The 288358-nt window shown below is 43.4% G+C and overlaps 1 protein-coding gene and 2 pseudogenes across 3 annotated transcripts; all 3 read left to right on the forward strand.

The window, feature by feature from the left end:
• The first annotated feature begins 4751 nt into the window (after nt 1-4751).
• LOC308516705 (large ribosomal subunit protein uL22-like) lies at nt 4752-5682 on the forward strand (annotated as a pseudogene). The gene is made up of 2 exons: nt 4752-5054; nt 5435-5682. The product of its transcript is annotated as a large ribosomal subunit protein uL22-like (transcript).
• A 23470-nt stretch (nt 5683-29152) lies between these two features.
• TGFBR3 (transforming growth factor beta receptor 3) lies at nt 29153-224669 on the forward strand. The gene is made up of 17 exons (XM_081087765.1): nt 29153-29390; nt 55836-56011; nt 110512-110696; nt 152610-152747; nt 177473-177656; nt 182072-182240; nt 184247-184394; nt 189323-189512; nt 193478-193803; nt 194201-194353; nt 196819-196959; nt 197142-197300; nt 201585-201884; nt 205048-205168; nt 213014-213055; nt 215421-215528; nt 222374-224669. Exons 2-17 carry the CDS (start codon nt 55945-55947, stop codon nt 222490-222492), a joined length of 2550 nt encoding a protein of 849 aa, XP_080943891.1. The 5' UTR covers nt 29153-29390; nt 55836-55944; the 3' UTR covers nt 222493-224669.
• Nucleotides 47633-48069, forward strand: LOC308516706 (large ribosomal subunit protein uL15-like; annotated as a pseudogene). The gene has a single exon. The product of its transcript is annotated as a large ribosomal subunit protein uL15-like (transcript).
• Nucleotides 224670-288358: the final 63689 nt, after the last annotated feature.

Consider the following 288358-nt stretch of genomic DNA (forward strand, 5'->3'; position numbering starts at 1 on the left):
GTTTCTGGTTTCTTGGGATATATTCCTAGGAGTGGGATCACAGGGTCAAATGGGAGTTCCATTTTTAGTCTTCTGAGGTAGCTCCATACTGTTCTCCACAGTGGCTGCACCAGTCTGCATTCCCACCAGCAGTGCAGAAGGGTTCCTTTTTCTCCACATCCTCTCCAACACTTGTTGTTTGTTGATTTGTTGATGATAGCCATTCTGACAGGTGTGAGATGGTAACGCATTGTCGTTTTGATTTGCATCTCTCGTATAATTAGTGACTTTGAGCAGGTTTTCATATATCTTTCTGCCTTCTGTATGTCCTCTTTCGAAAAGTGTCTATCTAGGTCTGTTGCCCATTTTTTTATTGGATTGTTTATCTTCCTTTGAGTATTTTCTAAGTGCCAGAGACTTAATTCTTAATATCTAAATTCTTTTTTTTTTTAAAATATATTTTATTGATTTTTTACAGAGAGGAAGGGAGAGGGATAGAGAGTCGGAAACATCGATGAGAGAGAAACATCGATCAGCTGCCTCCTGCACATCTTCTACTGGGGATGTGCCCGCAACCCAGGTACATGCCCCTGACCGCAATCGAACCTGGGACCCTTCAGTCCGCAGGCCGACGCTCTATCCACTGAGCCAAACCGGTTTCGGCAATATCTAAATTCTTTATATAACAACTATCTTAATCTCTATACTCATTTCTGAAATGGATTTGTTAAAATTGATTGATTATTAAAAGCAATATGGTCTAAGCACTTTATATTTTCATTGATTTCAGAGAGGAAGGGAGAAGGCAGAAATATCAACGATGAGAGAGAATCATGGATCGGCTGCCTCCTGCACGCCCCACAGTGGGGATCAAACCCACAGCCTGGGCATGTGCCCTGACTGAGAATCGAACTGGAACCTTCTGGTTCATAAGTTGATGCTCAACCACTGAGCCATGCCAGCCAGGCATAAGCACTTTATTTTAGACACGAAAACTAAAACTCCAGAAGAAAATAAACTCCAGAAGTGAGATAAAGTGCTCGAAGTCATATACTAGTTGTGGGCAGAACTGAGACTAGAAAATAGCCAGTGGCTCGTTTCCAGGATATTTCAATGTCTCCATTCCTATCAAGGTCAATTCAAAGAAGTGTGAAGCAGGGGGTTGCTCTTATACCTTTTGGCCCAGTTGGAGGCGTAAGTGAGGATCTCCTGAGGCGGTGATATTGTGGTACACAGCAGCTCAGGAGAGAGCAGAGAGGGGAAAGAATAATGTAGGTGGAGTGATGACCAAGGGCTTCCTGCAGGAGGAGAGATGTGAACTGGGCATAGAAAAGCAACTAAGGAGTGGTAAGCAAAGAGGGAGGATAGACACTCCACAGGGAGAAAATGGCATAAGTCAAAGCGGGGAGGAAGATAACAAGACGGAATTTGCAGGAGCCAAAGCTTCCTGTCGAGGAGAAGTGGCATATGAGGCAGGATAGGTGGTGGGTGGGGACTAGAGGCCAGGGATGGTTTCTTCGTACTTCCATAGTCAATGGGAACCATTGATTAATTAAGTCAATCATCTGTTTAATAAAGGTGTATGGGGCATCTACACTGTGCTGTGCTCACCTGGGCACTGGGGGTTTTGTCCCTACTTTCAGGCAGGTTCAATCTAGTGTGGAGAACCCAGCAGGTGTAGCTCAGTGGCTGAGCATCGACCTATGAACCAGGAGGTCACAGTTTGACTCCCAGTCAGGGCACATGTTGGTTTGCGGGCTAGATCCTTGGTGGGGGGCTTTCAGGAGGCAGCCCATCAATGATTCTCTCTCATCATTGATGTTCCCATCTCTCTCCCTCTCTCTTCCTCTCTGAAATCAATAATAAAAAAAAAAGATTGAAAAAAAAAGTCTTCTATGAGGAGTTGGGTGATAACTGGTAAATGAATCCCATATTGAGAAATGCTTTGACAGTCATGGACAGGGTGCTATGTTAGAGAGTCGCAGAGAATGCATTCTCACACAGGTCAGCCAGGGGCAACTTCTCTGAACAATCAGTAGGAGGTCCATGTGGCTAGAGCACTGTTAGCGTGAGGGGCTGGAGGGAAGGCTGGGGAAGGGAGCTGGGGCTGGAGAACACCGGAATGTGTTCTACGTGCAAAGGAACTTCTAAGTGCACTGGAGGTTTTTAAGCAGGTAAGTGATTTGGCCTGATTTTTTTATATACATAATTAATTGATTAAAGCCACTCTTCTTGGCTGCACTACAGGGAATGAACTATAGTGGAAGCAGGGAGACCACTGCTGGTAGGGGCCAAGGCAGAAATGCTCAAGAGAGACAAACGCAACTTGAATCGGGATCAGAGCAATGAAGCATAGCATCTTCATAGCAACGAATGTGGGGGGCTTGGCTGAGAGAGACAATTGAAAGGTAACTTCTCCAGGGCTTATGGGTGGGTTGGCTATGAGGAGTAATAGAGACTTTAGTGGATCGAAGGACGGCCCCAAAGGCTACGTCCATGTCTTAATCCTCGGAGCCTGAGAATGTGACCTTATTTGGAAAAAAATGTCTTTGCAGATGTAATCAAGTTAAGGATCTCCAAATGACATCATCCTGGACTGTCCACATAAGCCCTACCTTCTATGACAAGTGTCCTCATGAGGGACACAGAGGAGAGAAAAGTGGGGAAGGCCACGTGAAGAGGGTTGCAGAGACTGAGGTGATGCAGCCACGGGACCCCTGGAGCCAACAGAAGAGGGACAGACAAGGAGGGGTTCTCCCCTGGAGCCTCCGGGGAGCGCAGCCCGGCGGACACCTGGCCCCCAGGACAATGAGGAAACAAATGCTGTTGTTTGAAGCCACCAAGTTTGTGGTGATACGTTATGGCAGCCACAGGGAACTACTACGAAGAGGGGGGAGTCTGGGATGACCCCCAGGTTTCTGGCATATGGTGTTGCCATTTACTGCACCGGGGAAGTCTGGGTTTGGGTGGTGCTGGTGCTAGGACTAAGAGTTAGAGTTTGCCCTGGCCGGTTGCTCAGTGGCTAGAACTTCAGCCTGAAGACCAAAGGGTCTTGGGTGTGATTCCTAATCAAGGGCATGTGCCTGTTGCAGGTTCAATCCCCGGCCCCAGTTGGGGTGCATGCGGGAGGCAACCAATCGTGTCTCTCTCTCTCTCTCTCTCTCTCTCTCTCTCTCTCTCTCTCTCTCTCTCTCCTGACCTCTTTTCCTTCCACTCTGTCTAGAAATTAATGGAAAAAATATCCTTGGGTGAAGATTTAAAAAAAAAAAAAGAGTTAAAGTTTGGACATGCTCAGTTTGAAATGCTTGTGAGAAGTCTAAGCAGAGAAGGTGGGTAAGCAGCTGGATGGAGCAGTCCGGAGCTCAGAGGAGGGTCAGGGGAAAAGAGATAAATCTGGAATTGCCAGCATACAGGCTACATTTAAACCAGAGAAATCGATGCAACCTCCTAAGAAGAGGGTGTAGAGTGGAGCTGGGGAAGGCCTGCGAACAGTGGCCTGTGCTTTTCAGCCCGTTTGTGGGAAACTGGTCAATTCTTTACCTTCTGTTTTCTTCTTGTTCTTACCTCTGGTGCCCACATGTTGTAAGAGAGGAAGTTATACAAGAGCGTGGCTAACTTAAGGTAGTGTAATTTCAGGGCAAAGTGGTGTGATTCTGTCTGCCCAAGAACTTTCTCCATCCGTTGACTAATGCTTGGCCTTCCATGATTAGAGACTCATTTCTTCAGGCATTAAAACCTACATTTTCTACCTTTGCACGACGTTGCAGAAGTGAGGAGGGAACCAACCAAGTTTGCTAAAGTAATTGTGATAATATATTAGCCTCAGAGGCTACTGGGGTGGTCCATGCTATGATAATACAGTGTAATAACATAAAATAAAACCTACACATTCTTTGGTAGAAGTCATCCATAACTTTTCCTTCACATCTTAGTGAGAATTTGTGTATCAGATACTTTCCGCAGAGCAGGTTATGATGCCTGGGTGACAAGAGTGTGGGAGAACAAAGCATGAAGTTTGGGCCATGCAGTGGGTGGCTGAGTAGAAAAGGGCGATCATGAGGATGTGGGGACCCTGAAGCCTGGCCATGTCTGCCCTACTGCTTTGCATGTGGGGGAAAGCCTGCTATAGAAAGGCTCCCCCCTTCCTGGCCGTAGTCTGAAAACTCAGTAACAAACGCCCTCCCTCACCCCTGGTGCCCGCTGGGGGATCTCAGCTGACATGTCCTTCTTCAGAATGAGAAGAAAAGTGAAAGAAACATCAGTGACATGCAACAGGCAGCTTCACAGTATTCAAGAGGAAACCGATTGCATGGACTTTGCAGCGTTTTAAGGGCTATTCTGGAGTTTCTGCTTTTCTAAAGTGATGGGTACTTTCACTGGATGCTACCTCGAGTCTTCATCGCTACCATCATAAGCCCCACTGGGACTCCTGGCCAGGCACCCTGAGTCCCCTCTACCTGCTCCCAGACCATTCTGCTCATTCTGCTATCTGAGTGAGGATTTCAAAATGCAAACATGCTTCTTGCCTTTCAGTGTCCCCCTGCTGCTCCTTGGATAGGACACTATAAAGCTCACAGGGATGTAAAGTACAGTACGGGGAATCTAGTCAATACTTATGGTGTCAGTAGGTATTAGACTTATTGAGGGTATTACTTCATAAGTTATAAAAATGTCTACCACTATGTCAAAATTAATATAACATGGAATGTCAACTGAATTGAAAAATTAAAACTATAGCTCTTCCCCAAAGCAGCCATAAGTGACTTCTGAAAATGGTTCACTATTCACTTGACCCAGAAAAACCCACAAAATCTTGCAAATCAAGAGGTTCAAATCTTCGTGTTCACTTTAAGAACACTTGTGAAACTGCCCCGGCCGTCAAGGGTATGCATATTCGAAAAGTCACCAAGCATCTGAAGGACGTAACTTTACAGAAGCAGTGCGTGCCATTCCGTCGTTACAATGGTGGAGTTGGTAGGTGTGTTCAGGCCAAACAGTAGGGTTGGTGGCCCAGAAGAGTGCTGAATTTTTGCTGCACGTACTTAAAAATGCAGAGAGCAATGCTGAACTTAAGTGTGGGGAAGCAGGAGACTTGATTGGAAAGTCTGTAAGGAGGAATCTCTGAAAGGTCAGAGGCTTCTAGCATGACCTTGCCGAAGGCGGCAGACGCTGCCTTGACTTTTCCAAACAAGTCTAAGCCCCTGGGTGTTTTACTGGAATCTTTATGTTTACTTATGTCTTTGCTTAAAGGACACTGCAGACACATGTGACTTCTCAAAGATCCTTATCCTACTGATAGTATCTAATAATTTTAGTTCAAGCTGTTATTACGATAAAAGCCCAAGGAGGCAGGCAAATGGGGCTGTTTTGGTTCCTATAGCCAAGCAGCCCCTTAGCTCTCTCTTTCACAGAAATGTGTGTCATCCATCACTCAGGGTCTGCTGGTCAGCCCCAGCACTTAAGGGTTTAGATGTAGACTCTCTGGTCATTGAGCACATCCAGGTGAACAAAGCTCCCAAGATGCAGCATGGAACTTACAGAGCTCATGGGCGGGTTACCCCATACAGGAGCTCTTCCCACCACACTGAGAGGATCCTTCCTGAGAAAGAGCTGATTGTTCATAAAACAGAAGAGGAAGCTGCACAGAAGAAAAAGATATCCCAGAAGAAACTGAAGAAACAAAAATTTATGGTCCAGGAGTAAATTCAGCATAAAATAAATACTGATAAAAGTAAAAAATAAATAAATAAAGGTTTTCTTTATCTAACCATTGCCTATATTTCTGGCTTTATTTCATCCCCAATACTTGCTTGCTTTGCTCTCAGAGATCTAGATGCACTGACATGCATTCAGTTTCTCCAGCTCCACAGTCCTCTCTTGCTGCTCCCTGGGTTGGATTGCTCTCGCTGCCCCCAGCCCCCCACTCCCTCACTCCTTCTCTGCATCCTCCCCCCATCCCCAGTAAACAGAATCACACACTTCATTAGGACACTGTCCTGACTTCTCTCCCGCCCCCTGTATCAAATCCTCTTCCTATTTTCAGCCTTATGTCACTGTATATCTTTTCTGCCTAGTCCTAATGGTAGTTGTAAATGTACACACACAAACACACACACACACACACACATTTAAGTAGAATTATTTGACTGATGTTTCTCCCTACCAGACTTTACTTTTTATGAGGGCAGGTATCTTGTTCATGGTGGCATCTCTAACTAGCATCCTGCTGCCCTTAGCCTGTCATTGAATATTGGCTGAATAGATAAAATGAATGGACATATATTGCCACTAATTGTTGGTTACTCAATGAATTCGAAGAATTCTCAGGATGGGTCACTTCTATGTGGCTCTTTAGGTTTTGAAAAGCAGTTAGTAATAATATGGAGCCTGATTCTCCCCTCCTGGAGAGCACTCACTCCTGGGGCACAGTAAGGAGAATAGCGTTACCTATCAGTTTCCACGTGTGAGCATCCATTTCCACCCCAAATAAAAGGAGAGAAAGGCTTGCAGGCCCAGGAGAAATGCTGTTGATTTTGTGCTAGCAACTGGATTTCTCTGTGGCTGTCATTTATGAATGAAGGGAAAGCCCAGTGAAGGTGATTGATGTCACCGCAGCCCTCACAGAGCCACCTCCCACCGCTCACTCACACCTAATAATGTGCTCTGGTTGTTTGCGAATGTGTTTGGCCTTCCTGAAATAAAAGAGAAGATGATATTAAACGAAATCACTTTAAATAAAAAGAAGAACATAGGGGCCAAGCATGATAAAATGACCACAAAACATTAAGGAAAAGATCAGTGACAGGTCTCAAATGTAGTTCAAACGGCGTTTCTTTTGAATGTTAAACCTCCAGCCCACGGCCCTTGTCTTCAGAGCGATGAAAATATGGTGGACATGTGTACATTTTCTTTCTCATGGCTTGTGCTTAATTATCCATGAAGAAAAAAAAAATTCATGAAATGTTTCATGTTCTTCTCTTTTAACTGCCAAAACAGGAACTTCTGAGGCTTTGACAGAATTGGTTACGATCCCTTTGAAAGTTTTATTAACGCAGAGTATGTTTTTAATCTTTTGTATGTTGATCACTAAAATGTATTTTCTATGATTCATTCATTCTTGCCTCTATCGCATTTTAAGTAAACAAGGAGTTAGTGACTTTGGCCTTGTAAAATATATTGGGCTTTTTTTTTTTTTTTTTTTTAGATGCAGAGTGGTGATGATTAACGAACAAACTGAATATTAAATCAGAGGATTCTTCTCTATCTAGGACAGAAAGGAAGTCTTGAGACCCTTTGAGAGATTAGTATCTACATTCATTTTAATGTAAACATCAGAGACATTCCACTCTGAGCATATTTCTCTCCTCTAAAAAATTCTGTATATGGATGTTGTATTTTCTGGGCATCTGTGGATGTCGAAATATAAATAAACGAAAGTGCTTACTTTTTTGCCTCTATTGATATTTTGAGTCAACAGTTGAAAGTTAAAGCAAGAAGTGTTGTTTTTTTTATTTGTAGAGTACTTTTAAAAATAAAAGCATGCATCAGAAAATACTGAATGCTTGCTAGTTAATCTATTATCATAATTGTCTTTGTTATTCATATTTTTCAAAGTTTCATAACCCTCATTGTTTGAGGTCTATTTAAAGTGCTTGGAGCATAACTACTTTATCAGTAGTTGCCGGAACAGAAAAATAAGGTGTCTTGTCTTGTAGATGAATCTGTGAGAAGAGTTTATTTAAAACAAAATAGAATTCTTGGGTTAAGTCTCAAAATAGACATAACTAAGGTAGTTTTAATACAATGCCCAAACAAGAAGGTATTTTCATAAACACAAAGGTCAAGATATGTGAAATAAGATAATACCATCTTTTAAAAAATTTTAAAAATTTGATTTCAGAGAGAAAGGGAGAGGGAGAGATAGAAACATCAATGATGAGAGAGAATCATTGATCGGCCACGTCCTGCACATTCCCACTGGGGATTGAACTCATAACCTGGGCATGTGCCCTGACTGGGAATTGAACCATGACCTCCTGGTTCCTAGGTCGATGCTCAACCACTGAGCCACCGTGGCCAGACACCATCTTTTTTAAACTAAAAGTTTATTTTTAATTAGTTATATTGACCTTGTAGATTCAAAGCCTCAGATCTTTATTTCTTTCTTATTGTTAAAATTGCATTATAATTTATACATACATAAGTTTATGAAAACAAAACAAATAGTATTTGACCAGGTTTTACCTGTGTTAGACTAGATCCACAGACCACTGAAGGATTAAAGAGAATGCCAAGATATGGAAAGTTAACAACTTCTAAACATTAGGTGATCTGAAATAGGTGACAGCATTTCCTAAAGACAAATTTTCCATCATTCTTTTATTCACCAATTGAGCAAGTGTTTAAGTGCCTCCCATAACCAGGCACTATTCAAAGTGTTGATACATAAGTGAACTAAAGAGATCAAAAGAAGCTTCTATTCTAGTTGGTGGAAGTGAGATGCTTAACATTTAACCACATCTTTTCCTTAATCAAGAATAAGCCATATGCTATTAAAATAATCTCTAAATCATCAGCAAAGATTGTTTCAAGAATACCTATGGAATTAATATTGTACCACAAGATATTATTTTTCTTAATTTAAAGAAGTATGAAAGTTCATTCTGTTAGCTCACTTGACTTTTACCATATAAGTAGTTACTTTCTCTATGATTAAATTTGTATACACCTCCTTAGAAAACTATGCTTTCCTTTGTATTTTACAAAGGAGAGCCAAAAAGTATTAGGCTACCATCTAGTTGGTGGTAGAACTGGTAATAGATCTTACTGTTTTATCCGCACCCCCGTTCTTATTAGTCACTTTATTTTATTTAAATACTAGAGGCCCAGTGCACAAAATTCATGCACTTGGGGGTGGAGGGAGTCCCTCAGCCCGGCCTGTGCTCTTTTGCAGTCCAGGAAACCTTGGGGGATATCCAACTGCCGTGGAGGTGAGAGAGGCTCCCGCCAATGCTGCTATGCTTGCCAGCCATGAGCCCGGCTTTTGGCTGAGTGGTGCTCCCCCTGTGGGAGCGCACTGACCAGGGGGGAGCTCCTGCATTGAGCGTCTGCCCCCTGGTGGTCAGTGTGTGTCATAGCGACCGGTTGTTCTGCCGTTTGGTCAATTTGCATATTAGCCTTTTATTATATAGGATATGTATTTTTTATTGTTGACAGTATTACAGATTAGTAAGGGACAGTATTATTACATTTATACCCAATATAGGTAAATTGGAATAGTACCGGTTAGGTACTGAAACTTTCATGATAACTTTGGTAACTATTTTGAGAACATTAGAAGAAAATTAGATTTTTATAAAGTAGCTCTAGTTATTTACCATGTATAATAGGGCATACAATGCCCATTCTCCTTTAAAAGGGTTATAGAGATACACCAAAAAAAAGTCTTGATATTCAGTTCACTAGTTGCAAAAGAGTCCATAATTACAATATTTCATTTCTAGGATGCCAGTTTATTACATATTAATTAGTTCATGTTTAAATGTGACGCCTTCCAGATGAAATTTTTTATACAATATCCTGGTGATTTAGGAAGACACTCTAGTATTATCATGTTTCAAAATTAGGATGTGTCACTCTTGGAAAGAGATCTCCAGATGGCTCATCTCATTCTTTTTTGTGTCTCCATTACAAAGGGTGAATTGACTTTTTTTCCAACATCTTCTCCATATTATGTGGCTTTTCCCTATTTGGGGGTGGGTTACCCCACATATTAAGTTCAGAGAGTTTACATATATATGTCATGGATTTTTTTTAAGTTGTATTATGGAGCTTATATAAATATTTTCCTTTTTTTCTTCCCTGATCATAAACTTGCCCTCACTCCTGGATTTGGAACATAACCAAGCTGGAAGATGAGATCATGTTTGCAGAGCACAATGAGGTCTCAGCAAGAATCTTCTAATTTGAGACCCATCAATATTTTATGCACTCATAGGCTAAAATGCTGAAGAATAAAATCAGGAGTTTAAAAGTTATTTTCAGCATTGGGACTAAATAAAGGAGACAGGGTTTTCCTTTTTGTATTTTTTTATATTCAAAATAACTTATTTTTCCTTGCAAATGTAATTCTGTTTTACTTAGAAAAATTGACTCAATTTGCTAGTGCAAATAATGCTAATGTTTTATTTTACTTTATCTTCACATTATGTATAATGTTAACTCTTTTGTTCTTATTTTGAAGTTGACAAAATTTTAGTCTACTATTTGCTAATTGCCTGATTTGCATTTTTAAAAAAAATCCTCACTGAGGATATTTTTTCCATTGCTTTTTGGAGAATGTGGAAGGAAAAGTGGGAGAAAGAGAGAGAGAAACATCAATGTGAGAGAGACACATCGATTGGTTGCCTCCCACACTCACCCGCCCTGGGGATGGGGATTGAACCTGCAACCCAGGTACATGCCCTTGACTGGGAATTGAACCCAAGATCCTTCGGTGTACAGGCCAATGCTCTAACCACTGAATAACACTAACCAGGACTGATTTGTATTTTTAATATAGAGAGATATTTCCTTGTTTCATTTTTATAGTATTGTAATTACTGGTCTTATTTGCGTATTCAATATTGAGAAAGAATTTTCCTTTTTTTCATGTAATTACACACATACTATACTGCTTAAGATGGAGAACAGATGAGGATAACTATACTCTTTTTGCAAATTTTTACCATATGTGGAGCTTACCATGAAGAATAAGCAGAGTCAAGAATGCCCGACCCAATGCCCCTTTGAAACATTTTTATTTTTTTTATTTTTTATTTTTTTCCTCCCCCCCCCCCCAACAGCTCAATGCGCGTGAAACATTTTTATGTGGTCCCATGAAATAGTGCATATTTTAATAGGTGCCATGACATGACAGCCATGCTGAGGTCTTTGTTTTCAGACAATCCCACTCAAAGTATCTGCTATGGGCATCTATTGGTTTTACCTGCTCACTCTGCCGTCTTCTTTTGTCCGGAGTCAGATTTTGATTTTCTTTTGGGAATCGTCTTTCCCTAGGCATGTTGTTCTAGTGAGATGACTACAGTGCCCCGCCTCCTCTGACCTAATAAGAATCCTCCCTATAATTTGTTCCTCTAAGATTTATAGCTGTGAGGAGTGAGAGGCGCTCCCTCTCTCTGGGCTCTCAAGCTAAACCACATAAGCCTGAAGCTTATGGTCCCAACCCCAGGCTTCATGGAAGGTCTCTGATAATGATGCCAACACACGGAGGGAACCAGGGCTCTGGCAATATTTAGCACCGTCTGAAGCTAGTTCAACCCTTAACGTTCCCAGTCATTGGAGCCAATACATTGTCTTTTGGTTAAGCTAATATGAGTTGCATTCCTATGACTTTCAATCTAAAGAGCTTTGGATATTGCTTTCCACCTAGATGTGAGAATGATAAACTCGGTGCAAGCAAAAATAACTTGTCAACAGTTCTGAGTAATAGAGAAATCTAATCAAAATCTATTTTGGATAAGCAGTAAGTTTTTGTTGGTTTGGAATCCTAAATTTAGAAAGCTCAAATAACTAGCATTTTCCTGTACCCTAGAGACAACTGTTAAATAAACTAACTGATCCCAAGGATTATTTAAAGATGTAATTCCAGGTTATGTCAGTGTCATTATAGATTCAACTTAATCACCCACATTTTCAACATTAATGGGATTATTGTACGGGAATTGATGCCAAGAGAAATGATCTCAAGGCTCTGTGCTAATAATAGCTTTAACATATTGGCACATTCCATGTGCCAGAAAGTGTGCAAAGCCTGTCATTATTTTACATTTAATTCTCACAAAAACCCTAAAAAGCAGGTGTTATTATTCCCCTTTTACAGATAAGGAATCTTAGAGAGGTTCAGCAATGTGCTCAAGTTCACACAGCTGGCAAATAGTAGAACCAAAATCTAAGCCCAGGTCTTTCTAATTTAATAGCCCAGGCTTTTAACCACTGCTCTTTCTTTAAGTTTCCCATGTTCATAAAAGTGTGTTCAATTATTTATTTTTTTCAAAATATTTTGGAGATATACTTAGCTCATAGTAGATATAATATACCTATATTTATGTAGATATAGATATAATAAATATAGTATAAATAACATAGTAAATATCTTATGAACTTATAAATATACACTGAGTGGCCAGATTATTATGACCACCCCATCAGTACAGTGAAGTGAATTAGTTATGCAAATAATAATAATAATAAAACCTTGAGAGTATTTGCTTAGGAAGTTTTCAATATTCAGTATTTTTGGAAGTGTCAATGAAGTATTGATGGGGTGGTCACAATAATCTGGCCAGTCATAATAATCTGGCCACTCAGTGTATAAGCATATATAAACATTCAATATATATATATGTATATATAATGTATACACATGTATATATGTATATATAATGTATACACATGTATATATGTATATATATGTATATACATATATATGTATATATGATGCACAACTACTATGAGTTAGATATAAGAATTTCTAATTCACATGGCAATCTTATTTTAAAACTCTTATGGCTAAATCAGAATTTGTCATCAAAAATTCAATATCTGCATTTTATTTATTTATTTATTTATTTATTTATTTAAAATATACTCTTTTTTATTGATTTCAGAGAGGAAAGGAGAGATAGGAAACATCAATAATGAGAATCATTGATTGGCTGCCTCCTGCATGTCCCCTACTGGGGGTCAAGCCCACAACCCAGGCATGTGCCCTTGACCGGAATCCAACCTGGGACGGCTGCATTTTATTTTTTTCTTGATTTTAAAATGATGGTCAGATGCCATAAAGTAGGCAGCAATGCCTTCACTGTATCAGTGTTGTTAGGCCTGAGAGCCTCTTCCACCCTTGTCAAGGGGAGTGCTAGCCTTCTCTCTGTTCAGACAACACTCAATATCTGCATTTAAAAGTTTTCTCTTACGATAGGAAGTGGCCTGGGCTGGCATTAAAAAAAAAAAAAAAAAAAAAAAAAAGCCCTAGCTGGTTTGGCTCAGTGGATAGAGCATCGGCCTGGGGACTAAAGGGTCCCAGGTTCGATTCCGGTCAAGGGCATGTACCTGGGTTGCAGGCACATCCCCAGTAGGGGGTGTGCAGGAGGCAGCTGATCGATGTTTCTCTCTCATCGATGTTTCTAACTCTCTATCCTTCTCCCTTCCTCTCTGTAAAAAAACAATAAAATATATATTTTTAAAAAGTTAAACAACCAATCCAGCAGACTGCTAGCAGAACCTGAGTTTGCTGCTTTCCCCCCAAATGCACAAACACTTGGTGGTTTGGGGAGGCTTGGAAGGCATCTCAGCGGATCTAATGAGACCTGAGCCCGCAGCGGGAGGAAGGGAGTGGAGAGTCACATTGGCCGGATCCGGCTCCTCCTTCCTAAGCCAGGGCTCTTGTGCGGATGTGTGCTCCTGGCTCCCATCATCTGAATGTGTGCAGTGCCCTGTTTTCATGTTGACTTTTCACAGCTGGTGATGCATGCTTGTTTTAACTTTCCACAGAGGGACCGCTTCCAAAATCTAATTAATTGAGTCTTTATTTGAGGGGGGAGGGGAGTGTTCTGTCTATTTACAGACCCCAAGAAGATGTGAAAAAAAAATTTTCAAAACTAAGCTAATTCAAATAGTCCTATGTTTTCTAATGTCTCCAAAATGTATTCAGGATACTTCATGGGTATTACATTCTAAAACAGGGTTTTGGGGTTTAAAAGTTTGGAAAATGAGGGGCTTAAGAGTTAAACCTGGGATCTTTTACTCTAGAACATCTCAAAAATTTTATTTACGAAGTTAATAAAGAGTGAAAAGCGTTAGGGATTTTTTGTTGTTGTTGTTAATCCTCACTCAAGGTAATTTTTCCACTGATTTTCAGAGAGAGAGTGGAAGGAGGGGGAGAGATAGAGAAACATCTATGTGCGTCAATTGGTTGCCTTCCACGTGAGCCTGGCAGGGCCAGGGATTGCAGCCCAGGTACATGCCCTTGACAGGAATGGAACCCGGGACCCTTCAAGAGTTGGCTAGGGCAAGAGTTGGGGAGCAGTGGTTCTCAACCTTCTGGTCCTTTAAATACAGTTCCTCATGTTGTGATCCAACCATAAAATTATGTTCGTTGCTACTTTATCACTGTAATGTTGCTACTGTTATGAATCATAACGTAAATATCTGATATGCAGAATGGTCTTAGGCGACCCCTGTGAAAGGGTCGTTCGACCGCCGAAAGGGTCGCGACCCACAGGTTGAGAACCGCTGGAATAGAGAGTACCTTGCTTTAAGTTTCAGTTAACCACTTCTGAAGTATAGGGGAGGGCAAAAGTAGGTTTACAGTTGTAAGTATGAGGAAGTTTATACTTTTATTATAATTTATTAATTGTTGTATTATTTATCTTATCATTATTACTATTATTGTTTTGTATCCATACTAATGATTTATCTTTTAGGCAATAATGGCTGGTAATTTAACCTACTTTTGCCCACCCCTGTATCTATCTTTGGGCAGATTGTTTGCATCTCAGTTTTTCAATAATAAGATTTAGCTCACAAGGATGTTGGGAAGATTAAGTAAAAAAGCCTGATTGCTAGTACTTTGTAAGTTTTAAAGCACTAACATTATTATAAATTAATAGGCACTCTTAATATTGATAGAAAAATTTCCCAGAAATTCCTTGATATCAGGGAACATATACCATTCATTCTGATATGTTTATTTTAATAAAGTTCCAAGAACAGTTGAAAAAGTTGACTTAATGTCTTTAAATGTTATAATGCAGTATACAATAGTGTTTGTAATGTTTAAATGTGCAATGCTATTATTTAAACAAATAACTGAGTAAAAACATTTAAATCCTTGTCATTTTGCTCATATAAAAGATTAAGCAGTTGCAAAAATAATTAACTTGTTTTATCTTGATTTGGGGATGTAGTAAAGGAAATATTTGTTGAGGAAATACCTAATGAAATGCATTGCTTAAATTAAATAATAAGTCATATTTCTTATCCTATATCAGAATTTTCCAAACTATTTGGTAGAACATTTGTTCTATGAGTATTACATTCTAAGAAAGGGTTCTGGGTTAAAAAGTTTGGAAAATGTGGGGTTTAAAATGTGGGATCTTTTACTCCAGAAAGTCTCAAAAACTTTACTATGGTAATGTTACTATGCCAATATTAAATATTAGATGTTACTTATTTAATGTTAAATATATTGACATTAATGTAATGTACAGCAGGTCCTCGAATAACATCATTTTGTTCAAAGTTGTTTTGTTTAACATGGATAAAATGCCCTAGGAACTTAACCCTATATCAATTACCCTATAGTAAATTGGTTTCCTTATATACCAGTGACGGCGAACCTTTTGAGCTCGGCATGTCAGGATTTTGAAAAACCCTAACTTAACTCTGGTGCCTTGTCACATATAGAAATTTTTTGATATTTGCAACCCTAGTAAAACAAAGACTTATATTTTTGATATTTATTTTATATATTTAAATGCCATTTAACAAAGAAAAATCAACCAAAAAAATGAGTTCGTGTGACACGCGTGTCATAGGTTCGCCATCACTGTTATATATATAGCAGCTTTGCTGCAATTCCAAGAACCTATTGACCACATTAATTGCAAATTTACTGTATTAATTAATATTCATGTTAATACATTAATATATTTTTCCCAATTCCATTGGTCCAAGGAAGCAGTTCTTGGCACACTAGTATGAAAATGCTGCCCTGTATCACAAAAGCCATGATACTTTTGCCAGCTGCTTTCCTTAAGACAGGAACTTTCATTTCTCTTGAGTTTGCTGTGAAGCCCACCTCTTTCACCATAAGCATCACTGGGAAAATATCCAGGGAGTAAGGTGAGTAGCAGCAGTTTTAGCATTTGTTACTTAGTATTTGTATAGCTATATGATAATTCAGCTTCACTGTAACCCCAACTATTTTCCAGACAGAGAGCATTAATAATGGACCACCGAGTCCACTTTGCAAGGGCGTCAACAGAGAAGAGGAAATCAAGAATGCATGTTGCAAGGTAAAATGGTCAAGTTGGAGTTTCTTATAGGGGGTACTTTTCTGTTTTGTTTGATAAGAAAAGCTAGGTCCTGCATTAGGAAATTGCAGTTGGCATATTTTGAGTTCTCATTACTAGAGATTGTAAATGGTACTGTCACTAAAATGAAGATAGCTTAGAAATGGCCCATTTAATAGCTAAAAGGTTAGATTTAAATAATTAAGCTTAATATAAATGGAGGATGATTTTTTAGGACGAGTATATTTCAGAATCTTAAAAGCAAAAACAACGACAACAGGTATCTGCACCCCAAATTGAAGTCAATAGCAAAAACAGAGTTAAAGCAGGTTTCTTGACATTTTTGGAATCCTTATCTGTTACTTTTTTAGCTGAAAACTCGGGGTTGCTACAACTGCACTCAGTTAATGATCTTTGTTTCATTTGTAGTCAAAACCAGGACATGACATCAGAGGGAGGGCAGGGAAGCCTTGTCTATAGGCCTTTGACAGTGAGTCCCTGCTAAAAATGACATTGGTTAAAACAGCATTAGAGGCATTTGTTTTGAATCTGAAAGTGAAATAATCATAATGTGATTAGTAGAAAGAAGCAGTGACTACATTTTTCAACTTCTTTACTGTGTCGTTTTATCTTTAGCAGAGCACTATTTCTGAATTCCCCCTCTGAAATTACCTCTTAGCCTACTCTTTTATTTATCCAGGAGGAATTTATTGAGCACTGTTTGGGTTGAACACTGAAGATATTTGTTTTGCTATTATATCTAAGAGGCATATTTTTATTTGCACTAAGAGTAATTAAAACAGCTTATCCCCTCTGATGGACAAAAATGAAAAACTATTTTAAGATACTAGTTTAAATATTAGCTATCTATATGTCAAAGTTTAGTACGATTGCTTTTTGATAGCTGTTTTTAAATTGTATTTTAAGATTTGCTTTGTCTAGGAACTGCACATGTAACTGAAAGCTGAGTGATTAACAAACATACAAAGCCATGTTTGACTATGAGGAGTCAAGGTAAAGCAAATCACTCTTCAGATTTAAAAACCTGCAAAGTCAGACAGTATCAACTGTTGGTGAGGGTGTGGACAAGTAGATGGCTCATTCCATAAGAGGGAATCTGAATGAATTAGCTTCCTCCCCCTATGACATACACATTAATAATACCTGTAAAATTTTAATCGTTTATGCCCTTCAACCCAATAATTCCACTGCTAGTCATACTTCGTAGATTAGAGAAATTGTTACAGATGTGAACTAGGAAGGAGACAGGTACAAGAATCTCTTGGTCATTGAAACATTGTTTGTAATAATAGAAAGTAGAAGCAATTATCTTTAAGGGAACTGATAAATTTAAAATGGTTTATTAGCCTGGCCAGTGTGACTCAGTGTGACTCAGCAAGCTTGATCCCCAGTGTGGAGCATTCAGAAAGCAGCTGATTAATCATGTTCATCATTGATGTTTCTATCTCTCTATCCCTCTCCCTCGCTCTCTTTAAAAAAATAAATTAAAAAACATTTTTAAAATGGTAGATTAATATTGTGAAATATTATCTAGCAGCTAAGAGAAGTGAACTAACTTCAACATATACAACACTGATGGATTTAAAAATTATAATGTTGAATGAAAAAGCAAGTTAAAAATTATGTGCTATTTATGTAACATTTTAAAATGAACATATACATTCATATTATAAAGCATTACTCCATATACATATGCATATGTATATACAAATACACACATTCACACATATATGTATATGTAAAAGTATAACGAACACACTAAGGATTTACACCAAATCCATGAAAGTGGTTACATCTGAAGAGACTGAGAGGCAGTTGTGAAGGTCGAGGGGACTTTAATTTTATTTGTAATATTTTATTTCTCATATAGAAAGACAATTTGTCAAAATATCAACAATGATCAATTCTGGGAGTTGACACATGGGTGTCATTGCATTTTTCTGTACTTTAAAAATTTCCTGTAAACAAGATCTGTACTTTTTTTTTTTTTTAGATCAGCATTCTACTTCGTGCCTCGGTTTGGTAAATTGTGCCTTTCCAGCCCACACAATAGTAATAAATGGGTCTTGGAACAAAACATGCATAATCCTCTGCCTCGCTGCACAGGCACATTCTCACCACGCCAGCTAAAAATAACGGAAAACTGAGAGTATTATTGGACAGAGGGCCCCGCAGTTGACCTTCAGGACTTTTGGATTGCCCATTCAGTTAATCTTGTCACAATCATGTAATTATGAGGTTGGTTTGAGCTTAATGAACCCAATACTGTATATACAAGGATAATACCCTGTAACCGGAACTGTGCCACATCAAAGCCTTGGGACATGATGCCTTTCTAGTGTTTCTGCATGAGGTTTTTCTAAAGATAAAAAATCCTTTTAAAATATGCTTTTCAGGCATATCACCCTTTACTTTTCTTTTTTGTTATTGTTAATCCTCACCTGGATATTTTTCCATTGCTTTTCAGAGAGAGTAGAAGGAGGGAAGGAGGAAGAGAGAAATGTTGATGTGAGAGACATTGCCTGGTTGCCTCCTGCACAAGCTCCAACTTGGGGTAGGGTGGGGGTGGATAGGGAACCTGCAACTGAGGTATGTGTCCTTGTCCAGGAATCCAACTGGCGCCCTTTTGGTGCGCAGACCAGTGCTCTAACCATATAGCCACACAGGCCAGGCTCTTTTTTTTTTTTTTTTTAAAGAATAATTCATTTTAACGTGAACGCATACCCTCCAGAAGGCACCCCGGCCAGGGATTGAGCTAAAAAAAAAAAAAAAAAAATTGTTCCTTTCTCTGATCGGAAATAGAACAGGCAATCTGTTTTGGTGCATGGGACAATGCCCAACCAACTGAGCCACACTGGCCAGGGCCATATCACCCCTTTCAACAGATATATCTCTTACCCAAGTCAAACTGTATATTCCCAAAGTATGCTGACGCCGCATGTCCACCACATAAATACCCAAATGCCATACCATACCCCAGCAGGCCGCAGCATGACAGTGTGATGCCTATAGAAGCAGTGGAGCTGAAGCATTCTATTGAAAGGACCATTATATCCTCCTCTGAAAGACTCTCAAAGCTGAAATACCAGTTAGTAAAAAATACAGGAAAGAGAAATGCAACCAGGCAAGGCTACAAGTGCACTTAAGCAACACTCAAAATTCCAGCTGAGTTTAACTTGAAGTTATTATTATTTTTTTTTTAAGTCAAATATCTGAAGAACCTGTTTGGGAGCTTCAGTCTGTCTTTTTTTTTTTTTTTTAATAAGTTAAAGATACATACCACTTAGCTCTCTGGGGAAAAAAATGTTGAAAGAGATTTCTATCCAGCAGAATGAAATCTGAGACTATCCCAGGTCAAATGCAAAGTTATAGTTCAGCATTTCCAGTGAAGTTTTCTTCCCTCCAAACTTACTTTGTTCTTTGAAAATTTTCAGGCCTCGGGAAAAGTTGAAAGAATACCAGTGAAGTTTTTAAGATATTTGGTACAATGAAAGACTGGAAAATTATTCATGTGAGGGAAAAATACCTATACAATTTACTAATTTACATGCTTATTTTCATAAATGTGCACAACCCTACAACTGTACACGCTTAAGGAAAAGCAGGAGAAAATTTGGTAAAGAGAAAAGAGAAGAAAAAACAATGAGGCACAAAAAGCCATCCAGAATGCATAAAACCCTATAAAGCTTTCGTTTTTTAAACAGGGCCTGAACAATTAGTTTGCTTGGTTTTTAAACACCGCTGAAGTTGTTTTAACGTTCTATAGAGAAAACCGAAGGGGATGCTAGTGGGACTGTGTAGTGCAGGGGACCAGAGGCAAAGGAGGAATTGTGTTGTTCTTTCCCAAAGGGAAAAGGTGAGTGGGCAGGGAGGAAACTTTAAGTTAATGAATGCTTCCTTCCTTTCCCTCACACTTGGGAAATAGCAAAATCCCTTTAAGGTCTATTTCTTTCTCCTTTAATATCAGTGCCATTAGCATTTCAAGATGGCCAGCATTTTCCAGCAATGATATTAGGAACGTGGATATGATTTTTATCCCAATCAACACAGTACAAAGTAAGAGTGATATCGGGGACACTGCACATTGTTTCCACTGTGAGTGGCACCTGACTCTTTCCTTTCAGCTCACTTTAGCAAATAGGCTTACGTCCTCTGGTCTGGAGGCTTGGTTTAGCGGTAACAGGTCTGGCTGAGATAGAGAAGCCTCTTCCTCATGCTAGAACCTCTGGCTTCCAGGTCAAGCTTCATTCCGGCTGTTTATACTTGCTTCCTCTCTGGACAAATTGGTGCCGGTTCTTCTAGGTCAGGTGTATTCTGCTGCCTCCCAAGTCCTGGCCTTCATGACACCCAAAGCCCTGGGGTTAGTCTCTTTTTGAGCCTCTACAGGAGCATCTCTCTCAGTGGTTGTTACAAAATGTCACTGTTCTTGTCAGTCTTTCAACTGTGGGTCTCTATCTCTGGAATAAAACCACCTATTAATTCAATGTTTATTGGATACTGTCAGATGTAAGACATTCTGTTAAGAGCTGGGAATACAATCCTATATAATAAAATTGACCAAACGGCAGAACGGCTGGTCGCTATGATGTGCACTGACCACCAGGGGGCAGACGCTTAATTCAGGAGCTGCCCCCTGGTAGTCAGTGCGCTCCCACAGGGGGAGCACTGCTCATCCAGAAGCCGTGGTGAGCGCAGTGGTGGTGGCAGGAGTCTAAGGATGTCTGACTGAGGGCGTAGGCCCACGCTCCCTAGGGAGCGTGGGCCTACGCCATCAGTTGGACATCCCCCAAGGGTTCCCAGACTGCGAGAGGGCGCCTCCTCCCCCATGCACGAATCTGGTGCACCAGGCCTCTAGTGTTGAATAAGATAGCCATGGTCCCTGCCCTCATTGTGCTTGTAGTCTAATGTGAACTCACACAGGAAGCCTGCTCTAAGGAGGGGCCAGGTTTTATTCACTAATGTGAAGTGTACATAGAAAGTACTGAATAACCATGTGTGCACGCATGTGTGTTCATTGGTGGGAAGAAAGATTAGAAGTAGGGAGACTAGAGCTATCACAATTGTATAGGTGAAAAAAATTGTAAGGTTAGAGATTATGCTATTTTTCTTCAATGGAAATAGAAGTGGTTATTGGAAGGCAGAGCAAACAGGACTGGCTGATGGATTCGTTATGGGGTGTGAGAGACATAAAGGAAGCAGTGAAGACCCATAGGTTTTGACCTGAGCCACTGGATGAATGGTGGAGATATTTACTGAGGTGAGGAAAGGGAAGGTATGTGTGAGGGAAGCAGGAGTTCAGTTTTTGACATCTAACATTTGATTTTCTTATTGAAGAAATAGAGTGGAGATATCAACTAAATACATGAGTTTGGAGTTCAGAGGAGAGGTCTGGGATGGAGATGAAATTTTGAGGATCAGCAATGTGTAGATACATTTAAAGAGATGGGTCTGGATGACAATACCTTGAGAGAGAGTCGTGGTAGAGAAGAGAACCAAAGCCCCTGCCCTGGGTTAGGCCAACATTTATCCTGGGAGCAGGAAGTGAAGCCGGCATAGGTGACTTGGAAGGGCCAGCCAGTGAGGTAGGAGGGAAACCAGGAATGCCAAATAAAATGTCTCAAGGAGGAGAGAGTGAGTGCTGGGTCATAAACCAGCAAGTATTGAAAACTGAGAGTTGGCTACTGGTCTGGCCAGTTGGTGACCTTGACCAGTGTGGTCTGATTGGATCTGACTGAGGAGGAAATGGTGGATGAGGAGTTTTACAACAAATAAGGAGTTTTACTACAAAGGGAGTAGAGAAATGGGAGTGAGATGGGTATGTGGGGGTCACATAAGAATTTCTAAAATGAGGAGTGTTATACTATGTTTGGAAGTTGATGGAATAATCTGAGAGAGAGAAATCTGAGGATGCAGGTGAGTGAGGAATTACTACAGGGTGAGAGTCCTTTTGTAGTTGAAGAAATGGAATCCAGGGCACAGGTGGAGGGAGCAGGGCCAATTCATCCAGGTTAACAAGAGAGAAATCAGAGCAGAGAAAAATAGACACAGATAAACTGGCAGATGTGATGGTAGGGAAGTGAGGATATTTTCTTCTGAGGGAATATCTATCTATCTATCTATCTATCTATCTATCTATCTATCTATCTATCGATATTTTGAGAAAGAAAGAAAGAGAGAAACTTTGTTTTGTTGTTCCACTCATTTATGCATTCATTGGCTGATTCTTGTATTTGCCCTGAGCAGGAATCAAACCTGCACCTTGGCATAATGGGATGATGCTCTAACAAATTGAGCTCCCCAGCGAGGGTGAGGGCTTCAATGTTTTTAAATAATATAAGAAGCAAGGTCATCAGTTGAGTTCGAGTAGGAGGTAGAAGGCATTGAAGATCTGAGGGAAGAGGAAAAGTAAAATAAACCTGTTGGGGAATAAGAGAGTGAGCTGATAAAGAAAATACAGTAGGATTACTGAGCAGTGCTAAGAGCCCATTGAGGATTGTGGTCATACATTTATAGTGAGACTAGTTATGTTTGTGGATAGAAAAGGCAGTAGGGACAATGGTTTAGAGATCCTGGCAGAGTCAAAGAATTGCTGGAATCAAGATACTAGAGGCAATGAGTTGGGACAATCGAGATTGGTGGTCAGAGAGGAATGCTTGAAATAAGTGGAGCAGTTACTTCTAATGAAGATGATCTGGACATGATCACTGTACTAGGTGACCAAAGTAGGGTAGAAGATCAGGACGCAGGAAGGGAGGAAGTCAAGGAACTGAGAGGCCAGATTTTTCCAGAGGGGAACTGTACAAGGGATTTTACTGTTGATTGGTCATAAATTCTAGAGGGCAAACTGAAAGGGTTTGGAAGGTTGAGAAAAAGAGAGATTGAATTAGGTTAGGGGACATTCAGGGCCATAGGATGACAAGGGTCTAGGTGATGAGCAATGATTTAGAAGACCTGGGCATCTTATGGAGACTGATGGAAACAGCCATGTGAGATCCTCATATGTGTGCAGGACCCAGTCAAGAAACTCTCCTCCTTAGATAGGCCATTAATAGGCCTAAGCAGAGTAAGAAAAATGGGCCAGATATAGAAGGTCACCAGGGCAGAAGACAAAGGGACAAAACTTGAAAACAAGGATCTCACCCCCAGGGAAACCTTTTCTCCTCTAGCATATGGCTGGTCACGTGGTCTGGACCCTCCCCTGACCTTTCCTCCCTGGCATGTGGCTTATCATGCAGCAGACTCCCTTGGTGGAGGAACAAAGGGCTGAAGAGTGGCCTCATTCCATGCCCATTCAGGTCCTTGCATTACCATCTCGTTAAGAATTGACCCTTAAGGATAACATCTAGGCCTCATTTGTGTTTCAGCTCCAGGTCCAGAAAAGCAGGAAAACCAAACAACTGATGTCATGGCTGACATCAGGATCAAATGCACTGACTAATGACCTCCTGCTCAGGCACTAATCAATCTGTGGAGACCAGGACCCGGAAAGGACACACCTGGAATGCTGATGAATATTCTATTGAGATCCTCCCCTAAAATCCTTGCCCTTAGAAGCCTTTAGGATGGAGGACCCAGTCTCTCTCTCTCTCTCTCTCTCTCTCTCTCTCTCTCTCTCTCCCTCTCCCTTGCATTTCCCCATCCCCTTCCTCCAGGCAAGTTTTCCTTCTCTCTTTCTCCTAAGCTCCTTTTGCTTCTGTGACTTGTTTCCTGAGCCCATTTCTTCTAGAGCTCACTTCTATCTCTGTGACTTTCTAAATAAACTTTTGCTTGTGTTTGAGTCTTGGATCTGAATTCTTTCTTAGCCAGGAGTCAAGTACCAATGTTCCTACACTGAGGTCCACTCTGACTCCAGCCTAACACCTGGTGCCATTTTGGCACCACCACCTAGATTACATGTTAAAAGAACAGTGAGTGACCTAAAGAAATGTTGTAGCAGGTAATTTCATAACCAATACATGGAAATGCCCACTTTCAAAATATGTTGGGAAATAACATTTAAAAGGCCAAACTTCCAACAAGGTCTTTCACAGAGTAAGTGCTCACTAATAACAGAGGGTCAATAATAATAATAGCAGTAATAATTTTTAAATTTGGGTGTTTTTAGTAGAGTTTCAGCATTTCTTGTGTTTGTTAAAATGAAGGCAAGATTTGTAACAATCTCGAATATTAATAAGTGTTCTCCTCTTCTTTTTTTTGGTCCCCCTGAATACAAAACCACATGTGTGTATCTTGTGATTTTTTTTCTTCTTCTCCAGGCCAAAACAAAAGTTCTCTCTAGTGCAGCCCTGTTGGGGCAGGGGTGGGGGGAGTCAGAGGGAAGTCTTACCTCTGTAATCCCTGCTCCCCAGGCGGGAGAGCAGAGGCTCCATCACATCCCCTCCAGAACTAGGACCATGGGGGCCTCAGGGGGGTTCTGCTGTTACTTTGAAATGGCCTGAGGTTTCCTGCTTTGTCAGAATCCCCGCTGAGGGGGAAATTGAAGGTGCATTGTGGAAACCTCCACTGGAGCACAGGAAATGACAAGTTTGCAGGAACTCATGGTTACTGTAAGGGAATTTGCTTTGGATTTTATTTCCTAGTTCTCTGAAGAATCCCCCAGGCCTGAATCAGGTGTCTGTTTGGGGCTCTACTCTGCATACGGATTTATCTGATAGTATTTTTTTTTCTTTCATTAATTTGAAATTTGCCAGCTGCAAATTTTATCAGTGAAAACCAAATTCTCATCTTGGATACAGATATAGAAAATGTGGTTTTAGATTATGGCCTTAGATTACGGTGATGTATAAAACACCTACAGGCATGAACTGGAATCTTTATGGGCACATTTTAGAAATAAAGCAGTAAATCTGTCTGTAATAATGGGTCAGCCAAGCAGAAAACAGGAGCACATGCTGTAGTTTGTAGACGGGTATCCTGTCACAACGATTTTGGGACATTTGGTTCATGTTCTGTCACACATTCTTAAGGGTAGTTATGCAATTGCCTCCAAGATGTTGGCTGTTTCAGACAAACTTTTAAATTGGTGTCTCTTCTCCCCTCTTCACTGGGTGAAAGGAATCTATTTTTATGTGGCGGTAGGGGTGGGTAGGTAATATTTCTCCTAAACAAACTTCGGTTTCTACCTTTTGAAACTTTTAAAGAATCGCGCTTTTAAAACGGAAGACTCTCTGTGAGTGGAGGGGCTCCCTTTCACCTGTTCCCAGCACCAAGTAGAGGTTCAGAGTAGACTCTGGAGCCAGCACCGGCTCTACCACTTGTGTGACTTTGGGCAAGTTACTTAACCTCTCTATACATCATTTTCTAATCTGTAAAACTGAAACGAGGGTCCTTATGACTGATTACATTTAAATCCTAGCTCTAGAAATCATCTCTCCTTTCTCTCTCTCTCTCTCTCTCTCTCTCTCTCTCTCTCTCTTTCTCGGAGTGTGCAGGAGGCAACCAATCGATGTGTTTCTCTCACATTGATATTTCTCTCTGTCTTTCCCTCTCTTTTCCATTCTCTAAAAATAAAAATAAAAAAAATCAATGGAAAAATATCCTCCGGTGAGGATTAAAAAAAAAAAAAAGACACTAGCCCAGACCTGACTAACGGTCTCCAGGTCTGGAACCCTGGCAGGCTAAAGACAACATCTTGACTAAGTTATCTTTCTGCTCCTGAGCCTAAGGGTGGAACAACCCCCAGGCTACTTTCCCATGAGCCCCGTGTAAGAACAGACTTCAGAGCTGTCCTCAAGATCTGAAGAAATGATTTATCCTCCTTCCCTCACCTCTGACCTATCAACTTCCAGCATGACCCTGAACCCCTAATCCAGGGAGACTTGCGATCTTGCCCTATGTAACTTGTGACTACACACCACTGGGAGTTGTCTTTAGAGCATAAGCTCCTGCCTCTGGATTGGCTAAGTCAATATCAAACTATATTTCTTTCCATACTGCAAACTCTTGCATTTCTTTGGGTCAGCACGAGCAGGCAGACAGACTCTACATTAGGGTCCTGGTAACAAAACAAGGATAATAAAATTGTTATAAGGATTGAATAAATTAGAATTTGTAAAGAGCAAAGCATATGCTAAGTACCACCTGAAGACTTGTTTAAAAAAAAAAACACAACAAAACACTGAATGATTTTTTCTGGTGATACAGCCTCTCAGAAATTTGAGGTGTTTGCTTCTGTAAGGAACAGAAACATGTTATTATGACTTTGTTCAGTTGTCTGCTAATCCACAGTCTGGAGGCATGCCAGTGAATATGAATCACCATAAAGGAGCAGGTCCCTACTTATAGGTGGGGAGATCCCTTGGGAGAAACACAGCCTCCGTAAATCACGGAGACTCTTCTGTCAGATGTTTTCATACAAGTGAGATAAAGTGCACCTCTTTATGTAACCCTCCAGCTTACAATTCTTTCTGAAATAATTTGGAACAATGACCAAGTCACCACCTGGGACCAAAGGAAGCTTGTGTCTTACAGTAATAAATACTGTAACCTGAACATAGTCCAAGTTCCTAAGAAACCAATGAAAGCACAGGATTCATCTTCTTAGGAATCAGTTAATAAAAGGTAGGGGAACCCTGTTTCTAGAGCGTTGCTAGAGAACTAAAAATTTAAGTTTATTTTAAGCCTTTGTTCTATGCTTCAGGTGTCTGGATTTCTGCAAATAATATCACATTATTAGTGTAAAGATTTAAAGAGAAAAACGACTCTGTAGACTGTTAATTTTGTAAAAACTGACACAAATTCTCTTCTTCCACATCATTTACAGAAACTAATTAAATAGCCTAGAATTTTAAAAATGTTTTGAAGAAAAAAAAAAATCCCAACCTCCCCCTGATCCCAACCTTTCATTTTGCCAATATGTAAAGATCTTGTAGTTGAACACTTGGGCTCAGAGCTAGAAGGGTGTGGGTTTGAGTCCTCCCACTTATTAGCTATACTATGCTGGCAAGTCGTCAGGCCTCAGTATATGTGCAGGTTTGTGGACAGCCTTCTAGGGCTGTGGGAAGTAAATCTGTCCGAATGCATAGAGTGCTTAGGACTCTGCCTGGCACAGAGAAACTCCCTGCTCAGCAGATGCTGATGGTTACACCATTGAGAGCCTGGCCCCTTGGTGAACAGTCACTTCATCACTCTTTAATGACAGGACACTCCTAAGTTTTCTAGGACTCGGTTATTCTCTCTCTTCTTCTACTATGCCATTTTATTTAGAAATGAGAAAGCCTTAACATGATTGATACGTTTAAATGTAGGATTAAATATTCACACCCAGTTCAAGTGTTCATGCCTACACTTGAAACTAAAAGGACAATTTGAGGCATGAATACTATGTGTAATTTGAGTCTTTGGGAAATCTAACATCTTAAATCTAGAGAGATTATATCAAAGCTCAGGCAAACTCCACCTAGACGGTTGGTTCCTTCAGGGTATTGTGCCTACGTGTGTCTCCAAGGCCCAGCTCAAGCCTCTCACAGTAGATGCTCAGTAGCACCGGGAAGGAATGAATGGTTCATTGGGAAGGCTTCTGCAGTGAGTCCAGGTGACCAACGATGACGGGACCTTTGTGAAAAGTTTCTCCATTTGGGTGATTCTCTATGAGGAGGGACCAAACAGAAAGGATGAGACATACCTCCCTTTCTCTCAAAGTAGGCAAATCCAATAACTTCCCAAATAATAATATAAGTAATAATATAGAATGCCTCCCTATCCCACTCGCAAACACATCCAAGGTTTGGGTCCTGATACTTTAAAACTGGAAGAGGTCTCCTAGGCCAACCTCCTCAGATTACAAAGGAGAAAAGAGATGTGGAGAGTTTAAGCTCTTTGTCCAAAGTCCCACAGCTAGTCTAAGGTCAGAGTCAGTACTGGAAGCCTGTCTCTATAACCTATCAGCCATGGTAATTTCACTGGCCTCTTCCTAAAACACTGTCCTGTGATTACACACACACACACACACACACACACACACACACACGTATGTCTTTTTAAAAACATTTTTATTATTGATTTCAGAGAGGAAGAGAGAGATAGAAACATCAATGATGAGAGAGAATCGTCGCACTGGGGATCGAGCCCGAGCCCGAGCCAGGAACCCGGGCATGTGCCCTGACCAGAAATCGAACCGAGACCTCCTGGTACATAGGTCGTCACAACCACTGAGCCACTCGGGCAAGGCAGTGTCCTGTGACTTAAGCGCATCTTTTAAAAGAAAAACGGGGTGTAAACAAGGGTATGAGAGCGGTGTTCTGGTTGCTGCCTTCATCAACTCTTGCAGGGTAGTTCACGGCACATGTGCCGCAGACAGGCTGGTTTACATCGCGCCAACCGTAGGACAGCGTCCGTCACCAGCTGCGCTGACCTCGCTCCCTTACTGTATTAACTTATTTCCCGAGCGGGGGGCCGGCTGGGGAACGCACTCTCCGCTGTCAGAGACCCGGAGGCAGGAGCCCACGGGCGCCCAACATCAGCGCGCATCTTGAGACAACAGGCAGGACTGGAGGTGGGAAAAACAAACAGGGACACAATGCGTGCAGGGGGCGTGGGCTGGGGAGTGGGCAAAAGGGTGTGATCAAATGACTGGAGGTTTTAGAATTTTTACATCAAAACGGAGGGAACCAAATAAAAGCCCAAACTCCTCCAGTGAGCCCTGGACAGTTTGTGGGACCTAGCTTGAGGGAGCGATCTCTGCAGCTGGCAACCGAGTACCTGTGCCCTCCCACCCCAATCTTCCTGGAGGAATGGGACCCCCACCGGTCGCCCAACCTGGGCGCGCAGCGGCCCGCTGCTCCGCGTGTTCCTCCTCTTCCTCTCTCCTCTGTCCGAAGGGAAACGCAGGCTCGAGCCGCGGTCGGTGCTCATCCATCAGTCCGGGAGGAAAAGGGGGAGGAGAGAGGAGGCGGCGGCGGGAGGAGGAGTTTCTCCGCGGCCCGGAGCCGCGGTGGGGCCGGCGGAGGAGGAGCGCCCTTCCCCCCGCGCGCTGATTGCTGTGGCGTCCTGCCCGTCCCCGCCCGCGTGTGTGAGGCTGGGGAGTGCGCTGGTCGGCCCGATGGGGGTAATCGAGGGTTTCGGGGACGCCGAGCGGCGCTTTCCTTTTCCTAGTGAGTGAGGGAGGGAAGTCGGTGGCTGTCGTGCGCGGCCACTTTCCCTGCGTGGTCCCCGGAGCTCCCTGCAGGCGGTGAAAGTCCCGGCGGGTCCGGATGGCGTAGTTTGGCCGCGGCAGCAGCTGCAGGAGCTCGCCGCCGAGCGCTGGGCCGGGGAACTTTCCTCCGCTTCCCTCCAACTTGCAGCGGGTGGATCTCCGCTTGACACACCGCCTCCGAGGTACGTGCCGGCCCGGCCCGCGGCTCCGCAGCCCGCGCCGGGACCCCCGGGCACGCCGCTAGCTCAGCAGCACCGCCCCGGCCGCGGGCTCTGCAGGCTGCGCGGTGCCTGTTGGCGCTGCTCGGGGCTCCGTGCCTGCTCCACGGCCGGCGTCGCTCCGGCCGCCCGGACCCCGGGGCTTGGCCGGGTGGCGCTGGTCGGGCGCCGAGGAGCCAGGACCCGCTGCCGGCGGTGCGTGGGGAGCAGACGCCCCGGGCGGGCAGAGCTCGGGCGATGCGCGGTGCAGACCTCTCCCCCACGCCCGCCGTCATCCCGCTTCTCCGCGGCTGCTTAGGGCTCCCGCGGGACGCGCGGGCCACTTCCCACGGAGCGCGTGACAGCGCCGGTGGGAAGGGTTGTTGTGGGTTTGCCCGCAGTTGCCGCTGCGGAGGCTGCAGCCGTGGGACCCGGGCTCCGGAGGGACCTCGCTGCGCGCCCCGCCGGCCGCACCCTCAGGCGCACGCTGTGGGCGGCGCGGAGCCCCGCAGCCCGGAGCCCCAGCGGGGAACGTCCTCTCCCCCTCCCCCCTGTAACTCATTAGCTGCCTTTCCCAGTTTACGTTGAAGGCATTTCTTGCTCATTTGGTTAGAACAAGCTTGGAAATCTCAGGCTGTTGCTAGGAGAATCTGCTTGCAATCTTGTTCTTATTAGGGCATTTGCCCACTTTCCATGACCGCGTAGTGCAGGGAACCGGCTTGTCCAGCGTGAATTGCCGAAGCAGAGTAGCACTTCATGGATTTAGGGTTTACAACACCAGCTCAGAGCAGAGAATCGCTCCATTCCCTTAGCTGTGGGATGGGGATCCTAACAGTCCTGGCCTCCTCGGGTTGCTGTGTTGGTGCTGCCTGTCCCGAGCCCAGAGGTGACAGGGGAGCGCGAGGCGGGTAGGGGATGGTAGGACTTAACAGACAGACAGAGAAGGGGAGCCGGGCATTTTCTGAACTCCGTCGCCAAGAGAAGTAAGCGAGCGGTTAGGGAGGGTGGCAGTCTCTACCAGTAGCAAAGCGCATGTCAAGACCTTTTAATTTTTCTGAGATGGTGGTACTTTAGCCTGCAAGCAGTTACTTAAGTGTGAAACGAGCAATTTCTTTTGAGTAATAATCATAGCTACCGTTTACTGAGCCCACACTCTGTGCCAGAGGCTCTTAAATGCCTTTCCGACCCAGTTGCACTTCATCTTCACACCAGCTCTTTGGTAAAAACATTAACAGTTCCATTTTACAGATTAAGACACTAAGGTTAGTTACTTGCCCAAGCTCCTACACAACTTTCTATGAGTTCTGACTCCAGTTAGTCAGTCAGCAGAGAGTGGCAAGTACAGATTTGTATGCATGAACCCAGGCTTTTCTCCTATTGTTTAGCTTCCCATTTGTGTTGAACACATATCCCTCCAAACACAGATAGGGTGTCTGTGGTTAATTTAGGTGATATACTTATGGGGGTGCCAAATCACAGCTCCTTTGAAACTGGCTCCAAGTAATTATATGTAGAACTCTGATTTGTGTTAATGAACATGGACCTTTATTCTTCATTTCTTTTATTAATTCGCCAGACATTGTTGGTCAGCATCACTTGTCTTCCCTAGGAAACAGCTTGGGGTTGGCACAAGAGGCAGGGAAATAATTCTTATCCCCTCAAGGGCTATTAAAGTGAAATTGATTTCATGCCATTGTGTCAGTTAAAGGATGTTGCTCTGTTTCTTGGTGCTCTCTGCTGTTGGCTTTAATTCTGCATTGTTTAGTGTTTCAAGGCTTCAGCATATTTTTTTGCCCTTCAGTTTGTCTTTCTCATTTGTCAGCTTTAATTTTTCCTGTTTTGATGGAATCTGACCGTTACATGGCAGCTCTGCTTAACAACTGTTGATCCAGCTCATGTTTTTAAATATAAAAGTCACCAACTTACTTTTGAACGCCAGCACTTCAAAGGCAACCCCTGAGGAATTCATTGTTATTTTGAGTATTAGCCAACAGGGGGAGCATAACACACTATTGATGTCTATTAGGCCAGTAAACCAGTTTTTACGGTAATAAGCACACATTTTAGAAGTGGGAAATATTTTGTATTTATCTAGCAAAATAACCAAGTTGCTTTCTGAGTTTACAATGGAGAACTGGGTTTAATTTCAACTGATGACAATGAGAATGACCTTGAGGACAAGGCCTATATGTATATATTGGATATGTGTCAACTCTGTGGTGGCTGGACAGATGTTAAATACATATGTAATTTTTCCCCATTTGTTTTCCTAAGAGTTGATTGTAAAGTAGCTTTGTGTATTTTGAATAATATTTTAAGTTATTGAGGAAAACTGGGAGTCCAGAGAGACCCCTTGTGAATCTTTTTGCAATGATCTTCATTTGTCTCTTGTAGAAAGCTGCATGTAGTGAATTTGTTCTCAGGGAGGCCAGTATGCTCAAAATCCTATGATTATAATTTTTCATTAACATTTTCCAAGTGCAAGACAATAAGGGATTCCTCAGAAGCTTATATTTTAGTGTAGTATGTTCAGAAGTGTCATGTTTGTCTAGTATAGGTGTGATGTGTCTAAAGACACTCATACCTGTAAGTATAATGTAAACCATATTAAAGAGGTAACATGTTTTGAAAACAGTCAAACTGATTTTTAAAAAAGGTTTCTGATCTTTGCAGTTTTGTAGGCCAGTTTCCTTTCTTGTTGCTTATGCATCAGGTATTATTGACTTAACTTTATTTCATTTACCAAGTTAGGGTCAAGGGGATTTTTTTAAAAAATATATTTTATTAATTTTTTTACAGAGAGAAAGGGAGAGGGATAGAGAGTTAGAAACATCAATGAGAGAGAAACATTGATCAGCTGCCTCCTGCACACTCCCTACTGGTGATGTGTCCGCAACCAAGGTACATGCCCCTGACCGGAATCGAACCCAGGACCCTTGAGTCCACAGGCTGACGCTCTATCCACTGAGCCAAACCGGTTAGGGTGGGTCAAGGGGATTTTATTTTAAAATAACTTTCAGATTTAGTTTCTTCTTTTTAAATCTCAGTATTGCACTTACACTTTAGAGTAGCATTTTATTTAGGATTTAATTTAATCTTCTGTGCTCTCGTCCAGTTTACTCCGATTCAGCAAACATTCATCAGACCCCAGCTCCCTAATTGGCTCATGGCTCCTGGTCTTAGAGTTTGGCAAATTAGTTGTCCCCTTTCAGTCCTCTGATAGCAGGGAGCCAAGATGCCTTAAGGCTTCCGGGTGCCATTGTAGTAGACAGCCTTTATAGACAGACAAAATTGATTTGTTTAGAGGAAAGTATTGTCCCATTCTTTTTTTAAGGCTCAAAGGAATTAATCTTTCCCTTTTGCATGCAAACTTGGTGGTTGTATCTTGTAAAAAGCAGGTGACTGCTGGCTTTTCTAAGGACAGAATCTGGGTCTAAGCGCCCAGAGCCGAAGGACTCTTAAAAAGTTTTTATTGATTTCAGATAGAGGGAGGGAGGGGAGAGAGAGAGAGAGAGAAAAAGAGAGAGAGAGAGAGAGAGAGAGAGAGAGAGAGAGAGAGAGAGAGAGAGAAAGAAAGAAACATTGATGTGATTAATCAGCTGCCTCCTGCACACTCACTGCTGGGGATTGAGCCACACCAGCCCAGCCAAAGGTCCCTTGATGTCCTTTGAGTACTAAGAAGGTGATCACTCTGACTTCTTTTGTACTAAGTGTTGACCGATTTCCTGGGTTCGAAATCTGTAGTAAGTTCTGACTTTACATTTCTTCTTCTTTTTTTTAAAGCCTTACCTGAGGATATTTTCCCAATGATTTTTAAAAACAGTGGAAGAGAGAGGGAAAGACAGGGAGGAATATCGATGTGAGAGAAACACATTGATTGGTTGCTTCTTGCAGGAGCCCCAACCAGGGCTCAGGTCAGGGAGGAGCCTGCAACCAAGGTATATGTCCTTGACCTAAATCGAACCCGAAACCTGGACCTTTCGGCCCATAGGCTGACGCTCTTTCCACTAAGCCAAACTGGCTAGGGCCTGACTTTACATTTCAAGCTTCACAGACTGAACAGTTAGAATTTAAAGGCTGACTGGTAAGTATTAACATTGCTGTAATATTTTTCCTGGATGAATTTGCTTTGTGGTCATTTTGAATTCTTCTTGATAGTCCACTTTGAAAATTTTTTTTGCCTTCTTTCCTTGCTCTTGGGCAAAAACTAATTGTAATTCTCAGGTTCATTAATGAGAATTTTTTTCTCTTAAGCTATTATCATTATTATTATTATTATTATTATTATTATTATTTTTACATCCATTTGTTGTTCCACTTATGTGTGCATTCATTAGTTGTTTCTTGTATGTGCTCTGGTCGGGGGTCGAACCCACAATCTTGGAGTATCGGGACAATGCTCTAACCAACTGAGTTACCCGGCTAGGGCTCTCTTAAATTATTTAAAAAATGTTATTGTTGCTGTTTCATTCTGTCTGCTGGAGCATTTTCCTTATATTTTTAAACTTCTTTTGAAATTTTAAAACTTAGACAATTTTAACTACTTTTTGAAATTTGCATAACTCAAGTTAGGCAAAATGTAAAAGTAATCTTGTATTGCTTCTAGGAACATGGACAGTTAGGAGTGAAAATGTGAATCTAGGTTATAGGAAAAGCTAGCCTTTCACAAATAACAGTTAGCCTTTAATAATTTCAGTGAGGGCGCTTGTGGCTTTGGAAGAGTATCACTGCAGCAAGCGCCATGGCAGCGACTTCTCTGGTTCTGCATCTTCAGGGTAACGCTTGGAATCATAGCATTGTCTCTGTAGCATGTCATGAAACACAAGCTATTGCCAACTTGTTGGGATTCTAGTCAAGCTGAAATCAACACAGCTTGGAAGGGCCTTCAGGGAAGGATCTGGGTCCATTTCTCGGGCTCTGCCCATTTCTAGATTTTTGGTTTTATATCTTTTGAAATAGCACACTTGTTTGCTCACTGACATTGAGCTTTCTTTTTTCTGTTTGCAAGGCCCTTGCACAGATTTAGCACAGATTTCGAGCATTCTTCTCTTAGGGAAGAGTATGATTCTCACTCTTAACCAAGATGTGTGCAGTGGTTAGTGTTTGATGCAACAGTCTTAAAAATTTAGTGTGAGGCCAATCTCATTTGGACTTTATTCAATTTTTATTTTTTTAAATTCTTCAGTTTTCTGGGCCAAACATCAAGGAAGACTTAATAGGCTGACAACTACAGGTATACCTACAAGGGATGGAGGCCATATTTAAAATTGAGATTGTTCCCGAAGATCTGAAACGTGGGTCTCAGAACCATGCCCAGAGGTCATCCTGATATGTCCTGCTTAAGGTAGATTACCATCTGGTGTTTGTGCTGAAAGTTTCTTCAAGTCTGGGGAGAAAGAAGGCTGAGAGATAGTAGAGTTCAATTTTAGTATTTAATGTTAAATTGTTGCAAAATAATAATTTATTTTTTAATTTAAATTTTATTTATTGATGCATTCATTGGTTGCTTCTTGTATGTGCCCTGACCGGAGATTGAACCTGCAACCTTGTAATGTTGGGACGACTCTTCAACCAACTGAGCTATCTGGCCAGGGCTGCCACAATCATCATTTAGAGTTAAGTCTGAAATGTTAGCTCTGTCTTTACTTTAAGGAAAAGGAGAGTAAGCAGAAGGATATACTCTCCCTACCTCTTGGACACTGGATGCTGGGGAAAGGTGGGCGTCAGAGTTGGGTGCCTTTTGAAGAAGGAAGACTCACCTGATTGTCTGTCTCTCCAGGTGCATACTTCATTTCCCTGCTTCACACTGAAGGTCAGGTTTGTGTGTGAAATTGCAGATGGACCATTTGTAAAAACACATTGAAGTGGATTAGTCCTTGAAAAAATGACCTTTAGAAAACAGTGTTTACAAATACTAGTCCTTGAGCTTTGTTGTTGATCAGATTACCCTGGGAGATGGCCTGTAGTCTTACAAGCTTGATGACTCAACCGCCATTGATAGTAAGAACACCTGGTGGAGAGCGTAGCAGAAGTCGGATTTCTATTTTTTAAAAATTCTTCCTATGCCATTGTATTAATGGAAATTTGGTGACTACTTAATTCCATTTGCTGTGGGAGAAGATTCCCTTTTGGGAGTATAATTTGGTTAGCATTTTTAGTGACTTACGTGCTTTGACAGTATGAAATTGGCCATTGGATGCAAAAATACACTGCTGGCTATTTGCACTTTTATTTCATAATTAACTAAGTGTATGGTGATTGCAGGAGCAGAATGTGGCCTTTTTTCAAACTTGGAAGATTATTTGAGGTAAAATACGTAGATTCAAATCTCAAAGCCCTGTGTTCACATGGGTACCCTAAGTACTTTTGTATGCCATTCCCTGCGTTATGAGTTATCTCTTTTCTGTTTTTTTTTTCTTTAAGACAAAACATAATCAAACACAAAACTCAGTGAGTATCCATAAAGGATCAATGCCTCATTTTGTTACAATAAACTTTGTGCAAATGAAATTCAACTTTGAGGGAAAGTACCATTGACTCATTGCAAACATTTTGCATCAATGTAGTGTAAGGTCTTCCCTATGTGTGTGGGAGAAGTTTCTGATCTTCTAAGTCAGTGGTCGGCAAACTGCAGCTCGCGAGCCACATGAGGCTCTTTGGCCCCTTGAGTGTGGCTCCTCCACAAAATACCGACTTCTGCGCATGGGCCACGAAGTTTCAACTGCACTGTACGTGCATGCTCGCACGTGGTATTTTGTTAGGGGGGAAAAATCCCTTTGGCATAATAATAAGGGATTTAAATGTATTCCATTGAAAACCCAAGGTATTTAGCCCTGCCCTTGTTGCTCAGTGGTTGAGTGTTGACCTATAAACCCGGAGGTCACAGTTCCATGCCGCCAGTCAAGGTACATGCCTGGGTTGCAGGCTTGATCTCCAGTAGAGACTGTGCAGGAGGCAGCCAATCCATGATTCTCTCTCATCATTGATGTTTCTGCCTCTCTCTCTCTCTCGCTCTCGCTCTCACTCTCCCTTCCTCTCTGAAATCAATTTAAAAAAAAGTATGTATTTTAAAAGAAAACCTAAGGGATTTAAATGTGTTATGTACATAGGTAAGAGGTTTGCAAAAGAAATTTTGCTAAGGTTGAGGTTCTGCAGTTGGCAACTCCTGTAACCCCAAAGATCCTGTCCTCTGAAGCCAGGAAAAAGCAGTCTGTTTCCAATTATATATCACAAAAATAGGGAAATTAGGCCAAGAAAAATGATCATTTGGTGGTTGGGTTGCTTTTTTATAGAGGGTATAGGAGAAAAGATCATTGATGCACTTAAAAAAAATCTGTTCGTTTTTATGTTGGCTTTCAAATTTTTCTCAAGCCTTCTATATTGGAAATTAAGAGTAATTTTGGAATTAACCACTCTCACCTCCTTCGTCTCCTTTTTGTTTCTCGGAGAGCAAATAGAAGAGCAGTTAGGCAGTTTCTGCTGACGCTAAGGGGTTTGGTCACAGTGTTCTGGGACTGACGGGTATTTTTGGTAAAGATGTTTCCTGATTGAACAGGACTAGGTTATGGGCTCCCAGTATCACCCCGGGGGGTTGGTGCTATGGGGTGTTGGTTGTTGTTATACTTTTTGCACTGCATTGAACAGAAACACAGTCCTGCTGGTTAGCATTATTCTGCTGGGGGAGAAAGACTAGGATGCTAGTGTGAGAAGAGTACAGAGGTGAGAAGCCTGACTGGAAGGTGGATGGTGTGTGGGTGAACGTATTGTCCTCAGCACTTGTCAGAAGCAAATGGCCTTTCTGAAAGCCTGCTGCTAGTTTCAGGATTAGTGGTCCCGTGAGACCCAGGTGTGAACTAAGAGACATCACCCCCAGAAGATCTTAGTTCCTGTTTCTCACACCTTACTCCTCCTCAGAGTGTTGAATAAAACTTTCCTGGTGGTACAGGACCTTTGATAACCAGTCTGTCAGGGCTGCTGGAGTTTAGCACTCACCACAGCCTGACTGGGTGCTAGAAAAGGGGCAAGGTGCAAAATTCTGCGCTTGTTTCAGTCAGCATCTTCCCTGCCCTCTCCCTGCTGCGTTCGCTGCTTCATCCTCCCATCTTCCCCATGTTTTATTATCTTGGCTTCCCTGAAACTACCTCTCCTGGTTCCCCCCTTACCTTCCTGATCTCTGTTCAGGTGTCCTTTTCAGTGCCTGATCCTCAGGTGTTGGCATTCTCCAAGGTTCAGTTTTCCCCTTCCCGTCTTCGTTATTTAGTTGCTCATATTTCCATGCCTCAGTGGCCACATCGATGCCAATAACTCCTTTTTGCCTCCTTGCTTCTCCCGGCCGATCACACTAACCCCACGGTGTCTTACCTTTAGCAGATCTCAGTTGGCATTTTCTTCTCCATTTGCAAATCATCATCTCACCTGCACAGGTGTCTTCCAGTTGGTTTTCTTGGCTTGAGCATCTCTGTCTCAAAGTATGTATTTATTATGGTTGATAAACACATTATAGTTGGAGAACACAGATCTGTTTTTGTTTCTTACGTTTTAAAAAGCTCTGCTGTTCCATTATCCGTGGCACGGGATGTCCAGTCATGAACAACACAGCGTTAGCCTATTTTTTCAGCCATTTTTCCTCTACTTCCTCCGTGAACCTCAGTGTGTCATCCCAGACTCCTTATGGTTTCCAAAGCGTGCCCTGCGCTTTCGTGCCCTGTTCCTTTCATACTTGTCCCCCCTCTAGCATCCCCTTCTTTCCCGTCTCTCTGGAGGCCCCCAGTTTACTCATCCAGGACTCTTTACAAGGCTCCTCCTGGCAGATGGTTGGTTGCTTCCCCCCTTAATTTCTCTTACAGCACATCTCTTGTCTCGTGAGAACTCATTTTCCTCCTCTGCCAGACTTTGGGCTTCTCTAGAGCAAGATTCTTACCATTTTTGTATCCTGAGTGTGTGTATTTGTTGGGCTTGGCGTATTTGTTGTCAAATTGAATTCTTCAACTCACTTCCAAGTCAGTTAAAGCATTGGGGAAACAGCAAGCTTATAATCGTTATGTCATAACCATAGGAAAGGCAAAGGAAATCAACACAGAGCCATAGAGTCTGGGGGTAGAGTGGGGCTCAGAAATATCCTCTTTAAGTCCCTCAAAAGGTGAGAAGAACCACGTACAGAGAAGTTATGTGGACTGCCCAAGGTCACATGGCTGGGAAATAGTGCTTCCCTCTGCCCTTCTGCGTATTCTCCACCCAATAGCCAGAATGGCCCTGATAAAACCCAAGTCAGATCATGTCATTCTTCTGCTTAAAACACTCTACCATTCCTGTCTTACTCAGAATAAAAGAAATCAAAATCCTTACAGTGATCTGTAAAGTCATACATAACCAGCCCCCGACTCCCTCGCCTGTTACTTCTTTAACCGCACTCCGGCTCACTCACTCTGCTCCATGGCCTGCTTGCCGTTTTCCTAACCCACCAGACACATTCTGTCTCAGGGCCTTTGCATGTGCTGTTTTCTTTGCTTGAAATGTTTTTCTCCTAAATAGCTACCAAGTTCACTTTCAATAGGTCCTTACTCAAAACAAAGAAACACACCAAACCAGAGGCCCTCAAATGTGTCCTTTCCTTTTTTTTTTTCTTCTGCTTTACTTGTTTTCTTAGCATTTATTTCGGTCTCATATACAATTATATATCTTGTTATAGTCTCCCCTGACTAGATGTAAGCTCCATGAGGGCAGGGATTTTTATATATTTTACTAGAGGCCCGATGCACGAAATTCGTGCAAGAATAGGCCTTCCTTCCCCCGGCTGCTGGCACTGGCTTCCCTCTGGCACCCGGGACCAGGGCTTCCCTTGCAGCCCTGGCTTCATCTGGAAGGACGTCTGGTGTAATTAGCATATTATGCTTTTATTATTATTATAGATTCCTTGTTGAATCCCCACACCTAGAACAGTCTTGACATTGAACAGGCACTTGATAAGTATCTGTTGGATGACTACATGAATACGAAGAAGCAAGCTTTTGTGTATTTCTTACAGTTAAATGTACACTTATGATATTAAAAAGGGAAAACCCTCAGGTCTGCCTGGAAGAAGGAGAATCTGATGTTTAAAAAGCCACATTCGAGGCCTGTCAGACTAGAACACTGACCTCCTTTTAGTTGTCTGACTTGAAGCAGCAACCGTGGGCTCTCCCCATCTCCCGGCCTTACAAGTGGCTTGGGAGGACTCCCGTGTTACCTCCAACAGGCTCGGGCTTGCTGTGGTTTCTGCCTGCCTGTGGTTTGCCCTTTAACCCACGGGGCTGCAAAGATGAAAAGTAAACACAGCATTAAAGGAAAGAGCGGAGAGAGAGGAGCAGACTTCCCTTGTGGCCCTGACATCTTCCCCTGGCGCTGGGCCCAGCTGCGGGGCAGCTCGCTGTACCTTCCAGCGTTGCTGCAGGGCTGTGCTCTAAGGAAAGGTCTGGAGACCACCAGGCCAGATGACTTTTGAGTTTTGCTTTGATGTTCCAATTTCTTTGAAAAGAAATGGGACGTTTCGACAGAAAGGACTTTTTAAAAATTAAATTACCATCTTAATTCTCAGGAGAGGTTTTAACCCTTCTCAAGACAGAGGGTTGCAAAGGAAATGACTGCTTCCTTCAGTCAGAGGGGCAGTGAGGAGGCGCTGCTGGGATTCAGGCCTGTGAAACCAGTGACTTACATCCAAGGCCCAGTCAGGGGCACTTTTGAAGAAGCAGCTGATGTGGAGGAAGAGCTAACGTATATAGGGTAACGGGGATGCCAGAGTGATTTGCTTCCCGCTCTTCTGCTCTTCGTGATTCCATCAGTGTGGTTCCCAGAGAGCCCGCCTCATCAGGACAGGAGGCCCAGCCAAGGAAGTCAAAGGCTGAGGAGGAAGCGATTGGCCGTGTACAAAGCCAGCAGCATAATTGAACCCTGGGGCTCAACACTATCAAATTGAAAATAAATGGTCTTGGATGGAGCTAAGTTATCAATGACCTGGTCAATAATCATAGCTACTATTTCCTGGACCCTAAGACCATAGTACAGCGGTTCTCAACCTGTGGGTCACAACCCCTTTGGCGGTCGAACGACCCTTTCACAGGGGTCGCCTAAGACCATCCTGCATATCAGATATTTACATTACGATTCCTAACAGTAGCAACATTACAGTTATGAAGTAGCAACGACAATAATTTTATGGTTGGGTCACAACATGAGGAACTGTATTTAAAGGGCCAGAAGGTTGAGAACCACTGCCATAGTAGGTATTACGTGCTTTCACATGTTGTTAACTAACTTAATCCTCATAACAACCCCATTAGGGAAATAGCATCATTACCTCTACTTTACAGATGAGGCATGGAGGTGTTTAGGAAGTTGCCCGCAGTGACACCACTAGGAAGAAGCAAGGCAGGGATTTGAACCCAGCTCAGCTGGGGGTGGCATCCCACACTTTGTGCTCTTAGGACACACCAAGTGTACTCTGCCTGCGGGGCCTTTGTACTTGCCACCCCCTGCCGGGGATGTTTTCCCATCAGATACTGTCATAGCTCTGTCTCTCACCTCTCTGCTCCCATGCCACCTCATCTGAGAGGCCTTCTAAAAAGGGTTCTGGTCACCAATTCCACTGTGAGGGAGGGGTGTTCCCCCCACACCATCAAGCAATTCTCAGACACCAGCAGGGCGTCTGGGAACTCAGATCAGTTCTGGCACTATCACTGTCTGCCAGGAGATAGCCTCAGATTCCCCAGTGTAAGGGCTCAGTCCTCTTCAGATACAGGTGCTCCTGACCTGCGGGCTATGGGTTGGAGGTCAGCTGCCCCCTCCGTAGGAGCGATGCATTTGCTACAGTGGCTCACCGAACGCAGAGAAGCATTTTACCTACTAGGTCACTGGTTTATTATAAAAGGATGTCACTCAGGAACAGCCAGATGGAAGAGACGCACAGGGCGGGGTGTGGGGAAAGGCCATGGAGCTTCCCTGCTCTCGCCAAGCACCACGCTTCCTGCATCTCCAGGTATTCACCAGCCCAGACGCTCTCCGAATCTCATCATTTTAGGTTTTTATAGGAGCTTCATCATGTAAGAATGACTGATAAAATCATTGCCCATTGGCCATTGATTTATCCTCCAGCTCCTCTATTCTCCTCCAAATATGTGGTTAGTTCTCCTGGCAACTGGCCCCCTCTTTAAGTGGGGTTCAAAAGCCACCTCAGTAACACAAGACACCTTTATTCCTCTCATCACTTAGGAAATTCCAAGGTTTTATCAGCTCTGTGCCAGAAATAGGGAGGACCACCAAATATGTACTTCCTATTATAAATTACACTATCACCCCTTCCCTGACCACTCTATCTAAAACAGCAGCCTTCCTCTCATCACTCTTTCTCCTTAACCTGCTTTATTTTTCTTCAGAGGACTTACCACCATTTGACACATTATGTATTTGTGGTCTGTCTCCTCCTTTAGAAGGTAAACTCCATGACAACAGTGTCATGTTTAGTTCCCCGTGTCCCCAGCTCCCGGAACAGTGTCCGGAACAGTGTCAGGAACAAGGCAGGTGCTAGTAAGTGTTTGTTGAGTGAATGAAAAGGGAAACCAAAACTGCTGATTGAGCCTTGCCTCCCCGGTTTCAAAATGAAATGACATCCCTCCTGTTGGGTCTGATCACACTGCACCACCAGAGGGTCTGTGCAGGGCCCGGGTGGTGAGCAGAGTTGGAGGAGTTCCTGTTTGTGGTTCAGAGCATGGGCTGAGAAATCAGACCTGGGCTCCCCTCCTGGGGCCAGGACTGGTTAGCTGGTGGCCTTGGGGTTGTTTCGCATCCTAAAGCCTCCCTTTTCTCACTGCAAAGGGGAGGAGAGGACATCTCTCTCCCCCTGGGTTGTTGAGAGGATGAAATGAGAAATTATGACAAACACAGCAGGTGCTCAGTAGGTGGTCGCCAGGTGTTGCGTGAGGTGAGAAGAGGAAAGCAGGGTGTTAGTCTCAAATAGGAAGGTGAACGTGGTGTAAACACACGAACAAACACAGAATCATGACGAAGCAGCATGTGGACGGGCCGTGGCTGTGCTACTAACTAGTTGAGGAACGTGGGCCACTCGTTGAGCCTTTCTAATTCTTGGTTTTGCTGATCTAACATTATAGGGTGGGAGTAGATGTTATCTATTCTAACATTCTGAGTTGGCGCTGAGTAGAATTTAACATGGAACAAATTATACATAACATGGCAGAGAGTTAGTGTTCACAGTGGGATGGGGAAAATCAGAACTGGCTTTTGGAATAAGATGAGTGGAACAAGTAGAACTCATGGAGTCTGAGGAATAGGATAATTATGGCGATTTTGATGAAATGGGTAGATCTGACATAATCCAGGTTTTGTGTGTGCTGACATTACTGACAAGATAATTCACTTAAATCTGTTTGTTTATATAAAATATGTGTTAAAAATAGCTAATGTATTAGTACAGGCTTACCTTGGAGTACTATGGCTTTGGTTCCAGACCACCACAATAAAGAGAATATTGCAATAATGAGTCACACATTTTTTTTGTTTCCCAATGCATATAAAAGGTAACACTATACTATAGTCTATTTATAGTGTGGAATAGCATTATGTCCAAAACCACAATGTATATACCTTAATTTAATAATACTTGATTGCTAAAAAATGCTAACCGTCATCTGAGCCTATTGGAGAAACGATAGGCTTGCTTGACTCAGGGTTACCATGAACGTTCAGTTTGTGAAAACTCAATACCTGTGAAGCGCAAGAAGGCAGAACTCGATGAAACAAGGATGCCTGCATTTTATGCACAGTTGTGTTGTCAAATTGAATGTTTTTCTTAAATTATACTTTCCAGGTCCTCCTAGCCATTACATGGTCATGCATTTCAAATTTCCACCAGTGAGTTTGAAGTCTCATTTTATAGGAGGGACTCAGAACTAGTTGATAGCCCATTTAATGGCAATTCCAAATAAGGTACAGGGTAAAAGATTTCTTGTTTAATCTCATCATATTAGAGATGATGAAATTAAAGCCCAGGATGAAGTAACTTGTCTGAGCTTGTAACACACGTTGATGCCAGAACTCCCACCTGTCCTGTTCCTTCGAGGCTGCCTGGGGGTATAGATTCTTTCTTAGACAAAGCTCTTATCTGTTGGTTTATCTTTTACTTATTGGGACATGTTCTAATAATTCAGTATCGTTCCATATGACTTTTCATTGTAAAGTGCACAGCATGATACCTTTAGCCGATGTCTGCTATGAGCAAGCGTGAGATAGGTAGACTGTGAGCCTTCCTTCTGGAGTGAACAGAGAGTGGGAAAGCCATACCTGGAAGAAAATAATTACATGAAGATTTGCCTGTAGGGTTGACGTGCACAGTGTTCCAGGTGTCCAGGTTTAATTTCATCTGAGAGAACCAGAGGAGGCTTCCTTAAAGAAGCAATGCTTGCCCTAGCTGGTTTGGCTCAGTGTCAGCCTGGGGACTGAAGGGTCCCAGGTTCGATTCCAGTTAAGGGCATGTACCTTGGTTGAGGGCATATCCCCTGTGGGGGGTGTGCAGGAGGCAGCTGATCGATGCTTCTCACTCATCAATGTTTCTAACTCTCTATCCCTCTCCCTTCCTCTCTGTAAAAAATCAATAAAATATATATACTTTTTAAAAAGAAGCAATGCTTACATATAGACCTGAGACCTGAAGGTGTTAGAAGAGGCCCTGTTAGGGGGACCATGGAGGGTCATTGAGGTCCAACACAGTGAACATTGGTTCTGGAAGCAAGTGCTTGGCCTTCGGTGGAACCGAATGGAGATGAGTGTGGTTGGACCACGCAGAGGATGAGGTTGGACTAAGTTGGCAACATCCAGCAGCCACATGAAGGGTTTTAATTCTTAAAGTTTCACATGCTTGGCCTGCTGAGCCCTTCCCTTACCAAATAGTATCAGTTAAATAATTGAAATGTATCGATTGAGGAATTACCCCCACCCAAGAGAAAAAATTTTATATTAGAAGTCAGTGAGATCAATAAAAGTAATACTAATATACTTAATGGTAATTAGCAAAATAGTCTGTTGTTGGAGCATTTATTCTAAATTCATATATTTGCAGCATCCCTATGGATATAAAGAAACACGTGAGTCATATATTTTAGTGAATTACTATCTATGTGTACAAAGTCTACTGGAGTTCTAGTGGATGTTGCTTCCCAAAAGCTTTTTTTTAATGGCCTGGTGCTTGCGAGGGCCGAAGGGATGATGATGGGTGTCCTGAGAATATTCAGATTGCTGACTTGGGCTGGAATAATTGCAGCTCCATGATTTAATAAACCCGTAGGCTGATGGTGGATTCCTCACTCCAGCCAGTTTGGCTGGTTTGGTGGCAGCACCACGCTGAGTTCCGCAGCCCGGACTAAACCCCTGAAGCTAATTTGGGAATCATCAGGTAGAATTGAGTAGGGCCTGCAGTCGGATCCTTGTAACTTACACCAGAGATGCTGAGGCAGTAGCTGTACCACCCTTTAGGAACTTCTCTATATTCTAACTAACTTTAGGACTCATATCTTGTATTGAGTTTGGAATCATTATCTTTTGGTGATAGAAGGAATTGTTGAAATTCTAGTGGATAAAGTCTAAATCCCAAATTAATACAAATTTTGATGTAAACTAACTATTTATATTATCTCACCATTAGTAGTTTGCTTGTTTTTTTGAAAGTCTAGATGTGTTTTAACCATAAAAGCTTCAGTGACTCTTATTTTTTAAAAAATGCACTGTGTGGGCCAGGTATTGTTTTAGGTACCATGCCCATATTCTAGATCATATTACAATCAGAATATCATTATCATTTTACAGATGAGGGGTGATGGAGGCTAAATGACTTGTCCAATGTAACACATCTGGAGAAGCCATGTTGGAATGCTCAAATACAGTTCTCTATTAATTCTGGCTTAAAATTATAAGTCACAAAAATTATAAGTCACATAAATCTTAAAATATTAAACGTGAAAGGTGGTTCTTGGACTATTGCAAGGGTGAGTGAAAAATCAGCCCTAATTTGTGGGCCTGAACAAAACAACCTTGTAAAATGTATTCATGTCCACCCTCCCCTTTGTGCTGTATTTTGCTTGGGCACTGAGGTCTGTTGCGCTTGGGATAAACAGAAGGCCTTTTAAGGACTGATTGAAGGTCAGCCCCAATGAAATTAAGGATGTTGCGGCCAGAGATGTGTTAGTCACACTCTCGGCCAGGAGTGAGGGTGGAACAGGCCTGGAGGTGCAGGGTAGAGTGGAGTCCAGCATCTCTGCACACCCTGTACCCTCTGTGCCTCCTGCCTCCTTACCCAGTGGGTGTTCATGTGGAATTCCATCCCACAAGTACAGGTAGTTCAAGGGTAATCTTTTTTTTTTTAAATTTATTTTTATTGATTTCAGAGATGAAGGGAGAGGGAGGTAGAGGTAGAAATATCAATGATGAGAGAGAATCATTGATTGGCTGCCTCCTGCACACGCCCTACTGGGGATTGAGCCACAACTCCAGCATGTGCCCTGGCCAGGAATCGAACCATGACCTGGTTCATAGGTCGATGCTTAACCATTGAGCCATACTGTCCAGGCTCAAGAGTAATTTTTGTGTTTTCCTTGCCACTGACAGCTACTGAATATTGGGACTTTAATTAATCTTAGGCTTCAGGGGAAAAAAAATCTGTTTGGTAGAGATAACTGCTAATTATAAAAAATGGTAACTTTTATACTGTTACATCTACAATCTCATTTGATTCTTGCAACAACCCTGTGATGTAAGTAAGGTTAGTTTTTTATTGTCTTACAAGTTCATGAAACTGAGGCTCCATTTTGATCTAAACCTCCTTTTTTGTCTGACGTGCTGTAAGAGTTTTAACTGATCTTCTATGCACTTTGGGCTCTCTTCAGTGTGTTCTCCATACAGTACCCAGGGAAATATTAATTTATGTTTTCCAGTTTTATTGAGATATAATTGACATAATGTATAAGTTTAAAGGATACAACATAATGATTTGATATATGTATATATTGCAAAATGATACCACAATAAACTTAGTTAACATCCATCACCTCACATAGTTGAAAATGTTTTTTTCCTTGGGATGAGAACTTTTAAGATTTACTCTCTTAGCAACTTGCAAATATACAATACAGTATTGCTAATGATAGTCATTATCCCCAGAACTTATTTATCTTATAACTGGAAGTGTGTGCCTTCTGGCCACTTGCACCCATTTCCCCTTTACCTATACCTCACCTCTGGCAACCACCAATCTGTTCTCTGTTGCTATGAGTTCAGTTTTTTAGATTCCACATATAAGTGAGATCATACAGTATTTTTCTCTGTCTGGCTTATTTATTTAGCATAATGCCCACAAGGTCCATTTATGTGTTTGCAAATGGCAAGATTTTCTTCTTTTTTTATGGCTAAATAGTATTCCATTGTATAGATACACCACATTTTCTTTATCTGTTCATCTGCTGATGGTTGCAGGTTGTTTCTATGTCTTGGTTATTGTAAATAATGCTGCAGTGAACATAGGGGTGTAGATATCTCTATAGCACAGTAATCTCATTCCCTTTGGACATATACCCAGAAGTGGAATTGCTGGATCATATTGTGGTTCTATTTTTTTAATTTTTTGAGGAACCTCCATACTGTTTTCCACAGTGCCCTGTACCAGGGAAATTTAAAAAAACCCAATGGGATTGCATCACTTTCTTGCTTAAACCCTTTCTTGAACCTTATTCCTTGTCCTTTTGGCTTTGCAGCCATGTTCCCTCCCCAACAGGGACCTGTAATGGCTCCTCTACCTATAATGTCATCCCTCAGCTGACCTTTTAACCCTTTTCTTATCTCTCAGTTAGCAGATCTTTTTTCTTTAGAGTTCTTATAGCATGCAGTTACATGTTTGTGATTGTTTATCCCATCTTTAAGCCCATGAGGACAAAGAACATGTCTCTTTGACCATTATATGCCCATTGCCTGGCATGGAGTAAGCAATAAATAAAGATTTGTTGAAAGAAGAAATGATGTGCAGGAAATTAAATATCTTGCCTTATGTAATAAATGGCGTTGCTTTTACTAGAATATAAGCTCCACGAGGGCAGGATTTTTGGCTCCTTTTTTTTCCATGTTATACTCCTGGCGTCTTCAGTGGTGCCTGGCTCAGTAAAAAATATTTGTTGAGCTCTTGCAACTTGGCCACCAACATGCCATCCAGACGGAGGAAGACCCAGAAACTTAGGGGCCATGTGAGCCATGGCCAAGGCCACATGGGCAAGCACAGGAAGCACCCGGTAATGCTGGCGGCCTGCATCATCACAGGATCAACTTTGACAAATATCACCCAGGCTACTTTGGGAAAGTTGGTACGAGGCATTACCACTTGAAGAGGAGCCAGAGCTTCTGCCCAACTGGCAACCTTGATAAACTGTGGACCCTGGTCAGTGAGCAGACACGGGTAAATGCTGCCAAAAGCAAGACTGGAGTTGCTCCTATCATTGATGTGGTGCGATCAGGCTACTACAAAGTTCTGGGGAAGGGAAGGCTCCCAAAGCAGCCTATCATTGTGAAGGCCAAGTTCTTCAGCAGAAGAGCCGAGGAGAAGATTAAGGGTGTTGGTGGGGCCTGTGTCCTGGTAGCTTGAAGCTACATGGAGGGAAGTTCATTAAAAAGTTCAATACTTTAAAAATATATATTCGTTGAAAATGTTTTTAAAAATATATTTTTATTGATTTCAGAGAGGAAGGGAGAGGGAGAGAGAGATAGAAACATCAATGATGAGAGAATCATTGATCGGCTGCCTCCTGTAACGCTCCACACTGGGGATCAAGCGCAACCCCGGGCATGTGCCCTGACCGTGAATTGAACTGTGATCTCCTGGTACATAGGTTGATGCTCAACCACTGAGCTACGCTGGCCGGGCATATTTGTTGAATATTGATTGTGATTAGATGCGATTCCAGAGATTTCTTCTCCAAAGCCAGGACCTGTCCCCCTCTTGTGCCAACTCTAACTGAAAATGGGAATATGGAATTATCCAGTTTCTCTGTGTAGTAGAGAAACCTGAGACTTGCTGTCGTGACTCAGTGAGGTGTCTTTGCTTTCTCTGTGTACAGGTCCTGAAGGGCATCCACATGTCATCAGACAAACAACAGTATCTGTTCTACATCCTGTCCTACACCCCTTTTTACAGCTGCCAAGCTAGATATTGATGTCATCCATCCTGCCTCTTTTCTGAGTTCCCTGAATAACAGGTTGAATAGCCATCAGAACAGTTCCTCTACCTTTTTTAAGTAAAAAAAGCTTTTACTTAACCATTTGCAGACTTAAAAGTATATTTTTCCCCCCAAAATTTACTTAAATGGCAAACTAGGAACATTTAATGATTTGTTGGAAAACCATTTTATGTTTAAGGTACGAGAAACTCCGGTATTATTTACTTTTTGACATTAGGGAGTGGTAATGTTTTTATTCCACTGGATAGGCCCCTGTCTTTAAGACCTTCAAATTTGTTGAATATTTTCCTGATGGGGGTCTGAACAGTTTTAGTGTTAAGATATAACAATGCATAGGTTTGTGCTTCATCTTGCCCTTTGGATTTTCAAAGAACTTGGAGTGCAGCATTACTAAGGATTGTTTATTTTTTATAGCTGCTACCCACAGTCCTGAAGTCAAGTCAGTTTGTGACCAGCAATGATTTGTGCAGAGCGCATATGTCAGCCTGGAAATGCCAGTGCCTGATGGCAGCCAGGGCAAGCTTTTCCCTCTCATGGAAAAGCGTTCTGTTTTCAGAGACTGAATATTGAGGGGGAGAAAGTAGTTCCTAGTGTGTGGCAACAGACCTGGAGCTGGGAGGTACAGTGCTGGTCATGGACAGACCCGGTTCCGAGTGCTGACTCTGCCGTATTGTTATTATTATTTTTTTCTGCCACATTATTTTGGGCAAGTGCTGGTCGTGAGGACTGGCTCCTCTTCAGTGACATCATCTTGACCTCTTCCAACTTTGAAAGCTGTTCACATATGTTTAGCATGCTAATTCTTTCCATTGAGAACTTGATTGACTCTAAGTTCTGATTTTGAATAATCTCATGTATACTAGTATATAGCCAGTTGTGTTAGCCATCTAGGGGAAGTTAGTGATTTTTATTGCTGGCTTTTAGCTTGCTGCCAGACATCATTCTGCTATGTATTTCCTCTGAGATAGAATAAGATCTGCTCTTTTAAAAAACATCCTGGTCGACCCAGGGAATACTGTGCCCAACCAATTCCTTCTGAACATTGGTTTAACCCATAATGGTTTTCAGGATGTGTTTGGGTAGGGTTTTTTAGCTACTCTTGGTCTTCACCCGTGCACTCCATTGGGTCATTAGGGAATGTGGGGACAGCATGCTCAGTTTAATGGTCTCAGATATAGACATAGAGGAACTTAAATTAGAAGAATAAGTATCACATTCATCTTAAAAAATATTATCCAGCCCTGGTCGAGTGGGTCAGTTGGTTGGACCATCATCCTATATACAAAAGGTTGCCAGTTCCCTTCCTAGTCAGGGCACATACTTAGGTTTCAGGTTGGATCCCCATCTGGGTGCATGTGGGAGGCAATTGATCGATGTTTCTTTCTTTTTAAACATTTTTTTTTAATTGATTTGAAAGAGAGAGAAACAGCAGTTTGTTGTCCCACTTATTTATACATTTATTGGTTGCTTCTTGTATGTGCCCTAACCGGTCGGGGATCAAACCCACAACCGTGATGTGTCGGAAGGACTCTAACCAACTGAGCTACCTGGCTAGGGCAATCTATCCATGTTTCTCTGTCTCGATGATGTTTCTTTCTCTCTCCTTTCCTCTCTCTTTAAAAACCAATAAAAACATATCCTCGGGTGAGGATTAAAAAAAAAATCCAGTAAGCACTCACTCAGAATGTTTTCCTGTTCAGTTGAGGTTATGAAAAGCTCTGGTTCCCTTTGATAGAACACATTTGAAATTCGGGCAAAATGACTGGACCCTAACTTGTTCTTTCAAGGCCTCAGAGTACCTGTTCGTATTTCTAAAGGAAGCGTGTCGTTCATAAAGTCCAGGAGATTCAGCGAGGGCAGGAAAACCAAGATGGGGCGTCCTGCTCTCTGCACCTTGCGTGTGATAGAACCTCACAAAAGAATGGGGAGTTTGTATTTCCCTCGTTCTGCTTCAAATCTATGACTTTTTGGGAGCCGTCGATCATCCAGCATTCTTCCAGGTGGGAAACCGACCCCTACGTTGCGTGCTAAGGCGTTGATGTGTGCGCGTCTTGGCCAAAACTGGCGTTCCACCAAATGGGAATGACACACTTCCCTTTTTATTCTCTTCTGCCGTAGGATCCTGTCACCACATTGGGGAGATTAGACAAAAACTCCCCGCAGTTTATTTTCTTTTTGAATAAGTTATAGTATGGAGGGACTTTTAAGCTAAAAGAGGAAAAGTTCCTTCTTTTTAGAGGCAGCAGCGCGTAGTTTCAACTTGTCCTGGATTTCCTCGGAGATGTTTTAAGATCCGGTGTAAACTTGCTGTGGTTTGCCTTTGGGCATCCAAAACTGTTTAGCTTGGCTCTATTATATCTGTAATTGCTGCATTTTAATAATTGCCCAATATTCTTGTCAGCAATTTGCAGCCTATATTTTTAATAGAACCTTTTGCCTTTCTTTTCCACAGGTTTACTCAGACCTGGTTTAAGCCCCGGGATTAACGAGCACCAGCCCACAGACCCTCTGCAGCTGCGGGCAGGGGGTGACATGAGCTCATTAACTATTCCCACTAGCCTCGTGCTGGCTATGGTTTATGTGTTCCATAAACATCCTCCGGGAAGCCATCTTCTGAGACCTCTTTATGGAGTTGTGCTTTATGAAAATTGCCTTTAGCATTTATGTGTTTTTGTTGTTGTTTTTTAGAGAGCGTTTTTCTTAATCAGTTTAGTCAGGAAATCTAATTTGTTGATGGTAAAAAAATAAGGACAAATTCTCTTCGCTGTTGATGGTTTGTTAAGGTAACAGAAGAGACTTCCATTTCATCTGAGGTGATGTGGGGTTACAGCGACAGAAAGGTTGGACTTCAAGGGATGATTGACATCGATTTCATGACCTCTAACTTTATAATGTAGTCAGTTTTCGAGACAGGTTCATTGTGGCACCGGTGATTTGTGCCTCAGCTTAACTGGCAATTTTGTTCTTTTAGTGATTCCATTCTTTAGCTTATCTCCTTTTAGTGTCTGTTGAAATGTTTATTTTTCAATAAACAAAAGATTTGAACTGCTTGTACACTAGCTAAGAATTATATAAATAACCACATCCCAGCTGCTTTACTTTGTTGGCATAAGTACCGGGTGGGGCAAAAGTAGGTTTGCAGTTGATCGTATGGAAAACAATATAATAATAAATAATAATACAAGACTAAACCTGTGTTTCACATACTCACAACTATAAACTTACTTTTGCCCACCCTGTATACCTCACAAAGAATGGCCAAATAGTGATATAATAGCTAATACTTATTGATTGCTTATTATGAGTTTGGTACTGTTCTAAGTATTAATATATGTTAATGTGCTGTGTGTGTGTGCACTAAATCTTCAAAATAACCCACAGGATAGGTTCATGTATCGAGAACTATCGGCCCAACTCAGCCCAACAGCACCTATTGGGTAGGTGACAGAGTGGACTCAAACCTAGGCAGGCTTTTAACTGCCATCCATGTTCTATTCATAGTAGGATTAAAAAAAATGTTTTTATTGACTTTAGAGAAAGAGGAAGGGAGAGGGATAGGGAAATAGAAACATCCATGAGAGAGAAACATCAATCAGCTGCCTCCTGCACACCTCCGACTGGTGGTGCAGCCTGCAACTGGGCATGTGCCCTGACAGGGAATCAAACTGGTGACCTCTTGGTGCCACTCAGCCACACCAGCTGGGCTCATAGGAGGCTTTTAATTACTATCATATACTAAGATTGAACCAAAGTGCCTCTTACACATATAATTTAGTTTCAAGATGTGTCTAAGACATTCCTTTAGACATCAGAACTTTATTGTTATTTGCATAGGAAATACTTTCAAAACCCAAATGGTATAAAACTCAAATGGCAATTCAGTGAAAAGGCTCCTGTCCCTTCCCATCACTGCCCTTCAACTGTTTCAGTAGGTGGATTGGGACCAAGGCGGGTCTTCCCTGGGCAAGGTCTGGAAATATGATTCTTTTTTTTTTTTTTTTAAATTGGCTTTTTAGAGAGAAAAGAAGGGAGAGGGACAGGGACAGGGAAAGAAACATCGATGTGTGAGAGAAAAACATTGATCGGTTGCCTCCTGTATGTGCCCTGACTGGGGATTGGACCCACATTCTGGATAAATGCCCTGACTGGGAATCAAACCAGTGACCCTTCAGTGCACAGGACAATACTCAACCAACTGAGCCACACCGGCCAGGGCTGGAAATAGGATTCTTACACGGTATTGCAGAAAATGCATTTCAAGGATACATGCATAGGGGATTTGAGGTGTGGTGGCAAGATTTATTGGAAGGGTACTTTTGGCGCTGTGCTTGGCCTGGGGCTTCTGTGAAGAGAGAACATGCTACCCGGAGCCTTTGTTAAACTTTGATTATATCTCCTTGGGTTTGGGAAGGGGTAAGCTTTCTTTCAAAATAACCAGTCTCCATCCTTATTCTTCGAATCCCTTTCCTGGATTTGCTGGGTTCTGTGCTCTTATCCTATCCAATCCTCCCCCAGATTTTCCCAGGCTAGACTCATCCCATTTATGATCCTCATTTTGGCTCCTATTGGGCATGCTTCAGTTTTGCTTGATCTGGCTCCTACTGCGCACGCAAAAGAGTTTCCCCTTTCCTGTTCATCCCTTCCCCTGGTAATCGGTGAACCAGCCTGGTTATTCCCCAGGGAGATCAGAAAGCAGGTCTTTCCTGCCTGCTCGGGAGTAAGTCCCTTTGGGAGAGAATGCTGCTGTCCCCTGGGGTGCCTGAAGCCGTAGCTTCCTGACCTAATCAGGCTTAGCCAGTGTAGCTCAACCCTTCCCTTTGTTAATACCTAACTAGCTACCCAGGCCAACACAACCACCCTATTTCTCTCCCTATTCTTCAGAGGAAATTAGCATTACTACTGTAAAGAGCCATTTTAAATATCTTTCTCTTAGCACTTAAAGCAGTGAACTAAGAACACTCAATTAGAAACTCATTTTACCATTGTCTTTATATTTTTGTTCTGTATCTTACAAGTGCCCAAACTGGCTTTGTCCCTGAAGGTAGCAAGCTGGTTCTGTGGTGCTATCTCCTGGGTGAAGGTGACAAGGCTGCAATCCCCAGCTATCTGAGATGGTTCCTGGAAACACCTTGATCTGGCCTTGCCCAGGGCTTCGATCAGGCTGGGTGTTTGTGCTTTTATCTAGGTTTTAGCTAACTTTTACTCTGGATGAGGAGAAATCATGTCCTTAAACCAGGGGTGGGGAACTTTTTTTCTGCCAAGGGCCATTTGGCTATTTGTAACATCATTTGCTTAATATAATTCACTTAATATACATTTATATTGCTACTAGAGGCCCGGTGCACAAAAATTTGTGCACTTGGGGGGGGGGTCCCTTAGCCCGGCCTATGCCCTCTCGCAGTCTGGGACCCCTTGGGGGATGTCCACCTGCTGGCTTAGGCCCGCTCCCTGGGGGGATCAGGCCTAAGCTGGCAGTCAGACATCCCTCTGGTAGCCTGGGAGCCCTCGGGGGATGTCCACTTGCCAGCGGGGAGCAGGCCTAAGCTGCAGTCGGACATCCTTAGCACTACTGAGGAGGCAGGAGAGGCTCCCACCACAGCTTCTGTACTGGCAGCTGTCAACCTGGGTTGTAGCTGAGCAGAGCTCCCCCTGTGGGAGCGCACTGACCACCAGGGGGCAGCTTCTGCATTGAGCGTCTGCCCCCTCGTGGTCAGTGTGTGTCATAGTGACCAGTCATTCCCAGCCGTTCTGCTGTTAGGGTCAATTTGCATATTACCCTTTTATTATATAGGATGAGAAAAGCTCCTAGATTTATTGAATTTTGAGTCCTGCCTGTGGTTGCCTTGGCAGGGCCAGACCAAATGATTTCCTCACCCCTGTCTTAAACAATGCTTGGAGCATAGCAGGTGCTCAATAAATGTTTGTTGAATTGGACAACTTTTGTGGGTTGTGGCAGGCTGAGGGATACAAGACTGGAAATAACTAAATGAGGTCATCTTTAGGGCCATAGGGAGGAGAGTCAAGTTAAGCAAACTACCACAAAACTTGTCATTCAAGGTTCTATGGATTGGAAAATGTTCAAAAGGACCACTGGGTCCTCTAGTCCAGGAGCCAGGTAGTCACAGATGGGGCTAAGAGACAGGGAAGACTTTTTTCCTGCTAGAAGGCTGGCTAACAGTTGAAATAAGAATCTTGCCTTTTAATGGTTCTTTATTTGGTTCTCTAAATTGATTCTAAACCTATTTTAATTTGATTCCTGTGATAACTATCATTTTAACATTAGATTGAGTCTCTAGTCAGAGCTATTTGTATTTTCTTCTTTTTAAAAAAGGTTTTTATTGATTTCCGAGAGAGAAAGGGAGAGGGAGAGAGATGAAAACATCAATGATGAGAGAGAATCATTGATCAGCTGCCTCCTGCATGCCTCCCTGACTGGGAATCAAACCATGACCTTCTGGTCCATGGGTTGATACTCGACCACTGAGCCACAATGGCCAAGCTGTGTCTTCTTGCTAGCACTAGGGAATTCATGAATCAAGTGTCACTGATTGCCTTAGTGCCACAATATAACTGGTATGTTATATCATAAGTGCACCTTGCTTTTCTTCTGTGGTCCTGACAATTTTATAGGAAACTAAAGACTTAAAATGTCAATAGTCCTACCCAGTCCTGCACTCTCAGTGGATAAGAGTGTCAGCCCTCACACTAAAGAAAAGGTCCCGGGTTTGATTCTGGTTAAGGACACATATCTCAGTTGCAGGCTCGATCCCCGGCCTTGGTTGGAGTGCATTTGGGAGGCAACTACGTGAGGTGTCTCTCTCACATCAATGTTTCTCTCTCTCTGACTCTTCCCTTCCCTTCCACTTTCTCTAAAAAAAAAAAAAAAAAAAAAAAAAAGGAAAACTATCCTATCCTCGGGTGAGGGCTAACAACAACAACAAAAAATTAGAAAGAAATGTCAAAAGTAAATGTGGTTTTGCAAAAGTATTTTGCTATAAAAACCTTTAGTAAGTAATTATCACCCCCATCGCAGTTTGCTTGAGTGCTGTTTTGGCATCTTTTAAGATAAATTTATCTTAGCCTCTTTAGAAGTTCTTCATTTCACCCTAATCTGTGTTTATGAAAAGGAGTTCCTGCATTAAGTTTTCTTCTTGAAATATGTTTATTTTTACAGACAACTTGACACTTGGAAAGAGGGATTTTAAGGCCACATCTGATTTGCAAAGATTTCAATCTGAAGAACTGCTGGTGGAGGTGACTGAACGGGACACGCTTCTGGAGAAATGAAAATGACTCCTCATCATGTGATTGCCATGTTTGCCCTAATGAGTTCCTGTTTAGCTACAGCAGGTAAGATGCATAATCTAAATTGCATTTTTATTATATTCTTTTGGATATATGTTTCCTCAGTTTAGGAAAATTTAGGACATGTGACATTTTGCAAAACTTGAGTATTTATGTTCTTCAGGGAAATAAAATATTTGATTTCTATACAGACACGTAGTATATTTCCTGTTACATTTTGAAGGACTGGTGCTAGACATTCTAATGTCAGTGATTCGGATACCTAACTACCCTTCAGTGTTGAGGTGGGTAGAGAACCAATAAGCTAGGGGTTAATCCCATTTAATTTTATTACATGCATAGGTTACATTTACCTTCTTGTCCTAAATAGGAATTTGAAGAAGGCCTTCTTGTTCTTTTTTAAAAAAATATATATTTTTATTAATTTCAGAGTGGAAGGGAGAGGGAGAGAGAAACATCGGTGATGAGAATCATCGATTGGCTGCCTCCTGCATGCTCCGCACTGGGGATCGAGCCTGCAACCTGGGCATGTGCCCTTGACCGGAATTGAACCCACGACCCTTTGCAGGCCGACACTCTATCCACTGAGCCAAACCGGCCAGGGCCATTTTTGTTCTTTATTACAAAATAAATAGATCTTCTAGATGAAGGAGACACACTTGGCATAGGCTACTTAGAAGGCATTTAACTTTGTCTATTTCAGATATTTAAATCTTTAACTTTTTAAAAGGTATTGAAATTTACATCAGAGTATGAGATCAGAGATGAGAAGAAACAAATGTCTTGGTTGGAACCTTGTTGCTTAAATAAGAATATCAGATCCTCCATATCAATGTCTTAGTGTTGGCAGTCAGGGTTACTTAACACACTTGAAGCTTAATCTGCTCTGTTTTGTTGTCATTTGCTTTGTGTCTGTTCTATAATGGACTACATAAAATGGTTCTGTTGAACCAGTTCTTGAAACTGGCTGGTCTCAACACGAAGCACATTGACTTGACAAATGATTAGCCGCTTGGTTTTGGCTATTGAATTCACATACAGTTGAGATGATAACAATGATAATTACCATTTATTGAGTGTGCACTACAGCCAGGCACTGGGCTAAACAACTATGGAATATAACAATGAATAGCATATTCTTATTTCATGAGCTCAGTTAATCACAACTCTGAGGTAGGTTTGATTATTTTTCTCCTTTTACAGATGATGAAATGAGATATGGAAAGATTAGATAACTTGCACAGTGTCATGTAGCTGGGAAGTGGAGGAGCCAAGTTTTACATCTATGCTCTTAACCTCTGTGCTATAGTGAAGAAGCCAGACCACTAACTAGGGCTCCAGTAGACTCAGACTAGTAGTCATATACTAGCAGTGGCACAGACTGAGTAAAAGCCAGTTTCCAGAACTTGGTTTATGAGATTGGAAAGCAGGATGTCTTCCTCGTTGCAAATATCTTGAGAGAGAGTTGCTAGTTTTTTTTTTTTTTAATGACAGCATGTGAATTTGAACTGCCCTTTCTCTCTGTCAGCGGTTTCATTTTGTCTCATGATTGAAGAGTTATTTGCCTTTTAGCCTGTGCATTAAAACTGATCTTAATTAAAATCTCATTGAAAAGTAGTATAGTAGAGAGAGGGAAATGGCTTGATGGAAAATGTGCTGTTTTGATGACAAGATGTATAATCAAACCTAATGGGTTTGAGGCAGAATTTTCTGCTTTCACTGACACTGGGGACAGATGGGAAAACATAACTGAAGAGGGTACCTCATAGTAAAGTGGTGAGTTTGATGTATTTGATAGTGAATCAGTTTTGCCCAAGACCCTCCTTCCTCTTTCAAGCCATGGTAAATAGTTTTTTGAGTTGTATATGCAATCAAAGCTTTGCTGAGGTGTACAGTAAAATTGAAGGTGCCGTGGAATTACAGATTCTGTAACAACATGAGTCAACTGATCAGCAATACAGAAGTAGAGATGCCTTTTGAACAGCCTGAGAAGGAAGAAGAGAGAAATGTTCTGTAGGTACTGATAACCAGTAGCTTTCTGCATAGGCCTAGCATACTTTACAAAATACTTTTTGGGACATTGTAGATGAGTTGAACATCCAGAAGACAGTAGTAATGATAATAATACTGAATATTTACAGAGTGATTAACTGATTACTGTGTGCCAGGCCCTGTTCAAAGTGTTATCTCAATTTCATTCTCATAACTGCCTTAGAAAGCGTGGGCACTTTGTTTATCCGCATTTACAGATGTGGAAACTGAAGCGCAGACAGGCGCGCTAACTTCCTCCAGGTCACACATCCAAGTGGCAGATTTAACCATAAACCTACTTAGTCTAGGTCTGTGGATTGAGCCTTTCAGTCTCACTGCTAGAGGGAGTAGTCATCAGAAGGGTGTTTGTTGAAAAGGAATGACAATGGGTTTGCTCTGTGCCATCTAGTAGATCAGTGACTGAGTCCCTGCTAAGTGTAAAGTACTAGCCGCTAGGTAACACATGTAAGATTCATCCCTTTGTTACATGGCACATAAAGTACAACCCTACAGCTAAATGATCCATGAATGATGAATGCCGAGTAAAAGCCACAAGCCCTCTGAGGGGTCAGGAGGGGAAGCCCTGCTGGTTGGAGCAGCTGGGCACGGCTGTGTGGAAGCGCCAGGTGTGAGTCTGCTTTGCAGGTCAGGCGGAATCTAAAAAGAGGGAGGCATCAGGTTGACCACACGGGAGAGCGTGGCTAGTACAGAACATGGCAGTAGGTGCTTGATGCTTTTTAAAGAATGGGCGACCTGGAGAACTGGTGTGGCAATGTAGCAAGAGGTCTGTTTGGAAGGAAGGAGGGGACTAGATTGTATAGGACCTTAAATGTCAGAGTGCGGCTTGTGGATATCATTTTGAGGCTTGGATTCTCTCTTCTTCCATTCCTCGTAGCCAAAGGCAAACACTGTTAATCTGAGAATTCAAACTGTGGGCTTACAAAGTGAGGCTGAGAACACGGCCTTTTTAGCTTCAAAGACAAGAGTGCCTGGCACATAGGCTGCCATTTACCAAGGGCTTGTTCTCTGCCAGCTCATTTATTTTGTCATTATAAGATAAACTATGAAGTGGGTATCAGTTTTATTATCATTATCTGCATTTTACAGACAAGTAAAATGAGACTCAACGTGGGTAAGAATGTGTATAAAGTCCCAGAGCTGGGACTTGAACCCTGGCAGTTGGCTCTCAAGTCCGGCCCATCAGCCACTCCAGCGCAGCCTCCGTGGAGGAGAACCTGCCTGCGGAATGAGGGAACCTCTGGGTTTGATTGAGGAGCCCCCGTGAGACATCCTGGAACCAAGATTAAACTCCCCTTTGGCCCCAGAAGAGACATATGCAAGTCATCAGAACCGAAGGCACACCAAGTCATGGGCCTTCTGTACTTGCGTTCTTACTGCCCTGACACGGCCGTGGAGCTCTGTTGCAGCGTTCTTGGCAGCAGAAGGGTGAAGGCTGTAAAAGGCCTCCTTTAGATTCGTGCCCAGGACGGGATGGAGCGCAGCGCATAAATGAGCTCAGGTTAGAAGAGGAGGAGGCTGCTTTTCCATCCCCAGGGATTGGCCTGGGCTTTTCCTCCTCTGCTTGAGGCTGAGGGTGAAGGAGGCCGGGGCCAGCAAGACACATCCCACGTCCCTGGTTGCTCTGACAACATTCGCACTTTCCTCCCTCCCTCGTTCCTCGGTTATTGCACAGTGTTGTGGGGCGGGAGGGCCACACTAGTGAACAGGAGCTGCGTAGGGACCGGAAGGCCTCCTGATTCGAAACTACCTTAGGTTTTGGCACCTTACCTTCGATCCTGTCATCTCTCTTAAGAAAAGTGGGAAGTTTAAAAAATAAATGCTTGCTCTTATGGGTTTAAGGCTCACTGCGTTTTCACTTTAAAAACTGTTGTGCTACACATCTTTAAAAAATATTAACTGCTGCCTCGGAGGCTTGCCAGAGTTTCATAGGGCTGTGATCCCAGGAACCTTAATAACGAGAAAAAGAGGCACAGACAGAATTCAGGGAAATTGGTTTGGGTGGAAGGGATGGCCTTGTCTGCACTGCACTGGCCTCTTGTGCCAGGTGGAAGGGGTGCCACTGAGGTGAGCTCTGCAGAAACGGGCTTGGCCTCGGTGCCTGCGGTGTTGATGGGTGGCTGTTTCCCTCACTCCACTGTTCCACTGGGTGCAGACGCATCCTTTTGGAGGCTTGCCCACAACGTGCACACACATTTCTATTGAGTGAGCACATGTCTTCTTATCTCTCCTAGATGTACCTGGAATTCCAGGTATAGTCCACAGGAAAATAGAGACTTTTTAGTTGGAGCTATTTTCCTGCTAAGAAAGCTCTGAACCGTTTGTGTCCTTGGGGAAGCAAGTAGAGATGCCAGCTGGCTAATACTTGGTTTAGAAGGGGACAAGCCGGCAGCCTCAGGGGAGGCTAAGCTAATAACAGCACCGACATTCATCACTTTATGGTGCTTCATAGATGTTGCGATTTTTAAAAAATATATTTTTATTGATTTCACAGAGGAAGGGAGAGGGAGAGAGAGATAGAAGCATCAACGATGAAAGAGACTCATCGATTGGCTGCCTCCTGCATGTCCCCTACTGGGGACTGAGTCTGCAACCTGAGCATGTGCCCTCACTGGGAATCGAACCAGTACTTCCTGGTTCATAGGTCGACGCTCAACCACTGAGCCATGCTGGTTGGGCAATGTTGCTTTTTTTACATATTGAAGACAAGACCCTCCACCAGCAAAAAGATGACAAGTCGCTCTATTGCGGTGGTCTGGAGCCCAGCCTGTAATATCTCTGAGGTATGCCTGCAATATCATTTTATATTTATAGTTTCCAAAACACTCTTATACCTAGTATTTCATTTTATTCTCATAGCAGTCCCTGGGGTAGGCAGGTATTGTTTGTTTGTTTTTCATTTCTAGAAAGAACATAATGAGACTTAGGGAAAGCAATTTAGAAAGATGGTTCAACTTGCAGTCAAACCAGAACTCAGCACACTTCTGCAGACGGGCTGTCCTGACTGACAGGTCTGCTGGCCTTAGCACCTCTGGGAGTAGCACCCACCAGGACCCAGGGGCACCTGACATGTATCGATTCACTTAATCCTCACAGAAACCCAGCGAGGTAGGCATTTATCATTATCACTGTTCTTGTCATTGTTACCACTGCCACCACTCCCACTACTGTTATTAGACTTATTTTACCATTGGGAGACCTGAGGCTTAGAGAAGAAAGATGTAATATATAATGAGAGAAATCAATTTTTTAAACAGTTGAAGTGGTTATTTATGTCCAGTCATAAAACTAGTCACTGGCAGGGTGGAAGCAACTGCGGAGCTCATGCTTTTTCTATTACGCTCCCCAAAGGAGCTGGCGTTCGTTCTCTTGGACTCGAGATTAACAGCCTGGTTCTGCCATAGTTTCTTCCTTCTGCCAATTGAGTAATCAGAGGCTGCAACTCATAATGGCAGGACGGGTGTGTGTGGCGGGGGGAGTGCGGGTGGGGGCCGCCACCAGGGAATGGAAAGGACAGAGGAGGGACAGGCTTGGAGGTTCAAAGCAAATTCCACAAGGCCTTCTCTTGCCAGCCCCTCAATCCCTGGGCACAGCTAGTTGATTTGGTCTGTGATTATTATTGACTAGAGGCCCGGTGCACAAAAATTTGTGCACTCGGGGGGGGGTGGTGGGAGGAAGGGGGTCCCTCAGCCCGGCCTGTGCCCTCTTACAGTCTGGGACCCCTCAGGGGATGACCACTTGCTGGCTTAGGCCCGCTCCCTGGGGGATTGGCAATCAGACATCCCTCTGGCAGCCCAGCAGCCCTCGGGGGATGTCCACTTGCCAGCGGGGAGCAGGCCTAAACTGCAGTCGGACATCCTTAGCGCTGCTGAGGAGGCAGAAGAGGCTCCCACCACCACTGTTATACTGGCAGTCATCAGCCTGGCTTGTGGCTGAGCAGAGCTCCTCCCATGTGAGAGCGCCCTGACCACCAGGGGGCAGCTCCTGCATTGAGCATCTGCCCCCTGGTGGTCAGTGTGTGTCATAGTGACCAGTCATTCCCAGTCCTTCTGCTGTTAGGGTCAGTTTGCATATTACTCTTTTACTATATAGGATAGAGGCCTGATGCACAGGTGGGGGCCGGCTGGTTTGCCCTGAAGAGTGTGTCCCGGATCAGGGTGGGGGTCCCGCTTGGGTGCCTGGCCAGCCTGGGTGAGGGGATGATGGTTGTTTGCAGCTGGTCATACCCCCTTCAGGGTGGGGGTCCCCACTGGGATGCCTGGCCAGTCTGGGTGAGGGGCTGAGGGCCGTTTTCAGGCTGGCGGGTGACTGAAGCACCTCTCTTTTTTTTCTTTTTCTTTTTATTCTGGGATTTATTTACATTCTATGGCTGTCACTGGAACTGAGAGCCGGCTTTAGCTCTGAGGCTCGGCTCCAGCTCTGAGACCTCAGCTGCTGAAAGCAGGTATCTGGGTTTTTTTGGCTTCTATAATTGAAACACTGTTGCAGCTCCAGCACTGAGGCCCAGCTGGCTGAAAGTAGGTTTCTGGAGTTTGTTTAGCTTCTATAATTGCAACATTGTTTCTTAGAGTGCAGCTCAGAGGCTGGCAGCGGCAGGCGGGGAACCTTGGCTTCCTCCATCGCCGGGGCAACCAAGCCTCCTGTTCGCTTCAGCTGCCTGGCTGCCGGCTGCCATCTTGGTTGGCAGTTAATGTGCATATCGCCCTGATTAGCCAATGGGAAGCGTGTCGGAGGTACGGTTAATTACCATGTTTGTCTATTATTAGATAGGATTTTAGATGGTGATTATAACTACTTTTGTGTTTACACTTTTGGATGCTCAGGGAAAAGTTACATCAATTGAAATGCCAGCTATCACCACAGTGCCTACTTTCTATTTTTTTTAAAGAGCGAAAAACTACATTAAAAAAATCCAAAGTAGGCCCTGGTTGGGTAGCTCAGTTGGTTAGAGCCTCATCCCAATATGCCAAGGTTGTGGGTTTGGTCTCTAGTCGGGGCACGTACAAGAAGCAACCAAAGAATGAATGCATAAATAAGTGGAACAACAAATCGATGTTTCTCTCTCTCTATTTCTGTCTTTGTCACTATCTTTATCTCTTCTTCTCTCAAACCAATAAATTAAAAAACAAAAAACAAGCCCAGAGTAGATAGAGTGGCCTGCATTTTAAATCGTGTTTTCCTTGGGAACACCCAAGCATGATGAAATCCCTTCCCATTTATGCTTTTGCACAGAAACAGTAAACACACGCACACATACACCACACCACAGCACACCACACACAGAGTTGGAGCAGTTAGCACTAGTCAAGAACAAGATCAGTTTATTTCTCAAAGATTCCCTTACCCTGGATGCATACGCCCGCGAGCGTAATAATATATCTAATTAAAGCCCCGCCCCCTTTTTTCATTTGCAAAGAGAGTTTACTAACATATAGTTGGGTAACCAGATGTGCATACCAAGAACGTACGATACATATATTTGCGCTCAGACAAATCAGCAGGTTTCTCTCTCCTTTGTGTCCTTATCCTAGACTGTATAATTGCCACCCTGCTTTCTAGATTCCTGATTTAATTCATGACACTGATATTGGTCTGTGTTATAAATGCTGATCAATATTTTCATCAGGACAGAGCTGTATGTGCCCACACAGCTGATTAATTGCTCAGAGCTTATACCTTCACACATTGTACGTGTGTGTGTGTGTGTGTGTGTGTGTGTATAAATTAGGCTTTTTTACAGCTAGTTTGCTTTGATAACTAATTCCTTATACTCTGAGGTCACCTTGAATCATTGCTAGAGCTCCGAGCTCCTGGCGCTGGTGTTTGGAAGTGCTGCAGGAGCCGGGAGTGTCCTGGAAAGTGTTCCAATGTGAGGCCCTCCCTAGGCCCGCCCTGCACATGGGCATCGGGTATCGAGGGGCTTCCCCTTGGGAGATTGGCCCGGCCTGCTCTGCAGCCATGCGAGCCACTGCCTTTCCTTTAAAACCTCCTCTGCCAGAGTGGCCTGGAAAGATTTACCCTGAAGTCCAATATAGTTACATTTTTGTTCTCCGAGAGGAGACTGCAGATCAGGCGGAATTCTGGAGGGCTAAACACTGCGCTGCCCTCAGAGTGTCCCTTCCAAGGAGGAGGCAGCAGGTGCTCCAAGGACCGAGGCCCAGCTCCGCTCCTGCCCTGTCCTGCCAACTCTTAGAAATCTTACAAAAAAAAAAAAAAAAGAAAAAAAAGCCTAGAGTGGAATGTAGAAAATCTTACTGCTTTCAAAGAAGGGAAATGTTGCTTCCCCCCCCTCCCCCCCTTAAAGTTATTCTCTCTGTTGTCAATGAAGGGACCCGTATAGTAATAAGTGGTAGTCACGGCAAAAGGAAAACATTCTAATAAAACTGCTTTAGGTTCTTTGTGTTGCTTTGCTTTATTCTCACGTGCCTGGATAACAGTCCTGGCCTAGGCATAGACTAGAGCAGGGGCCCTCAAACTACGGCCCGCGGGCCACATGCAAATACAAATACTGTATTTGTTCCCGTTTTGTTTTTTTACTTCAAAATAAGATACGTGCACTGTGCATAGGAATTTGTTCATAGTTGTTTTTTTTTTAAACTATAGTCCGGCCCTCCAACCATCTGAGGGGACAGTGAACTGGCCCCCTGTTTAAAAAGTTTGAGGACCCCTGGACTAGAGCCTTCAGGAATAACATCTCCCTCCCTCCCTCCCTCCGTCCCTCTCTTCCTTCCTTCCCTCCCTCCCTCCCTCCGTCCCTCTCTTCCTTCCTTCCCTCCCTCCCTTCCTGTCCCAACCTAAAAGATGCTCAGGTAGCAGAGGCCTCAGGGGAGAGCAGCGCATCAGCTCCAGGAGGTGGGCCTGCTCTGTCATTTCCATTGGTGATGCCACCAACTGCTGCAGCACTTTGCCGCGACCATCTTTTCCGGTGGGACGCCTCTGTGCGTGCCAACATTATTGTTTCATTGCTGCATGTGAAGCAGAAGGCCAATCAGCTCCTATCCTCCCCTTTCTTTGAGTTAGAGGAAAGAACCATTTATCATTTCACCATTGCTTTCAACTTTTAAATAACTGCTGTTTAGATGAGGACCTGTAGTCTGGTCAGCAAACTTGGAGAGCCTCCCAGGTCTCAGGTGCTTTGTTAGCTTCTGAGTCACAGAACGGGGAGACTTTGGAGTTCGTGCAAACAATGAGTTTTCCACTTTCTATAACATGGTTAAGTCTCCTAAAGTGGTAATTGATTGGTTTATTCAACAGGCATCTATTGAGCATTCTAGACATTATCCTCCTCGCCCCTCCCAGTGTTGGAGATAAAGCATTGATCAAAGCAGACAACAATCCTTGTCCTCATGAAGCTTACATGTTAGTGGGGAGAAACAGACCAGAAACAAACAAAACAAACAAAACAAACAAAAATTATGGAAATCTTACCAGGTCCAATGGAGAGAAAGCGAAGGGGCTGGGAACTATTAGTGGGGGAGTACGCCGTGGGAAGTGAGGTGCTTAGGGACATCCTCACTGGGAAGATGCTTATAGCAGGTTTGAGCAAAGCTCGGAAGGAGGTGCGGTGAGCAGGGATCTGGGGGAATGAGCATCTCAGGCAGAAGGAAACGTGCAGAGATCCTTAGGTGACAGTTTACCTGAAGTGCTCAAGGGACAGTCGGTAGGCCCGGTGGCTGCTGGTGCGGAGGGTCAGAGCTAATTGGGGATGCGTGTGTGGGGCTGCGCAAAGCCTCGTAGCCATTGGGAGGTTTTGACTCTGATACGGAGCCACTGGGGGGTTGAGCAGTGGAACGATATGATTTGAAGGATGTTTTACGAGGATCACTCTGGCTGCTGTGTTGAGAATAGACTGCTGGGGGAGGGTGCATTTGGGGATACTGGTTTGTGGTTATTGTAATAATTGAGGCAAGATTATGGTAACCTTCACTGCTTTTTAAAAATTGCTTTAGCCTGTTTTCGGTTATACTTACTGTCTTATTGTCAATTCCTTTATTATTCAGTGACCTCTCATTAAAGTATTTTATAGCTTAAAAAAAAAAAGATTATGGTGACCAGGAGCAGAAATTAGAAGGAAGGACCTATGGGAGGGATAGAGTTATGAAATTAATAATGGTTTTTAAATTTTCTTTCAATTTGCTCATTTTGGGGAGGAACGGTGATAAAGGCAGATCAGTGGAACACTGTGTCATAACGTGATAGTAAAGATAAGTGCTTCTATGTAACAGTAAAAGCTGTATCTTGAAACACAGAACAGTCCCTTAAAACATTTAAAGAAAAACTCTTTGCATTGTGAATGACTTTGTTCTTGAAAAATCATTGTCTTAAAAGCCTGGGCCCTCTTTACACCTATTCTCCTGATTTTGGTCTCATTCTTGTCGTTCCCCAGGCGGCCTGTTTTACAGGGTAATGGATTTTGAGGTTCTTAGCACCTTTGGCAAAGGTGCTTCCCATAGACAAACTAGTTTTTCAGAGAAATACAGTTACATCTAAGTTTCTGTAGTATATAAATGTATTGTTTATAAACTCATTTTTTTACTAATTAAACTACATACTAAGTATGAGCAAGGAGCTTGATACATATAGCACATTTTTTTCTGTAAAGAAAATAATGACTTTAAAATGTTTTATCATATGGATCTCCAAATTGGTTTTGCCTGAGGGTGAGGTACACCCACCTGGCTTTTGGAATTGGAAGCTATAAACAGACATTGGACCTATGCTTTCTGAAGTCTAATGTGCAGGCGAATATTGGGGATCTTGTTAACATGCAGATTCTGTTTAGTAGGCCTCAATGGGACACAGATTGTACATTTTTTGGTCTTGTTGTGAATCCTCACCTGAGGATATTTTCCCATTGATTTTTAGAGAGACTGGAAGGGAGGGGGAGAGACAGAACCATCAGTGTGAGACACATCGATTGGCTGCTTCCCACAAGCACCCTGACCGGGGCTGGGGATGGAGCCTACAACCAAGGTTGTGCCTTTGACCAGAATCAAACCAGCGACCCTTCAGTCCACCAGCTGACGCTCTATCCACTGAGCCAAACTGGCTAGGGCAGACTGTATATTTTTTAACAGGCCCGTCTGATGTTGATGCTACGTTTGACAGCGTAGATCAGTCTTTTTTCTTAATGCACAAATTGTAACACAGACCCGGCAAACACCCAGAAAATTCTTACTGTCATAATTTAATACTCTTAGGTATTAAATTAAGGGAGCTTGGCTTTAGCATGCCTTTGAATGGCTATCTTGAAAACCTTCCAGTCAGAGGGATCCATGTGTTGATGAGGAACTTGGTTTGAGGGAGTGAGTTCCACAGATGCTTTCAGCTCTCCAGCGGTAAGTGTGGCACACCTGCAGAAACCAGGCGTGTCTTTATTATTTACTAGCTGGGGCTACACCTTGGCGTAATCATCACAGTTGCTAAGGAAGGAATTCTCCCCTGGTTCTTTCTTTTATGTGCCTCTTTTGCCTTTTCCCATTTCTTTTTATACGTTTTTTTTTTTAAAAAATTGATTTTAGAGAGAGGAAAGGAGAGAGAGAGAGAGGGAGAGAGAGAGAGAGATGAGAGAGTCAGTTGCCTCCCATATATACCCCGACTGGAGATCTAACCCACAACCTGAATATATATACTCTGACTAGGAATCTAACCCACAACCTTTTGGTGTATGGGACAATGTTCCAACCCACCGACCCACACTGGCCAGGGCTGCCTGTTCTCATTTCTTGCCTTGTGACTTAGTAGACCAAGGTAGGAGACTTGTGTTGGTTTAGTGAGCATGAGGACGTTGGTACATGCAGCTGTGGCTGAGGAGACTCGGTAATGAGGGGTGGTACCAGCTGACTGGGTAAAAGTGAGGTAGGCTAACAAGGGTGTTATAAAAAGGTAATGTTTAGTGAGGCACAACTCATTTCTGCTGGAGCTGTTCTAGTTTATAACTCTGGCTTCCCCACTGATCCCCACTTCGTTCTTATAATCAGACTCCAGGCTAGAACTTAATAAAAAAATTTTTTTTCAGAAGGGAAAAATATTCCCTCAGTTGTTATTAATATTCATTAAATGCCCTGACACAATATTTATTAAAAATTGAGATAAGACACTGAGAAGATTTAACCTCTGGGCCTGCAAAGTTGTCTTTTAACATAACATTTATTTATTTTGCCACTGAGTAGTATATAAGGCTTTCTGATGTGCTTTCTCAAACCTCATCACTGTCATGGGGGGTGCTGAGGAGGGGCAGTGAGCAACCTAAGTGCCGCCCTGGAGTTTGCCACAAGCCCCAGGTGGTGGTGGTTCTGTTTTTGAAATTGCACCAGAAAAGTCCAGAGGAATGCAACAACATTTTTACTCCTTGCCCCCTGCTAGCTTTTGCCTAGGCCTCCTAAAGATGTGTTTATCTTGCTAGCCATGCATGTGGAGCGGTCTGGAATTCTGTGTGGCATTAGATAGTGAAAAAAATAGAAAGATTTCCCACATGACTGAGGTTATGGGAGTGGGAAATCTTAGATTATGCAGGACTCTGAAAGAAGGGAATTTGGGGATGAGATTCATTTTAATATTTAGTTTTTAAAAACAACTGTACATTAAAAAATATTTTTTAAACCAATATCTTTGGGGATGGAAATATGGACTAGAAGCAATACCAAACTTTTTTAAGTATTAAGAATTTCTACTCGTTAGAAGAAAAAAATGTCTTCAGGGTGAACGAATAGTTTCAATCTCAAGAGCCTGATAATTATATAATTTGAGAGCAGGGTCTGGCATATTATGGAGGACCTGACCCAGCAGCCCCCCATCCACCTCACCCGGTGGCCTGCAGGGATGGCTTCACTGTCACCCGCCGGGGCTCCGCCTGGCCCTCTCGGGTGCCCGGGAGTCTGTGCTCTTTGCCACGGTTTGCCATGTTTAATTAGCTCTGGAAATATGCTATCAAAGGCTGTCTGGCAGTGTTTCATTAATGGTACCCGATGTATTCAAAAGCTCTAATTAATTGTTTTAGATTATTTGCAAAACCCGTGCTGAAAAACCTAATGCCTGTAGGAGAAAGTTGGCAGAGCGGCTGTTCAGAGATTAGCCCGGACATTAGGGGCTCAATTGCCTTTTGGAGTTGAGCCAAGAGGGGGTTGTTTTTCCTTTTGGAGAAATGCTGGTGGCCATACTGTTCCCTACATTTCCAGTTTACTGCTCCAGGCGCTTGGCTCATGGAGCTCATGTGGCCTTGCAGCGCTGGGGCATCTTCTGGTTTTGTGTTTTTGTTTTGTGAGAGAAACACAACTACTTAACATTCATTAACTAAATAAATACTCCCCAAGGGCCTCTTCTTAGAGAGAGGAAAGGCAGCCCTAGTTTGTTATGAAACAATTCAGGTTTTAAGTGTTAAATGTTCAAAGGCACCAGGAACAGGCCTTAAAGTGGTTTTTTTTTCTCCTTCTTCTTCTTTAAATAAAACAAGTCAGATTCCTCATTTCCTCTGTTTAGCTGGCCCAGGGCAGCAAAATGCTACTGCATTTGGGAAACAGGGTTCAAAATATCTCAATTTGAAGTCAAGTGCATGCCAGTTTAAGTTCAGGGTGTACTGTAGGTATGGAGAGGGGAATATATTTGCGTCATTTTGCTACATTTGTAATACCTTACAGAATAATAATGCCTAGAGTTAGCTTAGCCTCTGAATTGTAGAAAAATAATAAAGTTGCTACCCCTTAAAGATGGAAGCAAGCCTGGCCAGGCATGGCTTAGTGGTTGAGCGTCAGAAGGTCAAGGTTCGATTCCTGGTCAGGACACATGCCCGGGTTGTGGGCTCGATTCCCAGTAGGAGGCATGCAGGAAGCAGCCAATCAATGATTCTCACTCATCATTGATGTTTCTTTCTCTCCCTCTTCCTTCCTCTCTGAAATCAATAAAAATGTATTAAAAAACAAGAGATGGAAGTGATTTGAGGCTTGTTGAGCCAAATGCCAGTTCTGGCGACTCTGGGAGCAGATACAGATAAAAGTAGAGAACAGTATTCTAGACTCACCTCAGAGCCAATTGAGTGTTATATAAGGAGCTGTTTTCTAATTAGTATTTAGCTCGGATTTCCATCCAGAAATCTTCCAAACCTGGGTCTGGCCCTGCCTCCTACTGGCAGGCCTCAGCCTTTTCCCGTCCTTCCGAGCTGGAGCAGCCCATGCGTAAGTAGTTACGCACAAACCCCAGGGCCAATTTGTACCTTATTAACATGATTCAGGAGAAAAGAATTCTAATGAAAAATTTCAGAGGACGGTGTTGAGCTATTTCATTATATTGTCAGATCTTCCTGAACTCAAGGAAGGCCCAACAAAGTCTATTATTTCTGTTTATTACTCAACTTGGAATCTGTTGGGAAAAGCCTGCGTGAAAAACCTCAGGAGAGTATGTGCTGGTTGAGGCGTTTATTCCTAAGTGCACAGTGGCCTCTGCTCACTCTGTGTGAGGCTGGCTATCCGGATTCCCTGGACAACCTGCCTCCTCCTCACCAGCAGGTCTGGAGTGGTAACTTTGGACGATTAACTCTTTCTGCCGACGGTCCCCAGAACACTTGATGGAGTGGATAGGTGTGCCGATCTAAGAGCTGTGAGGGACCATGAAGGATATTTTTACAGTTGGGGATAAAGTCTTTGTTCCGATAAATAACTATGATTTTTTTCACTGCTTTATTTTATTCAGTCTTATTACTCTTTTATTTTAGAGAGTAATTTTGTGCTATAGTGTCGAGAACTTACTGGCATATCCCAGTGTTCCAACAAATAGTTAAATTAATGACTTTAAAGAGTGATTTCCTTAAAAAATGTAAAATAAAATTAAGGGTTACCCTAAAACAACCATGGTTACTTACATTAAATATATTTGAATGGGAGAGAGAGGGGTTAGGCTTCCCATTGATAGGATGAAAAGTGTACAGAATCTGTAGTGTGCCATATTTCTTTGGTTATCCATGAACATAGTATACCTCCATTTATTTTGGTTTTCTTTCAGCACTGCTTTTGTAGTTTTCTGTAGTTATTTTGAAGACTATAGAATGTCCAGGTATTCATCATGACTGTCTATTTTATAAGAATTAGGTTTGAGAGTATCTAGTTTAGAGTTAAAATTCTCTATCCTTCAAACTACTCTTTATTAATAATAATGAAAACTAATACTCCCTCTGACCATCTGGAGAGTGAACTCAGTCACAGATAATTACGGCGACTTGCTAAAGTGAGTTATTGGCCTGGTTGGGTTTGCTCTAAGTTGTAGGAAGTCAGAGCTCAGTGTGAAATATTTTCTTTAGTTGAGGCTCAAACTGGTGCTGCTGAGCATAGTGTATCCATAGCATTTCTTCCTTTACACTAAAGTTCAGAGTTAGGGGCAGTGTCAGAAACCAAAGATTGTAAGTTGTGCCCATTTTACTCAGTTTTTAAAGTTGCAAAGTCTATTATTTAGGCCTATTATTGGTGCAAAAATAGGTCTGATCCTGAAATACAATTGTGTTAGACTCTACCAATAAGACAGACTCTATCAGTGCCCGGTTCCTTTATTTTCTATATGTTCTGCTCAGTGTGGTGCATTGGTAAGTACCAGAGTGGTACAGTGGGACTGATGAAATTGGGAGGAGGTTGCGAATAAAAAGCTCTCTTCTCATTCTCTTGTTTTGAAGATTTGAGTTTGAGTCCCATGTTTATGATCTTCAGAGCTTCTGTTACCTTATCTATAAAATACTGCTAAAAATACGTATTCTGTTGGTTGTTGAAAGACTAAAATACATGTAAAGCAGCCAGCAGTTGATGGCACATAGTGGGTTTTCCAAAAGTTAATCATTATTTAGAGATCCACACAATTTAGGGAAAAAAACAACAACAGCTAGAACAAATTTATAATGGGCAGAATGAGTTTGCTGTTTAGCTGTGTGCTTTCAACAGAGAAAAGCCAGGTCAGGGCATTTCTTTGGGAAATGACTATTTTCTGTTAGCTGCGCAAGGGCTCAGGTGGCTTTGAAATGAGCAATAGCTGAAGGGTTAAGTCTAGAGCCAGATAACTTGACCTTTAGCTGGAAATTGGAAGATGAGCAAGACATATGTAGTGGCTCTGAGGATTGGGGCTCGGGGAGACAGGAAAGCCCAGAAACAAGGGAGTGAGACCACCTATTGGTAATTTTCCTCATCTGTATGGTACCTCTGGGCTCAGTTCCACCCGACCATCCTATTTAAATTTGTAATCCCTCTCAATCCCTGGTATTCCCATTCCTTTCTTTAAGAAAAAATATTTTTATTGCTTTCAGAGAGGAAGGGAGAGGAAGAGAGAGATAGAAACATCAATGATGAGGGAGACTCATTGACTGGCTGCCTTCTGCATGCCACCCCGCCCCCCCCCAATCCCACTGGGGATTGAACCCACAACCCTGGCATGTGCCCTTGCCTGGAATTGAACCCGGACCTTTCAGTCCACAGGCTGACGCTCTATCCACTGAGCCAAACCAGTTAGGGCCGCATTCCTTTTTATCTTGATCTAGTTTTTGTCCTCTGAGCACTCATCACCTTAAAACATGTTTACAATTTACTTAGTATGCTTATTATTCATCTCCCCCACTAACATGTAAGTTCCATGAAAAGATAAGTCAGTTTTCGCTGGTGCAGTTTTTTCCACCAATAGGGTATCCCCCGCAAATGTATATACACACTTTGAATAATTTTAAAGGCAGTGTTTATTAAAATATACTTTCAAAATTGAGCTCTCAACTGTTAAAACATGCATACATTTTTGGGGGGACGCCCTGTATATAAAAATTCTCAAGTAGGGGAGTTTCCACGTCTTCTTTGTCCCTCTTTGAATGTGTCCTTTGAGGGAGAGGGTGGGGCCAGTTGACTGATAAATCCCCAGTCCATAGCGCATAGTGGGTGCTTACTATTTATTGAATAAATCAATTATAACGCTGTCTCATTGATAAAGTACAAGATAGAGAAACACTTCGCTAAAATAAGAAAACTGAATTTTAATGTACTCAGTGTTGGGGGAAAGAGGCACTGTTGGGATGAGGGCTACCCCATAAAGACTGGGTGAGGGGTCACTGTCTTTTCAGATTCTTAGTTAAAACCGCCTGTGATGGTTGATTTAAAGACAGGTAATGGATCTATCACTCAATTGTTATGAGTCTTTGACAACAAGATATTGCTTCTTGGAAAACATTATATGAAGTTTAGCATAATACTTTCTTTTATTACTTTATAAGTTGGCTAAAGTATTGGTGGTATATAGTTCATTGAGGACCTGAAGGTTAACTCTATAAACCAGTGGTTCTCAAAGTGTGGTCATGGATCTGAGATCTTCTCAAGAGGTCTGTGTGTTCAGAACTATTTTTATAATAATTCTAAGATGTTGTCTTTTTTTCTGGGTTAACATTGCAATAGTGGTGTAAAATCAATATTGGATAAAACAGCCAGTGCCACACACCAGTTTCATTAAACGATGTTCTTGATGAACCAGTAAACACTCTCAAGTATGTGTCTTTCATATTCTGTATGATGAAATGGGAAGTATACGCGTAGTACTTCTACATTCCGAAGTATGCTGGTTGTCTTGAGAAGAGGCACTTGTGCAATTGTTTGAATTGCATGCTGAACTAGAACTAGCCTGTTTTTCGTGGAATACCATTTTACTTGAAAGAATGACTGACAGACAAATGCTGGCTATCCCGACTTCAGTATTTGGCAGAGATTTTTTTGAAAAAGAAAAAAGTGAGCCTGTTATTTCAAGGAAAACAGTCCACAGTATTTGTTACCAATGATAAAATTTTATTTTTAAAGCAAAAATTTAAGTTTTGGAAAACTTTTATCCATTACCATGACTGTGGCAGTTTCTTAGTAGTTAAATACTTTTCGAATGAGACCCATGGAGATATTAGCAAATGTGATTTTTTTGATATTGTATAAGAGGTGTGTCAACATTTGGCATATTTGCATAACTCAGTGAACCATTATTTTCCAGATGACCAGTACATGATGTTACAAAATCATGTGTGGGTAAAAGATCTCACAGCTTGATAATCTAAGGAAAAGCAATTGATTTTTAAGAACTTAATATTTTGAGATAATTTTAGACTTACAGAGGAATTGCATAAATAGTACAGAGAGTTCTCATATACCCTTCACCCAGCTTCACCTTATGGTAACATCTTATATGTCCACAGAACAATCATCAAAACTAAGAAGTTGATCTTAGTACACTATTACTGACTGAAGGATAGACTTTATTTGGAGTCACCAGCTTTTCCAGTAATGTCCTTTCTCTGTTCCAGGACACAACTCTACATCTCACATTGTCTTGCCTCCTGGGTCTCCTCCAATCTGTGACAGATCTCTGTCTTTCAGTAACCTTGACACTTTTGAACAGTACTGATAAGTTGTTTTGGAAAATTTCCCTCAATTTGAGTTTATCTGATGTCCTCTCATGAGTGCATTGAGAGAATGCGTTTTTGGGAAGGATAAAGGTTACATTATATTTATATGTCTTATTACTGGTGATGTTAACCTTTATCCCTTGGTTAAGGTGGTGCCTGCCAGAATTCTCTGTTGTAAGTTATTGCTTGTCCCTCAGTATTTTGGGGAGAGCAATGGATTTAAAATAATAAGCTATGAAAAGTTCAGTATGTGAGTCAGATCCCACATTGCAGCTGACTGACCTTTAAGAAATGACTGTTTATTTATTGAGTTTAGGTGTAATATCAAAGAAGAAATAGTGAGAAGCATATGAAAAGACTATGAAGATTGGCCTCCCCTTTTAACTACATATCTGTGTGAGGCCAGATTTCTTCATATCCTTCAACCAGAACAATGTATCACAACAAATTGAATGCAGAAGTAGATCCAAAAACTCAGCTGTCTTCTATTAAGCCAGAAATTTAAAGAGATTTGCAAAAACGTAAAACAAAGCTACTATTCTCACTATAAATTATGTTCTATTTTAGAAAATATATTTCATAAAAGATACTATTTGTGTTAGCATGCAATGGGTTTAATATTATTGGTTTAAAATGAATTACTAGCCCTGACCGGTTTGGCTCAGTGGATAGAGCATCGGCTTGCGGACTGAAAGGTCCCAGGTTCGATTCCAGTCAAGGGCATGTACCTTGGTTGCGGGCACATCCCCAGTTGGGGGTGTGCAGGAGGCAGCTGATCAATGTTTCTCTCTCATTGATGTTTCTAATTCTCTGTCCCTCTTCCTTCCTCTCTGTAAAAAAATCAATAAAATATATTACAAAAATAAAAAAATAAAATGAGTTACTAGACCTAGCCGGTTTGGCTCAGTGGATAGAGCGTTGGCCTGTGGACTGATGGGTCCTGGGTTAGATTCTGATCAAGGGCACAGATCTCTATTGCAGGCTCCATGCGTGAGGAGGCAACCAATCACTGTGTCTCTCTCACATTGATGTTTCTCTCTCTCTCTTCCTCCCTTCCACTCTCTCTAAAAATCAATGGAAACATATCCTCAGGTGAGGATTAAAAAAAAAATTTAAAAATATATAAAATGAATTAGTAAAAATTTATAAATGCCTCAGTTTTAATTTTTATTGCAGTAAATGCAATAACTCTTCTGAACAGAATCTCTTTGGCGTCCTCAGTAATTTTAAAGCATAAAGGGATCCTAAGACTGAACTGCTCCCAGATTGCTGCTTTCTGAATGAAAGAAGAGTGTCTTGGGGCCTGGGGCGGAGCTTGTCTTCTGACCTAAAGGAAGATTCAGTCAGTCTAGCCTAGGGCTTCACTAGGAGCCTTGGTCCTGGGGGTGCCACTCAGCAACTCCGTCAGCTTTCTCACCTGCAGGTAAGGGGGAGTGTTTTGAGGAACTTCAGATTTCTTTCAGCTCCCCAATTCTATGATTCCTTGCTTTCAAAGATGCCATTGTGGCAGCACGGACATCATGGAGCAATGCAAGTAATTTCTAAAGGGTGTTATTGGCCAGGTTAATGAAGAAGACCGTATCTAGAGGATATGACGTAAGAGTATGTGTGAGGCAAGGATGTCAGGGCCTTGTGCTGACTTTTTGAGCCAGTAAAATCATTTATTTCACTGTCCCCTTAAATAAACTGAATTGTAATTATGATTGGATTTTACTATAATGAGTAAGGGAAGGATTTTAAATTCTTGCTGGAATTTGGGTCAGCTTATATATATATTTCACAAGTTAAAAAGTGCGTGATTTCCTAGAATTTTCTGCTATCATGTTCTCTCTGTGTTTGTATAAATTTCTTTTGTGTGCATATATAGAAATATTTGTATAAATCATTTTTATTTATTATGGGATCTTGATATACCACTGCAGTCTCTATTGAAGCAGGCTCAGGTTATAACATCCATTATATAATTATAATCTTCATGAAGTTAATTAGTTATTTTAGTACTTGGTTTTTAAAAAATTTAAGACTTTAGACATCATTTTTTTTGGGGGGGGATGAGTAAAGACTTTCATTATTTTTTCTTCTTTTTCAACATTGTTTTCTTTCTTTCTTTCTTTCTTTCTTTCTTTCTTTCTTTCTTTCTTTCTTTCTTCTTCTTTCTTTATTGTCTAAAGATTTACATATGTCTCCTTCCCCCCCCCCATTAACCCCCTCCCCCATTCCTACCCCCGGCAAGCCCCCACTGCCCCAGTGTCAAAGTCCATTGGTTATGCTAATATGCATGCATACAAGTCCTTTGGTTGCTCTCTGGATCTATTTTTGTTCATCAGTTTATGTTGATCATTATATTCCACATATGAGTGAGATCATGTGATATTTATCTTTCTCTGACTGGCTTATTTCGCTTAGCATAATGCTCTCCAGTTCTATCCATGCTGTTGCAAATGGTAAAAGTTCCTTCTTTTTCATAGTGGCATAGTATTCCATTGTGTAGATAAACCACAGTTTTTCAATCCACTCATCTGCTGATGGGCACTTAGGCTGTTTCCAAATCTTAGCTATTGTAAATTGTGCTATGAACATAGGGGTGCATATATCCTTTTTGATTGGTATTTCTAATTTCTTGGGATATATTTTTAGAAGTGGGATCACTGGGTCAAATGGGAGTTCCATTTTTAGTTTTTTGAGGAAACTCCATACTGTAAGACTTTAGACATTATTAATATTTATATAGACATAAAATGCCAGCTATAAGGTGTTAAGAATCCCAAAATTTGGAACTGACATTTTCATTTTTCAGTTGAAAAGGAAGGAGACTTGATGGCTTTAATGAGGAAGCATTGGAGGAGGGGAGGCCAACAGTATGTCGTCCTGTTAAGTATCAGTCTAGATCAGTTTTTAAACGGGATCCCGCATTCCTGTAAAGTAGATTTTTGTAATGGAAACTGCCACAGTGGAGGGCCAGCTCTGTCATAATCACCAATTTGGGCATCTCTGATATTTAGCAGAATTATACATATCTAACGCAGTGTGTTTGCTGTACTGTCATCGGAAAATTTTGTAATTGATTTTGAGCCAGATTCTTCCAGTGTTTGAGCTACTACTTGGAAATAAGATTTGGAGCCTGAACTAACTTTCCGAACATATCTACAGTTTAGTAAATTATAGTAAAGTAAATTTAGTATGTACTGTATCTAGAAAAAAAGTGTAGGATGAGCTTATATCAAAAAGGTTTCATTCATCAAATTTCAAAGGTTCCTTTAAGAAGTTAGCTATTTCAGGATATTCATGTAACTCAATCTAAGAGGAAAACGCACCCCATCTCCCAACAAGACAACTTCAGAGCCAGCTGCCTGGGTGCAAATCCCAGGTCTGCCACTAAGTAACTGTGTAACTCTGTTTGCTTCAGCATCTGCGTGTATAAAATGGAGCTCCTAATAGCACCCATCTCACTAGGTTGTCTTGAAGATTTAATGAGATGCCATGCTTCACGGGCTGAGAAGCTGCTGGCACCCCCTGAGCACTGCCAAGCTGCAGCCATTAGTATTTGTGGCCGATTGAAATGATTGCTTAGCTAACCTGTGGTGTGTTTGAGGTTGCTTATTTCTTCAGAATGTGTGAATTTTTATCTTATTAGCAACATTATCTTCAAGTAATGTTTTAGGATAAGCTACTTTTGGGAAGATTTTGCATTCATGAGGCACACTACTCGAGTTCTAGCTTTGTGGTATGTTGGTATTTTAAGGAACCTTAGAGATGATCTGGTCCAATTCAGCCTGATACATAAATCACCTTTCTAGTATTTTGTTGACTGAGCCCCCAGCCTTGCTTGAATTTAAAATATCTTTGACTCTTGGGAACTTCTTTCTTGTGTTGCAGAACCCATCTGGCTGTAACCATCACTCTCAGCACCTAGTTCTGCCTGCCTGAGCTATATAGGATTTGGCTAACAAATCACACATCTGAATGGTGACCGTGAAGTAAATAGATTCTGGATATTGTATGTCAGAGTGGGGGGAGCTCAAAGGACTTTGCTCCCTGTTGGTAAAAGAAGGAAGGCTTATATTTCTAGATAGAGTTGCCCTGAGCTAGGTGGGAACACATGTGGCATAGACATTTCCCCCTCAGAGCCTACAGCGGGGCTGTGAGCCAGGGTGGGGGGAGGGGAAGGGCAGTGCCAGGCCGGCTCTTAGGAAACACCCAAGCATCCTTGTGCGAGCCCTTTCCTGAGGGCGGAGCTTCTTCGTGCTCATCTATTTATTGCTTCTTTCTCCTTCATAAAATGGAAGCTTCATGAAAGTAGAGGAGAAACTGATTATGTTGTTTACTGCTGTGTCTCTACAGGACCTTGGGATATAGCAGGTGCTCAATATTTAAATGATGGAATTGAAGATTCAACACACATGTGACTGTTGTCAATTTAATGTCACTTTCACTTGTTGGTCATGGCCTGTTCTTTGGGCCTGAGCTGAAAGAGAAGCCTATCAGAGAATAAGAACTGATGTCTCAGAAAAAGTATCTTCTATTATTATTATTACTAGTGTCCCAGTGCACAAAATTTGTGCATGGAGGGGGTTTTCCTCAGCCCAGCCTGCACCCTCTCGAACTGGGGACACCTTGGTGGATGTCCGACTGCCGGTTTAGGGCCGATCCCTGTGGGCCCTAAACCGGCAGTCGGACATCCCTCTTGCAATCTGGGACTGCTGGCTCCTAACCACTCACCTGCCTGCCTGCCTGATCACCCCTAACTGCCTCTGCCTGCCTGCCTGATTGCCCCTAACCCCTCTGCCTGACTGCCTGATCGCCCCTAACCTTTCTGCCTCCTGCCTGATCACCACTCCCTGCCAGCCTGATCTCGCCCCCAACTGCCCTCCCTTCTGGCCTGATCTCTCCCCCAACTGCCCTCCCCTGCCTGCCTGATTGCCCCCAACTGCCCTTCCCTGCAGGCCTGATCTCGCCCCCAACTGCCCTCCCATACCAGCCAATTTGGTTCTGATTGGTCGGTTTCTATGCCAGTCAGCGTCAAAAGCTTCGCCTTCTAGGCAGCCATTGGCTCCTCACAGTTGACCCAGATTTGGTTCTGATTGGTCAGTTTCTATGCCAGTCAGCATCAAAAGCTCTACCTCCTAGGCAGCCATTGGTTCCTCACAGTTCACCCAGATTTGGTTCTGATTGGTCGGTTTTTATGCCAGTCAGCGTCTCCAGGCCTGTCTTTGGGCCTGATAGAGAGACAGGTTGGATCAGCAGCCTCTGCGGTGGCCTGGAGAGAAACAGAGGTGCAGCTGCTGGCAAAGCCTGGAGAGAAAGAGAGAGGCAACGGCTGATCAACAGCTGCCACAGTGGCTGTGGATCAGACCCTGCCTCCCTCTCTGGGCCTCTTTTCAGGCCTGATCTGTAGCCCCCTCGGCAGTCAGTGCTGGGTCACTGCGCCCACACCTGGGGCAGTCAGTGCTGGGTCCCCACGGCAAACAGCACTGACTGCAGGACTGACTTCAGGTGGTCAGTTGAGCCTTCGGTCGGTCGTTATGGACCCTGGGTTTTTATATAATAGGATTATTTGCAACTTTCAAACACATTCAGGAAAAAAAAAATCGTTTCCGTTTTGAAATGTGAGGATTTTCTAGAAAGGAAGGAGAGGTTTCTAATTTTGTCAAAGACAGCGGTTTACCATGCTATCAGAATTGAGGTTTTAAATCCACCCGGCTCTGTAGCAGTTTCCCATTGCAGCCTGGATGATGTTCTGCGAGCTTAGCTCTACTGTGATTGCTAAAGAAAAAAGTTTTCCAGAAACATGAGTTGTAAAAAGCCATCCAGATATTACAGTGTAGGAGAAAAATGTAGTGAAAATGCCAACAGACAATGTCCACACAGAATTTCATTTTTCTGAAGGCTCTTAATTTTTTCCTCAGGCAATTTGCGCGGACTATCTAATGTGGTAGGAAATAGATGAAAAAGTAAAATGACTTTACCGGAGGACTTTCAACAGTTAATTAAGGAAATTCGAGCCTCCTTTTTTCTTTGGTGTTTGTGTCCCTCTGTAATGTTCCGGTAGCTGAGTTTTCCATAGAATGAGGACATATAGTTAGGTCAGCACTCATCTGGCGTATTCCTTGGGATAGCTTGATTCAGCATTTTTTCTAGGAAGAAAAACTCTTTGAATTTGGAACCAGAAGGCCTTCTAGCCCAGGTCCCACCCTCCCCCTGCCGCCTGGCTTCCGCTTAGTCATTTAACTCTTAAGTCAGTTAAGTCAGTAACTCAGAAGTCAGTGACTTTCCTGCTTTGAGTGAGTCGCTTATCATTCTACCCCAGTTTTTTCATCTGTGACAATCGTAGTATATCTCGAGGTTGTTGTGAGAAATAAATATGTAAATGTAAGTAAAGTGCTTAGAAGAGAGCCCTGGCACAACGTATAGCATTGTTGTCAAATGTGGATGTTTTGAGAGTAATACAGTGGAAAATAGAACTTCGCAAATTTAAAAACCCTATACAAATTCAAAGGAATATTGATTCTTTATCTCCTGTGATGACCTTAGTATTTGCAAAGTTCCCCCCCCCCCCCCATTTAGGGCCCCTTGCTGTGCTTGATTTACACTTCCCTGTGGGAGGTGAGGCGTTTTCTGGGGTGCTCCATTAATCATGAACTTGGAATGCTCGGAGGAAAAGTACTGGCTGAGTATAGGGGGTAAAAAACGCACTCTGTTCCCATGTTAGACTCACAGTGTTGATAGGCAAATGGGGGAAAATAGTTAAAAATTACAATTTTGAAGGGAAAGTGTTTTTTTTTTAAAATAATTGTTTACATTAATCAAATTCCATGGATGTTGTCGCAATTATCACTTTGTCTCTGTAGAGTGAAGGAGATTTTGAACATGCTTTTTTCCCCCTTAAAATATATTGGCCATTATATTTAACAGGCTTTAGTTTGTGTGTGTGTGTGTGTGTGTGTGTGTGTTTTAAATAGAGGTAATTAATTGGGAAGTTATTTTGATGTTCAGTGGGCAAAGGAAACATTACTTTTGTGTAAACAGAGGTTAATATGAAGTCTTTGAAGTCTAAATTATTGAACTATTTGCCTAAGGACAAACTTCTTAACTGTTTAGGCTTCCTCAGGCCTATAATAAACTGCAGTGGCGGGACTAATGCAAGAACATCTATGCATCAAACATTTGGGTCTTGTTTGCAAAGCATGCTTGATCCAAATTGTCAGGTTTACCTTTGAGTTACACTGAAGAATTAGGGAACGTTCCATCCCATTTTCTTCTCCTTGTAGCGGTGTAATTGGCTCATGGTTGATAAAGACAGAAGCATATGTTTCTGGGAAAGGTATGCTTTCATTTTGTTTAAGTTTTAAATGATCACTTGTCTCTGGAAATGGCTCTGCGACCAAAGAATGTTTATTACTTCCACATTGTTAACATGGGAATGGGCTGAGAGATGTTAAGTGAGTTTTATGTTCAATTCCATTCTACCACTGCCATGGGCCCCAACCAAGATGACTTGGTTTTGAAAGGGCCAAAGGGAGCTGCCTTATCGAGTAATCTCTCTCTCTCTCTCTCTCTCTCTCTCTCTCTCTCTCTCCCCCCCCCCCCTCTCTCTCTCTTTAAAATAGCTGTTCGTATCTGAAAGCAGCTACCTTGAGGACAGAAGCAGTGCTTTGCAGAGTATACAACAGCTATCACTGATCTTAGCAAATGATCAGTAATAGCTGATCATTAGGACGGCCCCCGGGGATGTGGGCAGGGGCACACGTGTTTCCAGATATGGGTTGGGCCTCACACCTGCTCTGCTTATGTAGGCCCAACTCTGCATGCACTTTTCCAAGATCCTCCCCTTTGCATTGAGCTCTGGCCATGCCCCCTCTCATACAGGGGTGTGGAAGCTGCAGGGAAGAAGGTGCCACTCCTCTGCCCTTTATTCTTCCTGCCCCCAGGCTGAAATCTGTCAGGTGGGTCTGGGTGCCCCTGAGTTCACATTGGTGTTTAGCAGCTTGCCTGGCAGTTCCTCCTCAGGGCCTAGCTCCTATATGAAGGACTGGCTGGCGTGACTGGAGCTCCCGTTGACCCCACTGTTCAGAGGCGTAGGAACAGAGAGCCCCAGACTGTTGAACCCAAAGAAAGCTGTGGGTGACCTCTGCTATTTAACAGCTGCTCCTAGCACCAGTCGCTGTGGCAACTGGGCTCTGTTTATGAAAATGAATGAAGACCTCAAGCCTGGGGCATCTACACCATGGACAGAGCTCCCCCTGGAAATACATCGCCTGCCAGATTGCCAGGGCTAAACCAAAACAAAGGCGCACCAAACAAGAGTAGCCAGGGAAGTGCTATGCCCTTAGGGGACGTGCACCATGGCCGGGTTGCCACACTATGCCAGGGGGAGCGTATCTTAGGGATGTCAGAGACCCTGGTACCCATATGGGCAGCTTTCTAAATGGACCCTTGTTTTGCACAGGCCTGGACTCTTAGCTGTGGGTTTAAAAGGAAACTGTTTGGTACCAGGGATCTAAGTTTTTGAAAATCTTATTCTAGGTTCTGCCTTTATGTAAACGGGAAAGCTGTGTTTGGGTCTGTACCTTAAAACTGGATCCTGGTCTAGAACAACTGAGTTTGCAGTTTGTCCTCTTTGAGTCCTTGCTTCCACAGTGATGGTCCTTTGTGTCCTAAGCACGCTTGGTAGTCAGGGCTCCCTTGGGAAATGGTGAGCCAGGGACAACTTTGAGCACACTCTGAAACCCGGAGCTTCTTTCCAGGAGACTGCTGTGTCCTGGGCACTTCTGATATTCTTAGGCTAGGATCCCATGGCTGTATTCTTCCAGCGTCTGTGCCCTTTGGCCTCACGTAGATGTTCACTGGATACTTCGTTGGGGCCCTGATGGATAGAACTGTAATCCACATCAGAGACTTGGAATTTTGGAGCTGGAAGGGCCCAATCATCAAACCACACTCCTATATTTTATTTATGTTTTAGTTGTTTGTTTTATTTTTTAAACATATTTTTATTGATTTCAGAGAGGAAAGAAGAGAGAGAGAGAGAGAGAAACATCAATGATGAGAGAGAACCATCGATCGGCTGCCTTATGCACGCCCCCCGCTGGGGATGGAGCCCACAACCCGGGCATGTGCCCTGACCGGGAATCGAACCCTGACTTCCTGGTTCATAGGTCGACACTCAACCATTGAGCCACACCTGCTGGGCCAGACTCTTTGTATTTTAAAGACGTGTAAGCCAGGTGATAGGGCACTTGGCTAGTTTGGCAGAGCCAGAGCCAGAGCCAGAGCATCGGTCTTCTGATTCCACTGAGAGCTCCCTTCCCCACCCCATGCCTCGTCCGTCCCTGTGAGAGTGTGCTCGGGCTATGGCTGAGGTATCCCAGAGGAAGGAGAGTGATGGAGGTCGAGAGGTGATTTGCCAACAGAGCAGAGATGCCCAGGAACATGACATGTTCAAAGAAAGAGGGGCTCCTTCACATCCATGTAAGTTAGCTTTAGCTTTAAAGTTTAAAACACCCATTCACTGCATGGAGGAGGCCTCAAGGTTTCCCACCTGCTCTTCTTGATCTGATCAGATGTCAAGGAGTTGGGCATAAGAGGGAGAAGGGCCTGGAGTGGGGGTGCCACTGGCTGTGACTGCAGTGAGAGTCACAGAGTTCCTTCTGGGAGAATCCAGGTCTGCCTCTGCCCAGCAGCCCTTGTCCCTCACATCAGCCGTAAGCCCTGGGGCGGGAACAGCGGCTGCCCTGAGGGTGATCCATTCAGAGGGACCCTTCACTGCAGGGAAGGGAGTGGAGCTGAGTTCACGTGCTCCTCCTTCACTGTTTACACCCGAGCCGTACTGAGTGGCGGCCATTGTTTGCTCACGATAATTTTTATGAACATTCCTGTTGATAAACCAAACCAAACCAGCGGTAGTTTTCCGTTAACTGTGGATTTAAGTTAAAGTATAACCACAAGCATCCTGTTGGTTTCCATTCATCTCAGTGCTGAAGGTTTGTACACGGGGCTGTGGAGGTGATGTTTCCATCCTGTTGTGGCTGAGATACCTGTGTGAAGTGTGAGTTGGTCATTGGGCAAACTCTTTTCCCCCTGGCTGCTTGGTTCACGAAGCCAAGGTGCTGACAGGGTTGATCGGCTATATTTGGGCGTTCATCATGGGTGTGAATATTGGTGCAAGTGAACCCCGGGCTTTGCTCTGAGTAGTTGTAATCAGGGGAAGAAGTAAACTTTTCCAGGTTTATTCTACAACCGTCATGACATTCAGATTCTCTTGGGCTTTGAAAAGCAGACCGTGGGGCTATCTGGACGCCCACTACCCTGGACTAGATGAGGCCTGAGCCAAGTGATGTCCCGGACAGCCTGATGCCAAACAGGTTTCTCTAGTGTCTATTCCCAGTGAGTTAGTGGGGTTAATGGCAAGTTAGCTTGGAGTCCATGCCTGCACTGGCCGTAACTCCCTCACGCTCTGGACGGGGGTCAGAGAAACTAAATAGGTTTATTCATTAGGTGAGCAGTGAATAGCAGCGGCCTTGGCTGCAAAACTGGCCCTTTTCAGCTTTTGATGACATGCATCGTTATTATTGTTAACAGGTTGGCCAAAAAGTGGACCTGGGAGAGTCGAGGCTTTGTGTCTCCCCGTCCAGCACTCAGATGTTTTCTCCTCGTTTCCTGCGGTCATTTAGTAAACATTTCTCTGCCTGCTGTGCGCCTGGCGCTGTGTGATCACAACCAGTAACTTATTCTTAGTTACGGAATGGTCTCAGGCCGCAGGCTTTTCCTCCTTAAGAAGGGGAGGATGATGGGGGTCTTTTGTGTCTCTTCTGCTCATCCTTTGGTGCCTTCACACCAGGGAAAGGATGTGGAAGTCAACCTAAATCAGTTTACTTTGGTAACAGCAGTTTTGGGGACGGTTTGGAGAAAGAAATGGAAACTGTTGGGAAACAGGTTTGGGAATCTCTGCTGGAGTTTTCTTATTCCTTCTAGTTCAGGGACTCTGTCCCCCACTGGCCACTGATAATGAGCCCTTTTTATGTTTAACTGTCTTGTCAGTAAGTCAGTGACACATGCTGAGAATAGAAACCAGTGCCATTCCATGTTGTAATCGCCAGTCCATACACGCCCCACAGGTTCTGTTGTTGTGATTGTTGCCACGGTGCTTAACATCAAATGCCAGTCATTTGCCTGGCACTTTCCATCACACCTCCAGGGTCCCTACCCCCAGCAGCTCCCCTTCCCTTCGAAGTGCAGGGCCTTTTTCCCGTGCACCACAGGCAGCGGCAGAGGGGAAGGGACAGGAGGCTTCTCTCCGTAAAATATGGTCCTTGATGGAATCAATAATGGGAACTAAGTCTGTTTTTATAGGGAAGGCCTTTATTTAGTTAAATGTCTTTTTTTTTTCTGTTAAATTCTGCTTTTAAAAATATTTAGGGTTCAGCGTAATGAGAACAGACTAACAACTCTGTCCGTTGTTTTCTGTCCTCTCAGAACACGTGACTTGCGATGGTTGACATCGTGCTAGACTCGGAGGGAGGAGATGAAACAGATGTAGCTTATAGTCTCTGCGCTGTAGGTGCTTCCTGACAGCGAGGGAAGAGATAACATCATGGGACACCGTCAGGCGCTTCGTAAGCTTAGTGGTAGACAGGAGAAAATGGGAACTGGCCTAATTTCATTCAGTTTGTAGGTGGCTTTGTTTCTCCACATTACCAGCCAGAGGGTCATCTTAACTGAAGACGGTTCTGCTGGTGGTGGTAGGAGTGGCTGTCAGTAGGTATCAGGGCGGTGGTCTTGTTCATAGTTCACAGAAGAGTGATGCTGCCTTCAGGTTTCTTAGGAGTGAGAGAGCAGCTTTCCCCAGACTCCCAGCAGGCCTCTCTTTGCATTCATTGGCTGAACTGACTTAGGCCTGCCCATCCTTGAACCAGTCACTGGCAGAGAGTCATGGAGTTGCCATGATTGGCTTAGACTGCTCAGCTGAGAATCAGTCCCACTGCTCACCACAGGGGCCTCCTACCAGCATAAATGCGAGTAAACCTTATCACAGAAGACGCGGACATCCAGTCGGACCATGGCATAAGGATAAAAGGTCACGGGCAGAGTAATGGAGAGGCGGTCCTGGCCCTTGGTTGTGTTCCCCCCGTCCTGAGGCAGCCCTCTATGCGCCTTCTGATGTGGGCCTTCTGCGTACTGGCCTCTCTCCTCGCTCCTGGAGGTCAGCTTCTTAAGGTTAAGGCTCTCTGTCTTACTCAGTATTTGTGGCCACCATACCTAGCACATTGTCAGAACTTAATGTGGGTTTGGACACACTGAATTAAACAATTTCCTTTGTGTTTAACTTCTATCAAATGTTACTTGAAATAAGTGGACCTTTGACATCCTATTGCTCATTAAGTGTTTTATAACAGCTTTATTGAGATATAATTTACATGCATACAATTCACTCATTTAAAGTGCACAATTCATTGATTTTTAGTACGTTCACAGAGTTGTGCAACCACTACCACAGTCAGTTCTAGAACATTTTCATCATCCCAAAGGAAACTCCATATCCACCAGCAGTAACGACCCACTCGTCCCTTCCTCCAGACCCTGCTAGCCACTCACCTACTTTGTGTTTCTATGACTTTGCCCATTCTGGACATCCCATATAAATGGGATCATACGATACGTGACTTTTGTACCTGGCTTCTCTTACTTAGCATACTGTTTTCAATGTTGGTCCATGTTTTAGCATGAATCAGTACTTCATTTCTTTTTTTATGACTACATACTATTCCATTGTATGTATACACCATATTTTATTAATCCATTATCAGTTGATGGGCATTTGTATTGTTACCAGTTTGGGGCTATTACAAAGAGCACGAATGATGCTGCTATGAGCATTCATGTATAAATTTTTGTGTGGGCATATGTTTTTATTCCTCTCTGTGTATATCTAGGAGTAGAATAGCTGGATTACGTGATAACTCTGTGTTTAACCTTTTGAGGATCAGCCAAACTGTTTTCCAAGGTGGTTGCATCATTTTACATTCAAAGCAGCTATATATTAGAGTTCTAGTGTCTCCATATCCTTGCCAATCCATGTTCATATCTGTCTTTTTGATTATAGCCATCCGGGTGGATGTCAAGTGGTGTGTATTTATCAATTGAAAAAATAAACATGTAATTGGATGTGCCAGAAGCTCTCTGTTAGATGTGAAGACATCGAGATGGGTAACCTTTGACCCTCTCCACCTCTCTGACCTCATCTCTTTCACATCTTTCCTTGTAAATTGTTTTGTAGTCTCCACGCTATCATGTTGTTTCTTGCCTCTAGATCTTTGCTTGTGCTCTTTCCTCTGCCTAGAATATGAGTAGTAGTACTACTAATAGTATTGGTTAACTCCTCATAGGGCTGGCAGTCTGGCACCAGACTGTGTTCTTAAACACTGTGCTATATTTTTCTTTTGAAATCAGGTTTATTGAAATATAATTTATATAAATTAAAATGCACATAGTTTGAGTTTTGATGAATATATATATGTATATATGTAATAACCACTATAATTAAGATATAGAATATATATATATATATTTTTTCTATCACCTCCCTCCACCCCAATTCCCTCTTTTTTTTAAACATTTATTTGTTATTATTATTTTTTAATCCTCACTGGAGGATATTTTTCCATTGATTTTAGAGAGAGTGGAAGAGAGAGGGAAAGACAGAAATATCGATGTGAGAGAAACACATTGATTGGTTGCCTCCTACATGCCCTCCGACCACAGCCCAGTCTGGGGAGGAGCCTGCAACTGAGGTACGTGTCCTTGACCAGAATTGAACTGGGGACCCTTTGGTCCGCAGGCTGACGCTCCAGCCACTGAGCCAAACTGGCTAGGGTTCACCCCAATTCTCTTGTGCCCCTTTGCAGTCAGAATCTCTGGTCCCAGGCACAGGCTGATCTGCTTTTTGTTACTATTAGATTAGTTTTGCCTATTTCAGGATTTCTTATGTTCGTTTGTATCTGCTCCTTCTTTTCAGCCAGATGTTTCTGAGTTTCAACGATCTGGTCCACAACCTGAGGCAACAGCTAGAGTGTTGCACGTGTCAGCAGTTGGTTCCTTTTTGATGCTGAGTATGTCCGCTGTATGGACAGACCCCAATTTTTTTATTCATTCCCTGTTGGTCGACATTTGGGTTGTTCCCTTTGAATATGAAAAATTGTAGTGAATATTTGCAAGCATGTCTTTTATGAAGACATATGTTCTCATTTAGCAGAGCAATTGCTTAGCTGTATGGTAAATACATGCTTTACTTTATAAGAAACTGCCATGCAGTTTCAAAGTTGATGCACCTATATGGATTTCCTACAGATTTGTCCTTTCCTATCCTTTTTTGCTTAGGTAGCTTCAGCTAACTTCTACGCGTTAGACATTGTCTGCCTAGGAAGCTCTTCCACCTTCGTCTTCCCCGCCCTTGTGGTGGATTGGAGAGGCTCTGTGTTCCTACAGCACCTTGATTATTGAAATTGCTCACTTGCTCTCTTTTCCTGTTAAATTGTGAGCTCCTTGAAGATGGAGAATATGCTGTTATCTCTGTATCCCCAGGACACTGGCTAGTACTCATTCTCTAGGTAGCTGCTCAATAAATGCCTGTGAATGCGGAAATGAATTGGACATTTTTTAATGTAACAAAGGAGTTTATGGTCCTGTAAGAGAGGTAAAACAGGCATGCAAATAAGTGTAGTATAAAGTAGAAATTAATAGAATTATAGAACAAAGTCTATAGGGGTTCAAAGAGAAAGAGATGGCTTTAATGGGGAGGATTTGGGAAGGTTAATAGGCGGGGGGAGGGGGTGTTTCAGCTGAGCCCCAAAAGTTAGATTTAGGTGTCAGAGATATTATTGTAAGTTGGTTCTCAAGGGATTTGACTAGGACTTCTGTCCCAAAAGATTGAGGAGGCTGGAAAATGAGGGCTGTGTTTGGGAAGTTCACACACTAAAACTCATCTATTTTGTGATGCTTTGCTGTTCTCAGCCTACAGCAGGCACTAGGGGATATTGAAAATGTTTTTTGTGTGTATTTTTTTGAGTGTGGTTTTTTTTTCCAGTAGAAGAATGTGAATGCTATGTCTATTGTCTATTATTTCCTCCAAATTGTACGCCTTCTAAATTGGAGAGAACAGGCTTCTCTCACCCTCTTACCCCATGATGTGCTAACAGTCACACGGATCCCACCGTTGCCAGGGCCGTCTGGGAGGTTGTCGACCTCTTTGGCCCCAGCCACCAGGCTGCACTCTTCAGGATGTGTTTGTCCGCTTTCCCCCGTAGCACACGTGCATAGACTATGTGAGCTGGGAGCTTTAGAAATAACCAAATGATAGGCCCTCCTTCCACAGATGAGAATTCATCTTGAGACCCCGAGAATTTCCGGGTTAGTAATGGTAATGATAAAAGCTGCCATTTATTGAGGACTTAGTGTGTGTAGCATAAGCTCTGTGACAGCCCTGCCAAGTGCAGATGACTCCCTATTCCACAGACAGGAAATGCAGGCACAATCTCAGATGGCACACGGCTCTGCCATCAGCACCGCAGCATCAGCAGGACCCCAGGCTTGCAGTCACCGACCGTGGAGATGGAGGCGGTTGGGTCAAAGTCCTCAAGGCAGGAGAGGCTGTTGTCATGCGAGCAGAGTAGACCAGGGCCGTCTGGGCCTAGAGAGTCACTGGGGTGTTTTTTTTGGAACCACGTGTCATGCTGAACCAAAATAAGACATCCAGAGCAGAAAATGAATCACCCAGCATTTGCTTTATCAGAATTATTTTTATGATAAAGTAGGGTATACATTTTTAGTTTTTAATGACACAATAAAACTTTTCATGATACAAGCGATATTTGAAGTACATTTACATGGCAAAAAGGGTTAAATATTGTAGCAAGCAGAGAGCGAAGTCACAGTTCCCATTTATCTTTCTGACCCATTTTAGCACTGCCCCAACCTAGGTCAGGACTATTTACCGTTAGAATTATGTATTCAATCCTTTCCCTAGGCACTTACATATGTGTGAATATATACACATAGTTTTAGGGGAATTCATGAGTTATATCATTCTTTCATATTCTGCAGTTTTGAAAAAGGTTAACAATATGTCATTAAGCTTTTTCTGCTAGTACAAATAGTACCGTTTGAACTGCAGCATATATATTTCATGGTACAGATGTAGCCTCACGAGCGTTTAGGTTATTTCTTGTATTTCCCTATTGTAAATATTATGGCAGTTAACACCTATGTGGGTAACACCGCAGTGCCTTTTCAGTAATGTTGTGAAGTTATGATGTAATGCAGTTGGTGTATTTACAGTTGTACCAATTACAATATGGCATAATTGCAGTTATGGTGCAATACCGTTACAGAGACTCGGGGCACCTCAGCTGCCACCCGAACCTAGTTAAGATTGCAAAAAGCTCAAAATGTCCCTATGGGTCTTTATTGTCGAATGACCAAACCCTCTGAGAAGTAGTAATTGAGCATTATGGTTGCTTTATAGGTAAAAGGCTAGGAAGTGCTTACTATGCACTGGGTACTTTCTTATGTCTTATCTCATTAATTCTTTTTGTTTGTTCTTTGTTCATCCTCACCTGACGGTATTTTTTCCATTGATTTCCAGAGAGAGTGGAAGGGGGGTTCGGGGGGAGGGAGGGAGGGAGAGAGAGAGAGAGAGAGAGAGAGAGAGAGAGAGAGAGAGAGATGAGAGAGACACATTGATTGGTTGCCTCCTGCACGCACCCTGACCGCCGGGGCCAGGGACCGAATCAGCAACCCTTTGGTGCCTAGGCTGATGCTCCAACCACTGAGAAACACTGGCCAGGGCTCATTAAATCTTTTAACAATACTGTGAAGCATGTCCTGCTGTTCGTCATTTGTCTGAAACCAAGAGTCAGGAAGATTGTGAATTGCATAAAGTGACATGGCTTCTAAGATGCCGATTCAAACCTTGAACCCTTGTTTGGTGATGACCAACTCAGTGTCCTTTCCCTGTTGTCCTGAAGCTGGCCCATTCTCTTCTTAAGGACTTTGAGAAAAATGATAAAAACGTAAACTATCTTTGAAATAATGGAATCATCGCCTGGGTAGAGAAAGGAAGCTTCCCTCAAATTGGGGGCTGGGGCTGCCGAAACCTCTACGGAGCCCTCAGGCTGGAGGTGGGATTCAGGACTTCAGGAGGCCGTGATGGTGGCAACACAGAGCCCTGGGTGCTCTGACAGCAATGTCCCGCTGTTGTCAGCCGTGGATTTGCATCAAGCTCAGGAAAAGAAATCACTGCCAAGAAAGCTGTATGTGTAGATGCAGCCGACTCCTGGCGGCCCTCTCCCAGCAGAACAGCCCTCGGTGGATGCATTATCTCAGCTTGCTTTGAGTTTTAATGTCTATATGCATCTAAGGATTACTTCCAGCCTGTGGGATGGCTTAGCTCTTTGAGAAGTGGTCCCTTTCATAGGGACAGTGGAGTGGGGTGATGGTGAGGATTTCAGGTTGTGTTCTAGCTCTACCTGGACCCTGTGTGTGTAGGTTCTCCGAAGTTGGTGTGAGCAGCCTTTCCTCCCAGAGGTGGAATCGGAGCAGCTTAGAAAGAGGAATCCGTTCTCCTCTCTGGCAAAATGACCCGTGTCCTTGGATCACAGGAGGATCTCATCAGCGATAAAATAATCAAAAATTTAAAATTAAGTCATCAGTGCATTTGAGGAAGAAAGCTAAGAAAATCCGAAAACAAAACAAAGCGCAGCAGAACGCAGACCCACAGAGTAAACGGCGTTCTCATAGTGAGTGGCTCAGCACTGTGAACAGATGTGTACTCAAGTGCGCGGCGACGCAGTGTGTCTATAAAAGCCTGCAGCACAAATGAAGTTAATGTTTACATTAAACCTTCCACCTCCAAAACACACACACAAAAGGTCCCACTTGTGTAGCTGTAATTACATCTCCGAGCGCTCCCTCGGCCCCCTTTCCCTCTCCTTTCCCAAACACATATTTTGATTAAAAATTACTTCCCTAAAGATACGGGGTATGTATGAGGGAACATACTCAGTGGGCGCTCACCTCACAGAGCAGTGTGTCAAGTGTGACATTCTGGAACACCAGGGATGCAGGCCCACCGGGAATCCTAAACGCTGGTTTCCAGCCACAGCCGTGCTGGAATGAGAATGGAAAACAATGAGGCATGTGCAGACTCAGCTATTCCTTGTGTCTCAGCTCAGCAGTTTTCCTTGCTGTCCTAAACTTTCTGTAAAACAAAAAAAGGCGGGGGGTGAGGGCGGGGGGAAGGAAATGATCCCGCTTAAAATTTTTCTTAGTGAAGAGTGAAAGTATAAAATAGCAGCTAGGGCTGTGGCGACACTTACAGAAATATCAAAACTGAGTTCACGGTGGGAAGTCCCACTGTTCTTTCCTTGGTTGTGAAGACTTGCATGTGTGTGCACACAACACAGCACTCACCTCTCCGCACCCATACATTCAAGGCCGCCGTGGAGTTCTGGGGCCCTGTGGTGCAAGCTGGAGACGCTGCCATCACGGAGCGTGGATTTTAGTTGGAAATGCCACTTTTTTCATTAACCGATCAAATAATTCCATTTAAGAACTATTTATTGGATGCTTATTATGTACGCGATCCTAGCTAGGTGCTGTGCGGATTAAGTAGAAAACGCTTTCTCTGACTTCAGTAGCACATTCAGCTTTGCAGCTGGGTGCCGCAGGATTTCAGAGGCCAGGGCAAGGGTGTGTGTGGCCGAGAGGCTTTATGGAGGCGGTGACGGCCATAGCTGGGCTTTAAAGTCTGGGCGGGCTTTCAGCACGGCAGCGAGGGAGTGAAGATGAGGTGCCGGAGCTGGGGAAGCGGGAGGCCTTCCTGGATGGCCAGGCCCCCGAAGAAAGTGGGGCCGTGTTGTTTTAAGTGCTGGCCACCAAGCTAAACTGTCCCTTAATTTCTCTGGGCCTCAGATTCCTCATCTGCAAACAACACAGTTGAGATCTCTTTTTGTTTCAATATACCAAAGAAAGAAAGAGCGTTTCGTTGTGTTTGTTGTGTCGGCGTGCCAATTACCACTGGTCGTGTGCCTTACTGTTTGAAAACAGGTTTTTGGCCCTTTATGGAAAGTAGACAGCAAAAAGCTTTCCTCCTCCCTCTTTCTTACCACCCCCCTCACATTTTAGCACCATGATCACTTTATCACTAAGATACTTTTACTATAAGAAGGACTTGTGGAAACTTGCTTGGTAAGTAGGAAAAAAAAAAAAACCCAAGTGATGAGTCAAGCTTTTTCATGAATGGTGCAGGAATCCAAATTTATATACTGTAGTTGAATTGAAAGCTTTGTTGGTGAAGTGTTATTTCACACATCTGTATATGCATCTGTAAGAGGAGAAAAGCCAAGACAGAGAAATGTGAACATCAATTACATTTAAGTCCCCCCCCCCCCCCCCCGCCCCTGTTATCAGTAGCATCCTTCAGAAAGTACTGATTAAAACTCAAGGCTGTTTCCAGCTCTTGGTTTACTTGCTTCATTGCGTACCAAGTCAAGGCTGAGCTGGGGGGCCACCTCCCAGAAAGCACAGACTTCCTTTCTGGGTGGAAAGAATCCGTGTTTTGTTTGACCTTCAGAATATTCATGGCCTTTCTGGAATACAGGGGCCAACGTTTGTCCTGGCAAGGCCCGGCAGTTTAAGATGGTTTTATAGGCAGTTAAAAGCAGTGGGAGGAAGGTGACTATAGTCATGTAGACATTTGCATCCTTTCTGGCTTAAAAATCAAGGGGGCGATTTTAAAAAGGCAGTATTTGAAGACAAACAAACAAAAAAACCTCTTCTTGCAGTCCCTATTTGTCTAAACCTTTGAGAACTCGGCCAAGGTCAGAGTGTTCTTTTGCAAGTGACTTGTCGTGAAGAGGGGGTTGCGTCGCATTTATTACACTGAGCTAGCATCCGCGGACCTATCCCGAGGATTGTCCAATGTGGACCTTGAAAGCACAACCCCCAGGCCTTCTGAAATGTATGTTCTTATGATTCTCTGTCTGTAAAGATACCGTCAGATGGCTATTGATTTGCATTAACACACTAAGCTAACTGGAGTTAGATCTCATGGTAGCTCTTTAAAAAAAAATCAGGCCAGAGGCAGAGTCTAAAGCGTAGCGTTAAAAGTTACTGTTCTTATTTTAAAGTACATACACAGCTAGGGTTCTTGTTGTATGCTGGGTTCTTGAGTATTTAGTGAGGCCATTCTCATTACTTGAGGCCACAGTTTGATTCTGTCAAATGTGTACTTGAGAGACGACTAACGCAAAGGTCCTCGGGGGTTAGGTGAGTTCATAGTGTGGTTACGTGAAGGTGTTGTCTTCAATAAGAATATCTGTTCCATGGGACTAATTGAAAATAATCATATCTCAATATAGTTAAAATCCTGTATTCATTTTTTGGGGGGAAGTTAAATAAGTTAAATAAGCATTCCTAAATGCTTCATTTTACATTTGATGTGCTGCTACTCAGTCCAGTTATTCTTGAATGTTAACACATCACATGAGTCTAAAGTTTCAGGTGAGGCCAATAGGTAGGAACCACAGTCTCTAGTGATTTTCAAAGACACAATCTTGTAAAGATGAAGAGACCCACCACTGACTCAGATGGTGTGTTCAGTTCAAGTGAACATGTGGGCGTCCGGGCAGAACCCGCCGCTGCCAGTAGCTGTCAGGAGCGATTCCTGCGCCCGCCCATCTCGGTGGCTGTTAATCGGATGTGTGCCGTTCACTCAGTTACAAAAGGGAAATAGCAACACACAAAAAGAATAGGTATAGAAGAATATGTTACATGGTGTCTGTTGAGTCCAAATTGGTATGTATTTGCTGACTGCAGTTGAGAAAGCAGGAGTGGTAATGAAGCTCAAGGATTAGGCATAAAAATTTTTGAGAAAAATGAGTAGAAAGAATGAGAAATCAGTGTTTTGATAATCTTTGCCAAATGTTTTCTCAAAGACCAGCCTCAGATTTAAAATATTATGCAGATGTGGGCTTTGGCCTCCAGTAGGTTTCTGATAGGAATTCAGCCTGGAGTTGAACTTTGAAAGAGGTTATTTTCTTTTCTTTTTTTTCCTTTTAATTACTAAGCGACCGGTTGGTTGTAGTTTGTTGATCTATTTTCTCCTCTTACGCTGCTTCTATTGCTTTCTGCAGGAGCTGCTGTTGATTCTGGAATGCTGGGTAGAATTAGCGTTTGCCTGCCTCTGTCTTAACCAGGAATGGAGACTATCTGACCTGATATTTCAATCACAGGTTTAAGTGGACTCAAGGGATTCTAGCCCACAGTTACCTGCTCTCAGTTCCAATTTCTAAAGCCCCCATTTCTTTATGTAGTTAGTCCGCGAGTTCCCACTGTGGGAGCTTCTCTATCTCTGTTCAGCCTTCTTCCTTCAGGTGTTTGGGGAAGGTCTGATCACAGCCAGCTGCTTTCCTTGTCAATCACTTTTATAACAAAAAGTCCGAACTTTTTGTGAGGCAAATCGATTCATTAATTTCTTATATAGATCTTACCTTCAAGCTTATAGAATACCTTGCTATTCATCACTTTCATTTATTCTGGCAAGACAGGTAGTATTAGCCCCAGTTTACAGGGGAGGAAGCTAAGTAGGTGGCTCAGGCCAAGCAGCTTGTTAGTGGCGGAGCTGAGACCAGAACCCAGGTCTTCTAATGCCATGTTCACCCTTCTTTCCTCTAAGTTTCTAAGGTCTGCATTGGGGGCTGTGAGCTTCTTTTTTGGAAGGAGAGGGTAGGATGGTGAGGAGAAAGGAGGTTCTTTTTTTACTGATTTTTCATATATTTATTGGTAATATCTTCATAGTAGCATAGATCTTCCTCATTTAATATAAAAACCACCTTTCTGCCCTAACTGATTTGGCTCAGTGGGTAGAGCGTCGGCCCCATGGACTGATGGGTCCCGGTTCGATTCTGGTCAAGGGCACGTACCTCGGTTGCAGGCTCGATCCCTGGCCCCGGTCAGGAAACATGAGGAAGACAACCAGTCGATGTTGTCTCTCTCACATCAATGTTTTTCTCTTTCTCTCCCCCTCCCTTCCATTCTCTCTAAAACTCAATGGAAAATTATCCTCGGGTGAGGATTAACAACAACAACAACAACAAAACACCACATACAAAAATCACCTTTCTAATGTATGATCTCATTTGTTTTTCTAACAACCATGGGAATTAGGTAGAACAAGTATTATGTCCATTTTAAAGATGAGGAAACTGAGGCTCAGGGATGTGACATGTTATTAGGAATTGGAACCATGGCTCAGACAAGGCTGGACCAAGAATAAAGTGAATGAGAATTAAATGTGAGCATTTCCTTCCTGTTTTGGGTGTCAGTTGATGTGTTAGATGTCGTGGAAATAAAAAATATCCATTTTTAAATAGTAGAAGTTTTTAGGGTAAGGAGGGTACTGGAGGTGAAGGAAGTTAAATCTTTAGCATGAAGGAGGTGGTAAATTCGGAAGATTTCACGTTCTAGAACTGTAACCAGACATGTTCACTGTTGTGATTGCTGGCGTTATTTTGCTGGTTTATTCATTCCTATGCATTAAAAACAAATAGAGCTCTGTTTTGCCTCCCTGAAGTAGTTTTTATATTTTCTGGAATTTCCTCACTTATTGTCTTTAATATTCCAAAGTTTTATTATGACTCATTTGGCCATACAATAATAGAAGAAGTTGGTGTAGGCTTGGTTGAAGAGTTCATTAAGTAATTTGGGGGAAACATATTTTTGAAGCTTGTAAATGTTCATTTTTTCTTAGTCTTGAGATTTTTTTCATGGATGTCAGCTCTGTATATTCTTGTTATGTTTGGGATGGGAGAGGGTGGACAGTTAGGCATTAAAAGAGGGTGATTTAATATTTCTCTTTGGCTCAAATGCGTAGTTTTTACCACAAACTACTGAAAGTTTCCTGTTCTTGTTTGATTTAAAAAAAAAAGTGCACTTCCATTCATTGTTTCCATGCAATTTCCTATATTTTTTACAGTAAAAAGGTTGAAATCTAGGATAAATTATGAGTTATCTCTGGGGCAAAGAAATGCTTTCATTTCAGAAAAGAGGTTTTAAAAAGTGAATCTCCCTGAGTCTGCAAAACTGCAATAGTCTATGTATATGCCTTTCCTTATGTAACCGTGATTTGCAAAGAGTTTGGTCTGATTGGTTCTTCTGACAGAGAAGGCCAGGGGATTCCATGTCCCAGCTTGACTTTAGAGAGCTGCAGAGGGTACCATTGTACTGCACAGGGGCTTTTTGAGTGGGCTTGTTCTGTGTTTTCTCTGTCCGGCCTGCAGTCTGCCTTGCACTGTACTGGACACAGTAGCTCATTTGTACTGACCGGGAACAGGGACCACTGATTTCCATGACGGTGCCTGCTCTCACTGATGGGAGAGGGAAGACAGGAAGGAATGGGGATTACAAGTTCCACTGAGGAACTACAGTGGAAGAGAGTGCAAATGATGCCAAAATTATAATGAATCTGGGATGTGCAGGTTAAATCTCTTTGTCCTGAAAAATAAATAAGACAGGAGACACCAAGAGAACTTTATATATAGTATATTATATAATAAAAAGCTAATATGCAAATTGACCAAACAGCAGAATGACTGGTCGCTATGATGTGCACTGACCACCAGGGGGCAGACGCTCAATGCAGGAGCTCCCACAGGGGGAGCGCTGCTCAGCCAGAAGCCCTGAGCCAGACTCACAGCTGGGGAGCACAGTGGCGGTGGTGGGAGCCTCTCCTGCCTCCATGGCAGTGCTAAGGATGTCTGACTGATGGCTTAGGCCTGCTAAGTCATCAGTCAGACATCCCCCGAGGGTTCCCAGAGTGCGAGAAAGTGCAGGCCAGGCTGAGGGATGCCCCCGCCACCGCCCCCCCCCCCCCCGCCTACACCGAGTGCATGAATTTCGTGCACTAGGCCTCTAATATATATATATATATATATATATATATATATATATATATATATATATATATATATTCCTATTCATATATTTGCTTTCTCCTCTTCTTAAAAAGGTAAACTTTCTAAAATGCTTGAAGTTCTAGCAAGCATGTCAAACTCGAGGCATGTGGCCTGCTGGCCATGAGTTTGACATGCTTGCAAGAGCAATGGGAGAGTAGGACTTTTAGCACAGTTTTAAAATTCCCAACAGTTCACAGTAGTGCTTAACCCCTAGAGTGCCGGGAAGCGCGATCACGCTGCTCCTGTCTTTCGCCAAAAGTGCCGGGAGTGCTTTATTTTAACATTATATGTTTTGTTCAATTTTTTTTTCTACTAGTATTTTATAATACAGTCAGCAAACAATATATGTCAAAGATGAAAACAAATGTAGTAAAGGTTTCCTTAAGTTTTTGAATATGTAACTTCATTTACTTGTGATTCATAATTTTTTTCCTAAATGCTGTAAAATTAGCAAAAATGCCTTGGCAATCTTAGCATAGTTCCTAGGATATTGGTTGGCACTCACAGGGTTAAGCTCCCCTTTCTTTGATGGCTTGCCATTCACATTAGATTAGTGTGGACAGTGCTGCTACTCTGTTGCTAATATTGTCACTAATATTATTATACAGTATCGGTTTTTTGGCAGGTCCCTGCATCTGGAGCACGCAAGGTAGCCAAAATGTTTGGTAGGTTATAAGGAGGAGAGCTGTCAAAAGTCCCCATAGGTTACTCTAGGTGGGAGGGCCCTCATCCAGGGCTTGGTAATTTAGAGTTGAGGGTAACAGGTGGCAACTGGCCTGAAGCCAGAGTTGAGAAAAACAGAGGTTTAGGAAGTGTAGGCAGACTATAAAATATAGACATATGGGACCACTTGGTGTAGAGATAAATACTGAAATGCAAAGTTTAATAATCTGTAATCAGTAGTTATAGAGATGGCCATATAGGTCCTCCAAAAATTTTAATAAGCGATATTCTGGATGCTCAAAATATTTACGGTGCACCCGGCTGGCATGGTTCAGTGTTAGAGGGTCGACCTATGAACCAGGAGGTCACGGTTCGATTCCCGGTCAGGGTACATACCTGCTCGATCCTCAGTGTGGGGCGTGCAGGAGGCAGCCAATCAGTCATTCTCTCTCATCAATGATGTTTCTCTCTCTCTCTCCCCCTTCCCCTTCCTCTCTGAAATCAACAAAAACATATATGTAAAAAAAATTATTTAAGGTGGCCAAGAAGTAATTACATGTGCAATATGTTTTAGGTAGAATTACCTTTAAAATGACTAAAGTCACTTCCTTTTTTGAAAGGGGTAAAACCTTAGTTATTTGGAAGATCTGCATATGTGAGATATCTTGTTATTAGTCATGGCTGAGTAAGTGAGGCATTTATTGTATTAGTGGTAAGCTGGGCCAGGTGAAGTATGATGAGAAGAGGGAGTATGATATAAAATGAGAGAAGGACTTTATTATTACTTTAAATAATAGATTGGCGTAACTTTGGTACATTTTTCTGTGCAAATCATGCAACAAAGTCCTTTTTGTTTTAGAAATTGGCACACAGGGTCTTATTTTCACACTGACCATTTGAAAGTATTAGAGTTTGTCGTTGTGTGAGGAAAGGTGAATTCCCTCTGGCACAGTGGTTTCCGACATTCCCTTGGGAGGAAAAGAGAGGGGCTAGTTGATCCAGAGTGGAAAAACACCGCAGAAAAGTTTTCTCCAAAGTGACACGCAGATTTCAGAAAAACAAAAATTGCTTTGATTAAATGTGACAAACTTAAAAAAAAAAAAAGTTGAGCTTTGAAACATCATGACCCATCTGTTTTGAAAGGGTGCTTTGTCAGGTACAGATGTGTGTGTTACAGTACTTTACTGTGTGTGAAGTTTTTCCTGAGCATGCCCAGTAGTTGTTTTTCTGAACAGGTATCTCATTTATCCCAGTTTTAAGTCTTGGGGAAGAGTTTATGAAGTAACAGTACACTAATTTATTTTATATGTATCTCTAGGTCAAATACAGTTGGATTGAATCTAACCCTAAACTGATACCTCTGTTTAGATTTTATTCTTTCAAAAATCACTTGTTGATCCACACGGCAAAATCCAACATTTTTGACTTCTTGCATGGCATGTTTTTAAAAATCAAGATCACAAAATCCCCCAAACCCTTTAGCAGACTAATGTCATTTTGTTTTTTTGCTTTTATACCCACATTAATGCAAATTATTGGTTTTAAAAGTTTTAAAAAATCTTCCAATTCTAGAAATGTTTGTGTGCACACTAGAGAGAATTGCCTGGAGCCCTGAATGAAATTCGCTGTGGACTCCATTCCCTCTATTGTTAATGAGGCCATATAAAAAAGTTATGTTTATGGTTTTGTAAAGTGATGTTTAGAAATCATTGATCCTCACGTTATTATAGGCCTCTTAAATTCAGACTTAGGAAAAATATTTTTCTTATCCAAATAGCTGATTTGTTTCCTTTTTATGAAATCTCGTAAGCATCATTTTTTCTTTTCCCTTGGCTGTCAGGAAGCTCAGAGCTAGGTCGGATGCTCAGATTAAGTAGTTTCCTTTAGTTAAGTGCTTCAATAAGATTTCTTTCTTTTCTTCTCCTTCTCCTCCTCCTCTTCCTCCTCTCCTTCCTTCCTTCCTTCCTTCCTTCCTTCCTTCCTTTCTTCTTCCTTCTTCCTTCTTTCTTCTTCTTCCATAGCCACTTTTTAATTGATTGGCAGCTGAATTGGATTTTCTGGGCCTGTTTTTGTTTATTTTTTATTAAAAGCCCCTCGATTTCCTTTCTAGAGGTAGTTGAGTATATAAATAATAAAGGCATATATAACATGACATTTTGGTTGGATCATGAAATTTTCTAATAGAGCCCACTAAAACTGGGGATCCTGGTCAGACCTATCTTGGTACATTAATTTGCATCTTTAGGATCGGAAGCCATGGCAGAACTTGTCTGAAAACTAGGAAGGAAGGGAAGAGAAGGCCTTTTCATCAACTAGTTTATAACGGGCTCTCAAAGCCTGGCTTGGCTCAGTTGTTGAATGTCTACCTATGAATCAAGAGGTTGTTTCCCTGTCAGGGCACATGCCTGGGTTGTGGGCTCGATCCCCAGTAGGGGGCGTGTAGGAGGCAGCCAAATAATGATTCTCTCTCATCATTGATATTTCTATCTCTCTCTCCCTTTCTGAAATCAATAAAAATATATTTAAAATAAAATTTAAAAAAAAACCCTACTGGGTGATAGGGAGGATATTGAGCTCTAATATTCTGACTCCTAATGCTTTAAAAGAAGGTTGAGATAGATTAAAAAGTATTTTGTTTTCAGAACACATTCCATAGTTGAAGAGATAGTAATAATAAGTACAGTTACATGATAATAAGTACAGTTACTCCTAAGAACAGTCTTCTGGGGCAGATACTATTATAACCCCCTCCCGATAGCAGAGACACAGGGCGGTTAAATAACGACCCCGGGTTACAAAGCTGAAGTGTGGCAGGGCTGAGATATGGTTCCCTGGCCCATGGAGACTAGGGTTTTGTTTATTTGACTGAGGAATTCATCACCCAACAAGTATTTGTGAACACCTGCCACATGCCAGGCGCTGTGCTGCGCACCGGGATAGGCGGGATCAGCAGGAGAAACATGGTCCTTGCCCTCCCGGGGTTCCCAGGGAAGCAGAAGATGCACATGCACATGCCCACATTAGTGAAACAGTAGATTTGTAACTAAAAGCTGATATTGGCTGTAATGGAAAAGTATAACGGGTATAACAGGTTTACAGAATCTCGGAACTGAGGTGCAAAAATGTGGCTCTGCATCAGGGTTACTTAGCTGGGCACAATCCTTCTGTCTTTCTGAGGCCCAGTATTTCCCGGTCTGCACTGAGAGTGCCATCCATGTGCTGCTTGGTTTGCCCACAACTGATGCAAAACCTGGAAACCCCAGCTCCGTGGATGCCCCTGGGCCCTGTAAGCGTCCCCGTGAAAGGAGCAAGAGCACACTAGTTATTCATAGATTTCTCTACAAACCGCCCTCTCTTTTCCCTCTTGAAAGAAGAAGCACCTGGGCAGTGAGCTCCCCAGCTTGAGGAGGAAGGACTGCGGTTTAGTCTCATTATGGGATTCACCGTATCTATTGATCCTTGGTAAGGTCAGCATCCGTGGGAAGCATTTCCTTCATTCCTTTAACAACCCAATTGTTGAGTGCCCTGAGAATATATGAAATCCTAAAGAAGCCGTGTTTTCAGTTCATGGCCCCGTTTGTACACATGGCTGCAATTAGTAATATTTTGCACGGCCAACCCAAAAGTTGGCAGATTTTCCTTTTTTAATCTCTTGTCTCCTGTCTATAATCAAGACAATGGTTACAGACTGTGATTTGACTTCCCAGCAGTTATGGTTTACCTTTTCCGCCCTTCCTGACCATCCTCCCACTTACAACTTATTGTCTTGTCACTTGTCCAGCCCCTGCACCCCAACCCTAACCGAGGGCTCCCCAGCCCCAGAGAATGCCCTGTGCAGTGTCAGACCTCTGTGTTTCTGTGCACATGCTTACCTCTGTTTCTCTCATCTTATTTACTTATTTGTTTGTTTATTTACTTTTTGGTTAATCCTCACCTGAGGACATTTTTTCTATTGATCTTTTAGAGAGAGTGGAAGAGAGAGGGAAAGACAGAGAGAAACATCAATGTGAGAGAAACACATCGATTGGTTGCCTCCTGCATGAGCCCCAACCAGGGCCCAGGCTGCGGAGGAGCCTACGACCAAGGTACGTGCCCGTGACCAGAATCAAACCCGGGACCGTTTGGTCTGCAGGCTGGCACTCTATCCACTGAGCCAAACCAGCGAGGGCTCTCATCTTTTTCTTTCTTATCAGACACCAGCTTGCTAGAGGTAAAAAAATGAAAAAGTTAGTCTAGCCACTCTCTTGCTATATATAAGTTGAGGTGTGAGAGACGAAGGAGTTTGGTGATGGCATCCCTCAGGGTTAATGGGGGGCAGCTTTCCAGACTTGCCACAAAATAATGCATTTGTAGGAATCCTATATAATAAAAGACTAATATGCAAATTGTCCCCTCGACCAGGAGTTCAACCGGGAGTTCGACCAGGGGTTGGGCCTGGTTGGCCAACAGCCCGTGGCCCCACCCCCCAGCCAGCCCCACCCCTGGTTGCCCCCTCCCACACCAATCTGAGTGGGTTGGCTGGACCCCACCCGTGCATGATTTCATGCACCGGGCCTCTAGTTAAATTATAATTTTTATTGGTTATTAGTCTAAATTATGTATAATATTTTAAACCTGGATCAATTAAGTATTTTCCATTTAATAAAGAAGTATACATTCTTTTTATTAGTTTGTGTGTCTCAAACTCACATGATGGGAGAAAACAGATTCTATTTTCTCTCATTCTCCAAATCTTCAGATTTGTTGTTGGTCTCTGTGCTGAGCCATTTAGGCAATAGCATCCCATAAATTCTAATCTCCTCATAAATGGAGGAGATTAGTGTCTCCTTCATTCTCAGCTTCCTTTAGGTCTTAGCCTAGCCAGTGTGGTTCAGTGGTTGAGCGTCAACCTATGAACCAGGAGGTCATGGTTTGATTCCCAATCAGGAAACATGACCGGGTTGTGGGCTCAATCCTCAGCAGGGGGCATGCAGGAGGCAGCCAATCAGTGCTTCTCTCTCATCATTGGTGTTTCTATCTTTCTCTCCTTTTTTCTTCCTCTCTGAAATCAATTAAAAAACGTATTTTTTAAAAGCACAGGAACAGGTGTACTATCTTGTAGAGTGAAAGTAAGCAACAAGAGAGTCAGCCACAATGGAGCGAGCCAGATTACCCCTTTCCTGATTTTGGGAATTCCCGGGGAGGGGAGGGAGAGAAACATGGGCTGTTCTCACCTTTGGGAGTTGCACTTTCAGAGTGTGCTCAGATAACAGGAATTTTTTCTCTAATACTGTACATAGTTTTATTTTAAATCTTCCCAGCGCAACTCTTAGAAATAACTTTTGGGGAGTAATGGCTAGGGAGTCGTATAAGAACATCCTATCTTAGATAGTATATTAATCATTTTAAAAGCTCATAAAGAAAACAGTTTTTTTCCAGTTGGAGAAAGTGTTTTCATTCATTTATTTCTCTTCCCCCCAGGGAACTGTATGTCTCTAACTGTACTTGAAATTTGTAAAGAATGTGTATGTAGAGTACCTCACTGGATCTACAAGTCAAGCCTGTCATAGAGTAAGAAAGAGGGAGAGTATGAGAAGCTTAAAGACAGGTCAGACAACTAATACGTGACAGATCTGGGTCTAAAGTGCAGCTCTTCTATCCCCTGGTCCCATGTTCCTCTTAGCCCACTGGGTCTTTAATAGGAGCTCTTTTCCTGTGCCCTACCCAGTGGCAACTTCTGGAACTTGCCCCTCTCTGCCTCCTTTTCTCTTCAGGTTATAAACACCACCGCCCCCTTCCAAAACGAACTACCCCCACTTCCTCACAGAGCTGTCTAACCCCCCCTGATACCTCTTGGCTGTGTAGAGGAATCCTGCTTAGATGGAAGAGTGAGCACCCTTGGGAGCTTGGCACTTCCCAACACTTGGAGAATTTAGATTCTTAAAGAAGCTCTGCCCATTGTTTTCCTTTGAACATTTAAAAACACCCTTGAACAGGAAATTCTCCAACATGGTTGCGCCATGGTTTCAGCACAACAATAGACAAATATGCACTGGCTTTCGGCCCAACAAGCTGGCAGTTGACTTCTTGGAAGAGGGTCGGTTTGTCAAGACGAAGGTTTAGATTTAGATATTCACTTGGAGCTTGAGAGAAACTATGGTAAGCTATGCCTGAGGGGTTGTGCTATAGAAAAATCTGCCCCCTCCCTCCCCGAAATCCATATTAGAGGTTTTAGGGCTTTGTCTTTTTCTTACCAGGGGTACGCTTCAGCCTTGAGCCAAGTTTGATTGCTGAAAAACCCAGGTGGGGGCTGTGGTAGAAGGGCCCTCTTTGGATTTTACTGGCAGTACATTCCGCAGCGCTATTCCCAGGGGGCTATGGCTCCACTGAGTTGTAATTTGAGATGGTATAAACATGAGCACATGTTGTGTACACTGCAGGCCCTCCTGAGCCCAGGGCCTTCCAGGTGTTTTTTTCTTGGAGCTTTGCTTTTGCATCGTATCCTAGTGTTTGTCACATTCCCTCCCATAAAGCTCAATTAGAACCAGGCTGTGCTATTGGCTGGGAAATCATCTCCGACGCCCTTTCTTAGGGATTCTTGCGCCCCATGGGGGTAGAAGGGATTTTCGGCTCAGGGGCAGATTGATCCTGCCGTGCCCAGTTCCACAGTCTGTGGGAGCTTGTCCCTCTTTGCAGCTGACCGCATTGCAGAATTCCCTGTGGGACAATAACAGAAACCCTTATTAGCCAATGGTGTTGCTGGAATAGAATCTCCCCTCTGCAGTGTCTTGGTCCCAGGCTATAAGGTTACCCCCTGACTCCCTCTGCATCCTTACCATTTTTTATTACAGCCGAACACACGCTCCTCATTAGTACCCTGGGTGATACGGGGAATCAGCGTGCTGGAAATTATGTGGAATAGGTACCAGATGTTTGTGTCAGCGTGGTATGCATTGGTATTTAGAATGCGTAAGGATCACATTTATTAAATGTGAAAATGACTTACTATATCCTCTCCCAAACAATAACTACCCCTCCCCACCCAATATTTGACTCTGTTGCATGAGGTGTGATATCAATTTCTTTGGGGACAGATTAAATTTAAAGTGTGTGCAGCAAATGCATCTGTTCCCAAATGCTTTGTCTGTATTATGTCAAGTCTCCGGGCTGGCCTGCCGCCAGCGTGGATGTGGGGGTTCTGTAACTGAGACTGGAATGCTGTGTTGTAGCAAAAGAACATAATGAAAGGGTGAGTCTATTTGCATTTTTTTTCTTTAAGTGGAACTGGGAATTTAGACATTGATGTTATAGCCAGATTTTAGAAACATTTCCCACGTGCAGATAAGCAAGCATTCGTGAAAAAAGAGGAAGACATTTGGTGAAATGAGAAATGAGCTTGTGTTTTCTCATTAGGTTTATGAAGTCTATTAAATCAACCGAAAGGTTGCAAGTGTGAACCAAGCAGCTTATTATATTTTATCAGACATGAGTTAATGTGTATGTTGGTCCCAGAAGTATGTTGACCTAGTCCCGAGGTGAAGGACTGGAAAAGTCATGGCAGAAGCAGGCAGTGCCTTGTCATGGGAAGAGCTTGGACCCGGAGTCTGAGAAACACAGGTTTGAATCCCATCCTGCCAGGTATTGGTGGGGTGTGATTTTTGGCAAGTTACTTAACCTCTCTGAGACTCAGTTTTCACAACTCCAAAATGGGTGTTTTGACACTGTCTTTATGTGGTGTTATGAGGATTAGACATGATATGTGCACAGCGTGTGGCCCAGACAAGGAGCATGATAATTCTTACTCATTAAGAATCAAACCCTGGCTCATTAGGGGGATGGAACCCTAATGGGTTCCACCACTTGCTTCACAGCGTTGCTGGGGCCCCGCTGCCGAACGGAGGGCCCTGCCTTGTGAAAGAGGCTGCTTGGTCTGGGTCACCTGCGGAGTTGCTCACCACAGGGTTTACTTGCGTCTGTGCTGTCTTTGGTCAGTAAATGTGTTTAGTTAATAGAAGCAGCTACTTGTGGGTGGACAGAGGCCGTATGTCTGCCCTGATGGCTGAGGAGGGTGTCCTGAGCTGGAAATAAGGAATCTGACATCAGGTTAGGAGGGAGGAGAACAAGTCAAACAAAACAATGCCCAGGACCTTGAGATCAGGTTGCTGAGTAGCAGTGGGGAAGGATCAAGTCAGCTCAGACTTTGAGGCCAAGAGAAAGTTAGGCTGCTTTGGAAATTATGCCCAAAGAATCCGGGCAGGGCAGGTCCTGGATGCCCAGAAGAAACGGGGATATCTAGATTGGGAGCAACAGTGAGGACTGTCTTTGGAGGTGTGTTACTGCCAGGAAGCACTTGACTGAAAGGTGTGCCCAGCTCGGTGGCTGGCAACGATCTACTTACAATGGGAAGGAAATCTGTTCTACCCACATTACGGAGTTTCTGGGAGGCCTCCGACAGTACCGGGTCTGTAAAACGCCTTTGCTTAGAAAGCACGGTGCAAGGCTAGCAGGAGCGTGCCTAGGATGTTGCTTTCAGCCAGCGTTTCTTCTGCATGACCGTGCCCTGGTTCGTGCTGACTGTGGTGAGGCGCGCCTGCCGTGCTGATTAGCATCATCAGCAGGGCCTGTTGCTCGCTTGCTTACCGACTGTGGGGTAGAGATTGCTCAGGGAAGGAAGGGCTGTGGGTTTCCAGCGGTGGCCACAAGAGAAACTCCCAGCCTTCCGACACTGTCAGTGAGAGCCTGAGCTGGCAGCTCCGGAGCTCACAGGTCACCACGAAAGTGAGCAGATGAGTCAGATGGGGTTTTGGAGCATGCTTGTGGCTGAAGCACTACATGTGGGCCCCATGGTGGTCAAGCGAGAATCAAGGAGGCCTCGCTGCCTCGCGCATCTGTGGGAGAGGCTGGGGGTGGGTCACCTGGTTGCCAGGTGGCAGTTTTTCTAACTGGAGACGGGTCTGGCATTGTGTGGGTAGACTGTGGAAGGAACCACTATGGGGCAATGGGAAAGGATGGGAGACCAGTTCATGGAGGTTGGCTGTGGCCACAGGGGGAGGAGTAGGAAGGCTTGGGGTGGACCCAGGAGGTAGCAGGATGAGGCTGGGGCCTGATGTGCTGATGGGGGAGACAGGAATGTTGTGCCATTGGGAGAAAAGGGTCTTGTCAGGAGAGTGTCTGGGTTAATAGGACAAAAGCAGGTTTGGGTTTCTGTCTTCTGTGACATTTGAGGGTGGGGAAGCCCCAGCTGGAACTTGATTTTTTTTAAAAAAAATATATTTTTTTTATTGATTTCAGAGAGGAAGGGAGAAGGAGAGAGAGCTAGAAACATCAATGGTGAGAGAGAATCATTGATCGGCTGCCTCCTGCACACCCCCCACCGGGAATCGAGCCCGCAACCCAGACATGTGCCCTTGGCCAGAATCAAACTGGGGACCCTTCAGTCTGCAGGCCGATGCTCTATCCACTGAGCTAAACTGGCTAGGGCTGGGACTTGATTATTAGCAACCCGAAATGCCACCTCCTTTATTTCATAATTTAATTTTCCATTTTATTACAAGACTAGAGGCCCGGTGCATGAATTCGTGCACAGGTGAGGTCCCTCAGCCTGGCCGGCTATCAGGGGCCGATTGGGGCCATCTCACCCCATCCCAATTAGGGCCCATTGAGGCCGGCCGGCCGGGGGAAGGGACTGTGGGAGTTTGGCCAGCTACAGGAGGTTGGCTGTGGGAACGCACTGACCGCCAGGGGCAGCTCCTGCGTTGAGTGTCTGCTCCCTGGAGGTCAGTGTGCGTCATAGCGACCAGTTGACTGGTTGTTCAGTCGACTGGTCGTCACAGTCGCTTAGGCTTTTATATAGATTGAAGCTTCGGCTATTAGGTAGAGTAAAGGAACCCTAGGATAGAGTCTCCTATTGGTAGGAAACCCAGTGAGCATGGATTACGTCGTGGTTCTTTCCCCTTTCCTCTCTTACCACCTTCCCTCATTGATATTTGAGTGATGCTGTGTGCCAGGCATCATGCTGATATAAGGAATGGAGTAATGAGCAGAATGATCGGATGCTGTTCTTCTGCAGCCCTTGGATGTATGCAGACATTAAACAAATCATCGCTTGATCAGAGTGTGCCCTGTGCATTCTTTCTCCTTTCCTTGACCTTGGACTGACTTGTCTAAGCCATGGGTGGCACTGCAGCCCATCAAGTGGGGTCTGCCCTGTCCTGGACTTGGCAGGACAAAGGCGTCCTCGTCCTCAGCACTGGGGACATCCCCTCTCTGGCTCCCTCCTTCTCTGTGGAAAACCTTATCCTCTTGTTGTATTTCCAGGAAGTGTTTGCTTCCACCCTGGTGTGGAGATGGGCAGTGTGGAGATTTAAGGGAAAACCTGCTGGGTGATGGTAGCAGGAGGAGGTTGCAAGCCTTTTTACAGATGTGTTTTGGGTAGAACTGTAGCCCAGTCGGAGCTTTGTACATAAAAAATGGAACTGAAATGTATTCTTTATTTGCGCTTAGTCTCTGATAATGACAAATGGTAGGAGGCTATGAAACCAGCTCGGAAGGGCTCTCCAATGTGAGCAGCCATAGCCACTGTGTGTCCCGCGTTGAGTAGGAGACTCTTCTCTCTGGAGCTCTGGGGTGTGAAGTGCACCAGACACCCCACTGTGGCTGGGGAGGGCAGGAGGGGAGCAGCATGGGGCACACGTGCTCCTACCATTTGCATGTGTGGGAACTCCAGGGAATTGTACATTCAGTACTTTCTGCCTTTGCTGCTGTGACATCTTTCTTCACTGCCTCTTAGAAAGCAGCTGGATGCAGTACAGAAACACGGAGGGCGGGAGTAATTACTTGAGAAGGTACATACTTCATTGCAGAAGAGATGACTATTGCCAGCCTACAGCCTGTCCATGAGTTCTGAAGTAGACTTAGCACGCCAGGCAGGAGGCCTGTGTAGGGCACAGCAATGGGGGTGCTATTTGCCTTCACTCATTGCATCTTATTTTGTATCGTCCTTGCATTTATTTTGCTTCGTCTAAGTAGCAGAAGCACTTGAAAGGTAGGGATTTAAACTTCTTGGGGTATCCTTTTAGGTGTTTAATATTATTTATGCATAATGTTATTGGAACTTCAGGCAATTTATTTCATTTATTTCTGGTTTTCTTGTAAGAGGAGAAGGGAGAATTAAACACAGATGTCAAATGGGAGGTTTCCTCCATCCAAAGGAATACATTCATGACTTTTGCATCTAAAAGGGAATTGAAGTAATCAAATACACATCAAAATCATCCAAAAGGAATTTAAGAGATTGGAATTTTAGAAGACTAGGCTAGCTTTTTTGTCATTTAGTTCTGGAAACAACTTACCTGGAGAGACTCCTTGGGTGGGCTGGCAGTGGCTTGTCCATCCAGAACAATTTGATTGTGGCGCAGTCGATTGTGGTTTCTGACGGGTGTTTGTGATTCCGCCTGCAGGTCCGGAGCCCAGTGCCCAGTGTGAACTGTCGCCGGTCAACGCCTCCCACCCGGTGCAGGCCTTGATGGAGAGCTTCACCGTCCTCTCGGGCTGTGCCAGCAGAGGCACGACGGGGCTGCCGCAGGAGGTGCACGTCCTCAACCTCCGGGGCCCGGACCCGGGGCCCGGCCAGCCGCAGAGAGAGGTAGGTACAGGCGCCAGCTTTCTACCCATGAACAAAGGGTCCTTTTCTCCCATTCAGGGTCTAACAAGGATGATCATGTATGAACATACGTGGGGAGGAGGATACAATGTACACTCGCGAGAGAAAGATTTCAACTACCAGATTGCCCTCTGGACTGGTCAACTCTAGGACTTGCCGCTGTAGAGATTTTCTCTAACTTTCCTGGCCCCTCCCATTGGAAAGAATATTCTTACCAATTTCGTCTTTCCAACATGGCTATGAAAGAACACAATTGCGTGCTCTTGCTTTGTCATTGTCAATGTCTTTTCCGTCTTCGCCTGTGCTCTATCTGTCTTCTTTCTTTGCTTTGTCTTATGCACCTGCGGCTCCTGCAGGGTGAGCCAGGGAAATGGGAAGACGCTGGAATAAGGATGACGACACTTGGTACTTACATGAAAGGCCCCGGGGCGTAGCTTCTTATGCTGTCCCGGCTGCTTTTCAAAGATGGTGGTGGTCGTGGTGGTGCGGTGATGATCCAAGCTCCTAGTGACTCAACATTTACTCGGCCCTCAGCACTGTTTGAAGCACTTACCGCATTTACTCCGTGAAGTCCTGTCATTATCCTCATTGTCCATGTGACAGGCAGGCGCGCAGAGAACTCACTGGCTCAAGGTCAGCGGCTCAGAAATGACGTGCAGCTCAGAAATGACCTAGATTGTGGGCCGAAGGGAACACAGTTGTCAGGCTTTCAGTGTTTGAGCTTCTGTGTGTCAGAAATGTTATCACTCAAGTATTATCTCTCCAGGGAGGGAGAAACCACAAAAAATTCTGATCACAGTGAAGTGTAGGAAAACTAATGTAGAACAGAATTTATTTTTGAACTTTCTTCTGGTCAAGAAAGTTAATTTCCAGAACCATTTGTTTATGCGCGTCAACCACTCCGCCTTTTTGGGGGAGCGGAAGTAGGAGAGGTGAGGTGTCCAGAGGGAAAAGCAAACTGATTTTAATCCTACGAAAGTGTGCGGAGCTGGCGCCTTTCAAAGACAAATCATCTAACCTTTCCAGCTACATTGGAAATTATTGTTAATGCTCTTGGTTGCTTGCCATTGTAGCTGCAACACATATTTCGGGTCAGATTTCTTTATCCCAGTAATATGTCTTTAATTCTTAACTTATGGGGGAGAGATGGTGGTGGGAGGAAGAGGGGGGAGGAGGAAATGCAGTTCCTAAGAAGCGCTGCTGACTCCAGCGATTCTTTAGCAGCGATAATGACTCATTGTATATATGCTTCTCAGAGGAACCAAGGAGAAAGAGAGTTCGAGTTATTACAGAAGCAGCAACAGGAGAACATTCTGGTAGAGTTGCTGACTCTGAAAACAGATTCAAATAAGACTATCGAAGCAGAAGAAAAACACCTCAAGGAATGACAGCAGCTCTCCCACACTCGTCTTTATTATGTTAGATCAACGTGGAATTCACTTTAGGCCGCAGCAGGACCTAGGATACATGCTAGGAAACTTAGATGGCACCAGGGGACAGTGTGTTGAGTGAGGAAATAAAGAAAGCGCCTGTGGGGGGTAGTCTCTAAAGCTTGTTTAAAAAACCTGGCCATTCTTCATCTTCCTTCAGTATTTTTATTGTATGTGTATGGTTTTGGGTAAGTGATTTGAAGAGATTTCTGAGACTAGGCAATTAAGGGAATTGTGTTCTTTCTGTCCTTGGGGACTTTTAAGAATTAGATGGTTGTAGTTCAGTCCTGTTTGAAAACAAGATGGGATGAGTGATCTTCGGGAGTTTCACAGCTCAGAGCTGCACTCACGTGGCGGACTGTGTGTTTGATATGTAGGGGGTGGTGTGGAGGACTTCAGAGCAGAGGGACTGAGGCAGAGAGAGTGAAAGGGTTTGCTCATGGGTGGTAAGATGAGGATGGAGAAATGTTAACTCTCTCTCACCTTCATCTATGACTGTGGAGATACATTACTGCACTCATGCCAACAGTTTTTAAAAATCATTTAAACCATATGATCCAGCAATTTCACTCCAAAGTACATACGTACTCAAAAGAAATGAAAACATATGTCTACACAAAAACTTGCCCGCAAATGTTCATAGCAACATTATTCATAATAGCCAAAAACTGGGAACAAACCAAATGTCCGTCAGCTGATGAATAGACAAATAAAATATGGTAGAAGAATACACTGGAATATCATTTAGCAATAAAAATGAAGAACTGATATATGCTACAACATGGATGAACCTTGAAATGCTTTGCTTAGAGAAGGAGGACAGACATAAAAGACCCCATATTGTATGATTCCATTTATTTGAAATGTCCAGAATAGACAAGTTTATGGAGCTAGAAAGTAAATTAGTGGTTGCTTTGGTCTGAAGGGCAAAAGGGAGAAATGGGAGCTACTGCTGAGTGCAGGATTTCTTTGGAGGGGTGGGGTGGGGGGGGGGAGATTGAAACGTTCTCAAATTAAATTTTGGTGGTGGTTCCACAGTTGAATATGAATGTACTAAATATCATTGCTATAATAACTTAATCAATAAAAAAATTAAAAAAAATAAAAGCCAGATCCCAAGTAGGCAAGATAAAAAAAATAGATAAATACCATTGATAAATGTGAATATACTAAAACCCATTGAATTATACTTTAAGTAGGTGAATTTTATGGTATGTGAATTTTATCTCAGGAAAGCTGTTTAAAAGAACCAATCATTTGACTTGCCAGTAATTAGTCCATAAAGTTTACTTTAGCCATATTCACTTTTTTTTTTTTTTTAACCAAGATTGCTTTCTCTTCCAACCTAAACTCACCTAACTCTTCCTTATTCTCTCTGGGTGACTTGATTTTTATAGATATACGATGATATGGTCTGGGCTAAAAATCACAGCCGATCCATTTTGGGGGCAGTAGTGGGAAGACCAGAGGCAGCCTTGGTGCGTGTCTCTACCGGATGTTAAAGGCAAATACTTTCCAAAAGGAAATGATAAATGTTGTTGCTTATAAATTAGCAAAAAGAATGCCACCCTGGCTCCAAGCCATTGTTGGATGACAGCTATAGTTGTTTTTCATGATGTCCTCCTTAAATGTGAGGGAATTACTAAATCAACCCTGTTTCCCCTCGGCTTGTTGGTGCGTGATCAGCATGAAGACCTGTTATAAATCACGCCTCCCTAACACTGGACCACATTCCTACCTCCCAGGCACCTTAAGGTTGCTCGTCAGCTGAGAGAGGCTGCCCCTGTTCCTGGCTGGAGGAGCTGACAGAGCCTTTACCTGGATGCAGTAACCACAGCAGGTTGACAAGATCCGGGGAAACAGTTTCTCTGAAGTTAGATAAACAGTTTTATAGGCGAGCAGAGAATTTGTATCAGAAACCCACTTGCCACAATAAGGTATGCAAAGCCGTTTGGCCGCCAGCTGGGTTCTCATCAGGACAGCACAGACCTATCACTGTAGTTTTCATCTGAGACCACGCCTCTCGTTTGTCATCGCTGGTTTTGCACACAACAGCCTCCGAAGGGAACAGGAAACTGGAAGAAGACTCCCTGGCCACAGAGAGCAGAAGAGGGAAACAGCCCCGAGGTGTCAGCTTTGTCTTTCGGACTCAGCAGGCGGGGGGCACGGGGCTCACCCTAAAAAACCAGCGCCTTCTGCTCTCTGACGTCAAAGTAAAAGGCACCCTCACCCCCACCCTCGGTCAGATTTTGGTCCCTCCGGTGTTTCCTGGTTTCTGAGAGGGGGTACAGCACCACCACCGGCTTGTTTACAGTAACATCCTTTCATTAGTTGCTAGAATGGCGACAATTTTGTTTCCTATCATCTAATTTTTACTGCTTTTTTTAAAAAAAATATTTTTTTAAAATATATTTTATTGAGTTTTTACAGAGAGGAAAGGAGAGAGATAGTTAGAAACATCGACCAGCTGCCTCCTGCACACCCCCCACTGGGGACGTGCCCACAACCAAGGTACATGCCCTTGACCGGAATCGAACCTGGGACCTTTCAGTCTGCAGGCCGACGCTCTATCCACTGAGCCAAACCGGTTTCGGCTAATTTTTACTGCTTTTATGTGGCGAGGTGTCTTTTCTATTTCCAACCTAATTGCTTGCGCATTAGGAAAAGCTGCTGAGGATCAGCGCCTGGTTAACATGACAAAATGTGGGTACAGACAGACCTCCTTTCAGGGCACTTGGCTGTATTGCGCTTCACAGATGTTGCATTTTTTACAAATTGAAGGCAAGACCCTCCGCCAGCAAAAGGATGACGACTCGCTTTATTGCGGTGGTCTGGAGTCACACCCACGAGATCTCTAAAGCACGCCTGCAGAAGATATGGGCGTTTACATTTCTGTATGTGTTTGGACATAAAGGAGCGACTGTTAACGGCATGCCAGTGACTGGCTGCAGGGGTGGGGTGAGGATCCGGAGGCTTCGCTGTCGTGGGAAAGGGGCCAGATTTAATAACTTTATTGTCAGAAAACTCAGAACCCTCCTTGATGCGTTTGCTTATTCTCTCCCTCATTCCAAAAAGGCTTTGGGATGGGCTTACAACAACAAGACGTACCAACAGCGTAAGCAGAAATGCGAAGTGAGGACAAAAGGAAAAAAGACAAGCGTAGTTTGTTAGCCATGTGGGTGAATGTGGTCGGTATGGTTGGGTTTGAAATTTGGCTCCAAGCTTCTTGGCAGGCGGGACCGAGTGGGATGTGTGGTTCATCACACATGTGGCTCCAGGTCAGTTTTACTCTGTACCTTCTCTGAGGACTGGGGCATAAAGCCCTCCGTTTCCTGGCTGTTTCTGAGGGCAGGAAGGATCACAACTGGGAGAAAGAGAAGGAAGTAAACACATCTAAAATGCTAACTGTTCTGCTTGCCTCTGGACAGCTCCCTTATCGCCACTCTCTCCCCTCCCCACCCCGACCCACCCCCACCAACTAACAGTAACAGCTATGGTGGTGGGGGTGGAGAGGCGCCTGCTGTGGGCCAGCCACCTGTGCACTCTTGGGTTCTGGCTTCCAGGCCTCATCAGCCTGAAAGCAGGGGAGGCTTGAGGAGGTTGAACCATGGGCCCTGGCCATGTCTTTGGACTCAATAGTCCAAGCTTCCCCCACACTTCTGTCCACTCCCCTTTTCCTCGTAGCTCTTACCCTGTCCTATCTCAGTTGGCTCTACCTGCTGGTTGAGCCAGAATCTCCTACCCAGGTTGGGGTTCGCACGTAGTCTTGCGATCGCTTTTTCCAGTGCTTGAAGTTCCTTTCTTTTCCTTCTTCATTTCCTCGCTGTGGCTTTGGGCCGTATTAAGATTGGTCTGTGTGTGGCAGTGTCTCTTTTTTTCTTTCTGGTGTAGAAGGTTATTGCTTAGCTCAGAAGCCCTGCGGTCTATGTGGCCATTAATACCAACACTACTAGTAAGTGCCACTCCTAATTGTTTTCACAGTTGATCATTTTCCTCCTCCCCCGGAAGGCTTTCAGCTGCCTTTACAAAAGTAACTCGCTTGTTCTCTGCTTCTAATCCACAACTTCTTGTAACCAAACTTGCCTGGACTGTCTGATAAAGGACTCTTCCTGCTATGAACAAAATGCAAGAGCTTCAGTATGTGGAGTTGCTATCTGATTTGATGGGTTTCTTGCTACTTTGAGGAATCTGGCAGCTCAGGGGTTCAGTATTTTTGAGGATTGCACCTACCTGTCTGAATGTCATCTTGCCCCTATTTCTACAATATGAGTAGGTGGACATGTTCTCTCTTTCCCGCCCCCTCAGGTATAGACAGATCAGTGTGTGGGGTGGAGGGAATGGGTGTGTGGCTTACCTTTTTAACCACTACCACTAAAAGAACTAATGCAAAATTTCAAACAGGCTTTTTGAAAGTACATATGTAAGAGCAACATTTTTTCTCTGTCTGGGGCAATTTTTCCTCCATTGTTATTCATGAATGCCTTCCCAGTGCTAGCCCTGTGTATATGCAAAATAAAATAATAATAATAAATCAAAACAAACTCAAGGCTGTGTTTTAGAGATCTTATAGATAGTATATGCTAAGCAAGCGTCAAAGTGAATCCCTCAAACACAGACATGGAAAGTGGTGAGATGCAGTTACTAAACAAATACCTTCCATATATAAACACTGCCTGGTGTTCCTTTAATGGAGGTTGTTTTGGAAATCACCCCGGACTGACAGAAAAGATTACCTCTGAGCTGGCCACCTTGTTGCAGACCTACAGCAGGTAGACTAGAAAGTTACACTGACAACAAGGGTCACATTTCCCAGAGGCTTCCCTCCCCCGTTCCCTCCCTCTCTCCTTCTCTCCCTCCCTCCCTCCTCCCTTCCTCCATTCATTTGAGTGCTGCTATAGAAATTTTTTCATTAACTTGATTGGCAACTGAATTGGACTCACATAGGATTGGAGGCCCTAAATAAATAAGACAGTCACCTTGTTTAAAAACAATTGCCCATTCACTTGAAGATACTCAATGCACTTTATTTTTTTTAAAACTTACTTTACTGACAATAACAAAGTTTTATTTATTTATTTAATCCTCACTCGAGGATATTTTTCCATTGATTTTTAGGGAGAGGGAAAGACAGAAACATTGATGTGAGAGAAACACATCGATTGGTTGCCTCCTGCATGAACCCTGACCAGAGCCCAGGCCGGGGAGGAGCCTGCAACCAAGGTACGTGCCCTTGGCCAGAATTGAACCCGTGACCCTTTGGTTTGGCTCTATCCACTGAGCCAAACCAGCTAGGGCTTCAATGGATGACCCCTTGCCGGGCAGTATGGAGGTGCCAGGATTGGACAGAGGAGCAGGGTTGGGAACAGCAAGGCAACTAGACCTCCGGCTGCTGTCTCAGCAGAGGACAGTGTCTGCCAGTTAGAATTGGCCATGCCAGTCAAGGACGGTTTCTAACACACTGGGGCAAGATGTTCCATCTGAAACTCAGCTTTCGAGTAGGAATTCTCCAAAAACTCAGCCTTGGAATTTTAGAAAAAGTGAAAGCAGAAATCAGAGTGGTAAGCGTAAACATCAGGGTTTAGCAAACAAGCCAGGACATAAGCGAAGCAAAGGAGTTACAAGTTCTCATCAAGATGCTGGCTGGCCACACTGCTTAAATCCTGTCACTTCACAGTAACATCCAGATGCTGTAAAATTGCCCTAGGAAGGCACAGAGGGACCGGGTCTGGTTGGACGCTGCCACTTTAGCATGAGGTCATGCTGGGTCAAGTTCTTCGCTGGCTGGCGGCTGGCCGATGGAAAGGACCTCTTATGGTTGCCTCTTCCCCAGTCCGGAGGAGACACTGCCTCGTCCCCTTCCCAAATGTGTCCAGCAGCAGCGTTTTCCAACCCGTGTGGTGTGTGTCTTTTATGGAAGTTAGGGTTACAACCCTGACCCACGCTGTCGTTGCTATGGTAACTTCTCTTGACTTTTCAAAAATTGTATAATTTCCAGAAAATGTTGTTAGAAAATGCTTCTACAAGAGCATCCTCCACGTTTGAAAATGTGACTTTTTGCTCTTTTGCTAACTTTTCGGAGAGTACTTTAAAAAGCAATAGACCAAAGGAGGGAGCAGGTCTACAGCCCGAGAGCCAGATGTGCGCCTGGGCAGAGGCCCAGCGTGTGCAGAACATCCAGAGAGCCCGCCACGCGTTCCTGTTTCCATGGCTGGTGAGCCATCCTGACGTTTTGTTTGAGAATAAAGGGGACGTTTACAGCTAATGTCTGATTTAAATACTCAGACTCTGCGGAAGTATTTATAAGATTGCTTTCAGGCATGCCCCCGCTGTGTTTTCTAAATATTTCTGTGAAAATTAGACACACGTTTAATTAGCTTTCCTTTTCTTTCTCCCACAGTGGGGGGGCCATGTATGAACTTGGCCCTGCTGATCACCTCTCCACACCGTCTTATTTCGCTTTTCCTTGCCTTTCTCACTTCTTGAATGGGTGAAGGTCTGTGTGCCCTGCCCTTCCCTTCTTTCCTCTCTGCAGCCTGACTGCTGGGCTGAGCTTATCTCTGGGGAGTCCCTGGTGATGCCCTTTTGACTAACTCCTGGGATGCTGGGACCGGAGAGGTGCCCCGGAGACCACCTAGTCCCAGCCACCTTACAGAGGAGACCAGGACCAGCGGATGAAGTGATGACTTATTCACCGCCAACTAAGAAATTGGTGCTATTGCTGGGTGGGAACCCAGGGGCCCCTATCCTATCGCTGAGTTTTTTCTACCACAGTGCCTTTCCCCACTGATACTCCTTCTCAGCTCCTTTTCTGAAACCTCTTTTCTGGCATCTCTCTTTCTGGGTTTTAGGATGTTACCTTAGTCTGGTTCTCTTTTTATCTTTTTTGAAAAATATATATTTTTATTGATTTCAGAAAAGAAGGGAGAGGGAGGGAGGGAGGGAGGGAGAGGGAGAGAGAGAGAGAGAGAGAGAGAGAGAGAGAGAGAGAGAACCATCAATGATGAGAGAGAGTCATTGATCTGCGGCCCCCTGCTTACCCCCTACTGGGGATCAAGCCTGCAACCTGGGCATGTGCCCTGACCAGGAATCGAACCATGATCTCATGGTTCATGGGTGGACGCTCAGTCAGGGAGCCATGCCGGCCAGGCCGCTTTCTGTCGTTCCGTCTGTTTTTCTGTTTGTTTCTCAGCTTCTCTTTCTTCCTTCTCAGGGGTTCTTGGCTGAAGTGCAGTCCTCGGGTCCTGTTTTCCTTTGACTATGCTCCCTGGTTGGTTCGTCTGTTCTTGGTATTTCGGTTGTCACCTCCATGCCAAAGACTCCCCAGCCTCTCTCCAACCTTCTCAAATGAAGCTCCAGTCAGGCCTCTGAAGCACCTTACCTCTCAGGACGTACCTCAAGCTCCCAGGTGCCTCAGGTGCTGAGGAGGAGTGGCTATCAGTAAGGTCAGATAGTGGGTTAGCCTCAGCTCTCTAATTCTCTGAGCCTCCATGTCCTCATCTGCCAAGGGAGATGACAGTAGCAGTTCTTAGAGGGTTCACTGAGGACTGAGAGAAGTTTTATGGCACTTAGGGCTGGCGTTTGTTCCTGGGACACAGGACACGATCGAATGCCAGCCCTTTTTTATATTTCTAAAATTGAATGTAAGAATCTTCCCAAGCCCTCTGCTACCCTAGTGCTAGCTTATTAGTCCAACATCCCTGTACCATCAAGGTCACTGCTACCATCTGTCTTGGGACTTTTGAATCCTCTGGGATTTACTCATTTCCTTCAAACCCTCTATTTGATTAGTCACCAAATTTTATTGACATTTTCTCTGCAATTGCTCTTGAATCTCCGTGTTCCTCACCACTGACCCTGAAGCTTCCTTATCCTGTCTCCTGGGACTGGCACCTTCACGCCCTGATTCTTTCAGTCTGGCTTGCGGACTACTTCATAAAACCAATTTTCTCTAAAAAATACTCCCATAACTCATTTACTGGTCCATTCATTTACAGACTTATTCAGTGAATTATTTATTGAGATCCTACTGTGTGCTAGGTAGACATGCTGTGAGATTCTTACTCATCTTTATATCTTCATCACTTATTGGTCTGTAAGAGAGAATAAATTCAATACCATATGACAAATAATATGACCATTTGTTATAAAATTAATAAAACTTTGTAGGATCCTAACAGAGGCAGTGGTAATTTTATCTGCGGGGGGGGGGGTGGGGGAGAGCACTGATGAAGGGCTTGAGAGTTAGGTAGAAGTTGCTGTGCAGGAGGAAAGGGAGGCCTCCACATACCCAGAGGGAAGAGCATAAACTATGTGTGAGGAAAAGTTCTTTCATATACGCCTGTGGCTGGCGTATAGATCGGGGAGTGGCAAGCTATGGCCTTTGGGCCAAGTCCTGCCTGCTGCCCGTTTTTGTATATATAGGGTGTCCCCCCAATATGTATACACACACTTTGAATAATTATAAAGGCAGTGTTTATGAAAATACTTTTCATTTTCAAAATTGAGCTATCAGCTATTAAAGTGCGTATTACATTTTTGGGGACACCCTGTATATTATTTACATACCGTAAAGTTCACCTGTTTCAAAGTGTATGTGTCAGTGATTTTTCATATACTTATAGAGTTGTGCAGCCATCATCACCGTCTAATTTGGTCAGCTCACTCCTGACCATTTTTAGCACTCTTAAAGGAAATTCTGCACCCATTAGCAGTCACTCTCCATTCCCCGTGCTCCCAACCGCTGCTTTAGGCAACCACTAATCCACTTTCCTTCTTTATAGATTTGCCTATTCCAGATATTTTCTTTCAATGTAATCTTGGAAAATGGGAGACTTTCATAATGCATTTGAAGTTCATCCATGTATTCATTATTTCATTCCTTGTTATTCCTGAGTAGTGTTCCATTGTATAGCTATACCACATTTTGTTTATCCATCTGATGCCTGTTTGGTTAGTGGAGTTTAATGGAATCATAGCCACGACTGTTCCTTTATGTATTGTCTGGGGCTGCTTTCTCACTCTAGTGGCAGAGTTGAGTAGTGTTGACAATAGTGTCGCCTACACGGCCTACAAAGCCTAAAATATTTATTATCTGGCCACTTGCAGACACAGCTTGCCAACCCCTGGGATAGGATGGCAGCAATGGTGAGGACAGTGGCAGTGTGGGCTGGGGCCAGGAAATGGAAGATGAGAACAGAATGGCAGCACGAGTAAGGATTTGGACTTAATCCTGTGGATCAGTCTTTCTCCAAATGTGTGTGGTACATGAGCCCCCTGTGTCTGAATCCCTTGGAGGTGGGTGAGTGCAGACTCCTGAGCCTCACTCCTGACCTTTCAGCTGAATCCATTGCCCCACACCTCTTTTCTTCATTCTCCCCGACCTTCTTTCTTCATTCTCTCAATCCTTTCCATGTTAGAAGCCCGTGTGTAAGTCTGAACTCTTCAGCAAACCCTTCCTGATTCCTTAACCCTCCTTCACCTCCCTTTTTCTTTTTCTTTTTTAAATGTGTTTTTATTGATTTCAGAGAGGAAGGGAGAGGGAGAGAGAGGTAAAAACATCAATGATGAGAGAGAATCATTGATTGGCTGCCTCTCCTGTACCCCCTACTAGAGATTGAACCCACAACCTGGGCATGTGCCCTGAACCCTGACCTCCTGGCTCATAGGTCAACACTCAACCATTAAGCCACACTGGCTGGGCTACCTCCCTCTTTTCTTACCATTGCTCTGAATCCCCTCCTTACCCCAGCACAGTCTGCTCCTCCCCAGAGTATGGGATGATGTGTTTTCTCGTATTACTTGCTGCCGAATCCTGTGTGTTAACCTTGCACACCCAGCTGGAGAGCAGCCTTATTAAGGGCAGGACCCCAGTCTTGGCCTCTTCTGCATTGTGCGCCGTGGGTTCTCGCATGGTGCCGGGATGTTATTTAAGGATCCCTTCCCTTTCCCACAGCGCACCTTCAGGTAACTTGCATTATATCCGTGGACTTGATGTTTTGTCCCCGGGCTGCTCTTACCTGCTGCGGCTGAGCGGGTAGCCTCACTTTGCATTACTGCTCTGATTTATTTTTCCGAATTAAATCTCAGGTTACGGCAGTTTACTCTGAATCCTCCAGGTCACTGTTTCAGCCTTTCCCCAGCCTGTTTCAGAGTTCTGCTACATTTTTCTTTACTCTTACGGATTTCAGTCATCTGCTGGTCAACTAGTTAGTGTTTCCCTTAGCAGGGTAAAAGCTATAAATGGTTTTTGACTCCATGCGGCTCCGCTCCCTTGGGTGGTGCGCTTGATGTGAGCCAGGTTTGAAGCCGGGCCACTGAGAATGATTTGTCCTCGTGGTGTAGGGGGATGACATGCAGCCAGTTCTTCACACGGCTGGTATGAACCAACCTCGGCTCTTCCAGCTGAAGGAGGTCATTTTGCTCTACCTTGTATTGTTAACTATCTAATAACTTGATTTTTAAAATTTTGTGTTTTTGGTTTTTTATTTTATTTTTTTTTTGCTCAGGGAGCACTTAAAATATCCCTGCCTGTATAGTAATTTGTTCCCTGTTTAATGTGGCTTTTTCCTTTGTTTACTCTGGACCCAAGTCTTTCTAGCTTGTTTTCTAAGTCAGCTCAAAAGTTGCTGGTCATTGGATTTGGCAGCCTTTCCAAGCCTTACCCACCAGAACCCTACAGGAAGTTGTGTGTCGGCCAGAAGAGTCTGTTTATTTAGAGCATGGTGTCCAGCAGAAGCAGTCCATTTATGAGGGTCTGGTCTTAAAGACACAGGGATCCGAATCTGCGTCTGGAGGACCTGCTGCCCTGGCTCCCACTGCAGTTCTGGGCCCTGTGCTTTCCTATCCACACGGCCAGGCCACCGCACCGAGGCTGCGGGTTCATTGAAACGGGCCTTTCTCTGAGCCCCTTGGCCTTGTCTGAAGTGCTAAAATGTCAATGGCCAGATACTAGCTAGTCCTTTTAAACCAGGGGTCCTCAAACTACGGCCCGCGGGACACATGCAAATACAAATATTGTATTTGTTCCCGTTTTGTTTTGTTTTTTACTTCAAAATAAGATATGTGCAGTATGCATAGGAATGTGTTCATAGTTGTTTTTTTTTAAACTATAGTCCGGCCCTCCAACGGTCTGAGGGACAGTGAACTGGCCCCCTGTTTAAAAAGTTTGAGGACCCCTGTTTTAAACTAATAACAATTTACGTTTTGGCTTTTATAAGTTTTTATATATTTTCTAGGGTTCGGGGAGGCTTTTGCTCTGAGTGCATTCCTCATTTAGAACTAAAACTAAGCTGAAATAGCTATGCTTTTGACTCCTAGGTATGGTCCTTTGCCCACAATCATCTGGCGCTAGCTGGGTTCTAGTCCAAGGTACCCTACAATAGTGCTTTATATTTGTGGCACTTTCATCCCAACCACAGAGTCCTTTGGCTGCATCTAGAATTTTCACATCCCTGGGGGTGGAAAAGAGGCAAGTTGCAGGTATGATTTGGCTTCCTTTGAAGGTAGACTCGATTAGATGTTCCCGGGCCTAACTGTGAGCCAGGGAGAGCCAGCTGTAGGATGCAGGATCATTGCAAGAGCCTAACTCCTGCCTGGAGCCCACACACCACATTGTGCACATTCAGAGTTAATTTCCATTTGTTGGTACATGTGTACACTCACTTGATGCTTTCTGAACTTGCTTCAGCAAGTTGGCGACGTGGCTGTTGGTTTTATGTGGCCAGCGCTGGGCTTACCACAGGGTAGCTAGCGACTCAGTACCTGTGCGCTGCTTTGAATGGAGGCTGCATTCATACCTTAAGAGGTAAGCCCCCCACAGGTGTGGCCTCACTCCTAGTGAGTGCAGGTGCTGTGTGAGAGAGGAATAGGGAGATGGCAGCTGGTAAGAGGACTGAGAAATGAAAGGTGGAGAGAAAATGAGTTTTATCACATCACTTAGCTTAGCCATGCTCCTGGGGACAGGGGGTTGGGGTGGGGTTGTTCATTAGTGCTCTGCATTTGGGTTTTGGGGAGGTGGGAGTTATATTGATATTTCTACCTCAGAATAGCTCTTAAAAAGCATTGACTTTCTTGACGTCTTAGGTACACTGAACACTTAATGAAGTTAAAAACAATACTTTACACATCCTTCCGCACCTCTCAACCTCAGGTAGATAGACGTGCAGGTAATGCTCTCCTTGGGAATCAGAAGTTTCTGAGGAGAAAGGAGAAAGCTGAAGCTCCAGGGAGCCAGAGGTCCATCTGGACCCGGACATGCATGCTTGGGTGTGAGACATACGGGCATCTAGGGTGTCTCCTGTGCTTGCCATGCTCAATCTCAGATTTGGGGGTCTTCCAGAATCAAAGGCAACTGGAGAGCTTCATTTCCAATGATGAGTCATGCTTGGGCATGGTGCCTCCATCATCTGGCCGCAGAGATCTTTTGGGGCCAATTACCCTCCCTTCTATTCCGAACACCCCCTGGATTTTGATTTGGTGCAGCTGGCCCTGGGGCTCGGCCTGTTCCCCGCTGTGCGTCCTTTCTGCTGAGCCCAGCGTCCTGTAGATGCTTTTAATGCTGGCCCTTTACTGCTCTTTGTTGGTGGGTAGTGCATGTGTTGCTATTTATTTTTGTTTCCTGCTTTTTTTATGGGCTGAAGATTCCACTCTTTTCTCCCTTATCACTGCTGGTTGTTAAAATAGCGAGAATCTAAATGAAATGGTAATATTACCATTGTGAACAAGTATTTCTCTGAAAAATATTTTTTTTTCATTTTTAATGCTGTTAATATCTAATTCCCAGTGTTTTAGTTGGAAGCCGTTCAAATTTCCCAAATCATAAAATCTTGCAAAGCCTAATCCAAGTTTTTTTTCTTCCTTTATTCAGTTCTCCTTCTATTTGCATTAAAGGAGGGGAAAAAAGGTGCCTGCCTATTTCCAAATAGGGAACTGACCTGTGTTTATCGGAGACCAGAGTGATGTGACCCCTTGACATGTTGTGAGTGTTTGGGTGTGTTTTGGAGCAGGGTAGGAGGGTAATTTTTTGTCCTGTTTTTGCCACGTGTTCTTATATACATTTCCTAAACACTTTCCCTGGCTTGGTACTATTACTGTGTATATGACCTACATGTGTTTCCTATTTTTTATGACTCATACTTACGGTACTCATAAAGGTTTCTCCTTTATCTTGGCTCCGAGTGGTGAGCCCACTTGCGCATTTCCAGCAGAGATGTGGGTCGGGACGTTCACATTTAATCCTGCAGAATAGGCCTCGGGAAGGCCTAGTGCAGGAAGCATGACATAGTCCTCTGGGGGCACTGCCTCCTCCCTGGGGAAGCAGTCACCTCAGTTTCTGTGAATTCATTAATTGTGTTTTCCAGGTTCCCCTTTCCCTTTGCCCCTTTTAGTCATATTGCTGCTTACGGGTGAGACCACCCGAGGGAGACTTGATGGGACAAATGCTCCCCTCCTCTTCCCTGCCTGTCACTGTGTTAAAGGGTTTGGTGGGGGAAGAAATGGAAGCAATTAAACTGAAGTGATATTTGTATTACATGTGGCAACCCATATCCTGGGGACCTTCTTGGCTTCAAATAAACTATTTAGACCCAGGAGACTGTCACAGGCCAGAGATGGCTTCTCCCCAAAAGGCTGTAGGACAAAGACCATTGCTTGCAGCAGAGTGTTCTTTTTGTTTTTGTTTAAATATATTTCTTTATTGATTTCAGGGAGGAATGGAGAGGAGAGAGAGAGATAGAAACATCAATGATGAGAGAAACATTGATCGGCTGCCTCCTGCATGCCCCCTACTGGGGATCAAACTTGCAACCTGAGCATGTGCCCTTGACCAGAATCGAACCTGGGACCCTTCAGTCTGCAGGCCGACGCTCTATCCACTGAGCTAAACTGGTGAGGGCCCGAGTGTTCTTTTTTTGGATACCTGTGGCTGCCTACACATCAGTTCACACAGCCATCCAGAGCTCTCCAATTGAGGGCTCAAATGCCAGGAGTGTGTGTGTGTGTGCGCGCGTGTGTGTGTGTGTGTGTGTGTGTGTGTGTGTAGCCCTGGTTTAGAGCCTCACACCTCGAATGAGCTAATCGACAACCATGCCCTATAAGAACCATTTCTATGGTGCCCATGAAGGACTTGCCTAGTTTACAGGCTCACTGATCCTAGCAATGCCCCTAAGTATCTCTATAAGATATTTTTATTTTTTCTAATCTCAATATATTAACCAGTCAGGGTAATTAGAACTATAAGCAAGATTACCAGGGTTACAGAGTTAATAGAATTAACAGAAGATCAAATTCTCAAGTAGAAGAGGAATACATTTTGCTAATACTTTGCTCGCACCTGTGGATTTTCTTCTTATTATTTGTATTCCCGACTGTAGTTGGCTCTGTCATGGCTCTCAAAGGAATGCCCACAGCCTAATCCCCCAAACCTGTAAATGTTAATATATGAATGTTCTAAAGGGAAAAAAAAATTGCAGATGTGCTTAATTGAAGGTTTTGAAGTGAGGAGATTCTCCTGGATTATCCGGCCTTTAAATGCAATTACAATGGGGCCTTGACTTACGAGTGTCCCGACTAACGAGTTTTTTGAGATACCAGCTGTCTCTCTGCGGATTTTTTGCATTGAGTTGATAGAGTAATTTGAGTTAACGAGCTCGGTCTCGGAACGAATTAAACTCGTAAGTCAAGGCCCCACTGTACGTGTGTCCTTACAAGAGAGATTTGACACAGAAGAGGAGAAGGCAATGTGACCGTGGAGGCGGAGGTCGGAGTGATTGTAGCCACAAGCCAAGGAATACCAATAGCTGTGAGAAACTGGAAGAGGCAAAGAATGGATTTTCTCTTAGAGCCTCTGGAGGGAGCACGGCTCTGCTGACACCTTGATTTTGACTCAGTAACACTGAATTTGGACATCTGGCCTCCTGAATTATGACAGAATAAATTACTGTTGTTTTAGGCCACCACATTTGTAGTAATTTCTCACAGCAGCCAAAGGAAACTTATACACTCCTTATCTCACATTAGCGTGGGAGATTATCTTGAGTGCCATGCAGCCTTTGTCCCCATTTCATTCCCTGTTTATGTCCCCATCTCTGTAAAAAACACTACCATCTAGTTACCGAGGCCAAAAACCTTGGCATTAACCATGGTTTTCTATGTTTTCTCAGATATCACATCCAATCCTATTTATTCTACCATAAAAATATATTCTGTATTCACCCACTTTTAATCTCTACTCCCCCCCACTCCACCACCAGCACTGCATCTCAGTATCTCAGTCCCTACCACCTCCTTTGGTCTAAGCCAGCGGTTCTCAACCTGTGGGTCACGACCCCTTTGGGACGACCCTTTCACAGGTGTCGCCTAAGACCATCCTGCATATCAGATATTTACATTACAATTCATAACAGTAGCAACATTACAGTTATGAAGCAGCAATGAAAATAATTTTATGGTTGGGTCACAACATGAGGAACTGTTGAGAACCACTGGTCTAAGCCATCATCACATCTTTACTTGAGACACAGTGGACCCTAACTCAGGTCCCGTAAGAGGGCAGGATCTCGAGCTAGAGTGCCTGTGTTGGAAGCCTGGTCCCACTCTGTATGAGCTCTGCGACTTGGGGCAAGTTATGCTATCTATAGGGTGTCCCAAAAAATGTATACACACACTTTGAATAATTATCAAGGCAGTGTTTATTAAAATGCATTTCATTTTCAAAATTGAGCTATCAGCTGTTAGAGTGTGTATACATTTTTGGGGTGCACACCCTGTATATAGTATCTAATTAGTAGGTTGCTGTGACAAACTGTGACAAATGCTTGGAACAGTGCTTAGAAAATAATAAGCACTCAATAAATGTTAGCTACTATCATAATTCGCTAAGCTGTATTCTCCACATAGCAGCCTGAATGATCCCTTTAAAACTTAAGTCCAGTCACAAAATTTACCAGCTCAATTTTCTGCAATGGCTTTCCATTACCTTTAGAATAAAATCCACAACCCCCAGCAGAACTTTCAGTGTTCTCCCACCACTCACCATATTCACTGCAGTTGTTGGCCCTGCTGCCCTTCAGAGATGCAGAGCAGGCGCACTCCTGCCTCCCACCCATTGCCTGAAGCATGGTTATTCACAAGGCTTGTTCCTCCCTCCATCCAGGCCCACCCAGCACATCTCTGCAGAGCCCTTCATGGACCACTCCGTTTCAAACAGCCACACCCTTCTACTATCTCCAAACTTTGTTTTATATTTTTAATGTAAAATTTTTAACTGATTTTGTTGGGGTGACATTCTATATAATAAAAGCGTAATATGCAAATCGACCAAAGGGTGGAACAACTGGTCGCTATGACGTGCATTGACCACCAGGGGGCAGACACTCAATGCAGGAGCTGCCCCCTGGTGGTCAATGTGCTCCCACAGGGGGAGCACTGCTCAGCCAGAAACCTGTCCCACCTCCACTGCAGGTGGGCGGTAAGGAGCGAGGGGTCTTGGACTGCAAGAGCCCTGGACTACGAGATCAGGCCTAAGCCAGCAGGGTTCCCGGACTGGGAAGGGTGCAGGCTGGGTTGAGGGGACCCCCTCCCCAGTGCATGAATCTCGTGCACCAGGTCTCTAGTTGGTTAATAAAATTATATAGGTTTCAGGGGTATCTATATATATAAAAGCCAAGTGACCAGAATGCTGGAATGACTGGGGGCAGGGCCAGCCAGCTGACTTCCCGTGGCACCCTCCCCCCAGCCAGCCTGGCCCCCAGTGGGTCCCCCCACCCTGATTGGGAGTGGGGCCAGCCGGCCAACCTCCCATGTCCCCTCCCCCCAGCTGGCATGGCCCCAGTCAGCCCCAATCAGGGTGGGCTGGCCGGAACCCACCCGTGCATGAATTTGTGCACCGGGCCTTTAGTAATTCTATAATACATAATCTGTATATTGTATTGTGTGTTCACTGCCCCAGTGTTTTACATTTTTATGATAACTCATATCACCACCTGATAGTTATATGTAAACATATTTTTTATGTAAATGTATTTATTGTCCTTTCCTTCCACTAGAATATCCATGAGATACTTTGTTTTGTGCACTATCTCTAGTAATTCAAATACACCCAGCATGTAGTGAGCTCTCAATAAATATATGTGAAATAAACGCTTTAATGAACAAGTGAGTATGTTAGTTGTAGTAGTTTAGCTTTAGTAAACAGACTGAGTTTGAAAGTTTTTTATCTGTAAATTTCTTACATTAATTATATCTTTTGGAAAATCTGGTTATTGGTATTGGTGTGTATGGTTCAGTCATAAATGTTTCTTAACCCAAGTTTTAAAGTGTGGAAAACAACATTGTATTGTGAGTCTTAACAGTGGACTTGGTCCTCCATTTATCAAGATCTTCTTTGTTTAAACTTGAGCATGGGCGTCTTAGTTTCTTCATTTGTCAGTATAAAGGTGTTGCAAAGATTCAGATTTAATATTTCTTTCAGTGCTCCTGGGTTTGTCTTAGTTTGTTTTTGTTTTTTTGGGGGGTAGGGGTGGGTTTCTACATTAAACGTTGGGCATATTTTAAAAATGTACTTAGTCCAGGCCTCCAATATGAAAAACAACATAATTTACATTTACTAAAAAATACCAATTGAAAATCAGAATTGAAAGTGTTTCTGGAAATTATTAAATTAGAAAGTAGCCTTAAATAAACCCTCGGCAGACAGTGGGTGGGAGCCATCTACGAGCTGAAATGCAAACGAGGGTATCTGGTGTCTCCTTATGTGTTTTTTTTAAACCTGGATTAAGTAGGATTTACAGATCTGGGGGCAAAGCTGGCCCCCAAATACTTGGGAAAATGCTTTTGAGTTTCATCGCTTAGATATTACTGCCTTGCAGAGTAGAAATTTCCTGATTTCCAAATGGCTTCACTGTTTCAACAGAGGACATACAAAGAATCTTTCTCCCTCTGTCTTTTATTTATTGAAATACAGAAGATTAGGGGAACTAATCATTTCAGTTTGCAGAGCAAGGGCCCCTCCCCGCGTAATTAGAACCAGGCAGCTGGACAGCCCTGGGCAGCGGCCTCCGCGGACTCTGCCTCGGTGCAAAGCATTGTGGGAGCGACGCCGGCTGCAGCCGCGGAGCTCGCCATCCCGTGTGGACCAGGGCAGAGAACAACACCTGTAAACAGAAGGGACGGAGACATAGAAACATATTATTGCCCTGAACACACATGATAGAAACTTAACCAAATAGACTTAATCAACTGCAGCTGGGCTGAAGTAAACAGAAGTGCTAGGGGAGCAGGCACGTTGGGAGGACGCGGGCCGGGGAGGCGTGTTGCTGCAGTAATTGGAGCCAGGTGTGCTGGCCTGGCAGTGCTTTTTGGAGGTGAGAATTGGGAGAGGTTTGAAATAGGGATGTGGTTTGGCTGCAGGCTGGAGGGAGAATTTTTAAAGACGAGGGGAGGAGGCTGGTAAATAATGGACCGAGTTAAGGAGCATGAACCCTGTTGAGGACAATGAGTACCTTGGCAGCCGGGAGACCTGGTGTCTGGTGGCCTTGCCTGTTGGTGTTCATGGTGGGAGAAGCGGTACTCAGCTGTACTACTACTGTAGGTCTTCCCCACTGGGTGAATGGGTATAATCTTTAACACCGGAAGGAGAAATTTATCTCTAAAGATGAATGTTTGTCCCCAAACTTCCCAGCCACACATTGGGAGAAACGTTTAGCTTTACCTCATAGTCCGGTGATTTCAGCTGCCTTGGAAGGAGTTCATGGCTTTAGCTCTTCCTGTGTTCCTAGTTCTTTGGAAGGTATACTCTAGGACAGAAAGGCAGGTGATTGAGTTTCTGTTCCAGTATTTGGGGCCTCAGAGCAGATGTGGTGTTGGGGTTGAATGTGGAATAAATATGGTATTGCTTGGAGAGCAAGACTTGAGGCTGGTCGTAGTTGCCTTGCCTTAACAGGAGTAACCAGGGGAAACGAACGCCCAGGTGGTGATGGTGACTGCATTCATGCTGCCTGCACTGATCTATCAGGCTGGGTCTTGATTGGGAAATGGCGGAAAAGCTGTTCTTTATCTGGAAGCCTGAGGGTCATGTATGCAACTGTTGTTAGTTTGTGATCCTGTTTAAATATCCAGGAACCTGCAGGCCTCAGGTCATGGCACCACATTGGTTGGAGCCAAAGACAAACACAGGTAAGCTGCTTTCTCAGAGGATTTTGAAAATTGCCATTTTGGTCAGTTTTCTCAACACCCTGCAAGGGAGTTGATGTTAGCTGTAGTTGATAGGAATGGAAATTGAGGCTAAAAGAAGTCAAATATTCTACCCAAGGCCAAGAACTAGGAAGAAATGTTTAGAGCCCAAGCTTGAATCTACAGCGTACAACTCCTTTAGATGGGGTCAGTGTGCACTGAGGGGCTGTGGGCAAGGTGGGCTTTCTCAAGGTTTAGACATTGATTCAGTCATGAAGTCCGTATTTACTAAGCACCTGTTGTTATTTGTCAGGCACAGTGCCAGACACTGGTCATCTCTGATACCCCTGACTTTGAGTATTTGCCAAAGGTAGCGATCATGTGTGGATAGCGCGTTCTCCCCCTGCTCCTGCTCCCATTGAGATGATTTCAACCTCTTTGCTCTCCTTAAATGTGGGCTTAAATATTGCTCCTACTTTTGTTTACTTTAATCACATTGGAGGTAAGTCTTTGAGCTGCAATAAAAGAGCCATCTGGTAAGAATTAATGTGAGTAGCTGAGTTGTCATCTATAGGTTAAGAGCTTAGAAAAAGAGGGGCAGGTTGGGGCGTCCTGTTACTGATAGCTCTTTTCTATACAAACAACTCTCTTTACCGGATTATCTGTGCCAAAATATTACCAGATAGCTTGGAAACAGGTTAGTGTTTTGCCCTTCAGGGGGAAAAAACACACAAAACCCATGAAGTTGAATTTGGAAAGGAGTCTTGGAAAATGTTTCAATAAAACAATGTATCATTCACATGCCCAGAAATTCAGCATTGCAGGCCTCTTGCTGGCAGAATCAGGTGAACTCTGAAATATATTATGACTTGATTTTGAATTCTTGCATATCTTGAGGAGGCTGAAAATTGGTTATTTTTGTTTTATTGGCAATGACCTTTTATCAGAACTACCTTAGAGATATGCTTTAGCTAGAAGGCAGTAAGCTTTCTGGTAGCTTTCTACATCTATAGCTGCCTTCTTTTCCTTCCAATAAAAAAAAAAAAAAAAAAGCAAAAGCATAATGGAAGGATTTCCCAGCACCATGTAGTGGAATCAACCATATTTTGGTTCTTCTTTCCTTTGTCTTTCACTCATTCATTCATTCATTCTAAAAATGTATTTACCACGCGCAGACACTGCTCTAGGACTACAGATACAATGGCACATAAGGCAGAATTTTAGCCCTCATGATGCTTACATGGTTTTGAACACAACGTACCCGAGTATTTGAGTGACAGGAGGGGTAGTTGTTAGGGTGGTTAGGAAAGGCTTCTTTGAGGAGGTGCACTTGAAGACAGACCTTAATGATGAAAGGGAGTGAACTGTGAACAGATCCAGGTGGGGGGGAATCAGGCAAGATAAAGGATCTGCTTATATCAAGGCCCTAAGCTAGGAAGCAGCTTATTGGAGGTGAGTGAGAAGGCCTGTGTGGCTGGAATAGATAAAGGAGGAGCATGGTAGATGGGATTAACTAGTCAAGGGTCAGATCATACGGTGCTTTGTAGGGGAAGTTGTTCCTTGCCATTTATTATATTTCTGTGTTCTTGTCCAGTGTTTTAAAAGGCTGTCCCTGAATTCTGAAGACTCGGGAAGCCCTTCTTTCCCAGTAACAGAGAATTGGTTATCTAAGAAAACGTGTGGGTAGTTCCACTGGCAGATAAAAGAAGCTGGGTTACTGGGATGGGTATTTGGGTCCTAGTTTCAGTGATGCCATAGCCAGGTTTGGAACTTGGGTATGTCCTTACCTCTTTGGGCTTCAATGTACTTATCTACAACAACTGTCTGGAGTTGAATATTTCTAAAATCTCCTCCATCAATAAGAGTCAGTGGTTTTTATTCAATAAAAATTTTTATCTTGGGTTTTATCTTCTTTCAGACTTCTATCAGCACTGATTACAATAACCAAGTCCACTGGTTCCAGTTTCACCCCTTGCCCTATTCCTTTGCCTTTTGAATAGCCAGTGAAGTATTTTTTTGGGGGGGGTGGGGGGGTGGGGGAGGGGAGATCAAGAAGAAGTAAACAATACAGGAAAAATGAGAGAACTTCATAACTTCACACTTGGACCCAGAGCTGACCAGTGTGCCTAACCAACACACAAGTTACCTCATTGCCCTGGAAGAATTTCCAGTAATTCCTAGTCATCAAATGAGTTGATTGTAATGACTGAGACTTGTTCTCAGCCTCATGATTTATGGTTTAATCAAGAGCAACCATCGTCCTTATTGAGGAGGATTATCATATCAAAATAGTGGTTTTAGAACCTGATGGTGTAATAATGTTTGTGTTGACTCTTTTGTTTTTAAATCATAATTTGTTGGCAGCTGTATATTTCAGTAGAGAATAGAAAAATCTGCTTGTCTTCCTGAAATTCAGTATAAGTCATTTAGCTCTCTCATTGAAAAGCATATCTAAAAGAAATCAGCAAAACCAAATAAATTAACTTGTCTTAAGACTATTATCTTGTCAACACTACCTATTTTAAAAGACTTGGTAAATCTTGATTTACCCTTAGGATTAGCTTTGAGTATTTCATTTGTTTTGCTTCTGCCAAGCATATAAAACTACAGGGCACACACTGACCCAGAATTAAAGTAAGAAAAGGGAAAGGAAAGGAAAGAAATTCTCTAAAATACATTCACACTGGTCTGACAAGCTTGATAAATTCATTTTGGGATATTTTCAGTTCTTGAAAGAAAAAAAAATCTATTTTACTCTCTTATATTCACGTTGGCAGGTTAAACTAAACATTTGTCAATCTTTTTCTTTAATTGAGTACACAGATCATTTTGGGTGACCTGGTGTTTCTGAATAGATAATTCAGACATCAGCCCACTTATTCTTTTTTGTCAGCTACATCTATTCCTGGGATCTGTCTTGGGACCATTAGTGACTTTACCAGTTGCTCCGTGAGCTGTAGCCTCTTCATTTATGGGGACACTAAGTCCCAAAGTGAGATACTTCAGCAGAACATTTTTTTTTTTTAAATGAATGATGTGTTCAGAATCTTACACGAAGAGGAAGATAAGATTGGGAAGCACTGGTGTTTGTGGTTTATAGTGAAAGTTATTTTTCTCTGTTTCTCAGGCATAGATAATTAGCTCCTTCCCCTGAGGGCCAATAATAAATCCTTTTCTGTAAATTAGACAAGCCTATTTTTATTCTAAAATCACTTACCAACAGTTTACTTGCTTTTTTTTCCTTTTTTTTTGAAAAGAATACTATAAGAGAGATTATGACTCAGCGTTGTTTCAGGTGTGTACTGGAAAAGCATCGTGAGGCCTTGCCAAGGCTTAGGGCATCTCAAGAAGACATTGGTAGGGTGGAGAATGGTAACCTGTTTTTCCTTTAGTGACAGTAAAGTAGAAAGAGATAAGACACTTGATCTGGCTCATTTTCTACTTAGTAGAGAACTCAGGGTAGGATTTAAGAATTTTTGCATAGAATAATATGACCAGGATCAGAACGACCAGGCCCCATGAGACCCTGATAGTTGTTTTTTATATAAATGCTCAAGGCTAGTAACTCACAGTAGTTGCCTGATTCATTGATTATTTATGGTTAAAATATACCCCAAACTCAACAAGTGTTTATTGAGGCCCTGTGAACTGGGGACAAAGCCAGAGCCTCAGCTCCTCAGGTCTAGGAGACGTGGGATTGAGGACAAAGGTTTAATTTTCTCACTTTGCAAGATGCTCCTTGGTAACTTAGTAACAATGACAGTCTGTAACTTGGAATGGGATCTTATACAAAATGGCATTTTTACTTTTATTTTTTTTTAGTTCTATTATAATATACTAGAGGCCCAATGCACGAAATTCGTGCAAGAGTAGGCCTTCCTTCCCCTGGCTGCCGGCACCGGCTTCCCTCTGGCACCCGGGACCCAGGCTTCCCTGGCAACCCTGGCTTTGTCCAGAAGATCATCCGGAAGGACGTCCAGTCTAATTAGCATATTACGCTCTTATTATTATAGATTTTCATTTGAGCAAATAAGTGAGGCGACTGAAGTGTGTTTAATGCGTTAATGAAATTAACGAAGTGACACTTGATGTGTCCTAAGTTGATATACCCATTTTTTTTTTATCAGGAAGCAAGCCATGACCACATTTTAGTGGATTACATTATATGCTCTTCTTTCAATGGCCTTTACTGATTAGTTAAGCTTAGCTGTCATAGCCCTCTAGAGCTGGCCCCAATCTACCTTTCCAACTTTATCTATTTTCTTTCGTATATTTCCTCAACTTCATTGGAATTTACATGTTCCCTAAACCTACACTTGCTGCCTGCCTCTTTGACATTTCTCTCAAGGTTCTCCCTGCCCTGTCTCCTTAGTCCCGCCTGTCCCTGCCCTTTTTACCCTCAGGGTCCAGCAGAAGTGCCCCCTTTCTGCTCCCCACACATACGTTTACATCTGTATCTTTTGCCCCATGAAACAACTGAATTTCTTGAGGGCAAGTTTCATACCTAATTTGTGTTTGAAGCCCTTTCATACAAAGTGATGCTTTCCAAATACAAGTTTATATGTCTCCACGGTTTTCACAATATTCATAGACTACCTGCATTATCATCAGTGTGTGTACACATCACATTGTTCTGACCGAATTTCTAAGTGTTCTCTGCAGGGTAATTTGAGCTCTGCCAATATATGTTGAGTTCTGAGGATCTTCTTCCTATAAATTCTTGCTATTGGGAATTGTAATATTTTTTTAACCTAACTTTTGAGGATGTTGTCGGGTTACTTAGGTGCACCACTTTGAGTTCCTTAAAATAATAAAAGTGTTCTGTATATTCAAGCTGTAGTTAGCGTACTTAATTAACTGTAATCATGTTAGTAGATATTGAAAGGTTTTATAAATCCATGAAGAAATTTGTTTCTAAGTTTCATAATTGCTGCTTCTATAAAGCATAGAAGTAATATACTATACTTTCTTATTTGCCATGTAAACTCTATTGTAGGTTGAGGGTAGTAGATCAGATAACCTAGGTCAGGTTGTTTTCTCATTTAGTGTTAAATAAGGCTTATTTTCTTGAATATATGGGAACTAATACATGTAAGGTCAGTATAGGATAAATTCTATTTCAGGCTTTATCAGAAAAATCACCTCTTTTTTTTTTTTTTTTTTTTTAATCCAAGATTGGGATCAACAGCTGTTCTAGCAGGGGCGAGGTAACTTGATATAATGGCACACATTTTTACCCTGCTCTGCTCTTAGAGCACGTTTGAAATGGTTGTTTTGGGGAATATGCTAGGAATCTCTCTTGCCCTTCACACCGAGCAGTTAGTTCAGCCTCGCAGAGCCTTGGCACTTGATGCGCGTCTTTCATACCACAACTTCGATGCTGTGACTTGATGCCTTGAAATCAGCACAGCAAAAGGGTGCTTGAAGAGCAGTGTTTGCTTTGATCATTTTTCAACTTGTGTGCCCCAGCCTTTTCACGGAGTACAAATTGCTTTACCAGAGTTGCGGGGCTGAAGCCCGTGGACTGTTTTTGTAGTCTGGTTGCTGTGGTGATTCTCAGCCTTCCGTGAAACTCCATCTCCAGGGACACAGAAACCTTTGCAGCTGTCTCAAGCTTTTTGGTGGTATATCTGGTGGAGGTCTTCACCCAGCTATAGCAGGCCTCGGCGCGGTCAGTTTGTGTCCGGGTAAACACATATGTGGAAACAGGGCATCTCATTCAGGACATGATGTGTTTCAAAACAAACAGCTCCCTTATCCTTCTCCCCAGTCATATGGGACTTTGAAGTATCTCCAAGTCTGGCTGAAGCCAGAGTTTACTGAGCCATAGAGATTTTGGTCATGATAGTGATATGAGTAAGAGCTTTGGGAGAATGGCTGAAGACGTTTATAGACTTACCAGGTGGGGAGGAAGAGAGTAATGGTGAAGGAGAAGCTTTAATGGGGCTTGTGTATGCCCAGAGAGAAGTTGGTTTAGGAAGAGGGTGTGGGCTGAGTCTAAGGATGCCAACAGTGTGGTGTTTGGAGGACTGTGAGGAAAGCCATTTTGACTTTAAACTTCAGAGGACATTGTAGACAAGACCTTCCTTCCATAGGAACCAAGGGAATGGAGAAAAATAGCCATGGTTTTAGAGGGTGAGAGTAATGGTAGCTAACATTGAAAGAGCCTTCACTACGTGCCAGTCACTGTTCTAAGTGCTTTACACGTACGGCATGTGTCATCCTCTGACATATGATGGAAGAGCACAGCTATTATCCCCATGTTGCAACTGATGAAACTAATGCCCATAGAGTCTTAACGTGCTCAAGGCCCTACGGCGGGTAAGTGGAGAGTTGAGATTCTAACTGGCTCTGAGTCACTGCTCTTAACCACTAGGTCAGATTGCCTGCAATTTAGAAGGGAAGGCAGAGTGACCCAAATGATAGGGTTACAGGAGACACTGGCCACCTTGGGAGAACATGTAGAACTTGGGAGGGATTTCATTACACTTTAAAATGTGTTTATTGATTCGTTTGTTCATCCATTCACTCATCATTAAATATTTATGTAGTACCCGATTAGTGCCAGGTATTAGACTAGGATCTAAGGTGATAAAAAGACAAGTCCCAACCTCTCCTTTCAGACAGCTTACATGTTCAAAGTTAGCTTACTACGTGGAAGCATGTGCGAGCCCCTAAAAGAGAAAGGTCAGGGGCACCCGGTGGGAAGAGCCGCCTTCTTTCTCTGGGGGCACTGATGACACAAAACCTTCGTTAGAAGCACTGCGTTTTCTCCATGAAGTGAATAACATTGATCCCATGTGAAAATACGAAACTCCAAAGAAGTTAGGTATATTAATACACGCCTCTACCTTTCTAAACAGAATTGAGAGGTCTGACTTGCTGACTTTGTATTTAGGTTGTTCTTGAGAATTTCTAAACCACAGTGGAGCAGTGTATCCCTTTTATAAACAGCTGGTGGGAGCAGTTTCCAGAGTAGTGAATGGAGGGCACATCACAAGAAGGAAAAGGGCCTGGGAGATTCAGCTTTAAAGGAGAAAGTTCCCATGATACCTCAGGTGATTACTGTGCAAAATTCCTGAAATCTGCTGCAGGCCTGTCTGTAACATACATAATTTTTAACTATGAGGCAAGCATGTGAGTGCTTTACTAGTACTAATATTACTAGTATTTATTATTTATAATAACTTTAAGAGGTAGCTACTATTACCCTGTTTTTTAGATGATGTAACAGTGGCACAGAGAGGCCAAGCAATTTGCCTGAGGTCACACAGCTAAGGAATTAATGGAATTGGAGTTGAACTTGGGGGAATTGGTGCAAGTGCCCATGCCCTCAATCATTATGCTGTGCTGGTTAGTCATATTTTACTTTATGCATCCCATTTTAAGCCATAAAGTAGCAATCAAAAGGCAGTTTCTTGGTGCTAGGATATTCTTAGAGTAGCTTGAGGTTAATATAAGATCCCTCCTCCTCATGAAACAACAGGTCATTCACTGTTGTAGGAGGGATGATACCCATTTTGCACATTGTTCATACTTTATTTCTCAGTGTAGATGGAACTTTCCATGGTGAGTGGAAAATTAATAGGAGACACAAGAATCATATAGTTTTGCCACCTGTTAGCTCTGGTTAAAAATGTGGAATTGCTTAAGGATGTGGAATTTGATGATGACTTTGACTCTATCAGGTTTCTCTATTCTAAAAATCAAAGATCTTTTAGGGTGTTTGCCACCTGTAATGGTCTGGACAAATTTAACTTTTCATCAGTATTCTTTGAGACAGTTATAATAATTTCCTTACTCTTCAGAGTTTACAGAGAATTATATTTATAATAAACATAAGTTATTTAATCTTTTCAACAATCCTGTATGATTGCTTGATCTTTTTCAAGGTTTAGTAGAGATTTAATTAATAACTTAGGAAGAATAATGGCTTGTTCAAAGCTAATTTATAATTTTAGAATCTGAGCTTATAAACAAGAGGCAAAAAACTCCCACAGACTCGCATATACCAAGACATGTGCAGATGTGACCTGAACCCACCACAACAGTATCCTGAACCTTTATGAAATACTAAAGAACTGTTATCGCTTCCCTAATAGACTTGCTATATCCCAGTATTATTTTCTTTTGAAATAATTACTCTGAAGAAACTCTCTCAAAGAATTTATTGTATTGCTTATCTCTCTATAAAACTCTAATATGCAAATAGACCGAATGGTGGAAGAACCGAACAACCGGTCACTATGATGTATGCTGACCACCAGGGGGCATGCGCGGAACATGGTGGGCGTTGGCTGTGGCGGGATGGTGGAGCAGGCGAGTGGGGGCCCCAGACCAAGGCAGGGCGCCAGTTGCTGTCATCGAGGCGAGCCTTTGGTGGTTACTGAACATTCTTTGCTCCCATGTGCCGCAGTCCTGCCCGTCGCTTACACCTGCTGCTGGCGCTGGCCCTGCTCACACCTGCTGCTGGTGCCAGAGCTGCTGCTCACACCTGCTGCCAGTGCCGGCCCTGCTTGCACCCACAGCCGGTGCCAGAGCCACCGCTTGCACCCGCTGCTGGTGCCCAGAGCCAGTCCTGATCACTCGGCACTGTCAGTGGGTGCAAGCAGTGGCTGCCAGCCCTGATCACCCCTGAAGGCTTCTCCACCTCCCCCTGCTCCTGAGGGGTGATTGGGGCACCAGCCACCGCTCAGAACCACTGACAGTGCTGGTGCTACTCACACCCGCTGTTGGCACCAGCCGCAATCACTCCGTGCCATCAGTGGGTGCAAGTGGGCCGGTGCCCTCAGCCTGTGGGAGTGGCGGCGGCAGGAGCAGGGGATGGGGACTGCCGGCAGAGAGGGGACCAGGGCGCGGTGGGAGGGACCGGGCAGGGGCGCAGAGGATGGGCTGAGACCCGCCCCTGTGCCCACCGCAGCCTTGAGGCCCAGAGTTCCTTTCAAGGTCCACGAATTCATGCACTGGGTCCCTAGTTAAATATATGGACTTTTAAAAACAAATTTAGCAAACTTCGGTAGAGAAGTGAAATAGGACATGGGTAAAGTGATTCTGAAAGTCTTGAGAAAGGAATTCAGTAATAAAGTCATGGAATCCGTAGAGTCAGAAGGAGTCTTAGTGTCCATCCAGTCCAGCTTATACTTGGCTTATGAATTTTGTTTCTAAAGTATCTCTGTCAAGTGGTCATCTAGCCAATCCAAGTAATTCAGGAAATTAAGAAGGAATGGGAGAAGAAGATTTATCATGTTGGCAGATTTTTCCTGTTTCTTAACAGAGAAGTTTGGGTCCGATTTGTTTTGCCTTGAGACCCAGCCTGAGCTGCTTGTTGCCTCTCTTGACTCTTGACATCCTCTTCTCTCCCCATACACCTGGCCATATTTCAGCATTGGTGCTGTATTATTATAATCTCTTTTTATTTATTTTATTTTTAAAAAGTGTTTTTATTTATTTTTTAGAGAGAGAGTAAGGGAGAGGGAATGAGAGAGAGAAATATCGATGAGAGAGGAACATCGATTGGCTGCCTCCTGCAAGGCCCCTACTGGGGATTGAGCCTGCAACCGGGATATGTGCCCTTGACTGGAATCGAACCTGGGACCCTTCTGTCTGCAGGCTGACACTCTACCCACTGCACTGGCTAGGGCTGTAATAATCTCTTCATGTGCCTGTCTCCCTCTGGACTGTGAGCACATTTGGGAAAGATAGGCTGGCATGTCATAGGTACTTGACTAATGCTGTCTGAATAAATGAAAAGAAGATGCATAGGAAACGCAAGCTACTTCGTGTGTGGCTCAGCGTTGACTGCCTTGGATCTGAAGTGCTGAGGGTTGGTGTGACTTTTCAGCCTCCTGAGAGGCTGTGTTCCTTGTAGTATCACACGAAGGTCTTTCCAGATGAGATTTGAAACTCAAGACTTGGTCTGGTCCGTCCCATATGGAAGTTCAAGTCACATCTTTTTGGGGTGTGTTAAAAAACACAGAAGGTAAAATTTACCGTTTTATCCATTTTAAAGTGTACAGTTCTGTGGCATTTGTACATTTACAGTGTAGTGCAACCATCACCACTATCTCATTGCAGAGCATTTTCATCATCCCACAAAGAAGCTCCGTACCAATTAGCAGTCACTTCCATTCTCCCCCAGCCCCAGGCCCTGGCACTGTGTGTTCCACTCTGCTTTGTGGATTTGCCTGCTCTGGACTTATCATGTAATCACACAACATGCGGCCTTTTGTATCTGGCTGCTTTCACTTCACATCATGTTTTCAAGGCTCATCCATGTTGTGATGTGTATCAGTACTTACGTCTTTTTATATTCTATTAAATGGATATACCACATTTTGCTTATGTCAAACCACGTTTTTATAGAGAGATTGGTCATGAGTCAAATTTCTTATTTCTACCAGAACATCATGAATGGCAGAGAATCTTAATTTGTTTTTCTACACGATACTGGTAATTTTGGAATGTTTAACTTTATAATCTAAGCCTGAATGTTTTGTAATGCCTCCCCCTGCACCCCATTCTACTTTCCCCATTTTGGTTCTATTTGCTGCTTATTAGTGGTATTTTCAAAGGATGAGTCAGAGACAGAATGGTAGTCTAGAGTAGTTTTGCTGAAAATGAGAAGTAGAAGACCAGCAGCTGCTGACTTCATAGGCATTTGGGACGTGACGGAATTATAAACCAGCTTTGTTGTTTGATGTTGGTACTTTTAGGTGCCTTCTAGATTCTGATTTCAGAATGAGCAAGTTCTTTAGAGATACGTTATGAAAATAGCTTGTATCTTCTCCATTTGCCTTTATAACACTTTCAAACTCTTTCTAAATACCGATGTTCCAGCTGCACGCATGCCTTCGATGTTGAACAGACAGAACAAAATTCAGAGAGTAGATGCTTATATTTTCTCATGTTAAGCATAAGAAATGAGACTGTGTATATAAAGTTAAGACACAATTAGCATTTCCAAATATTAAGGAAGAACCTCATATTTCCCTGTGTCACGTAGGGGAAGCAATTTTAATTATTCACTTGGAAAAGAATTGCTTTTCCCCTTTTCTCCCCTATTGCTGTATACATTCATGAATTCTCAATAATATTGATTTATCAGGGTTTAAATTTTGAGGACTACGTGTATGGTTTTGACAGGATTACAGTCTCTTCATTACTGGGAAATGAATGACTGGTATAGTATTAGTTATACAACTTGAATATCAAATAATTTTTGTTAGAATTTGCACTTGTTACATTCTGAGGTAAAATGCATTTCTAGTCCCTGCTATGGCACTCAATTCTGATTTACCTATAAATAACATCAATAGGATTTCTGGATCTAAATAAGGAACCTTGTTTAGACTTCCTACAATTCTTTTGCTTCTTTCTTTCTGTTACTTTTTATTTTCTTTTTCCCTCCAGGTTATTAATAACTGCTTAAAGGGTTTTAAGGATATTGAGTTACTATACTCAATTTGTTACCTGGTATCATATTCCTTATTGTAGCTTTGTCCCTTTCCAGTTAGAACAAATGTTTTGAACTACTTTTTTGTTGTTGTTGTTGTTAATCCTCACCTGAGGATATTCTTCCATTGATTTTTTAGAGAGTGGAAGGGAGGGGAAGAGATAGATAGACACATAGACTGGTTACCTCCCACATGCTGCCCCAACCAGGGCCGGGGATCCAGCCAAGGTACATGCCCTTGACTGGAATCGAACCTAGGACCTTTCCGTCTGCAGGTTGACGCTCTATACACTGAGCCAAACTGGCTAGGGCTGGACGACGTTTAATGCTGCCTCATAAACCCTTCAGTACTGGCTTTAAGGAGATATTGTCCCATCTTAGGCGCTTAACAACTGCAGCATGCCACATTCTGTGTAAGTATTTTGGCAGCTTTCCCTCTGCTTTCTGTGATCGTAGTTCTTACCCTGAAAACTCATTTCAGGGCTCAAGGAAAACGGATTCTGAGAAGGAAAAGGGGCAAAGTACTGAACTCTAATATAAACACTACAAAGTGCATTTACTCCATTGTGTGTTAGGCTGTTCTGACACAGCTCACTGCCTGAATTAACAGCATTTAAAATTCCATGCCTCTAAAAGATAGTGGAACATTTGATCAAAGAAAACAGTACTTTTTCAGGAAAAGTGCTCCCAAAACACAGAATGATCACATGTGCTCCACGTGGCTTTGATTTCTGAGTTGTTTCTCCTTCTGTCAAGATAGGCCATGTAACACTGAAATGAAATCTTCTCTAAAAACATTTCTACTTAACATCATAACCTGGATGGATGAAACCAGAATAGCCTTGCGGCAGGTGGAGGGCAGGGGGGGGGGGGGGGGCGGGGGGGAGGGTAGATATTGAGAACTTCAGGAGTTGTTTTTGTTAGAGCTTTCAAAGGAAAGCAGACTTCATAGAATTCCCAAGCTTTTCCTGCCCTCACCAGAATTCCATTTCCTTAGAGAGTAATTTGGTCTCATCCACATATTCAACCAGGGGCCCCTGGAGCTCAGGGTGTGATTGGCTTGCACCTCTGTTAATTCCGTGGCCTCTAGAAATCCAGAGGAAGGCCTATTTCTGCAGATTGTCAGAGCCTCAGAGTTCCCAGGGCCATCTCCACTTTCCCGGGTTTATGATTCCTCATGGGATGTGTCTAAGGTACACTTGACTCACTTGGATTTGAAACATAACCAACACCATTTTGAGTTCCATAGAGCATTCATTCGTGGGGACAGCAAGCGTTATTAAAGCTTAGGTAGAGGAGATAGAGGACGATTTGCATCAAAGTAATCCAAATAGTTGTAGCTGACACTGTAGACAGCGCTGTTCCCAAAATACTTGTTGCCCCATCCCTGTGGAGTTTCGCAACCTCTTAGTTGTGCTAGCTCCCAGCCATCTTGCTCACAACTCGGTCCCCGTCTTTTCTTCCTTATCTTTCCTTTTCCAGAAGCAAAATAGTTCCTGCCTCTTACTTCTATAGAGTAGCTCCCTGTCTTCTCCTATGCCTCAAGGCCAATACCCAAAATTAAGGGTGGATTAGGAAGGTAGGGAGAGAAAAAAAGAAAGAGAACAGATGATAAGAGACATTCATTCTCCTAGCACCGCCACTTTCTAGCAGTATGACTTTGGAAAAACTACTTATCTTTAGGCACCAATTTCTTCACCTTTAAATTGGGAATAAATAGGTAATTATTCAAACCACCTTTTTCTGATGAGAGCAGTAAGTCTTAACCCAACAGAAGCACCCTGGGCCTGCCTGTTGTCTTTTGTTGTAAGAAAATAATGGTGGCTGTCCCTACTGCTGCCACCACTATTCTTACTAACTGCAGTGACGCAAGTGTAGACTTTTTGAACATCTATATCTTAGTAATTACTCCTCTCCAGATTTCTCTTTTGTGCTAGGAAGCTGACACTGTATGCCCGTTTGGAATTCCTTATCAGCTTCAGGTGAATACACTAGCTCAGGGGAATTCAAATGCCAGTCTTTGATGCTTGAAGTATCTTAAATTACTACCTGAATACCAGTGTACTTTGTGTGGAGCTTTTTGCCTTTTCAAATTTACCAACTTTAAGATGGTGCTTGAGCAGCAATCTTTATTGAGATCTGTGCCTGCAATTGGCAGATGCAAATGATTAATCCAGTATTCAGATCATGTAGGAATCAGGTTCTTGCTATGCCTACTTTTGAAATCAGCTTCCACTGGTCACTGCAGTGATTCTCTTTGTTATACAGTTCTGTTGTTCACCATAGTACTGACACACAGACCATTCTGAGGTCCTGTTATTATAGACATATGCATGTCAAAATACTGTTTAAGTAGAAAGAAAACAAATTTAAGCTCATTATAAAAAGTAGAAGTTGAGAGGAAATAAATTTACATAGTACATAGTCATATGGAGTGTTGGTTATATATTAGAGTTAGAAAACAATATGAAGTGTTTGGAATGAATCTATTAAGTGAGACAAGAAATATAAAAAAAAAAAAACACAACTTTTTTCACATTAATCAATGTGCAAATATTGAGTCCCTTGAATTTGTCTAGAATTTTAATTCCTAACTGTTCTAAAACACATTATTGCCTGAAGAAAAGCATTTAAAATTCTATGCCTCTAAAACAATTATTTTAACCATTTTTTTAATCTCATAGCACACATAAACTAATTACTAAAATTATGCGGCACGCCAAAATTGTATTTTTTGTTGATCTGACAAAAAAAATGGTATAATTTTGAATCATTTACACCAGACGACTGTTGTTGTGTTGCTTGTTGTCATTTTTTTATTTAACAATCTAAGGGAAAAGAGGTCAGTGACCCTGACTGAATAGTTAGGTATTGTGTATTTTAAAAATTCTTGGGGTACACTAGTTGAAAATTACTACTCTAAAGGCTAGTAGAACATTTGGTCAAAATTTTTTATCTTTGTTATCTATCCCTGGAAAGGAAAACATTTTCCGTAGGTTTTTCCCCCCATTTTACATATTTGTGTTTGCATAACTATTAAATATTTAAAAAACCTGTTTTCTTTTTTAGCCTAGTGTGATTCCCATACATGGCATAGGTACTGCTCTACAGTCAAGAATGTCTGGGTGTTGATTCCCACAGAGCCTGGAGGTGGCCCCGATTCCTCTCCAACATGCATTCTAGGCAGCCTCTGGCATTCATTTTGGGAGCATGAGTTAGAATCTGCTTTTCTTGACTCTTTTAAAGTTCAAGTCAAACTTGATATGAAGTTAATGTTCTCCTTACTAGATGTACCCTCCCCCACTCCTTTTTGGCCAGAAAGACTTCACAATATAGCTCTATAATAATTACTTGAACCACATTTCCTGAATAACTTTTATAGAATCTTCCAGAAAACTTGTTGACTGCTTACTAGCTGTCCAGCCCTGTGCTAGGCCCAAGGATGCAGAAATGAGTGTGACTCAGTTTCTGCCCTTGAAGAATGCCCTGAGAATTTCACAGTGTAAGGGGTGGGAAGTAAATGACAGACATCTAAACAGAGTATTACTGTGGAAGTAGACACATGAGTGTGGTCTGTGGGAGCAGCGCTGAGCTCCAGCTCTGCTTGCAGGATGGGGAAAGATTTACTGGAAATTGCATCTTGAGCTGGTGGGAGGGTGCTGCAGACGAGGATCCTGGAAGGTCATGGTGTGTTCGTAACATACAGTATGAAGGGCAGTGGGAAGGTGCCTGTGAGTCAGCAACAGCCTGCTGAGGGCTCCAGCAGCAGGTTCCTAACCCAGAGCATATCACGCCCAGTGCCTCCCTTCCCTGCCTCCTTTCCCCATAGTGACCGAGCTGTGGGCTGCTCTGGGAAGGAAGGTCCAGGGTCTCTGGAATCCCCTTACAACTCTCCCAGAACCCCTTTAGGGGATCATGACCTGTTGTTTCAGAAATATTTTTCGGTTTATATGAGTTCTTGTGCCTCAATACCCAACCCAAAGTTAGTCCTGAGTATTTTTCCAGGGCATCCTATAAAATAAAGAGCTAATATGCTAATTAGACTGGACAGCAGAACGACCTTCCAGAATGACAAGTGGGCGGGGCTGCGGGGCCTCGAGGCAGCCGGGGCTGCGATGGCCGAGCCCCTTGCACGAATTTTGTGCATGGGTCCTCTAGTTCAAAATATAGGCAGAGAGGGCAGACTTATTTTTGCATCACATTTCAAACTTAGGTCCCCTCCTTCTTCCTGCCCCCCCCCCCATGTTGTGATCATATTAGATTGTATTCAGAGGTTCCCAGGCAATCCTGAATCCCGTCCTTATTGGGAGGAGGAGGAATTCGTTTTGGAATTGATGGGCTGTGTTCCTCTTACCATGTTAAAGAGTTTCAAGACAAAACCATTTAGGAAGGAGCTTGATGTCACTTGCCACAGCAGTGAGCAGTGTGAAGTCTTTTTTATGCCATTTGGGATAGCAAGGTGAAATCATTTTGGTATCGTTTGTTATAGGATGAAATCTTTGACCCAAGTACTGTTGGGACCAGGGAGAATGGTAAGGTGTCTCTCCTGGTGGGGATAGAGACACTAAGGGGGTTAGAATTCCTTGAATTCAGCCCAACTGATTGACGTGCCTCTAGGAATTCAGAGAAATGTAAAAGAATAAGGAAATTTTTAAAAGCTCCAAATCCATCCCTCCAAGACAATTTTAAGGAAACTTTTGATATAAATTCGCAAATGGTGAAAGACAAGCAATGACACATTGTCAGCTTTGGGGGTTCCTCAGACCGGAATACATTTTAAAACACTCCAGCAGCAACTAACTACTGTTCCCCATTCCCATCAATTGGTTGCACATTTCTGATGCATCTGGGGTCAGATTTGCATTCCTAAAAGTCATATTGTCCAAATGTAAGTGAAATTCGAATTCAGCCATGGTACTCTTGTGTCCTGGAATAGATTTGTGTCTCACTGTCTGTGTAAATTATGGGTGCTACAGGACCCAGATTCACGGTGTTTTCAATTATTACCAACACTGTTGCTATGAGGATATCTTTTTATCTCTGAAGAGGGGATAGATGGCTGCTATGTACAGATCAGGGTGTGATTTTATGGATCTTGGTTATAGTCCCGCTGCTAGAGTGCTTATCTATCTCTGTGTAAACTGATGATTGGATCATCCATTTCAGTGCATTGTTTGGTCTGGTTTTAGAGAACAGGAGTCTCTCTGGTAGGGTTATGGATGACTTCATTGTTTCACAAGTCCATAGGGGCTGTTAGAACAATCAGAAATGTGGAAACAGAGCCTCCCTGACGCATTCGCAAAATTGGACAACTGTTAGGTTCTCTTATCAGTTGTTTCACTCAATTTGCTTTTGTTTGTTGTAACAAATCCCAGGAGTAGGAGGTCTAATAAGACGTTTCTGAAATCACTATAGGAGAATGTCTTGCATCTCTACTATGAATCTTGGGAAATTCAAAACCATTTTTATATGGCATTTTTCCATAAAGAGAGTAGGTGTTTGTTTTTTTCCTCTTTCCTGTAAGGTAGTACACAGTTCATTTTCATAACATGATTTATAGAGTTTGAGACAATATATAGGTTTTGCTTAACAAAGATAATCTTTGGAGAACTAAGAGGTCTTCACCCTAACAAGGTCCAGAGAAAAATCATCCTTGTTGTATTCTGGTGAAAACGTGGGCAAGAAAGAACATGCTTCCTGAGTGGGAAAAAAAGAAGGTTATCTCAGAGGCTTTCTGCTCCTGAGGTTTGGCCATGACTTTGGTCAAAACTGTGCTCAGATTCCCCAGAAAAGTGCTCAGAAAAGTTTTACTTTAAATTTCTTTATAAAATAGGAGAAATACATTAATTATATCTAGTAGTTTGTAGAGTGCACAGATAACCTCAGAAGACCTGATATAAACAGATGTGGTAGGACAGATTAGAGCAATTAGCTTTCTTTCATTTTGAGGAAGGATCAGAATTGTCTGAGGGGCAGTGTCTACATATGGAATGTGACAGACCAGATTTGCTTGCATTTTCTCACGCCATTAGGAAGATTGAAATTTAGCACTGGTGGAGACAGACATAATTAGAGCAGGAGCTTCTGGATTAGGCTGTGTTGGCAGCTGTGTGGCCAAAGTATGGTAAAAAGAGGTCACTGCGTGTGCAAGTTTTGTAACTTCTGAGTTGTCATCTATTAAGTTGTTTCTCGGAGAGGGTGGCATTTTCAGACCAGAGGTGTAATTTCTGGTTTAATTAGATGAAGGCTTTTTGTTTTGTTTCCGTTTCTGCCATTAGATTTTCCTGCTCTTCTACAGTGGGTGTTTAGTATCGAGTTCATGGGTCCTGTGATGGACTATTTTCTTGACATTGTCTACAGAATTTGGTGGGCATCTGGATTTTGTATGTGTGTGAGTGCATTTGTGGAGCGGATTCATATTTTACATTAGGTTTTCAAGTCTAATGCTCTGTGACTCCCAAAGATTAACAGAAAAGCTACTAATTTAGAGACCAATCATTGTTCCCTCGTTTAGGATGCAGCCCACTTTGCCCCAAGAGCCTTCAGAGTCACATGGCCCTGTTCAGTTCTCTATTCCTTATGAAGCCCATGGATAGCTGCTAGCCGTTATTGTTATGCAAATTTGACGTGGGATTGAGCGTCAGCTCTTTAAATTACTGTGTGGATTTTCAAGCTGAAAATTACTGGATACCATATGTATCATTTCTCCATTGGCTATTCCTGTGCTGTACTCTGCTTTAGCTCTGGTCTTTAGACAATGATCACCTGACAATAATCTACCCATGAAAATCTTCAGCAGTATATTATTTTTTTAATGTTTTTATATATTTTAGAGAGAAAGGAAGAGAGAGGGAGAGAGAGATGGAAACATCAAACATCGATCAGCTGCCTCCTGCACACCCCCTACTGGGGGAGGGGGGTCTGACTGGGAATCAAACCATTGACCTCTTGGTCATGGGTTGACACTCAACCATTGAGCCACACGAGCTGGGCAGCAGTATATTCTTATCTTTGTAACTGTAATCTATTCTGAGCTCTATAATTGGCTCTTAAGAGAAAGTTCTTTTTCTTTTATCTTTTTTTTTTTTTTCCTGCCTGATAGAAATTAGATACCTTAGGCAGGAATTCTTTAAGAGATATTTCAGGAGCTTCTATACCTTCATTCTTTTGTTGGTTGTTTTTGGTTGTCCTTTATCTTCCCTTCAGCAAGATTTATTCAAGTGGAGGAAGGCTAGAAGAGGAAGGTTGCCGAGGGATTAGATGAGCGGGTGCTAGGGGGACTTTCTGTTCCTGCCAAATGATCTTTTCTAAAAAAGTATGGAATATTTTTCTTTTAATTTCCCAATCATAGTGTGAATTCTTCTTTGCCAAATGGTTTTTGGGGCTTTGCCTAAGCCCCATGTGCCAGAGTCGAGGATTCATCTTGGCCAGACATTGCCACATATTGAGGAGGGAGCCGTTTCCAGGAAAGCTCCCAGAACTGGGGCTCCTAGAAATCTTTCCTTGATTGTGTGAGCCAGGCCTTGACACTTTTGACCATCTGGAAAACTTTGGACTGAAACACCAATATCTGTCTCATACCTATTTTTCTTTTCGTTTCCTAAATTTTTTAAAAAAATCTTTTTCATTTGAGTTATCTATTTATTACTATTTTAAATATGTAGTCCAAGAAGAAATGTATGCCTGAGGGCTGCAAAGAAATTCGTCAGGAGAGGAGTTGATGTCCCCTCTGTGGGTATACATTGTTATTCTTTGTGCCATGATGATGCTCAGTGAACAGTTTTAGAAGGAATAAGTCCGAAAACTTTTTATTGATGTACTGTTAGTGGCAGAGTGTTTCTTTTTTCAGGTACTCTTGGACAAGTAATGGTTTTATCTCTCCTTTCTTCACTCTCCCTACTGTGTGCTTTTTGTAGTGTGCATCTCTGTTTATCTGATGCTACAGTTAATGCCCCACTCTGTTTCCACAGCCTCTGTTGTTTACAGTGGCGATCGATCTGTTTATTACTAGACGCAGATCGCATCTCCAAAATGCTGTGAAGTGGAGTCGGAACAACCAAGGAAAATTTTATTTTGCTGTGGCTATCCTTGATGTACTGACCATTCGTAGTCTGCTTTTAGTACTTTCAGTACTTTTCCTCATGCCAGATATAAAAATGATCCGAGCTGTCTTGCACAAATAGTTTGAGTATTGCTCATTTAAAAAATTTTATTTTTACTTTTCTGTAAATTAGCTATTTATGCCTAGTAATATATTTAACCTTTTTTTTTTTTTTTTACCTTTTAGGTAACATACACTTATGAATTTTCTGTGATAAATAAATCACTTAAAATGATCTATGTATTAAGCACGGTATTAAATATAAGATGTCTTTTGCCTACAGAGAGTTTATAGTCTGTTTCAGAGATTAGGACACACACACTCAACAGTTAGTGAATGAGATGGTATTATATACTATAGTGCATATTATTCATAGAATAAAATACTTTTGTATCATTGAAAATTAAATATTCAGTTGTCATTTTCTGAGTGGCCGCCATGTGCTAAGTATTGGTATTGAAAGTTAAGTTTAGCGCCTTGTTAGCAGTGACCTGAGCGTATGCTGTGGTGAGTGACACTGGGAGGCCACCCCCACGATAAAAGGTAAAGAAGCCTCGGATCACAGGGGCCAGCAGCCGCTGGGAGATGTAAAGTGGCCCAGCTTTCAGTGCTCTGTCCCTGATGATTGTATAGACCCCAAGCATAGATCTAGACCAGTGGTCAGCAAACTGCTGCTTGCGAGCCACATGCGGCTCTTTGGCCCCTTGAGTGTGGCCACGAAGTTTCGATCGCACTGTACGTGCATGCCCGCACGTGGTATTTTGTGGAAGAGCCACACTCAAGGGGCCGCAGCTTGCCGACCACTGGCCTAGACCATTTAATCCTCACCAGGATTCTGACTGGGATGTGGTCATTCCCAGCGTATCCCTCTGTGTCTTTCCAGCTGAAGTCCTTTCTGTCTTTCCCTTATCACGTCGTGGTGCACTTTGCTTTCCTATGTTCATGTTGCTTGACCTTGTGCTCCAGGAGGATGTCGTTGAACCACTGGGTCCTACTCTCCTCACAGGGGCTTTCTGATGCCGCTAATGCCGACTGGTAACCTAAACATCCTAGATCTGTCAAAGCGGCCATAGCGTTCCGATCCAGGCTCACGGTTTTCTTCCCTGTTTTGTTTTTCTGTTCTTTTTTTTAAACTGGGGCTCTATACAATCAGTTTTTATTCTGTGTGTTCTCTGTGCTTCATTTCTTTGGAAAACCCCTTCACGCTAATAGCTGGGATGATGAAAGCACTGGCAGCTCCGCTTGGCAGCCCCTTTCCCTTAGCTTTCGACACTTTCCTTTGGCAGAACTCAGCTGTAGAGAGGTGGGAGCTCACCTGGAAGAGAAGAAAGTCGTTTCTCTGGCAGCCCAGAGGGATGACCCACCTCTGGGCTCCAGGGGTCAGCTCAGTCATGTGACTTGCAGGATAAGGCAGTCCTGAGGGAAGGTAACTTCTGCCTTTGCCAACTTTGGAAACAATGTGTTCTGTTTATTTGTGTTCCGCTGTTACTGGGAGCTGAATCATGTTTTCGTTGAGATTAGTGCGGGTTGAATCATATGATATAGTCATTTTTGTAGTGAAAAAGAGTCAAATATTGGCAAAATCATCTGCTCCAATCTAATATGTCTTACCCATGGGCAGGAATCTGAACTAACTTGCAGCTTGCTTCTCTTAATGCTGAGCTTCGGGAAAGTATTGCGGATGCGGTCCTAAGTGACTGTAGTGGAAAGTCAGTCCTAAGAGTCCTCTTTCTCGTGCTTCCTAGGTCACCCTGCACCTGAACCCCATCTCCTCAGTGCACATTCACCACAAGCCTGTCGTGTTCCTGCTCAACTCCCCACAGCCCCTCGTCTGGCATCTGAAGACAGAGCGGCTTGCCGTTGGCGTCGCCAGACTTTTTTTGGTAAGTGCTGGAAGCCTCCCCACAGAGATCCGTAGCACAAGGATGTCATGACCCTAAAACTCCGCAAGGCTTTTTCATTGAAGTAATACCAGAAACGTCAGTGTGTTCAGTTTGGAGTATGCTCTTAGTGATATTTGGATGACATCGATAAGCTTCCACAGAAAACAAACACCACTCACATGCCGTCTCTGTGGATGGAGCGTCACGTCCAGTTTGCACGTTGGAGCGGGACCCATGGTCATACTCTGTGTGGCCTGAGCTTTGTCTCGGCTCTGAGACTCCCCTCGCGGCATCGTGAGCAATGTAAATACTGTAAACAGCCGCTGGGTGTGTGGTCTCTGACCACAAACCGACGACGCGCAAACCCATTTTATTTGTATATATAACACGGGCCTCGTTTCTGATACGAGGTTCTGTTTGTTGAGAAAGTGACACAGTGAAAACATTTGTATTTTATAAAAAAGCTGGAACCCAGCTCTTGTGGAAAGATCCAAATATTACCTACTATTTGTAAATCATGTCCTTTTGAGTTTGCCAGAACATTCAAGTTTGCTAGTTGTGGAGAAATTGATGGGTTGTTTGGATGGATTTTTGGGGTATGATATCATGTCTGATGATGAGCCACACTGCACTTCACAGTGATAGCTCACATTGTCTATTGCTAGAGCTACAGGCTAATGTCCTCCAGTACAGAGCCGCCGGCTTTTTATACCTCTCTCGCCCACAAGCATTCAGAATAGTAAGAGGCCTCAGTTAATAGTGTTTCTCTGGCATTATATGGATACGTTTTTCCTAATTAACTAATCCAGATCTGTAGTTTTTTGTCACTTGTATTTGAAGAGTACTTTTAAAAATCCAGTGGTACCCATTAAATAAAGGAAAAATCCATAATCAATGCAGTTAATAAGTAGATAAATAGATGAGTAAAAGGGGGACGATCCTCTTTATAGTGGGATGCTCATCCATAAGTGTAGCAGGAATAATGGAGTTCGAAAACCATCATTTTGCAGCCATCATAGTAAAAGTTGTTTATGCAAGAGTCATCAATACAAGCTAAGTCAGTGGAGGTGGAGGGAATGTGGGGGACAATATATTTGCAAGTTTTATTAACAGCAAATGAAAGGACTTATTAGTAACAAGTGAAAAAACAGTAACTAAATGTAGTGGAGATACCAGCAGTGCCTTCACCAAGGGATCAGAATCGCATCAACATGGTGCAGACAGGCGTTGTGCACCTCCAGGTGTGATAACAGAGAACAAACACACCATCACTTGTGTAGCATCGAACCTAATCAGGAGGAGACGTTGCAGAAGAACAGGTTGAGAGACATTCTACAAAATAACTGGCCTGTGCTCTTAAAAAGTGTGAGTCATGAAAGACAAAGAGAGGCTCAGGTGCCATTCCAGACCGAAGGAGACTCAGAAGACACAGGCGATCCTGACCTGGATCCTCTTGGGAAGGGAAGGGGCCATTGCCCTAAAGCAGTGGTCGCCAACCCGTGGTCCGAGGACCACTGGTAGTCCATGAGGTCTGAAAGGTTGGCGACCGCTGCTCTAAAGGACGTTATTGGGATAACAGGCAAAGCTGGACTTGGGCTTATAGATCGAAGTGTTGTATCAGCATTACATTTCTTGAACTTAATAATTGAACTATTGTTATATAAGAGGTTATCCTTCTTAGGAAACATAGTACACTTAAGTATTAACGGATAAAGGGCCAAATAATTCAAAAAAGCACCCGATGTATAGATAGACTAATAAAGAAAATATAGCAACATGTTGGGAACTGGAGAATCTAGTTTAAGGGTACATAAGAGTTCTTGTACAATATTTGCAGTTTTGTAAATGTGACTTTATTTCACAATAAAAAGTTTTTAGCTCAAAAGTACATTTATAACGTAGTAGTTACTAATAACTTAAATTATAGCCTTTTTGGGAATTAAAACTCTCATCACTTCTAAATTAAAAAGGCCAAAAGTCAGAGTTGTTGCTATCACTAGCACTTCATTTAGCTCTTGGTATTACAGTAAGCCCTCTGATACTTTATCTCATTTAATTCTCACAATAACCCTGTGATGATGTGGGTGTTAACCTCATTTAACAGATGCATTTGCAGAGGAGGAACTGAGACTTAGAGAGGGTAAGTAGGGACCTAAATAACGACTAGAGTTGGGACTCAACCCAGGTAGGACTTACTCTACAAAAATCAAATGGTAAATTGGCTCCCTTCATATTCATTGTCAGTCTCTTGTAATTAAAGATACTTGTGATCACAAGGTCCCATTTAGCCCTTATAATGCAGAACTATGCTATCCAATATAGTGTGGCTATTTAAATGTAAACGACAATCAGCAGTACGGTTTCTAGGCACATGAGCCGCATTTCAGGTGCTCAGTAGCTACGTGAAGCTTGAGGCTACACACTGGGCAAGGAATGAAGAGGTTATGAGTAAAGGCTTTACCTATCCTGGTTTGAATCCAAGCAGTAACCTGGGGCAAATGATTTAATTAATCTTAGCCTGACTTTCCTCAGTTGTAGTATAGGAATGGTAATAGTTCCTACGTCTCGGGGTTACTATCTTGATTAAATGAGATTAGATATAAAATGTTTACTGCAGAGTTTGGCACCAGTAACTTCAGAGACATTACCTGCCCTCTCTGTTGCTATTTATTATTTGTCATAGTAAGGAACACTTGGGAAGGATGTTGAACTTACATTTATAATCATGAAGCCAGCCCCACCTTGAAAGGAGTTCCAGTTTCTCTGGGCTGTGGGTCCAGAGAAAATGTGTGAGCCACCTATATCATCATTGACTGGTCACTTTCTGGATTCCTTCTTCAACCTGCCCTTCTATGGGTTCTGAGGGAAAGCATCTTACTCTTAATTATTACTTATCTGGTTTAATTTTGTTAAAGATCTATTAAGAACTGCCTCTTGGACATCAGTTTAAGGCACACTAACAATGCGGGGGCGGGGGGGGGGGAGACAGTTTTTGTAAACAATTTAACATCATCCCTCTTGGGAGTTAATCTCATGTAAGGAGAATGCAGATCAAGGGATAAATTTAAAAGTACCAACATGGGAGAAATCAAGGATTTAAATTCTGGGACATCTGAACTCGGCCCTGTTGTCCAGCAGGCTTTCTTTAGGGAAAACAGCTTTCTCTCCCATCTGTACGTTTTCTTTTTTTTAATTGTTTAAAGTTTTACATATGTCTCCTTTTTTCCAATTGACCACACCCCCCTGCCACTCCCACCCCAAGGGCAAGCCCCCACCGTCCCAGTGTCTGTGTCCATTGGTTGTGCTAATGTGCATACATACAAGTCCTTTGGTTGATCTCTAACCCCCTGTCTCCCCTGCCATTTGTCTCTGGATCTATTTTTGTTCATCAAATTATGTTGATCATTATATCCCACATATGAGTGAGATCATGTGATACTTTCTCCGACTGGCTTATTTCTCTTAGCATAATGCTCTCCAGTTCCATCCATGCTGTTGCAAATGGTAAACGTCCCTTCTTTTTTATAACAGCATAATATTCCATTGTATAGATGTACCACAGTTTTCTAATCCATTCATCTGCTGATGGGCACTTAGGCTGTTTCCAGATCTTCGCTATTGTAAATTGTGCTGCTATGAACATAAGGGTGCATATATCCTTTCTGATTGGTGTTTCTGGTTTCTTGGGATATATTCCTGGAAGTGGGATTACTGGGTCAAATGGGAGTTCCATTTTTAATTTTTTGAGGAAGCTCCATACTGTCTTCCACAGTGGCTGCTCCAGTCCTCATTCACACCAGCAGTGCACAAGGGTTCCTTTTTCTCCGCATCCTCGCCAGCACTTGTCATTGGTTGATTTGTTGATGATAGCCATTCTGACAGGTGTGAGATGGTACCTCATTGTTGTTTTGATTTGCATCTCTCGGATGATTAGTGACTTTGAGCATGTTTTCATATGTCTCTTGGCCTTCTGTATGTCCTCTTTCGAAAGGTGTCTATTTTGGTCCTTTGCCCATTTTTTGATTGGATTGTTTATCTTCCTTTTGTTAAGTTGTATGAGTTCTCTGTAAATGTTGGAGATTAAACCCTTATCTGAAATAGCATTGGGCAGCTCCCCTGAGAGTGAGCTAAGTGAAGAAGGCGGGACTCTTGCAGTCTGAAGGGAATTTCAGGGCCTACTCTTCCACTGGGCATTCACAGCAGCAGAGGCCTCAGCTGCTGGGTAGAGAATCACGGTATGTTCTGTTTATAGAAGTTGAGTAACAGTGTGGAGATAACTGAATTATTTTGCATAAAGTGTTTTGTCCAAACACCTCAGAAGACCCATGGACTCTTTGGAAATTTGGCTATTTCCATCACTGTCCTCTCCAAGGTTAGAAACCTTAGAGGAGCTGAGGAGAGATGCTGGGTCTCTTGACTCTGGGTGTAAGGTGCAGAGGCCCTTGCTTCCTTCCTGATGTGCTGCTGAAGGACTTGTGTTGCTGTCTTAAAGGTGTCTTTACTTTCTAGGTAGAGTTACAATACTTGAACAGATTTTTTTTTTTTAAGTAAGGTGGTGAGAAAAGTTCAAATAATGGCATCTACTCACCCATCAGGGTGACTTTTTAATTTAAGTCGAATGTCTGCATTGTTTAACTACCCAAATTAGAAAAGGAAACCTTTCATAATTAGTTAGCAGGGCCTTGTGTTACTCAGAATGCCTCAGCCACCCACGAGGCTGACTAAAAACATTACCTAGCAGGTCCTCGAACAACGTTGTTCCCTTCGGCATCATTTTGTTATAACTGTTGAAAAGGGGAAAACAGTCAATTCCCAGCCAGGGCCTTGTCTGTGTGGAGTTTGCACATTCTCCCCGTGTCTGCGTGGGTTTTCTCTGGGGACTCCAGTTTCCTCCCACGTCCCAGAGATGTGCACGCTGGTTTCATTGGCACATCTAACTGGTCCCAGTCGAGTGAGTGTGGGTGAGTGTGCCCTGCGATGGAAGGGCGCTCTTCAGGGTGGGTTCCCACCTTGCACCCTGACTGCCAGCATGGGCTCTGGCCACCCTCAGCTGTGATCAGAAATAAGTAGGAAATGACTTTTCTTACTTGTTTTTATTAACCTTTCTTAAATATATGTGCAGCTCACACTTATTTCAGTGATTACTCTTAGAAGTGTTTTGGGTCTTTAGAAGTTTGTTGATGTTTATAACCAGAGATATGCCATAGGAACTTAACTCTTGTTCATATCAATTAGCCCATGGTAAAGTTGGTTTCATTATACATTGTTTTGCCTAAAGTCTCTGTTTTCAAAAATTGTCAACAACATTAAGGAGGACTTACTATCTAATAAAGTTTTTTTTTTTTTCTTTGTCAAATCACTCCAGTACTCCTTGTGATCCCACAGTACAGGCAAGTGGGAGCGTGCCGGCAGGGAGAAAGTGGGATTGAGTTTCCTCTGCACGTGTAGTCCCTTTATCTGTTTTTTCTCGTTACCTGGGAAATGGAAGTGGCCAGAAGTGGGATTGTTTCAGGCTGAGTCTCCAATAGTCTCACACACACACACACACACACACACACACACACACACGCACACACACACACGCACACACGCACGCACACGCACACACGCATGCACACACACACGTACACACACACACTCTGACACGATGAAGTTGTCATGCAAAGCCTTTTAGTTTTTCTTTGCCTGGTACAGGGGTGACCCAGAGAATATTGGGTAGGTTAGAGTTGTTCCTCAGTGCAATCAGAAATAAAAATAATCCTACCCTTTCGGTCTGCCTGGTTGAAACTACAAGTAAAACTCTCTTAGAAGAATCATCTAAGCTTATTTTTACGTATGTAATTATTTCCACATTGAAGAAAAAGTAGGGTAGGTCAACTGGGCGATAGACGTCTGAACTTTCAATCTGAGTTTGCCAGAAAAGATTGAGAAGAGCTACAATACTAGATTCTTTAAAAAAAAAAAAAGCTACAATTTGAATTTCTCCAAAATGAAAGCACAAATGGCCAATAAATAAACAAACAAACACATAAATAAATAAATAAGATGCTCAATATCATTAGTCATCAGGAAATTGCAAATTTAAAACCACAATGAGATGCCACTGCACACCCACTAGGATGGCTGTAATAAAAAAGGCAGATAATAACGAGTGTTGTTGAAGATGTGGGGAAACTGGAACCGACATACACTGCTGGTGGGAATATAAAATGTTGCTTTGGAAAACAGTTGGGCATAACATTATGTCCACAGCAAAACTTGTCCACAAATGTTCATAGCAGCATTATTCATAATAATCAAAAAGTGAAAACAAGCCAAAATGTCTATGAACTGACTTAATGAATTAAAAAAAAAGTGGTATACTCATACAATGGAATATTATTTGGCCATTAGGAGAAGGAAGTAAGTGATGCATATTACAACATGGATGAACCTTGAAAACACTACAAATGAAAAAAGCCAGACACAAAAGACCACATGTTGTATGATTCCATTTACATAAAATGTCCCAAATAGTCAAATCCATAGAGACAGAAAATAGATCAGTAGTTGCCAGGGGCTGGTGGGTGGGGAGAATGGGGAATGACCACTAAGGGCATCGAGTTTCTTTTGGGGGTGAAAAAAATGTCTGGAACTAGATAGTGGTGAATATTACCACAATTATAAATATACTAAAACACCATTGTACAATTTAAAAGGGTGAATATTATGACATTTCAATAAAGTGAATAGTAAGGGTGAATTTTAATTATATTATTATGTTTATGTAATTTATGTAATTACAATGAGGGTGAATTATATTTCAATAAAGCTGTTAGAGAAAACTTGCCGCATCACACTTTTTAAAAGGGATAGTTTTAAAATTAACTAAATTTTACAATATTTTTACTTTAAGGAATATATATTTTTATTAATTTCAGAGAGAAAGAGGTAGGGAGAGGGAGAAAGAGATAGAAACATCAATGATGAGAGAGAATCATTGATTAGCTGCCTCCTGCTAGCCCCCCACTGGGGATTGAGCCTGCAACCTGGATGAGGAATCAAACCGTGACCTCCTGGTTCATAGGTCAGTGCTCATCGGCCAGGCTAAAATCTTTTTACTTTATTCTGTGTACCTATAGAGTTGTTGTTTGTTGTTTTTTTTAAAAGAAAAAAACCTTCCTTTTTGTGTGTGTTCCAAACATGAACATGAACCCTGTCTCCTGGGTTCAGGGCCTGCAGCCTTGAAGTCCTTCGACAGGCGGCAGTTTTCAAGATGAGACCCTAATGCCTGGCTTCTAATAACATAAAATTTTGAATCCAGAGGTCTTGGCCAGACTCTTAGTGTCAGGATTAGTTGCTTTAATTGCTTATAAGGAAAAAAGGTATCTAAAAGATTAGGAAAGTCTCAAGTAATAAGCAGGAACTTCCAACATCATTTACTCTTGGGATTACTGTGCTGTGGTTAATTTTTCCAGCCATTTATCATTAAAATCAGAAATAAATGAATACAAATGTTTGTGTTTGATTGGAGGGATGGAGAGGTAGGGCATGTTGGTCTCCAAGGTAGGGTTTCCAGATTTAACAAAGATAAAGGGTGACCAATTAAATTTGAATTTCAGATAATCAACCATTTTTTAGTATGTCCATGTGATATTTGGGGAAGACTTTTACTGAAAAAGTACTTTTTATTTATCTGAAATTCAAATATAACGAAGTGTCGTGTATTTTATCTGGCATCTCAGAAGTAACTTGGGCTTTTGTTTCTAGATAACACTCTAGCTTGGGTATCAGGTCTGGGGACTAGTCTTGGCTCTACCACTAACTAGTTATACCAGTACATCACTGGACAAAATCACTTAACTACTCAGGCCTTAGTTAGTTTGTTTGTTTTTAATACATTGTTACTGATTTTAGAGAGGAAGGGAGAGGGAGGGAGGGAGGGAGAGAGAGAGAGAGAGAGAGAGAGAGAGAGAGAGAGAGAGACACATCGATGAGAATCATTGATCAGCTGCCTCCTGCACGCCCCCTGCTGGGGATCAAGCCTGCAGCCCGGGCATGTGCCCTGACCAGGAATCGAACTGTGACCTCCTGGTTCATAGGCTGACGCTTAACCACTGAGCCGCGCTGGCTGGGCGAGCCTTAGTTTTTTCTTCTCCAGAGTTTCTGGGTGATTCAGGTCGGCACTAGCCCATCTCTAAAGTCCCTTCCAGCTTTCCAGCTCTGATTTTGTGATAATGCACCCATTAGATATTATATCCCAGTTTAATTAGAAACAAAAAAATGGTAATCTGAACATTGCCTCTTCAGCAAATCCAAGTAAATATCAGGGCAGGGCAGTTGAAATAACCGAGAGAAACCAAATTTGATGTTATTGGCTTTGGATTAAAAACAAATAAAAATTTAATCCTAATGAAAAAAATGTAAATTAATACCAGGACCATGCTTAATATTTAAAACCTAGCTTTGTGTTTCTGAAAAAGGGGGGAGAAATGGGTGAAGAAGCTGAAGTTGCCAAAATCTGGTTTATTCCTTTTACTTAAGCTTGGGGGGCAGGGGGGAGGAAGGTCCCAAATATTTTGGGCCCCTGCCACCACACCACAGGCAGTTCTCTGCTCTGCACTGCAGTTTGGATGGCTGACAAGGCTCAGTGAAAAACAAGTGCTATTTGTTTTCCTGTGCCCAGTATTTAACTGGAAATCAGAAGGCGAAATTTCCAATCAGTTGTTAAACAGCCCCAGATGTGTGCTGAGCTGTCCAGTCCTCTCTTCATGAATCCAGGAGATGTGTAATTGAGGGCTCTGGCGTCCACACGTGCCCTACAAATAGCTCAGACGTTCAAGTTTGCTTGTGCAGGAGGGAACTTTTAAAAAAGCGCTGTATTCTCTGCTGTGTTGCATTCAAGAAATCTGGAAATGTATTTTTATTTTTATTTTCTAATTGTCTCCTTTCCCTTGTTTGGTAATCCTTCCCACGTTTAGCAAAACATGACATTAGCATACCTGGTATGACGGTTTATGTATCTACCTGTTCATTCCTTTGACACCCCGTCTTTAGTGCCGGCAGGAGGCGGGGACCTGTGCCAAGTGTGGGGGATCCAGAGAGAAAGGCGGTGCATTGCCTGTCCTCACGGAGCTCTGCATTTTGGGGGGGGCGGGGGAGTTGGTTAAGAGATCAGGAATGTCAATTCATGGCAGTGAGGTTGGGCGCTGGAAATGGGAGAAGATGAGCATGCTTGCACTCCAAGTACGACGAAGGCAGCTCCCTTCCCGCCGTGAGGCTGCCTGGCCGCAGCGTGTGGCCGATGGGTCGGGCTTGCAGACCCACGCACAGCCTTTTTGCTCAACCCGCAGTGTCACCCTCTAGATGAGGGGTCTGGATATACCGTTTTGTATTTCCAAGTAAGCCTTTCCCCAACTGAATTTTCTCTTCCAGGCAGATTACACAGCTGACTGTTTTAAGATTTGTTTCTTTTTTCTTTTTTTAAAACGTCTCTTGTGGAATGAGTCACTGTGTCCTGTGGGGTAGTCCCAGTGGTTGTGTCCTGTGCATTTTTGGTGCAGAGGCTGCTCATCTGTTGGTTTTGTGGCTTGTCTCAAAGAGCCCTGATTATAAGGGGCCTGAGCCTCTCCTGAACTAGGCTCGACAACTACCCTATTTCCTAGGAATCATTTCTGGCCCTTTTGTGGTGAGAGCTCTTCCTAAATGTCACCATGGCAACCAGAGCCATGGTGGAAAGAGTCCAGTTTCTGCTGGTAGTCCTGGTTCAGAAGGACCTTTGGAAAGACTTGGTGGGATGTCTCCTGACTCCTGGGTTCAGGCTGGAGATGCTGCCAGCGAGTCCATGCGTGGCCCTGGCCTCCGGAGTTTGCCTGGGTGGACTGACTCTTCCTGATCACGACATCCTGCCCTGGAGGTTCGGGCAGGCGTAGACTTTTCCTGGCTCTGCTGGACCAGCTGTGTGTCATGTCTGTGTGCAGGCAGGGGCCCCAGCCCTGTGAGGGCTTTGCTTTCATACAACAGATTGAGGTTAAATAAACCCAATTTCCCTGAGAGGGGAAGACTGGTGTTTCTTCGTGTGGAATCCCATGACGTCCTTTAAGGTTTTACTGTCGGAGGCTAATCTGGTGATCTGATGCTGCTGCCCTTCCCATGGGTTTGGCAACCGTATGAAATGTTAACATCTCTGGTGCCCTTGGTTAGTGTGGCGAGCAGCCACCAGAGAGCTGTTGGGTAGGAAAAGCAAGTGTTTTGTTAAGGGAGGATGCAGAATATTTTTTCATGTCATGAGAGGGAGGGAAAGAGATCTGTCTCTCGGGAGATCCTGGTGGGGCTGACCGCAGGCTCATGGCTGCGCCTTGGGCCTCTCATAACCTGCAGACAGCGAGGCCCTTGGTGAGCATCCCCGAAGGGAGCCCACAGTTCCAGTCACTGCAAGGGACTGCAGGATGGGCCGACTCCTTCCTAGCTGCAGAGTCATTGGGTGTTTGAGGCCACCCGGGCCTGGCACTCCAACCCTCCATCACCTCGCTCCCTGGCTCAGAAGCAGATTTCTGCCGGCCAGGAAGGAGCCCCTTTAGCTTTTTGTGTTTCTCTGTCCAGGTTACAATTTTATGCCAAGCTCTGCTTTTGCCCTTAGTCCTCACATCCTGTCCCCAAATGGCCTGGGGTCTTTGTTGCAAATGGGGGCTCTTACGTCACTGGGCCAGGTAGTCATCATGGGTCTGCTTCCACTTTGTCCCATCTGGGTGGTAAATGGCACAGCTGGGGCCCAGGGTGTGCCTGGGAGTCAGGGGCTTATCCACCTGCCACCTTTGGCAAAAGCCCACTGCCCATTTGATCTGTAGCGCCTCCATCTGTATCACGGGGAGCCTCTTCTGCAGCGCCTGTAGTTTCTGGATGATTCAGAACTGCTGTTTGGAGCCAGCACTGCTCCAGCCCTTGGACATGGTTCATATATCCTTTCCTAGCAGTTTGGACAAGAAGGTTATGGTCCTGCCACAGCAGGAATGAATTGGGGCCTGTCCACCCTGCTCTGCCAGACAACTCTTGTGACCTGTCGTGAGGATGTGTATACCTGTATGTGTATATTTAAGACACACAGCATGTGCCACATGCTGCCACTCTTCTAAGCACGTTACATATATTATCTTATTTAATCTTCATAAGAAGGCTGTGAAGTAGGTACTATTATTATCCTCACTTTAAGATGAGGAAATTGATTCAAAGAGAGGTTAACTTGTGCCTGGTCACACAGCTAGTAAACAGTGGCCGTAATCCATGGCTTAGAATCATCTCTAGCACCTTGTAAGTGCTCAACATCATCATAAATGTTAGCAATAGTGATAATGAATATGTTTTTAAATGATGGGGATTAGCGGTTGGGGTTAGATTTCTCCTACTTTCTTTACATCACATATCCCAGATTTTGATCCTGGGATTGAATGAAGTTATGCTTTGATCATCTGAGCAAATAGGGGTAGCCAGGGACGTTGGATTTTAATTGTCCACTGTGTCCTGGGAGGGTTCTCCTTTTGCAAAGGAAAACACTTAAGTGAAGTGATTTCCCCCGAGGTCCAGATGTGGGAGGTGGCCCTGAGCACATCTGGCTGTAGATAATCACAATACTCCTGACACCATGGGAAGCTTCAGAAAGTGTCAGCAGCTGCTCTACCAATGGCTGGAAGTTAGCCATGTGGCTGCCCCCTTAAAAATGGCATAGCATTCTAACACTGGTTACACCTCCCAGGTGTTTGCAGTCCATTTTTTCCTGATTTCCCCCCTTTTACTTGGAGCCTCTGTCATTGTTCCCCAGTCACAGATAATGTAAGGACGGTAATTGGGTGACCTCCTGAGAGACAGATTATGATCCAGGTGCCCCATACTTTCCAGAAGGGTAAATGGAGACCTCACTGGGACAGTCACACACCGCCTGACTCAGGGGTATGACTGTGATACCATCTCCAATCTGGAGCCACTAATGACTGTTTCATACGCAGGACTTTAGAACTGAACTTGTGCACAGCCAGTGTGGCTCAGTGGTTCAGTGTTGACCTGTGAACCAGGAGGTCACAGTTCAATTCCTGGTCAGGGCACATGCCCAGGTTGCGGGCTCAATCCTGGGGGTGGGGGGGTGGGGGGGGCATGCAGGAGGCAGCCGATCAATGATTCTATCTTATTGATGTTTCTGTCTCTCTCTAACTCTTCCTTCCTCTTTGAAATCAATAAAAATATATTAAAAAAAACAAAAAACTGAACTCAAGCTACATCAAGGCATCACTCACTGACCAGTGAGGAGGTGGCGTGGACTCTCCTATCAGGTTTCATTTCAGCAAAGTGTATTGTGAATGGCTTAAGTACTGGGATCTAGGTCACACCAGTATTCCATTAGGGGAAAAGTTTTAAAACTGCTTCTTGACCCGCTTCCCAGCAGCATTTTCTGGTTCTGGTCGGCCCATCTCTGGATTGGCTGCACTAGGGTTCCCTGCTCAATATCTGCATCACCCTTGGCAGTCTTGGGATCCTTTCTTCAGAGACATTAAATGTGTTCAGTTCACATTGTGGCGTAGCAGTCACCTTGGTCCTCACCAGGGACTGTTCAGTCTAGACTGGAAAATAGGGGTGAGTACAGGAACATGGCCTGTCTTTGGTTAAAGCATCCAGTTTTGGAGCTGAAGTTCCCATCTCCATCCTACCTCATCCTCATTCCCAAAGATATGTTCTTTAGAATCCCATCCTCCCCTGCCCCTTCCCCCAAAACAACACTGTTATTAGGCCTGTGGTTGTTGAGCCAGAATATGCAGTCCCATTCCTCTTGGGGCTTGCATCAGCAATTCACAGAAGCTATATCAGTCAAGGATCATCCAGAGAAAGAGAACCAGTAGGAGATATATATGAAGAGATTTATTGCAAGGAATTGGCCTACGCCATTGTGGGGTCAGGCAAGGCGAGTCAGAAATCTGCGGGGCCAGAGGTCAAGAGAGGCAGCGGGACCTCTCAGGCATGAGCCCAGCCTCAGCCCTGCTCAGGCCTTTCAACGACTGAATCAGACCCACACAGATTATCTAGGACAGTGGTCAGCAAACTCAATAGTCAGCAGAGCCAAATATCAACAATACAATGATTGAAATTTCTTTTGAGAGCCATATTTTTTAAACTTAAACTATATAGGTAGGTACATTGTTATTAACTTAATTAGGGTACTCCTAAGGCTTAGGAAGAGCCACACTCAAGGGGCCAAAGAGCCGCATGTGGCTCACGAGCTGCAGTTTGCCGACCACGGATCTAGGATAATCTCCATCACTTAGAGTCACTCGCTTATGGATTTGAATCACATCAACAAAATACCTTCCCAGCCAAATCTAGGTTAGTGTTTGAGTGAATAGCGGCAGTAGGTAGCTACACCAAGTTAACATAGAGAACCGACCATCGCAGAGGCATTTACATCTTAAATCTATACAATCTCATATTCTTGCCGTGCTGTATCTACCATAGTTTCTATTCAGTCACTCCCAGAGCCTTGGCCAGGTTTTGTTGTCCTTGTTTGTTATAAGAGCTCTTCCTTCTTCCAGCCAAGCAATTATTTTGTTTTCATAACAGTCATTACTCTCTGTCTGCCCCTTCATTCCCTTTCTCCTCCACTTTCACCAGCTCAGCTCCTCAGCCAGCCCTCCTGGGAAGGGGAGAAAGAGAAGGAAACAACCCAATGGGGAGAATTTCTGTGTAAGAGGCAGGGACAGGCATGACCCCTGCCTTTTACCCCTGCTCTGCCTCACTGCTTTCCCTTTTCACTCTGTTAAAAGCCTGGCTTTGTATTGCCTCGTTTGGGAGTCGAGCAGACATAGTTTGGATCTGCACTTGTTCCCTTGCTAAAGCAAAGTCACCTAACCTCTCAGAGCCCCAGTGTCTTCAATTGTCAGATGTGTGGATTCAGAATCTATGAAATTGAGTAAGTGATCAGGAAGAGCCTTCATGGTGATTACTTCCCAGTGTTTGTTCCTATTAGTAGGGGCCAAGAGGAGTTCTGTCTACCCAGCACTGCTGACTTCTTGATTTTGGGTGGTGGAGGAGAAAGCGCTGTAGAGCGAGAAGTGAGGTCTCTGGTTCTGTTGGCTACCCTGCTTTCTACCAGCTCCATGACCCTGGCAGATTCTTTAGCTTCTCTGAACCTTAATTTCCTTCTCTGTAAACTGGAATGTAGATTATCAGTCTTGATGAAGAGGAACTCTCTGTAAAGAGAATTCTAGGAACCTATTTGGAGCCAAGTGTTTTGTAAAATTCAGTTTGTGCCCTTGAACCAGGATTGGCAGATTGGATGTAATTTAAAAGAAAAATAAAATAATCCTCCCCAGCGAGGGATTTCCCAGAAGCACATTTGGAAGGCAAAAATAGACTGAGGATCGTGGCAAGTAATAGTAAAGATGCCAACATTTTTTTTCTTTTTTCTGAAAAACACCCTTTGGATGGCAAATGCACTTAAAATTTTGGGTCAGGCTCCTAACGTCATGCTAACGCTGGAAGACGCGAAAGGGTAAATTTGGGAGTCTGGAGAGGTCATTCTGTGAGGCCAGCAAGGATCCCTTTGTGGCTTGGGACTCTACGCTGAGAAACTCTACATTATAAAGCAGCTCACACTTCATTAATTTGTTATGCTGTGCGGACTGAGTCTGTCTCTCAGATGGAGTGAGATATTCTGCTTCTCTCTGTATATATACATATTCCCATAGGCTGTCATTTTTGTAACATTTCCATGGGAGATTAGAGTATTGCTTTTTTACTGACTCACATTCAAGTTTGTGTGTGTTTATACTCGGAGGGCAGCATCTCAGAACTTTCCTCTTGGACATGCAGAAACATGTAGGGTGTTAAGAACAGAGAGCAGTTTCAATCCTTTAGTTCTTTGTATTTCAGCAAAAATAAAAATTAAAAGCAGAGGATGAGCATCATAAGTGTTTTGAGAAAAGTTGTTGAATATGTTTTAAGTCTTGTCTTTGAAAGGAAGTATTCTGGTTGTGGATACAGAATAAAAACACCCGATGGTTTCTCAATGGTTGTGTGGATCTGTGTTCTGAATGCACGATTGGCAGGTACCCTTGGCACATGGCTCATGAATATGTAGCTTTGCAAATTATGACTGTAGGTTCCTGGCCATGGAAGTTATTATTTCTTTAAAACAAACTTTAAAAAAACATTGAGTCATGATATACGGTTAATGGGAGACATGCTTCAGATCACGTCTCCCGTCACGTGGCTTTGGAGGAAATAGGCAAGCACAGCCATCCCAGAAATTGGGTGGGGAGAACGTGTGACTTGCCTCTCAGGATGTGGGGTTCAGTCCTCATCTGGGAGGTGAAGGTTTCAACACTGTTCCAGGACCCTATGTGAGTTTGCTTTGGCCGGACTTTGTGCACAAAATGCATCAAAACGTCCTCTCCTTGGTGTCTTTCTATGTGGGCACTGCTAGGCGTTCAGGACCAGCCTGCATAGATCCTACTTATACATAGTCCTGAATTCTAGAGAAATGCCTGTTCTACTTTACCATATGTCTTTCCCCCCTAGAATTGAACTAGCAAATACTTGGCATGGCAGGTGCTTCTGAAATGTCAGTGTTTTTCCTCGCCTCATTTGTTTCCCTTGTTTTGCTCTGTTTTCCTAAGGAGGCGACTCCAAGAAGAGATTTGTCTGAGGGGTATAAATACAGCACAGGGAATATAGTCGATCATAATGTAATAACTACGTATGGTGCCATTTGGGTACTAGACTTATGGGGGGGGTCACTTTGTAAATTATATAAATGTCTGACCACTATACTGTATACCTGGAATTAATATAAAATAATATTGAAAGTCAACTGTTATTGACACATAAAAATAAAAAATTAAAATAAATTTTACTCATATTTACTAATAAAGAGGACACTGTAATAAATATTATTCTTAGTATCAAAAAAGAGATTTGTCTGTATGCAGGAGTCAGGAAAAAGGAATAGGAATGATAGAAGTCGGGTGTAGGGCAGGACAAAAAAGGGAGAGGAGCTGGTTCTTATTATGCAGGTGCGGAACTTTCCCCAATGTCAGTCAGGTAAAGGTGAGAAGTTGGGTATGAGAGTTCGAGCAGCCCCACGGAGCTGTAACCTGAATAGCAGGCACTCACCCAACTGATAACTGAAGCTCTAAATGGACCACAGCTGTTCGTTCTCTCTCTCTCTCTCTCTCTCTCTCTCTCTCTCTCTCTCTCTATCTATCTCTCTCTCTCTCTCTCGTGTGTGTGTGTGTGTGTGTGTGTGTGTGTGTGTGAAGGAAAGAGAGAGAAAGGAGAGAGAGACTGATTCCTGGAACAGGTTTTCCTCTGAGATCTCAGCAGGCTTTTCTATATCATTGGGGAGCCATGGCTCCTCTTATTTCACAAGGCTCATTTCTTTCTCTTTAGATGTGCAAGAAGATGACTCCATTCATGACTTGGCTTTACTCTCCCTCCCCTTCCTCCCCCCCACCCATGCAAGGGGAAAATATTCTTGCCTGTTTTCAAATAATCCTGCATGGTTTGCAAAGACTATTTGGAGTTTAAATAATATTCCTACCTGTGGCCTAGAGCAGTGACCCTGAAGTGTGCATTGGCATCTCGGGGGGGAGGTACATGGAGATTATAATGCAGTTTTCTGGACCCTACATTCCTACTTCACCTAAAATCTGCATTTTAACATACTTCTGTCTGTGATATACTGGTCCAAGGATCACACTTTGGGAAGCACTGGGCTTGAAATGTCTTCTTGACATTGATTTATATTCTGAGACGAGACCAAAGAGCAGATGAGTGGATGGATGGATGGATGGATGGAAATGATCAGTTCATCCTTCCTTAGGGCCATATTGGAGGAGGCTCTAGAGCAGTGCTGTCCAATTGGACTAAGATGCAAACGACATAGATGATTTTAAATCTTCTATTAGTGAATTTAAAAAGTAAACAAGTGAAATTGCTTGTAATAGCGTATGTTCTTTGACCCAATATATCCAAAATGATATTTAACATGTAATCAATAAAAAAGTAGAGATTGTTTCTTCCTTTCTTTCTTTCTTTCTTTCTCTCATTTTTTTTTTTAACTATAAGACACTACAAAGTCTGGTCAGTATGTTACATTTACAGCACAGGTCAGTTTAACTGGCCACATCTCCAGTGCTCAGTCGGGGCACATGGCTCGTGACTGCTACGTTGGCTAGTGGCACAGCAGGGACAGACACGTGGCACTCATTCCCGTTTCTTGACTCCTCCCGAGTAGAACCTCAGAACCGTGCTCAGCGAGAACATGAGGCAGACACTGCTAGTTAATTTGACCTTCAGATTTATTCACTCATTAGACAAGTACTTACTGAGTGTCTTTTCTGTACGCAGCACTGTTGTAGGTGCTGGGATCTGAGCAGAGCCTCCGAAGGAGCTAGCATTTCGTGGGAGGCCATGGGTAATAAGCACATGCATAAGCAAATTGCATGGCAGTTGGGAAGGTGACCAGGCAGTGCTGTACCATAGGAGCTACAGCATGTAAAGCAGGTCTGGGGGGTGTCAAGGTTGCTAGAGTAGGAGCTCTTGGGTGGTGGGATTGTCATTTTACATAGATCCTATCGGGAAGGTAACATGGGAGTTAACTTAAAGGAAGTGAGGTGAAACTTTTAGATCAGACTTAATTACCACCCATGATCTAGTGTGACCTGGACATATTTTCTTCTTTTGGTTGTTTGTTTTGTTTTTAATATTTTTCTTGATTTCAAAGAGGAAGGGAGAGATAGAAACATCAATGATGAGAGAGGATCATTGATTGGCTGCCTCCTGCACGTCCTGCACTGGGGATCCAGCCCACAACCTGGGCATGGGCCCTGACTGAGAATCGAACCGTGACCTCCTGGTTCATAGGTTGATGCTCAACCACTGAGCCACACTGGCCGGCATGGGCCTGTATTCTCATCAGGACTGTTCATGGGGGTACATTCCTTTAGGGATTGGGTCAAGAAAGAGGGAAGAGAGGGGTAGGACTAAGTGAGGCCTTAGGGTATGGCACTGTCCTCACTGAAGAGGAAAACATCATGGGGGGAGCTCAGAGAGAGAGAGAGAGAGACGGATGCAAGTGCCAGGCCTCTGAGTCAGCTGACGTGCTGAGATAAGTGCTAAAACCAAGAGCCTCAGTTCCAGGAAAGTGGTGACTGCACCCACGAGCCAGGATTTGTTCCCTGCCCTCCGCTTGGCAGCTTTCTCCTGAGCTCCGGTGGATCCGCCGAGGACTTTAAGAGTTAAAGCTTAAATACAGGTGTGGAAACAAAAAGGCCGGTTGCCTGTTTGGCTTTTTTTCCCCTTTCCTTTTGCTTTTTTCTTGCTCGTTTGGATGAGGTTGTTGAATCTGATCCAGAAAAAATAATAAACTTGGCTCTCATTGCCTAGCCGTAAGTTCTTGCAATAAAACTTCCAGCACTGGCAGATAGAGTAATGTGCTGCTCTCTAAAAAACTCTGGTAGCATAGCTAGAATTTAAAATGGGAATGTCGTGCGGTTTAAGTAGGAAGTGTTCAGGAGGGGAGGTGGCTCCGTGTGGATCTCAGCAGCCTGGGATTCGTTGGACAGGGCCTCGCCTCGCCTCGCCTCACGCTCGCCCCTTCCACAGATGCTTGCTAAGAATCAGGATTCCTGGAGCTCAGCGCTCTGTTCAGTCCCACAGGAAGACGCTCGTCACGTCAGGGAACGTTAGAGGATTGGGTTTTAATTAGCCAGCAGGAGAAAAGTTCAGTGGGTTCTGGGGGAAGACAAGGAACTACTGAATGATTTAGTAATTGGCTTTTAGGTGGAGTTATTGGGTGAAAAGTCAGATCACGTGGTAGCTTCAGAGCCTGGATGAATGATCACTCTCTGGGCAGCGAGGGAAGTAAGGGTTACAGGAATGAAGAAGTTTTGGCCTCGTCTTTTCTGGAACAGCATTGAGCTTTCATTCAACAAGAAATGATCGAGCCCTGCTTTGTGCCAAGCAGTGTGCCAGGCCCAGGAAACTCAGAATGGACGGGTGCCTCCTCGGCCCTCGAGGTGTTCTTTGTCCATTGAGGGTGGCAGGTTTGCTGATAAATGGTGCAGTTCATGTGAGGTGTGTGCCAGGCACCGTGGGTGGCTCCGTCCTGAGGAGAGAAAGGGAGCCTGGGTGGTTTCACAGAGACGGGGATAGCTGTGGGAGGACCAGGAGCAGTTACCAGGCGTGCGGGGCGGGGAAGAGCGTTCCAGCCAGGGAGCAGGCTGTACAAAGACCCGGGATCCTGAAACAGCATGATCTGTTCTGGCACCGCGAGTGACGCCACCTGCAAGTCCTGGGTACGTGGGAGAGTGGTGGGAAGCCAGGTGGGCAGAGTCCCTCTCTGTCCATGTGCCAATGAAGATGCTGAGGTGCTCTCCTGCATCGGCATGAGTTTACTCTTAGAGAGGCCTCCCAGCTGACAGTGTCGGGGAGGGGGGCAGGGAGACAGGGTTGGCAGCTTGGAGAGTAGGAGGTTACTGTAACAGTTAGTTGAGATGTCGGGGCCAGAAATGAGGTAGTAGCATAGCAAGGACCTACAAATAAGGTAGAGGATGGTGGCTAGAATAAACAGCCCTGGAAATTCTTGCTCTTAACATTTTTAAACGGTTTCGTATTCACTCATGTAGTTCTTTTCCTTGCAATGGGGATTATAACCCTTCCTCATATTAGAAAAATATTTTTCCTCTCTGTTTTTTTCCCCCCTAATTTCTTTACATCTGTGTTCTTCCACAAATGCTAACCCAAGCCAGACTCTAATAAGGGTACCATACCATGAAGATGAGGCAGGACTAGAGCTTTGACTAGAAGAGTAATGACACTGACATATCGTGTCTGTATTTCAGTAGGGCTCTCCACAGGTTCTAGCATGATTCTTTCACAGACAAGATTGGGGCAGTGCGTGGGGTCACCCTGTAGTTGGCGAATACCCTGGGACCCCATCAAGTGCTGTTTAGTATGCGTGGGAGGAGTGTAAGTCACAGAACTGAGCCTGTCTTGTCCAGCTCCTCGGGGATTTAGATGAACGTGTAGAAGGTACACATATAAAATTTAGAGACACTGACAGCCAGCAGAATAAAGATTTCTGTGGGGTCCCTAAGGGCTTGAAATATGGATTTAAAGAATAAGTAGAAGTCTCTGTTTTCATATTAAAAGAATTAATGGTGTAAGGGAAGGACGTGAAGAGGCTTGATCTAATGAAATAAAGACCCAAGGATTTAGGTGCATCATCACCACCACCACCTCCCTGGTGTGAGCTGCCACTCTTTCTCCCCTGGTGAATTCCAGAAGCCTACCACCGCTTTCCTGCTCCTTGTCTCTCCCCGGTGTAGCCTGGACAGGGCAGCCAGAGTGATCCTGTTAAAACATTTGTTAGGTGTTTTGATGAACTCTCAGTGGCGGCCCATCGCACCTGCGCTACATCCCCCGTCCTTCACGAGGGTCTGCAAGGTCCAGTTGGACTCGTTGGTGTCCTCTTTGAGCCCCTCTGACCTTTCTCCTACCCGTCTCCTCCTCAGGCCTGTGCTGCAGCCACTCTGGCCTCCTTGCTCTTCCCTCCCCGCGCCGAACCCTCGCACTGGCTGCTGCCTTGATCATGAGTGCTCTTCCCTTGACATCAGCGTGGAGTGCTTTCTCTCTTTTTTTCAAATAGTATCTTCTCTCTTTTCTTCTATTAAATGTGTTTTAATTGATTTTAGAGAGGGAGAGAGAGAAACACTGATCCGTTGGGGGAGCAAACGTGCAACCCGGACATGTGGCCCAATCGGGAATCAAGATGGTGGCCTTTTGGTGCAAGGGATGATGCTCAACCAACGGAGCCACACTGGCCAGGGCTTCATGGTTTGCTCTTTTATCTCCTTTCGGTCTCTGACTGTTCAGGGACTTTCTCAGACTTTCCCCAGCACAACATGTAAAAGTATAGTACCTCTCTCCTCTTCTCTCAGTTAATTTTGCGGTAGCACTGATCATTAAATATTGTACTTATTTTGCTCCTCTGGCTTCCTTACTAGACTGGGAGCTCCACGAAGAGGGGGAATTTTTGTCTCTCGTCTTCTCTATTATATCCCCAACACCTAGAACAGTGCCCGGCACAGAGTAGGTGGGCACTCAGTAAATATTTGTTGGGTGTATATTTAAAGGGTAAAACAATGAACCTGAGATAATAACAGGGTTCAGCTGATATAAAAGCTAATGTGATGTTGGGCCTGATGCAATCATGGGCCTGATGCACTGTCCCCATTATAGAAAGATTTATGTCAGGAATTGGCCAGCAAGTCCAAAATCTGCAGAGCTGATATTCCAGTTCGAGGTCTAAGGCCAGCAGGCTGCTGTAGGACAGGAAGAGCTGCTGGGCAGGGGAATTCTCTCTTACTGGGGGAAGGGCCAGCCTTTTGTTCTATTCAGGCCGTTACTAGTATGTGATTGGGTGAGGCCCACACACATTAGGGTAAGAGCTATCTGTTTTACTTACTCACCAGTTTAAATGTTAATCTCATCCCAAAACACCCTCACAGGAATGCTCAGAAGAGTGTTTGACCCAATGTCTGGGCACCCTATGTCCCAGTCAAATTGACACGTAAAGTTACCCATCACGGTACATTTGCCAGACCACACCCAAAACCCCCGAGTCTTGTCCCGGGCACCACACTTCAGACTGCTGGCGGAGACCTGCCGGCCACGGTGTCTGGGGACTAGCTGCAGTGCCCCAAAGAAGGGAAGTGGTGGGCAGGGTTGAGTGACATCTTCAAACATTTGAAAGCTTGTCTCCTGGAGGAAAGAGGGAGACTTTTTTTGGTCTGGAAGACACAGCTCCGTGGATGGAAGGCAGATGTTACGGACAGAAAGTAAGAACAGAAATCTTCTGCCTTGGCAGCTAGCAAGGTCTTCTTTCTGGAAGGGCTCAAGCAGAAGCCATCTGTGACCAGGAGTCAGTCTCCTGTTCTGAGCTCGCCCTGGTTCCGTCCTCTGACCTTGATGAGCATCAGCTTCTCTGAGATTCCCTCCTCTCTGCCAGGGAAATCACCTTGTCGGTGTTCCTGCGGGTCGGGTGGGAATGACAGGATCTTCTAAAACTCGCTGGGGGTTGGGAGAGGCCTTTTCAGAGCTAGAAGTAGTGGCCAGTGGGAGTGCTGACTAACACCTTGCCACACAGAAAGTTCCCACTGGCCTACAGTCAGGGACACTTCACTGCTCCTGGCAGCTTTACTTCCTTACTGGGCTGTGCCTGAGGAGTGGCAGTAACTCCTTTTCCAGATCCCTCAGCCCTGAAGGTAGGAAGGACCCTTGTTGCTGCTGGCCGGGAGAAGGCAGACGAGAGCAGGGCTGATGGTGCCTGGAGGAATCGGCCAGGAGTTCCTGGCTACCCCATGCTATCACTCTTCAGTTACTTCAGGATACATTCCGGAGCTGCTCCCTATTTCTCCTCTTACCGACGCTGTTCACATTCTTGCCTCCGGAATGTTCCAGGGTGACGTATCCCACCTTCCACTTTGAAGAAATGCACTCTGTGTATAACGTATTTAAAACCCGGGGGATTTATTTTATGGCCATAACATGAATGAGAACAAAAGGAACAGAACATCCAGGGATGCTTGCCTAAGCATTCAGCACTGTGCTGGCCGTGGGACAAAGGCCTCTGGACTGCTGTGGATTGTTTCGGTGACAGGCCGCATAAAAATGACTTTTTAACACAAGTGCTTTTCAGTGTAAAGAAGATTTTACTGCAGAGCTTAAGTCAGAAAACCAGATAAACATTGTTTGAAGTTGCGTGTTGATAAGTAGTTGAGCCTCAGATGATTTATACATAGGTTGGCATGGAAATTGTTTGGCAGGTAAATGGCTCAGAGGTTTTCTTCTTTTTTAAAAAAAAAATGTATATTTTTATTGATTACAGAGAGGAAGGGAGAGGAAGAGAGAGATAGAAACATCAATGATGAGAGAGAATCACTGATTGGCTGCCTTCTGCACCTCCCGCACTGGGGATTGAGCCCACAACCCGGGCATGTACCTTGACTGGGAATCGAACCATGACCTCCTGGTTCATAAGTCGACACTCAACCACTGAGCCACGCTGTCCAGGCTCAGGGTTTTTTCTTATGCAGGCGATGTCAAAACAAGGCAGAAGCTAAGCAGTACCCGTTGGTTTTACTTATAACTGGCATTGGGACATTTAGCAAATGTCCTTACCACACTTGATAGCACTGTGTGGAGCTTAATCCATAGTAGGTGTTCAACAAATGATAACGACTGTTAGCGGTCATGGTTACGGTCAGGTTATTAATATTTAGTTCTGGCCCTCCCAAGCCAATACGAACCAGAAAGGTTCTCTTATTCTTCATTAAGTACTTTAAATAAAGAAAGAGCTGTCAGTTTGGGGACCCAGGAGATGTTTGAGTGGTAGTAACATTCAGACAGTCCAAAATGCAGACCAGGATTTCTCAGTCGCAGCACTGTGGACATTTGGATAATTCTTTATCGTGGGAGCTGCCCTGTGTATTCCTGTAGGGTATTCAGTGGCACCCTGGTCTCCATGTGCTAGCTGCCAGTAGCTCCTCCCTCCCAGTGGGACCATCAAAAGTGTTTGTAGACATTGTCCCCCTGGGAGACAAATCCCCTCTGGTGAAGAAGCCCTGGTGTAGAGGAAGCTCCGAGGCGCCCACACGGGGCCTGACCTATGACTTTTTCAAATTACGGATCCCTCAGTGCCCGCCAGGACAGGGCTTCTCAATTGTGGATGAACCATTTGCTAGGTCAGCATTCATTTAAATACGTTCAGCAAGAGTGTGGGACTCGCCCTGACCGGTTTGGCTCAGTGGATAGAGCGTCGGCCTGCGGACTGAAGGGTCCCGGGTTCGATTCCGGTCAAGGGCATGTACCTTGGTTGCGGGCACATCCCCAGTAGCGGGTGTGCGGGAGGCAGCTGATCGATGTTTCTCTCTCATTGATGTTTCTAACTCTCTATTCTCTCTCCCTTCTTCTCTGTAGAAAATCAATAAAATATATTTTTTTTAAAAAGTGTGGGACTTGCATAAATCATCACCGAAGTTTTATTAGGCTGAGTCTAACAGCCTCTTGACTTCATTATCTGTGGGAATGGGAGGGTGTCTTAAAAAATAAACTGAGTGCACATTCATCTCACTGCCAGGAAGTAGTGTAAGGGGGTAGAAGACGGGCACTCTCTGGCCATTCTTGGTATCTCTGTGCTCAGGAGAGCATCATCCAGAGGGGCTCTTGCTGTGTCCCTGTGGTGGTGATACTGCAGCAGGGGAAGACTTGGCAGTCTAGTTCCCCTGCCAGCAGGACTGGGGGATTGCTTGCCCTGATCCTGAAGCCCATTCATTCCAAGTCCATGACGACACTCACCAAGACTTGACTTGAAACACTTTGAAAGATGGGTCTTCAATTTAGATATCTGGAAAACAGCCATGATAATTCATGTGATACAGACTGCAGCAACTCTGCAATCTGTCCCCACCAAGTTCTTTAAAAATGTAAGGGACATCCTGTGTCCTCAGTAGCTTTTCATTAGCGGGGAGAAGTGGGCTTGAGGTCATTCTATAGTCGGCTGCTGAAAAGAGATGCCCTGCCTGTGGGACGAGGGAAGAGAGTGGATTGACAGGCGCCCATCAGTTGTCTGGTAAGTGCTCTGTAATTATGACTCAGCTCCAGGTGACCGCACCGCGTTCAGTGTGCAATTCTCTTTCCTCTAGGTGTCTGAGGGTTCTGCGGTCCAGTTCTCATCCAGAAACTTCTCATTGTCAGCAAAAACGGAAGAAAGGAGCTTCCCACATGGAAATGAACATCTGTTAAACTGGGCCCGAAAGGAGTATGGAGCAGTCACTTCGTTCACCGAACTCAAGATAGCACGAAACATTTATATTAAAGTGGGGGAAGGTAAATTTTATGTGATTTCAGTTAATGGCTGATTTACGGCCGTCCGTTGTTTTCTTTCCTGAGACCAGGTGGTTCGGGTAAGGAATCATGTAATTACAGAGTGTCGGAGCTGGCAGGGACCTGAGGGATCCCTGGGGCCCGTTCCCCCCACGTTCCCCCCACGTTCCCCTCCTTCCCGTTTTCCTTCTGAGCTAACATGGCCAAGTGAGAAATGGCGGAGTAGCCTGGTTGGGAGAGGAGTGGGGTGGGGGAAGAGGGGGTTGGGTTGTGGTGTAGGATTTAGAAGACAGCCATACACAGAAGTTAGAAAAGTGAGTGGCGGGCGAGAAGGCGAGAGTGTGGGGAAGGAGGTGATCACTGCGGGTATGAAGGAGTTGCTGGCAGAATGGGTCAGCAGTTAGGGCTTCCTCTTACCTATTATTTTGCAAACATTTGAAGCTGATGTCAGTTGATGATTTTGAGATGTCAGTTAAATTTTGGACAACAGCAGAGGAAAAGTGCTTGCATATATTTTTAATACTAAGGCCTGGTGCAAGGGTAAATTATTAGAGAAAGTAACTAACTGTATAGCCTTGATAGAAGATCGCCCATTTTAATTTCCTTGCCGTGCAGAGGGATATAAATATTCTGTGACTCAATTTTGGAAGCCTATTATTTTTAATAACTTTTTTCGTTATTATTTCTGGTGGAATATGTTTGGAACCCCCATAAATTACTAGAAATAATGACTCTTGTGAAAGGGCCCTTGTTATAGTCAGGTGACTGTGTGAAAACTGCACTTCAGGTCCTCAGCGTCCATCTGCTTCCTGGTGCATTTACAGTGGCTACCACCCCCGCTGCACGCAGCATGGCAGCTCCAGGGGTTACTGCGTGCCTGTGCCCAGCCCTCTTTGGATCTGGGCTGTTTGACAGACGCAGGAAAGGTGGGCACTGACATTGGAGTGTGTGCTGTGTGCAGAGGCCATAGCAGGTGCTTTCGAACGCACCCGCCCTGCCAACCCCGCCAGGAGTCCCTGGAGGCCATTATTTCCGTTCTTTTACAGAGGGGTCAGTGGAGGGTGAAGCTAACTTGCTCAAATCCACATGACTAGCACGTGGCAAAGCCAGAACTCAAACCCAGGTTTCCTGACTCTTGAGTCCAGTGCGTGTTGCCTGATGGTGTGTGTGAAGTCTTAGCGGAACAAGCAGAACCTAAAAATGACAGTGGGCCACCTGGATGGAAAAGATTATTCAGCAGAGTAAAGAGAGGAGGAGTTTGAGATGAGATTCGGGTTTAAAAAGTTGAAGTTTGTTGCTAAACTGTCGTGCTAGTCAGGTAGCTCATAATAGAAGTCAGGTCCATTTGGAACAAGATAAAACATCTCTTTTCACAATGGCTCTAAGCCCTGGCCAATGGTCTGCATTTCTGAAACAGTTCTAGCAGCGAGAAAGAATGTTGATGACCCCCGTTGGAATTTGTTAGAATAAGAAAATGTGTTACGGTAACATTTAGGATGCTGGGCTCTGTTCTCTTGACTGTGCGCAAGCCCCGGTGCCCAGCCATCCCCTGCTCTTCGGGTGAGGGACTCAGTGACTTCCCAAGGCCACACACTGGGTCGGGGAAGGACGTGGTGTCTAGTCCAGTAAAACCTGGTTTACTCCTTGGTCACACCGTTGGAGCCCCTGACACTTGACTGTAGGCACCAGTTGGGTCTGAGTCTTTGGCCCACACCATGGAGAGGAGCAGCTAAAGGGAATGAGAGTCCTGGGTTAGGGCTGTCAATGGACCACGAGGCCATGTTGTGTCTCCCCATGGGTTTGCGTCCACTGAGCAAGCCTCTTCAGCTAGCTTCCCAGAAACCGACCTTTCTCTACCCTACAACCCAGGGACCCCAGCCTCCTCTTGCTCTAGTCTAGCCTCAGTAGTTCTCCAAGTGTGGGCCCCACCCCTGCGGCCTCCCTGTCACTTGGGAACTTGTTAGAAATATCAGTTCCGGGGCCCACCCTGGGCCCCTGAATCGGAAACGCTGGGGGTGGGTCCGGTCACCCGTGTTTGAAGGGGCACTGGAGGTGATTCTGGGGCTCACAAATGTCTAAGAACGATGGCTCTAACCTGAGGAGAAGGACTGCAGAGTTCCGGTGCTTATCCCCGCCCGTCTCATTAATTGTGAAGCTTCAAGCAGCTCTCACATTTACCGCTGGAGCCTCAGTTTCTGCAGCAGGAAAATTTGGAGTTTGCACCACCTCCCAGGCTCAGAGAATATCATTCAAGGTCTCAAAGTCATTTGTCAGCCCTTTCCTGAAATACAAATAAGCATGTGACTGCCCCCTCCCCCACCCCAAACATGCCAGGTTTCTACCCGGGGATTCCCCTTTGTGGTTTCCTTTCTACTTGGCAGTTGATGTAAGTTTTGATGCCAGGCATGCAGAAGGTCATTTGGGGGGAAAATCACACACACACACAAGCACGCACGCACACATACGCACGCATACACAATAAGAAATGAGTAGCTTATTCAACTTAGTGGCAATGGCATCTGAGCCCTTACTAAGAGCAACTTTTAAACAATTCAACCTTTCCTGGTGGCTTAGGAGGGCCACAGTGCAGGTGAGTGCTTTGTGAATGTTTCAAATCTCACATCACCGTGTGGTAATTCAGGAAACCTATACCATGGACCTACCCTACCGGGTACCCCTGTGAACTGAATTTAGAGGCTGGAGTCCCAGGAGAGTTCTAGTCTCTGGCGTTCGAGAGTGGCCTGTCCTGGCCCATCCACACACACTCTGCTTCTTAATGAAGTTTCAGCCTTGCCGCCCCAGTATCATTTTCCGTCCTGTGATCTGGGGGAGGCATCCGCAGGGCCGCAGCTGCAGGGTGTGCATTCCTCATCTGCTCATCTGGCACACCCCTTGGCAGATGTGGCGGGAGGCTGCTCCAGCAGCCCAAGTTGGCGGAGCCCTGGCTCTTCTCTCTCTGAGGGGGTCATTAGGGAAGAATGCAGAGTGCAGAGCTAACGCTCTCTTGGAAGGAGCTGCAGGTGGGGAGCTCCAATGGTCCCCTCTGTTCTAGGGATGGCTCTGGGGGCGCCATGGTGCATGGAGCCCTGTTGCCACAGCGTGTGCTGTGCACTTCCGCACGAGGGAGGTAGCACACATTGGGCAGGGGTGAGGGAGGGAATGATCAACCCAAGCTTGGGGCCTCCTGGGCTGATTCCTCACTCCCCGGTGAGACGCGCACGTGAATTTGAACCCTGGCATCCTGTCCATTAAAGGAGAAGGGCAGAAGTGTGTTTCATTAAAGTGCCAGGGCTCTGATTAATTACCCCTTCTGAAAAGGGTTTGCTGCACCTAGAACTTCCTTGACGCTGGTCCCAGCTGTCACAATGCCAGCAGCTTCAAGTTCTGTTTAAACATTTAAACCACCGAATGGAAATCCCATCAACCACAGTGCTGTGCAAGCGCGTGTGCCCCTGAGGGAGTGTCTTCAGACCTGGGGCCTTGCATCACTTTCCCTGGTGGGGGTGACGAGCAGCCCTTGCACAGCGAGACGGTGCTTGTGAGAGCACCTTGTAAACTGTACAGCGCCATAGAAACAGTAGTCATCTGGGTCAAGATTGTGGGACAGGATGAGAGTCTGCCCTCATTGCGTTCTGCAAGCTGCTGCCTTCAGTCCTGAGAGTATAAAGTGCTGCGAGGAATAAATAGGAGGGAATGATGTGTTGTGCGTGGTGGGCCAGAGGTTACCTAGGTAGCTGGTTCTCCTATTAATTGAGGTAACCAATATCCAAGGAGGAACATACCGGGGGTAGGATAGCTCGTTGGATGCAGTGTGGGGTGTGCTGACTGAAATCTTCAGTGGGTTTTTAGGCGGGAGGTGCTGGGTAGATAGATGACAGTACAGGTCTGCAGCTCAGAAAAGGCCCCGTGATCTGGGAACACGTGGAGCTATGGCAGTGATTGAGGTCATGGAGGAAGAATCTGAGACAGAAAGATGGACGAAGGAAATGAGGTTCGTAACCTTGGTGTTCTGTCAGGATCAACTGTGCAGCTTTTCACAAAGAAAGCTCCTAGGCTCCCCTGGGGCTTCTGGATCAGACTCCCTGGGGTGGTGGGTTCTGATGTGCACCTAGGACTGAGGACCACCAATGTGTAAAGGATGAGCGGAGGCGGAGGAGCCGGTGAAAGAGCCTGAGAGATACGTGAGGAAATGGACGAGGACCAAGCAGTATCCCAGCGAACAGGAAAGGAGGGGATTTTAGACCAAAAGAGGCCGAGAGAGTCGGATCAGTAGGAGGTCACTGGTGACCAGAGGGGAGGCATCTCAGACCCCCTCCTCTGCACTCATGGTCCTTGGTGCCCTGCCCTTCTTTCTTTTGAATCTGGTTACCATGGAGATCGGTGGTTCCACAGGTTGTTCTGTGCTTCTCTCCTTTCAGATCAAGTGTTCCCCCCTGTGTGCAACATAGGGAAGAATTTCCTCTCGCTCAATTACCTGGCTGAGTACCTTCAGCCCAAAGCAGCTGAAGGGTGTGTGATATCCAGGCAGCCCCGGGACAAGGAAGTGCATATCATTGAGTTAATCACCCCCAACTCTAACCCCTACAGGTGAGTGAGTGTGTGTTCTGAACGGAGACGGAGACGAGATGAAAATAAATACCTTTCTTGACTGGAGGCAGGGAGAGGGGAGGCCCTTCCTGTGTGGGAGGGCGGGAGCCGCGTGCTTGGGGTGAGATTCACAGAAGCCTTAAGAAGGGAGGAAAGGCACCAGCAGTCCGTCTTATTTTCTGCCTCTGTCTCTAGGTCCTCTCCATTGCAGTTGAGTTCCTGAAGCCTATTCCAAACTTCTTGGTACCAATTAATAGGACACAGTCATTTAAAAAATAATAATTTTTAAAAATTTATTGGTTTTATTTTTTTAATAAATCTTTGTTGCTGAAAGTATTACATATGTTCCCCCCCGCCCCCCATTGCCCTCTCCCACCCACCTCCCCCTGAGGACACAGTCATTCTTGATCTATCATTATCTCCTAGGACAGTGGTTCTCAACCTTCTGGCCCTTTAAATACAGTTCCTCATGTTGTGACCCAACCATAAAATTATGTTCGTTGCTACTTCATAACTGTAATGTTGCTACTGTTATGAATTGTAATGTAAATATCTGATATGCAGGATGGTCTTAGGCGACCCCTGTGAAAGGGTCGTTCGACCGCCAAAGCGGTTGAGAACCGCTGTCCTAGGAGGTTATCCTTGGTAAGAAAATTACACAATGTGTCTTATCACCATAATTATTACTTGAATAATCGTCTGTGTTTATAGATTCCTGTTCCTAGTGTCATCAAAGCACCTTTGCACTCAGAACTGCTTACTTCCAGGCTGTGTGCATGAGTGTTGGGGGGGGCCCTGCATAGTGACATGCCAAACAGCTGTTAGATGTAACCTACCTCTCCCTGTGGCTCTTCTTCCCCTCCTCCTCAACTTCCTGAGTCAGGCCTGGAAATTTAACCCTCCCTATCAAGAATGAACAGGGAATTTTAAAAAAAGAAATAAAAAGGGGGAAAAGTTAGCTCTTCTTCCACTTTAGCCTGCATTTCATGTGGACTAATGACTTAAAAATGTCAATTTATATTGTAGAGGGATGTTGAAGTTAAAATTCTAATCAAATTTTGATTTTTAAAAAATGAATCAACTATAGTTGAGTTTTGGTAAGATTCCATTCTGTCCCACATGGAGAATTTTGTGAAAAATTAAAAGGGAATGAGAATAGAAGCAGTATGGCAAACAATGCTGCAATATTAAGCCTAAGGCTTCATTCGTATCATTCATTTTATTCTTTACAAGTGTGTAAAACCACAGTGTAAAGACTTTCCTTTAAATTCGGAATGACAGAGATGTTATTGTTTGGTAAAAATTATCTTTTATACTGAAGTCTTCAAAGTTTGGGTTGTGTTCATCAATTTTCCAGTAATCACTTGGTTGGCCATCTGTTTTCTTTATTTTAATAACTGTATATCCAGAAGTTTGGGAAAGTAAGTGCAGATAGGATTCGGTAGCAAATGTTAATGGCTTAAGCAAACCTTATTATATAAGTCAAGAAATTCTTCAGACTTTTGCCTCTTATTCTGAAGTTACCTATTTTTATTACTGCCATTCCTCCCGCCTCTCTCTGCTATCTCCCACTCATCAAACTGCTGCCCACTTTTGGTCTTGAAGGATTTTGAACATATAGCATTATGGAAAGTTACACACGGAAGCACTAAAGGTGTTGAAGGTTGCAAAAGCAATAATTTTGCTTCAAAAGCAAACTCTTCTGATTTGGTCAAGTCCATTTCAAGCAGTGGCTGCATTAACCACCTTTTTTTTTTTTTTTTCCACTCAAAGAGGAGAAAAATACGAGTGGCTAATTATCAGCGGCATATTTTCCTATTGTTATGTAAGGCTGTTTTGTTGTGTGTGCACTAACAATCTGTTTTGCACATGTCATTTGCCTGGGATCGGCTCCAGCTTTTTAATCAACTGGCCAGACACTGGAAACATGAAGACTTGGGAGAAGGAAGATAGTTGCAACTTTCTGGCATTTGGGTCCTAACTCTGCCTTTGTTTTCCACTCCCAGTGCTTTCCAGGTGGATATCATAATTGACATAAGACCTTCTCGAAAGGATCCTGAGGTGGTCAAAAATCTCGTCTTGATCTTAAAGTGCAAGAAGTCTGTCAACTGGGTGATCAAATCTTTCGATGTTAAGGGAAGCCTGAAAGTTGTTGTAAGTTGGTTGAGCATTTCTTCGTTTTGATGACTGGCAGTCATTTCAGCCATGTTTATATGTGGTATTATTGTCAAGTTTCTGCCTCCTTGGACTCTCTCTCAGCTCTCTCAGCAATTTTCCACTTTGTAAAATAGCCTGCTCCTTGGCTCCTCCTGATGAGGATGCATAGAGTGATGGTTAAAATGATGGCTCCTGGGGTCAGATTTGAGTGCAGACTCGGCCATTTGCAAACTGTGGCCTTGGGCCAGTCCTGTAACCTCTCTGGACCTCGCTTGTCCCATGTGACATGCCTGAAATATATTGGTGCGTTTCCCAGCAGGGGAAGTATAAGATAATGAATACAATGCAGCCATCATGATTGAGTCCTGGAAGACTCAGAACTCGACTTTTGAGTTAAACACGTGATATTGGCATGTCTTTTCTCAGGGCGAAACACCGATCATAGATTCACAATAATGGAAACGTGAGTGGGATGACACTAGAGAAACCCCGCCCCCAACCTGTTCCCTAAGCATTATGTTTCATGAAGGAAATATGCCGAAGGGGTTTAGCTGGTTGACCTGATAGGCAAACAGCAACTAGTTCTTGAAAAGTTGAATGTTGAAATTTGGTAAAATGAAACTTTTTCAAATATGTTTAGGGAAATGACTATTTGACAGAATATTGGAGCAAATCATAACGAAAGTCGAAGAAAAATCCCCCTTCTGATTTTAAAGAAGATAATAATAACCTGTTTAGCATCTCTTTTGCAGGCTCACATTTTTGTGCACTTTTTTAAAAATTGTGGCCAGTTCGTCTTTCTGCATCTGCATTGAATCCATTGGAGGGGGAGTTATGTTTTCAGTGTTTCGGGAGAGGAAAGCCTTTGGTTTGGGTATTATTTCTTCATGGCACCTTCGTGTGATACAGCAGAGAGCAAAACCAGTGGTCCCCTAGGCAACGTCATGTACAGGCGCTCACCAGAGGCAGCAGGCAAAGCCACGGACACACACATCTTAATTTAAAGTAATCGTTTCTGGTTCCTGTGGTTTTTTTCTTTTAAACTTTGAAGGCATCCAAGCAAGCCATCCTGTGTAATGATGATACATTAATTTGGTGTTGAGCACAAGGCCCGCCAGTGATTTTGTGAAGTCAGAGCTGTGTTGGTTGCCTTCCCTGGCATGGCATGTGAGGGATGTTGGTGACCTGAGGTGTCTGCAACCTTTGCTGCCTGGCACACCAATCAAATGTTTTTAATTTCAGAATAACAACAACAGGAAAGGGAATCAAGCTTTGAAAGAAAAAACATACGGTACATTTTATTTCCCTGCTGGAGTTCTTGTGTAAATGTTCTCTCAGCCCTGACCCTTCAGTGCTCTGTCGCTCCCTGAGTGTGAGTGGCTGACCCGTGGCACTCCTGGGGTTCGCTCTGAATGCCTCCACTTCTACAAGTTGGAGATTGCTCATCTCAGTGTAAGATCTGTTTATATTTCTCTCCTTGGCCATGCTCCTGTTCCAGGCCAATTTTGGACAATGCATGACAGCATTGCTAAACAATTAGGTAATGTTTCATGATGTTCTTTTTTATTCCCCCAATCAGTTTCATGCTTTGTGATTTCCTAACTCCCTGTCTCAGATGTGAGTTCTGACTGTGCTGTGAGGGAAAATTACCTACTAATAAGAAGGCATATATTCGTGCTTAGAAAGAGGAACGTGGTTTATAGTGACCTCGTTTCTAGTATGTCCTTTAAAGACAGTATGGTAGAGTGGAAAGAGTCCTGGCTTTGTTGCCAGACAGGGCTGGATTCAAATCCCATCTCCAATGGTCAGTACTCCCAGTTGAGACTGAGTAAGCCAGTTGAATTCTATCTAGTCTGTTTCCTTAGCTGTGAAATGGATACGATGATAGTAGTCATCTTGAGAGTAATTGTGAGGTTTAACAGAGTTTGTTCATTCGTTAATTTATTCATTTAACAAGTATTTGCTAAGTGGGCACTGGGTATTTCATCTAATATACGTGGCACACTGCCTGCACCGGGTGAGTTCTCAGCCAGTCTTCTAAACTTCTGTGAGCCTCAGGTTCCCCTTCTCCAGCAGAGAGACAGCAATGCCTGTCTCCTTGTATTTTAGAGGACATTAAATGAGATAACCTAGGTAAAGCTCCTAGCACAGTACGTGTGCCTTACAAAGGGAGTTCATCTTTCTTCCATAAGCAACCCTTGAAAGTTTGTCTATAGGAGCAATTAACTTCTCTAAACAAAGTGTAAACAAAGAAAATTGTCTACTGAACGATTGTAAGGAACTTAATGGGGTAATTTAAAGAAGAGCATGGATGGCCTGTGTATGTGTGAAGGGTGGGGTGTGCACAGAATGAACCCTCCAAATGACACAATGGTCCAAAGAGATGCAAATGTTGTGCTGTGGGCAAGAATGGGGATTCCAGAAGTGTCTGCCTTGCTGTGCACGCTCTGGCTTTTCCATTAGGTTCTTATGGACTATGCATAATCACATTTCGGAAGAACCTCCAAAACAAAAGAATAGATGGAGGAAACGTGTTAGAAATTTATCGTTGTACTATTTCATGGCCTGAGGACTTTGAGGTTGGCAATAGCCAGTTGGTTCTTAGACATTGTTTCATCCCAGTGGGAACACGGACCACACTCTCCGCCCAGCCCTTCCCGCAGGCCCCTCCCCTACACCAACAGTTCCGATGCAAATGTGTGTTGGGTGGTCGGGGAGGAGATGGAGGCACTCAGAGTTTTCTAGCTCCTCATCCTTCGTGAAGCTGTGAGTGGGAAAGGTGGCAGTGGTATTTGGAGACCCCCCTTGAACACTCCCATTGGAGCAGCTACGCCGAGGCCTTGGGAAACCCTGGGGACTCCCAGAAATACAGGGTGAGAAATTCACTCATTGCTGGCAACCAACTTGCCTGCCATTGCTGCAAGCCTCGCGGCTTCACAAACGTGTAGATAGATTTGTAGCCTTGTAAATCCCAAGGCATAATCAATGTGAGCTGTACTGACAGCTCCCAGATTTCATGTGGAAAGGTGTAAACAAATCACTCCACATGGGTACAGCAAGGACAGGTGGCAGTTATGATGATAGTATTCTGGAAATACAGTATTTTCTCAGCTGTCCAACAACATGAAAGACGAGGGCAGATGAGGCCAAGCAGCCCCAGCCAATCAAAACGATCCGCTGCTTTGAAAGGCTGGGAAGAAGCTGTGCTTACGAGACTGCTGTTGACTAAATGAATAAAAAGTTGTAAGAACAGATTGGATCCTTCTTTACCTCGGTTTAGTTTTCTTTCTATTTTTAACCCTTCCTTCCCTCGGGGAGTTTTCTTTGAATCAGAATGAGAGTTAGACTATTCCAAACCTATGAAGCTGAGGTTTGGGGTTTTTTTGCAAATAGCCACAGAACTTGGTTGAAGCCGTCCGTCCCTTTGCGCATGACTGCCTGCCCAGTGTGCAGTTTTGTTTTTCTCAGATAAGCACCTTGGGTCATAGAAAACATACTGGGTGAGCGCCTTTAACCTCTGAATCAAAAATGTGTCCTCAGCCAATCTCCCACAGCCAAAGAGACCAAGAGAACGTAGAGCCTGTGAATCCTCTATGATTTTGCAGTGGGAAAGGATTAACATTTAGTCATGTTAGGGGCAAACAGAATGGGAAACAAATGGGGAATTTAGGGAAAATGCTGTATGTATGCAGGAGGAAAGCAGTGGGCATGGAAATTAAAGTGATTTTTATGCAGCATGGAAGTGCCATAATCTGCCGGCTGGCAGGGCTTTCAGCCTGTGGAGCAGTTGTTGACAATTCGGGCCTTCCCGCTGGGCTCCTCTGTGCCGCAGTCAGCTCCCTCACCATCTGACACGATCACTGCTACAGGAGTCAGAGGTGGTTGGAAAATTACCTCCCGTGTCCAGGTTCCTCAGAGTCCTCTTAGGTCCTTTCTTGGAAAGATTTCTATCATTCAGTTTTAACTTTGTAACTGATTACCAGTGAAAGCCAATTTTAAGACTGATTTGTTTTGCTGGATAAAATATTGACTTAGAGGCACAGTAACCTAAATTAACTAATATTTAGAGCATAAGATCTAAGCCTATTCAGTTAATGGAATTGGCAGATGAGTACAATTACGGGATTGCTAAATAGATCATAAATTGTAAATGAAATATAAACAGTGGTTTCACCATATGAATTTAATAGTTTACATAGATGAGATAGTCTCCTAGTTACTACTGAAGTAACTAGGTTGTGCTTTCTTTCATGTAAATCTAGGCTACAGGAAGTAGAAACAGACTTTTTTTATATAATATAACATGCACATCTGTATAAATAAAAATAAGGGAAAGTTCAGTATACATACGTATTTGGTGTGTGTGTGTTAATAGTTTAAACGTTAACTCTGCAATAACATACTAGATATACTTAGTATGTAGCTTAGCTCATTAGATTATTTTTATCAACATAAGCAACCCAAATGCTATGATCAAACAGCATGAATAGATTTCTCTTAATCTGTTGTTAAAGATTTTTGCATCAGCCCTTGCTGGGTGGCTTGATTAGTTGGAGCATCGTCTTGTACACCAAAAAGGTTGCAGGTTCGATTCCCAGTTAGGACACATACCTAGGTTGCGGGGATCAGGTTATGTGGGGTAGGCAACTGATCCTTGTTTCTCTCTCACATCAGTGTTTCTCTCTCTCTTTCCCACTTCCAGTCTCTCCAAAATCAATAAACATATTCTCTGGTGAGGATTTTATATATATATATATATTTTTTTTTCCCCCACATCAGTGTTCATATTCTTAGTCCAAGGAAAATAGGGATTAAAAGAATAATTTCTTCATATACAATATAGACTCTATTTGTTTTAGATATTTAATTATTCTTATCTAAAGCACTGTTTAGACTCATAAGTGAAATTTTGCTACTATCTTCAGGCTCCTAACAGTATTGGCTTTGGGAAAGAGAGTGAAAGATCCATGATAATGACCAAATCAATACGAGATGACATTCCTTCAACCCAAGAGAATCTAGTCAGGTGGGCTTTGGACAATGGCTACAGTCCATTGACATCATACACAGTGGCTCCTGTGGCTAACAGATTTCATCTTCGGCTTGAAAACAATGGTAAGTATGGTTTTTTTAAAAACTGTATTAAAAGTATCCCTCAAATGAAGCTTTCCAATGGGGAACTCTCATTTCAGCTTACATAGTCCTGCTTTTGTATTGCAAGTTTTAATAGTTTGTTTGACTACTTTTTACTATAAAGCTTATTAAAGTTATGTAGAATTGTAGATTATTTTGAGGAAACTATCTTTAATGAAGATTTGTTTTTAGTAGCATAGAGTTGATTGCATGTTGGAGAACTTTGTTATGTAGATCACCTTCACTGTGATTACATTAAGGCTATATTAGCCTGGCTTCCTCCCTCAGAGGCACCTAATAATCACTTGCAGCTGAGATGCAGGAAAGACGTGTTAGGTCAGGCCGAATCTTACATGGAAATAGGCATGAGGATTCATACATGTGCTTTCTCATTCTCACCCAGAGGGAATGTAGGAGCTATCACCCCAGATTGATGGAGCAGAAAGCAGATGCTTAACAAGTTCTTGAGGTTTTCCTTATAGCCAGAGGGACTCAGATACCAAGTTTTCTGAGCCCCAGACCTGTTCCTCACCCAAAGTACTGAGAGCAGTGCCAATAGAATGAAGGATAGGAGTGCAGGCTCAAGTCCCAGCTCTGCCTTTTAGTCACCGTTTGGGGAGGGAAGTTGCTTAACTTCTGAGCCTCGGGTTGTTCTTCCTCAGTAATACAGGGGAACAATAGGACCTACCTCCCAGGGTTGTTGTGAAGGTTTTTGTCAAAGTAAAAATTGTAAAGCCCTCCAAAGCTCTGACTTATTTAGCACCCATACAGCTATGCTATCTTTTTCAGAAAGATAGTATTGGAGGAGAGTTAATGTCCCTGATCATCTCCACTTCCAACTCCCACTGAGATGGCTTGACCTCAAGCATATATCTATTGGCTTTGCTTGTGGAGAATACTGGGGAGAGGTTTTTTTCCTCTGCATTGTTGACAATATGAAAAAACACTAAGAATCAATTCAATTGGGAATATGTTCGTCCCTTTGAAAGACTAAGTAGCTAAGCTGCTATTTTTTTAGAAAAAAAAATAACAACAAAACTAAACTAAGCAGCTTTTTCTTTTCGTCTTTAGGTCTAGGTTTTAAAGGCCATGGTGCCCAGATACCTGTTAGAATTGAGCAGTCAAGGAGTCTAACAAATCCTTAGAGAAGCTCTTCTAAACAATCTCTAGACTCAAGGGAAGCATTTCGATGGCATACGAATAGACTATATTGTCCCACATAACTTATTCAAATCATAGATTGTTGTAGCTTGTGGGGCGTTAGAAATCATCTAACCCCATGGCTCTCAACCTTGGCTATACATTGGAATCTCGTGGGGAGCTCTAAAACATATTACCGGTTAGCTACCACTCCAGAGGGTCTGATTTTTTTTTTTTTTTTTTTTTTGGTAACAAATGAAACTTCATTTTTTTTTTTTTTCTAAAGTTTCACATATGTCTCCTTTTTCCCCAATGGACCCCCCCGCCCTCAGCCATTCCCACCCTGGGCAAACCCCCACTGCCCCAGTGTCTGTGTCCATTGGTTATGCTAATGTGCATGCATACAAGTCCTTTGGTTGCTCTCTAACCTCCCCTTCCCCTACAATTTGTCTCTGGATCTATTCTTGTTCATCAAATTATGTTGATCATTATATCCCACATATGAGTGAAATCATGTGATACTTATCTTTCTCTGACTGGCTTATTTTGCTTAGCATAATGCTCTCAGGTTCCATCCATGCTGTTGCAAATGGTAAAAGTTCCTTCTTTTTTATAGCAGCGTAGTTGTCCATTGTGTAGATGTACCACAGATTTTTAATCCACTTATCTGCTGATGGACACTTAGGTTGTTTCCAAATGTAAGCTATTGTAAATTGTGCTGCTATGAACATAAGGGAGCATATATCCTTTCTGATTGGTGTTTCTGGTTTCTTGGGATATATTCCTAGAAGTGGGATCACTGGGTCAAATGGGAGTTCCATTTTTAACTTTTTGAGGACACTCCATACTGTCTTCCACAGTGGCTGCACCGGTCTGCATTCACAATAGCAGTGCACGAGGGTTCCTTTTTCTCCACATCCTCACCAGCACTTGTCATTTGTTGATTTGTTGATGATAGCCATTCTTACAGGTGTGAGATGTATCTCGCTGTTTTGATTTGCATCTCTCGGATGATTAGTGACTTTGAGCATGTTTTCATATGTCTCTTGGCCTTCTGTATGTCCTCTTTCGAGAGGTGTCTATTTAGATCCTTTGCCTATTTTTTTGATTGGATCGTTTATCTTCCTTTTGTTAAGTTGTATGAGTTCTCTGTAAATGTTGGAGATTAAACTCTTATCGGAAATATCATTGGCAAATATGTTTTCCCATGCAGTGGGCTTTCTTGTTGTTTTGTTGATGGTTTCTTTTGCTGTGCAGAGGCTTTTTTTTTTTTTTTAATGTAATCCCATTTGTTTATTTTCTCCTTCTCCATTGCCCTAGGACAGTGATGGCGAATCTTTTGAGCTCGGCATGTCAGCACTTTGAAAAACCCTAACTTAACTCTGGTGCCGTGTCACATATAGAAATTTTTTGATATTTGCAGCCATAGTAAAACAAAGATTTATATTTTTGATGTTTATTTTATATATTTAAATGCCATTTAACACAGAAAAATCAACCAAAAAAATGAGTTCATGTGTCATAGGTTTGCCATCACTGCCCTAGGAGCTGTGTCTGTAAAGATATTGCTATGACATATGTCTGCTATTTTGCTGCCTATGGAGTCTTGTAGGATTTTTATGGTTTCCTGTCTTACATTTAAGTCCTTTAGCCATTTTGAGGTTTTTTTGTGTATATGGTGTAAGTTGGTGATCTAGTTTCATTTTTTTGCATGTATCTGACCAAACTTCCCAGCACCTTTTATTGAAGAGACTGTCTTGACTCCATTATATGCTCTTGTCTCCTTTGTCAAATATTAATTGAGCATAATGGCTTGGGTTGATTTCTGGGTTCTCTGTTCTGTTCCATTGGTCTATATGTCTGTTCTTGTGCTAGTGCCAGGCAGTTTTGAGAACCGTGGCTTGGTAATATAGCTTGATATCTGGTATTGTGATCCCTCCAACTTTGTTCTTCTTTCTCAGGATTGCTGTGGCTATTCGGGGTCTTTTTTTATTCCAGATGAATTTTTGGAGAGTTTGTTCTAGATCTTTGAAATATGCCATTGGTATTTTAATGGGAATTGCATTGAATCTGTAGATTGCTTTGGGTAGTATGGACATTTTAATGATGTTGATTCTGCCAATCCATGAACATGGTGTGTTCTTCCATTTGTTTATGTCTTCCTCTATCTCTTTTTTCAATGTCCTGTAGTTTTCCGAGTACAAGTCTTTTATCTCCTTTGTTAAGTTTACTCCTAGGTATCTTAATTTTTTTGTGTGCAATGGTAAATGGGATTGTTTTTTTCGTTTCTCTTTCTGTGAGTTCATTATTGGTGTATAAAAAGGCCATAGATTTCTGAGTGTTAATTTTGTATCCTGATACATTGCTGAATTCATTTATTAGGTCTAGTAGTTTTTTTATGGAGTCTTTGGGGTTTTCCAGAGGGTCTGATTTTTCATTGGTCTGGGGTGCAGCCTGGGCAAAGGGATTTTTTTTTTAACATTTCCAAAGTGGTGCAACCAATTTTAGAACCCCTTGATCTCATTAATTATTAAATCTCTTAATTTTAAAACTTGGGGAACTGAGGCACAGAGAAATAAGCCACTGGCCCAAAGCCACTTAGTGAGTTAGAAAGAACCCTAGGACTAAAATTCAGGCTTCCAGACTACTCATCTCCTTCATACATTATTTGTTAAGTGTAATTTTACACACTCCATGCTGATTCTTCCTGTTGTTGCCTTTAATGATGATTGTGCCCTGGCATCAAACACTGATTGTGCCCTGGCATCAGACACTGATGATGTTTTGCTTTCTTCTGTCACCACCAGAGGAGATGAGAGATGAGGAGGTCCACACCATCCCTCCCGAGTTACGGATCCTGCTGGACCCTGGAAACCTGGACAACCCACCCATCCGGGGAGGGAGAGGCCAGAGTGGAGGTTTCCCCTTTCCTTTCCTGGACATCCCCAGGAAAGGCCAGAAGGAAGGGGGAGAAGATGGGCTCCCGCAGCCAAAGGACCCTGTCATCCCCGGCTTACGACTGTTTCCTGGTCCCAGAGAGCCTGAGGAGGTGCAGGGCAGCATGGATGTTGCCCTGTCAGTCAAATGTGACCATGAGAAGATGACCGTGGCTGTAGAAAAAGATTCTTTTCAGGTCAGTGCAGTTCCTTAAAGGAGGGAAGAGAAGGCCACTTCCCCCCGCATCTCGCCCCAGTACGTACGTGTCAGTTCTTTCTCTCCAGCTCTTTCACTTCGGGACTCCAGAGGCTCCGTACTGTTTTCTCAGTTGGACGGGCTCACTTCCCCTCGGCTGCTGCGATTCTCACCTGGTTTCTGTTGTTCTCAGCAAGGGGGGTTCCAGATCCTTGTGTGTCAATATTTTGCTATTGGGTTTCCAAGGCCAATAAACACAGTCCTGTTTGAGAGGCGGTTGGTAGGGGGCGGGGGACGCAGGCCTCCAGCAACCTTTACTTGGAAGACCAGGCAAACTGAACTGTGTGCTGCAGAGCTGCCTGTGGGCCCCCTTTATGTTTTGGTGGTTGTTGTTTCAGTCCAACAGCTACTCGGGGATGGAGCTCACCCTGTTGGATCCTACCTGCAAGGCCAAGATGAATGGCACCCACTTCATTTTGGAGTCTCCCCTGAACGGCTGCGGGACTCGGCACCGGCGGTCCGCCCCGGATGGCGTGGTTTACTTCAACTCCGTGAGTGTCCTCCAGGGCAAAGCCTGGCCCTGGGCCAGAGCTTGCAGGGTGTTGCCTTAAAACTAGTCTTAAAATTTCTGTGAAAATGAGGAGGGGCGTATACCCCAGGCCCGAACCAAGCCAAGTGTCAGTTCTCAACAGAATGAGATGTACTTCGACCCTGGACATTTTTGTTTCATTTGCTTTATTGGTGAATCTGTGGGAGTTGGGAGGCCCTGTTTGCTTGGTTGGAGCATCGGTGGTCCTCTCTTCCATATCCTGGTGAAAAGGGGTTCGCTGGCAAGGTAATTATGACCCGTCTCTCTGGCTAAGCTGCAGGGTCAAAGGCCTGGTCCTTAGGATGAAATCCAAGCCCTTGGGCTATGAGTGAGCACATCTACACACGGAGCCAACCAGCCCCGTCCTCTCTGGCCTCACTTGAGTCCTGCCCAGAGTTCTCCGTCCCCCATAAACAAAAGAGCCAAAAGAGAGAAATCCAGAACAGGCTATTAAGAAATTATTACTTAGTCTCTCTCTCCGCCTCTAAGAAAGACCTAGATGGAAGAAAATCTCATTTCTGAAGTTTCCCGGAGGGAGGTTTTCCAGATCCCCCAGTGATAATCCATTGCAAGCCTTTCTGAAATTGCTCTCGTCAGTGCATCTAAAGCCTTTCAGATTAAACCTATTCTTGCAGAGATGACCCTAGGCAGTAAATATTAAAAGACGGTGACACATGATGTCTCAAAAGAACTTTACTTTTGATGGTAAAATAAGGCTCAAAGATCCCTATGTCCAGCTTTGACACGGTGTGTGTGTTCTTAGCGCCTGTTCCAGCTTTGGCTTGGGACGGGGAGGGAGAGGCTGCTCATTCCCCTTCATTCCACTGCTGATGGATAGACACGCTTGACCCATCTAGAGAACAGACTGGCGATCAGGTACTCCAGTCACTGTGGCTCATGTGGGCACCGACTCTCCTTGTGAGCCCCAGTTTATCAAGCCTCAGACAAGCTTAGAATGTTTGAGCGGGACAGAACCCTAAGATGCCATCATTCAACTTCCTCATTTCACAGGTGGGAAATTGAACTCCAGGGAGTTAAGAGACTTGCTTAGGTTCTCAAACCTAGTTAACAACAGAGCCAGGACTGAATCTAGCTTTCCGACCTCTCGTGCACTCATCTTTCCTCAACACCGGCTAGCCCTGCTGATCTCCCTTTGTTATTGGAATAATTTATGAACCTTTGACCTCTGTGATGAACACCCTCCTGCCAATTCCAACACTAATTTTTGTTGCATTGATCTATTTTTTTTCCAGATATAATGAATGGCACATTACTGATATACTGTACTTAATTTTGGAATTTAAAACTTGTGTGTAAATTAACAACAATAAGAAGCTATGATAATCTGTCTGTTAAATAAAAACTTAAAAAAGGGTCATTTGCCTCAGAAGAGAAAGGTGTATCATGAGCCCTTGAAAACCATTTCTTCTTATATGTATGTAGTGTGGTGGTGATTTTGATGATGAGATGGTGATTCTAGGGTAAGCGGTATCCTAGGTGCTTGCTTTAATTGCATCAGTACTTTCTTTTGAGGACCTGGTGAAGAACAGAGAGGTGGTTTTCCTACATTCTCTTGCTGTTCTATTGCCTTCAGTGAATATTTTAGCTATTTGTTCCAATTATGATTGTAGTAGTCAAACTTACTATATATTTTTGTTTTGGAACATATTCATAATCTAAGCATGTAAAGCAAAAAATAAAATAAGTAAAACAAAAGGACAGCATGACTGTCCTACATATGCAGAGAAACTATTTATGGAGTCATGGTCCTTAGGTGAATTTTTTCATCTTACCCACAGCTAACCTAGGAATAATCATTTCAGTCAATGCCATGGAATAAAACATAATGTACTTTTGTGCATCTCTACACCATAGAGAAATATATTAGGAAGAAAGTGGTGGTGGTGGTCAGGGGAGGGGGGGGGGATAGAGGAGTACGAGAGAAAAAATGAGGAGAGAATAGCTCAGTAGTAAACATTAAGTCATTTGCTTCTAACTCAAACCAAACTTTTTACAAATCCTGATTGATACAAATAACAAGAACTCCCTGCATTAGCCAGCTCTTACTATTTCTTAGAATTTTTAATATGAAGAGAATTTTTAATATGAAGAGAAGCCCCCCTATCCTACTAGATAGGCAGGTCTATTGATAACCCCATTCAACCCTACTTCAGTGTCTAGTGTTTTCTCACTGTTTGAAATTATTTGTATTTTCTTTACAAAGGAAGATACATATTTTGAACACGAATTGGGTTTCTCTTTATTTTTTGTCTCTTTGAAGAAGAAATCCTAAGCCCACTTGGAGGTGTGTGTGTGTGTGTGTGTGTGTGTGTGTGTGTGTGTGTGGTTTTCACGCATGCACGTGAAAACCAAGTGTATGTGATTTGGTGTTTTTATGACGTTCTCTGTGGCATCTTTGCCTTTTAGATTGTGATACAGGTTCCGTCCCCTGGGGGTAGTAGTGGTTGGCCAGATGGTTATGAAGATTTGGAGTCTGGTGATAATGGATTTCCAGCAGATATGGATGAAGGAGATTCTTCCCACTTCAGCCGACCTGAAATTGTGGTGGTATGTGTTTGTATTAGGTAGTATGTGGAAGATGCTGTCTTTAGGAACTCTTGGGGTGGGGGGGGGGGGTGCGGGGCGGGCGGGGGGAATTAGATGTTAAAGTCCAAAGCTCATAAAGCTACAGGGCATTTATCCTTTATCCTTCCTTTGACTGATTGTCCTCGGTCTTGTTTTTCCCCCAGTTTAACTGCAGCCTGCGGCACGTGGGGAATCCCAGGAGTTTCCAGGACCCGCCCAACAGAAACATCACCTTCAACATGGAGCTGTACAGCACTGACCTCTTTCTGGTGCCCTCACAGGGCGTCTTCTCGGTGGCGGAGAATGGACACATCTATGTTGAGGTGAGATTACATCATTAGCCTTGGCCTTCAGGTTAGTGCGCAGCTGTAGTAGCTCCCGGGGTGTGAGCTCAGTTGCTCTGCTCTTCCTTACAGCCCTTGACCAGCTCTGGGTGAAAATGCTTCCAGCTTGATTTCTGACCAAAGCAGAAAGTTTCAGGACTTGCTACATTATCCTAAATGGAGAGTGTTCTATAGATGAATGTTTTAAAAACGTTGTTTAAAGTGTGAATTCTAATAAAGCCTGTTCTTGCTTAGCATTTTTGGGACAGTAGCTCAGTAGTGGCAGTGTCAGAGTTAACCATGAAATGTTTCAAACCATCTCACGTATTATCTTTTAAACTGCACACAAGTTAGTGAAATGCTATGTGCTACTGTATCTCATGAAGATTGTCTTTTTTTCCTAGATCATTGTTTAGATGTATCTATACTTTTATTAAAACTATTTCCTATATACAATGATAATGATCATGCACAGCATAAGTCTGTGAGATGGCTACAAAAATATTAGGTAGTGGTAGTAATAATGAAATAGCAACAGCTAGCATTTACTGTGGATTTATTTTGTGCCAAACTCAGTTATAAATATTGTAATGATCTATTCTTCAAAGCAATCCTCTGAGACAGAACTATTAATATCCCCATTTTGTGGATGAGGACATCGAGGGAAAACTTATCTAAGGTCACACAGGTAGCACCTCTTAGAGTTCAGAGTCAGGACTCACCCCAGAGCCCACACTATTATCCACTGGATGCTACTATCATGTATTCTAAGTGCCATTTGAAAGGAGAGAAAATGTAACATATTAGCAATGCCTATATCCGACTCCTCAGATAGGATTCTAGAAAAGATAACTTTCCTTATGGCCCCAGGATGTCTGCTGGTCTTACAGAGGAGCCACCCTCTGATGAGCTAGTTCTGGTGCTAAGCTGCAAGCCAGTGCTCTGCTTCATGGTGGGGGGAGTGAGAAGCATAACGGTCAAATGGGATACTTCTATATATTACAGTAACTGCAGTGCACATAATTTCTATTTTAGAAAGACAAATAACTCTTGTATTTGTACTGATTCTGGGACGGAGCCTGCTAACTCTAGACATTTTCCTGGATCTCTTCTCTTTTTTAATTCCCTGTTTTAAGAGGTATTCTCTTTCTTTGGGTACACCTTCTCTCTCCACTGGGGAAAATATACTGCTTTCTACATGCTGTTCCTAATCATAGATCTCTTCTAATCCAAGATTGCTGTTCCCGTCTTGCTTTTCTGGCTGTGCGGTCCATGTGTGCCGTCGGTCCGTGACTCCCTGTTGTGCTATAGATTTTAGAGGCTCTGCTTCACTGCAGTTTGTTTTCCAAATGTGCGCCTGGCTTTGCTAATTTATGGCTCAGCTGCTCTATGCTAATCTGTGGCCAATCTTCCTCGTGTATCCAACCCTGGGTGTTTGGTTTTTCTCCCTTTCCCTCCAGTGTGGGCCTACTTAAGGTATGGGTTTATTTGTTTTTTATTCATATTTTCCCACTTATATCTTGTCATATATCATCTATGTTTTTCACAATTAAGTTCTGTCAAAGACATTGTCAAGTGATGAAAAAGAAATGAACCAAATCTTTTGCTACCATTTTAAATATCAAGTACATTGAGGAGAATTTGGGCAGGGGGAAAACGCTATACGCTATTTTATTTTAAAGTTGTTTTAGACCACCTAACCATGAGAGAGGATCTGTAAACATTTTGCTAAACAGGGTAGCAGTTATGCATATTCTCTGTTTCCCAGTTTGGATTTCACTGCTAATAAGAAAGTTAAAAAAAAAAAATTTTTTCTCTAGAATTTTTTTTCTTAGGGTAAATAAAACTTAATCATAGTCTGGCCTAAAGAACTATTTCCAAGTTTTTTTCTCCTGGCCATCCTTATCATATCCCCTCTCAGAATCCTCTATTTATTCTAGATCATACTCCCTTCTTTTAATCCAAGAATTGATCAGTTTTTCCATCTGGGTTTTGGTCATCTTGAGTGATATTTGGTCACATAATGGCAACTTTTCTTTTGGCTCATTTGAGTTGGGGAATTTAAAAAATTGTAAATAACCCCCCACATATAAATCTTGAGCAATGCCACTAATAATAGCTGGTGTTCCTGGAGTAGCCCGAACCTGTGTTGTTTGCACGTCATTTTGACTTTACGCATCCTCACAATGACCGGACCTAGTAGGTAGTCGCCCTCAGGCTGTAGGGAAGGAAGCGGAGGCTCAGAGCTCACGTTCATGAGCAGCAGCGCACACGATTTCCTGGGGTTTGTCTCGCTCCAAAGCCCACAGCCCTCCCATACTCATTTCCCGTCCGTTTTAGAGTAAAAGACTTATTAATAACCTTTTTCCTCCAAAATGACTTTTTGGGATACCTTACACCAGCGGTTCTCAACCTGTGGGTCGAGACCCCTTTGGCGGTCTAACGACCCTTTCACAGGGGTCGCCTAAGACCATCCTGCATATCAGATATTTACATTACGATTCATAACAGTAGCAACACTACAGTTATGAAGTAGCGACGAAAATAATTTTATGGTTGGGTCACAACATGAGGAACTGCATTTAAAGGGCCAGAAGGTTGAGAACCACTGCCTTAGACATTCTGCCATTTCATATTTCTTTGAGATTAGAGAAAAGATTTACATTTCTTCTATCACACAGTTTTGCACTGTGGGTCCTAAATTCATGAAAAGGAGACTTTTTTAGTTTAAATGGGGTATGTGTAATTTGGTATCTTTTCAAGATAAAACATTTTTCAGGAATATTGCAAAAATAACAACATGACTATTTACAGACTATCAAACACTACTTGCTAGAAATATTTCCTACAAAGTGTTCTCCCAGGGCCACTTATTGGGCCTGGTTGAATTGACCCTGTAGCTACAGTGAAATAGGAAAGAGAAAATGGACTTGTGATCAGAATATTTGGGCTTAAACTTTGGTTATGCCCAGTATTTGCTAGATATGATCTTGACAAGCCATCTATTCGATATGCTCAGTTTTTCCTCTGTTTATAATGTGGAGAAGAACATGTTTATCTCATCAGATTGTTCTGAGGGATTAAGCTTTAAGGCACAACAGAGTGACATAATCGTAATCATCTCCATTGTTGAGTGTCTTGTAGTTAACCATGAAGGGATCTTGCAAAATAGCGCTGTGGACTGAGAGCCGCATGCAGTGTCAGGGACTTCCCCTGGGTTTCTCAGAGTGGAAAGTGTGTTTACATCTCCGTGCCTTTTGAAATGATTCTGGAGCTATTGGCCTATGGTTAAGACCTCACTTTATTTCTAAAGTGTTTAAGTTTATTTTGATTCTAAGTTTAGTCAAGGAATGAAGCATAGAGGGGAGAGGCAGCTCGCACGGCCATCCGTGTATCACCAAATGGAGAATCCAGTCTGGTGCAGGGATTTTAGCTGAGTTCAGGATAGTTGAGGTTTGAATTCTGTTTACACTGGGCCAAACATTACTTCCTGTTTCTAAAGAAAAGAACCTTAACAAGGTTTGGCCATAGCCCATAGAATGTTTTGAAAGAGGGAAGTGTAAATGAGTCGGAAACGTTTCCAGATTAGATTTCCCTTAAAACACCGTTGGGCTTAAAGAGTGAAGGGAGAGTACTTGGCAAGGCCTGGTTTGGACCTGTGAGCGGCTGGGACACTTTGCCAGGCCCGTGATCGCCACCAGCTTGCCCCCTAGCTGGCATCCAGCCACAGGGCCAGCTCTGCCTGCCCAGTGAAGCAGGACTCTAAATGAATCGGTAGCTTTCCCTGCCATGGTTTAGGCCCACTCTGACTTGTGCAGTTTAGAAGTCCAGTACTCCCTGCCTAGGTTAAGTAGATTCTGCCTCTCTATTTTTTGAGCAATTTTTAAAAAAGAGCTTGCCTTACAAATGCACTGTTATGACATCAGGAGCTTTGCCTGTTGGTGTTTTATTTATTTTGGAAAATCCACTTTGCTTTTATTTTTATCTCCCAGAGGACTTATGGGAGGTTGAAGAGACTTAGTCATTTTGTACTGGAATCTTCCAGGCTGGCGTTGGAACTAAATAATTCACTGTCACCATCCATATCGAGTTTCAATAGAAAATATCTCTTTCTTCAAAGAATGTATATGTTACTTTTATCTTTAGAAAGAAGACTATAGATGGATGTTATGGGAATAAAGAAATGTCTCTCATCAGAAGGACTGTGTTGGTGTGTTCCCCTTGTGCCTGAAGTAAAAATGAGATGCTAACTTGCTTCTGTGTCGATCTCGCTGTTCTCCGTAGGTGTCTGTTACTAAGGCTGACCAGGAACTGGGATTTGCCATCCAAACGTGCTTTATCTCTCCAAATTCGAACCCCGATCGGATGTCTGATTACACCATCATTGAGAACATTTGTCCCAAAGATGATTCTGTGAAATTCTACAATCCCAAGAGAGTGCACTTTCCCGTCCCGCACGCCGAGATAGATAAGAAGCGGTTCAGCTTTGTTTTCAAGCCCGTCTTCAACACCTCACTGCTCTTTCTGCAGTGTGAGCTCACGTTGTGTACCAAGAAGGAAAAGGACCCCCAGAAGTTACCCAAGGTTAGTGGGCCTTCATCCACGTGTACTGTTACTTTGACAGTTTTAGGTGAGTCAGTGTGACTTACCAGAGGCGTTTAACCACAGGTTATCACAGGTGGCGGTTTTCGGTTTGGGAACTGCCCTATCAAAGTACAGTGGGGCCTTGACTTACGAGTATCCCAACTAACGAGTTTTTCGAGATATGAGCCATCTCTCGGCCGATTTTTTGCTTTGGGTCGTGACCTAAAATTCGGGTTACGAGCCAGCTTCAGATACCCCACTGCTAGTTGGCGCAGCGATCGTCACAGTGAACGCCACAACATCAGCCCAGCATCACGTGTCTCACTCGTTCACTTTTTGATTTGACATACGAGTAATTTGAGTTACGAGCTCCGTCACGGAACGAATTAAACTCGTAAGTCAAGGCCCCACTGTAATAAAGTCCGTGTGAGCCGGGAACTGTGAGTTTTCTGGAGTCTTAGACAATAAATCCTGGCAGTATGATTTTTTTTTCCATGCATGCTAAGTAATAGTATTTTATGGATGATAAATCAAGACTGTTTTCCATGGAGGGAGAGGTCTGGCTTTATCTTTGCTATTCAGTTAGTGTGCGGTGCCAAAAGTGCCGAGAGCCGAAAGGACAAGTTCAGTGTGAGGATTGATTTTTCCAGGCCCCGCTGAGACTTGTATTGCAATTGTTTTTTGACCTTCTCTGTGTGAGTTATAAGGCTGACTTGTCTCAGGAGGACTTCTAAGGGAAAGTAACAAATATTTAAATTTTTCTTGGTCCCATATCGGTTCATCATGTTTACTTCAAACCAGTACATTTTGTACAGAAATCAGAACCCTTTGAGCTTGCTGGAATGGCTACTGGGGGGGCGGAGGAGGGGAGAAGAAGGGGGTCAGCAAGGTAATTACCTCATAAAGTTGACCTTGCGCATGGAGGGTGTCTTCTGCCACGGTTTCGTTTGTGTGATCTGCCGTAATTATGGATAATTTCATGCGTGCATTTATTCTGTGGATATTTTGCACAGCGTAAACTTAATTCTCATCCTTTTGTAGTCACATATAAATCCATGTCTAGAAGTCTAATCATTGAGCTGTGACATTAATAATGCATTGTAGGTATGGAATTCTCTCACTGCATAGGTTGTAAGAGATAAGTGTAGAGGTGGGAGTGAAAATTATCAGTATCAGATAGATTATCATTGACCTGAATCCTTTGCACTATCATATTCCCAAGGGCATCCACTTAATATCAAATAATATTTTGTAGTGCATATGAAAATACCACCAATCTGATCATAATCATTAGGGAGTTCCTACATATAAGGGGATGTAGACCGTGTTCTTCAGGTTGCTCTGGGAAACATTGACGCCTTAGCCTTGTAGCGTTCACCTTCCAGTGGCCAGCAAGGCTGGGCCGTGGTGGGCAGTGGTAGAGAGCCACGGGGAACTGAATGCTTGGCTGTGAGACCCCACTGTTTCCTATAGGCAGTGGAGGACTTTTAGGAGTAAGGGATCTAGTAGGGGAGGCCTGGCAGTTACTGGGTGTTTATTGATGGCTTCGGCTGTTACCTTGCACTGAGCCTAGACTGTAGAGGCCCAGCTTCATAGTGTGTTCATCTGTGAAAATTAGTCCTAATATTTTCTTCCCAACATTCTAAGGAGAGCTGTAAGTCCCGGTGGATGACATGGGGTGTTACCCAAAACCTAAAGTCGCTATTTATACCTGAGGTAAGATACAGTGGAAAGAGCAGGGGGACTGACAAGGACTTTAAGCAAATCCCATGACTTCTCAGAACCAGCCTTTCCTCATCTATAAAATTGAAGTAATAGTACCTGGCTTCCCTTGGGTAGAGGAGCAAATGAGATAGTTCCCCATTTATAGCGCAGTGGCTTAGGATGGCTGTTACCACTGTCTCCCTGTTCACTGCTTATAGTTAATGTTATATGTCTAGTGACTGCTGAGGGTTTTCTGTGACGATAGACAGACCCAAAGAATCTTCCAGGAGGCAGTCTCAAAGATTGTTGAGTCCACCCCTGCCCTTCACTGAGGCCAGAGAGTACAGTGTCTTGCCCAGAGTCACGCAGTGAGTTAGTCCTAGAATCTTAGGCTATTCACGTGACTGAAGAACCAATAGGGAAGTAAGAAAGCTTTTCCTAAAATGCGAATCTTTTCAACAATGATGCCCCTTCACAGACAATCCACTGTTTCTCTTGACAAGAGGGCTATTGTAAAGGCTTATCTCTGTTTGGGGATGGAGGTCTGTTTATATTATGTGTTTGACTTGCATGTTTCTCAAAGCAGCAATGATGGTAAAGCCAAAAGTCTTTGTTCTTTTGTGATGGGAAGAGCTTGAAGTTAATTCACTTTCAGGAGTGCCTTGCTATAGACTTTTTAAATGGTTGATGTATTTCTTCTTACAGCAAAAGCAAATAGGTGTCGATGACATTAGAGTTTCACTTATTCATGAGCATAGACAAGGAACCAAAGTTATTTTAAAGAAAAAGTAATGGGATGTAATCATACTCTTTAAAAACAGTTCCACTGGGCTTGGGCACACTAGTTCTAAGTTTGGGGCCTTAAAATAGCTAGAAGCAGCTGATCTCCTGGCATCCACACCTGGGCACAACTCCCCTGAACTCTGGGAACAAGAAAAAACAGATAACTGGGAAGCTTTATTTTGCACAAGCCTTTACCAGGATTTAAATCAAACAGACTTGACAACATGATTATCTTTTTGGACAACAGATGTAAAATCTGTCACCTTCATAATGCAATACATGAAGTTTCCCACAATCACAGATCGTAAACATGAACCATTTATGTGAAGCCGGCTTGGTCTAGGGCCAACATTTGTTGGATAGTTTCTTTATTTTTCACACTAAATAATGCTAAAAACTCCAGTTGTTTCATGGGAAGATTGGGGGGGAGGGGGGAATGACAATATTTATAAGCTGTTCAGTAATATTTGCATCTTTCAGTGCAGCTGAGAATACATGGGGCCTGCCACTATATCTCCCAGCTTATTTGTAGTTCTTTGGAAAACACCCAGATCTCTTGTTTTTCTGTGGCCACCAGCTGTTAGCTGTCTGAGAAGGGGCACAGGACAGCTGTGCAGGCTGAGCTGGTGAAGCCCATAGAGTGACCCCTGACTCTCTTTGCTCTGCCTCCCTGCAGTGCGTGCCTCCCGATGAAGCCTGCACCTCACTGGACGCCTCAATGATCTGGGCCATGATGCAGAATAAGAAGACGTTCACCAAGCCTCTCGCTGTGGTCCATCAGGAAGTGGAATCTAAAGGTGTGTTTTGGGAGGCTCAATCAGAGGATGGGGGCCTCAGGGCTGCTCGTTGGGAGGTTCCAATACCGTAAGTCCAGTTTTATTCAAAAGATACATTAATGGCCAATTAGTAATTTTAGAAAAGGGTTCTTTGCCCGAGGAGGTTTTTATTCAGTTCATTGTCCTACTAACATGTAGCTCAGTGGTCAGGGATACATTTGCAAATGATTTCCTCTTTATTATTTGATCAGAGTCAAGGTTGTCCCGGTCACAATGTCGCTCTCTCTCTTGCATTTAAACATGCTTCCTTGACTGAGTCAGAAAGGGCTAGAGATCCTCCTGGCATGGAAAGATGGACTTTCCATGATCTCCTAGGAATGGTGGTGCTGGCTACAAGCTCTTGCGGTGTTTTGTCAAGATCGCAAATGCCTTTGGGGAGGGTGTTATGTATGTGAGCACCATCCATCTGAGCTGTCACAGCAGAAGGAAGGTTGAGAACTAGTTTTCAAATGTGTTTTTATAATTTAGTTTGATGCATCTTCTAAAAGAAAAGGAAGGACGTACTCCAAGAGGGGGTACCAGTACCTGGGAGGACAGCGGGGCAAAGCAGATCTGGCATAGGCCAGGCCAGGCCAGCCCAACCAGCGGAGGGCGGAGTCGGCCTCTGAGGGGCTATTCGGAGTGGCTGCGAGGCCCTGTGGACTGACCTGACAGAGCAGCATCGCTCCAGCCAAGGGCATGAAAAAGCGAGAACACACCAGGCAGCTGTCAACGACCAAACGTCATCTGGGCAGTTACAGTTATCAAAGAAACATTGTCTAAAGGTGCCAGACTAAGAGAAGGCTGGGAGGGTGAGAGTGGATTTCAAGCCTCTGGGGTAAATATCTCAGGGCTAGAGCCCCAGGCTGCCTTCTACCACCCGAGGGGCAGAGAGGAGCCTGTCACCGGCACCCAGGGCCTTGACAAAAGCCAGTGAGCAGCCTGACTCCCATTGCTGGGCATCAGCTGGGAGACCTGCTGGATGGTGTTGACACCAGATCTGGGCTTGGGCAGCTCTGGGATGGCATTTCTGATCCGAGCTTTGTTGGATTTGGCAAGAGTAGGCAGCAGGGGCGGCCCTGGAGCAAACAGGACCGAACGGAGCAGAGGCATGTGGATGCCGTCCAGTGGAGTGACCTCTGTGAAAACAGCAGTGCCATTCCTACTGTCATATCTGGTGACGACATCTGCCCCCTTCCCAGGAACAGGCTCCATTCAGAAAGGCAGGAGAGGGTGGCGGGAGGGCACTGGTGTAGAGCCAGGAGCCTGGGGGTAGCTCTTAGCTTTCTCCGATAACTGGCTATGGGACTTAGGAGATCTCCCCGCATGGCCTCGGATTTCATTTTCTTTATCTGGAAAAGGAGGGGTTTGGACCAGATGACTTCCAGAGGCCTTTCAGAGTGTGAGCTGTAACCCTCAGCTATCCTGTTTGAAGAAGCAAACTAATCTTTTCTTCATTTCCCGGCCATCCAAAAGTTGGTGTGGAATATAGCTGCTTAGTGGTTCCTCAGCAGTGTTTTCATTGTAGATATTGTTTGTTTTATCTTCTTCTTTTAGTTGGTTTTTAACCATTTGAAACAGTTAGAGCAGCCATAGTCTTTCAATAAATGGATTGCTCAGTTAGTTTCTTGTTTATGGGGTCCGGGGAAAAAGAAATTGTTTTGTAAAGTGTATCACAATCGGGCAGCAGCTGGCTCTGTTCTGCACTGGGCACGGGGTTTAACAATAGCAGCAGCCACTTCGTACTCCCGCTGTTACTCCTACCTACTTGGAGAGCAGTAATTCTGCTGGTAATTGAAGGCAGCAGCTTGCGTTTTCCTAGGCCAGACAATAATTAGGCATTAATATTGCAGCAATATAACTTCCAGTAATTCATTCATTCTTCTTTCAAGTCCGGTAGTATTTTTCTAAGTAATTCCTCTTGTAAATTAGGCAATTGCTTTTATTTAAACTTCGTGTAATTATTCTGAAGGGTCAGTGTTTTCTTTACATGAAGTTCAAGGGGGAAAGTTTTACCAAATATCAAAGCACTTTCAGGAGATTTGCTAATTGAGACTAGATTTTGGTGGAGAAGTGTGTAGTGACGAAAGTTCACTGCTTAGATTTGTTAAACAAATGGAGGAGGTTGGACTGTAGGCCACTTCCCAGGGGCTGTGTGCATAGACGCTTTCTCACTTTGCACCGAATGGGGTAGGTTTTCTGACGGTTTTCAGCTCTAGGAGGGACTCCTCTTACCTTTAATGTTTATTTTCCTTTGACTCTAAATGATTTCTCCTCAATGCAGGCTTTTGAGTCTGTGCTTTCCCCTGCCTCTCAGTGCATTGGGACAGTCAGTTGAAAAGGGAATGTGACATTTGCCTAATAGCACTTGTTTATTTGAATAATAGAATCATGAATTTCTTCTTCTTTCCAGACAGCGTTGTATGTTACTATAGTAAGACACAGATCCTATATTCCCTCTGGAAGTGGGCAGGGCTCTTATTGGGATTGACATTTGGGGTAAAAATTTTCCAACCAATGGGACATTTTACTGTCCTTTTACTGACACAGGTGCTCAAGGCCACGCAAGTTCTGGCCCTCCTGGCCATTGGGTCTGTCGTATTTCTCAATACTTGAGTTTGCTGGGGCAGCTGATAAAGGCTCTCAGTGCCAACTTCACAGCCAGGCAGAGGTCTTCTCAGGGGCTCCTGCCAATAGCATGGACACGTTTCAAGCAAGGTTTCTTCCTTCTGTGGGCAGGGAGAACAGGCCATCAAGACTAAATAAATAATTCTGGGTCCCTCCTCTGAGCCACTGTTTTTAGTGGAAACTTCCCGAGCTCCTGCAACACATCTTTGCCAGCTTTTATTTCTCAGTTGCTTGGGAGCCAGTGTTGGGTGAGCCATCTTTTGCTGTTGATACTTTCGGCAATAGATGATGGTGATAATGATTGTCTAACATTTAGTGAGCATTTACTTAATACAAGGTTCTGTGCTTCATAGGGGTTATAGTTAATCCTCTTAACCCCTTTGTGAGGCAGGTATAGAGGGAGGCTCAGTAACTTGGCCAGGGTCACACCACATATAAATGGTGGATCTGGGATTCGACTCCAGGCACTTCGATTCCAGAGCCTGTGCTCTTAAACCCTATGCCTTAATCTAGGTGGAAGTTGATTCCAATTTTTAATAAAAACTACAAGTAAATAGTTAACACTCTATGAACTGAAAAGAAGATGAAGATTTTTAGGAAAAAAATCTCTTCCCCCAGAGAGTTAAGATATTGGGAAACATGTAAACTATTTAAGAGAGTATTAAAGTTTAGGAGACATTCTGTGACTTTGAATTATAACTCACAAAAACGCTCAGAAAACATGAATAGTGTATGCATATTATGGTTTATGGCAAAACAATTAAAATAGTTGAGGTGATGCCATCCTGCCATATTTTCTGACATATTTTGAAGTATAGGCATGTGCGTGCTATTTGCTTTGGATGCTGTGACCACTTTTTATAGCATTTGAGAACACTTAGGCTTCCACAGTAAAACTGGTTTTACCACGTCAGTGATGTGTGTTGTTTTGTTTTTAACTGTGAAAGGGAAGAGTAATTTCTCTGAAATTTGGGGCTCTAAAATTTTGGACATACACATGAAAAATGGGCACCAAAAATCCCACAATGAATGTCATACCCAATTTGCCATGATTTATATATAATATGTAATTCTCAGCGAGTTAAAATGAACAAATTAAATGTTGAAAATACTGAATTTTTCCCATATTTCTACCACATAGCTTTTAGACAATAAAAGTGTGCTCAGGACAGCACCCAGCATATCATGGGCACTCAATAAATGTTAATTTCCTTTCCTTCCCCATAACCTCTCAGCCAAACGGAGTTTTTGGAGGGAGGTGAAGGGGGTGGAAGGGAAAGTTGTGAACGTCAGTTGGAAGTTAATCCAAGAGAGGCGTTACTTTTTGGAACACATTTGATTTTTCCAGAACAAAAATACTCTAAAGCACCAGCCAGGTTTTGTCCTCAGCCTGAGGTAGAAATGAGGAGAAGGTGAGAAGAAAGAAATATAGAAATACTTCATTGACACACCAAGACATTTAGTTTCTACCCCGTAAGAGAGAAGAGGTATCTTAGGCATTTTTTTTTTTAATTCAATGTGCTTCACATTTAAAAAATTTTTAATCTGGAAAATTTCAAACATATACAAAAATAGAATGAACTCCCATGAACCCTCCTCCATCTGGTTTCAACAATTACCAATTCGTGGCCAATCTTGTTTTATCACTTCCTGTCCCTGGGTTGTTTTGAAGGAAACCCAGACATTTCATTTCATCCATAAATATTCCGGTGTGCACCTCTGAAAGTTAAGACCCATCAAAAGATCCCAGTAGAGAGCTGCTAAGATCAAAATAAAAGTATACATGATATTTATGGTTACTTATTCCCCCTCCCCCCCCCCCAAAAAAAAGAAATGTCCATTGGGTACCTACTATATGCTTGGCATATAGTAAATAGATTACCCTGTCCTTACGGCCTTCAGGGCATAGTACAGTTTCACAGACTTAGCACTCTTGGTGTTTCGGTTGGATAACGTCCAAATGGCGTTTGATTGGGGAGCTGTCCTGTGCATCGGAGGGTGTTGAGCAGCATCCCTCTACCCACTAGTTGCCCATAGCACACTCCTCCACGATCAGCTCTGACGACCCAAGATGTCTCCAGACTTAATCAAATGTCCCCTGGAGGGCAGAACGCCAAAATCAGGCTCAGGGGAGGAGTATTGATCCTGGGGGAAGGATACAGATTAGTGACTGGGCAGTTGCAGCAAATGCCATAAATAGTGAAACAACCCAGAGAAGGGGCTCATTTACGGTGAAGTAAAGTGAGTACTAGTAAAAACTGAATCTTAAATGTGACTTCATAAAGGCCTCCTGAGTCTCCAGCTTCTTCATCTCCCCATCCTTCCCTCTTTGCCAGACACCAATAGATGTAGGTGCCAGTTAGATACCTGGTTTTCCTTTGGGCCTGCTCGTTCTAGCACATTGAGGAGAACTGAGTTGAAAGTTGGAGGCCAAAAAGCTGTGGCCAGTTACTCATGCATAACCCCAGAAATGTCCCGTTTATGAAAACCATGCCTGCCACTCCAAGGAGGAAACTTTTGGTTCTAGAGGTTGACCAAAATTTGCTCAGAGTATACGAAAAGGTTCAATTCAGAATGTTGATTATAGTTTGTTCTTTCTGTAAAGAAATCTGTATTGTTAAAATTCTTTTTTGCAGTAATAGCTAGGATTCCTTTCTTACAATCTGACCCTTAAACCCAAAGTAAATATTGTTGTGGCCACTCTTTTCCTTTCAGCGTGCCAACTCGATGGCAGGGTTCCGTAGAGACCAAACTCTCTTAGTTCTACTCCAAACTTACTAGGGATTTTGGAACAAAGAAGTTAGAGGGTAAAAACCCTCCAACTTCAGTGCTGCAGCTTGTGCTTGTCATTGTTTATGCACAGGAATCACGGAGGAGCTTTACCCCCGGGACGTAAGCAACAACTTTTTCTGCTTAGCTCTGTGAGAGGGCCCCCATTTGGGGTGGGGGAAGAGAATTAGATCATAACATAAGTCCATTAAGAAATTTAAAACAATGCCATCCATCACACAGGCCTTGCTAAATTCTTACATGGGAGGTCTCCTTGGGGGAGAATCATTATTTAAAACCTCTTAGGGATTCTAAGTGACAAAATTGAGCCATGGATAGTTAATTAGATGGAACTGTTCCCAGAAGTGTGTATATTTCTCACATGATGCACACTGTGGAGACCTTTAAATGCCCTTGGACTTAGTTCAGCAAATCAAACCACTACTTCTTGAAAGTTGGAGAATGTTGTGGTTAACTACCCCTGTTTCATAGGGTTCTGGGGAGTTTAAAATGAAAAAATATAAGTGAAAGCTTTTTGTCAAGTGTAACACACTATAGAGATGTACAAATATAAAGTGTCATCGCCATTATTTTATTGCTGCCAATGAGGCTGATAGAACCAAACTCCCAGGAAAGAGTGTCTTGTGGGCATGTTGTTGGTGGTGGGTGTTCTGCATACTGAATTAGATTTTCTTAAAATCACACAATTGTTTTAATTTTCTTAGGAATTTTATTTAAGTACAACTCATTCCAGTGCCACCATATGGCACAGCTCCAGGAGGCACCGTTCAGCGGTAGCATCCCTCCCCCTCGGCTGGAGCACTGTACCCTGTGCTGCGAGGATGTGGTCAGCCCAGCTGAGGTGGCTCCTCCTGAGATTTTACAATCCTGTCTGGCTTCTTTATTTTTGTAAACAGCAGCTCAAACGTTGATTGTTTTTGGTCAGTTTTTCATAAGTTCTCTGCACTTCACCGTGGAGTCCAACACACTGTGTATTCCTTCTTCATCGAAGGAAAACAGAGATGAAAAGAGAGGCACTCAACACTTGCCACTTTTAAATTCTAAAGAGACGGGGCAGCGTCTGTGCCAGGACTCAGTCCCCTTTTCCTATAAAGGACCAGGTAGTGAATCTTTTCAGTGTATGGCTCATACAGTCCCTGCCTCAACTACTCAGAGCTGCTGTTACCTCATGAAAGCAGCCACAGCCCAGATGTACATGAATGAGCATGGCTGTGATCAAATAAAACTTTACGTAGGGAATACATTTGCATTTTATATAATTTCTACATGTCATGAAATGTTATTCTTTTGTCCCTCAGCCCGGTCTGCACCCTCTCCAATCTGGGACCCCTCGGGGGATGTCTGACTGCTGGTTTAGGCCCTCCCTGGACGGCCTCATGGCCCCCAACTGCCCTCCCTGGCCGGTCTCCTGGTCTAATTAGCATATTACCCTTTTATTAGTATAGATAGATGAGGAGCCCAGCATACTAGTAGGTGAAGGACTCCATTAGGAAGGGAGGCTGGAGAGAGGTGGGAAAAGGAGGGAGGCAGAACTTCGTGTGCTGTGCTAAGAGTTTGAATATTTTCCCTATAAATGAAGGGGAGTCATTGAGCCATTTAATCAGGGCAATTGCATAACCACCTCTGGGCTCTGGAAAATTCATTCTGGGAGGCAAATATGGAGTAGGAAATATGGAGTAGGAGTGGGGCAGTGGTGGAGACAAGGAGAGCAGTTAGGGAAGCTCTGTAATAGTGCAGCCCAGCCTGTGTGGCTCAGTTGTTGAGCATTAACCTGGGAACCAAGAGGTCACTGGTTTGATTCCTGGTCATGGCACATGCCTGGTTGCAGGCTCGATCCCCAGTAACGGGCATGCCAGAGGCAGCCCATTGATGGTTCTTTCTCATCATTGATGTGTCTATTCTCTCCCTCTCCCTTCCTTTCTCTCTAAAAGTCAGTAAGAACACATTTTTAAAAAATAGTGCAAATGTGTGATGAAGAGGACCTCAACTACAATAGCATTAAGCTTTAAAGTAAAGATACTTTTCTAGAATTTGTGTACATTAAATTAGTAATAATACTATAATACACTGGAGAAATATGGTATTTAAAGGTATTGAATCCTTTCCTAACTAACTATAAAGATGTACACACACACACACAAATTGTCAGACTCAAATTCCTTACATTTAGGTATTTGCCTTCAAGTTTTTTTCAAACCAGAAAGCCTGTACCATTGATGGTTAGAGTTTACCACTTAAAATTCCTGAGTAATTCATGTTATAATTCTGGTATCTAAGAGGACAGTTGACAGAACTTTCACAAAGTATTAACAAATAGAAAAGTGTCAGAGAATGTGGAGATATTGATGACCTTTTGCTTAAAACTTGATTTCTCTGGGTGATGCATCGTGATTTATGTTTTTGTTTCAGGAACAAGTCCAAACATTAAGGAACCGAATCCAATTTCTCCACGTAAGTCTTTATGCAACTATTTCGAAATAAAGCCTCCTGGGCTTTTATAAGAATGAGTTGGTTATGGAGCATATGCCAAACTTTGAGTTTTGATAAGGAGACTTATGCTCTTACTTTCCCTCCCCTCTTTTTTCCTCATACTTATTTTCCCCTTCCCTCTGTCCTTACTTCATTCTCCTTTCTTTTTCCCTCTGTACCTTCACCTTTAAATGTGAACTTGTTGACCCATTGGTGTGTATAACCTTAATGCAAAGGTAGTAACTTTCTTAGCTTTAGAGAGAGAAGTTTGTTATCTACATACTTACATCAGTTGAGAACTGAAAGCATTAGTGTACAGCTATGGGAGTGGTTTGCTTTACCGTTTACCACTGTCAACAGCATTCACTTGTTAAGCTAAGGGAACTAGTTGTACCTTCAAGACAATCTGTAGTCCAAAGGGCCTTGGGGGAAGACGGCTTATAAGGGGAGAGAGAGAGAAAGAGAGAGAGAGAGAGAGAGAGAGAGAGAGAGAGAGAGAGAGAGAGAGAGAGAGAGAAAGAAACTACTACAAAACGATGCGTTGGAAATTATCTGGGCCAGTTTCATCACTTTATATGGAAGAAAACTCTGACCCAGAAACAATGAAGTAACTTGCCCATGGTTGTAATTAACATTGAGATTGTAATGAAAAGCCCAGAGGACGAGGACCTGGCTTTCTGCCTCTACACCCAGAGCTCTTCTAGATGATGTTGCTTCCTTCCTTAAAACTGTCCAGGTTAGTCTCTGTGGCTGACTCCCTCGCATACACGTGACAGTCAGCCTGGAGAATCCCTTTATGCAAAGCACTTTATAAACGTTCTATTAAATGAGTGCGTTACCTTCATGCCATCATGGAACAGTACCATTAACCCAGAAGGAGACACACATGGACACATGCTCTCATGCTTACCTGGTCAGATTTTCATAAATGACATCTCCATCTCCAGAATTTTAGAATGTTTTCACTGAAAACTTTAACCCTGCCCCACTTTGTGATCTGTAGGCGTAAAAAGGCAAGTCATCTTTTAACATCCGTTCTGTGAATTAGATTAAATTAAATGAGGCAGATGACTAGGTTCATCTTAACCTCCAGAGCGTTCTGCCCTTTTCTTCCTCCTTAGGGGATCCCCAGCCCTTTCACAAACGCTTTTTGTTCACCTGCTGCAGGCAGGAGGGCTAGCCCCAATTTCTCAGAAGTTAAATGAACATCAGTGGGTATTGGCTAGACAACTGGGGCCTGGAACTTGGGAGTTTGCATCTTCCAGAATCTTCTCCACCATGACATATTTTTCCTGCACCTTTTCTGGGCCTGCTCAAGGGTCACGTTTTTCTATAACTGGATCTTTTACACTGAAGTGAGTTGGAAGGCAAAGAGATTTAATTTACATAGAGTTCACCTGGAGTCACTTCTGACTGGAGAGGAACCTAGACACAGTACTGAACTAACGGGGAGAGCCTGTCGCTTAAATTGATATTATAAAAACAGAGACCTTAGAAATCTTTATTCTGCCAAAAACCCCCCTCCCTTGGAAACTGATTTTAACTTTTCTTAAGTGATTCAAAGCAGGTAGTTCTCTAAAATTAAAGGAAATGTTCTATTTCTGTGGCCTGGAATTGATTTCAAATATAAAAATCTTTGCCAAACAGAGAAACAATTGGTTCTATTTATATGTTTTGCTGACCATAAAACTGACATCATTCCCCACTGAGAAGTATTTCCGTTCCCCTCATAGAAAGATCACGGTTGGAAAAGTGTTAAAAAGTAGGTTATTTTAAATGACACAATGTGTAGTTGTTAAGATTGAGGATTTAATATGAGGATATCAGTGAAATGTTATAATCCACAGGAACAGTTTATCCTCATTTTGTCTTCTCCTTTTCACTCCTTCCTTCCTGTTATCTTTCCTACTTTCAAATGTGCATAAAATATGTTTGTAAAGTATTTGAAGTGTGTTTTCTGTGTAGTGTCTCATTGCTGGAAGTGTTCAGTGAGTAAAAAGCAGTTAATCAGATTTTTATAATGGATGTTCACCTTATTTTCCAAAGCATCTTAACCTCTGAATTTTCAAGCTTCTTTACCATTCAAATAGACTATGAACCAGAGACTTAAGGTTTTAGAGTTTACAAAGTTTGTTGCTCAAAACAATTGCAAACTGAGGAATCTTGGAAGTCTGATAATTTAATTTTTCTTTAAAGAAAAAAATTGCAAGTTATAAATACAGTATGTTTTGTTGGAATCCTCTCAGATTGCATTAGTCGGGGCTTAGCCTTTCGGATGGTGCTTGTGAAACAAATATAAAATTGCAACGTCTGATGCAGATTAACATAAAGTATTTCTCTTCCTCAGCAATTTTCCATGGTCTGGACACCATAACCGTGATGGGCATTGCGTTTGCAGCATTTGTGATTGGAGCACTCCTAACGGGGGCCCTGTGGTACATCTACTCCCACACAGGTTAGTGTGACTGCTGAATAGTAGTTGGTGCACATCCCGTGTGCCTGCCACACTGCGGACTCCCAGTGTTTCATTGCATGGATGAATGGGTGAGATAATGAGTGAAAGAGAGAGAAAGTTCAATCCCCCTATTCTCACATTTACACATTTGGCATAAATTGGGTTTTGCAAAAATATAATTTGCTTTAAACAGTTTTAGGAAAAGGGTTGTTTAAACTACTTACGTTAATTGCAGTTGAGATGTTGGTGAAGTTTAGCTTCTAATAAAGCTACTTTGTGGCTTGTGTTTAATTAAAGGAAGGTAATATAGACAAACTGGAAATATAAACTATTCCCCTGATGCTAAAGACTTCAGAATAGAAATAGAAATGGGCAGGAAGTGAAAAGGGAAGCCAAGATTTTATTACCACATCTGCCTAGGTACTGAGCCCACCAGAGTCCCTAATTAATGGTTTCAACCAACATTTCTTGACCTATCCTCTTTGATAAACATAAAATTCGCATTTCTTTCTAGAAAGTTATTTAATTTTTTAAAATATATATTCATGAATTGTAAACAAATACAAATGGTGAAAAAAAGCTCTTTGTTTTCAAGTTATGCTCCTCTATCCCCCAAAATTCTTTTTCTTCAATATGTTTTTTTTGATTGTAGAGAGAAGGAAGGGGGAGGGAGAAACAATGTGAGAGAGAAATACCCTCAATAATAAAGATAAATACATTTTAAAAAACAATGAGAAGACAACCCACAGAATGAGAGAAATATTTGCAAATCATATATCTGATAAAGGGTTAATATCAAGAATATATAAGCAATTCCCACAATTCTACAAGAAGATAAACAACCTACTTAAAAAATGGACAAAGGACTTGAATAAACATTTCTCCAAAGAAAATGTATAAATGGCCAATAAGCACATTAAAAGATGTTCAGCATCACTAATCATTAAGGAAATGCAAATCAAAACCATGAGATACCTACTTCGTATGCATTAAGATGGCTGTTATAAAAAAGAAACAGAAAATAGCATGTTGACAGGAATGTGGAGAAATGGAAACCCTTTGTGCATGGCAGATGGGAAGGTAGAATGGTGCAGCCACCACAGAAAACAGTTTGACAGTTACTCAAAAGTTAAATGTAGTAATACCATATGATCCAGCAATTCCACTTCTAAGTATATGCCCAAAAGAACTAAGAACAGGGACTCAAACAGGTTCTTGCACACCCGTGTTCATAGCAGCAGCATTCACAATAATCACAAGATGTAAATAGCCCAACCCAAATGTCCATCAGCAGGTGAATGTATCAACAAAATGCAGTAAATATATGCAATAAAATATTACTCAGCCTTTAAAAGGAATGAAATGCTAAACATGCTATAACAAAGATAACCTTGAGAACATACACTAAGTGAAATAAACCAGACACAAAAGGGCAGATATTGGATGATGTTATTTATGAAATACCTGGAGTAGTCAAATGTGTGAAGACAGAAAATAGAATCGAGGTTACCAGGGGCGGAGGGGAGAGGTGATGAGTATTGTTTAAAGGGTACAGCGTTTCTGTTTGAGATGATGAAAATGTTCTATAGTTAAATAATGGTGATGGTTGCTCAACATTGGGAATGTTGTTAATGTCACTGTATTATATGCATAAAAATGGTTTAAGTGGTCAAAAAATACCTTAAGTAATATTAAAAATCTGTAAATTGCCATTTTGGTGAGTTTTTCCCCAGGCTTATGAGTTGGTTGTGACTTTGTACCAATTAATGCCTCAATCTTTTGATATCCTAATTGTAATTATTTCACGAGCTCACTCCTTCAGTTTAGAGACGTTTTCCGTCACTTGTTATTGATTTCAAAAGGGTTCCTCCCCGTTTTCCCAGCTAAAAGACCTCCCTTTTGCAGGGGGAACTCTGTAGGAGGGATAGGTTAGCTGTTATCATTTATCTTTACTTTAAACGTGCCTTTATGTCCCCTGAACAGGGCGCACTCAGAGTTTGATGAGAATAAGAGGAGAAAGAGAAGGAAAAGGTGGGGGCGGGCTGGAGAATGAGGAAGGCTGCCCTCCATGTGTGTCTGTACAACCTGTAGGTGTGGGCTGTCATCGGAAATTGGACTTGAAGTTCTACTTTGTTCAACTGCTGGGCTTATCCCCTGACCCAGGTGCAGGGATTATATTTCCCTTCAGTAAACATGGACACGAGCCCTACTCCACAGGGTTAGTGGAGGTGAGAGTGCTTCAAGAAGAAACGCATGTGAAAAGCTTTCTGAAACCCAAAGTCCTACAAAAAATATAAGCTATCTAAGGTTGCTTGTATGTGTCCGGCAGGAAAAAAATGTAAGGGTGGGAGGAACCCCATGCTTCACAGAGCATAATAAAATGCCAGAGTCTTGAATTAGGTGTGCCTGTTCCATCCCCAGGGGCTTCTATCCAGCAGTCCTCGGAGGAACAGAGCGTGCGTTCTTAAAGCACATGCCCAGCTCTGCCTGAGTCAGGTTAACGGCTTTTCATTAGGAACAGCTCTGGAGGCTTCGAATGTTCTTAGAGGGCTGAAGTTTCTCCCAGCTCTCCCCCCTCTGGTCCAGGTGAAGGGAGAAACAGCCAGAGTTAGGCTACCATGCGACTAAGTAAGAGGCAAGAGACTAAGTCCAGGGATCAGAAAAATGCAGCTGGGACAGAAGGGAAGACCCTGGTGTGACTGCAAAGAGGGCAGGATGTGCTCTTCACCCAAGTGCTCGGGTAAGTTAAAGGGAGACACCCACCCAAAACCCAGGTGCAGGTGCAGACAGGTGGGCCGTCCTGCAGGAATACAGACCGAAAGTGGTAGGCAGGGCATGTGGGGAAATTTTAATTCCTGCCTTGGAACAATTCTCCCTTCCCCACAACTTACAGCAACATCGAACCCACCCCCCTGCAGTCTTGGCTGCAAAAGTACGGTCTCTCAGAGCTTGGAGGGTGAGGTGAGCCAATGTGTGAAAGCGACCCGCTTCTCTAAACCCAAGGCAGGCTGGTTCGCCCTTCTTACAGGAGTGAGTTTGTGAAAAAAATTACAGTTAAGATATCAAGAGATTAAGATATTACTTGGCACAAAATTGCAACCAACACAAAGACCTTGAGGAAAATGTCTGTCTTCTTTCCCAGCATCGAGTAATATTAAATCTAAATCGCCCCCAGGCACACGGTTTTCAATCCAATGCTTACAGATCTCCCAAGGAAGACATTCTATACATTCCCCCTAGAACTCACCGGTCCTCATTATCAGCAAGTTCTTTACTCTGTGACCTAAATCCCTGTCCCTGACTTTTAAACTCATTTCCTTGTGTTCTGCCCTCAGGGAGATAAAGAACAGCTGTCTGTTCCTCTTTGTAATTATCCTCTATGGACAATATTTGCAAACAGTCTCCTTCGGGCTAAATAATCGAGATTCCCCTCACCTTTCTCTAAAATTCTTCCGTCTGTGGTGTCCCCATAGCTCCTCTCCATGTCATTCCGATCTTCCTTAAATCAGGTTTCCTCCCCAGGACCCACCGTGCTCAAAGACTTAGAGATAAGGACCCGGTTGTAAAGTTAGACCGCCAAAAAGAGGTGGCAGGAAATTGGATCCGGACAATCCCGTGCCAAGCTAAAGAAGTAAAACAGATTATTCCTTAAAATATATATATTCTGAAAGCTTCTCTGGCAATATGTAGGCTCAGCCACTGAGCTGGGTGTAATTAAACTGTGTCCTAGCACACCCTCCTTCTGTGAACCCCATGCACCAAATGCCTCTTTCCTCTACTCCCTCTCCCTCTTCCCCAAGTCTGTCTTCCTCGATGTGGTTTGAGATTTTAGGAGCAAAACAGGAAGACCGAAGACATTCCTGATGGCCCCGTTTGGTATTTATGAGCAAGAAGCTTTCCTTAAACTCCTTCCATTGATTCAGTTGGCCTCCTGCTTACCCCCCAGGGCCCTCCCTGCCCATCTTCTCCAGAACTAGGCTGATTGTATTTGTCACGCAAGGGATATTTCAGAGAAAGTCAGTGCTCCAAGAAGTCAGAGGTCACTGTGATAGAGAGCAGAGAATCCATCTCAGAAAACTCAGGGATTTTTTTCATTTGTTAAGCAGAAACATCTGCACATTAACCCCCTCTTCTCATGGTGACTTTTTCTGTAGTACCACTACCATCTGACAGTGAAAAAACTTTTTCATAATTGCTCAAAACGTACAAAAGTTTTTGGCAACTTGGTTATATTGAGAAATGCCGTGTCTTACATGTAAAAATAGCCGCAGAGGTAGGAGGGATAGTCTAAAGATGGTACTTCAACATTTCCAAGCAGATTCGCAGAGACTCTCCTTGGCACATCGTTGGCTCAAGTCCACGGATTGCTAGGTTAAGTTGACTTAGCCACCTTAATACAATGTATCCTGCCATCTTGAGCATAAGGGGTTTCTTTGTTTTGTGTTGCGTGGGTTTCATTTGGGACAGTGTTTTGCATCAACAGCACTCGAGTGTCCAAAACTCGGGGAGTTGAAAGACCTTTGTAATGGGCCCTGATTAAAATCAATTGACATGGCAACAAATTATATTTGGCAAATAGACATCAGAAAGCAAATATTCAGACTTCCTGGGCAGGGAGTAGTGCTGGCACTTTTCCTGAGTGTGAATAATCGGGCACATGTCAAAGTCAGGATGGGGCGGACTTGCTGGCTGTCCATGGAGGAGCCCGGGCCTCCTTGCTTGTGCTGCTCTCAGGCCGCACACATGAAGCCCAGGTGAGCCATAAAGAGCGGCTGGGGTGTTGGCTTACCTCCTGCTTTCCTGACACAGCCTTTGTTCAAAGGGGGAAAATACATACTTACAATGTGCTTCACACACAGCCACATCGGTCCTTCTAATTAATAACATGAGGAGGCAGCTGGGTGTGGATGCACATGTGGATTGTGAGGGGCTGAATTTTTAAAGTATATCGCGAGTTGTTTGGGTCTCTGGAGGTTTTTGTTATTTTAGGTTTGTGTGTGTGTGTGGGGGGGGGTGGACATCAGAATAACTAAGAGATTTGATTTCTTTTTAGAAATAAAGCTCCCACTGTGGGGAAAGGCAATTTGTGGCAGAAAGTCACTGTCATGGAAGCAGACTTCCCCGCCTTTAATCACATACACACAGGACGGGTAGAGGGCAGTGCTGGGGAGGGTCCGAAATACACATTGCCCAAAAAAAAAGAGAGAGGAAAAATAGTGTTTTTCTGCTTCTGCAGAATATTGACCTCCTAGTTCCTCTCCATCCCGCCAATCCCAGAAGAAAAGATAATCAGAGGAAATATAGCAAGGGCCAAGTATGCGACAAGCATGTAAATGCCCTGAGGTTGATGTGAAAATGTGTGTTGTCGCTGCGGTTCCTAAAATGGGGGTGGGGGTGGGGAAGCTGTAACCAGACCCAGGGGCATGAGCCAGGTCTACCTTTTGCAAAACTGTTTTGTGTGTGTGTGTTTTGGGCAGAGGCTTTGGAGGGGCCCCTGGAAGGGAACGGACTCAGCTCCTGAGCCCGGAGGGCAGAGCCTTTGCGCGTGTGTTTTCAGCTGATAGCTGTGTGTTTTCAGCGGGACAGGAAGGAGGACAGGAAAGAGGAGGCTCGTTCATAAACAGACCTTGGAGGGGGGTCGGGGGAGACTGCCGACCACTCCTTCATGAAGCGTGCGCTCTGACTTTTCCAAGAAAAGGCAGTGTTTGTCATCGGAGAGCCTTGATCACTTTTCCCTACCTCGAGCCATTTCTGAGGGCTGCCCTGAGGCCCGTCGCACGGAGGAAAACACTTAACTCTCAGGCTTCTGCGGCGCTAAATGCAAACCATGTGTGTGACCCGGGCTTCCTCCCGCTCCAGAGCACTGCACACTTGGCACGCGGATGGGCTTAGCGCGAAGGCAGTGGGCACGTAAGGAAAAGTGGGATGCTTACTGTGTTAGGAGATACTCGCCCTGCGCCCCACATGAGCCTAGGAGGGAGGGGGTGTTCCCTGGCAACCACAGTCCCCATGTGTGGACAGCAGAACCCCTTCCCCAAAAGGTTTTTCTGAGAGTAGGCGCCGCCTCCTCCGATTTTAGGGTGTGTACTTGGGGTGCATGGCTCTCTCTGCTGTGACGAGGGCGAAAGCGAGGCTTCACCCACCCACGTTTTGAAAGCATCGACAAAAAGGTCTCCACACTGCCAACGGTCTGGTATTACAGTTTAAGGGTCTCCCCTCCCAAGCCCTACAATGAGAGGAGACGGACAGTGTTTCTTGAATGCAAGCGCTGGTCAGTTGGGCCACGTGCTACAGGTGGTGGTGGTTTCTTCCAGGCTTGTAGGCACTGGAATCCTGGGCACTCGTCCTCAACTACCAGGGGTGTTAACCACTGTAACTGCCTTTCAGTCACCCAGCAAACAGCTCTAGCTTTCCCACGAAGGAGACTTTAAAAACGACGAAACACTGCGCGGCCGGTGTTGCTCAGCGGTTGAGTGTTGACCCAGGAACCAGGAGGTCGCCGGTTCAGTGCCCAGTCAGGGCACATGTCCGGGTTGCGGGCTCGATCCCCAGTGGGAGTACGTGCAGGAGGCAGCCCATCGATGATGTTTCTCTCTCACTGATGTTTCTCTCTACCCCTCTCCCTTCCTCTCTCTCTAAAAATCAATAAGAACGTGTTTTAAAAAATAAAAACAACAAAAGGTCAGCAAACAGGACAACCTTATGGTGGAAGGCCTTCTGGTCTAGTTGCTTCTGCCCGTGATGGAGATGAACACCAGATAAAATGGCAGAAAGAGGAACGGTCTTTGGGGGAATGAACGCCCGTAACATGTGTCTTTCCTCGCCCTTTTCTTTACCAACTTCAGGGGAGACCGCGGGAAGGCAGCAGGTCCCCACCTCCCCGCCGGCCTCGGAGAACAGCAGCGCGGCGCACAGCATCGGCAGCACGCAGAGCACGCCCTGCTCCAGCAGCAGCACCGCCTAGCCCAGCCGCCGCTGCCACGGGCTCGGCCGGACGGCGCGGGTGGCCGGGCTCCAGAAAGGCTTGATCGTGGTTCCTTTGTAGAGAGAGAGCGGATTTCGCTATAAACATCACCTGTTGTATTCACCCCCAGCCCAGGGCGACTCTCCATGTGCCCCCTGGACTTCCGTGTGAGAAGGCTAAGGTGGCGGCCTTCCCCACCAGCGCCTCACAGGTTAGGGGCGCTTACAATGTGAAACACATGCCAGTTTTTAAAATGCTGCTTTGTCCCGGTAAGAACATCTATCATTTGGGGCCCTGAGCTCTACCCAGGACTCAGGGAGTTGGTAAAAGGATGACAGCCAGATAGAACCAGGGAGATGTGGCCAAAGATTCCTTTATAGCTGAACCAAGATGTAAAGCAAACGAGATGCTTCAAGACTTTCTATTCCTCCGCCCGCAGTTCGCGCCTTCTGGGTGCACACTTCTCACCTTGCTGCCACCCCGGGGAGGCCCTGTCTTGCTTAATAGACGCTGCCCTCCGGCCCCGCATCCTGACACACAGCAAGGCAACATTCCTTTCTTGTGCCCTGGGCCCAAACCAGCGCTGAGCACATCCTCAGCTTCCTCCCTCTTCCCGCACCAGCACACCCACTGCAAGCGTCTTAATGCAGATTTCCCATTTCTTTATAGGCCTAGAGAAATTGAAAATGGCCCAAATCTGGGACTGCAGATGTGTTCCCCTTTATGACACTGTGTTCTGATAAATTAATTATAAAATCAGGGCAAAATTTAGTTATAAAATTAAGGAGGAATTTGCTTGGTGATATTTATGCCAGTAAAAGCATATGTCATCTGGCACATTCGTTTTGTAGTTGTGAAGAAGAAAAAATTCCCCTTTTAAGAATTCCTATACCTTTAGCGTTCAATGTAATCTTCAATATATTTGGGAGAATTAGTGTTCCCACTCAAAACGTGTCAACCTTTTGAATAGACCCTTTTGTAAAAACCAAGCTCTTGTAAGATGCAAAAGCAGGGCAGAGCCTGCTATGCGAACAGTGTCACCAGTTCTGCCAAGAAAGTGCTGGGATAGGGGACGGGCACACTCCTTTGGGTTGCTGTAGTTCTCTTGCCTTAAATATATCCCAAACGCGAAAAGAATTTAACGTGGAATAATGGAAGAAAATAGAATAATATCATGCCACTTTGCAATTAAAGTAAGCTCAACTGATACCTCTATGTTAAAAAAGAAGCCAGAGGAAAAATTTCCATGCCAAATCATTTACTACTGAGGATAGTTTCATTGCAAATAAATATTATTCTTTTTCCAGATCGCCTCTCCCCTCCCCAAACAACTCAACATTCTACAAATAGAACAGGCTAGAATTCTACCCCAAAATATTCATAAGCAAATCTTACTGCCCTTAAGTAAGGAAGTTGTGCTTGGTTCTCCGTGAATGAAACATTCAGTAGGAAATGTTGATGATACCCAAGACCTAAGGGCAATGTCTGCAAGGCAAACAAGGTTACTCAATTCTAGAGTAATCTTCTGACTTATTTAAGAGGCATAGACATTCAATCAGGATAATTTTAACCAAAAAGGATGACTTGAAGGCCAAGATTTCTGGGTTGTCTATAATTTTGCATATTTCCACATACAAATGAAGATATGAGATTAGATAATTTTTTTCCCCTCCACTTAACATTTCTTAACATAAAGGTATCAGAGTGCAGGACTAGATTATGCTACCTGTGTTTGAAAATAATGCGCTTTGCCTAACCTTCAGCAGAATGTATTGTTTTAGCATATTCTATGTATAAAAAGGTTTAAAGATGTCTTCAAAGAAGACTAGAGTCTTTAAGTCACTTATAGCTATATTTTACTACAAAAAATTGTGTATAAAGATATATTTAAGTGTTTTAGATTTTTAAAAAAGTTACTCCATATGAAATGTTTAACTTCAGTTACTGTGAATTCTTCTGATCAGTTCTTTGCTTTTAAAAAAACCCTTTCCAATCTGTTAAAAAAGAAAATTAGTTATTAAAGAAGTATTAAAAGATCCAGTTTTTAGATGGACAGGGTTAAAACTTTTTGTAATATATTTAAATGTATATTTTTGAGAGAGATGCTACATTGCCAATGATTTTATAAGTAATTTAAAATTAATTTACAAATTTATAGATGCAAACCAAAAGATTTTAAAAGAAAGAGAAGAAAAGAGTCAACTTTTGCTTGTTTGGGTCTGATTGTCAGAAGTATTATTCAGATCAAGAAATCTGTGTTGATAAAACTTGATCCCATGTTAATTGGAGAGTGAATGTCATTAAGTAGTTCTGAAATGTTCCTTTAAAAATGAGCATTTAAAAAAAAAATAGTGTTTTCTCCCTAGCCTCTTGTTACAGCATTTCCAGTTGCTTCAGACTTCACAGTTTTAATACAAAATACTAGCTCAACTTTATAACACATTTTGCAAGTTTCTATAAAACTGTTGTTATATTCCAGTTAAACTCTCCTATCTGCTGCCTCTTGTTACTTCTGCAGGCTACACCCTGAGTGCGCAGAAGCCATTTTGTTTGTTTTGTTTTGTTGGATGCTCAGGCTGTTGTTAAAATGCTCTAAACTCCAAGGCAGATTATCGTGAAACATCCTATAGCTTTTCCCCATGTGGGGTTTACCAGCGATTGCTCTGTATTTTAAAAGTCAGAAATGCCTTCTGTCTAAGCTGTTTCTGTAGCATTTTCCAAACCACCACAACAGAAATGTTCTTTTCCTTGTCTGTAATGAGATTGTAAACCCGTTTCCTGCGTGTGTTCTGTGGTGGGCATGATTGTGGGCCTGTGGGGGGCGCGCACTCGCATGCCGGTCTTTTCGTACTGTAACTACCTCATGGTTTGAGTGATGGTTGTACTGCTGGTTGTGTTAACAGAGCACATTTTGTTGGGTGAATTGAGTGTGTGATTTTTTTTCTGTTTGTTTTAGCTGGGGATTGTTCATGAAACTGACAGACGTTTTTCTGAAAAGGACTATTATCAGTTTCCAAGTACAATGCTTCTCTCTTCTGGTTTTTCCTGAATGAGCCTGATTTTGTTGCTGTTTTTCATCATCTATGAGGGTAAAAAGAGTACCCTTAAAATCCCTGTGGCCAGTTTGAACACCCCTGTAATATGTAGTCTTTCCTCTGTTCAATGTGTCGGCAATTTTGTGAACATGCTTAGATGTATAGTTTTGATAACCACCGTTTTAAGTACTTTATTTGTGCATAATAAAAAGATATATATATCAATTATTAATGTATGTCTCATTTGGTCATCATTAAATTCTACCCTCGGGCTGATAGAACCCTTTTGCACTGTGACTGTCTCCTCAATGTATCTGATACAGCTGAGATGAAGAGGGGGAGAGGGGGAGGCTGACATTACCCCAGGCTTCCGGAGCGGAGGGAGGGCGAGGCAGGCCAGAGGGAGAGCAGCAGGAGCTGTCACTCTCCCGGAAGCACATGGCAGGAGACCTAGAAGTGGGTGTCAGCGTTGGAATCCTTTCCTGGGCTTTCTGTCAATCTCCTAGAGGCAGGGAAAGAGAAATAATGTGTACTTTGGATCTACTTTCTTTATCTCCTTCAAATACCCCAGTGCTCCTTGTGGTATTCCCTCTCAATATGGCACTGCCACCTTCCGGCTGCCCAAGCCAGGAGCCTGGGCATCAAACTTGACTCCTCTTTGGCTCCCACACCCCCAAATCAATAAATCCAAGTTCATCCCACCTTCGGAACACCTCTCGCCTTCAGGCTAAAGCTCAATCTAAACCTGGCTGGAAGAGAATCATCTGCCCACCTCCCACCCACTTCACTCACCTCTCTCGAGCTCGCCAGATACACTTATGTGATGAATATAAATTGTTAGTATCAGAAGTTAAATTGTGACATTGAATATGTGTTTATATATTACACTATTACATTCCTATCTTCTGCCCTTTTCAGAATGAATAATGTAGAGGGTTAGAAATAGGAACCTGAAAAGGTATCCAGGCCAGCTGACCGCCCCTCACACTCACACAGGCAGGTGCTCACACAGCAGGAACAGTGCGAGGGGCGTACACAGCGTCTCCCTGCAGTGCGGCTGGAGTTCTTGTTACAGACGGGAGTCCAGCCATTCTCCAGTACCAAGATTACACCTTGGAGCCAGCGCCTCTCGCAGAGGATAGAGGGAGAAATTGGCAGTGACACTCATTTCTTTTTCTAATCCTCACCTGAGGATATGTTTTTACTGATTAGAGATAGAAGGAGGGAGGGAGGGAGGAAGAAAAACATGATGTGAGAATTGTGAGAGAGAAACATTGAGAGGTTGCCTCCTATATGTACCCCAACCAGGATCGAACCCACAACCTAGGTATGCGCCCTGACTGGGAGTCAAACCCACAACCTTTTTGGTGTACAGGACAGGACTCCAACCAATTGAACCACCCAGCCAGGGCAGCAGTTCCACTAATTTTTTTGCCGTTAAACTCTCCTTGTGTCTATGGAGCAGAAACCTAGGCGATCTATAAAGGGGCTTCAAAGAAGCTATCGGCTACATGATATTATAGTAAAATTTTGCATTAAAGTTTCTAAGATTTTGTTGTTTTGGGTTTCTTTGGTGAGAGAGTCATAGCCTTTTTGTACTTACATCCTCTAAAACAATTATTTTTATAGCACACACATTAATATGTATATATAAAATAAATGCAAACAATACAGGCATAGATGGCAGTGAAAAAGCCCCCCTAATCCTCACAGTTAGAGATAACACTGAGTGTGTGTGTTCCCAGACATTTCCTTATCAGCATGTACATGCCACTATCATAAGATCATATAACATGTGTGACTTGCTTTCTTCACATGGCATATCTTCAACGAGGCTTCATGAGATGAGTGCTGGTCATCATTATTTTACTAGACTTTCCTTAAGTTGCCAGAGTAAAACATGGCATTGTAGGAGGCAAAATAAAACAGTTATTTGTCAATACTCTTTCCCACCCCCTTCAGTCACTGCCTGGGAAGAACTGATGTTAACAGCCTTTTTTTTTTCTAACTCAAACATATCAAAACATGTATTCACAAATAGAGAAATGTTTGTTTTGTTTACTAAAACAGGATCCCAATGTACATACTCTAAAACCTGCCTTTTTCACGTAACATGGATCTTCCTCTAAATTAATAAATATAGGATAAAGTCATGCTTTTTAATGGTTGTCTAATATTTCGTGCAATGAATTTAGTCAATTTTCAGGGTTTTGCCAAGGTATTCTGTTGCAGTTAATATCCTTAACTATATGCCCTTGCATTCTAGTGCTTTAAAGCAAAAATGTGACCATGTCACAAAGAAAAACGGACAAATTCATCATCACAGTAGAACATTTTAACATATTACTCTCAGAAGTTGACAAAACAAAATGATGTGGATATGGAAGATTTGAACAATGCAATTAAGCTTGAACTAATGGCCATATATGGAATCCTGCATCCCCAAATTTGAGAATTTTATACATATGGAATATTTATAAAAATTGACCACTACTAGACCATAATGGAATTCTCAGCAAATATCACAGAACTTAATCATATTGGTCAAGTTCCATAACCACAATGCAACTAGTTTCAAAACCAGAAAAGGAGAATTTAAAAATATTCAATACATTTGGAAATTTTAAAACACTTCTAAATAATTTTTTTCTCCAAAGTACTTGTAATAGAAATTTTAAAATATATAAGGCTTAAAAATTCTAAATCCAAACATGTAACAAAAAACACAATAATTTATAGTTGTAAAATGTTTATACCAGGGGAAAAGAGGTTGAAAATGAAAGTGTATCTAATATAAAAAATTATGAAAAAATGCCAAGAACTATTTATTACTTAAAAAGCCTACTAGAGATAGACAAAAATTAAGTAAAAAATAAACAAACAAAAACCACACACATGCTTTAGGAATGAAAAGAGGACAAAACACATGCTACAGAGGTAATAAGCAAGGGATCACCATGAACAACTTCATTCCAATTAATTTGAAAACAGACTATGTGGGTGATGTGTCAGTCAGGGTCCTGGTGGGTGAACAGAAACCACACTGGGTACTTCAGCACAACAGTAATATAGGGAATTGGTTAAGAAGGTGTTGGATGGTTGAAAAGTGAAAAAGGACACTGAGGCAACAGAGTTGGTAAATGTCAGCTGGGGATTGTAGGAACTTAGAGTTGGGAGTGGTTTGCTGAGTCCCAGTACCAGGACCACCAGGAAGATAGAAAAGGGTAGACTGGGAACTGAGAGACATCACCTTAGTAAATGACACAATCTCATGGAATAAATAATTTGCCAGAAGCAATTCAAGAAGCAACAGAAAATCAAAAATACATTTAACTGTTAAGAAAATCACTGGTTTAAAATTTACAACAAAACAGAAAACAGTTAAGAAATGAGAAAAAACATTGTCAAATGTTTTACAGGTAAATTCTACTAAGTAGTCAATAACAAGGTCATGGTGATTCTTTTATTTTGGGGATGGCAGGTCAAAGGAAATGAGTTTTTAAATATTAGTCTCTATTACCACATTACTTTCTCTAAACGTTGTAGCAGATCACGCTGCCACAGCTCTCCCCAGTCCGCATTGGGCTGTTGAAACAGAACTTGGGCCCTGGGCATCAGATTGCCTGCGTTTGAAACTTGGTTCCACCATTTGCTAGCTGAACTATTTCCTTAAATTAAAAAAAAAAAAAAAAAAAAAATCTGCTTCTTGGCTTTGCCTGGGTTGCTCAGTTAGTTAGAGTGTCGTCCTGATATGCCAAGGTTGAGGGTTTGATACAAGAAGCTACAAATAAATGAATAAATAAGTGGAACAACAAATATCTCTCTCCCCCTTTCTCTCTCTCTCTCTCTCTAATCAATAAACAAAAATTTTAAAATCTCCTTCTTAGAATTGTCATGAGTATTAAATGAAGTAATCCACATAAAGTATATAGGATACACTAATCCAGGGGTGGGCAAACTTTTTGACTCAAGGGCCACAATGGGTTCTTAAACTGGACCGGAGGGCCGGAACAAAAGCATGGATGGAGTGTTTGTGTGAACTAATATAAATTCAAAGTAAACATCATTACATAAAAGGGTACGGTCTTTTTTTTTTTAGTTTTATTCATTTGAAATGGCCCGAGGGCCGTAGTTTGCCCACGGCTGCACTAATCACTTTATAAACATACACTATTATTACCAACACTACATGTTTTAAATTTTGCCAACCTGATGCTTGAAATATTGTATCATTATATCAATTTGTTATCCTTATTGCCAGTGATTTTTAAATTATTATTATACTAGAGGCCCGGTGCACAAAATTTGTGCACTGGGGGGAGGGGGGCGTCCCTCAGCCCAGCCTGCACCCTCTCCAATCTGGGACCCCTTGGAGGATGTCTGACTGCCGGTTTAGGCCACAGGGATCAGGCCTAAACCAGCAGTCGGACATCCCTCTCACAATCCGGGACTGCTGGCTCTTAACTGCTCACCTGCCTGCCTGCCTGATTGCCCCCAACTGCCCTCCCCTGCCGGCCTGGTTACCCCTGCCTGGTCGCCCCCAACTGCCCTCCCCTGCAGTCCTGGTCACCCACAACTGCCCTCCCCTGCCAGCCATCTTGTGGTTGTGAGCGCTGCCATCTTTGAGGGTAGGGCAGTTGATTCTCATATTCCCTCCTTATTGGCTGTGGGCACCACCATCTTTGCGACAGTGTGAGGGTCAATTAGCATATTGCCTCTTTAGTAGGTAGGATGGTCATTGGTCTTTTTCAGGATTTTCTGTAATTTCCATTTACTTTGCCCATTTTTTTATTGAGAATATTTTCTTAATAATTTCCATATTAGTGATATGAAATGTCATATGTAATATATGTTAAATATTTTTCTAATCCATGATGGTCTTTGTTGTTGTTATTTTTAATCCTCACTGGAGGATATTTTTCTACTGATTTTTTTTTTTTTTTAGAGAGAGTGGGAGGGAGAAACATCAAATGTGAGAGAGAGACACATTGATCCTCTGCCTCCTGCACTCACCCTGACCGGGGGCCAGGGATTGAACCTGCAACCAAGGTACTTGCCCTTGACCAGAATCGAACCCATGATTTTTCAGTCCACAGGCTGACGCTCTATCCACTGAGCCAAACTGGCTAGGGCCATGATGGTCTTTTAATTCATTCTGTTTATAATGGATATTGCCAAGATAAAGTGTTTAATTCTATGTAGTTGAATATGCTTATCTTTTCCCCTTGGCTTCCGGGTTTCCTGTCTTGCTTAGGGTCTCTTTAGATATATACTAATACTTTTATTAATTTACTTTTAAAATGTAGATCTTTATTTCATATTTTTAGGATAGTTTGAGGGTAGGTGTCTATTATTGTGGGGTTTTTTTCCAGATGATTATTCAATTCTACCAGAAGCATTTATTTAAAAGTTCATCTATTTCCCATTGAAGTAAAATTTTGAGAAAGAATGGTGAGAGTCATTTGGCTTTAGCAGATATTAAAATTTAGTATAAAAGTTGATAGTAAAAATAGTAAGGTAGTAGCATAGGAAGATTTAAATAGATAACTCAAACAGATGGATAGAGGAACCAGAAATAGATATAATTCATTAGGATCTTAACATATGACAAAACAGAAAACAGTTAAGAAACTAGAAAAAACATTGTTAAATGTTTTACAGGTAAGTTCTACCAAGTAGTCAACAACAAGGTCATGGTGATTCTCTTATTTTGGGGATGGAAGGTCGAAGGAAATGGGTAGCTATAGGAACTGCTGCAGTTATCCTTTGGGGTGGTAGGTCCTAGTCATAATTTTCATTAGATTCTTAAAGGATTCTATGATATATGCTGTCTAATTTCCAATGTAAAAAAAAAAAATCAGAACTTTCATGGTTCAACATGGCTGGCTGTGTGGGTGATGTTGCCACCTCAATGGACCTGGAGGGCAGAGCATCGAGCTAAAGAGATAATTCTCCAGCCTTGGAGTTGGTCTGGTGAGGTTCTGGACATGCTGGGAGCACATCACCCCTTCCTTCTTTCCTATTTCTCCCTTTTGAAATGGGAATTGTGATGGAGTGAAATAATTTTCTTTCTACCCTTCTGAGTTCTTGGCTGAGCGATCCCCTGTAATAAAAGACATATTAACAAGAGGAAAAACGAACAAGTTTATTAACATGTATACCTCATGCATACATGGTAGATACCCAGGGAAAAATGAATAACTCAAGGAGGTGGCTTTAGAATTCAGGATTAAATGCCATCTTAATAGGGGCAGGGGCAGGGAATGTAGGCCTTTTAGGGGAGAGTACATGGTTTTTAGGAAAATGAACAGGCCCTTAGAAGAATAAATGGGGGGTGTGATAGTTTGTGACAAAGTTTGGGTGTGGTGTCTATGTCTAGTCTTCTATCCTGTAATGAGTCAATCCTCCTTGGTTGCTAAAACTCCCAGGGGGAGGATTTATGACCATTAAGTTCCTGTTGGAGGATCTGTCTTTAGGCAGATAAGGAGAGTTCAGAGAAAGCCTCTTCCTGAATTTGCTGTTGTTCAAGTGCCTACAGCTTAAAATAATCAATACAACAAAGCAGCATGTTTTGGGGCAGCATATCCTGAACTGCTGCAGTCATCGTTTGGGGTGGCATGTTCTGCTACCCTTCAGAATATCTACCCTCTTCCTGTCTCGCCATAGTGTTTTGGAAACATAACTTGTTTAGTTTCACAAATTCATAGGGGGAGACCAATTTTGCCTCAGGATGAATCATATCTAACTTAATTCTCACTCATATCTGCTTTAGATGACATTTAAATGAGTCTTTGGGCTTCACAGTTGATGCTGGAAAGAGTTAAGACTTGGTGGACTGTTGGGATGAAATGAGTGTATTTGGCACATGAGAAGGACATGAATTTGGAGGGTTAGGGGTGAAATGCTATGGACTGAATGTTTGCATCCTCCCACGGTTCTTATGTTGAAGGCCTAACCCCCAGTGTGAAGTTATTTGAGAAAGGCCTGTGGGAGGTAATTAGGTCCTGAAGGTAGAGAAGAAACAAGGAGAGGCCTTACTTCCACTCACCCTCATGTGAAGTTATAATGAGAAGACAGCTTTCTACAATCCGGGAAGTGGTCTCACCAGATACCAGATCTGCCAGGGCCTTGATCTTGGACTTCCAGACTCCAGAACTGAGAAAAAGACGTTTGCTGCTTAACCACCCAGTCTATGTTATAGCAGCCTGAGCAGACTAAGAAACCGTTGATTTGCATTGTGATTTGCTACTATTTTCCTCTTCTCTCCTCCCCATAAAAGTTTATAAAAAATTAATATTAGCTAAGCAAACATCATTTGTTAAGTTTTGATTTCTTCTAGCACTTGTAAATGTTAGAATAATTCTGTAAAGTGAAGTAAAATTACCAAGTGCTATTTTCAAGGAAAATGTTGACATCTATTTTTTATTCAATTACAGTTCACCTTCAGTGAATAAAATAATACATTCCTTTGTATTGGTTGCAGGTGTTCAGCACAGTGTCCAGGCAATCACATACCTCTCAAAGTGTTCACCTCCCCCCAGGAATAACCACAGAGATGTGGGGTACAGCATGGGGTGTAAATGAATAGTGTTGATATGACTATGTGGTGCTTGGAGGTATGGGGTGGGGGGTAACGTTGTGAGGTATGTGATTATTGACATCTTCTTTGGTTTCAAAGCAAGTCAAACCTATAGCGTTGCTCTTCTCCAACACAATGTGTTTGAAAATGGGCAAGTGGCTGGTTTAAATTTTATAGATGTCATTGATAATCTAAAGTTTGAGTTTGGCATAGTTGATCCCTTTGTGTCTAAATCTCAACTTCTGACCTAACCTGTTTGGCTCAGTGGATAGAGTGTTGGCCTGCGGACTGAAGGGTCCCAGGTTCGATTCCGGTCGAGGGCATGTACCTTGGTTGCGGGCACATCCCCAATAGGGGGTGTGCAGGAGGCAGCTGATCGATGTTTCTCTCTCATCGATGTTTCTAACTCTCTATCCTTCTCCCTTCCTCTCTGTAAAAAAATCAATAAAATATATATTAAGAAATAAATAAATTTCAGCTTCTTCAGAGGAACTAAACACTTTATGTAGATTTGATTTCACACTTCAAAAATAAAGGTCACATCACCTCCCCTTCCTCAGGAGATCACAGCTTAAATTGATTTTTAATGACCTCTCCATTTACTGCCTCTGAGATTTTATTTTTTTTAAAGGAAAGAACTTCCAGGTAGAACTACAAGCTGAAGTGAACCCTACCTTGACATAAAAAGAAATGAGGTTTGAGAGTGACACACACACACACACACACACACACACACACACACACCTTATATCTCAGCCATTTTTTTCTTTCTTTTTAAATTTTATTTTTTAACTTATTTTTCCCATTGCTTTTTAGAGAGAATGGGAGAGAGGGAGAAAGGGAGGGGGAGAGAGTAAGAAACATTGATGTGAGAGAGACACATTGATTGGCTGTTTCTCCCACAAGCCCAGACTGAGGCCAGAGATCAAACCTGCAACCCAGGTATGTGCCCTTGACCAGGAATCAAACCTGTGACACTGCGGTGCATTGGCTGACCTTCTAACCACATGCCAGCGCTCTGCTTTCCTTTTAATTAACATGCTATCAATATTTCTTTCAGCTCAGAAGCCCCAGATCTCATGATCCTTTTATACACCACTGCACACCATCTGGACAAGAAGGATGGGCAAGGAGAACAAACATTTTTCCGTTTTAAAACCCAACTTGGTTCCTTTCACTTGACCAATCAAAGAGCCAGAGTTGAAAAGCCTTCATAAGTCACTTGGGTGGAGCAGCTTTTGCTGGTCTGTTACTTGTCCAGTTTATAAACTGCCTATGACATAGTTCCTGCAAAGAGCACAGAGCTCTTGACAAGAGTGTTGAAATATGCTGATTTTTAACAGGGACAAAACACATGGATTCTGTTTAGTAGAGGAGAAGGGTGGGAAGGGAGAAAACTGGATTATTGGTATTAAAACCCAACCCAGAGAATAACAATCTAAGTGGAAACCAGAGCTTCAAGTATTTCCACCAGAAACACAAATTTCTGTGGCCACTACTCTTTCAAGATAAGCACAGCACCTGCAGCAGAGTGTCTGCACTGAAGAGTCTAGTTATCACATGTTTTTCCTAAGTGGAGGGGAGAGTTAAAAAGTAAGAGCTTCTCAGCCTCAAAAGTAGAAGTATCTCTTGGAACATCCAACCTGGACTCTAGGGGAATTCACCGTTCTTCGCCACTCTAGTACAGTTCCAAGAGAAGGCAATTGAGGTATTGCTCTATTGACTTCAAACAAATAGCCAGATATTTCTCCAACAAAATGAGTTTTTTTCAGGAACAACAAAGAACTGCAATTAGGGATATGCAATCTAATGGCAAACCATGCCCAGGTCCCGAGAACAAAGGAGAGGGACGTTCTTTTATAGAGGAAAGGGGGGATTCAGAGGGGCTGTTGTAAACAAAGAGTCCATTGGAGAAAATGGTAGTTTGAAGAGTAGTGGCTTTTCATTGGCTGAGTTGTTAAAGTCTCATCGACTGAGTGGTTGTGGAGAAAATCCTCCTTCTTGCTGAAGTAGTGGAGTAGAAAAACATCTACTTGTTGGAGATGCCAGGTACTGCTCTTCCTGTTTGGGGCGATTGACATCCCATTTAAATGAAGGTTCTGTTTATTAATCTTCACAGTGCCGGCGAAGGAAAAAGCCACAAATCTTAAAAACAGCCAGACAGTCCCCATTTTGACTGGTCGATTTTTCCCTTTTACTATATTTCTCAGAATACCAATGTGCGTGATAGAAACTCTTCAGTTGCTATAAGGAAACAGTCACAGGAAGTGTAGGAAGCAGTTAAAAGAAGCATGTGCTAATGGAAATGGAGGATTTGGTTTCAAGTCATTTCATGCCTGTGGAGTCTGAACTGAGCCGAAATGGAGAAAAACAAGCCACAATTAGGAGAGACCTCCCCTTGCCCTCGGTCCCCTGCCCCTTGCCCTGTGCCCCTGCCTGCTCCATTCCCTCCTTTCCATCTGCAATGCCTTCTCACCACCTCCTCAGATCCTGACGCCCTTCACAGCTGTGCTGATACGCAATCTTCTCCATAAAACGTTATGAACCGCTCCATCTCTAAGTTATTTTATCACCTCTGACCTCTGGTTGCACCATCATCCACCCCATTGCTCAAAGTACAACTGTTCTTTTCTCCCAGCCCTCACAGCTGATCCATCAGCAAGTCCTTTTGACTTTACTTCCAGAACATTTCTGCTTCTCTCCATCTGCACCAACTCATCCTAGTCTAAGGCATCCACATCTCCAAGGTGAACCAACACCCCCAGCAGACTTTTGCATCCTCTATGCCCCATTATTCTGCGGCTAGAGCTCTCTCTTTGAAATACACTAGATCCTGTCAATCCCTGTTTAAAACTCCATGACTTCCCATCACACTTTGAATAAATTCCAAATTCTTTATCAAGGCCTTCAGGTGTTCTTAGTTCAAGCTGTAGGTTTTCCTATTTAGCCATTCGTGTCTTTGGCTTTTTTATTTTTTAAGTTTTAAATAAAAATATAATTCACATGATTTGAAACTTTAAATGATATAAAAAAAGTATACATTAGTAAATCTTGCTCCTACTCTTGTGTCTACCCATTTGATTTCCCCATAGATCATCACGTTTACAAGTTTGTCATGTTTGTTAAAGTAAATGCAAGCAAATAAGAATCTCTCCTTATATTGTCCTTTATTATATACACTGTGGTAGCACATGTTCATGTTCAGCATTTTACTTTCTCACCTAATATATTTCATTTCCATCTCAGAATGAGGCAATTTCTCATTCCTTTCTTATAGCCATGTGAGATTTTACTGTGGGAACACATAATCTGTTTAGTCTGCCCCTTTTCAATGAACACTGGGTTTGTTTTTATCGCTTGCTGTTATAAACAAGATACAATGAATAGCCTTATATGTAGGTTCTTTGGTTTGTGTGCAAGCATATCTCAAGGATAAAGTTCCAGAAAAAGAATTACCAGACCAAAGAGTCCATGCGATTATATTTCTAATAAACATTACCAAATGTATCCTATTGAAGTTGCATCATTTTCTGTTCCTATCCACAATGCCCGTTTTCCCACAGCTGCACCAGCTGAGGGTACTATCCAATTCTGGTATTTTTGCTGAACAAATGGATAAAAATGGAATCTCGATGTAATTTTAATTTATCTTATGATGAATGAAGTTATGCATCTTTTTATAAGTATAAGGATAATCTATTGTTCTCCTTCTGAAAACTGTTCTGTCTTTGCTTATTCTTCTATTGGGTTGTTGTCCTTTACCTTCTCAATTTCTAAGAATTCTTTCTATATTGGGCAGATCGATCCTTTACTGTAATTATCTTGGCATTTAAAGCCATAGAGATCTGACTCCTCCTCATCTCTGGCCTCAGTTAACATAGGTCTACAGCACACCTGTTACGCTCCAGTCACATTGTGCTATGATCTTTTTCTTGCCTGAGGCCTTACCTTCACTGCTCCTCTGCCTGGAATGCTGTTCATCATCATACAACCAGACTCTCCTTTCTTTTTTTCTTTTTTTTTTCAGATCTCAGCTTAAGTATCACATAACCAAGGCTTTTCAGTCTTTAGAAGACACCCAGTTCCTCTCCATCACGCCATTTGCATTTAATTCTTTGTGTAGCACTTATTCCTCACTGATATTTTTTCTTATTTGTTTTAGTTTGTTTATTATCAGTCTCTCCCCATCCAGAATAGATGCTCCAAGATAAACAGGGTCTGTTTTGCTCACCACTCTATCTCCATGGCTTAAAAGAGTGCCTGGCACATAGTAGGCATGTCACACAGATCATGTAATCAATGTATCTTTTCACTCTCTCTTTAGGCATTTTCACATACCTTTACCTTTAGAATGAGTGTCACCTCTCATATTTCCTAGAAAGAGGATTGAAAAGAACATATTTTAAAGCTGCCAGTATGTGCCAAACACTGGACTGGGTTTTATTTTACATCTCACTCAGTCCTCTGGTCACTCTGAGCTGGTCAGCATTGTGTCCACTTTTATCAATAAAGAAGCTGAAGCTCTATTAAGCCCCAAAGAAGTTGCCCAAGAACATGTGGTTTGCACATGTGGATCCAGGAGGCCTGCTGATTTCAGGGCCCATGTTCTTCTTATGGTACTACGCCGGGACATCATCTTACTTCTTGAACCTTTGCATAGCACCTACTGTTACTGGCACATTGTACATGCTCAATATATCAGAGAACTATAATATGTCAGGGTCTTTTTGTGGTCACCTAGACTTAAGTAAGAGGTTCAGTAAATTAGCAATTGGTCCTGCATATAAATCCGCCATCTCTGACTCTTCATCACTAGTCTCCTACCCTACTCCCTGTTACCTCAGTCATGCCAAGCTCATTTCCACCTCAGGACCTTGACACTTGCTATTCCCTCTGACTGGATTTTTTTTCTTCTAGATTTTCACATGGCTAGCTCTTCCTCATAATTCAGACCTCAGAGCAGATATCTCCTTTAAGAAGACTTATTTGACCACACCAACCCAATTAGGCAACTTTCTTCAATCACTCTCTATCTTGTTGTTGTTATTGCTGTTTTTTGGCTTCTGTTTTCTTCTAAGTAGTTCTCCCAATTTGGAATTGAGATATTATTGGACTATAACATTATATTAGTTTCAGGCATATAGCATAATGAACTGATATGTGTATATACTGCAAAATGATCACCACAATAAGTCTAGTTAACCATCTGGAATTATTAATCATTTGTGTGGTTGTTGTTTTTTTGTTTTTTGCTCGTTGCATGTCTTTCCCACTAGAATGTGAGTGCCTTGAGAAAAGGGCCTTATTAGCCTCTCTGTGGTCCAGTGTCAGGAACAGTGCTCTCCAGATCTGCAATGAATACTGTGGAATTTAAAAATTAACAAGATGGCTCTCGAAGCAGCATGGAGAAAACATAGCCAGGAAGCTCACCTGGCTCAGTGATTACTCAGCTGCTATTACCAGAGCAAGTCGCTGGGCTTAGGTTTTCTCATCTCTAAATCGTGGAATAGATGTTCTCTGTGGCCCCTCACAGCATGATGATTTTATAAATTATTCATACGAAGAGTGATTTTCAAAGAGGTAATGCTTACCCCTCAAAGTACAAAATCTTTTTATTTTTATTTTTTCCATTTGAAATGGATGTAAATCCTTCTAAAAAGTATTATATACTTTTCTGGCTTTTAAACCAAATAATCAGAACATCATTTACCTTCTTATTGAATCTGAGTTCTCATTCTTAAAAGTAAATATTGTGGATGTTTCTCCTTATTATGGGTTGTATTTCTCCTTCAGATGTCTGGTAATCATGGGGCATTATGGATGCTAAGTTGATGAGTGCTTGATTTTGTTATCTTCTTTAATAGAGAGTTGAGTTCTGTTTTAGCAGGCAATTAATTTACTTGTGAATCAACTTAGGTCTAGAGTAGACTTTACTCAAAGGATAGATTACCATTCTCCTGACTGCTTGCAGGTTTAGTGAGATCATTCCATCTGGTTGGTCAGAACTTGAATGACTCCTGGTCCTGGGAGAGTTTTAGTCATCTTTTAGTTCATAGCACCTCAGTGGTGGTTTTTTCTCTGGCAGTGGTTCTTTGCCCAGCCTTGTGGATTCTTGCCCGTATTTGCTTAATATGCAGCCCAAGATTCATGGGGACCCCTAAACAGATGTCTAGAGTTTATCCTCTGCAGAGTTCCCTCCTCTCCAGTGCCTACATTCCAACCACCACAATAGCCCCAAACTCAGATCTCTATCTTCTCGGTTCAGCAAGCCGGCTGTGCTCTGAGGGGCCCCTCCCTGTACCATAGTGGGGCACAAAGTTAGGGCAACAGAAGGGTTCATCACATTTATTTACCTTCTCTCAAGAATGATGTCCTGTTTAGAATCCGAAAACAACCATTTCATACCTTTTTGCCAGTTTAAGAGGTATTTACAGAGGAAAACTAGTATGATATTACAATGGCTAGAAATGGAAGTTGCCTCCTTAGGTGCTTTAGAGGTGTGTAAAATTTATTTTCCCCAAGACTAAATAACCACAGAATGCTACATATTTTTATATATTCCCTGGGAAAGAATATGATGGTTTATAATGCTCAAAGAAACTCAAACGATACAAATAAACTGATGTAATAACTAGATATAACCCTGATTAAATAAAATAATGGCCATTAGTACAGGCAGACTGACTAGAACATAGGTAGGTGGTGGTGTTTTTTCTAGGGGAGATGCTTGAAGCCAAGTCCTATTTTAAACTCATTTAGTGAACTGGTTATTTAAAGGATTCCTGTGGTGAATACTTTTCCAAAGCAAAGGATCCTTTTGTGAAATGCATAAACTCCTCCTAATCTTTGTGTAAATATAGCCTTTTACATACTTGGTTGGCTGTGAGGAATTTGTTTGCTAAGGTTAATGGTGGGTGTGGATGTGGATGTGTTTGGGGAAATGGGTAAGGAAGAAGGAGTTTGGTTGTGCCATGTCATAAACTGTGTTGGTTTGGATAGAAGCCATGAGGCTTTAGAACTGCATTTTGAATGATAAGAATTAAAAAAATACAGAATGTAAAACCCTGGACTAAAAAAAAAAAAAAAAAAGGAGAAGAAGCAGCTGGTATACCAGTTTCTACTGTTACCTGTGCCCCCTGAGTTTCACAGAACACTTTCCAAAAACCTGAAAAGAAGCTTACCAGGTCATGTTTCTTCTGTGGCAGTTCACGCATTCATTTACTTTTTCAAGCAACTAACACTGAGTGTCAGGTAGTATTCTAGGTGCTGGGGACACATCGGTGAACAGCAGACAAGCCTTCAGAGAACCTACATTCTAGGGAAGTCTATCAAATAAACAAACATGCAGAGAAACAGAGCAGAATAAGAGTGTTAGCGAATAGGCTGTGGTCAGCAAACTGCGGCTCGCGAGCCACATGCGGCTCTTTGGCCCCTTGAGTGTGGCTCTTCCACAAAATACCATGTGCGGGCACGCACGTACAGTGCGATTGAAACTTTGTGGCCCATGCGCAGAAGTCGGTATTTTGTGGAAGAGCCACACTCAAGGGTCCAAAGAGCTGCATGTGGCTTGAGAGCCACAGTTTGCCGACCACTGGGCTAGACTGAGAAGAAATGCCTTTTTGATAATGGGAGGGGGCACCCTAATGGAAGGGGGAGTGGGAAGGGAAAGGCGCAGACATGCTCCTGGGAAGGAGAGTTCTCTGGATCCTCCATCCTAAAGGTTTTAAGGATGGAGGTTTTGGGGGAGGTCCCAGGGGAAGATCTCATTGGAATATTTAGCAGCTTTCCAGGTGTGTCCTTTCAGGGTCAGGGTGTCCACTGATGGATTGGTCATTATGCAATGCAGCTGGTCCTGAAGTCAGCCATGGGGTTGCTTGTCTGGTTTTGATGCTTTTTTGGGGCCTGGAGCTGAAATACAACTGGGGTCTAGATGTTATCTCTGGCATTTCGGAAAGGGAGGGAAAGTCAAGGGGACCAAATGCAATGACCAAAACGTTAGTGGAGGAAAGGTCACCCTGGGGCGAGGTCCCATTGACATTTGTTCTTTGCTAGGCGTCCAGGACTTTCCACTCTGGTAACCTTCTGTACCTGGCCCATCGTCCTTGTTCTGCTCATGTCTGTCTCACTGCCTACCACAGTCATTTTGTTTTGTTTTTGGAATGCTTTTGTTTATATAGGTCCCTCATTTCTTGTTATATTAATTCCTGGGCATTTTTAATCTTGTTGTGATGGTTGCTACTATGAATGTAATCTTTTTTCACATTTTATAACTGGCTATTGTGGTGTTTGGGAATCATATAACTATTTAATAAGAATATGGTGTCCAGTCACTTGATTGAGGTCTCAATTCTGTAGTCTTCCAGTTACCTCTGGTTTTCCAACAGTTAAAATATGCAAATAACATCATTTCTTTCATCCTTTTTGAATCTGAAAGACATTCCTTTAACAGCTATTGGGAGTGAACATCTTTTTAGGTGTTTATTGGGCATTTGTTTCTTTTGGGGATTTGTCATATTTTTATTGATCCAATAAATTCATTTCCATTTTAAATATATAATTACACATTATTTCCACCAAGAGAAATAAGAATCACCAAGTGCTGAATATAAATATTAGAATGTGAGCAATCTAGAACCATTTGAGAATCACTGCTGGAGGCTGCATGCCTAAAAATTGATATTTCTTTTTTCTTTTTTTGTTGTGTTTTGTTTTTGTTCCTTGGTCCTTAAAACCCAACAGAGGGAGAAAGGTGACCAATAAAACACTTGCCCGCAGTGGCAATGTGTTGTTCCAGTTCAGCAGCCACAGAGCCACGGTGGGCCCCGCCCTCCCCTGGTTCCCACCCACTGGGCCACCTCCAGTCCCTTCACACCGGGTGGTCCCCCTGCCAGGTTTGAAAGAATTATCCAGGATCAATATTTGAAATAGTTGTATTTTTTTTCTAACTGGAGTTAAGTTTATAAGCTTTTTTTATTTAACCACCAAACACCAGAAATAAAAATCTGGAAGAGAGCCAGTTTGACTCGGAGCCAGTGCACTTCCTCATAGCCAAGGAGCTCGCCCTTCGTCCTCGTTTTTCCCGAGTTACTGACATTTCCTTTCAAAAGTGATTGCCCAGCTTCTCAAATTCTTCATCTGAGCCCTTCAGTCTCCAAATGATTCCCAGAGATCCTGCCCTCCTAGCCCAGAGCCCCCACCCCAGCCCCTGACACCTGAGCTGTAACTGGGGCCTCAGCCATGTGACCTGGGCTCTGGCTCCAAGTCATTTCCCTGCAGAGCTGTAATTGCCAACTCTGCAAAGGCAACAACAACAACAACAAACTCCCCAAGGTTCTGGTCAGTTGGGGAGGGGGCAACAAGAGCATCTGAAGCTTCTGAAGGCTGGTCCCTGCAGAGGTGTGGGGAGAGTTTTGTTCATACTAATCTCTAAGGGCTGGACACAGTCATGCACCGCGTATCACTCATCCAGTATGTATTCATTCACCAGGCCCTCTCCTAGGCACTGGTGAACAAGACCAAACTGACCCCGGGTGAAATTTACTGCCCAATGAGAAAGAAAGATGGAATAAGTAATTCCACAAACAAATTCAAGAATTACAAGTGTGAAAATTCGGTTTAGTCTAGTGGGAACAATTCCATGGCCTGGTTTACAAGGTCCTTTTGCAATCCTTCCAAGGAAGTCAGAGGAACAGCAAGGGGACTATCCCTGGGGTTTTTGATGGCCGTCCCTTTCTTCTGCCTCCCACATGTCGGGATGGGCCATCCTGAGAAAACAGACAGTCCTAATATGAGTAGGAAGGAGACTGAAGGGGGAGGGTATGGGGAAGAGCTGGGCGACACTGGAGCGGCCTTCCCTCCCTACTTGGGAAAGTCGTCTCGAGGCTCAGCCCCGCAGCTCTCATGACCTCTCGTAGCACTTTGGGGCTGTTCTGAGACAGGGCTGGATCGTCCCCTGTAGACCTTCAGAGTCATCTCTGAGTCAGCTTTCACTGACCCTCACATTGAGGGCCCCTCCCCTCGTCTCCCTGGTCTTCCACGCTCAGAAGTCATGTTCCAGATGGACTCAGCTGGCAAGTGTCTGAGACGTGTCTCAGCATCTTGTGATGTGTTCCTGAACCTCTGGGCCCCGTGCGGGGTGAGTCATTGGCTCTAACTTGATCCCTGCTGCACACTGACCCCTTCTTCCTGGGTCCATAAACCAAAGTCCATCTTCTGATAGCAGACCCCTGAGTCCTTGCGACAAGGCCTGGAGGGGACCGCCCCGCAGTGAGGCACAGCCAATTGGGCCTCCCCTCCGAAGATTTCCCCTCCCCGCCTTGTCCTCTACACTGACTCTTCCCAGAACTCATTTGTCAAAGGAGAGAAAGAAAAGCGCCAGCCACCTGGGCCTTTCTCCCTCCCAGCTCCCTTCCTCACCTCACTTTGGTTGCACCGGGGCGGTGAGACTGAACACAGCTGGGAATGCTGTCAAGGCGGGAAAGGGTGAATTTCCTTTCCAGCAGCTCGGGTGGGTGGTGAGTTGGTGACATCAAGAAATGGTAGGAGAGAGAGAGGCTTTTGTCTTGTGGTTAAGAGACCTCCTGGATTCCACTCCTGGCACTGTGGCTTCCTGGTTGAACGGCCTTGGGCAAGTTTCCTGTGCCTCAGTTTCCTGATCTGTAAAATACAAACAAGCACCCACTCCTAAGACTATTGTGAGCATACAATGGGTTAGAGCATATGCCGATCTTTTTAAAGTCCCTTAAATACAACTGTTCGTAGCAGTGCTCTTGCAAGTATTTCAAAGCAGCTAATTTAGCATCTTCCATTTCTGCCAATTTGGTTTGGCTGGAATGATTCCTTTGCTCTAGTATCTCTGGGCTCTTGTTCACCAAGGTGACCCTTGGTGAGGGCCTGGACAGGAGAAACCCATTCACGATTTGGACTCTTCTTTTCTCCTCAAACCTGAGGCCTTGCTCATCTGTGGCTGACTCCACGGAGAGCCCGTTCAAATCATCCAGCCATCAAGCCATTCATTTATTCCACACACACACTATTGAGCATCCACTATCTGTCTAGTAGTGTGAGAAATCCTAGGTCTTAAACATATTTGGGTGAAAAATATTCAGTTCCTGTGCGCAAGAGCTCAAAATCACAGGCAGTTATATTCCTGGTGTTCTGAGTGCTATTATGGAGGTTGGTGTGGGGTGCTTTGAATAACAGGTCGGTACTTGGCCTGATGCTGGGTATGGGGCCTGATGTGTTCTACACTGGATTCTGGAAGATTAGGAGCATCCCTGCAGATGAAATGAGGGAAGGACATTCCTGGCCAAGGAGGCACCAGGTACAAAGGCCTGGCGAAGACAGGGCAGGCTCCAAGCTCGGTGCAGACTCGCTGGGCAGGGGTGTGTCAGGAAGGCATGGAGGCTACTCTCTAGCTTTCCCACTGATGATCTGGATCTGTCATATTTACCCTATCAGTTCTTATTTCTTAATATTTCATCTCAAATGGTGCTCAAAAATGGAGTTAATTTAGTACATTTCACTTGACCTATATGAAGCTGGGGGGGCTCATATGGTCCATGATGTTATGAATACTTTTCACACTTCTGGTTAAACAAAATAGATTAACCACATGTGTTTATCCCAGCTGCCTTGTAAAAATACCACTGAAATGAGAATAGAGCGGGAAAAAAAAAATAGGCGTAAACTCACAAAGCCAAAGAGAGAAGACAATAGTAGATGAGAAATGCCAGGAAATTGTTGGAGTATGAAAATCACATCAGGGAGCAGAGAGGTGTCTTAGATTGAGCTCCCTGTGAAACAGATGCGGAGGTGGAGCTCTGATGCAGGAAGCTCATTGGGCGGAGCTCTTGGAAACACACCTGTGGCGTGAAAGAAGCAGGACCAGGCAGAGGAGGACGTGAAACGGGGATGCAGTCACAATGGTCTCAACAGACTCCAGGGAGCTCTTGAGAGTGGTCCCAAACAGAGACAAGGGGTGCGGGCCTTTGTATCCCTCCACTGAGCAATCACTGGATGTGGCTTCCCCAGAAGGAAGGTAACGTTGGGTGAGGCCGGTCCCTTCATCCAGGGCCAGTTCCTGGGAAGGAATTCAGCCATCAGCCTTCATCAGCCAATACGTCCAACAGCTGAGAAATGAGAGCCTCGGTCAAAAAAGGAATATCTGGGTGGTGCACCCCACCCCTCAATACAAAGATACTCAAGGGAGAAGTGAACCCATTCACACCACAGAACCTGGGCAAGGCCCAGGGACAAGAGTGTCTGAGGGCGAGGGGAGGCCCAATGCTGAAACCAGAGGCATCAAGGGAAAGTGTATATGAGAAGGTCCCCACCTCTCCTGAGCCCTGGGGGAGGACTGAAGATTCACAATGTGGAGAACTTCAACCAGAGAGAGTCCAGAGCAGAGATTCCAAATATGGCAGGGGTGTCCTGGGAGGCACCTGAAAATGGAAGAGGTGAAGACAATTTTCTAAAAATGGGCAGTTCCACATTCTGAGTGGTGAGGCCACCAACCCCAGCAGGCAGGAGTCTGGGCAGGGAATTCATCTCTAAGGAGACTGGCCAGCCCAAGAGAAAAGACCTACCACAGTGAGATTTGACCGTTCTCAAATAAAAAAAGCAAGCCAGTCATCTTGTCACCCTAATAAAGATTACCGAGCAATAAGCCTCTTTTATCTGATTTTCATATTCCGAAAATTTCACATAGCTTTTAACCCGCTTTTTAGTACCTCCCTCTCAGATATGGTCAGTGATGAGACTGATATACTTGGGGAAGAACAACGTGAAAGACAGTCGCAAAGGCAGATTGAGGGCAAAAAGAACTCCGAGGAAACAGACAACGCAGGCAGCAAAAAAGAAAACTGAAAACAGTGACAAAAATCCTTCAGTGTCTTCAGACACATAATAGGTGACATTGCGTCATCGAAATAGAAACTATACACCATAAAATGGAGCAATCACAGGACAAGTAAACTTTTTTTCTCATTCATATGAGTTCAATGAGTGATAAAGACAGCAGAATGGGGTGGGACTCCCCCACAAAGCTCTTCGGGGCTGAGCTGACAAAGATTCTGCCACCTTTAACCCCTGGCTGCCAGTGTGGCCCCGGGGAAGGGAGGAGGATCTCTGGAGTGTCTGATGGCTCAGGTCCGTAGTGGCGAGCATCACTTCTGCGCATGTTCCACCAGCTGAAGCGAACAGTCTTGCTCTGTGCTCCGGAAGAGGAAGGGTCTGTTTTAGAAGTGCTGGAAGACAAAGTCAGGGAATTCTCACATCAGGCCTGGAAGCTGATTAGTCCGATTGAGACAGGCAGAGGGAAGGCAGCAGGAGGGAATGTCTCCAGGGAACAGATGGAGCTGAAGGAACAGCAGATGTGTAACTGAAAAAGAAAGTTGAATCCAGAGGGTTCTACATGCTTTTGTGAGCGCAGGAAGAAATTATAATAATGAAAACTGAAAAGAGGATAAGGGGGAGGGGGAGTTATTACTATAGAAAGAACAAATGGCAAAAGAAAGAAATGTAATCATATTACATGTCATAGTAAGATGAAAGCTAAACAGTGATTTAACCAAACATTTTAAAATATCTATTTTGGAAGAGTGAAGTAGGGTCAGGGACTGATGAAGAGGAATAGGGCTAAATCTTCATCTTCTCTGTAGAAAGCCAACGGATATAAAAGTATTGACCTGAGGAGTAGCAGTATACCCCTATGGGTTAGACATACGGACATGAAGAGCAGAAAATACTTGAGGAAGATAAAGGAGATGGAAAGAAGTAGGCAGGGGACTATTGTTGTTTATAAACCTCACTAGAGGCCCAGTGCACAAAAACTTGTGCACTTGGGAGGGGTCCCTCAGCCCGGCCTGTGCCCATTCACAGTCCAGGACCCCTTGGGGGATGTCCACCTGTCGACTTAGGCCCACTCCCCGGGGGATCAGGCCTAAGCTTGCAGGCAGACATCCTTCTGGCATCCAGGGAGCCCTTGGGGATATCCGACTAAAGGCTTAGGCCCCCAAAGGATCAGGCCTAAACCGTTAGTTGGACATTCTTAGTGCTGCCATGGAGGTGGGAGAGGCTCCTGCCACCACCACTGCACTGGCCTTCCATGAGCCAGCTTCTGGCTGAGTGGCACTCCCCATATGGAAGTGCACTGACCACCAGGGGGCAGCTCCTGCATTGAGCATCTGCCCCCTGGTGGCCAGTGCGCATCATAGCAACCGGTCATTCTGCCATTCAGTCAGTGTGCATATTAGCCTTTTATTATTATTATATAGGATGTCCCTATTTCCCCCCTTTTGTCCCTCTACCCAGCTCTTGCCCCCCACTTTTCTCTGGCGATCACCATACTGTTGTCTGTGTCCATGGGTTGTGCATATATTTTCTTTGGCTAATCCCTTCTTTAAATTCACTTCTTTAAATTTTTATTTTCAGATAAGTGCTTATAACTGCACTATTATATATTTTCTATTATATCATTTAGAATTAAGATATTTTTAAATTGAACCCTTGTAAATTTTAGCACAATTTAATAAATTATGCTAGAAGCAATTAGGAGATTTTTCATGTAATGCAGATACATTTCAATTAATATTTTATTAATTTTTAATTTTTTAATATTTTAATTTGAAATAATCTCATACATGTAAAAAAAACTATAAAATAATACAGCATATTATATGTACCTGTCACCCCAATTTCTTAGGTGTTAATAATTTAAACATAACCATTATACAACTAACAAAATTTGGAATATATTTTTCTTATAATCTCTTTAATGTTACTTAATCCATTTACTTTGTTTTTGTTAATCTTCACCCAAGGATATTTTTCCATTGAATTTTAGAGGGAGTGAAGGGAAATGGAGAGACATGTTGATTGGTTGCCTCCTGCACATGCTTTGATAGGGACTGGGGATCAAGCCAGAAACTGAGGTACATGCCCTTGACTGGAATTGAACCTAGGACCCTTCAGTCCAGGGGCTAATGCTCTATCCACTGAGCAAAACAGGCTGCAGCTTAATTCATTTACTTTTAATCTATCTGTATCTTTATATTTAAAGTGGGTTTGGTTTTTGATTCAACCTCATAATCTGTCTTTTAATTGGTGCATTTATGCCACTGACTTTCAGAGTGCTTACTGATAGAGTTACTGCCATATCAGGTGGCTTCTGGGCCTTCTGGGGCGGGGCTGCCTTGCCCCCTGGGACCCGCTGATCGGTCCCGGGCGGCAAGGCGGGGGTGGGCCTGCCCTGGATGGTAGTGCACTGGCGGCTCGAGCTGTCCCGCCCTGCCTGCAGTATGCAAATTAGCTTCCATCTTTGTTGGCAGTTAATTTGCATATCATGCTGATTAGCCAATGGGAGGCATAGCAAAGGTACAGTCAATTACCATGTTTGTCTATTATTAGATAGGATAATATTATTTTACTTTTAAAACTTTGTATATGTATCACTTCAAAAATAATAATGACATAAAAAGTCAGTTATAAAACTGCCAGTTTTAGGCCTGGCCAGGCAGCTCAGTTGGTTAAATTGTTGTCCCACTACATCAAGAAAGGGTTTGATACCCAGTCAGGGCACATACAAGAATCAGTGGGTGAATGTATAAGTAAGTGGAACAACAAAATGATGTTTTGCTCTCTCTCTCTCCTTTCCTGTCTCTAGAGTCAAGAGATGAAAATTTTGGGGAAAAACCTATTAAAAATGTTTTCAGTTACAAAAACAGTCTCAGGGATATAAGATACAGCATGAAGAATATAGTCAATGATATTGTAATAACTCTGTATGGTGTCAGATAGGTACTAGACTTATCAGGGTTATCATAAGTTTTATAAATGTCTAATCACTATGTTATACACCTGAAACTAAAACAACATATTGTATGTCAACTGTATGTGAAAAATTAAAAAATTAGCCCGGTTGATGTGTCTCAGTGGTTGAGCATTGACTATGAACTAGGAGGTTGCGGTTTGATTCCCAGTCAGGTCATATGCCAGGGTTGTCGCCTCAATACCCAGTGTGGGGCATACAGTAGGCAGCCGATCAATAATTTTCTCTCATCATTGATGTTTCTATCTCTCTCTCCCTCTCTCTCCTCTCTGAAATCAATAAAAATATTTTTTAAAAATTAAAAATATGTTTAGTGAGGCTCAACAAATAGTGTTGTTAGTCACAAAATAATAATTTAAAAAATATTGAAGCCCATGGATAGGACCAGCTTCAGGGATGACTGGATTCAGGAACTTACATGAAGTCACCAAGACTTGATGGCTCACCTCTGCGTTCTCTGTATTGGCTTCACTTTCAATGAAGAACTCGTCATGGGTCACAAGGCCTCCCGGTGCATGGGTTCTTTTTCATTCTTCCTTCCTTCTTAATTAATTTAAAATGTCTTCAATTGTGGTTTAGAAATAGCCAGTGTACAATTAGTCGTGTTAAGTACATTCACACTGTTGTGCAACAGATCTCCAGAACCGTTTCATCTTGCAAAATGGAAACTCTGTACCCATTAAACAACAACTCTTCGTCTTCCTCTGCTCCCAGCTCCTGACAGCCATCATTCTAGATTAGGATGTTTTCCTATATCTATTAGTGTCAGCAGAAAGGAACCTCATTTTCCTAATACTTTGGTCAAAGTCTCAGGATTGTGTTTGATTGGATTGACCGGGAATTTGCCAACATCCCCACAGCAAATGGGAAATTCCTGCTAGGTAGGAATGAGTGGCTGCCCAACTAGTGCTCACACACAAAACCAACCGGGTCCACCCCACGGAGGGATGGAGGGTCAGGCTGTGAGGCATCAGGTCCCTCCCCTGCTCACACCCTGCCTGACGTAGGTGTACCTGTACCTACATGACCTTCCCAGCGAGCAAGGTGATCTCAACTCTCCAGGGACTTTTTTAAAAACCTTTATAGTATAAATTGTTTCTTAAAATGATTTATTGTTTGGGTAAGTAGAAAATTGTGATTATTAATAAAGTTCACCTTCTTTGGAGAGGTTTTTTAGTTATTTGTCTTTTTTTATGAATTATCTGCTCATGCTCTTTGCCCATCTTATATTATTGACAAATATATTTAGCAGGCGTCCAAATTCTAATTAATGTACAAAATCATGTTTTAAAAAATATTTCATAGTACCTTACACAGGACTTTAGAGATTACCTAGCAGCGCGATTCTCACTTCACAGAAAAGGAAACAAAAACACCAGAAGTGAAGTGGCCAGCGGCTCTAGAACCCTGCTGCTAATGGGTGAAGGAACAGAAAATCCAGTTTGATCCTCCACCTGTTAGATGACGCTGCCTCCTCGAGGACTCCTAAATTTGGTTCCCTGAAAAAGCACATTTCCTGCCCAAATGCTATATTCCGGGATTACAGAAAGCCGCCTTTATTTCCCACAACTTGCAGCATTTTGAAAAGACTGTGGATAAATAGCTGAGAAGATTTTTAAGTGAACTTGAGGCCCTTTGTGATTTCATGGCTATAATTTTGGCATCCCGCCCCCCCTTCAGCACCTTGCAAATCTCCATTTCAACTAGCACAGTTTTACACTGTAATTTGCTATTTGAATGATATAAGTTAAAGTTTTTTTTTTTTTTTTAAAAAAAAAAAAAAGGTTAGTGCTGTCCAGGAATGAAAACGAAATGCAGTGGCCAAGCTGCTGAGATGTTGCAGAGGAAAGAGTGAAATGGGTGGAGCAACCACTGCGAGGTGGGCCCCAGCGCCTTTCTGCTGTGCAACCCCGGAATCCCAGGAAGCTCCTGGCCACAGAAGCGGCTGAAATGCCCTGATTGGAATGAAGCAGTCTACTCCTCCCACCCTCTCACTCAGCATTAGTGATACGGTCATGGAGTGGGTCACAGCAGATGTGATTTGTAGAAGAGTAGCTGGAGGGTTCAGATAGCCTCAAAATGTAAACTGAACTCCACGGAACATGAGGCATTGGGCAGGACTTTCTCGCAGGGGCAAATCTCTTTGTCCAGAGTCAATTTAAGTCATTGTTTTGTTGACTCTAAGTTTCAAGATTAATCAAGTACCTACTGTTGTTTGGAAGGCTAACTGCTGAAGTCTGTATTTTTATCTGTTAACTTCGTGTTTCCTTTTTCCTTGACAGTGTTCACCACTCAAGCGATAAGAGGTCAGGCGGTCCCCTCAATTAAACTCTGGCAGGAGGAGAGGAGAAGGATTATTTTAAGTGTAGATAATAGAGAGGTTTAAAATTATTGAGAGATGAGAATAGAGCTTCGAATGGGCAGGTCTTGACCAGTAAAGGCAGAAGGGCAGGGCCAGAGCTAACAGTAATAGGTAGAACATTTAGTATGTGCCAGACATTGTAGGAAACCTTTACAAGTATTATCTTATTTAATTTTTATAACAGTCTACGAGGTAGGTACTATTATCTTCACCTATGAAGAGACTAAGCTTCAAAGTTACATGCCCAAAGGCACACAGCCAAACTTCCTAGGGACTCCAGGACCCTGGGCTCTTGCTATAAAACTTCATGAATGCTCTGGAGGCTGTAGCCCCTGCTCCTGAAATAGTGCTTGTCAAATAGTAGGTGTCCAAAAAATACTAGCTGTCGAGGTGAATGAACACTCCACGCTGGTTCAGCCCAGATCAGTGTGCCCTGCAAGCCAGCGAAGAATGAAGAAACTGCATTTAGATGGCCTTTCAAACTCCTCAGAACTTTCTGTTTAAACTTAGAACTCATTGGATAATTGTCACATTAATGAACCCTCTTTGTTTTAGCAGAATGAAATAATGTACTTAAAAGTGATTGTTATGCTTATCACAGAATGAATTTTTTAAGAGTTAAAAAAACTAATTACTGAATGTCCAAATGGCAGGCGGTTGGTTAAATAAATGATAGAAATGTGATAATGGGATACTCAAGTTGTAGACTACCGCATGGCATAAAAACTCATTCTTGAATTCTTGTCCAGAAGAAGAAGCAGGTTACAATAATCTGTAGAGTATTATCTTAATATTGTGCATATATTTATGTGTGGTAAAGTGTTTGAAAGAAAATACATTGAAGTGTTAATAGTAGTTATCGCTGTGTGGCAAGAAGAAGTCAGTTTTAATTTTTTTGGTGATGTTTTCTCTTTTTCAAATTTTCTATAATAACTATACATTTTATGAGAAAAAAGCAATAACGTGATTTTTTTAAAAGAGCAGTCATAAAATTTTTTATTCTTATTTTTATTTATTTCAAATTTTCTACACTAACTATACATTTTATAATGAGAATAAAGCAATCATGTGATTTTCTTTTAAAAAAATCAGTTGTAATAAAATGTTGATTCTTGTTTTAAAATTAAGATATGAAGTTACAACTTAACCAAAGACAACATAGAGTAGCTGGTAAGAAATTGGAGAGTGGAATCAGACTGCCGGTGTTCAATTCCCAGCTCTCCCTTTTATGAGCAATGTGATCTTGGTTAAATTACTTATCTGTTATTCAGTTTCTACCTCTGTAAAATGGAAATAATATTACTTCCTACCTTAAGGAGTTGTTATAAGGATTAAATGAGTTATCATATCTAAGGCATTTAGCATAGTGCTATATGAATTTGTTATTATTATTGTCATTGTTATCGGTGGGAGTGGAGGTCAGGATGCCTTGAGGGAAAGAACTTTCTGAGGCCCCCATGGAGGATTGGGTTTTGTGGGAAGCTTTATTAATGATGTAAAATTAAGGGGGTTCCGTCCAAGGTCCCATCTCTGTCTGTCTCTCCATGGAAGAAGTCCAGTGTTGTCATCAGCAGGGCCAGAATTAAGGCCACTGCCCAGAGTTTCTGCTCCGTGTGAAAGTCCAGTCCGTTCCAGCATCTGCCTAGCTTAGCTCGCGTCCCCCGCTGCAGCCCATTGTGTGTGGGGTCTGCAGGGTCATACATGATGGGGCTGCTCAAGGCCACATGGCTACGGCGAGAGAACAGGCCAGTGCACAGGCAAGTGCAGGTCATGAGCAAGAGAGAACAAGAGCAAGGAGCTCTGGCGATTTTAATCAGGAACTTCTTCAAATTGACCAATTAACTCAAGATTCTTCATGCTTCTGGTGGGGTCCACCCCCTAGCCAATCCGTTATTCCCCAGGCCAGACTGATAGGCAAGCACCTCTCCAGTGCCCTCCGACTTCTACTTCATACGTGCCCATCTCCACCTTTGTTGGATCCCTTCCCCCAGTGGTCTGCAGGAAACGGACTGCGGTCCCCTGGGGAGCGTGAAGCTGTAGCTTCCTGATGGAGCTGCCCAGCTGGCCATGCTTATAAAGTCTGGCCTCCTCATGCTCTCTTCCTATTATTAATATTAACCAGCTAATCACAATAACAGCATCATTATTTTTATTATCACTAAAAATTCTCTCATCCTGTCCTTAAAAATGCATGGGCAGAGGCAAATCTAGGTCAGGCATTTTAATGCCCACATACTGGGACTCTTTTAGCCCAAACTTGTGACTAGGATATGTCATCAGGATCCCAGGAAAGAGCTCCAGCTGGGCCTCCCTGGGCTCAACATTACCATCTCTGAAGTAAGCAGATTTTAGAAAAAACTCAAGATTTATTTTGTCTTAATTTATTAACCAAATTAGCCAAAATATAAAGTTAAAACCAGGGAAACAATATACAGGGGAGAGAGAATTCTTCCTATCTCAACCCTCAAATCACCGTCTACCGTAACCCTTGACCTCATTCTGTTCCCCAAAGATAAGCCACCTTGCGAACATTCAAATTCTTTTTCTCTCACTCCCCTACCTTCAACCAGCACCCCACTCCCACCCCCTGGCCTGGCTTTAACAACTGACTTCCACACAGAAGAGGCTGGGTTCCCCACCAGCCCACCTCACCCTCGCCCTGACCCTGAGGTCCTGGGAAAGGAGCCTGAGCCCCGCCTGCTCAGGAGAGTGGGAAGTGGCAGTGAGATGCCCTCACTGGCCCTGCTCCCAGGCTGGCTTTCACTGGCCTTATCCTGGTGCGGAGGCTGGGACTTCCCGCCGGAAGCACTAGGCTCGGACACAATGGGGGCTATCGGTCACGGGGCAGCAGCGTGCTGGTGGGAGCCCTCCACTGAGCTGTCAGTTTTCTAGGCCTTTCCTGTGTGAATCTTTGCTTCCCTGGACTCCTGTTTTGGTCTTTAACGAGATGGGAACACTTACCCACTCTGTCTCAGTGGGTCTGCTACCTTTCACTTCCTGTCCTTTCCAACTTTGGGAACATAGCTTCCATAAAGACAGCGTTTCTTCCACTCCTTCTAGATTTTTTTTTTTTAATTATAGGTGAAATTGATATATTAACTTCATTGGCTTCCATGATGATACTAATTCTATCAACTGAGCAAATTAATATATTATACCTATATTGATATTTACATTCTTAATCTAAGGGCTTATATGGCTTATTTACCAGCCTTTAACAGAGGATCTTTCTATATTAAAGAGCAAAAGTATATTTTTTTAAAACCTAATAGTTTACTTACAAGAAAACATTTTAAAGGAGGCAATATTTATCATGTGGCAAGTCTTAATAATACAAACAGCAGAATTGCATTTAAAACTTAAGCTTAAACTAACAGCTATCATTTACTGAATACTTACTATATGTTTCAAGTGGTCTACTCATGTTAGCTCACGCAGTCCTCAGGGCCACCTATTTTCTGAATGAGAAAACTGGTCCTCAGAGAAGATGAATAACTAGCTGAGATCAGCCCGGATATAAATGTCAGGGCTGGGTTTTGAACTCAGCCTGTGTGACCACAAAGTTTGTTCATTTGACGCTCTATTATCTGCTGCCCCCAAAGTAGCTGACACCACTCACATCTACTAACAATCCCGAGTATTATTGTAGTTCTTGAACACAGCTATGGACCACGCTTGTCTCCCTTCCACCCATACTAACCCAGCCACAGCTTCTCAAAACTCCCACCCCTTGCACGACTTGAACAGCTCTAAGCTCAGGAAAGATGATGGGGTTTATGCACATGTACTCCCCTGTAATTCAAAAGAAAAACTAAACTAAACCACAAAGAAAGTGTCAACAAGTTAAGCAAAGGTATGATTTTTCTGATGTGTATATCTGTGTATGTGATAATATATACATACATACACATGTATATGATATAATATCAGATTGACATAAGCAGTTTCCAAACAATTCTTGGGCTGTTCCGACCTTACTAAACCATAAACACATGCTTATCTGACTATTGGGTAATTGGGGAAAACCGCCAAGGGGCGACCTGCTGTCCCCCTCCCTGAGCAGGCATCAGTCTGTCCTCTCCTGCAGCAGGAGTGAGCCCCCACGGGGACCAGGGCAGCAGGATCTGGGGGGGGGTAGGGGGGGGGGGGGAGGAGGCCAGAGGGAGGCCTGCTCTGACTCAGCAGGCAGTGGGCCAGACCTGCACCTCCCTGTTTACTTGGATTCCACCGGGACCCATTTTACAATGACTCAGATTAGCTTTCGCTGCCCTGTGAAGCCTGGGTTAACACCCCAACAGTTAATTTGTTATTTAATGGCTTTTTGTGACATCCAGCCAGCCTGCCTGAGGGGCAGATCTCTGAGGCCAGGATGACACAGGATGGATCTCTGCCATTGCTGTGGTTTCCATGGGACCTTGGGTCACGTGCAGGGCCACTGGCTGCACTCTGAGGAGCGCCATCCTGAACCGTGGTCCACGTGAGAAGCCAAGAGGGAGGACCGTGGGCATTTGTCAGGGAAGAATGGCGGCTGTGCAGTCTGAGGAGTCACTTGGGTGACGTGACTTCATACAAGCATGTACCTCCACCCGAAAAAAGCAACTGGGTCCCTTTGGGGTGCTGTGAAAGCCATGTAACTTGGGGAAGCTGAGGGTTTCCAGAAGAATCCAAATGTATAAACCAAGGGCTCTGAGGTTTCCTGGAGAGCTCTGAGTGTGGGTCAGGGCGCCTTCTTCCAATGCCTCAGATCATCTGCTTAGGGTTTTCTGAAGTTCGTGGCCTGGAAGCCCTGGGGTGGCTGAGTATTGGAAAAGCATGGCTACCCAGCAAGTTGTTGGAGATCTTGTGACCTGGACAACGAAAGAGTCTGGTGCTGGACTCCAGTTCTGCTTCATTCACATACATGTCTCCATACAAGCACAATGAGGACATTCAGCTTTCTCTGCTGAGACTGATCCACATCAGCAGGATGCAGAAAAGCTGGATGCCCAATGGTGTCAATTCAGGTCTAAGGCCCAAGGGTGGCTGGAAAGTGAGAGCTGAGGGACGGGTGTCCCCAGAGTTACAGAGGCCACCATGGCCTCTGCTTCCTCCTTTGCTCCCACCACTCCTGTCTCCCAGCACACCCTCTGGAGGCAGCCCAACCCCTCCTTCCCCTGCCTGGAGGGAGGGTGGGGAGCATCCGCCCTGGGTCAGCAGGCTTAGCTCAGCCCATCCCCTCAGAGTTCAACTAGCGTTCGTTATTCCACACCAAGCAGAATTCTCGAATTCTCGAGGCTGAGAAGGAAGAGCTCACTGCCTCCTCCCAGGCCTCCTGGCTGGAAATGCCCACTTGCACCAGACAGCGGTGAAGGCTGCAGCTCCTGACAATTCGTTCTTGAGCCCTTTGGTTCCTTTTCCCCAGTTCTCAATTCAGTAAAGTTCCAGATGTGATTAAAAATAAAACAGGAGAAAATGGCTTGGAAGACAAAGCAGACTTGTTCCCCCTTTTGCAGATGAAGTATGATTTTGAGGACAGAGCCTGGTCTCTAAGGATTCTTTGGTTTAAGTAATTTGTGCTTTGGGAAGTCATAATCGTTTTAAGGGGCTTTTTCACTGCGTTGAGGAAAGTGCTGTAGCTTCATCTGGCAAAAGGAGGCATTGAAAAATAGAGAGATAAAGTGATTTCACAGCATCAAACAGAAAAAAAAAGACTGGATTTGAAGTGCTTTGAAGTTTATAATTCTGTCCTGCCGTGTTCCTCAGGGAGGAAGCCGGGGACCCAATGGGGTCTTCAGTTGTAAATTGTGAGCCTGGACAATCAATATTATGTTGGTGGCAACCTATAACTAAGAGCTTTAAGAATGCCTTTGGGGCAGCAGCTCAAAGGAAGCTTCTAGGAAGCTCTTCTGGGAAATTAGTTAAATCTGTGCAAAAATAGTTAATGATGTTCATTAAGGGTTGCTTCTAATACCAAAAAGTGAGAACAAGTCTAATAGAACAATTAGGAATGCATTTATTATGGACCATAGAAAATGAGGCTGTAGAAGAGCAGTGTTAAGGGAATAATGCATTGTTAAATGAATAAGGCAGGCTTCAAGACAGTATGTGTAGTATGGCCCCAGTTTCATTTAAAAAAATCCATCTCAGAAAAATATTAGTGACATTATTTCTGAGTAGTTTAAAATTTTTCTTTATGTTTTATAAATTTTCTGCATTGAATATGCATTTGTTTTTTTAGTAAAAATACACACACAGTAAATGTTACAAAAATAGTCCTCATTGATCGATGTTCCTCTCTCATCGATGTTTCTAACTCTCTATCTCTCTCCCTTCCTCTCTGTAAAAAATCAATAAAATATATTAAAAAAAAAATAGTCCTCAAGAAGGTAACTAAGATTCTAAGTAATGGGAGAAAAAGAGTGTGTGCTTCTATTAGTAGGGAGGTATTTGATTACTGATTCAATCTCCTTCTTCATTACTGGTCTGTTCAGATTTTCTGTTTTTTGTTTGTTTGTTTTTTATAATATGGTTTCTTTATAACCTCAGTGGTAGGTTGTACATTTCTAGAAACTTATCCATTTCTTCAAATGTGTCCAGTTTGTTGGTATATAGGTGTTGTAGTAGTCTCTTCTTTTTTTCAAATGTGTTTTTATTGATTTCAGGGAGGGAGAGAGAGAAACATTAATGAAAGAGAATCATTGATCAGCTGCCTCCTACACACACACCCTCTATTGAGAATCCGGCCTGCAACCCTGGCATGTGCCCCAAACAGGAATTGAACCGTGACCTCCTGGTTCATAGGTTGAAGCTCAACCACTGAACCACACCAGCCCGGCTATAGTGGTCTCTTACGATCTTTTGTATTTCTGTGGTACCAGTTGTAATATCTTCTCTTTCATTTACAATTTTATTCATTCGAGTCTTCTCTCTTTTTTTTAGTCTAGCTAAAGGTTTGTCTTTTTAAAAATCTTTTCAAGCCCTAACCGGTTTGGCTCAGTGGATAGAGCGTCAGCCTGCGGACTGAGGGGTCCCAGGTTCGATTCCAGTCAAGGACATGTACCTTGGTTGCAGGCACATCCCCAGTAGGAGGTGTGCAGGGGGCAGCTGATCGATGTTTCTAACTCTCTATCCCTCTCCCTTCCTCTCTATAAAAAAATCAATAAAATAAATAAAAATCTTTTCAAAAAAACAGCTCTTAGTTTCATCGATCTTTTCCATTGTTTCTCTACTCTCTATTTCATTTATTTCTACTCTGATATTTATTATTTTCTCCCCTATAATTTTAGATTTAGTTTGTTCTTTTTCTAGTTCTTTGAAGTGTGAAGTTAGGTGTGTGTTTTTTTCCCCTCAATCTAGGCATTTATTGCTATAATCTTCTCTCTTGGAACTGTGTTGCATCTGATAAGTTTTGGTATGTTGTCTTCCCATTTTTATTTGTCTCAATATATTTTTTAAATTTTCCTTTTGATTTCTTCTTTGACCCATTGGTTTTTCAGACATATGTTTAATTTCCACATAGTTATGAATTTTCTATTTTTTTCTTGTTTTTGAATTATAGTTTTATATACCATTATGATCAGAAAAATTACTTGGTATGATTTCAGTTTTCTTAAATTTGCCAAGACTCATTTTGTGAGTTAATATATGATACACCCTAGAGAATGTGCTTGAAAATAATGTATTGGATGGAATGTTCTTGTATATCCCTTAAGTCAATTTGGTCTAAAATATGGTTCAAGTTCAACATTGCTGATTTTCTATCTGTATGATCTAGCCATTGAAAGTGGGTATAGAAGTCCCCTACTGTTATTGTGCTGTTATCCATTTCTCCTTTCAGTTCTGGTAATATTTGCTTTATATATTTAGGTTCTCCAATGTGTGTGTGTGTGTGTGTGTGTGTGTATGTATATATATATGTATATATATATGTGTGTATATATATATATATATATATATATATATATATATATATCCTCTTAATTAGTTGGTCCCTTATCATTATATAGTGACCACCTTTGTCTCTTCTGGCAATTTTTGACTTAAAGTCTATTTTGTCTGATATAAGGTTAGCCACTCCTGATATCTTTTAGTTACCATTTGCAAGAACTATCTTTTGCCATCTCTTCACTTTCAGTCTATGTGTGTCCTCAAAGCTTAAGTGAGTTTCTTGTAGGCCAGTGGTCGGCAAACTCATTAGTCAACAGCGCCAAATATCAACAGTACAATGACTGAAATTTCTTTTGAGAGCCAAATTTTTTAAACTTAAACTATATAGGTAGGTACATTGTTATTAACTTAATTAGGGTACTCCTAAGCTGGCCTTTGCTAAAAACGGCCTCAATCTGATTGAGGTACGTTCGGTGAGGTAAACCCCTTCCAACTCTCCCATCCACACTCGTCTTGTATACTTGTTTCGTCTATCTTTTGTCACCTGCGCGCGATTTGCGAACGCGACTAGCACTAACCACTGCACAATGAGACTGCTGACTGACTGGCTCACTCAACTCATGCATGAATCGCGCGCCTCCCCCCCCCACCTGCTGCATATCCCGAGGCCTGACCAACTGACACCCCCTCCTTCTTCTAACGCTACTTCTTCAAAATAGACTCGCCCAGGCCGAAAACCGACTTCTGCGCATGGGCCACGAAGTTTCAATCACCTGTACGTGCGTGCCTGCACGTGGTATTTTGTGGAAGAGCCACACTCAAGGGGCCAAAGAGCCGCATGTGGCTCGCGAGCCGTGGTTTGCCGACCATTGTTGTAGGCAGTATATTGTTGGATCTTGTTGTTTTTTTTCATCCATTCAGTCATTCTATGTTTTGACTAGACATTTTAATCCATTTACATTTGAAGTAATTACTGGTAGGTAAAGATTTACTATTTCCATTTTAATAATTGTTTTCTGGCTGTTTTGTAATTTCTTTCTCCCTCTCTTGATGTTTTCTTTGTGACTTGATGATGTTTTGTAGTGGTATACTTTGACACATTTCTTCCCTCTTCTTCTAAGCCTGCACATTTCTTTAGGAGAAGTTTTTAAATTGGTGATTTAATCTTTTTACTTGTTATAGGGCTATTCATATTTTATACCTCTTCTGGAGTCAGTTTTCTCTCTAGAAATGTATTCATTTCATCTAAGTTATCTAATTTGTTGACATAGTTGCTCATAGTATTCCCTTATAATCCTTTTTGTTTCTCTAAGCTCATTAGTGACGTCCCCTGTACTATTCCTGATATCTCAGCAATTGCGTTTTAATGCAAAGATAGTGTGTAACTATGGGGCCTTGAGACAATTTTGTTCAAGAAAACAAGTGTCTTTGGAAATGAGTAAGTTATCAAAGTGGGTAATTTAAACTATGGAACCAGTAAGAGCACCCACCTACCTCAAAAAAGATTTGTTCCGGCGATGCTGGCCTCAGTTCCTAAGAATTGTCTTGAAGCCCTGGAAAGTCAGAGAGACCATCTCTGTGCATGGGGACTGTCAGCATTGGAATCACATGGCATTACCAGAAAGGCATGTCTCAGCTCATAGAGCAGCTGGGAGCCATCTGATAACATATGGAAACATTTTATGGTCAGAAATAATTTGAAAAGTAGGTTAAAGTTGTCATGAAATTAACTACCCTTATTCATTTTCATGATAAAGTCATAAAGGGCAGAATTCACTAACTCATTACGTTCTTGAATTGTTTTCAGAAAGACAGTCTAGAAGAAGGAAGGAAAAAAAATATAAGACTTGCCAACGCACAATAACCGTGTAGCATGAGCAAATCTGTTAATTATTAAATGTGTAGCTTGGGGGGGACTAATAAGCCATTATTTGGGAATGAGTTAGAATATTTAGGAGAATGGTAACATCTAGGGCAGTGGTCGGCAAACTGCAGCTGGTGAGCCACATGCGGCTCTTTGGCCCGTTGAGTGTGGCTCTTCCACAAAATACCACGTGCGGGCGCACACGTACAGTGCGATTGAAACTTCGTGGCCCAAGCGCAGAAGTCGGTATTTTGTGGAAGAGCCATACTCAAGGAGCCAAAGAGCCGCATGTGGCTTATGAGCCGCAGTTTTTCAACCATGGGTCTAGGGCTTTACTGATTAGGGGATATTCCAGTGCATTCAAACTATAACCAGTTGAAATTGAATGTATTTCTGATTTTTGTTATAATTGCACAAGTTAAAATTATTTCTTTTAAATGTTGTAAAATAAGGCTCTAAATCAAACATGCCACTCGGCTCTACAATAATACTAAACATCAAATGTTAATCTCATGAGGGTAGGGGGTTTTGGTTGTCTCATTTCCAAGTTGTGTCCCAAGCGTAGGCTTTGGACCATGAAAGCACCCAATGAATAGTTGTTGAATAAGTAAATGATTAATAGTAGCTGCCTGTCACTAAGATTCCAGTGTAAATAATTATAATGGAAACCTCCTTTTTGTTGAAGAAGTATCATAGTTCAAAGGCAAAATAACCTCTCCCAGCAACTCCCAAATGCAGCTATAAAACTCCCCTGAAGTATTAGTCCCCTGAGTGATGAAGCACCCCAATTTGAGGTTTCAAAAACTCAGCCTGTTGGAAATATCAGAGTATTAAAACAATCATGTTTAAAAACACTGTTGTTGTAGGGATTTTCTTTGATTTAAATGTTGTTTCTTTTGGAAAGGCCTTGTTATTTTTCTAAGCAAGTTAGGTCATTGAACTGCACATACCGGGAAAAGGAAAATTGAAGAAGACATTTTAAAAACAGAAACTGTGGTTGCTTTTTTGGTATGTGTCTTGACTGAGTTTTTGATGCCTTATATCAGTGATGGCGAACCTATGACACGCGTGTCAGAGGTGACACCCAAACTCATTTTTTGGGTTGATTTTTCTTTGTTAAATGGCATTTAAATATATAAAATAAATATCAAAAATATAAGTCTTTATTTTGCTATGGTTGCAAATATCAAAAAATTTCTATATGTGACACAGCACCAGAGTTAAGTTAGGGTTTTTCAAAATGCTGACACGCCAAGCTCAAAAGGTTCGCCATCACTGCCTTATATCAATAATTTTTTAAAGATATTTCATTATACCTTCCGCATAGGGTTATTATGAGAACTGAGTGATCTAATGAATGTAAAGTACCTGAAGCATACAAGATTGTCATTCAATGAAGGATGATTTTTACTCTTGTTGTGAGCTGAGCTTGTCCTTATTTAACATTTTGATGTTATGTTCACCACGGATTTTCTAAAGGTAATTTTGACTCTTTGAAAAATTGCATTAAAGTATTACTTATCGTGGCCACTAAGTATTTTGGCTTTCCCTAAATGCTGTGCCTTACACAAGTGCCTCACTTGCCTCATCTTAATCCTAGTCCTGGTGGGTGACTCTGTGATCCAGGGATGACTAAGTCAGGTGTTACAATGCATACGTACCATGCCTGAATCCCTTAGAAAACAACTGTCCCACCCTTGACCTTGTGGAGAAGCAGTGCAATTAGGCTTATTTTGTGTCAATAGCCACTGTTCTCCCCAGTCACTCTTGATGGGACTGGGTTGGTAACCTGACCCCAAAACATACACTCCAGTAACCATTTGTATGGCTAAGCTTAAAATAATGAGATAGACCAGTCAGATTCCTTTTTATTAGAATGGATCTAATGATCTTAAATTATGGAAATTCAATAAAAGTATTTAGAAGTACAGTGAAATGATTTCTGAGATTTGCTATAAAACATTCTACAAGAGAAAAGAAACAAAAGTTTAGCAAAATGTTGATAATTGAAAGCTGGATGACAGGTTTGGGGAGAATTCATTATCTATTATCTATTAAGTTGTGCCTATTATAAAACTAAACGAATAAACTTCAAAGAGTTGCCATTAGGGCCTTGTCCAGGTGGCTCAGTTAGCTGGAATATCATCCTGTACACCAAAAAGTTGCAGGTTCGTTTCCAGGTTGGACACATACCTAGGTTGCATGTTTGCTCCCCAGTGAGGGCACGTATGGGAAGAAACCGATCAATGTTTCTCTCTCACATCAATGTCTCTCTCTCCACCCCACTTCCTCTCTCTCTAAAAATCAATTAATAAACATATCTTTAGGTGACAATTTAAAAAAAAAAAAGGTGCTATTAGGTAGAATCCTGGATAGCTGTGGTAAGTCAAAGGCATTACAAAGTTATGAGGGATTTGAAAATATGGATAAGCAAAGGAAGTTGGTCAGCTTGGGGAGGAGAAGGGAACAGTCACCCAGAGAGAAGCAGATCTCGTAGATTTCCAGATCCTGGTCTGTTTTCCCGTGGAGCCCAGCCATGCTATAGTTTCTGCCTTTAAATTGCTATGTCATTCCTGATCTTTCCCCGCCCCCCCCCCCATGTTTATTTTTAAAATGCATTTCCCCTTTCCTGAGCTAGTTACAGTCTAGACTCTGTTTCTCCACATCAAAATAAGCATCCTCAAAACAAATAATTATTTTTATCTGTTACAGTCAGAATCTGTCCGAGTGGCCCTACCCATCTTGGGGTCCATAGCACTCAGCATTTCATGGAATAGGATTAGGAGACACCCTTGTAGGAAGTAGAATGTCAGGTGATCAAAATCAATTTGATCTGCCCTCCAGGTACAAATGCACCAGGAGAGAATTAAAAGCAGTTTTCCTAAGACGTCTTGACAGTGAACAGGTAGAATTAACAGGCAGTTTTCCATGTTAGTTTCCTGGAGACCACATTGATCTAAGAACTAAATATGGTCACTGAACAGTCAAGGTGATTGACCTACAGGCTCTGTGTGCCAGGCCAGTCCTCTTGCCTTAAGGGGTTTTACATTTTAAGTGCTAAGAATTCACTTAGCACTCATCTCCCCTTTAGATAAAGATAAAAGGCTTGGAGGAGTACCCATTACCCCTCAATTTACCAATAAGAATAAAGTGCTTCTGTGGCCAGCATGGCTCAGTGGTTGAGTGTCAAACTATGAACTAGGACGTCAGGGTTCGATCCCCAGTGTGGGGCGTGCAGGAGGCAGCCAATCAATGATTCTTTCTCATCGATGTTTCTATCTCTCCCTCTCCTCCTTCTCTGAAATGAATGAAGAAAAAAAATTATTTACACACACACACACACACACACACACATACATATATACACTAGAGGCCCAGTGCACAAATTCGTGCATGGGTATGGTCCCTAGGCCTGGGCTGTGATCAGGGCCATCTTCTGGCCACACCCTCTGCCACCACCCACCCCCCACCCTCGGCAATCGGAGCCTGCCAGCTGGGGGGAGGGACCAAGAGGTCGGCCATTCTGCCCGCTCCCTGGCCCTGCCCCTCATCCCAGTTCCCCGTTTGCCATTGGGCAATCGGAGCCTGCCAGCCAAGGAAAGGTACCAAGAGGTGGTCAGTGTGCCGCCATCTTTGAAGGCGGGGCAGTCAATTAGCATATTCTCTCCTTATTGGCTGTAAGCGCCGCCATCTTTGCAACAGCATGAGGGTAAATTAGTATATTACCCTTTTATTATATAGGATATATATCCTATATAATAAACGCATAATATGCAAATTGACTGATCAGCAGGATGACCAATCAGTGGGGGATGGGGCCAGCGAGCAGGCAGCACCAGGTCAGCCAAGGTGCATGCCAATGGGCAGAGGGAGGGAATGGCGATGGGGGGAGGCAGCAGTGACCAGCGGTAGTGCAATGAGGTGGGGCACACTGGCTGGCACCGTCCCCTGATCAGCCCTGTTGCCTCCTGAAGAGGGAGGCCAGATTGTGACTTAGCGGGCCTAAGCCATCAGTAGGACATCCCCTGAAGGGTCCCGGACTGTGAGAGGGCACAGGCCAGGCTGAGGGACCCCCTGGAGTGCACGAATTTTTTTGTGCACCAGGCCTCTAGGAAATATCTATCTATCTATCTATCTATCTATCTATCTATCTATCTATCTATTTATCTCACTTCTAGTCAGGATGAAAGAAGTAATATAGGGAAAGAATTCCAAAGTGGAATGTTAAGAAACTAGTTCTTGGAGGAAGATAGAGCAGAGATAAAACGGGCAGAATTTGGTGCCTGAGGAACAAATTAGGATGATCTGAACCCATCAAGAGCACCAAAGGGAGAGGGGCCAGATCTGTAACCTCTGTGGGAGAGATTTCGCTAGAGCTAAAAAAAAATGCAAATCTAATTCAGGAAAAACTGAATTGGGAAAGAAAATATACTTGCTCTTCAGAGCTGACAGGAGAGGAAATGTTTCACTTTGCTCTTTTCAGGAAAAGGGGTTGGTGCCATGTACTTCCTGGATCAAGGAAGATCATGTACTTAGAAAACAAGGAAGAGATGTGACAAAAGTGAGTGTAAGTATAAGTTTAAAGAAGAAAGTAATAATCAACCATTTCCCACTGTGCAGAAAGAATCATCATAAACAATTTCAGTTTTTACTATTTACTATTTTATTAGGTGTTTTCTATGTATTTACTGAGTTGAGATAATAATAATAATAATAATGCTGATTTAAGTGCCATTTAATTCAGAAATAGTCACAAGTCATAGGATTTAGAAAGAGGCATTTAATGATTATAATATCTGTCTCTGGATGATTTATTGTCTTTCTTCATTTAAGAAATTTCCAATAAGTTGGGTCATTTAACACAAGCCTTAAAGATGCATAAAAATCATTTTTCAAGTTCTTTAGCAATGAAAAAGTTCTTTATGTCACTCGATGCAATACTGCTTTTGTGAAGAGGGAGAGAAAAGATCTTTTGTTGAGCAGTTTTCTTGGCACAGAGTCTTCACTATGTAATAAGCTTAGCCATTGTTAGAAAAATCTGGACAAGAACAGCACCAGTTATTGTTATACATGGTCATCTAATAACGCAAGAGATTCCATATGAACTGTAGGCTAAAGGATATGGCTCAAGAAATATGTTTCTTGGTACAGAGAGGGGTGGAAGCTGTAGAGGAATGGCAGTTAACATTTCAGGGCTGTGTCACTTAGAGTGCTTTGTTGAGTGTAAGTGAGAAAATTCTGGCTCGTTTGTATTAAATAATAAATATACCTAGTATCACACTGCAGGCCCAGGTTTAGTTAATTTAGCTAATCAATAATGACAGCAAAAGCCTAGATTTCTTGCCTCTTCTGGCTTTGCCATCGAGGTCTATTTATTAGCATAGTCCATAGGCCAGCTCCAAACCTGGCAATGACCAGGGAAGAGGAGCTTCTACATGTTCTATTTAAGAGTGGAAAACTATTTCCACAAGTCTCTACCTACAGATTTCCTTCATGTCGTATAGGTCAGGATTAGGTCAGATGTCCACATTTAAGCCATTTATAAACTGGAGATAGCCCATGACAGTCCACACCCTGCATCTGACTGAGACCAGCTTTCTTTGAAGCTCATGGTTAGGTAAGGAGAAGCATATGAACAAAAGTGGGGTGGTTCTGGAAGAAGAGGAAGGAAGAAAAATGTTCAGTAGCAACCAACAATGTTTCTCACAAGGGCTAAGAGATCTCTGAACTACACAATATCTACACAGCACACACAATATACTTATTTCTGAATGTGATTTCAAACTGTGTAAGTAAAGTCCTGCTCCATTGTGTGTGTTTGTGTGTGTGTGTGTGTGTGTGTGTTGTTACTTTTTAATTTTTTATCAGTTGGTCAGTGTATGTCCTCAAATAATATTAAGAAAAGACCATGGGTGATCTATTTCTGAGTTCTTAACTATCTGAGCATGTCTTTGTGTTGTCTTCATTAATCAGCGACTGCATGGTTAAATACAAAATTCATAGATCACAATCTTTTTCCATCAGAAATTTGTAGATATGGTTGCATTGTCTTCTGTCAGTTAGCACTGCAGAGAAGTCAGAGATTAATCTAGTTTCTGCTCCTTTGTAAGTAAATTATTATTATTTTTAACCTGATTCCTGAAGGATTCTTTTCTTTTTTTTCTTTCCATTTTAGAAATGTGCTCAGGATGCATCTAGGTATACGTCAGTTTTCTTTCATTTTACCTAGAACCTAATGAGTCTCTTCCATCCGCCTACTCAAATGTTTTCCATCACAAGACAGAAATTTTCAGTTATGTCTTTGATTTGTCTCAGTTTCTGTTGGTCTTGTTCCCATCATGCTCATTAGATTGAATCATGTTTTCTGTTCTCTGTGTCTACCATCTTCTCACCCACCATTTTTATTTCCTCATTCTTTTCCTCTGTATTACAGAATATCTCAACTGTGACCTCCAGAATTCTCACTTATTTTTCCACAGGGCTAGTTCTGCTGTATATTCATTCCAATGTACACGTTCATGTTATATTATTGAATATGAAACATTACATTTGTAGTGCTGTTAATATTCTTATTTACCTCACTTGTCTCTCATTTCTATTTATCTCACTCTGTTTATCTCACATTGTCTTCTCTTTGTGACTTATCTGCACCTCTTTCTTAGAAGCCTCGTCTTCTTGCATCTTTCTGAGGATATTACAGTTTTCTAAAAATGCTTCCTCGTTCCCTGTAGGAGGTCATTTTCAGAGAAATGTTCTTCGTCTGGTCTTCTTCCGTGTAATCATTTTTCATGTTTCCAATGACAGGTTTTCTCTTTCTGATTATTCCTTTTTGAATGAAAAGAGAGCCAGTTTCAGATTCAACCACAGACAGGGTGTGTGGGTTTTATTTGGTTCTATTAATGGACATTTTGGTATGATGGAATTTTCTCAGAGCTATAGGTTGATGAGACTTGATGTCTGCCCAATTTTGATAATTTAGCTATCATTTCCCTAGTGTGGTTCTGTTTGCTGAATTCCTCCCTCCATGTCTGTTTCTAGGATACCTTCCTCACTGTATATTGCACCAGGACACTTTGTCATATCCCCAGCTACAGCATTTTATCTGGTGATTATTCCTTCAAGAATGCAATGCATTGACCACTCCCAGTTTCATATACTTCCTAGAATTAGTCTCTAAATCAGTGATGGCGAACCTATGACACGCGTGTCAGAGGTGACACCCAAACTCATTTTTTGGGTTGATTTTTCTTTGTTAAATGGCATTTAAATATATAAAATAAATGTCAAAAATATAAGTCTTTGTTTTACTATGGTTGCAAATATCAAAAAATTTCTATATGTGACACAGCACCAGAGTTAAGTTAAGGTTTTTCAAAATGCTGACATGCCAAGCTCAAAAGGTTCGCCATCACTGCTCTAAATGAATGGTGAAAGATGGAAATGGCTATATATAATGGCCATATATATATATATATATATATATATATATATTTGTATCAACTCAAAATGTAGCATCCACGTGGTAAAGGAATAGCTACCAGGTTTTTGTGGTATAGACCCCAGGTTTCTAAGTAGGGAAACAGGACAGCCAGACGGAATAAAACCTCTTCCTGCCTTCTTCTGGATGGTTAGAGACCTCCCTCCCCATTTCCCATGGAAACTGACAGAATGATAGCCAGTTGTTTTTCCCTGTTCATTTAAACATTTTTTAAATATAAATTTCTTCTAGATTTAGGCAAGTAGTTTCCTGTTGGTCTTAGCTTTTGGTGGTAAAGGGTTTTTTTTGTTTTTGTTTTATCTTTCTGCAGCTTCATATGTACTTTAGAAGAAATTTAGGCAAATTTCTACCAGGGCAGTTAGCCTGGTGCTGTTTGAAATCAGAAGTAAAAAGCAATAGTTTTAGTTGACCCACACTGGATACGGGTCAATATAAAGTACTTGGTTACTGGGGGGGAGGGGGGGGGAAAGCAACTGAAAAAAGCTATCTTATAGCCGTAACCGGTTTGGCTCAGTGAATAGAGCATCAGCCTGCGGACGCAAGCGTCCCTGTTTCGATTCCGGTCGAGGGCATGTACCTTGGTTGCAGGCACATCCCCAGTAGGGAGTATGCAGGAGGCAGCTGATTGATGTTTCTCTCTCATCGATGTTTCTAACTCTCTATCCCTCTCCCTTCCTCTCTGTAAAAAATCAATAAAATATATATATTTTTAAAAAACTATCTTACTCTGCAGATCAAGGTTGACAGTATCCTCTTTGTACTCTGCCTTGTTTAAGTTACACCTGGGTGCTTTGGGTCCACTAGGGCCCTATTATTAATAACATTTTAAAAGGCTTTTGATGAATAAGAGCAAGGTCAAAGATGGAGAAGTAGGATGCTAAAAGTCTGTGTATCATGTTGAGGGAGTGGAGGTCGTTAACTTTGACAAAGAGATGCTGTGGACAGACGATGGAGGAGGACCTGCTAACGGTGGTAAAATATTCAAATGGTGGTCATGTGGAAAAGGAATTATATTTATGCTGGTTTGCTCCAAAGAACAGAACAAGGATCACTTGGAGAAAGTCACCAAAAAAGTGGATTTGACTCAACATAAGGTTGGTTGGCGCTGGAATGAAGGCCTCATAAAGAAAGCAGTGCCCTAGCTGCTATGGCTCAGTTGGTTGAGCATCATCCCACGCACCAAAAGGCTGGATTGATTTCTGGTCAGGGGACAAGCCCAAGTTGCAGGCTCAATCCCTGTTAGGGGGCATACAGGAGGCAGCCTATCAATGTTTCTCTTTCATCAATGTTTCTCTATCTCTAAAATCAATTAAAAAAAATTTTTTTTAAAAAAGGAAAAAGAAATCAGTGAACTAGAAGATGCTGGTCAAGAAGATCCTGGTCAAGAAGATCCTGGCTGATCACCCATTGTGGAAGCTGTGAGGAGAAATTCTGATATTAGGTGGGAAGCTGGGTGATCCTGTGATCCATATTGTAATGATCTTGGTTTGGGAGTTTTTCCCTTGAGGTTTCTGCCTTTTAGGTCGGATGAGTGGCTTGGCTTGTCCTAGCACTTAACTGTGAGAACTCCGAGTATTGGGCTGCATCCAGACAAATGAGGACCCAGGGGAGGCAAGTTCCACTTTCTCCTGTGCTGTACAATTTCCAACTCACACAGTAGCAAAGGATACTTCAGAAGCAGACCATGACCAAGCTTCTGTCAGGAAAAGTGGGGCGTGGGGGCAAACAGATAGTTTATATGTCATCTCAAGTACTCCTCACCACAGCCTGGGGAGGTTGCTTCCCAGACAAAGAACCCAAGATGAAAGGGAGCTAGACAACTTGCCAAGAACAAGAAGACATCATTCCTGGAGCCAGTCATGACGTGCAAGGGGCTCAGGGGTGACAACAGGGTTGAAATGAGCACCTGGAGACTTATCATGAAGCTGCACTTGCTCCATTTTCATTTCTGACGATGCATTTAGTTACAGTTCACATCGCTGACATTTGTGATGCACTTTTTATATTGTCTTTGGGTGGCTGGTGGAGACGGATGGAGATGGGGTTAGAGCCCCTCGAGCCCGCCCCCCGGCACTCCTTGTCATCATGTGGTGCAAGTCAGGATTTGAACCCTGGTCTGATTCCAAAGCTCAGGCTGACCTCAGGGTGAGCAGAAAGGCCTTTTTAAATGTTACTGAAGATTTGATTTGTTTTGTTTTTGTACAACATTTAAACGAATATAACTAAATAAGGCAGGAGAAGCAGACAACAAGATTTAGTCTAGTTTCCTGAAGACTCCCCAAATACAGAAAGTTCCTGGCTTGAGGGCTGGCCCGACTTCACTCCTGCTCTGTGCTGGCTCCAGCCCCAGTGCTGGCCCCTTCCCCTGACCTGCAGGTGCTGCCTCCTCTTGCAACACATTCAGGAGGATCCCCACCTGCTGCTTCCCAGGGGGGTGCTGCAGTCAGTCTGGGTCAAGGCTGGAACTCTCTTTTCCTTTCCCCTTACAAACAAAAATGCCCCCCCCCTGTTTGTCCTCCTGGGCTTGCAGTCCCAGATATGTCAGGAGTTGGTTCCTGTAAAGCAGCCCAACCAAGGGGCTCTTCCACGGCATTACCTAATGGCAGGGTTCACGTCACTTTTCCATTGTTTCTGGGCTGTGCTTCATAGTCCTCTGGGGATGTTCTGAAGTTCAGGATCCTTCAGAGCCAGGAGAGAAAAGCCCAACAGCAAAACAAGTGGAAATAAAGAGAATACTGGCCATGTGGCCTTGGGTCTTCTCTGAAACGCCAGCTCCTAGCTGCATTTTGTTTGTGGAAGGTTGCGAACGACCTTCTTCAGGGCAGGTCTAATGTTTTCGCCCTTATGATCACCCTTCCGTGTATCTTTGAACATTGCACACTGTTGACCAGTTCTTTTCTGCTTGAGGGTGTGCTCCTACCTTGATGTCTATAACGCTGCACTTTTCTCCTGTTTCTCGAATCACTCCTCTTTTTCCCTTAGTTGAATATTCTGCTTTTTTAAAAATTCCCTTTGCCCTACCATTCACCTCACCAACCTGGCATTCCTTCAGAGCCCTTGTTGTAGGCCAACCTTCAATAGCAAATAGTTCCAAAAATCATAATGGCCCAATCTCAGAAGTCGGTGTCTTGCTCATGGATTAGTCCGCAGCGGTTTCCTTGTTGACAGATGGGTCCCCTCCCTGCCCTCCCCCCGCTCCCCCCACAGGGACTACGCTCTGCCAGTCTACAGCTCACCATCCCCCTGGACTCCAGGGTTTTGATGTTACCTGAATCCAGCAGCCAAAGGGGAAAAGGAGAGTGGAAATGGTACAGCTGCTTGAAGACTTTGGCCTGGAAGTGACACCCATCACTTCCACTCACTCTCCATAGGAGATAACTAGTCTCAAGATCACTTCAGGTGCAAGGGGAGCTGGAGAATATACCAGTAGTTTGTGGCTGGGAAGTCTCTGCCACAGCAACACCTCCGTTCTGTGGTACGGGACATGAGTTTTGAAGCACAATTGTCTGTCTCCACCGTAGACCTGGAGTTTTCTCACAAGACTCTCACCCTTGGTGAACAATTCACCCACTCTTACAGTTTCCATATTTACCTCAGTGCTAATGATTCCTGAATCTGTTTCCAGTGTCAGCCTCACCTAGATGTCTAGTCTTGTGTCTCCAAGCTCCTTCTAAACATCAGCTTCTCTCCTTTAAATTTAACATCGCTCTCCAGCCAGAGCTGGCCCTTGCCGGGCCCTCCCCAGTGTTGTCAGAAGATCACCAATCTTCTGGCTTCATCTGTAATCCTGGCCTTTGCTCCAATGCATCGCTGTGACCTCACTGATTTGTCCCTTTTCCTGACTCCAGTCACTCTCTTTTCTGGTCTAGTTAGAATGCTCTCGATAGGAGAATGTTTCTAAAACACTTTTGTTATGTCACTGCCAAGAAATTCTCCTTAAGAACCTACGATTTCTTTTTGCCAGTTTTAGAAATGTCAAAGAGTTTTAAATAGTAACAGCCTATAAATAAAACAGCTTGTTAGGTAAAAGTTATTTTTTAATCTGAAGGGCAAGTCCAGTTCAGTGTGATGAGGTATAATAAGCAACAGACAAGGAAGCAAGAAATAATTCTAGTTTACTCTGCAGTGCCAGCCTCTAAGTTGTGTGTTTTGTACAATTAAGAAGGTAGCAACTTGCCCTGGCCAGTGCGGCTCAGAGGGGCATCGTCCCGTGCTGGTTGGGTTCTGGGTCAGGACACATGCCCCAATTTCAAATTTCGGGCTCAATCCCCTGTAGGGGGCATGCAGGAGGCAGCCACATCCATATTTCTCATTTCTCCCTCTCCCTTCCTCGCTCTCTAAAAATCAATTTTTAAAAAAAGTAGCATCTTTAAAAAAAATAAGAAATAACAAAAATAAATAAATAAGATCATATTTTCCCTCAATAAAGAATAAAAGGTCGCATCTTTCCTGCCTGAAATCTGTGGGCTGCGACAGATATTTCCTTTTTTTCCTTCCAGCGCAATGACTGATGATTTTAAAATGCAAACTCCCCTGCCTAATTTTTTAAGATCCTCCATGATCTGACCCCATTCCTTCTCCAACCTACTCAACCACACCCTCCTAAATGCTTCCTCTATTCCATCAAGCTGTTTTCTTTCCCTGTCCCAGATATGCGGAGTGTAGTCCAGCTCAGTGTCTGTGCTAGGCTGCTCCTCCTGCCCCCCCCCCTCCTCTCTGCCCATCTACCGGTACGTCGCCCATTCTCCAGTCACCCTCAGGACCTCACCTTGAGAAATGCCATTTGCTGAATAAATGAATGAATGGATGGTTGGATGAATAAATAAACATACCCTTTGAGGCAGTTATTCTAGGAATCATTTGGAAAGGTAGAGACTGAGGAGCAGAGCAAGTGAGTACTTGTTCATCTCTCACTGTTAGTAATTGAGAGCATTTGTATCTGCCCTCCCTACTGTAGGAGAGGATGAGGGAGAGGATGAAGGAGAGGAGAGCTGGCTGGTGCATTAATTGAAGATTGATTGATTGATTGATTCAGTCAGCAAGGTTTGCATAAGGCTGATCAAGAAGTCGATATTTCACTGCTCTTGACCTACAAAAAATTAAATAAATAAGCCAGCAATTTCCTTTGTAAACCGAATACAGTACTCTAAAAATATTTGTTATTCTTTCCACTCAACTTACTAAAATCCTCCAAGGCAGAGGAAGCCAACATGTGAGGGTTAAGAGTTGAAATCACTGCGGAGGTGATGGATGCATTTTTTCCCAGTGGTAATCACCGATGCTGTGATTTGGGGGAAAAGAGCTACCCAGGGGAGCGGCTCATTCTAAACAATGGCTGCCTACCTGGGAAAGCTGGTCCCAGGGACAGAGCAGCAGATGGCTCTAAACCCTGAGAGAGAATTAAAGATTTTACATGGTATCTATGTCTGAGGCAAGCCTATGGTTTCAGCCACTCCAGACCCAAGGTTTGCAGTTTTTAAAAAAAAAACAGATTTTAGCCCAGTTGGTGTGGCTCAGTGATTGAGTGTCAACCTAGAACCAGGAGGTCACAGTTCGATTCCTGGTCAGGGCACATGCTTGGGTTGCATGCATGATCCCCAGTGAGGGGCATGCAGGAGGCAGCTGATCAATGATTCTCTCTCATCATTCATGTTTCTATCTCTCTCTCCCTCTCCCTTCCTCTCTGAATATTTTTTAAAAATGTATTTTAGACCCAGGACTTGGTAACTGGGAACTAGAGTCATTGAGTCAAGACCTTAGGAATCCAGGTCCTTTCCTTGTTTCCTTTTTGTTTCCAGAATTCGGTCCTTATCAGAATGTAATAACATGGCCACTGTGCATCACGTAAGGGGGCTTGGAGGGAGTGATAGCATGAGTTCTGTTTTTCTTAAAATATATTTTTATTGATTTCAGAGAGGAAGGGAGAGGGCGAGAGAGATAGAAACATCAATGATGAGAGAAAATCATTGATCAGCTGCCTCCTGCATGCCCCCTACTGGGGATCGAGCCCACAACCCTGGCATGTGCCCTTGACCAGAATCAAACCTGGAACCCCTCAGTCTGCTGGCCAACGCTCTATCCTCTGAGCCAAACCAGCTAGGGCAAGATGAGTTTTGAAATTAAGCAGACCTGCTTTAAAATTCTCTGCCACTACTAGTTATATAAACTTGTAAAAATTACTTAATTTCTTGAATCCTCAATTTTGTCATCTGAAAAGGGGGGATAAAATGGTATGTTAAAAAACGCCAAGGTTTTCATGAAGATTAAATGAGATAATGCAAAATGGCCAGTATATTCACGGAAGCATAGTAGAGGCTCCTTAAATGATAGCTGTTATTATTTTAAAACTAGTGGCCTGGTGCACGGATTTGTGCACACTGAAAGGAAATTAATTAGAAGAAATATTTTAATATCACTATTCGCCCTTTCTCTATAATAGAAATGTCAACCAAATTCACGATCGACAATGACAGATCAAAACACACACTTGGGATTGGTGCCAACAAGAGCTTTATATGTATCGCACATACGCGAGTCAACTTAGCCTTTTATATATATAGAATAAACTTGCTTAATTAGACCTGCTTTCTGATTTAGCTAAACTTTTTCCAGCCCAGTGAAGCACCCCGACTACTCTTTCAGGTAATTGTCAGCAACACAGCAGTAAATATCAACACGAAGCAGATTATTACTGTAGATCACGCAGGGAGAACAAAGGGTAAAATATTTAACCGCAGCAGTGTTTGACTCTATTCTGCGCAGTGAGAAAACCTTAAGTCATCAAGATCCACCATTTCTTACTTGTTTTCAGTCAGGTCAAGTTTCTAAGCTTTCTAAATCTCTGTTTTCTGACTAATGAAAAGAAAATAGGGTTCCACCGAGTCTCCTATCTACCTACTCCAGGACTTCTGTGAGGATCAAATGAGATGAGGCATGGGAAAACACTTCACAGACATTTGGTTACAATGTAAAGTGTTTCCACCTGGCTATAAAGCAAGTTGTGTTCCTGGGTTGAAGAAACTGTAAGGGGGCTAGTCATCACTAGGGAGAGGAAGCTGGGCGTTGCTACGTGACATCATTACCTGGCACTCACAGCAACCATTTTGGGCTGGGCTGGGCTATGGGCTGCCTTTTGTGCCATGGGGTCTTGGCAGCATCGGCTGTGATTTGGTGGGCTGTTGCTCTGGGGTGGTGCAGGGCCTGTGTCCCACTTGGGAGAAGCTGAGTGTTGCTTTGTGGGTGCCAGGTCCGTGGTGCTATTTCTCTGTGTGCATCACGGCAGCTCCTGCATTGAGCGTCTGCCCCCTGGTGGTCACTGCACGTCATAATGACTGGTCAAAAGGTGGGAAGGACACTCAGCATATTAGCCTTTTATATAGATTGATATGAGGATTAGCAGACTAGGTCTTAATATTTGTCTATGAGTTTTTTAAGTAAGGGAACCTTTACTTAATGATTCTGATGACTTTGCTCCAGGCCAAGTTGCTCAGGACAGGACACACCCCAGTGGGCTCGCATGTCAGAGTTGAGCCCTACTGGCAAGGTGTCCAGGTGCTGGTGACTCCAGGTACAAGCCTGGTTAGACAACACTGGGCTTCTGCCAAGCACTGAGCCCACTTCTTACTCAACCATGGCCTTCGTTTCTAGACTGGGACTGGGACTGGGACAGCAGCACCACTAGACAGAGTTTGCCTCTTGAAAAGTCTATATTTCTATGATCGGCTTCACTGACCGCAGAGCACAAGGTTGGGGCATCTTAGTTGCTACTGACCAGCCCCATCAAGCCAAAGGGCCACCACCTTGGCCCCTTTGTACACACTGTGGGACAGCGAATCGGGCTCCAGAGGGCGTTTCCTCTGTTTCCTTTCTTCTGCATTTCTGTCTTGTGGGCGGACGGATTCAGGCTGAGGAGGGGATGTGTGTCAGGGAGGGCAGGAGAGGAGTTTCCCACAGGCAGTCCTCACTTATCTCCAATCGAAGGAGTTCTTCGGGCTCCGTTGCTGTCTTCCCTCCTTGCTACATCCACAGTGCCTTTCTGAGGAGCTTCCCCTAATGCACTCCTGAGCAGCTGTGCCTATGGGCCTGTCTCCCTAGGCAGCCCCTGGGAAATGGTGACTCCACACATGTGGTCATTAGCAAGACCATGCTGAGTTGTGGCTGAACTCTGAACCAAGCTCATCTGCTTGGTTTCTTTGCATATAGTACAGATGCTCCCACAATCTGGCAACAAGACCATCCTTGGAAAAGACTGTGGGTGCCCTGGAGGGGAGGAGGCCACTCCAATTTACTTGCAAAGCCCCAGGGAGTCAGGGCAGAGTAGCTTCTGAGGCCAGGAATCCCACAACAGGCGTTGTAGTGCAGGGGGTAGGGGGTGGGGGGCGGGGGGAAAGGGTGAACACCCTTTCACCAAATACGTCAGGAATGCAAAAACCTCCTGTCCTAATCTGCTTAACTCAGAGCCTGGGAGGAGGTTACTAAAGTCAGATGATAGGGTCTTGAGTTTTTATATTATTTTTTCAGGATTTTATTTGTTTGTGAAGATCTTAAAGCCAGAGGGCTGAAAGCCAGGGTCCCTGTTTGCAGGCACAATGGAGGCTGAAAGTTACAAATGTTAGAAATGGAGCAAATAACATCATGATGTATATTAGGAAAAAGCAAAAGGCTAAATATGACTTTGCAATGCATGGGCTGATCAGCGGATATTGGATGATGTGGAATCCAAGCGCAGGCTCCAAGAGTGAGCCTGGGTAGGGCACTGTGGCGGCACTCAAAGCTGAACCCAGGACAGGCTTTTAGGTGTGCTCAGCTTCATCAGCCGTACCGCTACGTCTCATCCTTCCGGGTGTGGGTCTCCTGAAATGCTTTCCTCGTAAGTCCGTGAAAGGACCTCATTTTCACCAGCAACACGCCTACAGCATGTGACTGAGAGCTGCACACACGGTCCCTCACAGGTGGGCTCCAGGCTGTGTAAACAACCCCCTTTACCTCCAATCCCACCATCTACCCTTCTTCTCTCTACTTTGGTTAAAAAGCTGGCTAAGAGGAGAGGGTGGCCAAGGACACCATGGGTCTCTAAGGAGTCTCTGTGAAATGTGTCAATGCCACTATATTCTGGCTGGACATGGGGGAGCAGAATGCCAACCCCCATCATAAACCCCAGGATGAAAATGAAAGCTGGGCTGCGGAAGCCTTGAACTTGTTTCTGGCCCACAGGTGACACAGCCCTTTCCTCAGAGTGGTAAGTTAGCACTGAAATATCTTCTGAAACCCTGAGTCACTCAATCCTGGAATTATGGGTGTAGACCAGACTGGGAACTTGCTGGATCCTTTTTAGCGTAACTTGGATCCACACTAAGCATCTGGGAGACCTGGAAGAGGCCCATGTCATCTGGACTAGGCACCAGTCGCAGGCAAATGGTAGACAGGCTTTAGACTTTCTGGGATTGCTCAGCCTCGGAATCCCAGAGGCTCAAGAGACCCCAGTGCCACTTGGACTCTCCCCACTTTCTGGCTCTGCCAAATAGCCAAAAGGTCGGGACGAATGAAGGCGTGCATGAGCAAATAAATTGTAGCTGCCCTTCCCTTGCAAAAGCAGAACTTAGCGGGGTCCCTCTGCTGCCAGTAGACATGGGGTCCTTTCATGGAGTCACAAGCAAAGCATTTCGGAAGAGCCACGCATGGGAGGATGAGAGGTAGTGGTGAGGTTTATTGATGCTGGAGCAAACGCAAAAGTTCCGGGCTCAACTCTGTCCTGCTGTGGGAAAAATCCAGCTTTGTCTTCATCAAGCCCAGAAGAAAGGCCAGTGTCCAAAATTTCTGTGCCAGGCCAAAGCTTCGTCCAGTTCGGCCTCTGCCCTTGTCCAGCTAGCGTAGTCTGCTCCCAGCTGCACTCTGCCTGGCGTGCATTGCCCCATCCAGGCTTGGCTTGGAGCCGGCGCTTGGAGTCCATGCAGCTGCTGGGCCTCAGGTGGCCACAGGGCTCTATGAAGAGAGAATGCATGAAAGAGCTGGGCCAGCGTGTGTTGAGAGAGAGACCGCTTTGTTAAGTTTGGATTATGTTATATTGGGTTTGGGAGGACCAGGCTAACCAGTGAACTAAGTTCAAACTAACCAATGAACTTCCTAATCTTTTGTGGGCTGGTATTGGGTCCTCCTCCTAACCAATCCATTTCCTAAATCTCATGGGGTTCTGTCTCCCTTATCCAGTTCAATCCTTCTCCCAGGCTAGGCTCCTCCCCTTATGGTCACCATCTTAGTTCTTCCTGCACATGCCTCATAGAAGGACCTCCCTCTGAACCATCTTGGCTTCTTCTGCACATGTACCCAGCACAGGAATTTCCCCTCTACTGTTTTCTTCTTCCCCTCCTTAGTCCTGGCGAGGGACCAGCTGTACCGTGGGGAGATTGGAAAGCTGGTCCTGCATCCCTACACGGGAAGGAGGGGTAGTAATCCCCTTGGCAGGGCAATGATCTGATCCCCTGAGGCACATATGAATGCTGCTACTTCCTAGGGAACCAGGCTTAGTTTATTATGCTTGATGTCTGATTCTCTTTACTAATATCTAGCTACCTATGCCAACAGACGTGGGCACTCGGCTGGTCCTCAGTCCAAGCATATTTCCTGGTCTCAGTCCCTTGTGCTCTGATACCATTGAGCTCTGAATCTTTAAGCTGATTGACGAAGTTCTGTTCCAGCTCACAGGTGACAGACCCTGAATGCACAGCCTCTCCTTGGGGGTGATTTAGAAACCCAGAGTCAAAAGTCTGCTTAATGCCTCAGCCAAGGATGTTTCAGAAGACGAGCTTCTAGACTCAGCTGAGAATAGCCTGTGTGTACTGAGAACAAGAGTATTACCTAGGCACAGGGAAGACCCTCTACTCAAAGGACAAACTGACATTAGCAGACATTCCTTTGCTGGAACTTGTCAGATGGAAGAGCAAAGGCTGAGTGCCAGCAGGACCCAGCAGTTGGATAATTTCCAAAGTTATAATTGTTTATATGTTTACTAGAGGCCCAGTGCATAAAATTTGTGCATGGGAGGGGGGTCCCCTCAGCCTCACTGCACCCTCTCCAATCCAGGACTCCTCGGGGATGTCCGACTGCCGGTTTAGGCCCGCAGCAGTCAGACATCACTCTTACAGTCCAGGATTGCTGGCTTCTAACCGCTCGCCTGCCTGCCTGCCTGATTGCCCCTAACCACCTCTGCCTGCCAGCTTGATCACCCCCTAACTGCTCCCCTGCTGGCCTGATCGCCCCTAATCGCCTCTTCTTGTGGCTTGATCACCCCCTAACTGCCCTCCCCTGCTGGCCTGATCGCCCCTAACCACCTCTGTCTTGGCCCCTGCCATCGTGGCTTTGCCCGGAAGGACGTCTGGAAGATGTCTGGTCTAATTAGCATATTACCTTTTTATTGGAATAGATAGATACATTCATATGTAATTTATATATAAACTAGAGGCCTGGTGCACGAATTCATGCATGGGTGGGGTTCCTCGGCCTGGCTAGTGATTGGGGCTGATTGGGGCCAGCTGGCCAGGGGGAGGGACCATGGGAGGTTGGCCAGGCATGGAAAGTTGGCTGTGAGAGCACACTGACCACCAGGGGGCAGCTCCTGCATTGAGTGTCTGCCTCCTGGTGGCCAGTGCACTGGGCCTCTAGTAAATATATAGCAACCGGTCGATCGGTTATAACGGTAGCTTAGGCTTTTATATAAAGATTCTGCATGTTCTGAGGTGGCACAAGTTTTGGAAACACACAACGTTTAAGTAGTTTCTCTTCTTTCATATACATGTACTTACCTTTGACTCACAATATGTTTACTGACATGTTTTTATTATATTAATAAATCATAAGTTAACATAGATGTCCACTTATAAGGAGATGATTAGGTAAATTGTGATCCATCCATACAATGCCACACTCTGCAGCCATTAAAAATGAGATTAGCAGCATACAGAAGTACTCTGATAGTTACTAAGTAAAAAGGCAGACTCTAATTTTATGTGAACTTAATTTTAACCCCTCCCCCACAAAATCAACAAAAGCAAAACTTTATATACATATATGCATATATATTGAAAAATACTAAACCGGCTTATACTAATATTTACATAGTTATCTGTTCTTTTTGTGTTTTTCTATAATGGTTATGTACTAATTTAAAAATTTTAAAAATGTCATTTTTTTAAGGACACTTAGAAATTGTTTATTTTGGAAACTCATGGGGAAAGACCCTGGACCTTCCACCAACAGACGCAAACTGTGCACCGAAATCAAGTGCTAATGACGTGGGTTGGCCGACAGAGTGCAGGCCAAGGATTGTCAGGGTCATGGCTGCAACCTTCCCCTTCATTTCCCTGAGCTGATTAATCCTGGTATCAACCAATAAAGTGAAACTATCCACTTTGTTCATAAGGGCAGCATAACTCACATTCTTAGCCCATGCTGCGGGCAGCGGGGCCTGGGAGGGTCTGCCGCTCGGCTGTGCTGCCCCTCTTTCCTGGGGCAGGTCCACATTCCGGGGTGAGCAGCAGCACCTGCTCAGGAGCTCCGGTGCCTGCTGGTGGCCCCGTCTGCTCGCCTCCCTTACTACCCTCAGAGATGAAGGGTCCTGTTACCCTCACCCTAACACCCTAACCAAATGAACCCCAAGGGCAAGCTGAAGGGTAAAAGGCGTCACAGATGGCGGCACCCTGCCTGAGAGGTATGGAAAGGGATAGAGTGCAAGGTGCTGGCTTTGCCTTGGTGGTAGTGGGGGTCTGAGGCGTTTCTGCTGGCTGTGCTCAGGGCGGTCCCAGACATCTCTCACATCAACCCAAAGCCCCTATGATCCACTGTCCAGTTGTTGGCCATGGTAACCCCCTTCTACTCCCAGGGAGACAAAGCTTGAGACCCAATATCTCTTGGCTGTTGAGAGTCTAGAGGCACATGGGCAGTGCAGGTGCTAAGTAAGGGAACCAAGATCAACAAAATACTACCTACTTATTCATTCATTTGTTCATTTAACGCATTTTGAGTGCTGACTATGTGCTCTGTCACTATAGCAGGCAGCACGGCAGATAAGGACCCTCTCTTCATGGAGCTAACATTCCCGGGTGATAGGAGACACCTGACAAGTAGGTAACTAATAAAGTATAATGATAAGTATTGTCATGAAACTATAACATCATGATGTGATGGAGTACCTGAGGGCAGGGTGCTTGGTTCCTGCAGAAGCCACCGTGTCCAGCAGGGGCGCGTGAGGGCAGGGAGGGGAGTGACCCTCAGTACAGCACTGCGACAGGAGAGAAAGAAGTTAAGGGAAGATCCCGACAAGTGGGACGAGGGAGTCGGAGCCCACAGCACAGGCTGATAAGCCGCTAGTGCCTCTCACCAGTGCCCCCGCCTCCACACACGATCGAGGAGAAACAGTCTGTGGCAGGAAACCTCTGTGGTGGTTGCAGACGTCACTAAGAACTACCTAACACAAGACCAATCCAAGATGGAGGGAAAATTAACTGGAGACCCCAGAGCTGGTTATACCATCATTATCCTGAAAACTGACGCCACAAGTAGAAGGGGCCGAGGGGGACAAATGCCAGGACACTTTGGAATGGACCATGCTAGGAACAAGGCCCCTCCCCCCTCTTCTCCCCACCAGCCAGGAGGTGGAGACAGAATTTAGCGCCACAAAATTCAAAAACTGGAAGTATAAAATCCCAAGAACTAACTGACCATGTGTGCAACTTACTCGCGAGTTCACCCCGTCTGCTTGGACTGCACTTTCACTTCTTTCACAGCATCGGCCTCATCTGGCCTCTGTCTTTGTCTCTACTGAGTAAAACTTGCTTTTGTTTGCACTCTGACTCATCCTTGAAATCTTTCCTGCGAGAGTGAAGAACCTGTGAGAGTGAAGACCCACTTAGGAATAGAGGAGAAGAACCTGGAGGAGAGAGAGAGAGAGAGAGAGAGAGAGAGAGAGAGAGAGAGAGAGAAAACATCAATCAGTTGCCTTCTGTATGCGCCCCAACAAGGGATTGAACTCACAACCTGAGCTTGTGCCCTGACTGGGAATTGAACCTGTGACCCTTCGGTCCTTGGGCCGGTGCTCTAACTACTGAGAAAAACTGGCCAGGGCTATTTTAATACTTTTTAAAGGCACTTTTTCCTGCCTTTTGAACAAGAGACTCTACATTTTCATTTTGCACTGTGCCCTGGCAGGGAGTTTATATACATGTTGCAGGTATTTTGAATTTTTCCATGTTACCATCCTCGAACCCCAGATGAGTCTTGGGCCCCCTCCTCACCTCCGCCTCATAAGGAGGGAATGCCTGGGCCAGAGGCCAAGCAAAGAGGCTGGGGGGCCATGTTGTCAGAGGAGCCTGAATGGGGCAAACAGCCTGCCCCCTTATTTTTATTTATTTATTTATTTATTTTTACCTTTCCTTTCCTCAAGAATCATAAAGTCCAGATAAAGGTGCTGGACCCCCTCAGCCACATTCTCACTAAGGCTCCAGACCTGCCTGTAGCTTATACAGCTCTAGGCTTCTGGCTCAACAGCAGACAACGTGGAGGTTTGTGGCCAAAGACCCACTTAGGAATAGAATTTTCCCCTGTGTGTACGTGTGTGGCATATGTGTGTCTCCCTCGGGGCTTATCTTCATCGTAGGGACTTGGTCAAAGATTTAGGGTGCTTGGTTAGGGCTCCCAACCTGCCTTCTCAGTGTAAACAACCATGGAGTCAGCTCTCAGAATCCATCCCCACGCAGCTCCCTCCTGGACGTCTGTCAGCGCCAGGGCTGAGGAGAAAGAGTGGTGAGGACTGATGAACTGGTGAGAGGCCCTGGGAGAGGCGGTGCAGGGAGGACAGACCTGACAGGGCGGGACCCTCCCCCAGAGGAAGGCAGTGGGTGTGGGGACTGCTAACAAGCGAGTGAGGACAGGCGAATCAATCACGCCAGCCCGGTGACACCACCGCAGCTCCTCCTGTCAGCAGGGCGGGCCTCTCCTCACCTAGGCTGGCCGTGTCCTGAGCTGTGGGACATGTGCCAGGCCAGGCCCTTTCTGCGGCTGCAAACTGCTTGCTCACTGCTGCCTCTTGAGCACACTTGGGGCTTGAGTGTCCAAAGAATCAACCAGAGTAAAACAAAAACCCTCACAAATAACTGAGCTCCTCACTGAGGGAAAGGGCAGGGCTGCCGTTTTATCTTTCCATGGACCCTTCTGGCTCAATGGGGAATTGAGGAATATTATTGGGAGAAGCCGTTCATTCATTCAGTGTTTATTATCAATCTATTTCATGGAAGAAGAGGGTATTCCAGGAGATACAGCTGAGAGAAGAAAATCCAGGGCAGAAGAAAACTCACTCCCTGGGGTGAAAGCAAAGTTTAGCCAATGTTTAGGGAAAAGAAATAGTACAAATGGTTAGAAAGGGTAGAGGGTCTGGCATTTTTTAATTCCTTGGGCAAATGGGAGTCACTAAAGGTTTTTTATTGATGACAACATTTTTGAAGTCTAACCTACATGCACTAAACTTCATCCTTTTTAGTGTTCCGAGCTTTGCAAATGTGCGCATATAGTCATGTAAACACTATCACAATCAAGCTATAGAATATTCCCAGCAGCCCACAAAGTTCCGTTGTGTCTTTGCAGTCAACCCTGCCCCTACTTTAGCCCCTCATACTCATGCTCTGTGGTCTATCTCTAGCTTTGCCTTTTCCAGAATGTCCTATAAACGGAATCATAGAGCAAGTAGCTTCTTGTGTCTGATTTGTTTCACATAGAATAGCACATTTGAGATTCATCATGTTTTTGTGGTCAAGAGTCAGTTTTTTCCTCAGTAGTATTCCACTGTGTGGATACATCCCAGTTCGTTCATTCAATTTGAAAGGGCGAGGTCTCAACCTAGAAACCCTGATGCCCAGCGCTCCCTGCGGTCAGTCCAGGCATTCCCCGCGGCAGGCTCCCCCCAGCCCATCCCCGCCCGTCTCCCAGCACCAGCGCTGGGTTGGCCGCCCCGGTCTAGTTTCCTGCCCGGGAAAACCGAGGGCCACAGAGAAGGGGCAGGCCCAGGGCTCTAGGGGAGCAGGGGCGGCCCGAGTCCTTCCAACAGGGGAACAGCGCCCTGGGCTCCTGGGTGCTGGGGAGCGGCCTGCGGCCTTCAGGGAAGGACGCCTATCGAGGGGCGAGGAGGCAGGCTGTTGGAGCCGAGGTTGCGGTGCGGGGCCAGGCAGCCCAGGAGGGGGGGTCAGGGCGGGGGCGCGGGTCAGCTGACCACCGGCCGCCTCACCTGGGTTCTCGTGACTGGCCATCTGCTGGTCCTCGGAATCCAGCGGCCCTGGAGACCAGGCCTCTTCCCCCAGCTCCATGTGTGGGTCCCTGTCGGGAGGGAGGGAGCAGGACGGTTCACCGGGGGGCGGGTGCGCTCGGCTCCCACCCGCGCTTGAGCTAGGAGGCCCCGCATGGCCCTGAGGACGGAGGGACAGTGGGGACTGCATAGGCTGCAGCTGCCCAGGGCCGCTGGCCCATAGCCCATCCCGGGACGGCCTCCTTTCCCATGCGAGCAGAGACCTGCGGACGCGCGGCCCCCACCCTTCCCCGCGTTCTCAGTGGAGGGGCGAGGACTGCGCCCTCCATCTTGCCCTGGGTCCTCCATTTTGGGGCAGAGCCATGTGCTCGGCAAGGCTTCTGCCCGGAAACCCAAGCCTCTGCTGGCCACACCCAGGATTTCTCTGGACTAACCAATGATAATCAAGGGAAGTGCATGCCATCAATATGACTACATCCTGTGTAATGAGACACCGACTCGCGCCTGGCCAATCGGTGGGGCCCCCAGTCCCCTCTCCTGCCCTTACTCCACCCCCCTATAAAACCCCTCGTCCCATCAGGCTTTTCTCTCTCTGCCACTTGGCTTGCCGTTGTGTCGGTGAGTGTGGTGGACGGGGAGCTCGAGCTAGCTTGAAATAAAGGACTCTTTGCTTTTGCATCAGACTGGCTGGCTCCCTGGTGGGCTCTTGGGAATCTTGAAATCTGGGCATAACACAATTCATCAGCGGAAGGATATTTGGGGTGATTCTGCATGAACCCACTAACAACATTCATGTACAGATTTTTGTGTGAACATACGTTTTCCATTTACTCAGGCAAATATCTAAGCAAGTAAGAGTAAGATGAACAAGTCACGTGTTTATGTGTGTATCTTTCACTTAAAAAAACACACACCGCCAAACTGTTTTCCAAAGCAGCTGTTCTCCCCCACAGGGCTTGGAAGTCCCAGTTATTCTGCATCCTCATCAGCACATGGGACTCTATGTTTTAGTTTCGTCCACTCTGGCAGGTGTGTGGTGGCATCTCATTGTGGTTTTACTCTGCAGCTCCCTAACGCCTAACGCTGTTGAGCATCTTCTCATGTGTTCATTTGCCATTCTCACATGTTGTGGGGTGAAAGATCTGCTCAAATCCACTGAAGTGACGTGATCACAGCTCTACATGAGGAAGATTATTCTGGCAGCAGAGCACAGCTTTGGTTCTCAAAGTGTTGAATGAGGACCAGCAGCACCTGCATCTCCCGGGAGCTAATTAGAAACGCAGTACCTTGGCCTCACCCCAATAATAGCTCCAGGTGGCTTGTATGCATGTAAAACTTCGAGAAGCACTTCGGGTGTGCAGAAAAAAAATTGGAGGAAAGAGAAAAAAATAAAAAGGTAGGGGCTAATTTAGGAAACTGTTGCAACACGAAAAACTCGGGGCGGCTGAACAGTCTGCTGTATCTCCTGCTGACCCGATCTGGAAACCCAGCTCAGGGTTTGAATTCCTGTTTGTTTTCTTACCTGTGTTCCGCTGCTGGGTGAAGGCCCAGGTGGTAGCAAAGAGGGTCTTCAGAGGAAAGCATTGCTGGAACAGCAGACACATTGGTTCAGGCCTCCAGTCATGGTCCATGGGACCCTGGTGTAGGAGGCCACTCAGGTCAATAAGGCAGAACAGGATAGGATTGTGTTTAATCAGCTCCTCCCGCCAGGACTGACAGTGCCTCTGTGTGGGCTCACAGATACGGCTCAGCTCTCCGATAAGAGTTCATGGTCTAGTAGAGGAGCCAGGCGGACACAATTACCATTCAGCATGATAAGTCCACAGAAGAAATAGATACACTCTAAAAGCTCAGAGAAGGGAGAGGCTAATTGGGGGGAAAGGATATAGGGAAGGGGCAGAAGGATTCAGAAAAGAGTGAACAGTTGACTTGGGTTTTAGAATTTCTTATTAATTGTTAACATTTACAGAGCACTGGCTATGTGCCAGATCCTAGATTTAGTACGACTATTGCGTTTAACACTCACAAGAGCCCTATGAGGTGGGCACTGATATTAGCCCCATTTTATAAAGGAACCATGGGCGTAGTGGGAGCCAGCAACTTGCCCCAGGCCTCACAGCTGGATTTCCACTCTATCTGTCTCCAAAGTCTGTGTACTTAACTGACCATGCGCTCTGAACCAGGGTGTCCATGAGGATCTAGTCCTTGCCCCCGCCCCAACTTTGCCCAGAGGAACTAAAGATGTTGAACAGATGCTGGACAAAGCCTTCTGGCTGCCTGTGGAAGACGTGGGCCCAGGCTGGGGGCACCTGGCTTTTTTGGTTGCTGCCAAGCTGCCCCTGGTCAGACTTCCATGGCCATCCTCCGCTCCGGCCGCTGCTTTTCTTTGCAGGCAGAACTGGACAGTATCAAAAGCTTGGCTCTCCTCGGATCCCACATAACTGCAGATTTCTCCTGTATCTAAGGAGATAAAGCCAAAGACAGGCTTTTGCTATTTCTCAGCCTCCCCCGACAGCATAGAAGCCTGTGCATTGTAAAGATTTCCAAAAAGGAACTCTGTTCTAGTTTTTAGAAGTAAACCTGGAGATGCAGGGTGGACATGACCTTCAGCATACCTTTGTAAAGGCCTCACACCGCCGTGACCTGTTAGTTGGACCTCGTAAACTCCCTGATGCCATGACATATATCCCTCTACGTTCCTTTCTCCGTGCCTCACACCGTGCTGGCCTAAGACAGGTGTTTGAGCAATGTTGGTTGTGCTGCCAACCTTAGGAAGTTGGGGCTTGAAGCGTCTGTGGGTCCCAGGGGTAAGGGGCACAGACTCTGGAGCCAGGCTGCTGGATTAAATCCTGTCTCTGCTAGCTGTGTGATATTAGGCAAGTTACTTAACCTCTCCTGGCCTTAGTTTTTCATCTGTAAGATGGAGAATATAGTCCTTTCCTCCTGAACTTGAATGAGTTATTACAAGTAAAGTGCTTAGTAAAGTATGTAGCCCAGTAAGTACAATATAATAAGTGCAATGGAAGAGAGCAGTCTTTGGCATTGGACCTGATTGAAATATCAGCTCCATTCATTTTCAGCTCTAACCGCAAGTATATTACTGAGCCTGAGTTTGCGCTTCCACCTCTAAAAAATGGGTATGATAACAGCTTCATCAGAGTATAAGGGAGAGGAATAAAAGCAGGAAAGGGCTGGCCCAGTCTTACCTACCCAGAATAAGATTGCTGTCATCATTTGGTTTCTTGACTCACTTGTTTATCTGATCTGAAGGTGCGGGAGACGGGGCTGCTCTCTGGTGGACCTCGTAAGGTGACTCAGTCCTTTCCAAGATAGAATCATGAAGCCATTGGAGCTCATGGGCAGCTAAATAGCTGGCGTGTCCAGAGACAACTGAACACGTCTAGGGCAGAACTAGTAAGACCAATTCAGCAGGAGGCCTGAGGACAGAGGAGCAGAATGCCCCTCCCCCAGAAAGTATACACCAGAAAATGTGGCGCCTGTGAGCCCCACGGCAGGGGAGGCAGGCCCAGATCGGGGCTGGGTCTCCC

Source organism: Myotis nattereri, assembly GCF_964212035.1.
Source record: "Myotis nattereri genome assembly, chromosome: 3".
NCBI classification, from domain to species: domain Eukaryota; kingdom Metazoa; phylum Chordata; class Mammalia; order Chiroptera; family Vespertilionidae; genus Myotis; species Myotis nattereri.

What these genes read in the sequence shown, in the direction of transcription:
- TGFBR3 (XM_081087765.1), top strand. Translation starts at nt 55,945, where the DNA reads ATGAAAATGACTCCTCATCATGTGATTGCCATGTTTGCCCTAATGAGT. An exon ending in AGGGAAGCCTGAAAGTTGTT is followed by an intron (nt 184,395 to 189,322) that starts GTAAGTTGGTTG and finishes TACTATCTTCAG; the next exon opens with GCTCCTAACAGTATTGGCTT. An exon ending in ATGGACACATCTATGTTGAG is followed by an intron (nt 197,301 to 201,584) that starts GTGAGATTACAT and finishes TGTTCTCCGTAG; the next exon opens with GTGTCTGTTACTAAGGCTGA.